At 32.3% G+C, this 288,358-nt stretch overlaps 6 protein-coding genes across 19 annotated transcripts; all 6 read left to right on the forward strand.

Annotated features, from left to right (window-relative positions):
* Positions 1–856: 856 nt before the first annotated feature.
* On the forward strand, positions 857–16,427 carry LOC127723163 (slit homolog 2 protein-like). 3 transcript variants are annotated; one of them, XM_052229670.1, is made up of 12 exons: positions 857–1,053; positions 2,084–2,155; positions 5,169–5,240; positions 5,773–5,844; positions 7,010–7,081; positions 8,382–8,453; positions 8,916–8,987; positions 9,432–9,503; positions 13,183–13,331; positions 14,363–14,533; positions 15,530–15,593; positions 15,986–16,427. In XM_052229670.1, the coding sequence occupies exons 1-11, from the start codon at positions 893–895 to the stop codon at positions 15,550–15,552; spliced, it is 1,008 nt and encodes a 335-aa protein (XP_052085630.1). In that variant the 5' UTR covers positions 857–892; the 3' UTR covers positions 15,553–15,593; positions 15,986–16,427. The 3 variants fall into 3 exon arrangements, 2 of the variants coding, with proteins under 2 accessions (XP_052085630.1, XP_052085631.1); XR_007991920.1 differs by lacking the exon at positions 857–1,053 and adding an exon at positions 1,419–1,537; XM_052229671.1 differs by lacking the exon at positions 7,010–7,081.
* Positions 16,428–43,399: 26,972 nt separating this feature from the next.
* Positions 43,400–124,026, forward strand: LOC127723160 (transmembrane and coiled-coil domains protein 1-like). 8 transcript variants are annotated; one of them, XM_052229659.1, is made up of 16 exons: positions 43,400–43,545; positions 57,931–58,008; positions 84,279–84,423; positions 87,459–87,509; positions 104,965–105,166; positions 106,093–106,270; positions 107,535–107,760; positions 108,664–108,708; positions 108,897–108,929; positions 112,246–112,325; positions 112,992–113,073; positions 116,689–116,914; positions 117,498–117,629; positions 118,702–118,791; positions 120,690–120,868; positions 121,523–124,026. In XM_052229659.1, exons 4-16 carry the CDS (start codon positions 87,463–87,465, stop codon positions 121,647–121,649), a joined length of 1,647 nt encoding a protein of 548 aa, XP_052085619.1. In that variant the 5' UTR covers positions 43,400–43,545; positions 57,931–58,008; positions 84,279–84,423; positions 87,459–87,462; the 3' UTR covers positions 121,650–124,026. The 8 variants fall into 8 exon arrangements, with proteins under 8 accessions (XP_052085619.1, XP_052085616.1, XP_052085617.1 ...); XM_052229656.1 differs by lacking the exon at positions 43,400–43,545 and adding an exon at positions 49,520–49,792; XM_052229657.1 differs by lacking the exon at positions 43,400–43,545 and adding an exon at positions 49,520–49,792 and having other exon boundaries at positions 112,992–113,061.
* A 21,040-nt stretch (positions 124,027–145,066) lies between these two features.
* Positions 145,067–148,552, forward strand: LOC127723849 (uncharacterized). The gene is made up of 3 exons (XM_052230570.1): positions 145,067–145,685; positions 148,306–148,491; positions 148,548–148,552. Exons 1-3 carry the CDS (start codon positions 145,280–145,282, stop codon positions 148,550–148,552), a joined length of 597 nt encoding a protein of 198 aa, XP_052086530.1. The 5' UTR covers positions 145,067–145,279.
* On the forward strand, positions 148,500–152,644 carry LOC127723162 (uncharacterized). 5 transcript variants are annotated; one of them, XM_052229664.1, is made up of 2 exons: positions 148,500–152,380; positions 152,424–152,644. In XM_052229664.1, the coding sequence occupies exon 1, from the start codon at positions 148,554–148,556 to the stop codon at positions 150,348–150,350; it is 1,797 nt and encodes a 598-aa protein (XP_052085624.1). In that variant the 5' UTR covers positions 148,500–148,553; the 3' UTR covers positions 150,351–152,380; positions 152,424–152,644. The 5 variants fall into 5 exon arrangements, with proteins under 5 accessions (XP_052085624.1, XP_052085625.1, XP_052085629.1 ...); XM_052229665.1 differs by having other exon boundaries at positions 148,500–152,337; positions 152,381–152,644; XM_052229669.1 differs by having other exon boundaries at positions 148,500–152,257.
* Positions 152,645–161,368: 8,724 nt separating this feature from the next.
* LOC127723159 (oocyte zinc finger protein XlCOF28-like) lies at positions 161,369–201,266 on the forward strand. Its single transcript, XM_052229655.1, has 3 exons — positions 161,369–161,443; positions 185,695–186,348; positions 198,940–201,266. The coding sequence occupies exons 2-3, from the start codon at positions 185,772–185,774 to the stop codon at positions 200,466–200,468; spliced, it is 2,106 nt and encodes a 701-aa protein (XP_052085615.1). The 5' UTR covers positions 161,369–161,443; positions 185,695–185,771; the 3' UTR covers positions 200,469–201,266.
* A 38,926-nt stretch (positions 201,267–240,192) lies between these two features.
* LOC127723780 (MAM domain-containing glycosylphosphatidylinositol anchor protein 1-like) lies at positions 240,193–262,619 on the forward strand. The gene is made up of 8 exons (XM_052230528.1): positions 240,193–240,256; positions 249,505–249,572; positions 251,344–251,469; positions 252,677–252,765; positions 253,763–253,892; positions 254,194–254,375; positions 261,164–261,245; positions 262,459–262,619. Exons 2-8 carry the CDS (start codon positions 249,509–249,511, stop codon positions 262,470–262,472), a joined length of 687 nt encoding a protein of 228 aa, XP_052086488.1. The 5' UTR covers positions 240,193–240,256; positions 249,505–249,508; the 3' UTR covers positions 262,473–262,619.
* Positions 262,620–288,358: the final 25,739 nt, after the last annotated feature.

Genomic DNA, 288,358 nt, shown 5'->3' on the forward strand with positions numbered 1-288,358 from the left:
ATATAGTAGTAAGGTCGGGATGCTTACATTAGTAATTGGTTCACTTGTACACGTGGAACAGGAAAACCTACCACTCCGAAGCACCTGAGATCACCCCCGGATATTGGTGGGGTTCGTGTTGCTCAGTCTTTATAGATATCTATGTTGTTTTGAATACTGTTGTTTGTCTTTTGGTTGTTTTCTTCTTTTGCCATGGGGTTGTCAGTTTATTGTCGACTTATGAGTTTGAATGTCCCTTTGGTATCTTTCGCTTCTCTCATACATTATACTGTGAGAAACTAAAACTAATGATCGTTAATATTAGCGTTATTGGTTGTTGCAACTTAATGTAGAAATGATTTATATGACACATTTCACTGTGGCCTTCCATCCTTAAAGGGGCAGATGCTGCCGTTTTGTAATGTGAAAAGTTTAAGTGCAAAGTTTTGTTTACATAAGGAGAAGTTGTACACGTATAACTGGTGTCGAAGTAAATTTTTAAATATATATTTACCACGTACATTTTTTTAAGGTACCGGATGTACAAAAATTATCCATCTCAATGTCAATGCAACATCATTATTGAAATACGAAAATATACGTCAAAAGATTGTCAAGGGTTTATTCAGTAACAGTCAAAATGCTTGTATATTTGTAAAACAATCAAGCGAGAGGTGTGAAAACTTCTTTTCAAAATGTGTGATACTTAATACCATAAAGGAAAGGGAAATATATCTGACAGAGTTAAATAAAGAAAAACTATGGACTTTCACATACTAGTAGTCATTGCGCTATCTCTGTCGTTCTCGCTTGAAAATTCTGTGGTTTATCAAACATAAATGACTGTAAACTTTTTGAATTTATTCTTATAGATAACACAAGGAAAACGAGGGAAAGGAAATCATCAAAGAAAATGTTGAGCACAGTTACAGTTATTTTGTTTATTAGCTTTGTAAAAGGGGATTTAGTCATTGGATGTGTACAACCTTGTATATGTTTTGGTACAAGTGTTAATTGTACTCTAAAGAATTTAACGGAAATACCACCAAATATTCCCTCAGATACAACAGAATTGTAAGTACTGTAAATTACATATGCTGTAACCTAAAGTACTTGTGCATTCGTGATAAAAGCAAATCTATAAAAATTCGTCGGACGCGAAATTTATCAACTGTTATTTACATTTATCGATAAATCAAATAAGTAGATATAAAAATAAACAAATCGTTTTATCTACTATGACAGCGAGATCTGGTGCGTTGACAAGTAAAAACAAAAGTTTATGTTGCTTTGTATTACATTCTTGATTCATATTCGTACGGAAATATCACAGCCCTATGACGGCAAACTGCAAACATGGATAAATACGTATGTGTATGTTTGTTTGTGTATGTTTGTTTGTGTATGTGTTTGTTTGGATGTGTGTGTGTGTGTGAAGTGTGTGGATGTGTGTGTGTGTGTGAGAGTCGATCTTTTATGAAGTTGGATGATATATAAATGATGAATGTGTTCAGTTGTCATCCTACAAAAATTTACCGGACAATCCAGACTGACAATGGTAATAGATTTTAAAAATAATGAATCTTACAATTGCTATCTACTAGAATATTCATGAATTTATCAATGACGTTTTGATCTCCAATTATGTGCTTTAAAAATACTGATTTAACAATGTAAGTTATGTGTTATCTTTTACTTTTCATAATCCTTATTGTCCAATTCTAAATTCCTTCTTTCATTTTATCAATTTAATGATAGTCTGTCATACTATTGTCTATACTGTGACATGATAAACTGTTGATTTTCATTCCATACATTCAATATTGGTCATCAATTCGTCAGTTTATCCTGATACCGGTCAAAATTAAATGATTTTAATATTCACTAAATGATGATTATTTTTCACTCCTGCTACCTTAATCATTTGCTGACTTCTTTTCAAAGAGATTTGCAATTTAACGAATTTTCTCGCGTAGATGCCAAATCATTTGTCCTTATCTTCATATTTGGGATAAGATCTAAATTTTATGTTCATTGATCGCCTAGTGGTATCGTATCTATTTTTTTTTTAACTATTGAACGTTTTTAATTTTTATACTTTCAGATATCTTAATGGAAATAACTTGACCTCACTAGTACCGAATGACTTATCAGGTTTAACATTCCTTATAGTACTGTGAGTATAGTCAATGCAATATATTTTTATACGACCTTTGGACGTTAAGCAACCAACAATCAATCAATTATACGACCGCAAAATTTTTGCGTTCGTATAAAGTTTTGATGTTGTCAGCGTCGTCTTCTTCGTCGTCGTCGTCCGAAGACATTAATCTGGTTTCAAGACAATTACATGACAATAAGTGTATGGATCTCCATGAACTTGTACCACAAGGTTATACCACATCAAGAAAGATTGGGATTAATTTTATGGGTTATTATCCTAATTGTTTAGGAATTAGGGGTCAAAAAGGGGCCAAAAACAAGCATTTTTCTTGTATCAGGACAATAAGTTGTGTATAAGTGTATGGATCTCTATGAAATTTTACCCCATGGTTCCAGTATTTAAAAGGAATGTTATGATTGATTATGAGGGTTATGGTTCAAACCGTTTAAGAATAAATGCCAAAAAAAAACGGGCCAAAAAAGCTAGGATTTTCTCGTTTACGGACAATAACTTTAGTATAAGTCTACTGTTGCCTTTATTTGCGTATATATATAACTGATGTTCTTCAATATATGTGTGTACCGAGAACTCAACAGTTTTACCATCATTCTATTTTCTACGCACACATCATTTCTACATACTTATTAAATATGTTAAACGTTTAACTCGTTTAAAGATTTAGGGTTGCATTTCAAAGCTATAAACATAGCGTAAAGAATATCAGCTCAAAAAATATATTGAATACTTGAAGACCGACTTTTGAAATCTGTGGTAATTTGAGTATCAGTATCTTAAGTATATTCTTTCATAAATAAAGAGCAACAGTAGTATACCCTGTTCAAAAGTCATAAATCGATTAAGAGAAAACAAATCCAGCTTACAAACTAAAACCGAGGGAAACACATCAACTTTAAGAGGAAAACAACAGAACAACAGAAACACTGAACTGCAACAAAAACACCAACATACATAGAAACGGACTATTCGATAACAGCTGCCATATTGCTGACTTATTACAGGACATTTTAAGAAAAAAATGGTTTGTTGAACCTGGTTTTATGGCTAGCCAAACCTCCTGCTTATATGGCAATGTTAAAAGTACCGCTAAAATAAAAACATTACGTGACAGGAATACAGTACAAATAAATGCAAGAACAATCAGGACAGAGAAATACATAAATAAATAATATAATAGTACATCACAACATGTAAACCACAGAATAACAACGGACAAACTTTTAAAGGCGTGGTAAAAATGTCGTTAGTTAGTTTAGATACAGACACATCGTATAGATCAACCAATTCGTGATGGTGTCCTTAATATTTACGGAGTGTCATTTTTAATCTTTCCTCCTCATAACTCTGTTGGAGCAGTTTCTGCGTAAGGAGCACACCCCTGTATATAAAGTCAGTATAGTGTGAACATGCACGAACATAACGTATCATTTGTGATATGTAAACACCATACGACGGAACAGAGGGTATGTTACTGCTGAGAAATGGTAAATTGATAATAGGGAAGTTGAAATCATCCCGTTTGTCAAAGATTTTAGTGTGAAGTCGTCCATCTGTGTCAATATTGAGGAAAAGATCAAGGTATGAAGCAGTCCTTCTAGTATCAGTAGTATCCTTAATTTCAAGTTCACTGGGATATATAAGATGCAATTACTGACTGAAATATGGGTTATTCAGTGATAGGACATCATCAATATATCTGAAGGTAAAATTAAAGAATTTCGCAAGGTGCTTTTTCTTTTTGACTTTTAGAAGGTTCTGAATGAATTCTGCTTCATACGAGTACAAAAACAAATCGGCCAGAAGGGGTGCACAATTAGTACCCATTGGAATACCGTGTCTGTTGAAATATCAATCCTCCAATCTCAACAGATATATTGTCGATTAAAAAGTCCAGCATTTTGATAATATCATCTTCAGTGTATTTTCAGTTAGAATCAGTGTGGTTCTTCACAAAATAAGAATTATTATAACCCATAACAACAAATTTATATCTACGATTCCTGTTTTTATAGAAAAATTTCTGTTTAATGAGATGGTGAAGTCTATCTTTCAATTGAGCATGGGGAATAGTAGTGTAAAGCGTAGAAAAATCAAAGGTCTTAATGTTGCTGCAAAATTGCAGAGACTGTGATCTAAGATTTAGCAGTAGATCTTTAGAGTATTTGAGATTGCACATCTGATCGACACCACTGGTTGAATTTATCTCATCACACCATTTTTTAGGCCATCTTTTACAGTAGAAAGAATAGTAGTCAGCACTATAGAAAGGTGTTTAGTCGAACATCTTGATGATCCAGCTATGTATCGTTCTTTATAAGGAGTTTTGTGAAGTTATGGTATCCAGTATAATGACAGTAGATTTTCTTTGTTTTCTTTGATGTTAATACCAAAAGAAAGAAGGACAAATTTGTGATTTTGTAAAATTTCATCCTTTGTAAATGATGTTAAAGAATATGTAGGATTACCAGTTGTGCTGTTTATTCCAAGCTCTTTTGTGAGACATTGCAAATAATGGTTTTTACATACGAAGACAGTATTATTGGAGGCTTTATCAGCTGGAACAACGACAGATTCGTATACAAAGAGGAGATAGCATCCACAACCTCCGTGTTCTTGAATGGGTTAGAAACCCTTGTGCTCATAGTACATCGTAGTTTCTGAATGCGCTTCTGAATGCATGATCGAATAGCTTTGATCCATTCAGACAAAGTGTCCAGTTCTGGTTCGTCAAGTCGCGCTTTACCCATTTTCTAGCATAGTCCCCAACTGCATCCATCAGTAACCTGATGTTCATTTTCCAGTTGATGGGCTGGGGAATTCTATATTTTGGTCCCTTGGCTAACAACTCTCTTAGTTGTTTATTGGTTACGATGCCAAGGTCGCCAGTAATAACATGACCAGCTGGACTATAATATTATTTTGATAATGCACATGACCAATCCGGAAGTTTGGATTTCACATCTTTGAGGTTAAAGGCCTCTAATCGTGATAATTGATTTTCTTACAGAGATTTAAGTGAGAACAACTTAGAAAGTTTGCCAAAAGGTCTGCTGTCATCGAACACTAATCTTCGAGTTTTGTAAGTGTGATTGATGTCTTATCTCAGACTTTATCTTATTATAGATTGTACTGTATATTTAATTACACACATATATAATGAAATTGAGAATGTAAATGGGGAATGTGTCAAAGAGACAACAACCCGACCAAAGAGCAGAAAACAGCCCAAGGCCACCAATGGGTCTTCAACACAGCGGGATTTTCCCGCTCCTTGAGGCGGGCTTCAGCCGGCCCCTAAATAAAAATGTGAACTTGTTCAGTGAAAATGGACTAAAAAATGTTCTTTAATATATTTGTATACCGAGAACTCAACAGTTTTACCATCATTCTATTTTTCTACGCACACTTCATTTCTATATACTTATTAAACATGTTAAACTTTTACTCTCGTTTAATGTTAAATGGTTGCAGGTCAAAGATATAAACATAGCGTTAAGAATATCAGCTCAAAAATATATTGAATACATGAAGACTTTTGAAATCTGTGGTAATTTGAGTATCAGTATCTTAAGTATATTCTTGCATAATCGTGATAATTGATTTTCTTCCAGAGATTTAAGTGATAACAACATAATAAGTTTATCAAAAGATCTGTTATCGACGACTACGAATCTTAACTCTTTGTAAGTGTGATTGGTGCCTATCTCAGTATCGTTTTATAGATTGTATTGTATATTTAATCCAACATGATTTTAAAAATATTGCAAGTGTGATTGGTAGTTTGTTAAGAATTCATCTTATTATAGATTGCTTTGTATAGTTGATTACGTACCAAGAAATTTGTTTTGCATACACACGTATAAAAATTGCAGTTTTTATCGAACGCAATCATAGGTTTGAACGTTGTTTTCAATTTAGACTTGATTACGTATTATATATATTATATATATATATTAAACATGTTAAACTTTTACTCTCGTTTAATGTTAAATGGTTGCAGGTCAAAGATATAAACATAGCGTTAAGAATATCAGCTCAAAAATATATTGAATACATGAAGACTTGAAATCTGTGATAATTTGAGTATCAGTATCTTAATTATGTATATTCTTGCATATTCGTGATAATAGATTTTCTTCCGGATCTTTAAATAATAACAACTTAGAAAGTTTACTAGAAGGTCTGTTGTCATCGAACACAAATCTTCAAAATTTGTAAGCGTGATTCATATCTATCTCAGACTTTATCTTATTAGAGGTTGTATTGTTTATTTAATTACGTACATACTTAACTTATGTTCGTCAAAATACTTGTGTACGTTTACCATCATTCTATTTTCTACGCACACCTTCTTAAGGTGGTACCAAACACCTTGACTAAAATTAATTCGGCTCGTTTGATATTCATAAAATTTTGACAAAATATTTACTTTTACCCTTTGACAAAAATACAAAAATTTCAAAAAACTTGAACCACACACTTAATCGGAACAATTTCATTAGATATATACCAGTTTAACAAACACTAATTTTGATCATTGAGAAGCTTAATATTTCCTTAACAATAGAACGTGATTAAAACGTTCAGTTGATTTTTACAGAGTTATCTCCCTGAAGTGTTATGTACCACCATAATACATACTTATTTAATTATCGGTATTCTATCGTATTAAATGTTTTAAGGACGAGTTTAAAGGTATAAACACTGCATCAAGAATATCGAAACATATATTTAATCTTTTTGGTACATACAGAGATCAACCTTTGAAACCTTAAATTGGTACTTTTGAGTATCAGTATCTTAATCAAATATATTCTTACATAATCATGTTAATTGATTTTCTTCCAGATATTTAAATGATAACAACATAATAAGTTTACCAGAAGGTCTGTTATCGATGACTACGAGTCTTGAATATATGTAAGTGTGATTGATGTTTATCTCAGTATCGTATTATAGATTGTATTGTATATTTAATCGAACATGATTCGAAAAATATTGTAAGTGTGATTGGTAGTTAGTTAAGAAATCATTTTATTATAGATTGCTTTGTATAGTTGATTACGTATATATATTTATATATATGTATTAAAAAGTTTTAAATTTGGCCACGCTGTGCATAGAATAGGGAAAAAAAGTAAGGCTGAAAATGCACCAAATATTTATATTCAATATGAATATTCACATTTTGTCTATTACAACAACAAATTGTTCAAAAATGTTCTCCATAGTATCCTACCGGTTTCACTATTTAACAGATCTTCAATGATATGGTTGCTGGCGACGTCGTCAGGGGTAACGTCCATCAGCGACATTATTATTTAGTGCTGAACGTCATAATAACCATATCCTTGAAGATCTGTTAAACAGTGAAACCGGTAGAATACTATGGAGAACATTTTTGAACAATTTGTTGTTGTAATAGACAAAATGTGAATATTCATATTGAATATAAATATTTGGTGCATTTTCAGCCTTACTTTTTTTTCATATATATATATATATAACTGATGTTCTTCAATAAACTTGTGTACCGGGAACTCAACAGTTTTACCATTATTTTATTTTCTACGCACACATCATTTCTTCATACTTATTAGACATGTTAAACTTTTAATCTCGTTTTATGTTTAATGGTTACAGTTCAAAGCTATAAACATAGCGTTAAGAATATCAGCTCAAAAACTATATTGAATATATGAAGACCGACTTTTGAAATCTGTGGTAATTTGAGTATCAGTATTTTAATTAAGTATATTCTTGCATAATCGTGATAATTGATTTTCTTCCGGATCTTTAAATAATAACAACATAGAAAGTTTACCAGAAGGTCTGTTGTCATCGACCACAAATCTTCAAAATTTGTAAGTGTGATTCATGTCTATCTCAGACTTTATCTTATTAGAGATTGTATTGTATATTTAATTACTTACATATTTAATTTGTTTTCGTCAAAATACTTGTGTACCGGGAATTCAGAAGGTTTCCATCACGCACACCTCCTTTATACATACTGATTTAATTTTTAATCTTATCAAATGTTTTAAGGGTGCAAAGGTATACCCAAAAAGGTATAAATTTTGCATCAAGAATATCAAAAAATATATTTAATCTCTTTGGTACATTTAGAGATCAACCTTTGAAATCTTTGATACTTTTGAGTATCAGTATCTTAATTAAGTATATTCTTACATGATCATAATAATTGATTTTCTTCCAGATATTTAAATGATAACAACATAATAAGTTTACCAGAAGGTCTGTTATCGATGACTACGGAACTTCAGTCATTGTAAGTGTGATTGATGTCTTATCTCAGACTTTATCTTATTATAGATTGTGCAGTATATTTAATCGAATGTGAATCTATAACTATTGTAAGTGTGATTGATATCTATCTCAGGCTTTATCATATTATAGAAAGTAAAATAACAAAAATACCGAAATCCAAGGTAAATTCAAAACGAAAAGTTTTTAAAATTGCAAAATCAAAAGCTCATATACAACTGTCATATTCCTGACTTGGTACAGGCATTTCATTATGTAGAAAATGGTGGATTAAACCTGCTGTTATAGCTAGCTAAACCTCTCACTTGTATATGACAGTCGCAAATTCCATTATATTGACAACAATGTGTGAGCAAAACCGATCGATTTTATTGTAAATTTTATTACGCACATGATGTTACTTTTGAGTATCAGTATCTTAATTAAGTATATTCTTACTTGATCATGTTAATTGATTTTCTTCCAGACAGTTAGATAATAACAAGTTAGTAAGTTTACCAGAAGGGTTGTTATCAACGACTACGAAACTTGTTATTTTGTAAGTGTGATTGATGTTTTATCTCAGACTTTATCTCATAATAGATTGTACTATATAATCAATCGAATTTGAATTTAAAAATATTGTAAGTATGATTGATGTCTTTCTCCTGAATACATGAATTAGGCGTTATCATATTCTAGATTGTATTATATATTTAATTACGCAAATTTATAAACATGTTCTTCAATATACTTGTGTACCAAGGACTCAGAAGCTTTACCATCATTCTATTTTCTACGCACACTTCATTTCTAAATACTTATTAAACTTTTTATCTCGTTAGATATTTAATGGTTGCAGTTCAAAGCTATATAAGCTTTAAGAATATCATTTCAAAAATATATTGAATTCATGAAGACTTTTGAAATCTGTGGCAATTTGAGTATCAGTATCTAAATTAAGTATATTCTTCCATAAACGTGATTATTGATTTTCTTCCAGATTTTTAAGGAATAACAACTTAGAAAGTTTGCCAGAAGGTCTGTTATCGACGACTACGAAGTTTCAACTTTTGTAAGTGTGATTGATGTCTATCTCAGTCTCTATATTATTGTTTATTCATTCTTGTACGTGTTTATAAATAAAACAAATCTATTTTACTTTTAGAAATTTACCTGTGATAATATAAACGTCACAAAAAATACATCACTTTTTGTGACGTTGTTCGATTTATGTGACGTGCAGTTTATTTCGTTTGTGGTGTGCTGTCGTAGATTCATGGGAGGTGTCCGTTGTTATTCTGCGATTTACCTGTTGAAATGTACTATTATATTAGTTATTTATGTATTTCTCTGTGTTGAGTGTTCTTACGATTGTTTGTACTGTATTCCTGACACGCAGTGTGGTCATTTTAGCGGTATTTTTTAACGTTGCCATATAAGCGGGAGCTTTGGTTAGCTTTAAAACCAGGTTCAACCCACCCTTTTTTCTTAACATATTATGTACCAAGTCAGGAATATGGCAGTTGTTATCTACAGTCTGTTTCTATGTATGTTGGAGTTTGCCTCTGTTGTAGTTCAGTGTTTTTGTTGTTCCGTTGTTTTCCTCTTATAGTTGATATTTTTCTATCGGTATTAGTTTGTTACCCGGATTTGTTTTTGTTCAATCGAATTATAAATATTGAACAGCGGTATACTACTGTTGCCTTTATTTAATTACGTACATATATAACTGATGTTCGTCAAAATACTTGTGTACTGAGAATTCAACAGGTTCACCGTCATTCTATTTTCTACGCACACCTTATTTAGACACACTTATTACACTTTCAACCATATTATATATTTGTAGGTTGGAGTTCAAAGCTATAAAAAGTACTTCAACAATATAATTTTAAAGAAAAATATTTCATCTATTAAATACATGGAGAACCACCTATTTGGTACTTTTAGTATCTGTATCTTAATTAAGTATTGTCTTTCACATCATGATAATTGATTATTTTTCAGAGATTTAAGTAATAACAACTTCCAGTTTTCAAGAATTTCAAGTATTATTGTATCTTATCTTAGATTTGATCTGATTATAAACTGTACGGTAAATTTGTATGTACATATTTAATTGATGTTCTTCGGGAACTCAGCAGGTTAACTGTTATTCTACTTTCTACCCACACCACTTTTCTACATAATTATTTAACTATTAATTTGATTCAATATTTTAAATTTGCAGTTCAAATCCATAGAAATTGCAACAAGAATATCAGTTTAAAAATATATATCATCTATTGAATACTTGGAGATCGTCCTTTCAAATTTTTGGTAAATTATTATTTAATATAATATAGTATGTTTTCCTCAACATACATTAATTGATTTTCTCACAGACAACTAAACAGGGTACCAGTTAAGTCAGTTTACAGGGTACCAATTAAGTCAGTTTACAGGGTACCAGTTAAGTCAGTTTGCCACGAGGTCGGTTACCGTCAACCCCAAATCATCAACAATTTAAATGCAGTTGATAGTTACTGAAAACTTAATGCCATTTTAATTTTGTTTTAAAGAAGGTACACATATTGTAATTGATGTTTTCCAAATACTTATTTCTAAATCATAATAATTTTACCTTCAAAAACTTCATTTCTACATTCTTATTTAACTTTCAATAGATGAAACTTTTTCAAGAATGCCATTTTTGGAGAAACTTAATTTATCTGCAAAATATAAAGAGTTGATTTATTACATCCTGATATTGCATTTATCTGTATGTTATGAATCGATTTATGAGGTTGTAATATCCCCCAATCGCTAAAGTACTGTTGCCTCTTAGATATCAAAGTTTTACCAAAATATGCTCTTCCAAAATATTAGCAGAGTGAATATGCTGAGCCAGATGTAGCTTAATAAAGTAAACCAAAACTGAACACTTTATCTGAATTGAATCTGTTTGATAATGCATTCAGAATCGCATTCAAAATCTGCTATGTACAATGATCAAACGTGCTTCATATTCTTTCAAAAGGGCTGATGTTGTAGATACTTTAATGTGTACAATTCTTGCCAGATTTTTATGAAATTTATATTATAGGTTTATATCATCAATGTTTCAGACAAATTAGAAAATCAGTGCCGCTCGATTATTTTTAAAGAGTTATGTCCCTTGGAAATATTGATTATATGGACAATTGCATTATAAGCGCTCCAATGTGTACAATTTTTGCCAGAATTTTATGAAACTTAAATCATAGGTTTATATCAGCAATATGTCTTTAGCACTTTCAAAAATGAGTGATGATCAAATATTTTAACGAGTTATTCCCATTAGAAAAATTAAATTTGTTTCTTAAAGGGGCACTAGCTACGAGATATATAAAAAATCTCATATATAATTTTTTTTTGGTTCAATCATTAATGAAAGTGAAACAGTGAATTTAGCCGCCAGTATGGTTCAATTTTGTCAAAATAAGCTAAGAAACATTGATGATGTATTATTCACTTGTAAGTAATAATTCGACCTCATTGAATCCGTATTCGAGTGAACTTCAATTTAACTCCTTAGCTAGAGATGGATAACACGTGAATTGTATGTGTAAAGTTATTGATAGGAAAAGAATGTCAACATTGAAAGTGAAACAAAGGTAAATCATTTGATTGACTGATCCGATCCACAAAACAACATTCTTATACAGGTAAAAACGATGATAAACATATATTTTTAATCTATAAAATGAAATTAAACAGACCTAGAAAAATCCAATAGCACGAGTTCGCTTAATCTATTTATATCTTTATTTATGTTTACATCGCTTATATGGTCATCGGATGACTTTGGAGGTCAACTCGATAGTTAATTAGATGGCGTCTAGACTAAAATACACACGAAACGAAGCTACGTGTTATCATGCCCATGTCCTGTTAACTGTTTATTTTAGACTTTTAATAGTTTGGATAAATGTTTTACATTTTTATAAATCAAATATAAGAATTTGAGTCAAATCGGTGAACATGAATTTGACAGCTAGTGCCCCTTTAATTTGAAAGTATCTGTAAAATGAATACTTACCATAGAGTATATTTGGTATTCATTGAGACGATGAGTTTGAGTCAGGCACCTTATGATCACGTGATAAGTTTGTGTTGTAAGTAATATGCAGGACATCAGTTCCTCTTTTGTAATAAATGGCATTGATTATTATTTTATTTAAAGATACATTTTATATCTATTTTGATTAGATGATTTGTGTATTTTTTTTTTACAAAAATTAGGAGATCACTGTATTGTATTTGAAGTTCCGACGACATCAATTGGTGATTTGATGGTCGCAAATTAAGTTTACTGGCGACGCATTAGCGGAACCAGTCAACAGGTATTTGCGACCATCAAATCACCAGTTGATGCCGTCGGAGCTTAAGATACAATACAGCTATCTAATGAAACTGACAGAAAACAACGCCAAATCATACATTTAAAATCTGTCATACGTCATCTGCGCTTGCACGTACGTTTTCATAGCATCCATTGTGAATTGATGCCATGAAAATTGGTGACGTTATCCAATCAAAATGAACGTTACAAACGATGTTGCATTAGAATTAGCAATACTATGTTGTTGTTTTTTTTCCATTTTTGTAATATTGTCATATTTTATATCTCTTCTCTTTGATATTTCAATTTGTTTCGCAAGAAGTGAAATAACAGACATGGAAATGTACAAAACATCGGCATTAACTTTGTATTACATTTAACATTTAAGGAATATAAGCGGCAACGCATTGAAATGCTGCCTTATGAAAAATGTGATAAAAAGGTTAACAACGGTCAATTTTGTGATCGGCACCTGCGAGGATTTCAACACAACGACAGAAATTACAAGTTTCAATACTTCAGACTGCAGAATTCCACGTAAGCAGTTTAATATATTTCCTAATAAATGATGAAATTCACTCATGTTTTATGTATTTGCAATTTATTCGTTCAGAACTTGACCTCTGTAGCAACTATTTGCGATAAGAATGTATAGTTCTTTTTCTTTCTTTGTATAAGCAGTAAAAGTCCCTGTTTTTTTTGTGAATCCGAAATTAGATACGATATATATTTTATTTTATCTTGTCATTAAAGAACCCAAAGGATACATAAAATTGTCATACCATTCTTGAAAGGTTTTAACTAATTACCCAATTCATCACTAAGGTATCGGCTCATAATAAAAATGGAGGAGTTTTTCCTGAATTTAAACATATATTTTGTATCTACGTTTCTCTAATTTGTACAATAACCTCTGTTTAATGAGACGATGTGGTTTTTTTAATTGTGCATGGGGACTGGTAGTGTAAGTCGCAGAAAGCTTGAAGTTTTGATATTACTGCATAATTAGAAAACTTTTGATTGCAGATTTTAGAGTAGATATTTAGACATTTTTAGAGTCTATATCTGATTGACACCACTGGTTGAATATACATCAGCACAATATTTTTGAAGAACTTCCAAAGATATTTAGTCAAACATTTTGACGTATATCCAAAGTAAATAAAATCAATCGGAAACATTAAACAATGCATGCAATGCTAACAAAGTATCTAAATTTTCGGACTAGACGCGATCTAATTAAAATTCAACACATCCTTTGAATATTGTCAATAAGTATGTGACAACAATTTAATTATAATAATATAATTACGATTTTCCTTGTTTGTTTCATATCGTTTCATTGATAAAAAAAGTGCATATGAACAATTCATCGTTTACCTTATAATTTAATTGTAAAGCATATTAAAGGTTTAAACGATGAATAGGACGCGTGCATGAGGATTTAAATGAGGTCGAGCTATTGTTTTGTAAGATAATAATGTAAAAGCTAGGTTCTTGATTTATTTTGACAAACTAACCAAAACTGACTGATTATTATGAATGGTTGTTCAATATTTTTGCAATAGTTGATGGAGGATGGAGCCCTTGGTTCAACTCGTCATGTTCTGTTACTTGTGGAGATGGCGTCCTTAGCAAAAACAGAACATGTGACAACCCCACACCGTCTGACGGTGGACTTTATTGTGTTGGTTCCGAAACCGAAACATCTTTCTGCAACTTAGGAAAATGTCGTTCAGGTAAATTAAATGAAAATCATGTAATTCTTTAAAGTACTTACATATCTATTTTCTCATTTTAAATATTTTAATTTGTTGATGACAAAATCGATATTTTAGTAAAATACTACCGTAAAATTTAGGATGTGAAATACCGTTTTTTATAAGTTTTTTACAGGTACATATCTATTTTCTCATTCTAAATATGAAATACTTGATTGTTTTTTTTATCGTTGTCACATTGTGTTATTGTTTAACGGGTTCAAACCAAACTCGGTGTACACCTGGCACTTTTCGAAACGGAACTATTGTGGTTAATAAATACCTTAATTATATCTGTGGAAACTATACACTTGTCTTATCACAACAACACATCTGTGGAAACTATACACTTGTCTTATCACAACAACATATACATGAACAAAAGGAGGCGTGGGTCAATAAACTCATCAAAGAGACCAGGCTTAAAATTGTGTACACAGACGCTTTTCATCAACAAAAGACTCCTCAGTGACGCCTTAATAAAAAAAGTTTAAATACCAAATGAATTACTAAGTTGAAGAGCATTGAGGACCTAAAACTCCGAAATGTATTGCTAAATGCAGCTAAAGTAATCTATTCCTAGGGTAGAAAATCCAGGTATTTCAAAAAATTAAAAGTGTTGTAAACAGTTAATTGAAAATCATGACCAATGTTAATTTATGCTAATACAATAAGGTAGCATACCAAAAACAAAATGAACAAAAAAACACAGGACAACATACAGTCTGTTACACTAGACAGGCATTGATGTAATAGTTCATGCTTTTTATCGGTCCTTGTCTCTTAAAGTTGTCAATAGATTTAACAAAACAAAACATCAAAGATATACCATGATCATCTAATCCTCGAAATAAGAAAAAAGTTGAATATCACATAAAACAATAACGGATAGTCAAAATTAGTCTATAGAATTCTCGCTGTATTGAGCTAAACTTTTAGACAATGAGGTTGTATATTGTATATATCTGTTTACAGAATCGTGCAATCATTCAAAGTAAGGATCCGGCAACAAATCAGGAAAGTTTCGACAATAAATCAGGTAATTTGTTTTCCCATTATCATTATATTTAAAATAATAAGCAGGACACATGAGCGACATGAATTCATTTTTAATCCATTCAGAATATAGGAATCAAATGAAAAAAAACCTTTGTCAACACGACCGGATGCAGAAGAAGAATAAGTAAACACTGATGTTAATACATCACCCATCATGCGAGTCCACACTCAATCAAAATATCACTTGCTCATAAGAAACAAAACAGTGTGATGGCATAATGATATACACTAAAAACGTAAATGGTAAAACATCTGACAGCATTTTTAAGCTCATTTATCTTTTCGTAATTGACTTTTATATCATTAATAAAGTATATTGTAATAACTAACAATGTTATAAGAAAATTTATCTATTTATTTCTTTTCTTTCAGCGAAAAAAACAGCGTAAAAGGAAAGCCATGAAAAACCAAAAAAGAAGGGACAACTGAGGGGAAATACAAATATAGTCATCATCGTCATCATTGTGGGAAAAGTCATTCTTTGCCTAGTTTTAAATTTTGTCTGGCAATATCTTAGCTACAATTTTTGTGGTTTACTTTCTCTCGAGCGTAAACTTAGTTGTATGTCGTAGTATTAAAATCAGTTATTAGCTGATATGATTTTTATTAGACCTTTTATTGCATTGCATTTGTTTATTAATAACATGTATGACATAAATTTATGAAATTGTGTGGGATGAAACGTTGGTTAATTGAAGCATTTGCTTTTTTTTGTATCATTTGATAATACTGTGTGGGAATATTGTGGTAATCTTTCATTTATATCTTTTGAATCATTGATGTATGCGACTTTCTCAATAAATGTGGGTATAGATTTATTATTAGATGTTTTGATTTGTTGCCATGTAAATATCAAATCAACAAGGCAAATGAACTAAAATACCGTGTACATAGAATACACAAACATTTCGATTTTCAGTAAATTAAAGTTACTGATGGATGCAGTTGAGGGTAAAACGCGACCAAAGTAAACCAAAACTGGACACTTTATCTCAATAGATCAGAGCTATTCGGTCATTTAGAAACACATTTAAACTCTACAAATAAAATGAGCATGTTTCTCTAATTAGGGCTATCTGATCGTGCATTCAGAAGGGCATTCAAACTCTACGAATAAAAAGAGCCCAAGGGTTTGCAACCCTTTCAAAAACCCGAGATTGTGCATGCTTTATTTTGTCCTCACGCCAAATGTGCTGATGTTCTAGCAGACAAAAGCCTCTGACTATATTGTTTTTATATGGAAACATCATTAATTGGAGTGTATATGGTTCGCAAAAGATACCAACGTGATAGTCAAACTCATAAGTCGAAAACAAACTGACAATGTCATGGTAAAAAAAACTGATCAAACAACAGTATACAAAACCACAACATAGAAAACAAAAAAACTAGTCAAACATAAACCCTTACCAAAACCGGTACAATCTCATGTGCTCCAGAAGGTTATGCATGATCCTTACGTGGCTCTAGTCTTAACAAAGAGCGCAATATTGACGTCAAAACTTAGATTCTGATATATACTCCTTCAGTATATGCTTTACACTTCTATTGTCCATGATTAATTGGAGAATTGAATACATCGACTCATTGAAAAGACGTTTTTCTACTAAAAATTGAAATCGTAGATATTCAATTCTTGTTTTGTGTTATGAAAAATCTTATTTTTGAAAAACCTCAATACTTCTATTAACAAATAACCCGAAGATAATATCATCAAAATTATGGACTTTAAGTTAAATTTGGTGGATTGATATTGCAACAGACTGTATTCCAATGGGTATGAGTTGTGCTGGTCGACGTTAAACTCACATGAAGTAGATTCAAAACCTAACCAAAGACAAAAGGAAAAAAAAACATCATGTTAAGTTCTTAAATTTCACTTTTAGGTATATTGATGATTTCCTGTCACTCAATCACCCACATTTCAGATAATGCTTGTATCTCATACATTTCCCCACAGTTAGTTCTTGTATTTCATACATTTCCCCACAGTTAGTGCTTGTATATCATTCATTTTTGTATGTCCTAAAATACTTGAGATGAGGGATACTAACAGGAATGCGAAGGATATTTAGTTAAGAAAAAATAGCATCTAAAGAAAAAGTTTGATTTTTTTTTTAAATTCTGTATTTTACTGATAAATTGACTCACTTTTTAAGTCAACATTACACTTTAACACTGACAGCGGCAATCGTAGGCGAGACACAGGGTTCCGCGGAACCCCCATGAATTTTCTGAATAGATCACAGCTATTCGGTCATTCAGAAACACATTAAACTCTACAAAAAAAAAATGAGCACTTGTGTCTTTAATCAGGGCTATCTGATCGTGCATTCCGAAGGGCATTCAAACTCTACGAATAAAAAGAGCCCATGGGTTTGTAACCCTTTTAGAAACCCTAGATTGTGCATGATTTATTTTGTCCTCACGCCCAATGTGCTGATGTTCTAGCAGACAAAGCCTCTGGATATATTGTTTTTATATGGAAACATCATTAATTGGAGTGTAATTCGGCACGGTGTCTCTAATCCTAATCCTAAGTTTATCAAGTTTGTTCCTGCGTTGATCTGCATTTAATCCACCATTTTCTACTTAAGGACATGCTTGTACCAAGTCAGGAATATGACAGTTGTTTTCCATTCGTATGATGTGTTTGAGCTTTTCATCTTAGCGTTTTTAGAATTATGTACAGGTCGTTTTCTCCGCTTACTTAAGTCTATATTTTCACAATTCTGCGAGCCAACGGTGGTCTCCTGACCTTGAAGGTGTATTTCCCCTTCGACATTTATTAGGCTTCCACACACAATTTAAGTTATTTTTTCCTTTAAATTCTTCGGTGTTAACTTTTACGTCCTTCATACTTACGTTATCTGAGTCTTTAATTTTGAGAAATTTTAAAATAGCACTTTTTTTCAGATGAGTTGTCAACTCTGCCCAGCCTGATTACTTTAACTATGTCGTTATCGTCTATATTAAGTTAACATTCTTGAAAAACTTAATATTTCAGAGTCATGACCATATCTTACATCTTTCAAGTTTGAATCTACCTCTTGTGTATCATAAATAGCGATGTTGTTCTCTGCATTTGCGCTCGTTTATCTCGTATTTTACAGAAAAAGAACCTTGATTACTTTGGCAGTTACATTTTTTCTACATGGGATGTCACATGTGCAGCATTTATTTAAGTTCATATAATACCATGATCTCTTTGCATTTTCCCTCTATTTTCATGTTTGTGACATTGTTTTTTCCGACTATCTCCCTCCAGCGAATGCAGAACCACGTATTATCTTAAATAGACAAGAATGCATATTCGGCTATACTTTTGTTAAACATTCGAATCAGTATCTAGCTCGACAACGTTGGCATTCGAGAAGACTGGCCTCGGAGTCTGAGAACGACTTGGTGAACTTCCTGCATACCAATACATCGTCTTCGATGTGCGCAGAAGAATTATCCATTAAGGGATTTAGATTAAATAGGGTTGTCAATGACTTATGTTTCGAACTAGCCCTAGAACCCAGTCATGATCCTGGTTTATTGACTTTCTTAAAATTTTCGGAATTTTTCTCGCCTAGATACTTATGGTCTAGTACAATAATGTTCATCCGTTTTTTTTGTGAGCAAACACAACTCGTATGACATACCTAGCGAAGTAAGACGTCATATGACTTTCATGACGTGGCATCCGCCATCTTTAGTCAAGTTGTCTCATAGAAATTGCATTGGCCCTTCAATAAACCTATTTTTTTTCGTTAATCCTACTCATTTTCTACCTTTTGCATCTCTTTCCTTGGTGTTCGAACATAATTCTTTAAAAAAAAATGGTCCTGACAGCTTGAATTTAGATTAAATAACGTTCCTGATCAATTGTAAATATCGATACTTTTCTCTTATTCGCCCGTTGATTTTAATTGTAAAATTGGCAAACCAACGTCTACTTATACATCAATTTAACAAACCCCTTAAATACAAGTAATACTTTGCATCAGTATTGTGATACCTGAAACACAGATCTAGCAAAGTACGCTATATTTAACAGTTTGAACTGATTGCAAATTACATCGCTAATCGATTGAAAAAAAAAAAAAAAATTTCGATGCCGGAATTTTTTAAAATGGCGGCTGTGTCATTTATCGTGTTTACACTTCAGATAAAATTTGCTGTTTCTGAAAAATACGGAGATTACTATAAAATCTCAGGCAAAAGCAATGACACCAGATTAGCCTGATATATTATAAATAGGTATTTACCATTCTTCATTAAGCAATTATTCATGTATTACACGTATGCTAAACCAAACTACCAATACTTGTTGTAATCATCCCGTGTACAAAGTTATTTCCAGAGTTTTAAAGTAATATATGACAATCATATATTGCACCCCTGGAAATAAATTCTATCACAACACTGAATGAAATATCATAACAATAATTATGAAAAAAAAAAATTGAATACTAATATTTCCAGCTTCTTCAAGGGCATTAGCTGTCAAATTCATGTTCATCGGTTGGATCCAATTTCTCTTATTTTATTTATAACATACCAACACGAATATCCAAATTACAAAACGGTCAAAAGAAACAATTAACAATGCATGGACTCGCTATAATGTATCAGCAGTTCGTACGTATTTTAGACCCGATGCCATCTAATTATCCATCTAGGAGACCTACGAAGACTGCCGAAGATCGAATAATCTGATATAAACATAAATATGAATATCATAAGTTATATGGTTTGTTACTGACCCCCCTACGGATCCAAAAGGTTAGTAAAATCCATAGGGGGTGAGGCCGAGGGCCGAATCTACTATGGATTATACTAACCCTACTGTATAACGAATCAATCGCACACGGGACTTTTCCTGCTAAGTTATGTATAAAAAATAGCAATGAAATACAAAAACATTAATCGATGACGTCACCATTAATAGTGAACGTGACATCATGAACCCCATATGAAATCTACTGACCCATACGGATCCATAGGGGGTCACCACGTTACGGCGTTTAACCAATCATTACGTCATAATTTATCCAAGGTGCGATAAAAACAAATAGCGAGCAAGTGCAATCTAGGTCTGTTTGATTTCACGACTGTCATTCGGTATATCGAGAAAAATTATTGTGAAAGAATAAGTAACGGTGGTCAAGTATTGCGATTGGATCGTGAAAGATCTGGTATAGGATCGTGAAGGAAATCTTATCGAGAAGACACATGCAACGTCAGTAAATAGTCTAATTTAATGAATAATAATGACAAATTTTGGAAAAATAAAACTGTCTGTCAAATGGTTCAACATTATGATCAGTATCCTAGAAAAATGAAGGTTTGAAAGTACACCGTTTTTACAAAACTACAAAAGGCAGATTGCTCCTCGAAATTTTGAAGAAATAAAAATGTAAACAAAAATATTTTTTTCATATTTTGAATGCATAAACTACTTTTATCAAAAAAAGTATTTTTTTGTGTTACTGTTTAAAGTGGTTCTTAAAGTTATTTAGTTTTCGTTTAATCAGAAACTTTCCAAAAATGGAAATATTTGTAAAATTTGATATTTCGGAATGTGAAAGATCGGGTACCACTTTTTGAAGATCGTGAAAAGGATCGTGAAAGATCTGTTGCTGCTAATTCGTTACTGCAAAAACCACGAAAACCATCATATCCTTTTTTAAACACATGATGATATATTTGTATATTTTTAATTTTTATAACAAAAGATTGTATTTGCATGACTTATTTTCAAGCTAGCTAAAACGCCCACTTGTATGGCAGTTGTTTAATGTTCCGTAATATTGCCAAATTTGGTGAGCAACCCAAACAGACATAATTGCTTAACGTGTCCATAACTGGGATCCAGCAGCCAAAACTGTGTAAACATACATCACAGACATACAACATAACTGAATTAAACGTTCAAACAAACTTACAATTAAATCAAACAAAGACGCCAACAAAAAAAGTTTTTGTAGCTGATAATACAATCAGTATAGTTAAGCATAATAACATATACACTTTCCGGATAAAATACAAAGTAAGCAGAATATAAATACAAGGGTATACAAAATGAAAACAACACAATAAAAACTTCAAGTGTCTGAATTGCATCTTTGGACCCCACCCGCATAAGAAACACCAAAAGCCCAAAAAAGCTGAAAGCTGGATGCACATATATACCGAACAAGAGTCATACGATCAAATGGAACGTAATAGTACAAAGACAAAAAAAAAAAATAAAAACTGTAAAGTAGATAAAATTCTACACAGAGTCAGCACCTAGAATCTATAACTCAAGACCATCCTGTGTTATTTGTGAAGTAGACACTGGATATTTATCTTTAAGGTCTTGGTACTTTCCAATGAACTTTTTGAGAAAAAGGACGAGACGTTCTTTCACAAAACCCGGGCTCATTAATTTTTTGTTCAGACACTGATGACGTTTTACAAATTCTGTAAGCTTCTGAATATCGTATATGAGTTGAGAAATATATTCTTCATACGCGGATGAAGTTGGTTAATTGCTGCTTAGGTGAGGAAAATTTGATAATTTCAAAATTGAAATCGTCTTGTTTGTCATAGATTCTGATATTGAGATGACCGCTGTAGTCAAATTCTGGGTATATGTCTAAAAATGAGGCCGAAGAAGCCGTATACATGTAAGTGGTGTCTGTAATCTCTAGTTCAGGACTATTAATGGGACCAAATCAGAAAAGTTTGTACTGTTAACGAAAAGAACATCTTCAATATACCTTTATGTAAAATGATATTATAGCTTCTTTGATATAACCCTTACGAAAACAAAAACGTACACATTAATTTAAGATATTTTCAGAGGAAGACCATCAGACCCCCTCTTGCTTCACCTATTCTTGGATGCATTTAGAATTATAAATACAAAGATATTTACTTTTCAACAATTTATGCTCCTGGAGGTGTTATTATATTGAATGAAAGCAGGTCTAAGTATGGGTCTATAAGTATAATATATATATATCACCAAAAAAATGAAAGCATTACTTAAAGTTCTTAGTAAGTAATTACACGCTTCAAAAAATTACAAGTATATCAACTGGTAAAAGAAATGTTGTTTTCTGATCTTTCTGTCTGGTCACGCCTTGTCTTTCACGATCAAATTAATGCGTTGCCTGATCTTTTACGATCAATTAAGATTAAAAAGCAACAAAAAATAAGCTTTTTTAAAATCAATATGAACTTTTCCAAGTAATAGCATACTTTTATTTTACTGGTCTATCTGACACGTTAAATATTAGGTTTCAAATATATCATGATATATTAGAATGTGACCATTATAGATACAAAACGTCATTTTTTCTTAATGATTCTCATAGGATTGTGTGTCGCTTTTTGTGTTTTCTTAAAAAGTACTGCATTTTTTTCTTTAACGTAGTCCGAGACTACTATAACACATTACATATAGTAGTCTCAGAAGTAGTGCACAATATGATTAAGGAAGTTGAATCATTTTGACAGACATATTTTTTTTCTGATTTGTTCAACCTTTTGAAAATACAGCAGATTTTTCACAGATTTTGAAGTAGAATTACACTAAATTGCATTCACGACCCGATAACAGATCTATCACAATCCGCTAACAATGCTTAACCACCGTTAGTTATTCTTTCACGATCATTTTTCTCGATATACCGAATGACACCCGTGGATTTCGTGTCATAAGTTTAAAAACTAAAGGTAAATCATCGTTTTACCTGCATACGAATGAAATTTTTGTTGACCAGATCAGTCAACGAAATCGTCATTCCTGGTAACTGCCTTGTTTCACTTTTCGATGTTGACATTCTTTTCGGCAATATATCCTGGTTTAGTCCCAGTCCCAAATGGGACTAAACCAGGATTTAAAAAAAATACACCCGAATTAAAAATTGTTTTATATTATTCCTGTATTAGTCCCACCTTCCATATTAAAAATAAAAGTTTTTCCATAAGGGTGAGACTAAAACTGGATTAATATATAGGCGTTTTCCATCAAAATCGAATGAAATACAGTTATATATTAATCCTGTTTCAGTCCCATCTTCCATATAGAAAATAAAAGTTTTTCCATAAGGGTGGGACTAAAACAGGATTAATATATAGGCGTTTTCCATCAAAATTGACTGAAATACAGTTATATATTAATCCTGTTATAGTCCCACCTTCCATATTAAAACAACAATTTTTCCACAAGGGTGGGACTAAAACAGGATTAATATATAGGCGTGTTCCATCAAAATTTACTGAAATACAGTTATATATTAATCCTGTTATGGTCCCACCCTGCAAATTAAAACAACAATTTTTCCATAAGGGTGGGACTAAAACAGGATTAATATATAACTCACAATATTGTACAATATAAGTGAGTTTTTATTGAATTTAAATAATATAATTACTATAATTTTATAACTATTACAGGAATTATTTCCTAGAAAAATATTTCAATATACAACATTAATCGCACACTCTTAAAAGGGTTTTCTTTTTGGGATATTCTTTTATGAAAAGGGGCTGTGAATGCTTTGGGAAGATGCAGAGATACCTGAAAAAGTACCTGAAAATTGTACCTTTTTTGACATAGAAAGACACAAATTTAAAGAAATGACCTTGACCTTTTCTGTTAAAAAATGAAATATTGAAAAATGACGCTTTTATATCAATAATGAAAATACATATAAAAGTCCTTAAACCTGAATAAAAAAAACCACATACTTTCTCTAAAAACATTAGATGACCTTGACCTTTGAATTATCTGGACCTTTGTGGTTCTCCTAAAACAAAAATAACTTTAACAAGTTTATTTATAGTATCCTTTAACTTTCAACCTACTGCATATAAGAAGGAATCAACCATGCTTTATGGTATCCTTCTATTGTCCCACCTACACGTCTTGAAAATAAGTGGGATTGTAGAAAGATACCATAGGTCTAGATTTAATTCCCACTGATATTTAATAAGTGGGACTGTAGAAGGATACCATAGGTCTTGATTTAATTCCCACTGATATTTAATAAGTGAGATTGTAGAAGGATACCATAGGTCTAGATTTAATTCCCACTGATATTTAATAAGTGGGATTGTAGAAGGATACCATAGGTCTAGATTTAATTCCCACTGATATTTAAAAGTTGGGACTGTAGAAGGATACCATAGGTCTTGATTTGATTCCCACTGATATTTAATAGGTGGGACTGTAGGAGGATACCATTGGTCTTGATTTAATTCCCACTGATATTTAATAAGTGGGATTGTAGAAGGATACCATAGGTCTAGATTTAATTCCCACTGATATTTAAAAGGTGGGACTGTAGAAGGATGCCATTGGTCTTGATTTAATTCCCACTGATATTTAATAGGTGGGATTGTAGAAGGATACCATAGGTCTAGATTTAATTCCCATTGATATTTAATAGGTGGGACTGTAGGAGGATACCATTGGTCTTGATTTGTTTCCCACTTATTTTTAATAGGTGGAATTTTAAATATATCTCTATATGTGTTACAAATAGTCACAGCACAGGGTGTTATGCTTTCTGTTTGCCATGTTTGGTGTCACAAGGAATGTATTGTTTTAGTGTCAAATTAAAGTGAAAGGTCAATTTAGATCTTTGAATATCAAGTTTTTCTCTCTCAAAAAATATTAAAGTTCAAGGTCATTTTTCTCTTTCTAAAATTTGCTTACCTGTGTAAATGTAATTCTTTAAAATTTTTGTCTGTCCTAAAAGGTTAAAGTTCAAGGTAATTTTTTTAAGATTTTGCTTACTTCTGTGAAGGACATTTTTTTAAATATTCAGTTTTTGTCTGTCAAAGGTCAAAGTTCAAGGTCATTTTTATCTTTTTTTTAGATTTTGCTTACCTTTGTGAGGTTATTCTTTAAATATTCAGCTTTTGTCTGTCATAAAAGGTCAAAGTTCAAGGTCAATTTTCTCCTTTTTTTAGATTTTTACCCCCAAAAAATTCCTAGTCCCTTTTTTTAAATAATACCCCAAAAAGAAAACCCTTTCATGAATGTACTTTTAATGTGGTACAATATTATGTTTTGGTTAAATTATTATAGTACATTGTATCAATTTGCTATGAATTCAATAAATAAATATACCACTGTTTCAGGTTAGGTTGAAGGTTGGCGCCTGTTAAAACGTTTAAACCAGCTGCATTTTTATGCACCTGTCCTAAGTCAGTAGCCTGTTGTTCAGTGGTTGTCGTTTATTGGTGTGGTTAATAAGTGTTTCTCGTTTCTAGTTTTTTATATAGATTAGACCGTTGGTTTTCCTGTTTGAATTGATTTACACTAGTCTTTTTGGGGCCCTTTACAGCTTGCTGTTCGGTGAGAGCCAAGGCTCCGTGTTGAAGGCCGTACTTTGACCTATAGTTGTTTACTTTTTACACATTGTGACTTGGATGGATAGTTGTCTCATTGGCTCTCATAGCACATCTTCTTATTTATACTTATATATTAATCGCGGTTTTGTATATAAGACACTTATATATTAATCGCGGTTTTGTATATAAGACACTTATATATTAATCCTGTATTTAACATGCAGGAATTGACTAAAACAGGATTAATATATATAAGACACTTTATATTACTCTTGTTTAAGTATATGTATATTAAAGACACTTATATATTAATCCTGTTTTAGTCCCACCCCTATGGAAAATTAAGTGTTTTAATATGCAGGGTTGGACTAAAACAGGATTGATATATATAAGACACTTTATATTACTCTTGTTTTAGTATATGTATATTAAAGACACTTATATATTAATCCTGTTTTAGTCCCACCCCTATGGAAAATAAAGTGTGAATATATATAAGTCTAAATTGAAAACAACGTTCAAACCTATGATTGCGTTGGATAAAAACCGCAATTTTTATACGTGTGCATGCAAAACAAATTTCTTGGTAGAGGGGTCTAAATACAGCACAAACACATTTTCCAAAAGACCAAAAAAAGTGAAAAAGTATATTTAAACAAAACGCATTTGACTAACAGGTCGAACAACGGATGTTCTTAAACCCTGCTGACTGCCATTGGCGATTGCCAAATAAACGGATCACAAGATGTTACAAAATGGATCTTTGTTATAATTAGATACCAAACAGAAAACAATAAACTTGCGGAAAAAGTGGTATACCGCAAATATGAGGTGCAAACATTTGTACACCATATCCGGATTTCGACAATTAATGTCTTTTCAGTGATGTTAGGAATCGAAACGGTATTTGGAAGGCCATGTAATTTACCTCAATTTCGGATAGACTCTTGAATTTTGTAGAGTCCAAATAGGATGAACGGATTATATTAAACCGAAGGGAAATATAATACAAGCCCAAACGAAAAAATATAAATAAGTCTAAATTGAAAACAACGTTCATACCTATGATTGCGTTGGATAAAAACCGCAATTTTTATACGTGTGCATGCAAAACAAATTTCTTGATAGAGGGGTCTAAATACAGCACAAACAACATTTTCAAAAAGACCAAAAAAGTGAAAAAGTATATATAAACAAACGCATTTGACTAACAGGTCGAACAACGGATGTTCTTAAATCCTGCTGACTGCCATTGGCGATTGCCAAATAAACGGATCACAAGATGTTACAAAATGGATCTTTATTATAATTAAATACCAAGTAGAAAACAATAAACTTGCGGAAAAGGTGGTATACCGCAAATATGAGATGCAATGATTTGTACACCATATCCGGATTTCGACAATTATTGTCTCTTCAGTGATGTTAGGAATCGAAACGGTATTTGGAAGGCCATGTAATTTACCTCAATTTCGGATAGACACTTGAATTTTGAAGAGTCGAAAAAGGATGAACGGATCATATAAACCCAAAGGCAAATATAATACAAGCCCAAACGAAAAAATATAAATAAGTCTAAATTGAAAACAACGTTCAAACCTATGATTGCGTTGGATGAAAACCGCAATGTTTATACGTGTGCATGCAAAACAAATTTCTTGATGGAGGGGTCGAAATACAGCACAAACAACATTTTCCATAAGACCTAAAAAGTGAAAAAGTATATTTCAACAAAACGCACTCGACCAACAGGTCGAACAACGGATGTTCTTAAACCCTGCTGACTGCCATTGGCGATTGCCAAATAAACGGATCACAAGATGTTACAAAATGGATCTTTATTATAATTAAATACCAAACACAAAACAATAAACTTGCGGAAAAGGTGGTATACCGCAAATATGAGGTGCAAAAATTTGTACACGATATCCGGATTTCGACAATTAATGTCTCTTCAGTGATGTTGGGAATCGAAACGGTATTTGGCAGGCCATGTAATTTACCTCAATTTGGGATAGACTCTTAAATTTTGAAGAGTCGAAATAGGATGAACGGATCATATAAACCATAAGGCAAATATAATACAAGCCCAAACGAAAAAATATAAATAAGTCTAAATTGGAAACAACGTTCAAACCTATGATTGCGTTGGATAAAAACCGCAATTTTTATCCGTGTGCATGTATATCTTAAAGACACGTATATATTAATCCTGTTTAAGTCCCACCCCTATGGAAAATTAATTGTTTTATAACATGCAGGGTTGGAATAAAAACAGGATTAATATATATATATATATATATATATATATAAACAAGTCTAAATTGAAAACAACGTTCAAACCTATGATTGCGTTGGATAAAAACCGCAATTTTTATACGTGTGCATGCAAAACAAATTTCTTGGTAGAGTGGTCTAAATACAGCACAAACAACATTTTCCAAAAGACCAAAAAAGTGAAAAAGTATATTTTAACAAAACGCATTTGACTAGCAGGTCGAACAACGGATGTTCTAAAACCCTGCTGACTGCCATGGCGATTGCCAAATAAACAGATCACCAGATGTAAAAATGGATCTTAATTTAATAATAATATACCAAACAGAAAACAATAAACTTGCGGAAAAGATGGTATACCAAAAACATAAGGTGCAAAAATTTGTACACATATCCGGATTTCGACAATAAATGTCTCTTATATATATATATATATATATATATACAAGTCTAAATTGAAAACAACGTTCAAACCTATGATTGCGTTGGATGAAAACTGCATTTTTTATTCGTGTGCATGCAAAACAAATTTCTTGGTAGAGGGGTCTAAATGCAGCACAAACAACATTTTCCAAAAGACCAAAAAAGTAAAAAAGTATATTTTAACAAAACGCATTTGAGTAGCAGGTCGAACAACGGATGTTCTTAAACCCTGCTGACAGCCATTGGCGATTGCCAAATAAACGGATCACAAAGATGTAACAAATTGGATCTTAACTATTAATTTAATACCAAACAGAAAACAATAAACTTGCGGAAAAGATAGTATACCGCAAACAAAAGGTGCAAAAATAAGTACACCATATCCGGATTTCGACAATAAGTGTCTCTTCAGTGATGTTAGGAATCGAAACGGTATTTGGAAGGCCATATAATTTACCTCAATTTAGGATAGACTCTTGAATTTTGAAGAGTCGAAATAGGATGAACGGATCATATAAACCCGAAGGAAAATATGATACAAGCCCAAACAAAGAATTATAAACAAGTCTTAATTGAAAACAACGTTCAAACCTATGATTGCGTTGGATAAAAACCGCAATTTTTATACGCAGGTCGAACAACGGATGTTCTTAAACCCTGCTGACAGCCATTGGCGATTGCCAAATAAACGGATCACAAAGATGCCAGTAACAAAATGGATCTTAACTATTAATTTAATGCCAAACAGAAAACAATAAACTTGCGGATAAGATAGTATACCGCTAACAAAAGGTGCAAAAATTAGTACACCATATCCGGATTTCGACAATTAATGTCTCAACAGTGATGTTAGGAATCGAAACGGTATTTGGAAGGCCATATAATTTACCTCAATTTAGTATAGACTCTTGAAAATATATATACAAGTCTAAATTGATAACAACGTTCAAACCTATGATTGCGTTGGATAAAAACTGCAATTTTTATACATGTGCATGCAAAACAAATTTCTTGTTAGAGGCGTCTTAATACAGCACAAACAACATTTTCCTAAAGACCAAAAAAGTGAAAAAGTATATTTTAACAAAACGCATTTGACTAACAGGTCGAACAACAAATGTTCTTAAACCCTACTGACTGCCATTGGTGATTGCCAAATAAACGGATCACCGATGTAATAAATGGATCTTAATTTTAAATTTAATACTAAACAGAAAACAATAAACTTGCGGAAAAGATGATATACCGCAAAGAAAAGGTGCAAAGGTTTTTGTACACCATATCCGGATTTCGACAAATAATGTCTCTTCAGTGATGTAAGGAATCGCCATGGAAGGCCATGTAATTTACCTCAATTTGGGATAGACTCTTGAATTTTGAGGAGTCAAAATAGGATGAACGGATCATATAAACAGTAAAGGCAAATATAATTCAAGGCCATACGAAAAAATATAAATAAGTCTAAATTGGAAACAACGTTCAAACCTATGATTGCGTTGGATAAAAACCGCAATTTTTATACGTGTGCATGTATATATTAAAGACACTTATATATTAATCCTGTTTAAGTCCCACCCCTATGGAAAATTAAGTGTTTTATAACATGCAGGGTTGGAATAAAAAGAGGATTAATTATATATATATGTAAGCCTCAAATCTATATCCAGCCTCAAATCTATGTCCTTTCCGCAAATCTATGTCCGTTTTTAATATTGCGTAATAGACGTTCCAAATCTATGTCCTTTATTGTCTCAAATCTATGTCTTTTATTGTCTCAAATCTATGTCCTGTATTGTCTCAAATCTATGTCCTTTATTTACTCAAATCTATGGCTATTTTTGTCTCAAATCTATGTCCTTTCTTTGACTGAAATGTGGTGATGTCAGATATAGCAAGACGTCATCAAATACATGACGTCACTGCAGGACACTAATTCAAATGAGGGATACATTATACAGTGACATTATATCTAGTAAGCGGAAAAAAATGTATTTCAAAGGATCCAAATCCAGAAGAGTTTTTGGCGGATATGGTCTCACATTATACAGATTGCGAAAGCCAAAGAACATCAAAATTCGGAAGCATAGAAATATTGTTGTCGAATTGAAAGTGCCGTTTTCGGACAGAATGGTAAAAAAGTTTTGTCGCTTTACTGTTATGACCAAGAATCTAAATGTATATACAAGAAATCTTAAGACTTAAATAGCAATCATAGGAAATGTTTGGACAAAGAACAACTGATTGATATGATAAGCAAAAACCACATGAAGGACCATAGAAAATATGAAGCAATTTATAACTGTTTAATTAGCCCTCTTACGTGCCTCTTGCTGCCAGTTGTTTTTCAAGGTTGCATTTCGTGCGCCAGAAACTACGACAGCTCGACGTCTGTGACGTCAGATGTCCAACAATGACGTCATTCGATATATGACGTCACACCATAATGACCGATACATTTAGGACCCATTGAAGAAAAATATAACACTGTTTAATCTTCGGTTTTTTATTTCAATAAGATACAGTAATGAGGAGAAGCTTGCATGAATTTAAAAAAAAACATGGACAGATACATGTGTCCCTCCGGCAGCAAGTACAATATTTCCTATCGTAAGAGAAAACATCAAGATACTATTTGAATTAAACGTCAACTGTCAGTGCTGTAACAATGCCGTAGAAATTCCTAAAACAACAGTTTTAAGGCGCCCAATTCCTGCAACTTACGCTAACAGTCGTTGTCAAATAGACTTAAAGAAAATGCCACCAGTCAAAGGTTACAACTACATTTGTAACATAGTAGTTTGCTTTTTTGATATTCAAGGTAAAACATAGATAAAGTGGTATGAATGTCAATGAAACAGCTATATGAACGAAAGACAAAATGAAGTATGTTAAAGTTGCAAACAAATATTCATTCTTTACTGTCTTTTTAGTGAAAAAAATATGTGTAATTTCATTTTTGAAGACACACAATAATCACACACGAATGTAAAAAAATTTAAGCACACACATGGAGAAATGACTTAATAAAACAAAAATCCTATAAGGCCGTACTTTAAACGCCCATAAATTTGCGCATGGCAAAACAAACTGAAAAAAGATTTTAAAAAGGACACAGATTTGAGGTCGTATCTTTTTTAGCGGACTTTGATTTGCGAATGACGTCACGATTGAAAATCGGACACATATTTGAGGCCGTATCATTTTTTACGGACATAGATTAGCGATTGCCGTCACGATGGGGCACATATTTGAGAAACGGACACAGATTTGATGCCGTACACAGATCTGAGGTTTACATATATATATATATATATATATATAGATTGCCTAACAATGTAATTTTAACACACTATTTAGTATGTAAATATAAGAATGTTTAAAATATTTACAAAATGATGAAAATAAACGCAATATTTCGCTAGACTAACTTGCTTTATCAAGCGTGCATCTATCCAGGTGAAATCGGATGTAGATGATAAGAAACTTTTGCAGCTCAATGTATATGTTGCACTTGAATTTAGCTGCCTTGAAAATAATACATAATTTGGATGAAGTTCAAGATTTTTACAAAATTGGTAGTTGAAGTTAGCAACGTCCATTGGCCAATATTACAGGATAAAAAGGACGATGCTGTGTACTAAATTATTCTTTATCTTTCCTGTATCTTTTCTCGTTTTTTTCGTTAAGACCATCAGGTTCTAAAGTGTGGAGTTGGTGGATCCAAAAATTTTCTCTTCTCCTTCTCGCCGTGGTGTCCTACTCGGTGTTGACTTCTATGATTTGGAAGGTAACATTATCAAAAGAATGTTTCGTTGAACGAAGATGTCTTGTGAGAGGACAGTTTTTGAACGATGGTTATTGAGCCGAATATTAAATTTGTCCATTGTTTCTCCCACATACTGAATGCCACATGTGTCACATGTTAATATATAAATTGAGTTCTCCGTTTTACAGTTGGAATTTGAGTAGATGGTATAATTTTGTTTAGTAACGGAGCTGATGAAAGAACTGCTTGTATTGGCAGCTTTACAACACAAGCAGTTCCTTCGACCACATTGTTTGTAGCAACCGGGAGATAGAGTAGGCTGCTTTGCTAATACAGATGTCACTAATTTGTCACGGATGTTTTTAGGTCTTCTGAAGGCCATGACTGGTGGTGAGGAAAATACTTTTTTAAGATTTGAATCATTTTCTATAATTTTCCAATGCTTTTGAACAATGGAAGACACATTTTTAAAATCAGGATGGTAAGTGAGTACAAGGGGTGTTCTGTTAGCTGCTTTATTCTTATCTTTGTACTCTAGAAGTTCTTGGCGACTAGTTTTGTTTGCTCTTTCGAAAGCGCTATCAATGATGTTGTTATTGTATCCTCGAACAACTAGGTGTTTACGTAGTTGTCCAAGTCTAGCATTTTGCGTATTTTCAGTAGAGCATATTCTCTTGATTCGCAATGCCTGGCTGAATGGGATGCCACGGGAGCAGTGTTTAGGATGGCAACTTTTAGGAGAAAGGAATTGATGTTTGTCCGTTTGTTTGGTATGAAGGTCCGTTATAATGGTTCCGTTCTTGATGTAACTCGTAGTGTCGAGGAAGTTTATTTTCTCCATAGATGATTCATATGTAAATTTTATTGAATGGTGGAAAGAGTTACAGTGTCCTAGAAATTCATTAAGATGTTCTTGTGAATCTGTCCATTTGAAATCAATATCGTCAATGAATCGGAACCATGATAAGGGCTGGTATGGAGCACTAGCCAAGAGGCGTTTTTCAAGTTGGCCCATAAATATGTTGGCATATGACGGGGCCATTTTTGTGCCCATACTAGTACCGTCTATCTGGAGATAATGTTTTTCATTGAAAGAGAAGTTGTTGTTCTCTAGCACTAGTTTCAGAAGTGTAACAAGGCACTCAGTTGGAGGATTTTTTTCACTACGAGTGTTCCATACCTCTTCACACGCTGCTATTCCTTCGTCTTGTGGAATGTTGGTATATAAAGAAGACACGTCCATGGATGCAAGTATAGTATTGCTTGGTAGAGGATTTAGGCTTTCCATTTTCTTTAGATAATCAGTCGTATCTTGGATGTAAGAGGGTAGTTCTTTCACATGAGGTCTTAGATGATGGTCTAAAAATTCTGATATCTTTTCAGTTGGATGACTATTTGCTGAAACAATTGGTCGACCTGGATTGCCCGTTTTATGTATTTTAGGCAACATATAGAATCTTCCGGCCTTTGCTTCGTTCTCAAGAGGTCGGAGATAATCAAAGGTGTCATTGTCTATATGCTTTTTGTCGAACATCTCTTGAAGGATGGTGTTGATCCTTCGAATATTATTTAGTGTTGGATCTGTGGTTAATTGTTTATAAAAAATGGAGTTTGAAAGTTGGCGATTTCCCTCTGCTATGTAATCTGTTTTATTCATGACAACCACAGCGCCCCCTTTGTCGGCAGGTTTTATTACGATATCCTCTTGATCTTTTAACGCTTTCAAAGCAATGCTTTCTGACTTGGATAAATTATAATTTCTTGTATTTGTTATACAGGACTTTATATCAGACCTCACGTAGTTAATGAATGACTCCAAGTTATCATTTTTACTCTTAGGTGGTTTCCATGAACTTTTTTTCTTAAATTTTGGGATGGGCGTGACTTCTTCATTGGTGTCAGTATCTGAATCTGTTAATCCAGCTTCTTCAAGGTTTTTCTTGCCCCTATTGTAGAAAAAATCTTTCAAGCGTAAACGTCTAGCGAATTGGTCTAAGTCCTCGTCTAGCTGAAAGTTATTTACATTTGATGGGATAGGACAGAAGTTTAAACCTTTACTTAAAAGAGATTCTTCAGCACGTGTAAGTTCTTTAGATGACAAATTTACAACAATGCTTTCAGTTTTTTGTTTCCGTCTTTTGAATTTTCTTTTTCTAGGGACCTTATGGTTTGTTGTATTGATATCATTCATATCCTGATTTAAATAGACAGTGTGAATTTTATCTCTTTGAAATTTATTCCTTTGTTTTTCTTTATGTTTGGATAGTTCAATTTTCTCAATATCTGCGAGGCGACGTTTAATTATTGGTAAATCGTCACGTGAAATGTTACTATTGTTGATGATATCTGATATTTCATTTACAATTTGTTTGTAATTTGTGGTTGTAAAAGAAAGTAACAGTTGAAGTAGCTGGATTGAACAGTTAAACAGAATTTCATTCCAATTTAAAAATGTGTCTTCCATTGTTCAAAAGCATTGGAAAATTATAGAAAATGATTCAAATCTTAAAAAAGTATTTTCCTCACCACCAGTCATGGCCTTCAGAAGACCTAAAAACATCCGTGACAAATTAGTGACATCTGTATTAGCAAAGCAGCCTACTCCATCTCCCGGTTGCTACAAACAATGTGGTCGAAGGAAATGCTTGTGTTGTAAAGCTGCCAATACAAGCAGTTCTTTCATCAGCTCCGTTACTAAACAAAATTATACCATCTACTCAAATTCCAACTGTAAAACGGAGAACTCAATTTATATATTAACATGTGACACATGTGGCATTCAGTATGTGGGAGAAACAATGGACAAATTTAATATTCGGCTCAATAACCATCGTTCATGGTACAAAACCAACAAAAACTGTCCTCTCACAAGACATCTTCGTTCAACGAAACATTCTTTTGATAATGTTACCTTCCAAATCATAGAAGTCAACACCGAGTGGGACACCACGGCGAGAAGGAGAAGAGAAAATTTTTGGATCCACCAACTCCACACTTTAGAACCTGATGGTCTTAACGAAAAAGACGAGAAAAGATACAGGAAAGATAAAGAATAATTTAGTACACAGCATCGTCCTTTTTATCCTGTAATATTGGCCAATGGACGTTGCTAACTTCAACTACCAATTTTGTAAAAATCTTGAACTTCATCCAAATTATGTATTATTTTCAAGGCAGCTAAATTCAAGTGCAACATATACATTGAGCTGCAAAAGTTTCTTATCATCTACATCCGATTTCACCTGGATAGATGCACGCTTGATAAAGCTAGTTAGTCTAGCCAAATATTGCGTTTATTTTCATCATTTTGTAAATATTTTAAACATTCTTATATTTACATACTAAATAGTGTGTTAAAATTACATTGTTAGGCAATCTATAATTTTATTTGTGTAATTGAATTAATCTCTGTACTGATTAATCCACACTCCCATAGATTTGTATGTCATGTGCTGCTATTTATAGGCACTTATATATATATATATATATATATATATATATACAAGTCTAAATTGAAAACAACGTTCAAATCTATGATTGCGTTGGATAAAAACCGCAATTTTTATTCGTGTGCATGCAAAACAAATTTCTTGGTAGTGGGGTCGAAATACAGCACAAACAACATTTTCCAAAAGACCAAAAAAGTAAAAAAGTATATTTTAACAAAACGCATTTGACTAGCAGGTCGAACAACGGATGTTCTTAAACCCTGCTGACAGCCATTGGCGATTGCCAAATAAACGGATCACAAAGATGTAACAAATTGGTTCTTAACTATTAATTCAATACCAAACAGAAAACAATAAACTTGCGGAAAAGATAGTATACCGCAAACAAAAGGTGCAAAAATAAGTACACCATATCCGGATTTCGACAATAAGTGTCTCTTCAGTGATGTTAGGAATCGAAACGGTATTTGGAAGGCCATATAATTTACCTCAATTTAGGATAGACTCTTGAATTTTGTGCATGCAAAACAAATTTCTTGATAGAGGGGTCGAAATACAGCACAAACAACATTTTCCATAAGACCTAAAAAGTGAAAAAGTATATTTCAACAAAACGCACTCGACCAACAGGTCGAACAACGGATGTTCTTAAACCCTGCTGACTGCCATTGGCGATTGCCAAATAAACGGATCACAAGATGTTACAAAATGGATCTTTATTATAATTAAATACCAAAGAGAAAACAATAAACTTGCGGAAAAGGTGGTATACCGCAAATATGAGGTGCAAAAATTTGTACACGATATCCGGATTTCGACAATTAATATCTCTTCAGTGATGTTGGGAATCGAAACGGTATTTGGCAGGCCATGTAATTTACCTCAATTTGGGATAGACTCTTAAATTTTGAAGAGTCGAAATAGGATGAACGGATCATATAAACCATAAGGCAAATATAATACAAGCCCAAACGAAAAAAATATAAATAAGTCTAAATTGGAAACAACGTTCAAACCTATGATTGCGTTGGATAAAAACCGCAATTTTTATCCGTGTGCATGTATATATTAAAGACACTTATATATTAATCCTGTTTAAGTCCCACCCCTATGGAAAATTAATTGTTTTATAACATGCAGGGTTGGAATAAAAACAGGATTAATATATATATATATATATATAAACAAGTCTAAATTGAAAACAACGTTCAAACCTATGATTGCGTTGGATAAAAACCGCAATTTTTATACGTGTGCATGCAAAACAAATTTCTTGGTAGAGTGGTCTAAATACAGCACAAACAACATTTTCCAAAAGACCAAAAAAGTGAAAAAGTATATTTTAACAAAACGCATTTGACTAGCAGGTCGAACAACGGATGTTCTTAAACCCTGCTGACTGCCATGGCGATTGCCAAATAAACAGATCACCAGATGTAAAAATGGATCTTAATTTATTAATTATATACCAAACAGAAAACAATAAACTTGCGGAAAAGATGGTATACCGCAAACATAAGGTGCAAAAATTTGCACACCATATCCGGATTTCGACAATAAATGTCTCTTATATATATATATATAATATACAAGTCTAAATTGAAAACAACGTTCAAACCTATGATTGCGTTGGATAAAAACTGCATTTTTTATTCGAGTGCATGCAAAACAAATTTCTTGGTAGAGGGGTCTAAATGCAGCACAAACAACATTTTCCAAAAGACCAAAAAAGTTAAAAAGTATATTTTAACAAAACGCATTTGAATAGCAGGTCGAACAACGGATGTTCTTAAACCCTGCTGACAGCCATTGGCGATTGCCAAATAAACGGATCACAAAGATGTAACAAATTGGATCTTAACTATTAATTTAATACCAAACAGAAAACAATAAACTTGCGGAAAAGATAGTATACCGCAAACAAAAGGTGCAAAAATAAGTACACCATATCCGGATTTCGACAATAAGTGTCTCTTCAGTGATGTTAGGAATCGAAACGGTATTTGGAAGGCCATATAATTTACCTCAATTTAGGATAGACTCTTGAATTTTGAAGAGTCGAAATAGGATGAACGGATCATATAAACCCGAAGGAAAATATGATACAAGCCCAAACAAAGAATTATAAACAAGTCTAAATTGAAAACAACGTTCAAACCTATGATTGCGTTGGATAAAAACCGCAATTTTTATACGCAGGTCGAACAACGGATGTTCTTAAACCCTGCTGACAGCCATTGGCGATTGCCAAATAAACGGATCACAAAGATGCCAGTAACAAAATGGATCTTAACTATTAATTTAATGTCAAACAGAAAACAATAAACTTGCGGATAAGATAGTATACCGCAAACAAAAGGTGTAAAAATAAGTACACCATATCCGGATTTCGACAATAAATGTCTCTTCAGTGATGTTAGGAATCGAAACGGTATTTGGAAGGCCATATAATTTACCTCAATTTAGGATAGACTCTTGAATTTTGAAGAGTCGAAATAGGATGAACGAATCATATAAACCCGACGGCAAATATGATACAAGCCCAAACAAAAAAATATAAACGAGTCTAAATTGAAAACAACGTTCAAACCTATGATTGCGTTGGATAAAAACCGCAATTTTTATACGTGTGCATGCAAAACAAATTTCTTGGTAGAGGGGTCTAAATACAGCACAAAAAACATTTTCCAAAAGACCAAAAAAGTGAAAAGGTATATTTAAACAAAACGCATTTGACTAACAGGTCGAACAACGGATGTTCTTAAACCCTGCTGACTGCCATTGGCGATTGCCAAATAAACGGATCACAAGATGTTACAAAATGGATCTTTGTTATAATTAGATACCAAAGAGAAAACAATAAACTTGCGGAAAAGGTGGTATACCGCAAATATGAGGTGCAAACATTTGTACACCATATCCGGATTTCGACAAATAATGTCTCTTCAGTGATGTTAGGAATCGAAACGGTATTTGGAAGGCCATGTAATTTACCTCAATTTGGGATAGACTCTTGAATTTTGTAGAGTCGAAATAGGATGAACGGACCATATAAACCCGAAGGCAAATATAATACAAGCCCAAACGAAAAAATATAAATAAGTCTAAATTGAAAACAACGTTCAAACCTATGATTGCGTTTGATAAAAACCGCAATTTTTATACGTGTGCATGCAAAACAAATTTCTTGGTAGAGGGGTCTAAATACAGCACAAACAACATTTTCCAAAAGACCAAAAAAAGTGAAAAAGTATATTTGAACAAAACGCATTTGACTAACAGGTCGAACAACGGATGTTGTATATATATATATAAGACACTTTATATACATTATAACTCTTGTTTTAGTATATAAGACACTTATATATTAATCCTGTTTTAGTCCCACCCCTATGGAAAATTCTTTAAGTGTTTTAACATGCAGGGTTGGACTAAAACAGAATTTATATATATAAGATACTTTATATTACTCTTGTTTTAGTATATACAGAGACATATATATGTGTATATATGTCTCTGGTATATATATTAAAGACACTAATATATTAATCCTGTTTTAGTCCCACACCTATGAAAAATTAAGTGTTTTAACATGCAGGGTGGGTCTAAAACAGGATTAATATATATGTTCCGGCCCATATGAGTATTTGGACCATACCCGTATGGTCATGATCTAATCTAATCTAATCTAAATTTGGGTTAATGACGACTACTCTGTAGGGTATTGTGCCAGATTATCTTATAATATAAAAATTATTAAATTTAATTTTCATATTTACAAATACTTTGTGTAAAAAAGAAATTGCTTGTCGTTGTTTGTGAGTTTTTCTCCCTTAATCCATTGAGTCGTACCGATTAATTGGTTAATAAAAGTATCGGAGTATTACTTTTAGTATATTTAATGATTTATGAAGAGTTAATTATCTGAGATAAAAATTGTGGAAAATAGTCAATATGTTAAAAGCTTCAAATTGATCAATTATTGATATGATTGAATTAGTAAAATTTTGGTGGAAAGTTGAGTGCATTATAAAATGCATAATGCAAAAGATAAAGACTAATATTTTTATATTAAATTAATCTCTTTACCTGACATGTTCTCAGAAGTGCGCATATTTGCATTAATACAAGTACACCGCGGCTCATACGTCCTTAGTGAATTGTGATTATCTGCATGCTGTGGATTTGACAAAATTATACCTTTATTATATATATAAAAATATATATGAGTGTGTGTGTGCTTGTGAGCGCGTGTGTATGCGTGTACATATATATATTTAGATATATGATATTGTTGAGGTTTGTAGTTAATGCTTACTTAGTTATTATACAAGGATTTATTGACATCTTTTTGTATCTGCTGTGTGCAGTGTGAATTATTTTAAACATTTTCGGTATTTGCCTTGCATATAGTAAAAGGGTACACGTAATGAATATTACATGTACCAACTTTGTACTGCTTGTATAATCGTGTGTAGCATAGCGCTACTATATGTCATGGTAAGTAAGGCTAATCATAATTTGTCAAATCCTTGGAGATGCAAGAAGTTGTATGTTTTTTTTAAATATACAAGTCCTTGTTACGTGCAACCCAGTCCAGCCTTGCAACAACTAGGAAAAGCCAAAGGTAGTAAATATAATAAAAAAAAAAAATGCATGGATAAACAAATAAACTTTTATATTTTTGTAAAAAATGACCATACGTGTATGGTCCGGGTAATTAATACGAACGTTGAACAGTAATTGATTAAGGCATATGATAACTATTCAAGGTGTCATAAATTTAGAGTTTCAAAAAATGAAATTTTAAATTAGAAAATAATTTGGTAATCATTGTTACGTGATTAATGAAATAAGATAAATTTTAGGCACAAGTAAAAAAATTTGCATGGTCATTATTAATTTGTTTTTACGAAACACAATATGTCGAATCCGAAAATAATTAAATGGACTGTTTTAAAAGCAAGAAATCAACTGTTTTACTCATTAGCAATTGGAGCATTCAACCCTCCTTTTTCTTTATTTTGGTGTTTCAATTTGATTTTTGTAAATTAAAATTTACATTTCAAATTATTTTTAGTTATTTTAAAATTTGTTCATGCTCCTCTTTATAAGATTTACAATTACAGTAGTTTATACGTGCTGTCTCTCTATTCTTATCAACATTTTCGGTCCTTATACATCCTTGGCTTTCAAATATTTGGCTTTGGGCGTTCCTGATGATGGTAAATCCAGAAAAGCGCTTCGGACGCATGAAATTTATAACGTGTTGTTTTCATATTTTATATAGAAACCACTGTTATTGGAAGATCGTATGAATAAGAGTACGAATACAGCAGTTAAGTGAAAATAAGTGGAAATTTAGAAGAAATCAAAGAAAATCTAATATAAACGCCAAGGAAAAAGAAAACAAATGTCCATGCCTTAAACACCTGTGGTTTCACGTACAGACGAAACTGTCTACAGGATAAAGGTGCTTAAAATTGACTCTAGATAGCGAAGGCAAGACAACAATGATATACCAAGATTAAGACAAAATGTAACAAAGATAAAGGATTTCAGTTAATAAATTGTGCCGATTTTGGTTCAGAGAACGAGCTGTGTCTGTTAAGGAAGTTTGAATTTATTCAAAAATACCTATATGGTCTAAATAATAATATGGTCCGGCCCGTTAATAACCAAACGAGTATATACTTATATGGTCAGACCATACGAGTATATCCATATAGTCATGACCATACGCATACGGTACAAATGCTCATATGGTCCGGAACATATATAAGACACTTTATATTACTCTTGTTTTAGTATATATATATATTAAAGACACTTATATATCAACCTGTTTTAGTCCCACCCCTATGGAAAATTAAGTGTTTTAACATGCAGGTCGGGACTAAAACAGGATTAATATCTAACACTATCTTATGATATATATATATATATGATATATTTTGTTCCTTTTTTCTAATATTTGCGTATAAATTCTTCTATTCATAATAAATAAAATATTTCTATCGTCTATATTTGAATACATTGTGTAGTAACAAAATTGTTAAAAGTAATTAGAAAACCGTGACAAAATCGAAGCAATTTAAAATTTTAAATCCCAGGCGGGACTAAAGTAGGATTATGCCACATTTTCAAATGAGTTGAATTATTGACTTGCAAGTCAATTATACATCACTGATTTTTTTTTTAGCTTCTTTTGAAGAAATTAGACCAAACTGACTGTTAATATCGAAATTTTATTTCTTTTTACCACTTTAATAATTAACTGTTTGAAACAAAAACAAACCATGTTTATTTTTTTTGTCGAATTAGTAGCTTATGTTTTTTAAATGTTTTAACATAATTATTTTATGAATATATCAAAAGTAACTACACCGATTTTTTAAATAAATTTATGTGTAAAATTTGTCATTTGAATAAGAAATTTAAGCCTGAAGTCAATGCAAATGATTTTGGACGTTTTGATGATTTTTTTTTTAACAATTCTAGTTGACAAAATTTGTATCGATATTTGACCTAGTGTATGAGAGGTTAATTGTACATAATTAAATGTAAGAACTTATCGATCCTTTACCAGCCGATATGTAGCATTGTTGTGACTGATATAACATATAAGCCGACTTTAAATAATCAAAGTACCGAAGTACTGAACATCGGATGACTGCAAGTTCTTGTGGATGGTCACAAGTACTTGTCTCAGAAAAAAGAATCACATCTCTATACCTGAAAGTGAGGTTAATGTACAGATATATTTTTTTTTCTTAGACAAGTTCGTGCGTGGATGATAAATAAATGATAGGGAATTCAATCTCACCGTAATAAATATGATATTGAAGTGATACAAATTAGTATACTCTGGTTTGTTGTTATATATTATATTAATATTTGTATATTACAGTTACATGTATATATAATTTTCATCCATTTGTATATCATTCTATTCTACTATATTAAAAATAGTGATGTGCAAGTGCATGGTGGACACTCTTCTGTAATAATATTCGATTTTTCTAATAGATTGGATTTGAGTAGGCATTCATATTTTCCCGCCAAACTTTCAATCTCCCATGCAGAGTTATCGGTCCTTGAGAGAGAGCGAGGACCGATAACTCTGCATGGGAGATTGCAAACGTTCCTGAGATATTCTTCTGCATGCGTTAACACACATTTTCTGTACGTGTGCATAGTTATTTAAGATTTTTTACTTATATATATATTTCTAACGACAAAACCTTTTTCATATTATTGATTTATGTTCTAAAAAAAATATTTTTAGGAGTATCCATTGAAAAAATGAATTTATAACAAGCGATAAGGAATGTTATTTTGCACTCGATAATGTCCGCGTATTTATCATGTTTATAGATAGGTTACAATCCCAACACGAAAGTTACGTAATGGAAATCTAGGCGACAGCAATACACCGGAATGCCCACACGGTCATCCGATGTAAAAATTCACTTACTTACTGTGGCCTCTAGTTAAAATAATAGAGTTATTTCCCTTGTTGAACTTCCGATTTTGTGACATGGCCGAAGATTTTTAATTAGAGCATTTAGAGAGAGCCTCTTAGAGAAAGAGCGTATATGCGTTACAAAAGGAAGTTCAAACAGCTTAATGCCTAGCTATTTTCGACTTAGAGTATTTCTAAATACTCAATAATGGTAAGTTTAACTGTAAAGTGGAAAGAAAAAATCTACTTTTTTATCTGTCTGATGCATTTTTTTTGTACTTTGCCGTATCACCCAGTATCAGTCAGTGTTGACCAGTAAGCTGCGGAACCGTAGCGCTTCTTCTTCTATGTGGTTAATCTGCAGTCGAAAGAAAGGCTATTTTTGCTGTTACGCCGTCCTACGATCATGAGTCTTGTTAACCTGAAGTAGGAAAGCACCCGAAAAAGTCAGCAAACCTGTATTTTCCTTTCATCATGTTCATATTTTTAAAATTACTTACCTAAATGATAGTTATTGAAGTAAAAGATCCAATATCCATGATATCAGAGTCCAAAAAGGAATAACATGTACATCATGTACATTCCAATATGATAAAGGTAAAAAAAATGAATAGTTTGTTTATGTGGGTAACCAAACTCATTAAAATTTATTTCAAAATATATGTTCAACTATCATGACTATATAAAAATGATTAAATGTGATATGATTGCCAATGAGACAACTCTCCACCAGAGACCAAATTACTTAGAAGTTAGCAACTATAGATCACTATATGGCCTTCAAAAATGAGCAAAAACCATACCTCATAGTCAGCTATAAAAGGCCCAAAAGTAACAAATGTACAATTTAAACGAGAAAACTAATGGCCTGATTTATGTACAAAATAATGAAGAAAAACAAATATGATTAGCAACAAACGCTAAGCACTGAATTACAGACTCCTGACTTTGGACAGGCACATACAGAATGTGGCGGGGTTAAACATGTTTGAAAGCACCAACCATCCCCCATTTGGGCATTTATCAAATTTGAAATACATACCATGCATATTGTCTTGTTTTCATTATTTACTGAGATAATTACATTAGAAGCTTGTTTTGACTTGATATAAAAAGATGTTAATCTTTGATGCATATTGATAACAGAAATTGGAAAAATTATGTACACATAAACATAAAACTCTTTCCATACACTTATTTTCAGAGATTTCCACATAGTCCGTAGCATGATACAATTTTTCCAAATCTATGTATATTCAACAACTAACTTTTTATGAAAACTATTGCCACAGGAACTTTAGATGTGAAATATTGAGGTTGAAGCAGAGTGAATATACAATTTTAAAGTATATCTAGCTATCGAGGTTAAAAAATGAAGGAAAATATTTTGACAAGAATGATCATGATGATTATGAGTTAAAAGATTTTAATTAAAGGTTGTCTCTATTTTGTTGTCCATTGTGATGTTCATATCCATAATATCCAATAAAACGTAGATGTTTGGCCTAGAGACTGAAATTCATAAGTGTTAATCTTTGCAGTCTTTCATTCAGTTTATTATTAGTTACAAAATGTAATTAATCCAAGTTTACACATCAATAACTATTAAAAAATTAGTTTAATCCTATAATAAACCCAAATGCATATTAAATAAAGCTTTAATCTTCAGTCCTTTATCTGGCTGTTGATACTGTCTGAAATTGTTTTAAATTAAATTTTCATGGCTGGACCTTTTTATGCTTACTACATTGTATGTTTTTCTCATTGTTGAAGGTTGGTGACCTTTAGTTAGTTACATCCATGTCCATCGGACTCTGGTACTGGTAGATAGTTGTCTCATTAGCAATTATAACCCATCTCTTTATTAATATATGAGAGAATCCTGTCAAACTTTTACTCTACTGTTTAATCAGATGTATAAATTAATTATGCATTAAATTTTTATCCCTTGAAAGACCAAATTTAATTCACAATGCTTAAAGGGTAAACTATACCAATGACTTATATATATGCAAATAACTTTGTAATATAAAGATAAGAAGATGTGGTTATGATTGCCAATGAGACTTACGTACAACTTACAACTCCCGTTAGCGCCATGTGTGTTGCATAGGGCGCAAACGGAAGCCTTCCATCTAAGTCTGTCTGCTGCTTCTTGTTGTACTTCTCTCCGTGTCCTCCATCCAATTTCTGTTCTTTCTTTGTCTACTATTCGAGACAATGAGACTAACTCTCCACTAAAGACCAAATGAAGTAGAAGTTAGCAACTATAGGTCACCATATGGCCTTCAAAAATGAGCAAAACTCATACCACAAGCTATGAAAGACCCTGAAATGAGATATGTAAAATAATTCAAACAAGAAAAATAATACAAAACAACAAACAAACAAACAAAAAAAATTCATTATGCTTTACAGCAACAATGTCAATTGAGTAAGGAAATTAAAGAAAATTCTTTCATATATATATATTAACCACAACAAAAGATGAAATAAGACAAGACATACTAATGTTATAACCTGAAAGGAAATATCATGTGAACTAGGGGGAATAACCCTTGTATTCCTCATTCTTTCCTTTAATCATTTTAAACAAGAAAATGATTTCCTTTAATCATTTTAAACAAGAAAATGATTTTATATGATTATGTACATGAACTTAAAACATTCTGTTCGCAGGATTTTCTTTTGAAAATTGAGAGTACCAAATATGAGAGGTTATGATTTATATATATTTGAACTTATTATAACAATCAAAAAGTTATTGTGAAAGGAGTAGGCCTGGTAAGACCCCTTTTTGGCCTCAAAATAGAGCATATTTACAAATTGATAAAATAAACGACAATAAAGACAACAACACCCATCAATTACCGCATGGTAGGAGTTTATTCTGGTCGACATGTTTCGCCAACAAGCGTGGCGTCTTCAGGACAATATTACATATGAAATCAAACAGTGAAGTACAAATTTTGCAGTTGTGTTCTCATGGAGGTTTCTAGTGGTAATATTGTAGAAATGATGAAAGTAGATCATAAAATGTCAGTTCATTTCCAAATTGGACAACACCCCACTGGCCATCCCTTACCAATTCAACTGGCTTCGCTCCAAGGGAGGTACTGCTTCCAATCGCGTAGGTAATAGGGTGAAGTGTATGATCGTTCTTGGTAGATTTGTTCATAAAAATTTACTTTGCTAATAAACATGATAAAGTGTCCGTGGATCAGGCTTTTCTTTATAAATATGTTTTGTGGTTTATGTGGTTCATTTCGTTTCTGGTTCCTTCCTTTTTTCTTTTACTTTTAACTTAACTAGATTCTTATTTTATTTTACTTTCACTTTCTATTTATATCTATAACATCGTCATAACAACCTCTATTGTTACGTTACTTTCGGCGAACCACACAACCGCAAAATTTGTACTTCACTGTTTGATTTCATATGTAATATTGTCCTGAAGACGCCACGCCTGTTGGCGAAACATGTCGACCAGAATAAACTCCTACCATGCAGTAATTGATGGGTGTTGTTGTCTTTATTGTCGTTTATTTTACTTATAGAGTGAAAGACAACTGTGAATACCTTTCGGTATCCACCCACTTTTACCCAACCGCACGATTACCACTTCAGGTGTTGGTTCACCTTGTTCAAATTGATAAAATGTAAACTTTAGCTATTTATTGGAAAGTAGAATGCTTTTGTTACATAAATATGGGCTGTTTTTGTCGAGCCTGCGAAAGCGAGACATAGCCATCCTAGATTCCAGCAATACAGAAACTTTGACCTCATTAGTATCAGATATAATTTGATCTGTATAGGTCAGTGTTATTAGGTGACCTCTGTCTTCATGTATAATTGATACATTTTTACATATGGTTAACATTTATATTGAATGTGCATTTTTTTAATAAAATTATAGACATATGATAGATTTAATACTTTATCTATATATAACTTTTAATGATTTACACTGCATTAAATAAAATATCTGTAAATTTTGTCTGAAAGATGGTTGTTTTAGGATTAATACAGTGTATTTTTTAAAGAAAAGACCAAAAAGAAAATCTGTATGAGTAAAAAATCCTAGTGGGGTCTATTTTTGTCGAGCCTGCAACTTTTGTTGCAAAAGCGAGACATAGCGATCCTCCATTCCGTCGGCGGCAGCTAGGTCGTCGTCCACATATATTCACTCTGTGGTTGAAATTTTAATAACTTTCTTAAACTATCCTGGATTTCTAACAAACTTGGACAGAAACTTGTTTATGATCATAAGATAGTATCCACATGATCCAAAAGTAAATTTTGTAAAAAAAAATCCTGTTTATCCGTATTTTACTTATAAATGGACTTAGTTTTTCTGCCAGTTAACATTACATTCACTCTGTGGTCAAAGTTTTTAAAATTTGAATAATTTTCTTAAACTATCCTGGATTTCTACCAAACTTGGACAGAAGCTTGTTTATGATCAAAAGCTAGTATCTAGAAGATCCTAGAAGGAAATTTTGTAAACACATCAATTGAAAATGAATCAGACAGACTTCAAGCTTGAACTACTAAAGTGAGGTGTTATGGCATAATAATGCTAGTTAGCACAACTTATACCAGCATTCCCGCCAGATACAAAAAAATATGGAGATGTGGTATGATTGCCAATGAGACAACTATCCACCAAAAACAAGTGGATGTAAGCAATTATAGCTCACCGTACAGCTTCGATACATAGTCACTACATCTTATACAGCATACCTATTTTGTATGTAAACTATTTTATATTTTGCCAAATTTAGTATTTATTATTTAAAAAAAAATTATCTTGTATAGATTAAGAATGAAATTCTATAACTGCTAATTCCTGATGACCAATCAAAATAGCTTCTAATCCGTTATGACCAATCAAAATTCATCCTGTTGTATTTCTTGTATTTGCAATTGTTAATTTGATTATTTGTTAATTACTAGATTAAGAGTACATGTATGTAAATTAAATATTAGAATATTAAATCAATAAATTGTAAGTAAACATTAAAAAATAGAAAGTTTATTGTGTCTCAATCATGTTAATTTAGTGATCTTAAGATTAAATTTTTTTTTGGTAGTAAATGTAAATACAGGTTAATCTTTTCATTACAAGAAGTAAGATATTTAAAGGCCCAAGTATCAGACCAGATTGAGAACACCAATCATTGTAGAAGATCTAAAAATAGATCATCATTACATTGACTACCCAATGTATATTGTTGACAACTTAGGATTGTCCATTTTTATTAGAAATTTAAATACCTTTATATATTCAGGTCAGCTGATACATGTGATATTAGATAAGGAAATGTGAAAAAAATAATATCTTCCCGATAACTGATAGTGTTTCATAAGTGGTATTAATAGCCTGTGGAAATCTATATTATGATAACATTGTCAATTATCATTAAAACAGTGATATAGAAATGTGACATGAAGTAATCTTTTTTCATATGGAAATAACATGCAAACTTGACATTTAGCATCAGAAATTTGATTTGGTGGATTTTACTTGATTTGATAATTTATTTATTTGATTTTGATCGGGTATTTATCCCAGATTATAATGAATCTAATGTTAGAATTGTCAACATGATTGTTAATATGAATTGGTGACACTTCAGAGAAGTTGGCAAAATTCATTACGCTAGCGGGAATTAATAATCAATTAAATCGCAAAGTAAGAAAAGGAGACTGATATATTAACATGATTAATCAAATGATTGAACATTGTCGTAAATGAACTGACGGTCATTGCACTTTCTTGTTGAAAACATTGGATAATTCGACATTGAGGCAATTGAAGAACTAATAAGTTGAAAAGAAAGAAAGAAAGAATTTCATCGACAGTATTTCTTGAAATTTAATTGGTTTCTGTTTTGTTTGAATCGATGTTAGCAATTAGAGATTCAGTTTGACATTTTGCCGAGGTCTAAGAATATTAAAGGTTTGTGTTCAATATTGGATAAATTTATATACTGAAAAGTGATCTTTTATGTGGTCAATTCTGCATTTTAAAGCATTTAGTGGGATATTTCAACATTTTGTCAAACATTAAATAAAATTATTGTTTGTATTTTTCACAATTATTCTAATTTCAATGATCACGTTTTGCAAATTCTGCAAAAAGCATTTAATGGATTCAGACTTGTAAATTTCATTCTGAGATACGTAATTATTTCTGCCGCCTTTACAATTAACAATATACAAACAATTCAGTTTGCCTATAATCGTCACTTTACGATAGAATTTGATGGTGTAGACTATATTTGGCTTAAGCTGTGCGTCAGCACCTGGGTTATTGATGCGTTTGGAATCAGTTGAGAAAGATCAATACACCTAAAACATAACATTCTGTCTCGTGTGCTTCAACATGCTGGGTACAGTGATGCAAATAGAAAAAGAACCTTATATGGAAAATCAGGATCTAATTCTTGGTAGAGGTAACTGTTTTAATTTTATCTGAGTTGTCAATAACCGGTTAAAAATTGAAAAAAAATATTTATGAAATTTTAATATTGTTGCATTCTTCAAAATTAAATTGCTGCATAAATTATAAATACATTATTAGGTATTTCATTAAGATTTGAGAAATGTTATTGACCCTTTTCATATTACAGAATTTTGATTCCGTTGTATATAATTTTTCGACAGGTTCAATTGTGGAAAAAAAGTAACTGTTTTATTATGAATTTGCCAGGTATAGAAAACATTAATAAGTTAATTTTTCCCCAAATTGTACCCATTGAAAGCTTGATTTTACTTCTTTTAGTTGCTCTTACTTGACCAAGTACCAGAATGTCCTACCACAGAGTAGGTTACCTGTCCAAAATTTATATACTTCGGAATCAAAAGTCGTTAATATATAAAAAGGTCTATTACACCATGATGTGTAATATTAGATAAAGCATATTTAGACCTCTGGATATCCTTTTATTTTGTTGTAGGTGTTGTTGATGTATACTCTAAATTTTCATTTATTCATGAACAATTTTGCTAATCATGAAGAAAGAAATATAAAGAAATTGGACTATTTTATCAATTTCTTTTATGTACATGTATAGTCAGAGGTCAGAAGCATTTCACCATTTACAAATTGGTGAAACAGTTTTGATCTCTGACTGAACATATATACATGAAGACAATTAGGGCACCTTTCGTGGTAGGGATGAGCAGCTGAAACATCCTGAGTACCTTTTAATATATTTTGATTAAATTGCATCTGTGAAAAATATCCAAACTGATTTGTTTCAGACACATTGGGTTTAAAAGGATGTAACAAAGAAATAATATTTTGTTATAAGCACACAGTTCGGTCCAATATTAGCACACACTGTACATGTGACACAGTTTGGTCCAATATTAGCACACAGTTTGGTCCAATTTCGTCAGAATAAGAGTAAATACATTGCTGATGTATTATTGTTTAGCAAGTCAATAATTCAACCCTAGTTGAGTCCGTATTCTTGCAATCTTTAATTTGAACTTTAGTGTTTGTGGATGTGGTCAGCATGTTAATTCATTAAAAAAAAAATTTGTCAACATTGAAAAGAGAAACAAAGGGAAGCATCGAGAAATACCATATAGTACAAACATGTGTAAAATCCATTTGAAAGTTTTTAAAAAAGAAAGGATTAAACTTGATAAATTGATTAATTCAGTATTATTTGGTCTTTAGTTTGTATAGGTGCCAATAATTTGCATATATAAAATTGAGAATGGAAATGGGGAATGTGTCAAAGAGACAACAACCCGACCATAGAGCAGACAACATATATATCTGTATATATTTGCATTATTAATAAATTACAACAAAAAAATTGTATAAGTATGTCATTTTGAATTCAAACTAACAATGCATGGTATTTAAATGCAATTATTACTTGTAATCATTAGGAATTACATAATTTTTTCATATTGACCATAATTTGAACTTACATTGTACTATAGGTACATGTACGTTTAAAAGTTTTTATTTCACTTTGAACTCCATTTTTTCTAATTTCGGCTTTTTTGTTATGAGATTATAAATACTGGTACTGTTAAATGTTTGAGAAAGTTTGGTTACAAGGGTACCAGTAATTAAGAACATTGATTTGTTTTGAGTATGATGAACAGGAAAGATGATTCTGATCAAGGTAATTACAACTCCACAAAATTTATATAAGGGTCTAGATGGGGGTATTCATTTCTGTATTCTTTAATTTATAGACCATTTTTCTCTATTCTTTATTTTTTGGCCTATACTGTGCTTTTCTCTTTATTTATGCTTCCGCCTTAGTGGAGTGGGCATTAAGTTTTACCTTTGTCAGTCCCGTCCGTCGCCTATGTCCCAAAAATTGGTTTCTGTTCTCCAATTATATTTTGCCTCAACCAAATGTTATAAAACTTATACACAATGCTTATTACCACAAAACACAGATCAAGGTCGAAATTGGGTGGGGTCACTTTTACCGTTCATGAGTTATGCCCCTTTATAAATGTAAAAATTGCTGAATTTTTTGTTTCCGTTCTCTAACTTTAGTTTGCCTCAACCAAATGTTATAAAACTTATACACAATGTTTATTACCACAAAACACAGATCTGATTTATGATTCTTTATAAATTGAAAAACTGCTAAATCTGTCGTTTCCATTCTCTAACTTTAGTTTGCCCTCAATCAAATGTTATGAAACTTATACACAATGCTTATAATCATTAACAGTCTTAACTATGTGAATCCTTATTCTGTATGTGGAAGTTGACTCATGCATATTTACAAGCTGGGGCATCTTTTGCCTATAGACACATTCTTCTTTTATTTTAAATTTTTTTGCCCATTTATTATGATTTTTTTCCCTATTATTGTCTATTCTGTTATTAGCCCTCCAGACTGAGAAATCTATATTTGCTTAATGATGACCAAAAAAAAAGACTTCCTGAGTTCATAGCTCTTTATGCCCCAGCTACAACAGCAGTGGGTGGTGATGGTTTTTGGTTTGTGCTTCTTGTCTAATATTTCATCCAATTGTTTGTATGTCCTGGTTTACCATTAAGTTGTAATTACATTAATTTGAACTTAGTATAAATGTTCTTTTAAGATGTGATGTATTTTAATTACTGGTCTACGCCAAATTACGGCTTTGACCCCACTAAAAATGGAAATTAATGTGATAGTGTGAAACCAGTTAATGTTCATGAGAGATACAAATGTATGGGTAGATATTTAACTTCTTTATATAGATGTGACAGCTCATGTTGGTTTATTTAACTTCTTTCTATACACGACAGCTCATGTTGGTTTTGTCATTTCCACCCCATCAAACCATAGGCTCAGTTCTCATGTTGATTGATTGATGTTTGCTTAACATCCAGTGGCAAATATTTAGATGTCCAATCTATAAGATAGGTACAGAGGACCTTCTAGAAGTTTTGCCCACCCTGTGCACACACAACCACCGTGAATATTAGAAGTGTGACAATCCAAGTGACCTTTAGGAATAACACCACTTATTCATAGCCCCCTTGCTTTCTATGTTAAATTCTGCAACTTCAAGCATGCATAGCTATTTTGTATTAAGTTTAGATAAAGTGATAATCATTTCATGTCAAAACTAAACTTTATCCTGACTTGTGCTAAAAAAATCAACATACATGTACCTGTAATTGCATATTAGAGCGCACTGGTGTCCGGAAGTTGGGTTGTGCAAAAACAGATACATCTGATCTGAGCAACAGGGCAAGTATTCCCTCCTATCTTACGTTTCATATACTTTTTTTATTATTCAAAAGAAACTATAGTTATAGCTATGCGTAAGAACTGTTTTGTTTAAAATAGGTACAACTTTCTTGTATATTCTTTCTAACCGGGCCAAATTAGTGGTCCTATACCTTTAGTGTATATATCGCTAGCATGTCTAGTGAGCAGCTTGAATCTTTCAACTATTTCAAGGCTGAGAAAATGATTCTTATTTTGTTCTATTTTGTCCAACATATTGAATCAATGTATAAATTTAAGTTAATGTACAAATTGTACATTCAACCCAATGACACACAAACAAAAGACAAAACTGCCATTTTAACACCCTCCCCCCTCCCCCTCATTTGTAACCTTGTTTATGCATAGAGGTCAATGTTGATATGGTTGTAAGATCTGATAACAGTATTGATTAATCTCTTGTAAAAAGTGAGTGGATTAGTACAAAACATTCAATTTTGAACAAATATAACAGTATCTCATTGTCAAATATTATTGAATGGAAAAACCAGATTCACATTTGTACAATTACGTAACATTATAAAAATTTGAAAAGCTAATTAATGTGTTTTCTGATTCCTAAAAGTAATTGGTTCAGTTGAACTAGTGTTAAGAGGAAGACTTTTGGTATTATATCAGGTTAATTTATGTATTTGTTTGCATGTTGCCTAGATCTAGAGTTAGCAGAGAATTTCCACGTCTAGTTTTTGTTACTTACCTTTGTATTGAATGCTATACTAACTGGGTTACAAACATACAGAATAAGGTTACCGGGTATATTCACTATTCTTAAATATTCCAAGTAGCAGTGTTAAGTAATAAGAAAAAATTAGAAGAAAAAAAATATGATAATTTTTCTAATTTTTTTGAGAAAATAATTGTTGAACATTGTCGATTCTTGTCGACCTTAGTCATCTTTTAGTTATTACAAAAATCTTTTTGTCTGAAATTACTGGGCCGATTGTAACCAAACTTGACTTGATTGCACAATCTTCATTAAGGTATCTTTTGATTAGGTCAATTTAAGGGGAACCACTGATGATAAGAATGTGTTATTTGGTATGAAGTTGTATAAGAATGTGTTATTTGGTATGCAGTTCTAGTTACTAGTAGCACTTGTCCATCTAATTTCTATGGAGGTTATTTAGCCCTGCCCCTCAGTCATGGTCTATTGACCTTGAAACTTTTGCATAATAGTAAAACAAAGGATATGGGTATCCATCCATGACACAAAATCAGTACTTGCACAGCAAAAAACACAGCATAATCATTGGCACATCCCATTTGATTAATTTGCCCCGTCCCCTCAGTCATGGTCTATTGACTTTGAAACTTTTGCATACAATTTTGTGATTAGGTCAGTTTAAGGAGAACCACTTATAAGTCAATTATATATCGTTTGCAATTATTTTAGCAATGGCATATCTTATATGTCCGAAACTATATAAAGATTGGGCTTTTTTCAATCAGTCTTGGATCATTAGCTTTCAGTATTTTGCATAATTTACATTTAAAAATATTGCTTTTTTAATTTCAACATTTGCATTTTATGTACTATATGTATCAAATTATATACAGTCATATAGTCAAGACATAGCTCTGTGCTGAGGCTCCGTGTCAACAGTTTATGTATATTTAAGTAGATAGTTTATATTTATTGTATATAAATATTTAAGAACATATATGGTACATTTTGTATATTTAATTAGATAGTTAATCCCTATTTGATTTCTATTGATCTTTAGTATATTGAATTAGGACATTTGAAAGGGTATTAGTATTCACAAAAGATTAAAAAGCATTTGTGTATTGGAAATAGGGCTCATAAACAAGTGGTTTAAATATCTGTGTCAATTTACCTGTTAAAGTGTCAGATTATAATTAAATAAATAAATGTTTACAAGGCACATTAACCTCAAAATTAAATGAATTAGCCTACTTCCTGATAATGTAGTATAGGTATTGGTTCAAATGCCCTTTGATTCAAAAATTAAAAAAAGTACTGTAAATTCAGAAATTATTATGTACATTATAATTAAATATATAAATAAATGTTTACAGATATAAAAATCAATTGCCAATGAGACAACCCTGAACAAGAGACCAAATGACATAGAAATTAACAACTATAGGTCACTGTACAGCCTTCAGCAATGAGCAAAGCCCATAGCACATTAACCTCAAAATTAAATAAATTAAATAAAGTTGAAAAAGCAAGGAGAAATACATTTGATTGTTATTGTTCAAAGTTCGTTTTGATGCAACATCATTTTGTTGAGCAGTAAAACTACAGGATTTCTTTCACCTGTCAAATTATTGGTTTTTATTTGTTTTGGGAAATCACATCATTTCATTTCAACCAATGTAATAAATATAAATTAACATAACTTTGGAATTGAAACATTAATAGATACATATGTACATGTATTAATGAAACATATACATTTTACTGTAAATTCAGAAATTATTGCGTGCATTTATTATTGCAATTTTTGAAGTATGGACAAAAATGCAAGATTAATTATTGCAATTTCAGGAAAATGTGCATAAAGATATATGGATCAGATATCAGAATGCATACTGTTCTTTTTATTGCGATGCTCACCAAGTCGCAATATTCGCAATAATAACAACTTCACAATAATTTCTGAATTTACAGTAGCAAAAGAAAGGCATATTATTTGGCACCCTAGAATTGCTAAAATAATTAAATTTATGGCAGTGAAATTATATTTCTACCATGCCCACTGTACAATGTAAATATTATATGTGGTTTAGACTTAGTTTTGGTCAGAAACAGCTGTTGCTTATTGACTCACCTTTTGGAGGGGGGGGGGGGGGGGGGGGGGGGGGGGGGGGGTTCAAACTTAATTGATTCTAAATTTCTTGAAAAAATTATTTCAGAAGTGAAGTTAAAATAATTTTTGTCTCCATTGGAAATTTAGAAGTAAACAAATGTGAAATTGCATTATGAAAAAATTATTTTTATTTCTTTCAGGTCTTTATCTTCTTTGAAATCATTATTGGAATGCAGACATTGCAATGCAATCAACATCTAACAAACTGAACTAAATAACATGTTTTAAAATTACCTTTTTACGAGGGTCTGGATAGGGAGGGGTCCTCCTTTCTTTATTACAAGGGTCTGGATAGGGAGGGGGTCCCTCCTTTCTTTATTACAAGGGTCTGGATAGGGAGGGGGTCCTCCTTTCTTTATTACGAGGGTCTGGATAGGGAGGGGGTCCCTCCTTTCTTTATTACGAGGGTCTGGATAGGGAGGGGGTCCCTCCTTTCTTTATTACGAGGGTCTGGATAGGGAGGGGGTCCCTCCATTCTTTATTCTTTAACTGTATAGACGATTTTTCTCTGTTCGTTATATTTATTTTTACCCTTATTCATTATTGTTTATATTTCAGCACCCCAATATTTTCTATTCTTGAATTTTTTGGCCTATATTTCTATCTTCAGTATAATTTTTGTCCTTTAGTCTACACTTTTGACCCATTATTCTCTATTCTGTAAACCCCATCCATTCCCTCAGAGCCTTCAAATAATTCATAACATTGACAGAAAAACAGTCAAATTTTTAATTGAAAAGTTTGGAATGGGAATCTTTTATTGAACATTAGAAAAAAATAGTAAACAAAGCACTTGTGTAGAGTTAATCATTAATTGAATTATTCCGGCTTTGATAAGGTGGAGAGTCAATCTTTAAGCAAATTATTACGGCTTTGTTAATATGTTTTGACATATTTGAGAGCCTTTGCATCTTGTCAAGTAAATACAATCACATGACCTTAGCTTTAACTTATAAATAAGGATTGACAACAAATACGTACTCAACTAGATCGTACAGAATTATCCTGTATGTCGATCTCACTGTCTGGACACTTAAGTATCAGTCACATGATCTTAGCTTTAACTGATAAATAAGGATCGAATGACAACAAATACATACTCAATGGATCATACAGAATTATCCTGTATGTCGATCTCATTGTCTGGATACATTGGTATCAATCATTTGTTCTGTGTGTGCAGGGGGAGGGAGAGGGCTTTATTTTTTATGCCCCACCTAAGGGCATTATGTTTTTTGGTCTGTGCGTCTGTTCGTTTGTCCGTCCATTTGTTTGTCCGTCCATCTGTCCTGCTTCAGGTTAAAGTTTTTGGTCAAGGTAGTTTTTGATGAAGTTGAAGTGCAATAAACTTGAAACTTTTTACACATGTTCCCTATGATATGATCTTTCTTATTTTAATGCAAAATTAGAGTTTTTACCCAATTTCACAGTCCACTGAACATAGAAAATGATAGTGCGAGTGGGGCATCCGTGTACTATAGACACATTCTTGTTTTTAAATAATTTGCTCAATTCTAAATTTCTTGAGGAAAAAATTTGTTTCAGAAAGGAAGTTAAAATAATAGTTTGTTTCCATTGAAATTACAGTAAAAAATAAGTGCAACATTAAACTTCAAAATAAAAATTCTATTTCCTGTAAGAAAAATCTTTTGTTAAGAAATTAAAAAAAAAAAAATTGATCAAGAAAAAAACCCCATAGAATGGCACCTCCCACACACACACATGTAAAAGATGAATGGCAGGAGCAGTCATTCCCACAAGGTCCCTCAGACATGTGGCAATGTTATAAATGTCATCAATTACTGGACCAATTGACCAGTGTAGATGTACTGGAATCAATCTAACATGGAAATCTCTTGACCTCGTTGTCTCTCGATGTCTTAGTATTTTGTGTTGTTTGGTTGCTGACAGGGTTTAAACATGAAAATTGTATAGAATCAAAGTAGATATACATATTTCAAATTTTGATGTTGTTATCTTTTTCAGATCATAATCCGAACCTTAACAGATCACAGAGTTTAAAGGTCAGGTCAAGGTCAAGTCCTCACCATCATAACAGATTAGGTAATGTACTTTTATAATTACATGAAAATAGAAAATATGCTCCAGCCTGAATATGATCTGAATGAAGTTTTCCTGCCCGAGGTCGTGGGTCTCTCCAGTTCTTGTGGCTTTCTCCACCAATATAAACTGATTGCCATGAAATAACCTCCAGTGGTGAAAGTGGCAATAAATGGCAAAATATATCTTACATTAAAAATAAAAATTGATCTATTGTTATTTGATGAAGAAAATGACTCCCACACATAAAATGTTAGGACTTGCATGTGTTAATGGAAAAGATACATGAGAAATACATGAAATATACCTGGTTCTTGGATAGCTGTCTCATTGGCAATCATACCACATCTCCTCATTTTTTTTTTAACAAATATCTTGACTTTTGTTAATTTCCTCAATCATTGAAGACTTTTAATTCTACATTCCTGTTGTGACATCCATAATGAAATGGAAACCATCAGTTAGACAAATGCTTGGTCTATTGTATAACATTGTTTATATCAGTTAGACAAATTTCATCTATTGTATAACGTTGTGTTTATATTGGTTAGACAAATGCTCTATCTATTGTATGACGTTGTTTATATCGGTTAGACAAATGCTCCATCTATTGTATAACGTTGTGTTTATATTGGTTAGACAAATGCTCTGTCTGTTGTATAACCTTGTTTATATCGGTTAGACAAATGCTCTGTCTGTTGTATAACGTTGTTTATATCGGTTAGACAAATGCTCTGTCTGTTGTATAACGTTGTTTATATCGGTTAGACAAATGCTCTGTCTGTTGTATAACGTTGTTTATATCGGTTAGACAAATGCTCTGTCTGTTGTATAACGTTGTTTATATCGGTTAGACAAATGCTCTGTCTGTTGTATAACGTTGTTTATATCGGTTAGACAAATGCTCTGTCTGTTGTATAACGTTGTTTATATCGGTTAGACAAATGCTCTGTCTGTTGTATAACGTTGTTTATATCGGTTAGACAAATGCTCAGTCTGTTGTATAACGTTGTTTATATCTGTTAGACAAATGCTCTGTCTGTTGTATAACGTTGTTTATATCGGTTAGACAAATGCTCAGTCTGTTGTATAACGTTGTTTATATCTGTTAGACAAATGCTCTGTCTGTTGTATAACATTGTTTATACATGTATCTGTTAGACAAATGCTCTGTCTGTTGTATAACGTTGTTTATATCTGTTAGACAAATGCTCTGTCTGTTGTATAACGTTGTTTATACATGTATCTGTTAGACAAATGCTCTGTCTGTTGTATAACGTTGTTTATATCTGTTAGACAAATGCTCTGTCTGTTGTATAACGTTGTTTATATATATATCTGTTAGACAAATGCTCTGTCTGTTGTATAATGTTGTTTATATCTGTTAGACAAATGCTCTGTCTGTTGTATAACGTTGTTTATATCGGTTAGACAAATGCTCTGTCTGTTGTATAACATTGTTTATATCGGTTAGACAAATGCTCTGTCTGTTGTATAACGTTGTTTATATCGGTTAGACAAATGCTCAGTCTGTTGTTTAATGTTGTTTATATCGGTTAGACAAATGCTCAGTCTGTTGTATAACGTTGTTTATATTGGTTAGACAAATGCTCTGTCTGTTGTATAACATTGTTTATATCTGTTAGACAAATGCTCTGTCTGTTGTATAACGTTGTTTATATCTGTTAGACAAATGCTCTGTCTGTTGTATAACGTTGTTTATATCTGTTAGACAAATGCTCTGTCTGTTGTATAACGTTGTTTATACATGTATCTGTTAGACAAATGCTCTGTCTGTTGTATAAAGTTGTTTATATCTGTTAGACAAATGCTCTGTCTGTTGTATAACGTTGTTTATACATGTATCTGTTAGACAAATGCTCTGTCTGTTGTATAACGTTGTTTATATCGGTTAGACAAATGCTCTGTCTGTTGTATAACGTTGTTTATATAGGTTAGACAAATGCTCTGTCTGTTGTATAACGTTGTTTATATCTGTTAGACAAATGCTCTGTCTGTTGTATAACGTTGTTTATATCGGTTAGACAAATGCTCCATCTATTGTATAACGTTGTGTTTATATTGGTTAGACAAATGCTCTGTCTGTTGTATAACGTTGTTTATATCGGTTAGACAAATGCTCTGTCTGTTGTATAACGTTGTTTATATCTGTTAGACAAATGCTCTGTCTGTTGTATAACGTTGTTTATATCTGTTAGACAAATGCTCTGTCTGTTGTATAACGTTGTTTATATCTGTTAGACAAATGCTCTATCTGTTGTATAACAATGTTTATGTCGGTTAAACAAATGCTCAGTTATTTATATCAGTTAGACAAATATTCTGTCTATTGTATAACGTTGTTTATATCGGTTAAATTACCATATAAATAGAATGTAAATAATACATTGTTGTTTTATAAGTAACTTGAGTGATGTCTAAGTTGTTTACTAGGGATTTTTTAAAGAATTTTTTGAATAGTATATATTGTTGACAGGAGATTGGTGTTTGCATCAGTGAAATAGCAACCCAACAACCAAAACTGGAAAAAGACTGAAATAGACTAAAAACAGACAAAATTTCAGGAAGGACAACCTTTTGATTTTGAATAAATTGTATGACCAATTAATTAACTACATGTACATGTAAATATATAGAACTTTCTACATCTGAAGGCCAACTGATCTTATTATCTTGCTGAACAAATTCTTTACAAAAACTCTTTCGACTAAACCAAGCCTTATTTCACTGAAGTTTAATGTTTGTATTTTGCCTGTGTTGTCCAACAGTCCTTTTGAAAGACTTAACTTGACTGAAAACTTGACAAAAGTTCAAGACAGATATTATGGATAGAACGGATTCATTATTTTTCGTGTGGACCAATTTTCATGGATTGAGGAAAACTTGTATTTCCGAGAATATTTGATTTCATGATTTTCCCAGTCTGCATTCATTCATATAGAAAATGTTTAATTTGTTGAACATTTAAATTTTATTTCACCCCTCATTATAGTTGAGTTAATAAAAAAAGCCCCATCAGTTTGTCATTAGGAGATAGTTGACAATGGCTGCAGGCTGTTCACTTTTATAGTTACTTTAGTGGGTGTCTATAGGTGTAAAAATGATATTACCTCAATGAAGCCAGTTTATATTGTAAACATTACGGTCTAGTGATTTCAAAACATTGTCATTGAGAAAAGTGTGTCAAGTTACCTTAAAATAATAGAAGGTTAATGTCAGTAAAATTTGTTTTGGTGATTACTCATGTAATAATGTTAATAGACAGGAAAAAAAATGGAGAGAGACTCACCAGGGTATTCTTCCCCTTTATTCATTATATAAAAAGTATCTTTTTATGCCCAACCTACGATAGTAGTAGGGGCATTATGTTTTCTGGTCTGTGCGTTCGTCCGTCCGTCCATCAGTCCGTCCGTCTGTCCCGCTTCAGGTTAAGTTTTTGGTCAAGGTAGTTTTTGATGAAGTTGAAGTCCAATCAACTTGAAACTTAGTACACATGTTCCCTATGATATGATCTTTCTAATTTTAATGCCAAATTAGAGTTTTGACCCCAATTTCACGATCCACTGAACATAGAAAATGATAGTGCGAGTGGGGATCCGTGTACTATGGACACATTTTGTTTTAGATTTTTAAACTGTGTACATAAAAAAATTGATATTGTGTGGTGGTTATTTATTACACATACATATGTATATGGTGTTCCATGATTGGAAGGATTTACATGAGAAAAAAAAGAAGAAGAAGAAGAAATTTGTTTTCAATGGCCAAGTTTTCAGTGTTCATTTCAGCAAAAGTTACTTTGTTTTAAATAACTCATTATAAATACAGTAAATTCAGAAATTATTGCGAGGTTTTTATATTAATGTGAAAAATGTGATTGGGTTAGTATTGCAATTATAAGAACATTCATTTATTCTGAATAAATAATCTTGTATTTTGTCTATTCTTCAAAAACTGCAATAATAACATTATAATATCTGAAGTATAAAGCAATTTTCAATTACATAAACATTTCTCTTAGTTTATTGACTGCAAAATGAAAGTAATACTTTGAAAAGCTTATGGAAGTGTTTATGGTGGGTATGATGGCCACTATTTTATATTAATTAAGTAAATGGTATATATTTATATCATGCTATTTAATTAGAAATAAGTAGCTTTTCTTTGGTTCATTTAATTAGAAATAACTTGTTTTTCTTTGGTCCATTTAATTAGAAATAACTTGTTTTTCTTTGGTCCATTTAATTTAGCCATGTAAGATTCCAATACATCTAACCAGGAAGTCAAGAGATTGTTTACCATTTAATTTGAAAGGGTTAAAGGTTATATCACCTAGGGAGAATTTGATTGTCCATTTGGGAGAATTGAAGCATAAAATACATTAAGTCTATTGATTAACATGATTAATAGTTTATTATATATGTTTTATTGTTTTGACCTTGATTTACACCTTTTTTATGCACAGCACTTTAAAAATTCATGCAGGAATCAGTGCATGTGATAATAGTTCTTAGTGCGATTAATAAGGTCATACAAACTTAACTCAGAAATAGGATATTAAGGTTCTTATTAGATTATTGTTCAAGTACATGCTGTCAGACAGGTATATAACGGATGTGAGAGGTATATACAAGTACATGCTGTCAGACAGGTATATAACGGATGTGAGAGGTATATACTTAAATTGTGTTGTAACTTAGGATACAAATATCCTTCATTCCTGGGTGGTTGATAAGAGAGAGTTATATTACATTGTCGTAGGTCACGTAGTCTGTATAGATGTCTGGGTTGTCATAGTTATTGTGATGATTTTAAAAAGCATACATGTACATGTTTGTACGCATTAAATTTATAATGTGTTGTTTTCATTTTTGTGCATACCCATGCTACGTATCTTCCTAGTTCAGCAAACAGGAGCACAATTAAAACCTTAAATTAAAAAAAAAATTGATAAATTGTATGGAGTAACAGATAAAATTTTATATGACAAAGCCTTGTAGAATATGGTTTTAGAATTTATATCATCTAATGTCACTTAACTGGGTATTTGAGTGAAATCACAATTTAGAATAATCTCTGGTCCTCTAAGTTGAAAACCAAAAACAATGGAACAGTTCTATTATTGCTGTTCTTCATCTCAACATCACAGTGAGGTATTTCAAAGTTACAGTGAGGTAACTCAAAGTCACAGTGAGGTTTTTCAAAGTCACACTGAGTTATTTCAAAGTCACAGTGAGGTATCTCAAAGTCACAGTGAGGTATTTCGAAGTCTCAATGAGGTATTTCAAAGTCACAGTGAGGTATCTCAAAGTCACAGTGAGGTATCTCAAAGTCACGTCACAGTGAGGTATTTCAAAGTTACAGTGAGGTAACTCAAAGTCACAGTGAGGTATCTCAAAGTCACTGTGGATTTATAATTATTCGTGGAATATCAATTTTTGTGGATTTCGTGGGTACATATGGACCATGAATTTAAATGTTCAACAAAGTATTCATTTTTTGTAGGCATTTTCTCCAAATTTGGTTAAACAACTGAAATCAAATAGACATATCCACAAAATTACAAGTTTTTCTCAATCCACAAGAATTGTTACCCATGAAAAAAAATTAATCCACAGTATATATAAGTTGAACTTTTGTTTGATGTGTTTAAAGTAAATTAAATTGAATTGAAAACCTATCCTTTTGAATTCTTGAGCTAGGAACCAGTTAAAAGAAAGATCTAGGCTACATGATTATTAAGTCCTTTCCTCTTTATATATAGGCTATAACAATAGAATCTATAATGGTACATTATAATTTGTACAAAATCGGATAAATAGAGTTTGTGTTTAATTTAAGTGCATTACCTTTTGAGTAAACCCATTGAAGTATTACATTTTTACCTTCTCTTCGGCTTTGAATATGGACATTTTAAATGTGAAAAGTTGAAAAAATTTTCCCCATGTTTTGTTATGAGAATTAAATTGCTAGATATAACAGCTTGCATAGATCTATTTATAGTAAGTTTTATATAAAGACTTGTAAGTTGTTATAGATTGAATATTCATGTGTTTGGATATAAAGCTGTGATCTTTAGTGTGACATATATATATAAGACACTGTGTTTCCTGTGAAGGATATTAGTATAGTATAAAGTGATGTAAATATTTGTTGTATTCAGTAGTGTCAATGGTTTATTGTCAAATAACACAATTCTCTAGGGATTGATATACGAATTCAGAGACGATTTCATCCTTTCTGTCTAGCTGTGATATTTCAGGTCAGTTTTATGTTTTTTTCTCACTGCGTATATCATTATAAAGAAAAAAATCAAATGAATAATAAATCTGTTTTCAACCATTTTTTCGATGAATGGTAAATAATTAATATCCAGTATAAATGATATCTGTTCTCTCTCATGATCGATCTTAACAGAGACTCAAGGTGACTTGTGATCAATTTTCAGACAATTTGACGGTAATTGAATTTTGTTCATATTTCCTATGTATTAAATCTAACTTATTTATATGATTCTGTCCTTGTAAAATCATGAAATGAAGAGAATTATTTCCATTACAAAAAACCTTGAAAGTAAAGTATGTAATGTTGATATACTAACACATTATATCTAAATTTATATATACTGTAAATTCAGGAATTGTTGCATGCAATTATTATTACGATTTTTCAAGAATGGACAAAAATGCGAGATTAATTATTGCGATATCATGAAAATCTGCATACAGATATATGTAACAAACATCAGAATGCTAGTTCTTATTATTGCGACAGTCACTCGGTCCCATTATTCGCATTAATAAAAACCTCGCAATAATTTCTGAATTTACAGTATATATATATAAAAGCTTTAAAACTGTTGAGGCCTTAATTGTAATGATTACTGTAAATTCAGAAATTATTGCGAGGTTTTTATTAATGCGAATAATGCGACTCGGTGAGTATCGCAATAATAAGAACTCGCATTTTGATAAATAAAACGTTGATCTAAACGTAGATTGTTCTGAAATCGCATTAATTAAACTCGCATTCTTGTCCATTTTTGAAAAATCGCAATAATAAATGCCCGCAATAATTTCTGAATTTACAGTATATTAATACACTGCTTTTAGAATGAACAAAACTAAGTACAATTGTGTCAGATTAGAACCATATATTTTGATGTTCAGTAGATTAATTGATTTTCATGGGCTACCAATTTTCGTGGAATGAAGAAAATTGTATTTTGGTGAATAATTGATTTATTTGGTTTGACCAAGGATTAATGTCTGCATAAAAGTCTATAGTAAATTTTATTTTGTTGGACCTTTAAATTTATGGTTCACTCATTCTTACAACGTCCTTAAAAATTAGTATCAAAAGAAATTGGTAATCCACAGTAATCAGTTTTTTTTAGTTTTTCAAATGAGTCTTTGGGTTGCTGTCTCCCATAACATGTCACAAGAAAACACATTTTGCAACATTTAATTTGATCCTCGACTGGCATTGTCAAATATTAAAATAAAAATAATAAAGTTATTTCTGAAATCTATATTTTTTATCAGAACTGAACGAACACATATTATTGCAACAGACTTTTAATGAGGGACATCAAAATTTACAATAAGATGGTAGGAAGATTGTAAACACATGCATGACAGGTAAAAGAATGGAAAAAAATCTTGGACTAAAGTGGCAAAGCAAATATTTCTGGTTTAAGAAACAAATAAACAATCTATCCGAATTTTCCATTTTCTGAACACAAGAATATCTGTGGTCAGTCGGATCTCCGCTTATAAGTGATTTGTTTTAACTGTGTACACTTGAACGAAAAAAAAAAATGAATGCATTTATGATTTCATTCTGATTCTAAAAATTTCTAGTTGACGCCTGAGCCGCTGACATGTTTGGTAATTAACATCTATGCAAAAATAAATGTACTCAGGTACCAGTTGTGATTGATTCTCTGTACATCTTTCATTACAATTTCCTTGATCAGATGACATACATATTTTTAATTATGACCAGAAAATAATGGTAGGATACTTTTAAGTACGTATCATTATCTTACATCTTATAAGTTACTGTCAGGATTCATGGTTTAGTGATAGTGTATTGTAAAATCTTGTGCCCATTGTTATATAATAAGGAACACTGTCAGTTCTGTCACTTATGTGGTTACACATTGTCATAGTTTTTGATTTTATCCATAGTGAATTGTACAATAACCATTGTCCTTATATGAAGAAAATGATACTGTCGTGACTGTGTTATGATATAAGTTAAAGAAACCAATGGCATGGCCTTTGTAAACATCTAACACGGTGTAATTACAGGTTCTAAACTTGACACAGTGTAATTGGTTCTTAACTTGACACGGCTGTTGTAGTTTACATGACAGTATAATGGTATAAATGATATTGGCATGTCAAGGTCATTCAAAACTTCGAAAATGTCAATTATACTTAATGCTCTTAATATATTTGCTTACTCAGAGGAACAAATGTTTAAAAATGTTATGTCAGATTTTTTTATTTTTTTGGCATTTAGTATCTTTAAGTACGGTGTGAATTAGAGATGCAGAAATAATTTGTAATTTTATATTCAAATCAATGCACAAGGCTAAATTTAAGTAGATTTGAAATAATTTTTATTTGAAGCACATTGTAAAAGCTATTATGTTGAGAATGAAAAATAGTGTATGAATTGTAATATATATATACCTTATTACATTGCACAAGTGTGAAATACCAGTAGGTTTTGTCAGTAGAAATTCAGTACAACTTGACTATAATAATTGATTTCCTTAAGAATTTTTCATATGCTATAAATAAATAAGTGCTTGCTTATCCTTGGTTTTCTTCAACTTAAAGTTTTTGATTGTTTCCTTGGCATCATTTTTCCCCTTTTTTGGTAATATGGTGCATTCTTCATGTTCATTTTTGGTAAGTTGTTGTTGGGTTACTGTCTTATTGGCGTTTACCCCTGATTTATACTTCCATTCATAAATAGACTAAAATATACATGTATGCAGCCTAATAGAAAAAGTATTTTGAACAGTTTACTGGAAAATAACCAATTTTTTTATGAATGATAAAAGCAACGAGATAGTTGGATGTTATTGTTTATTGACTGTTACATAACTGTATGATCATTACAGCCAAACTATTTACAACAGAAATGTACTTGGCGTCTACTAGATTATTGTGTTTTGATCAGCCAATAGAATGAGTTCTATTCTAAGATCTTTGATCAATTGAAAAAGACAATCAATGGTCACTTCTGTTCTAGCTCATGCAGATTAAACAGTTGTTATGAGTTCATTGAACTGCCATTGTTTTTCATTCTGGAATTAAATGGCATCATATCAAGTTATTGCCTGTCATTGTACTGTTGTTATGAAGTCCTTTTTAATACGATGATGTCATGCCAGTGATTTCATTAGTATAATGTATTGTTACAAGGTTCCTCACCTCTATTTACACTCTGTCCTCACATCAACAGGGCTGCTGTCCGTCAGATTATAAAGATTGAATTGTTACATATCTTCCTGTCTTTAAATGGAGGTTGTTCCTGTTTGGTTGAATTAAATAAATATAATATTTTAGAATTGTTATTTTCTGCTTGTCCTCTTAGTTTGTGGCTTATAAAGGTATAAGGTATGGGGTTTCTCATTATTGAAGGCTGTACGGTTGCTTATAATTGCTTACATTCACTTCATTTGAATTTTGGTGGATAGTTGTCTCATTGGCCAGACCTACCACATCTCCATATTTTTATAAGAGCAAATAGTGGACATTACTCAAAGTCAGAATAATGTGTCCAGGTAAGGTCTTCTTTTGGATGTTTCCTTTTGAGCAAATATGACTCAGTCTGTGGTTGTAGTCCAAGGTACAGTACAGTATCTTTATGTTGTTCTCAGTCTGTGGTTGTAGTACAAGGTATAGTACAGCATCTTTATGTCATTCTGTCAGTCTGTGGTTGTAGTACAAGGTATAGCACAGCATCTTTATGTTATTCTGTCAGTCTGTGGTTGTAGTACAAGGTATAGTACAGCATCTTTATGTCATTCTGCCAGTCTGTGGTTGTAGTACAAGGTATAGCACAGCATCTTTATGTTATTCTGTCAGTCTGTGGTTGTAGTAAAAGGTATAGTACAGCATCTTTATGTCATTCTGTCAGTCTCTGGTTGTAGTACAAGGTAAAGTACAGTATCTTTATGTCATTCTGTCAGTCTGTGGTTGTAGTACAAGGTATAGCACAGCATCTTTATGTTATTCTGTCAGTCTCTGGTTGTAGTACAAGGTATAGTACAGCATCTTTATGTCATTCTGCCAGTCTGTGGTTGTAGTACAAGGTAAAGCACAGCATCTTTATGTCATTCTGTCAGTCTGTGGTTGTAGTACAAGGTATAGCACAGCATCTTTATGTCATTCTGTCAGTCTAAGGTTGTAGTACAAGGTATAGTACAGCATCCTTATGTTATTCTGTCAGTCTGTGGTTGTAGTACAAGGTATAGTACAGCATCTTTATGTCATTCTGTCAGTCTCTGGTTGTAGTACAAGGTATGGTACTGCATCTTTATGTCATTCTGTCAGTCTGTGGTTGTAGTACAAGGTATGGTACAGCATCTTTATGTCATTCTGTCAGTCTGTGGTTGTAGTACAAGGTATAGTACAGCATCTTTATGTTATTCTGTCAGTCTGTGGTTGTAGTACAAGGTATAGCACAGCATCTTTATGTTATTCTGTCAGTCTGTGGTTGTAGTACAAGGTATAGCACAGCATCTTTATGTCATTCTGTCAGTCTGTGGTTGTAGTACAAGGTATAGTACAGCATCTTGATGTCATTCTGTCAGTCTAAGGTTGTAGTACAAGGTATGGTACAGCATCTTTATGTCATTCTGTCAGTCTGTGGTTGTAGTACAAGGTACAGTACAGTATCTTCATGTCATTCTGTCAGTCTGTGGTTGTAGTACAAGGTATAGTACAGCATCTTTATGTCATTCTGTCAGTCTGTGGTTGTAGTACAAGGTACAGTACAGTATCTTCATGTCATTCTGTCAGTCTGTGGTTGTAGTACAAGGTATAGTACAGCATCTTTATGTCATTCTGTCAGTCTGTGGTTGTAGTACAAGGTATAGCACAGCATCTTTATGTCATTCTGTCAGTCTGTGGTTGTAGTACAAGGTATAGTACAGCATCTTTATGTCATTCTGTTAGTCTGTGGTTGTAGTACAAGATATAGTACAGCATCTTTATGTCATTCTGTCAGTCTGTGGTTGTAGTACAAGGTATGGTACGACATCTTTATGTTATTCTGTCAGTCTCTGGTTGTAGTACAAGGTATGGTACGACATCTTTATGTTATTCTGTCAGTCTGTGGTTGTAGTACAAGGTATGGTACGACATCTTTATGTTATTCTGTCAGTCTCTGGTTGTAGTACAAGGTATAGTACAGCATTTTTATGTCATTCTGTCAGTCTGTGGTTGTAGTACAAGGTATAGTACAGTATCTTTATGTCATTCTGTCAGTCTGTGGTTGTAGTACAAGGTATAGTACAGCATCTTTATGTCATTCTGTCAGTCTGTGGTTGTAGTACAAGGTATAGTACAGTATCTTTATGTCATTCTGTCAGTCTGTGGTTGTAGTACAAGGTAAAGCACAGCATCTTTATGTCATTCTGTCAGTCTGTGGTTGTAGTACAAGGTAAAGCACAGTATCTTTATGTCATTCTGTCAGTCTGTGGTTGTAGTACAAGGTATAGTACAGTATCTTTATGTTATTCTGTCAGTCTGGTTGTAGTACAAGGTATAGTACAGCATCTTTATGTCATTCTGTCAGTCTGTGGTTGTAGTACAAGGTAAAGCACAGCATCTTTATGTCATTCTGTCAGTCTGTGGTTGTAGTACAAGGTAAAGCACAGCATCTTCATGTCATTCTGTCAGTCTGTGGTTGTAGTACAAGGTATGGTACGACATCTTTATGTTATTCTGTCAGTCTGTGGTTGTAGTACAAGGTATAGTACAGCATCTTTATGTCATTCTGTCAGTCTGGTTGTAGTACAAGGTATAGTACAGTATCTTTATGTCATTCTGTCAGTCTGTGGTTGTAGTACAAGGTATAGTACAGCATCTTTATGTCATTCTGTCAGTCTAAGGTTGTAGTACAAGGTATAGTACAGCATCTTTATGTCATTCTGTCAGTCTGTGGTTGTAGTACAAGGTATAGTACAGCATCTTTATGTCATTCTGTCAGTCTAAGGTTGTAGTACAAGGTATAGTACAGCATCTTTATGTCATTCTGCCAGTCTGTGGTTGTAGTACAAGGTATAGTACAGCATCTTTATGTCATTCTGTCAGTCTGTGGTTGTAGTACAAGGTATAGTACAGCATCTTTATGTCATTCTGTCAGTCTAAGGTTGTAGTACAAGGTATGGTACAGTATCTTTATGTTATTCTGTCAGTCTGTGGTTGTAGTACAAGGTATGGTACAGCATCTTTATGTCATTCTGTCAGTCTGTGGTTGTAGTACAAGGTATAGTACAGTATCTTTATGTCATTCTGTCAGTCTGTGGTTGTAGTACAAGGTATAGTACAGTATCTTTATGTCATTCTGTCAGTCTGTGGTTGTAGTACAAGGTATAGTACAGCATCTTTATGTTATTCTGTCAGTCTGGTTGTAGTACAAGGTATAGTACAGTATCTTTATGTTATTCTGTCAGTCTCTGGTTGTAGTACAAGGTATGGTACTGCATCTTTATGTCATTCTGTCAGTCTCTGGTTGTAGTACAAGGTATGGTACAGCATCTTTATGTTATTCTGTCAGTCTGTGGTTGTAGTACAAGGTATAGTACAGCATCTTTATGTCATTCTGTCAGTCTGTGGTTGCAGTACAAGGTATAGTACAGCATCTTTATGTTATTCTGTCAGTCTGTGGTTGTAGTACAAGATATAGTACAGTATCTTCATGTCATTCTGTCAGTCTGTGGTTGTAGTACAAGGTATAGCACAGCATCTTTATGTTATTCTGTCAGTCTGTGGTTGTAGTACAAGATATAGTACAGTATCTTCATGTCATTCTGTCAGTCTGTGGTTGTAGTACAAGGTATAGTACAGCATCTTTATGTCATTCTGTCAGTCTGTGGTTGCAGTACAAGGTATAGTACAGCATCTTTATGTTATTCTGTCAGTCTGTGGTTGTAGTACAAGGTATAGTACAGTATCTTCATGTTATTCTGTCAGTCTGTGGTTGCAGTACAAGGTATAGTACAGCATCTTTATGTTATTCTGTCAGTCTGTGGTTGTAGTACAAGATATAGTACAGTATCTTCATGTAAATATTCTGTCAGTCTGGGAGAACAGGATTAATTTGTTTTAATTGGCTTTGAACTGGCTTACAGTATTTGCAAGTATTTAAATGGGTACTTGGTGTCTTTTATCTTTTTGTTTGTTGTTTTTTTGTGGTAATCTGATGAGTCAAGCATACATGTAATTCATTGGTTGTCGTTGGTTGCTGTCTGTCATATTGGTTTTTTGTTTATTACTTTTTTATATAAATATGGCTGTTGGATTTTGCATTTGAACTGTCTAGCATTTTGTCATATCTGGGTATTTAATAGCTGACTGTATGGTATGGGTTTTACATTTAAGCTGCGTTGGATAGAAATTGACCTTGTGCAAATGAATATCAATACACATTTGTACATCTGTTGAAGTGATTTCAGGTTTGAAAAAATCTCTATGCACAGCCTGTAACCGTTTAAAAATTGAGTTGATATAAGAACCCTACAAGCTAGACCAATATTCATCTTTTACTTTTTTTACGATTCACGAGTTGATTTTTTTGTCAATCACAATTCACAGAAAATAAATTTCCATGATCACGGATCACGAAAATATAAAAAAAAATAAATCTAGAAAAACGGATCACGATAGCAAAAATGCGCCGATCACGAAGAACGAAAATAAACCCATCAGCGACACTTTTCACAAAAAATCTTACGATTAAAATTGATCGTAAGTTATACTGAAATGTTCATGACTTACGAGTATTTTTACTTGTAAGATTTTTTGTGAAAAGAGCCCCAGGCCCCTAAGATTTTAGGAGTAACTTTATATTATTTATATAAATCAGGTGGTGAATGATTAAAAGTGAGTTGGTACAAAATAAAAATAAATCAGTGCTTTGAATTTTCTCATTTCATCTAGTCAGGAATTTTTGTCATAATAGCCTGTGCCTTGATTTCAATATATTAAATGTCCATACTAGGTTATCTACACATGAGGAAGTAAAAAGGAATTGCTGATTAATTTTCTCATTACATAATAGATAAATAAGTGATAATGAGTCCAGGTGAGAAGGCAATACTCCCAACATCACCACAAAAAAAAACAACACAGATATTATGAAATATTTTAGAATTTAGTTTTGCTGTACTAATAGTCATTAATTTTATGTGTATGTATTATATACACCCATTAGGGTGTTAAGCCCTATTGGTTGTTTTTAATTTATGCCATTATATTTAGGGCTAATGCAAAATGATGAGCTTTCAAAAACTTATGAGTGTGGTCTTTCAGCAATTTGACCTTATTTCATTGTTCAATGCAGGACATCTATTTAGAAACAATGGCATTGATCATTTTGTAAATATAAGTTATATATTGATTCAAACAAAAATTTTGAAATGATGATTTTTTATTGAGTTTAAAGTAAATCACTCAAATATTCAAGTAAACTTCAGTTTCTTAAAAAAAATATAATAAAAATTCATGTTTAAAACAGTAGTACATTATGCCCAAGGATAAAAAACAAACAATACTTACAAAAAACAAGTTTAAAGCCTTCTAGTGCAAAGTACTTCTATAAAGTCTAAATGCTTCCAGTAAAGAATTTATATGTAATAAAGGAAAAAAATCTGATTAATTCTGATCACACAGGCTGTGCTTCAGGCAAAAATAGATACCTCACTTTCCTGTCAGGAAAAAATATTTTATTAATAATTTCTATGTATAATTGTCATGATATATTTATACACATGTATGATTACACAAACTGAATAACCTCAAGGTGTTCATTTACAAAAGTGCACTTCCTTGGTATAAACACACGAATATCAATAGAATATCAATACCGAAGAGAGAAGGACTGGTTAAAGTATAAATCAAGTCATCTGAATCAGTGTAGATTATAACAGCAGTGTGTAAGGCAATGTGTCTAATAGGATAATAATGGTCTTGGGATATTGTATTAATTTTACTCATTTATTTAGTGCAGTTTTAATATTATGTGATAATGATATATACACCTGGTTAAATAATACTATTGATAAATTAAACAAAAGGGAATTTAACAGAAATCATTTGATTTCATTGTGAGAAGTTTATGTAATTTGTTATTAGACATTGGGAAGTAGGATAAATTATTCTCTTTTTACAACTGGATGATGTACATTTTGAATGCAAGTATTAATTAAATTGTCAATAAAGGATTGAACACAACTTTACTAGTCAAGTAGCAGACTGATCAATGAATATAGTGATGGATTTTTTCTCCTCTTTGCTTTTTATGGCAGTAACAATTTACGAGACAGATTTACATTGTCCGAGCGAATTGATTTCCTATCAAAGTTGATCAAATTTAACCTTTTTTGTTTGTGTGGTCGCAAGTGTACAGTAACTAATAGTAATTGCTTTTTGAAAGGATTTATATCAAAACTGGATTTTAAAGTTGAATGCTAAAAGGAGAATTTTCTTACATAATTAACTTGATGGGAATAATGATTGAGTGATCTATTTGACTTTAGATGAGATAGATTATAACTTGTATTGATTCACGCAGTAAGTGTATTAATCTTTATTATTGTTAACATTTAGTTAAAGGAGATAATAACATGTAAAGTTGATATTTAGTTATACATTTTCTATTTGTACAATGTCTATGTGGATCCAGGGGGGGGGGGGGAGTTCCAAGGTTGGAACCTCCCCTTTTTTATGCCCCCACCATAGTGGAGGGTGCATTAAGTTTTACCCTTGTCTGTCCGTCCATTCGTTCGTTCGTCCCGAAATTGGTTTCCGTTTTCAAACTTAAGTTTGCCTCAACCAAATGTTAGGAAACTTAAACACAATGCTTATTTTTACCACAAAACACAGATCAAGTTCGAATTTTGGTGTCGTCACTTTTACCGTTCTAGAGTTATGCCCCTTTACAAATGGAAAATTTGCTGAATTATTCGTTTCTGTTATCTAACTTAAGTTTGCCTCAACCAAATGTTATGACACTTGTACTCAATGCTTATTACCAAAAAATCAGATCAAGTATGAATTTGGGTAGTGTCACTTTTACCGTTCTTGAGTTATGTCCCTTTATAACATTATGTGCAAGTGGGGGCATCATCTGTGTCCCATGGACACATTCCCCATTAATTACCTTTTTTTTTATAATTGTGTGAAAGTTTCATGATGTTCTGGGGGATTGAAACCCCCTTTTAAAAATGATTAGATTTGCACCTGCATTTGGAGTGTGTGTGTTTGTGGATTTATGGGTATGTGCAGTGTATGAGAATGTATGAGTGTATGAGAATAAAACAGTATCCCAGCAACGCAATGAATTAACGAAATAACCTATGTAGATTGAGGTAAATATATGGTGTTCATAATTGTAAGACAGTGGTAGATTCAAGGGGGGCATATAGGGCTTTTTCGACAGTAACAAATATTCCTCTTTATGCTCAGCACAATTCAAACATTACAGATATCAAAATTCAACCCTCCTCCTTTTCCTAGAATTATCAGCCAAAAATGACACCCCTTTTCCTAGAATTATCAACCAAAAATGACACCCTCTTTCCTAGAATTATCAACCAAAAATGACACCCCTTTCCTGGAATTATCAACCAAAAATGACACCCCCTTTCCTTAAGAATTATTAACCAAAAATGACACCCCCTTTCCTTAACAATTATCAACCAAAAATGAATGTGTGTAGTCTTTTCTTGTTGTTTGCTGTTTTTTCTGGTAAAAATATTAAAGCATTTAATTAATTTAACAACTTGGTACTTGTTCTGACATATCATTTTTTTTCTTGAACTGTTGTAGTTATACACAATGAGGTGATTGACCTAAGATTGATTTTCAGTAACAGTTTCTATTATTCTTTGCTTCAATAAGTCAACATTTAAGAACTATTAAAAAATTTTATTGGAAGGACAAAGTTTCATAACATGGTGTGTTAAATCATAACAAAATTGTATTTGACCAAATGAAGTTTTGTTGGAGTGAATTGATTTCCGATAGTTGTCAATACACAGGCAGTCAATTGATACAACATCTAAGTACTTTAACCTATAAACCTGAAGTGGCACTCTGACTGAGTGAGGGACGTTATCTGTTTCATAAGAGTGCTATCTTACTGAGGGACAATATTTGTTTCATAAGAGTGCTGTCTGACTGAGGGACAATATCTGTTTCATTAGAGTGACTGAGGACAATATATGTTCTATAAGAGTGCTGTCTGACTGAGGGACGTTATCTGTTTCATAAGAGTGCAGACAGACTAAGGGACGATATATGTTTCATATGAGTGCAGTCTGACTGAGGGACGATATCTGTTTCATTAGAGTGCAGTCTGTCTGAGGGACGATATATGTTTCATAAGAGTGCAGTCTGACTGAGGGACGATATCTGTTTCATTAGAGTGCAGTCTGTCTGAGGGACGATATATGTTTCATAAGAGTGCAGTCTGACTGAGGGAGGATATCTGTTTCATTAGAGTGCAGTCTGACAGAGGGACGTTATCTGTTTCATAAGAGTGCAGTCTGTCTGAGGGACGTTATCTGTTTCATAAGAGTGCAGTCTGACTGAGGGATGATATCTGTTTCATAAGAGTGCAGTCTGTCTGAGGGACGATATATGTTTCATAAGAGTGCAGTCTGACTGAGGGACGTTATCTGTTTCATAAGAGTGCAGTCCGTCTGAGGGACCATATCTGTTTCATAAGAATGCAGTCTGACTGAGGGATGATATCTGTTTCATAAGAGTGCAGTCTGTCTGAGGGACGATATCTGTTTTAAAAGAGTGCAGTCTGTCTGAGGGACGATATATGTTTCATAAGAGTGCAGTGTGACTGAGGGACATTATCTGTTTCATAAGAGTGCAGTCCGTCTGAGGGACGATATCTGTTTCATAAGAATGCAGTCTGACTGAGGGATGATATCTGTTTCATAAGAGTGCAGTCTGTCTGAGGGACGTTATCTGTTGCATAAAAGTGCAGTCCGTCTGAGGGACGATATCTGTTTCATAAGAATGCAGTCTGTCTGAGGGACGATATCTGTTTCATAAGAGTGCAGTCTGTCTGAGGGACGATATCTGTTTCATTAGAGTGCAGTCTGTCTGAGGGACAATATCTGTTTCATAAACTAATTCTGAAGTGAGTTTTATTTTCATACATAATTTTATCTTTGGAAAATCATCTTTAATTTATTGACTCTGTTATTTGCAAGGAATTCACATGTTATATTGATTTAAGATATATTTGCACTAAAGAAGGAATTTAGTACAAATCATTACATGTTATATTGAATTTAGATATATTTTCACTAAAGTAGATTTCATGAATAATGAATAATTAAAAGTGAGTCAGTACAAAATAAAAATAAATCCCGATTTTTCTCATTTCATCATGTTCATCGTATCAGGAATTTTTGTCATATTATAGCCTATGCCTTGGTTTTAATATATTAAATGTCCATAGATTTTGTCATAAAAGCCTGTGCCTTTGATTTCATGATAAATTTTTGATTTCATGATAAATGTCCAAGAATTTTGTCTTACTTAATAAGCCTTTGCTTTGATTTAGGAAACCATGATCAATATCCCAGGATTTTGTCATTATAGCCTTTGCTTTGATTTAGGAAACCATGTAAAATGTCCCAGGATTTTGTCATAATAGCCTTTGCTTTGATTTGGGAAACCATGATAAATGTCCAAGGATTTTGTCATAATAGCCTTAATGCTTTGATTTAGGAAACCATGATAAATGTCCCAGGATTTTGTCATTATAGCCTTTGCCTAGATTTAGGAAACTATGATAAACGTCCAAGGATTTTGTCATAATAGCCTTTGCCTAGATTTAGGAAACTATGATAAATGTCCAAGGATTTTGTCATAATAGCCTCTGCTTTGATTTAGGAAACCATGATAAAAGTCCAAGGATTCTTTTCATAATAGCCTCTGCTTTGTTTTCATGATAAATGTCCAAGGATTTTGTCATAGTAATCTTTGCTTTGATCTAGGAAACATTATAAATGTCCCAGGATTTTGTCATAATTGACTTTGCTTTGTTTTAGGAAACCATGATAAACGTCCAAGGATTTTTTTCATAATAGCCTTTGCTTTGTTTTCATGATAAACGTCCAATGATTTTGTCATAATAGACTATGCTTTGATTTAGGAAACCATGATAAATGTCCAAGGATTTTGTTATAATAGACTTTGCTTTGATTTAGGAAACCATGATAAACGTCCAAGGATTTTGTCATAATAGACTATGCTTTGATTTAGGAAACCATGATAAATGTCCAATGATTTTGTCATAATAGACTTTGCTTTGATTTAGGAAACCATGATAAATGTCCAAGGATTTTGTCATAATAGCCTTTGCTTTGATTTAGGAAACCATGATAAATGTCCAAGGATTTTGTCATAATAGACTTATTCAATTTATGAATGTTGACATGATCAATACACTAGATCAAAGGAAATGAAGATTACAATGAAGTATAACAGAATTATAACATATATCTCCCAGTGCTCTAATTTATCTTTATTAACAATATACCTGTGAATTATTGTAAAATAAGAGAAATGTTTTACACCAAAACTCAATGTGTTGGTAACAGGTGTCTTAGGTTTGCGTCATAGGGTTAAAGGTCGACTTTAACAGGGTATTGATTAAATGTATTGTAAAAGGACAACTACTGTTTAATTCCACAGAAAATTAAGTCTTAAATATTCTCTAGTAGTATTAAAAATGTGTTGGTGTGTTTGACGTTAGACTTATTTTCAATAAAACTGTGAGTTGGTCTTTAGGAATTAGATATATACTACCGACTGAAAAAGACATTGTATAACTTGGCGTTGTCTAAGGTATGTGTAATAGACAATTGTCTGGCAGAGTGCTTATACATGTTGATAAAAGGAGATGTGAGGTTATAGGTCAATGAGACAAAAAACCAATGACAAAAAAAAAAACAAAGAACATCTTGACTGTATTTGAATGTGCTGTGTTTCAGAAGAGTAAATGTAAGTAGATAGATATAAGAAGATGTGGTATGAGTGCCAATGAGACAACTCTCTATGCAAGTCACAATTTGTAAAAGTAAACCATTATAGGTCAAAGTACGGCCTTCAACACAGAGCATTGGCTCACACCAAACAGCAAGCTATAAAGATTACAATCCAGAATGGTGTAAAGCCACACATCTAATGTCATTCATAATACAGGTTAGAAGGCCAAACCGTGGTCTATACTAACTTACTTGAACTTCTGGATCATTTGGACTTGTGTGGATTATACATACATGTGACAGAATTGTCTAGTCACAACTGGAGATTTGAACATTTCCAGCTAGAGTGTGGGCAAAACCCATACCATATAATATTTACGCATAAAAGGCCATGTCACATGACAAAACGTAGTCGGCATCACCACTTATGGATTTTACTAACCCTCTATGGATCCATAGGGGTCAGTAGCAAATCATATAACTTATAAATATTAAAAATGCACTATACATAACTTATACACCTCAAGCAAAAAGTTGTTAACTCAAAAGTCTGAATAATGTATCCATAAACATATGATGTAAGAATATCAGAGTTCTGAAAATATCTTTTAGCCTGGTGGTCCTAAATGACCACCAAGACTACAAATCTGGTGGTCCTAGTGTATATTTGGTGGTTCTGTAGATACAGAAAATGTTTGCTTACAATTATTTCCATACATTTAAGGAATGACTGGAATATTTTTCTGTCTATGAAGAAATAACATAAAAAATGTGGTGCACACTGAATTATGCGGGTTATTTAAAAGTGTGCACCACATTTTGTAGGTTATTTTGAATAGACAGAAATAATATAACAGTCATTCCTTATAATTTAATTCTAAATTCCATTTTTAAAAAGTAAATCATGAAAAAAAACGTTGATGACGTCACGGTCACATGACAAAATTATGTCTATGAGCTGATAGACAAAAAACTTTCAGCCAATCAGAAGACGTGTTACTTCCAAAATTAAATTATATAGGTATGAACAAGATTAGGCAAATTTGCACAAAAACTTTATGGTTTCATAGCAAATGTTGTTATAAATTGTAATCAGGAACTATAAATAGTATAATACTAAATACTAGATGGCCTAAAAAAAAAAGAATAAAACTACCTCAAACTTTTAGTTGGACATCAGGACCAACTCCACACTCAAAATTGGCAAACTTACCTGATTTTTGATGGTCTGGACAACAGGACTGTCATTATTTTCGATAACATTGGAAGATGCACATTTTTTTTACTTCATTAGATAAGTTCCAGTCAATAATAAAAATCACTGCAAAAGATAGATGATTGACTTATCGTTGAACTTGTGGTCACATTTGTTTACTCTTCTGTATACCAGATATATATACCATTGTAAATAATTATACTCTGACAACACAATAATACTATTCTAGGTTCCTCTTCTTTCTTTGTATATGTCGCATGGTTATAAATATTTATAGTGTGAAGCACATTTCTATCAGTGCCATTATAAGATCTATGAATGAAATTAACACAATGTAAACTTGCTGACTGGGTTCATCTGGTGAAGTGTAAAATGCACTTAGTGTTCAAACACCTGTCTTTTGATGTAATGAAGTGTGAAATATACATATTGTAGACCCCTGAGTATTGTTGAGTCTAGTGTGAAATGCACATATTGTGTAGACACCTGTCATTTGTGGTCAAGTGTGAAATACACAGATTTTGTAGGCACCTGTCTTTCATAGTCAAGTGTGAAATGCACATATTGTGTAAACCCCTGAGTATTGTTTGGTCTAGTGGGAAATGCACATATTTTGTAGACTATTGTCATTTGTGGTCAAGTGTGAAATACACAGATTTTGTAGACACCTGTCTTTCATAGTCAAGTGTGAAATGCACATATTGTGTAGACCCCTGAGTATTGATTGTTCTAGTGGGAAATGCACATATTTTGTAGACTACTGTCATTTGTGGTCAAGTGTGAAATACACATATTTTGTAGACAACTGTCATTTGTGGTCAAGTGTGAAATACACATATTTTGTAGACACCTGTCATTTGTGGTCAAGTGTGAAATGCACATATTGTGTAGACACTTGTCATTTGTGGTCAAGTGTGAATTGCACATATTGTGCACACACCTGTCATTTTTGGTCAAGTGTGAAATGCACATATTGTGTACACACCTGTCAATTTTGGTCAAGTGTGAAATGCACATATTTTGAAGACACCTCTCATTTGCAGACAAGTGTGAAATGCACATCTTTTGTAGACACCTGACTATTGTGATCAAGTGTAAAATGCACATATTTTGTAGACATCTGACTTTTTGTGGTCAAGTGTGAAATGCACATATTGTGTAGACACCTGTCATTTGTGGTCAAGTGTGAAATGCACATATTTTGTAGATACCTTGGCATTGTTGAGGCTGTTTGTTTCCCGCTTGATGTATTTTTGTTATTCCCCAACCGTAGCGTAGGGGGCATTAAGTTTTATCCTTGTCCGCCTGTAAGTCTGTCCGTATGTCTGTACGTCCCAAAATTGGTTTCTGTTCTCTAACTTTAGTTTGCCTCAACCAAATATTAGGAAACTTATATACACAATGCTTATTACCACAAAACACAGATCAAGTTTGATGTTGGGTTGCGTCACTTTTACGTTCTAGAGTTATGCCCCTTTACAAATGGAAAATTGATGAACTTTTGGTTTCTGTTCTCTAACTTAAGTTTGCCTTAACCAAATGTTATGAATCTTATACACAATGCTTATTACCACAAAACTCAGATCAAGTACAAATTTGGGTAGCGTCACTTTTTCCATTCTTGAGTTATGTACCTTTATAATGTTATAGGCAAGTGGGGGCATCAATCGGACACATTCCTCTTTTATTTGTTTTGTTGTCTGGTTGCTGTCTTATTGTCTTGATGATACCACACAAGTGTACAGTAGATCTTCAGTGAATTTTGTCGTTCGGATTTGACCCAGAATGGACAAAACGTTTAGATGGTCACCAGTGTGTCCACATTATGCAGTTGAAAATTTGATACCTATTCTATTTCTTTACTCTCATCAAATGAATTGATCATACTTCTCCTTGGAAAAATGGTTGCATCTTTTGACCCACATTAAAAAAGGAATGTCAGCTATACCTATTGTGAGCAAGATTGACATGACCAGATCTATTTTTAACCTGTAATACATGTACCAAGCCTAATGTACATGTGCTGTGTTGTGTTTTGTGTACTGCATGATGTTTGTCTTTTCATCGTTTTTCGTTTTTTAACCATGGCATTGTCCATTTATTTTCAATTTATGCGTTTAAGCATGTCCCTTTGGTATCTTTCGCCTCTCTTTTTTTCAGTAACATGTTTGAATGAAATTTTTGAGATTAAAAGATGTTTGTTTCCATCTGTGATGCATTAATTGTTATATATTTCTGTTTCAATACTTGACTGTAAAAACTTGAGTGTTAGTCAGCTGACGTGAGTCACAAGATACAGGGTTACACTTGTCAATGTTTCTTAGTCATACCAGACATGTAATTCATTAGACCAAAATGATAATTATCTTGTATCATAAATATTGTTAACCTTTTTCTTAGTGTGAAGAATTTCATTTTTAAAATTTTAATTATTTCATATACATAAAGGTAGTTATTAATAGATGGATCTTCTGGTTCAATTAGTCTACTGTGTTATAAAGGGGAAGGGGGGGGGGGGGGAGATTTAGAAATAAAATCAAGAGAATAATAGATTATTGAAAATAATGCACTATTAATATAACCCTATGGGGTTGATGGCATTACATGAAAACAAAATAACACATTACATAATACATTACAAAAATATTCAACATGGTATTAGTCTAACAACAAAACAGCTATAGACAAATACTGAAATAATATACAAGCTACCTTGTTGAATACAGAAAATTTAGATGTTTTTTGTGTGCATTTATTATTGCAAAATTTGAAGAATGGAAATAAATGTGAGATCAATTATTGCAATTTGAGTATATCCTGCATTGAAATGAAGATATCAAAATCTATTCAGTTTGGGATTCTTATTTCAGTGCATTAATAAAGTACATTGAAATTCCTGAATTGATTGTGCACTTGAATTCCTGACAACAATCAATTATAATAGACAAATTTAATGTAGTTTAAAGACATGTTGTAAAACAGAATTGGTAATACTTTTATTCTATTGAAAAATTCATTCTGAATTAACAGGATAATCTATATGAATAAATTAAAATCTGAATGCGTTTTTTTCTCATTGTTGAAGGCCATATGATTGTCTATGATTGCTTATATCCACTTTATTTGAACTTTGGTGGATAGTTGTCTCATTGGCAATCATACCACATCTCCTTATTTAAGATTCTTACAGTATTGAAATTCCATTGTCATTTAATTACTTAATGTTCAATGTTGGGTATCACATTTCTTATATCAATCATTCACCATTTAGGAAAAAACTTCTATGATAAATTGCATTCCACAAAAATGTGAAAAGTGCAACTGCATGCAGAATTCATTCAAAATGCAATTTCGTAGCTAATGATAGGTCAATTAACTTTAAGTAAAAGAAAGATTACATAGGTTTGTTCAGAATAACTTGAAGATTACATCATGTTTGTAATTGAAACATAATATTAATGGAGATTGAAGCTTTCCTTTGCTCTTACATAATAATTAGCATGTAACAAACAGGCACCTAAACATTAGTTTGCTGATGTTAATAGGTTCACCTTCCTTCAGGAAAATGAAGTTTTATGGCTTTGACCTTAACTTTTAAGTATTTTATGAATACAGTTAAGTAACAACCCAGTATGAATCAGTATGATGTCAGAACCTATAGAAATGCAGGATATGAGAATTATTGTATTGAACAATTTAATGCCAATTTTCATGATTTTATTAGTTTAATGAGATCCATGTATGAATGCATTTTAAGTGACCAGCACAATTTGTATGAAATCATCTAAGCAACTCGTTCTTTATGCTTAAAAAATGTCCTAAGCAATTTCCTTTCTCATTGCATAAAAGAATAAAAACAGCATTCAGAGAAATGATCCTTTATACCTCATTCCAAAGGAGAAAAGGGGGGGGGGGGTTGTATTGATGTTTTACCCGTGTTCTCTCCAGCCAATGAAATGTCCATCACATTTTCTTAGAAACTATAAATCAAAGCTTCCTGAGTGCTTAGTGTGAGCATGCTATTAACAATTGTGATGTGTTTTCGGATTCATCACTGATCTTCATCTTTCTGTTGAACGAATACTAAAATATTCAAATTCTAACAAATAATGGCCATGAATGAAAAGTATGTTGCATTTTTCTTGGGAACTGCAAAATAATAATGATAGCTTCCTGAAATTTGTTATCAGGCTTAATGTGAGCATGCTTTACTGTGTGACGTGGTTTCAGATTCATCACTCTTGAACTTTCTGTTTACCAAATACTTATAGGGGGGTATCATTAGTGACCAATAGCTGACAGTAATACTTGTTGTAGGATGGTGACATGTTATCTAAATTGCTCTAAAACGGATACCTGGTTTCACAGGACATGAAAGTTTTGACAGTAAACCACATGGTATATATATATCAGACCATCAGAAAAACAAAGTGTATAAAAAATGCCACCTATATATAAAATTGAGAATGGAAAAGGGGAATGTGTCAAAGAGACATCAGCTGTGAATACTCATTACAATATCAACCGTTTGATATCAGATTTTTTTCATTTTATCAGTTTTGTTCTAGATAGCACTATAGAAATATACTGGGATTGTAGACAATCCTTTTTAATGTCATCTTCTCTTTCATTGCAGGTTTAACTGTAGATATACCCAGTAATGTAGACATCCTGTGTTAATGTAATCTTCTCTTTCATTGCAGGTTTAACTGTAGATATACCCAGTAATGTAGACATCCTGTGTTAATGTAATCTTCTCTTTCATTGCAGGTTTAACTGTAGATATACCCAATAATGTAGACGTACAAAATAACAACAGCAATGTAGCAACCAGTCCAAATGTCAGTAAACCAACATCCCCTCTGCGTTTTGTTGGCCAGCTGTTACATCTGGGAAATCGGCCACAGAATAACATGTAAGTTTATAAAAGTAGTGTTAGATCATCTGGTGGGAAAAATTTTAGATACAAGTGATATTTCTATACAGATTTGAGATGATTTGAGCTGGGTCAGATAGAAATCGACATTATGCAAGTGACTATCAATACATCTTTTAACCTTTTTCGGTTTGAAAAAATCTCTATTCAAAGTTTGTAACTGTTTGAAAATTGAGTTGTTATAAAAACCCTACAAAACAGACCAAAATTCATCTTTGATTTCGTATTTGAATGTTCCAAAATCAATCAAAGTCTTATACATGTACATGTATACGTGCACTTGCATATGGTTGATTTCTATCCAATGCAGCTCATTTGATGATGATGATGTCCTTCTTAACCTGAAACGTGTCACACTGGAATATGATCTGCATATAGAGCATTATTTGAAGTGATATATTCTGTTACAGCTATACTATTTAAGAGGGCAACCAGATTAAGATAAAGATCCTGTGTCCTCATTTTGCTTACAAGGATCTGAAAACACTCTGTTTTACTTTCTGTTTAAAAGACCTTTCGAGATCCTCTGGTTTTGTTGTAATGATACTCACCTTCAAAAATTTGAAGGCTGAAATTTCATTGGCTGATGTAATGATTACCAGAACAGAAAGTTAGAAAGGACTGATCTTTTTAAGCAAATCATGGACTTAACATCTGTATTTCAATCCAATAGTTTAAGAGGGGAGATAATTGGGCAGTTAATTGGTACATGGAATTCAACATTGCTGACTTGTACTTGTTTAATCAGGAATTATTTATTACCTTGTATGTTAAGGTAGAAAAAAGTATGGTCAAACCAGTTCTAAAGTCACACTTTTTACTTATTCCATGATTTCATACATTACTATATTGTTGACAGGTGCCTTAACTCATAACATCCGCAGCACTATACAGTTCTGAATGCTGTACATAACAGGTGCCTTAACTCATAACATCAGCAGCACTATACAGTTCTGAATGCTGTACATAACAGGTGCTTTAACTCATAACATCAGCAGCACTTTACAGTTCTGAATGCTGTACATAACAGGTGCCTTAACTCATAACATCAGCAGCACTATACAGTTCTGAATGCTGTACATAACAGGTGCCTAAACTCATAACATCAGCAGCACTATACAGTTCTGAATGCTGTAAATAACAGGTGCCTTAACTCATAACATCAGCAGCACTATACAGTTCTGAATGCTCTACATAACAGGTGCCTTAACTCATGATGCTGTTTCATATATTCTGTGGATTCATTTATTTTTGTGGGTACAAATTTTTGTGGATTGATGTTCCGGAACACTTGTATTTTTATTTTTACCCTTGTCCGTCTGTACGTACGTACGTACTTACGTCCGTCCGTACTTCCCAAAATTGGTTTCCGTTCTCTAACTTAAGTTTGCCTCAACCAAATGTTATGAAACTTCCACTGTTAAAACACAGAACAAGATGAATTTGGGTAGTGTCACTTTAACCATTATTGAGTTATGCCCCTTTATAAATCGAAAGATTGCAAAATTTTTAGTTTCCATTCTGTAACACAAGTTTGCCCCAACCAAACATTACGAAACCTATACACAATATTCATTACCACAAAACTAAGATCAAGTACAAATTTTTTGTTTCCGTTTTCTAACTTTAGTTTGCCTCAACCAAATGTTATGAAACTTATACACAATGCTTATTATGTATAATACAGATTAAGTACGAAATTTGGTGGCAACACTTTTACCATTCTTGAGTTATGTCCCGTTATAAACATAAAAATTGCTGAATTTTTCGTTTCTGTTCTTCAACTTTAGTTTGTCTCAACCAAATGTTATAAAACTTATACACAACCGTTCTAGAGTTATGCGTGTTTACAAATAGAAAAATTTCTGTTCTTTACTTAAGTTAGCCTCAACCAAATGTTATGAGACTTACAAACAATGCTTATTACCACAAAACTCAGATCAAGTTCAAATAGGATAGCATCACTTTTACCGTTCTTCAGTTATGTCCCTTTATAACTATATGATGTGCAAGCGGGGGCATCATCTGTGTCCACATGTGGACACTATCCACATTTATTCGGATATTTGTTGCCATGGTTTTGCAAAAAAATACTTATAATCGTAGAGAAAATTTATTAGTTATTGGTGTGAATATTAATGTCTATGAGATCCACACAAGTTGGTGTTCCACGAAAAATAGAAGAATCCACACAAGTTGGTCTGCCACGAAAAATAGAAAAATCCACACAAGTTGGTGTGCCACGAAAAATAGATAATCCACAGTATACATTTTGGGGATTTTATTGGAAGAAGTTATTTATTCATGTAAAAATAATGTATGAATATGGATAACTAATACTGTGAGCAGACATCTGTCAGCAGTGAAAAGAATGTTCAACAAAGCCAAAATATTAGTGAAAATATACATGTTTGAAATTTTACTTTTGAAAAAAAAATATTTTAAAGATTTGTCTTTGCAGGAAAAGATTTAGGTGAGGTATCTCGGTTTTTAAATGGTGGGAAAATACATTTTCATTTCTACCAAGGTCTTCCTGGAATCCTATAAACCCATTGGTTTAATATGCTGTGATGAAGTTTTTTGGTAATTCTATTTTGCCATTTAACAGCAGTAATTAAGTTACAACATAACCTGTACATTTTACGTAACCTTTTGATTATTCTTGAAAGCTCTGAGCATGCTCTGCAAAGTCTTTCCAAAATCTTTCCTTTGTAGGAATATAACATTAAATGATGTGAAATTTTGTTATGAGGATGCTTAAAAGATATTTGAAGCTGCTTTATAAAAAAAGGGGGGGGGGGGGGGGACTATAAGTTGATGTAAGGCAGACCAACAACAGTTTATAGTTGCTTTCAAGATTAATATCTTTACCTATATTTTTTTGGTTAAATCATAATTACCTTTGACTTGAGTTTTATTCTAACTTAAGTTTTTAATTCTTCCTATGTTCATTTTGTACAGTGGTACTAAATTCTAATGTTATTAGGTTTCATGCTAAGTTTTATTTTTTCAAGCGTGATGAATGTGGAACGTCTTTTAAGACGAGGTAGTCTTCCTGCTTTCAGGTATTGTAAAGCACCAATCATATTATTTTATTATCAAATGCTTCAATTTTTCGCACTGTCAAATGATTTTATTTGCCTTCATTTACAGCATGAATGTCATTGGAGGAAGAGTTACTTCCCTTTTCAAGTAATATATAATTAGTTTTTATGCTTTAACTAGCCTGTCCTGGCTTACCACACTTTTAGCAGGCAAGCCTAAGCTGCTTTCACTAGTCATGATAAGGGAGATAACTCCTCCAAGGGACACAACTCTGTAACTGAAGTATTACTTTTCACATCTTTTCTACAGTGTATTGGAATGAATCGTATCTATAAAGCTTCGTTTGATGTGTTTACAGCTTCTGTCATAATTACTATATCCTACATATTTTTGTGTGAAATTGAGGCTTGGGTGAAAACTTAAATCTGAAATATTGTTTCTCGAATAACACACCCTGTTGCTGGGTATCGTTACGGCAAATACAATAGGATCTGTGTTGACAATTCCAATTTAAAATAATTGTTTTTACTGTATACAGCAGTTTTTTGTCTACATTTCCATATACCATTGCAATCATTGGATTTTGCAATCTTGTACAGCAGGTTAATCAGTCATTCCTAAGGTCCGTCAGACATGTGGCAATGGCCATTATAAATGGTTCAATCCAGTAAAATGTCATTAATGATTGGACCAAATGACCAGTGTAGATGTAAGAATTTTGTAATACTCATAATGCAAAAGACTGCTAAAACACTGACTGGACCAGTAATGCTTGAAAAATTACTGGACCATAAGACCAGTGAAGTCCAAAAAACCTTCAGAACCTCTGGAATTTTTATCTGTGTTATTACCTGTTGTATCTGCCGTACCTATAGCTGTTAATTGGGTGTGAATGTAAGAAGCCTACTAGATATCAACTGGAAACTTGGTGATTGGTTTCACTGTCATTATAAATGTTGTTTTATTCAGGTACAATGAAATGGCAATAAATAATCTTTCATTTTTATTCAATATTCAAAAATTGCAAATGCATGCACAAATTTCTGCATTTACAGTATATAGATAGATATATATAGAGATTATGCACAACAAAAGCTAGTTGCTTTTCAAAATACACAGTGACATATTACACATGTTAAATCTGTCATTGGTTACAATGACCTGGACCAATGTGTTCTGGAGGATATTGCTATTGGTATCACTTGGACCAATGTGTTCTAGAGAATATTACTACTATTGGTATCACCTGGACCAATGTGTTCTGGAGGATATTGCTATTGGTATCACTTGGACCAATGTGTTCTAGAGAATATTGCTACTATTGGTATCACCTGGACCAATGTGTTCTGGAGGATATTGCTATTGGTATCACTTGGACCAATGTGTTCTAGAGAATATTACTACTATTGGTATCACCTGGACCAATGTGTTCTAGAGAATATTACTACTATTGGTATCACCTGGACCAATGTGTTCTAGAGAATATTACTACTATTGGTATCACCTGGACCAATGTGTTCTGGAGGATATTGCTATTGCTATCACCTGGACCAATGTGTTCTAGAGAATATTACTACAGTATTTGGACTTAGCTTTGAGTAAAGATACTCATATTGTTTTATTTATAATCATATATCCCAGTTAATCCTTCAATCTGATTGAAGACTGTGACAGGGTATACATATGAGCCCATATACCCTCTGAACCAAAAAGATAATATAATTGTTGTTTGGGCTTCACAGGAGATATACAACACTGACTGGGAATATGAGCCCATATACCCTCTGAATCAAAAAGATAATATAATTGTTGTTTGGGCTTCATAGGAGTTATATACAACACTGACAGGGAATATGAGCCCATATACCATCTGAACCAAAAAGATAATTATCATTGTTGTTTGGGCTTCACAGGAGATATACAACACTGACAGGGAATATGAGCCCATATACCCTCTGAACCAAAAAGATAATATAATTGTTATTTGGGCTTTATAAGACTTGAAGAGATATACAATACTGGTAGTGAATATGAGCCCATATACCCCTCCGAACCAAAAAGATAATATAATTGTTGTTTGGGCTTCACAGGAGATATACAACACTGACAGGGAATATGAGCCCTAATTACACCTTATGTAAGAATCCTGGGTTTTGATTGGTTGATAGCCAGTGTATTTTTCACCAATTTACTGTTATAAAATGAATATCGTTCATTTTTTAACGCCGCCGGGTTATATGCAAAAAGGATATGCCTTTTTAACCCTCTCTGCCATGGTATTTGCCAAAAAATACTCTATCCGACTGGACACTTGTAACGTCACGATCATCAATGCGTTTTTGAACGTTAACATTCGGTGTAATTAAACAGATATAGCATGTTAAGGAGGGGTATTTGCGAAAAATACCAGTCTTGAGAATGAATTGCGAAATTTAACATTCTCTCGACTGGTATTTTTCGCAAATACCCCTCCTTAACATGATATATCTGTTCAATATACCCTCTGAACGAAAAAGATAATATAATTGTTATTTGGGCTTCACAGGAGATATACAATACTGGTAGTGAATATGAGCCCATATACCCTCTGAACCAAAAAGATAATATAATTGTTGTTTGGGCTTCACAGGAGATATACAACACTGACAGGGAATATGAGCCCATATTACCCTCTGAACGAAAAAGATAATATTATTGTTATTTGGGCTTCACAGGAGATATACAACACTGACAGGGAATATGAGCCCATATACCATCTGAACCAAAAAGATAACATAATTGTTATTTGGGCTTCACATGAGATATACAACACTGACACTGGGAATATGAGCCCATATACCCTCTGAACCAAAAAGATAACATAATTGTTATTTGGGCTAAATATAAGACTTGAAGAGATATACAACACTGGTAGTTAATATGAGCCCATATACCCCTCCGAACGAAAAAGATTATATAATTGTTATTAGGGCTTCACATGAGATATACAACACTGACAGGGAATATGAGTCACATCCCTTTTGAAGATGATGAATTTTAATCAATTAACATTATTTATGTTTCTTCAACTGTTCTAATACATCATCGGCTTTCTAATATTTGGCTTTGAGCATTCCTGATGAAGGTTAATCCAGAAAAGCGCTTCGAACACATGAAATTTATTAATGTGTTGTTTTCATTTTTAACTGGATTTTCGAAGGAAAAATCGGCTATTGATTTTTATTCTATGATGTGATTAAGTCTTGGGATGTTGTAATCAAGGATTATTGTTAATTAGAATTTTTCATATCTTATTTATTTTTAAACTGTGGCTTTAAACCCTCAGGGGGTCATTCTAGCAAACTTATTTTCAATATTTTCAGCTTCCCTGTCTTTTCAATTTAAAGCATCATAAAATTTTGATCTATAACCCAAGCTTTTCTTCTCATAATTTCATTGTTAGACATCTTTGAATTCAATATATCCCTGCAAAATCTGTTTGATCCTTGATATTGCATTACAGAATTTGGCAGTGAAAAACTTCTGTATATAATTTACATGAGAAATCTAGAGAACTCTTAGCCGTTTCCTACCAAATTTCTCAAAAATGAATTTAGCATGCATTTAAATTTTCTGGCTTAAAATGACCTCTTTAAATGTATATTTTGGAGCCTTGTTATTTTCAAACTCACCAGAAAACTTCCATAACATAGATTTTCTAAACCAATTATCTAGTACCATTTATATTATATTGATTAAAGATAATAGTCACCAAGTCCTACAGAGACATACAGATAATAATCTATTGTACTTATATGTATCTATTAAGTTCAATGTTTCATTACAAAGTGATGTAGAAGGGTCTGGATGGGGGGGTCTTTCCTTTCTGTTATCTTTAATTTTTTAGGCCATTTTTATACGCACGTATTATGGTATACCATTGTCTGTCCGTTTGTCCTTCCAGCGTCAACATGTCGGACAATAACTCAAAACGCTTTAACCAATTTGCATGAGACTTTGGTGAATTGTTTATATCTATTGACGTGAGCTCCCTTTCTTTTTTATAAATTTTAGATTTTAAGTTTCCGAGTTATGTGGTTTTATTCATTAAAAAAGGGAGATTTTTCCAGTTTTTTTTTTTTTAATTTTTATTATTTTCAAGAATTACAACAAATACAACACATCAAACATACATACAGTAATATTAGCAATACATTTGAATATCTATTTATTTATGACAATAAACATTGTTGAAAATTCAGTTTTATATTTATATGAAAAGAGAACATAAATACAGAAGAAAAGATAATTTGAGTTAAATGTTTATGTACCACTGTGTGGCACATGAGAAGGCTAAAGTATTTTATGAAAAAGGAAGAAGTTAAAATATCCTGTAAGATTTTCAGTACATAATAAGTTGTGCTATTAGATACAATAATATATTATGTTAGTTTTGACAATAATTTTCTGTAAATAATAAATGACAAATTGAATTATAAAAATAATTCTTTAAATGCATTCCACATGGTATCAAAGTGCTCTTGTCTCTTATTTTTGACTGCCATTATTTTTTCTAAATTGTACATATATTTTAGCTTTTCTTTAATGGCACTGAGTGAAAGATCTTTTGAAAAACATCTACTGTTGTATATATATTGTTTCATGTATAGAAAAATCAAATTATATGGGTCACCTTTTCGAACTTTTGATATATCTCCAAAAATAAAATTTAACTTATTCAATGGCAGGCTTACCCCACCAGATAAAAACCAATAATCAATATCTTGTAAAAAATTTTGGATAATCTCACAATTCCACAGAATATGTTCAACAGTTTCATCTTCTAATTTACAAAAAGTACATAAAGGGTTATCAATAAGTTTTATTTTACATAAAAATTTATTTGTGGCAAGAATTCTGTGGTTGATTCTGTACTGAAGCCACTGTAGTTTAGTATTGACAGTGACTGTAAAAGGTAGTTTGAATATATGTTTCCAAATGAGATCTTCACCTAATATTTCACCCCACTTCAGTTGTCCTGTTGGGGTCACATTGTTACTAATGAGTATTTTGTACATATCTTTAGAACCTTTTCTACTTTTAAAAAAGACTTGTAAGCAAGCTGGAATAAATGGACAACATAACTTATATGAATCTTTTTTGTAATTATTTGCTGCTTTTTTGATAGCTGAAATAACACTCATGTAATTCAAAAAATTTACATTGATATTGTAACATTGCTGTAACAATTCTAATGAAATAAAAAATAAAAAATCCATTTTCATCTATTACATCATTTACATATTGTAAACCATGATTAAACCAATGTTGGTAAAAAACAGGTTTATTACAAATTCTAATCATATTGTTAAACCAAATAGGACTTGATAAAAAATATTCATAGTCCATATTTCTTTCTTTATCAATTATCATTTCCCATGCTTTGAATACATCTTTCCAAAAACTGTTTTTGATATATAAACTAACTTGTTTGATATACTGAACACCACAGTTAAAAAGTTTATTTTTATCAATATCAGACATCAGAATACTTTGCCACTTATTATCTCTCTGAAAAATCCTTCTTATCCATGATGATTTGAGTGCCATAGTAAAACTATAAAGATCTATCATTTTTAATCCTCCCTCCAAATATTCTTTAATCAATACGTCCTTCTTCACTCTATGTATAGGAGAGTTCCATACAAATGTATAAAAAATGTTATTAATTTTTTGGAATACACTGTCTGAAGGATTAGGCAAAGAAATAATAAGGTGGTTTAAAATAGGTAAAACAAGAGTTTTTATCACAGTTATTCTACCTATTATTGTAAGGTTTCTTTTTGACCACTGTTTTATTATATTCTTAATCTGTATAATTTTATCATTATAGTTGATATTGACAATATTTTCTAAGTCCACATCAAAATTTATACCAAGTAGTTTAAAAGTTGTCTCCCCCCATGAAAGGTTAACATCAGGACATAAAATTTCCTTGCTATACTTTTTACTTCCAAACCAAATTACTTGTGTTTTTGCAAAATTTATATTTAAACCAGATATTTTTGCAAACCAGTCCAATTCAGATAAAGATTCATATAAAGATTTTTCACTACCATCTAAAATCAATGAAGTGTCATCGGCAAACTGTGACAACTTATGCTCAACTTGAGTAACTTCAATACCACAAATTTCCTTATTTCCTCTTATCTTTAGTGCAAGAATCTCAGCACATAGGATGAAAAGATAAGGTGAAAGCGGATCGCCTTGTCGGCAGCCCCGACCTATGTTAAAAAATTCAGAAAGGTTACCCCCTTGTATAACTGCAGACTTTATATTATTATAAAACACTTTTATCCAGTTGATAATTGATTCCCCAAAGTTAAAGAACTTTAAAACATTTAGCAAGAAATCCCAAGAAATAGAATCAAAAGCCTTTTCGAAATCAATTAACAACAAGAGCCCAGGTATTTCATGGTCTTCTGTGTATTGCATGATATCATATAAAAGCCTTATATTTTCTCCTATATACCTCCCACTAATAAAACCAGTCTGATCTAAATTAATAAGTTTGTCAAGGACACTCTTAAATCTGTTTGCAATTACTGCAGACCCAATTTTATAGGCAGTGTTTAAAAGTGAAATAGGACGCCAATTTTTCAAAAAATGACGAGGTTTATTTCCTTTTGGAAGACAAGTAATAATTCCTTGCTTTTGTGTTACTGACAATTCTCCCTGTTCTGAACCATAATTTAAAGATTCAACCACAAAAAACTGCAGATCTTTCCAAAAAAATTTGAAAAATTCAGTTGAAAATCCATCAGAGCCAGGAGTTTTATTATTTTTCATATTTTTTAATGCCTGTCCAGCCTCTTTGACTGTGATTCTACCCTCCAAGCTCTCCTTCTCATCACTAGAAAGTATTGGAACATTTACATTTTTAAGATCTTCTTTCAGATCAGCTACTGAACTTGAGTTATCTCTCTTCTTATATAAATTTTCATAGAAAAGTTTTACTTCTTTTAAAATTTTGTTCTGATCAGTAAGTATAACCCCATTATCTCTTTCAATTTTTGGTATAATTTTACTCATAAAATTTTTTGACTCCAGTCCACAAAAATAATTTGTTGGTTTTTCTCCTTCCTCTATCCATTGAACACGTGATCTGACTATTTTCCCCTTTAATTTCTTAATACGTAATTGTTCAAGTTCAATTTTTTTGCTCTCAAGTTTAGTTATTGAAAGTTCGTCAACAATATCCTCTAACTGTATAATTTCATTTCGTAAAGTTGTTTCCCTTTTTTCAGATTCCCTCTTTTTGTAACTGGAATAGGAAATACTTTTCCCCCTGATTTCCATCAATAAAGTTTCAAGAAAAAGTTGGTGATTAATTCTCAATTGAATATCTTCATTATCAATCTCATCAATATTATCAAAATTATAAACAAGTGCACAATATTGTGCTTTGATTTCACTAATCTTTTGTTTAACTGTATTTATATATTCCATATCATAAAGTAAGGAGTTGTTGAACTTCCATAAACCTTTTCCTCTAATAAAAGAATTAAATTCCAGTTCAAGTAATACCATAGAATGATCTGAACGATAGCTTGGATGTACTTCAGAGTTTTTGAGACTATTTAACATATTATCTGTAAAAAGAAAGAAGTCTAATCTAGCCTGTTTAAATGGAGTTCTTTTTCTCCAAGTATACCTTTGGACATTGGGATAAAGCTCTCTAAATGGATCTATTAAGCTTCTTTCTTCGATGATTTCTAAAATACTTTCTCTAGCCTTAGGGTTATTAGTATGTTTGTAGTTACAATAATCTATATAAGGGTTCTGTACAAGATTGAAATCACCACAAATTATGTAACTTTCATTTTCAAAATCATCTACAATGCTCATAATATTATCAAAAAATTCAGGGCTATCCATATTCGGTCCATATAAGCACACTAAAGTAATTTTTTGATTTTCTATAAAAACTTCTAAAATCAAATAGTTACCATTTATATCTTTTTTTTCTTTTAACACTTTGAACTCAAAATTATTGTTGAATAATATAGCAACTCCTCTAGAATTGGAACTGACAGAAGAAAAATAACTTTCATATCCCCACATGGATCTAACGCTATTTTCTAAATCACTTGTAAAATGTGTATCCTGGATACAGTAAATATTACATGCTTTTAACTTCAGCATATTAAACACATCTTTTCTTTTTACCTTATCTCTCAGTCCCTGACAATTAACAGACAGAATTTTTAAAGAACCCATATTTGTAATAACTTTATACCAATATACAACATAAAATATTTTTCAAAAACAACACAACATTGCAGACAGTAACAGGACATATAAATATCAAACAGGATAATTCCCAGAAATTGAAGACAGTAAGTTTGAAGATTTTGTAATGAAAAAAGATTAAAAACATATTTAAATGATTCAATATGGCAACACAAAAGTACCATTCTATACTTTTTATGTCAAAATTTCCAGTATTGCAGAATTAATATTTTTAAACGAAATTTTGCCAACCTAATGTGTTTAAACAATAATCTAATACTAATATTCACAATAATTAAATATATTTATATAGTTTGTTTTCAAATTTCTATGTTAACATATATATAGACAAAAACTATCAATTTAGAAAATCAAGTGTTTATTTTCTTTCCTGTAGTCTTCTTCGGACGTCATCAAAAAGTCTATATTTTAGTTGTAGTCCATCTTCAGTTCTTCCAAAAACCCCACAATTATAATACCACACTGATTCAAAGCATTCCATGTCTCTAAGTTTGATTATCAGTTGCATATTTCTCCTTGTGACATCATCAGAGAATCGTACATGGTCTTTTAAGTCTTTTCTCACTCTCATTATGCTCCTTTTGACGTCACTATTGAAAAGTCTAACAATGACAGGGTTCGGCCCAGGTTGATCTGAGGGCAGGCGATGGATAGCTACTACATCTCTCTCTTGTAACTGCACATTCAGATCTCTCCTTACTTTCTGAATGAAATCTGATCGTAAGTCTTGTTTTTCATGTCTTGGAAAATTCATAACCTTGATATTATTTTTTCTTGAATATTGTTCATTGTAATTTGCACTTATAATGGCTTCTTGTGTTGATTTAACAGTGTCTTTCAAAATTTTCTTATCATTGATGACTGCTTCTCTTACTTGATCAATTTGTTTTCTAAGGTCTGCATTTTCAATAGACAAAGATTCAATTTTTTCTTGCATTTCTTTTTCTACCTGTGCTACTCTACAGTTGATCTTTTTGTCCATTGTAGACTCAAATCTTTGGAAAAGTTTATTTACAATTGAAGTAACTACTATCTCCAAATCATGTGTTCTGACTAGATCTTTTGTAAACATATCAAAATCATCTTTCTTTGTTACACCCTTAAGGTTCAATTTAATCTCATCAAGGTCTTTTTGTAAATTACTTATACCACTTAACTCCATACTGTTATCTGACTCACTTGAAAGTTCTGAATGAGTTCTCTTTGGGAGTTTAGGATTCTTTTGTGAATCCAAATCTTTTCTAGCTGAAAGCAATGTCTGAACTATATTTGTAGATTTTTTACCTTGTGGTTTAACTCCAATTTTGTCACCTTGTGAAGAACTCCCTAAAGGCATTTTGTAGTCTATAGTCAAAACTGCTCACAAACAAAAATCAATATCTCCACATTAAATTTCAGGTATACAAATCTTTGAAAGTCAATTTTTGGTTGTTCCTTTAAATATCATCCACAAAAATATATATCTCTAGAATCTTCATTCAATTTTACAATTTTTGAACATAATCTTCTTTTATGGCAATCACAATAAATAACAATAATCTGCAAAAAACTGAGGAGCTGATTTTCAAGGTGTTGACAGCTCAGCGGCCATATTTAATCTCATGGGACAAAACTCAAAAACGCTTTCACCAATTTGCAAGAAACTTTGGTGAATTGTTTATATCTATTGACTTGAACTCCCTTTGATTTTTATAAATTTAAGATTTTTACATTTTGGATAAAAAAAGGGTGATTTTCCAGATTTCGGACAATATCTTCAAAGTGCTTTGAGGAGTTTTCATGAAACTATGGTGACTGGTTTATATCTATTAAGATAACCTCCCTTTAGTTTTTCATAAATTTCTGATATGATATTGAGAAGTTATTGAACTTTATTCTTTTAAAAAGCGATGGGCGTATCATGCGCTCATGGCGCAGCTGCATGTTCATTTCCAGATTCTTTAATTTTTTTGCCCATTATTCTCTATTCTTTACAATTTAGCACCCCATTACTCTCTATTCTTTATTTCTGTTGACTATTATTCTCTATTCTTTATTTCTGTTGACTATTATCCTCTATTCTTTATTTCTGTTGACTATTATCCTCTATTCTTTATTTCTGTTGACTATTATTCTCTCTTCTTTATTTCTGTTGACTATTATCCTCTATTCTTTATTTCTGTTGACTATTATTCTCTATTCTTTATTTTTTTGGCTCTTTATTCTGTGTACTTTGCCCAATATTTTCTATTCTGTAAACCCCATCCAGACCCTCATGTAGGCGTTCAACACTCCAATCGCCTTATAAAAGTGAAATAATCAGCTGGAAATGAAGCTTCTTTATAAATGTAATATACTACCACATAAATAGATTATCTCAATATAGCTTATTACTGAAGGATTATAAAAAGAGCACCTGTTAACTGGTAATTATCCTATAATTGTGTTATAATAACTGACCATAATTCCTTAGTAGATCAGGAAACAGATTATTCACCACACATAATGTCATCAGATGCTATTTTAGTTTTCCTGCTTTAGCACTGATTTCTTTTACTTTATAAGGAAATATTTATTCAAATCTGATATTTCTTAAGACATTTTAAGTTAAGATAAAAATTGTTTTTGATAAGAGATTCAAGTGAAAGTGATGGGTAAATAGAAGTATTTCAAGTAAGTAGGTTGCTGAATTTTAAAATTAGATTTATTGGTGTTTTTTGGCTTATATTGCCTGTGGCAGAAATGATAGCACAAGATGTGAAAATTCCTTTCAGAAAAAGGATAGATGTTTTCAGCTATAGGCTGGGGTATGTTGTTAATTGTTATAGCTCAGTCCAGGTTCTATAATGCTTACTGATCTACAAGGTCTTAGGTGGTCAAACACATGTAACACAGTTTGTCTTGTCAAACACATGTTACACAGTTTGTCCTTAAACCACACATTAAAACATATAAAAAATTAATTAAATCACATAACCCCAATACAACCTTTTTGCACTGAAGCAGTGTAAAGCAAACATCAATTAACCAATTATTTGCTCTCTGATTTTCTCAAAATTGTTTTAAAATGAAAAAAAAATATTTAAAAATGAAATCCTTCTAAATGACAATAAAACTTTATAAATTTCGTACATTTAATTCATGATCTACCTTCATTCACTCAAGCATACAAAGGTCTTGAACTTATATGACTAAATCGGAAACTAAAGAAAATAATCAAAATCCTAACATGCACCCTGTACGGCTTGCTAGAGCAAAATAATGAATTAATGTTCTATTTAGTGAAACTAAAAATCTCTTGCTAAAAATGTTCTAAGTGAACTATTTTAAGGTTTTAATTTCATTGAAGAATAACCAGTACTGGAAAAAGGTTAATCATGATAGAATCATTAATAGTTAAAAACAGTTAATTGATGTGGAATGATGGTCTAATTTTGGAAGAAAAAGAATTGACTAAGTCTTATGTCAGCTATTTTTGGTATCTATTTGAATCTGTAATTGATTGATGTTTTAGGTATGATCGATATTTAACAATTATTCTCCAGGATATGTTCAAACATACCAGTACTCTCATCATTTGCATAACTGAATTTAAAAAATTGTTTAAACTTATTTTGCTGTAATATACAATATTTAATTGCACTTTTTATTTTTTCACTTCTGCACAGTTTTGTTGTTTCTATTCTTCATCAAAGACAGAGTTTTTTTTGTTACAGGCTGGGTAATGTGCTGTTTTTTCTAGCTGTCCTTAGGCATGAAACTTCATGTTCTACAAGGTCATAGGTCAAACACATGTTACACAGTGTGTCATAAAAGGCTTGTTATCATTGGGAAGCACAAAGTCTTTATCAAACCTATTACAAAATATTAAAAATAAGCAGTTTTTACAATTATGGGGAAATGAAACTGTTTCTGTTTAAACATAGGTCAAAGTTCAAGGTTAAAGGATCAATATATTAATATTTTAAGATTATTAAACATTGACTGCAGAAGTCAGTCTTTCTAAATAGCTGCTCAACTGAGGGAGATTAACCCTTTTTTGACTGCAGAACTTTTGTTATGTCTGAATCAATTTTATTTTCCTGATTTGATTCTAAATGACACCTGGATTCTGTTTGAGTGATACTAATTGTACTTTTGTGTTGTTTAATAATCCAATCACATCACTACAATGAAGACAACAATGAGATATTTTTATGAATGAAAATAACTTGGTTATCATATGACTCTGTGTTGATTAAATACAACTTGTACTTCAGCTGTGTCTATCATAGATTATTATATTTAATGAATACACTAACATCCTATGTACTATACAATAGTACACATATACTTATATCACAGTCCTGAGTATCTATAGATATATTATATTGTGTATTCTGTTGTGTTTTGAGGATATAGTTTTTCGTTATGGTACACATATACCATTATCACTTCCTTAGGAAGTTATTCTGAGTATCTATAGTAATATTATATTGTGTATTCTGTCATTTCTGGAGGATATATTTTTCGTAAGTTTTATGCAGGTAAGGAAATGGCATTTGAAATATGGAGATGTCAGGTGGTATAATTGCCACTCAGACATTTTCTATCCACTAGATTCCAAATGAAGTGGATCTACCTGGAGAGGAATGTCTATGTAAATAAACACAATGTGTACTTATGAATAGCTATATATAGCATACAGCTAAAACAGTACTTTAGAAAGATTCAAGACAACTCTATGTTTTTCATGAATTATAATAATTGACAATTAATTGCTTTCATATCATGCTTGATTGATATGAAAAATAAGGAGATGTGGTATGATTACCAATGAGACAACTATCCACCAGAATCCAAATGAAGTGGATTGTTCACAATAGTTTTACAATACAGAGGAAATAAAGGAATTTTAGGTTTACATATGATTCTAGAAAACATTTTGTTTTTCTGTTAAAAGGATGGTAGCTGTTGTTAAATGGATGGTTGTAAATATAACAAAATTGAGCTTCAATTCTCACTTAAAAGTGTTTTCAGAGCTCTTAAGTATTATCAATTAGGGGTGAAATGGTAATATCCCCATCTAACAATATAGTTTGACTTTGATACAAGATAGGTTATGGTTTGGTTTTTTAGTTCTAAACATTTATTGAATCGTGAAAGATATGAGCTGCGTTGAATAGAAACCGACCTCATGTACATGTATAAGACTGATTGATTTTAGAACATTCAAATACGAAATAAAAGATGAATTTTGGTCTGTTTTGTAGGGTTTTTATAACTACTCAATTTTCAAACATTTACAGACTTTCTGTACAGATTTTTTCAACTGGAAATAATGGTTAACAGATGTATATTGATTCATTTGCATAACTATGATTTCTATCTGATGCAGCTCATATGATGCTGGATATCATATTCAAGAGACACTCCTATGAGGCTCTTAAACTTGAGGATTACAGTTTCCTTCTCAAATTCAATATTTTTAAGACAGCTTTCGTTCATTATTTTGTACATAAATCAGGCCATTAGTTTTCTCATTTGAATAGTTTTACATTTGTCATTTCATAGCTGACTATGCGGTATGGGCTTTGCTCATTGTTGAAGGCCATACGGTGACCTATAGTTGTTAATTTATGTGTCATTTGTTCTCTTGTGGAGAGTTGTCTCATTGGCAATCATACCACATCTTCTTATTTTTATATTGAGTAATCCTTAAAGGTTTATATATTATAGAAATCTCTTAAAAACTATTATAACTGATATGTAGTTCTAACATATCAAAACCAACACCGTCATTAGTATATGTTCCTTTTCCATATGTCATGTATGTCACTTATTTTTCCTTTATTATTTGTCATGTCAATATCAAAAAGAATATTTCCATATCATAACTTAAAACCCTACTTTTCCTTTACCTTATGTCATGTTATTACTATTTCATAGCTATGTCAACAAATTTAAACCATGTCATGTCAAAATGCAAAAAAAGGTACCATAGTCTTAACCTAAAGAATATACCATGTGATGACATGACCATTAGTATCTTTACTATGTCATATGGCTTGATATGAAGAAAATACCATGTCATGACATGACCATTAGTATATACTATGTCATATGGCTTGACATGAAGAATATACCATGCCATGACATGACCATTAGTGTATACTATGTCATATGGCTTGATAGGAAGAATATACCATGTCAAGTCATGTCAAATATACAACCAAAAACATACTCATTTATGTCAAAAGACATAGTGTCCTCTTGTCTTGTTAATAATAAAAGCCAAAATGTTCTATGTCATGACAATTCAAAAACACTAGATGTTAAGCAACCAACAATAAGTCGATATAAAAATAACATGTCACGCTTTAATACATTGAATTCCCGTTTATGTGAAAGCTCCCAAAATACGCTTTCATGTCAGGCATTCAGTGATAGTCGTTTGTTTCTGTATATCATATTAGTTTTTCGTTTTGTTGTTTTGTACATAAAGCAGGCCATTTTCTCATTTGAATTATTTTACATTTGTCATTGATGCCTTTTATAGGTTGCTATGAGGTATGGGTTTTGCTCATTGTTGTAGGTCGTATGGGGACCTACGTATAGTTGCTTACTTCTACTACATTTGGTCTCAGGTGGAGAGTTGTCTCATTGACAATCATATCACATCTTCTTATTCTTATCCCACTGGACGTTAAGCAACCAACAATCAATCAATCAGTCTTATTCTTATATTTGAAAATATTATTCTTCAAGTATTATGAACATTGTAATTTGCAAAATTGGCTTGATTAAAGAATGATATAAATGAAGATCTTAAAATTACTCTACAAGATAAAAGCGTATTATAAAAAGCAGCAAATATGTTCAAAGTTAATACTTTCATTGATCTGAACAAACAATAAAATGGTGACAACGACGTTACTGTAAAGCAGCCTATAGTACAGATCTATTAAGTTCTAATTGATTGTCTTAGTCCCAGAAGTGATTATTTATTTAATTGTATAACATGTACATCAATGAAAATAATTATAATATGTTTTGGTCTGTTTAATCATTCATCACTTTAGATTCCATAATAAGAGAATTTGTATTGTCAGCAAGATATTTGTTTTTAATTTATAGGACTTCTGTTACAATGACGTATGTAAAATTTTCTAATTTTAGGTATTATATGAGACAATTATAGCTTATAGGCATTGTGTTAACTTTTATTTTAGTTATTATACCAATGCACTGTGTTCAATAGTCTGAGAAAACAAAACATTTAATTTTCTATCGGGCATTTTATATTTATATATTCTGTTTAATTTTTTTTTTTTGCCAACAAACAAATTAATATTAGAGTTCTATATCTATACTTTGTCAGAAATTTGAGAAGCACTTATATAATTAAGAATCACATTCCATACTGTTGCATTATTGTGTTTTTTGTTCTTCAGACACGGCAGTAAGCGACTAGCTGTTACAATGTAATATTTCACAATCCACTGAATGCATGCTGACAACATTGAAATTTTCACCACTCTTTTTAGCTCACCGGGGCGCCGAAGGGCCCCATGTGAGCTTATGCCATCACTTGGCGTCCGTCGTCTGTCGTCATAAACTATTTCAAAAATCTTCTCCTCTGAAACTACTGGGCCAAATACCTTCAAACTTTAACTAAATGTTCTTTAGGGTATCTAGTTTATAAATTGTATCCGAAGTTTTGATCCATCGACAAACATGGCCGCCATGGCTAAAAATAGAACATAGGGGTCAAATGCAGTTTTTGGCTTATATCTCAAAAACTAAAGCTTTTAGAGCAAATCTGACGTGGGGTAAAATTATTCAGTTGGTCAAGATCTATCAGCTCTGAAAATTTTCAGACGAATCGAACAACCCATTGTTGGGTTGCTGCCACCTAATTGGTAGTTTTAACAAAATTTTGCAGTTTTTTGTTATTATTTTGAATATTATTATAGATATATATAAACTGTAAGCAGCAATAATGTTCAGCAAAGTAAGATCTACAAAAAAGTGAATATGACCATAATTGTCAATTGACCCCTTAAGGAGTTATTGCCCTTTAAAGACAATTTTACACAATTTGTTCATCAAGTTTTCTAACATTTAAAAATCTTCTCCTCTGAAATGCAGGTGAGCGATTCAGGCTCTTGAGAGCCACTTGTTATTTTCTCTTATTTCAAGAATATGTTCAAACTTGTTTGTAGAAAACAGTAATTGTGATTAAAGTATGTGTGAACTTGATGCAGTAATTTAACCCCCAGCTGAAACATTCGGCATTTAAATCGTCAAAAAAATCATGTTTACAGCATCTATTTTGTGTCATCTTGGAATACTTGGGGGTAACTGGAGTTGTGGTAACACATTGAAAATAATGTTATCACCACGGAATACATTAGCATTGATTGTGATGCTGTGAACATTATGTCCAGAGGTGTCAATTTTTAGTCAGTCCAGAGGTGTCCATTGTCAGTCATTATGATCAACACTTTATAATGAATTACTGTGTATTCATTATTATTTGTGGGGACTTCATTTCCGGGCTATCTGGGTAAAGATGGAACCGCACGTGTAGATGTTAAATAATTTAATTTTGGATGTAACACGCCTTCTGATAGGCTGAAAGTTTTTTGTCTATCAGCTCATAGACATAAGTTTGTCATGTGACCGTGATGTCATTAACGTTTTTTCATGACTTAATCCTTACAATTCAGAATTAAATTATAAGGAATCACTGTAATATTTTTTCTGTCTATTCAAATAACCTAAAAATGAGGCACACTTTTAAATAACCCGCTATGTCCATTATCCAGTGTGCACCACATTTTTTATGTTATTTATTCATAAATAGAAAAAATATTACAGTCATTCCTTAAATAATTTACAAATTTTCTTTAAAAAATACAATTTTTCATTAATCTACCAAAATTGGTTCCTATGGAATTAAATGAATCCACAGTATTGTACAAATGTTCTTTGTACATGTAATTTAATTGGGATACTGGTAATTTAACCCTAACATAAAGATTATGTTATCTGGCATTTTTATTTGCTACATTGAAATGATTTTCGTTTGATCTATATTTATGATGGTTGAATTTACAGGTTTTTGTAGAGACATGAATTTCTACAGGAAAGGAGAGAATTGTGAAAATATGTTGGTAATTGGATATCAACTATTTTGTAGTAAACTTTTTTTTATTTCAGGAAAAAGTCTGACGCCAGTAAAATCCCTGCACTGAAAGCTTTGACAAAGAAGAGTACAACACCAAAAAGTCCCAATCTTGCCAAGAAACGACAGACATCCCCAGACAATGGTGTTCCGACATCGAAGACTAATTTAACAACGTTATCCGTCACAGCACCTTCAGATGAAATGGTCCATAGGAGTACAGAGGATTTAGAAAGTGTGAGTTGTCTGTTATGGTGTTGTTACATAATGTCACTGTGTTATAACCAGTGTGATTTATGAAACTTGTTTGTTTATTATTCTCTAATTCTTTATTCAAATTATCTGCCTCAGTGGTTTCTTTGATATGTGCTTGCTTCCAGTTCAAGAGGTCTTAATTAAAGTTTGATCCCCAGCCAAGTTAAGTCAAATACTTAAGAATGGTGTTAGCTGAGGAAGAATTACGGTTTGGAATTAGGATATTGTGTGTGGGTCGGGTTACTGCGGACTGTAACCATTTGAACTAGCACATAATAACCCTGCTCAGGATGTCATTCTAGTACAAAGCTATGCATTTCACATTAAGATGTCCTCCTCCTGAATATGCATTTAATTTGCTGCTGCACAAAAAACAGTCAACAATCATCATTAAATTCTAGGAACTAGGCCATTCTATACATAATTTTGTGTTTTGCACAAAAAAAATATTTCGAACACTTTTCTTTAAAACTGAAGATTCTGATTCATTATTTGTGGAATACTGATTTTCGTGGATTCATTATTTGTGGAATATTGATTTTTGTGGATTCATTATTTGTGGAATACTGATTTTCGTGGATTCATTATTAATGGAATACAGATTTTCCAGGATTTCGTGGGTATAGGTGAACCACAATTTTAAATGTATAACGAAATAAAAATTTTGTGTAGGCAAACTTTGGCAAAACTATAAAATCAAATATCCACAAAAGTACAAGTTTTCCTCAATCCATGGTGCCTATGACAATAAATGAATCAACAGTATTTAAGTGTATGTCAAATTGTCCCCCATACTCACCTTTCCCAAATGTTAATTAGCTCAAGCTCATCAATCACATTATTTGTTATATATTTTCTGGCCAATCACAATGTACATTTTGAATAACTAATGATAATGTTTGTTACAGGAGGAGGTGAGTAGCAGGGACAATGGAAGCAGTGGTGATGGTGCCCTTGATGAATGTGATGGACAGACAGAGGGTACTGTCTCCGATGTTGAGAGGACTAAACATGCTAAAGAAGTCCTACAGGCCAAGATCAATAAGACCATGGACAACATTAAAGCTGAACAAGCAGTAAAAGAAGGTACAAAGTTCATGTTTTCAGTTATGTAAACTATATATTTTTTGGCTAGCAATTTACATTAAGCAAGAAGACAAATAAAGTAAATTACATTTGACACTATTAACCTTCTATATAGTTTCTTTCAGCAGTAAAACTAAGTCATACAAAGTTGTTTGAAAGTACAGATACATCAAACAGACAAACAAACAACTTACAAAAGTCAGTGTTTAACATATCATTTATATTGACTGGTGTCAGATTCAATTAATCAGTTGGGCCCCTTGATTTAATTGGCGGAAGGTCCATAGTATTCACCTTGTTCATTTGTGCATCCATCCGTCACTTTCAAACACTTTGGAGATTGGTAATGAAACTTGGCCTGATTATTCACCACTTTTAGAAGTTGTGTCACATACAAAGAACACAATCCTATTCATCACCACATACAAGGGACGATATGCTATTCATCACCACATACAAGAGACACAATGCTATTCATCACCACATACAAGGGACATAATCCTATTCATCACCACATACAAGGGGACACAATCCTATTCATCACCACATACAAGGGACACAATCCCATTCATCAACACATACAAGGGATGATATGTTATTCATGACCACATACAAAGGATGATTTGCTATTCATCACCACATACAAGGGACATAATCCTATTCATCACCACATACAAGGGGACACAATCCTATTCATCACCACATACAAGGGGACACAATCCTATTCATCACCACATACAAGGGCATCACCACATACAAGGGACACAATCATATTCATCACCACATACAAGGGGCAAAATCCTATTTATCACCATATACAAGGGGACACAATCCTATTCATCACCACATACATGGGACACAATTCTATTCATCAACACATACATGGGATGCAATTCTATTCATCACCACATACAAGGAACACAATCCTGTTCATCACCACATACAAGGGACACAATCCTATTCATCACCACATTCAAGGGACACAATCCTATCGCTGTAACTTTATATAGGATAACAAAAGGAAATAATAGAAGTAAAGGGCTGTCAAAAATTAACATAAAACATCATTATTATAAGATCTTCACATAGTAGAAATTGACAAATGCTATCAAAATTTAAAATTTAAGAATACTTTTGGGGAAACTTATCAAGTTGCAGTTTTTCACAATAAAAAAAAAAACATTGCAAATATTTCTGAATTTGCAGTTGTTACACAGTTATGATTAAAGAGTATTTTAGACTATTAATGGGTTTTATTTTTCAGAACATGTGAATGAGTATTTACGACTAGCATCAAATGCTGACAAACAACAGCTACAAAGAATAAAGACGATATTTGAAAAGAAAAATCAGAAATCAACACAAACAATTAGTGTTTTGACTAAAAAAGTAGAAAATTATCATAAACGAATGAATGACTTGGATACTTATGGTTTTACTGGACATAAACAGGCTAGAGAGAGGTTAAGGGACCTGGGACAAGGCTTTAAGTAAGTTTTTGTACCAGACACTTAACAAGGTTTTCCATGTTATTTGACAAAGAAGATAACAGTTTTGAATAGAAATATTACCGGCTGAAGGGTATGGCTTCAAATTTGTGAAAGTAATTTTTAACCGGGTTTTCAGATGGAAAATCCAGATATTAAATTGGTGAAGTAAGGCAGTCTTGTAGGTAGGCTGCTGCCAACAGTTTCCAATGGTTTTCAAATTATGATTTATATTCACTGAAGACAAAATGGAGGTCAAGTTCAATATTAATGATTTTCACTTTTACTGTTCAGGAGCTTTTGGAAAATGAGAACTCATGTTATTTCCATACAATACATTTATTTTATAAACCACTTGACCAATGATTTTAAAATTTTAATAAGATGTTACTGATGAAAAAATGGAGGTAAATTACGATATTGATGATTTTCAGTTATGGTTCTTAATAGATTGAAAAATTACACTTTATGTTATTTCCATGCAATTACTTATGATCTGTTCAACCAACTCTCTGAAAATTTTAATTTGCTTGTTACTGATGACAAAATGGTGGTCAAGTTTGATATTGACAATTTCAATTTTTGTCATTCAGGAGTTGTGATCCTTGATAGATTGAAAAATAGACATAGAATGTAAAAGGTGGAAAAGGCCTGAAAGTCCCTTTAAAAATACAGAAACTCCAGTTAGCTGTCAATTTGACAACTCATTTCTTGTCTTTTTCTTGACTAAATATGACAGTACATTGGTTAGAGAGAGTTTACAGTTAGATATATATGGGATCTAAGAAAGTATATTTATGAGACAAGGCCTAGGATAAGTTTCATTCTTGGCATGACAGAGCCACATCTTTATTTATCACTTATTTATTAATAAGTTGTTCAAATGTTTAATTTCTATGTTTGCAGGGGAGTCGGTGCAAATATTGTTGATGGTATTACAGGGTTTTCTGGGTAAGTATATATTTTGGATTGTATATGATATCATATAAAGATAACATACTTAAATGACATCCTTTATTTTAAATTATTTATGTTGAATCAAATACCAGGTTTTATGTGGACACTAGGAAATTATGTGAGATTAAGATGTTCCTTGTATGAAGACTCATCATTCTATAATTTATCTTTATTCATTTCAGGGGTGTTGTTGGGAATATCAAAGGTGCTAAAGAGTAAGTATCAAAAATATCTAGTAAGGGACATAACTCTTTAAAATCACTGGAATGTTTGTGTTAACGATTTTGTAAAATGTATTCTGAGCATCTCAGTAACAGGTGGTGTCATCCCGAATTCCCTAAAAAATAAGGTATTCTTTCCTGGATCCCAAAAAGTTAAGGTAGATAGGGTGTCTTCCTCCATCTTGGATTTTGAAATACCAGAAAGCAATCGGTCTAGATCTTTAATAGAATGTGCACATTTTGAGAGTAGTAGGTAATTCATGTGTAAGAATTTTCATTTCAATATAGAAAATGACATGTTTTATCATATTTATGGTTGTATTTTACAAAAAACAGAAAACTTTTGTTTGATTCATTTTTTTCCAACTTTGCCACATAAGGGGAGGAAACTCAAATGTAAGGGCAGATAATTCAGATAAAGGTACTTTTATAATGGAATGTGTTAGGAATTTACCTATTTTATTATGTAGCAAGAAAATGGGTCCGGTGACCCCATTTTTTCTTTTTCTTATCTGAAAGCATACTATTAAAGCTATCTTCTCATATTTTATCTCAAAATTCTATGGTGTAGTTTTTCGTTTTATGGCTGAAAATTGGGTTTTCCATGCATAATCTATACAAAATCTGTGAATTTTGAACAACCTGTAGCGTGAAAATAAGCCCCGTGACCCATTCTTTTTATTATTATTTTTTTTTAAAAAGCATGATATAAACTACATTTTGGCAAATTATTAAAAAAATCTATGGATTATAATTTAGACACCCCATCTACCTTAATCATTAATTCCCTAGTCTAGATAAGTGTAAATCCAGAATTCCCTTAAAAAAAAAATAAAGGCCAAATCCTGACATCCCAAAAAAGGTCCTTTTTGTCCTCTTCAATTGTCAGACCAAAATTTTAACTTCAACAAAGTTTCTCAGTTTCTGTAATCAATAAATCAATAATATGATATTCTTGGAAATTAAATATATATATATATATATATCATATAAACAGATGCTATATTGATGTTCTTTGTCCTAACAACAGGGAATGTCATTTTCTCAATTCATAATCAAATTTCACAATAATATACTTTATGAGGCAATCTGATCAGGAGTTTCCATTTGAACAATTCAGGAAGTCTATGCTATTAATATTATTTTACACTTATTGAATTTGTACTACAGTTTTATTTAAACAGACAAAATAAAATGTGACAGCACAATAGTACAAAGTAATGAGGAATTTGTTATAAGAGGGTCTGGATGGGGGATCCTTTGACATTTCATTGTTCTTTATATTAATTTTAGGCTATTTTTCTCTATTTTGCCAATTATTCGCTATTCTTTATAGTCTATCATTCTTTTGTTCTCTATTCTTTAATTTGTTTGCTCTTCAATCTGCACTTTCCCTATTCTGTAAATCCCACCCAGACCCTCTTATAATGCCATGTGCATGTTAAACAGTTTGTACCGTAACTTGAAACAGTATTATAAATTGCATCCTATTGACATTGTGGGAGGTTGTCTATTTAATGAAATATTATCTTAGGTGGTTCACACATGTGGAATGTCAAGCTTGTGGCTTGATATCTATACAAATATCAAATAATTGATCTAACTGTATTAAATTATGCAATGTTAATAGTTTGTAAATAAGAATTGTTAAAGAAATGAATTGGGGACTAGAAAATAAAATTAATGTTTGCATATCAAATTTCAAAAGAATGTTTTCTTTTCTTTTAAGTAATTTGTGAGGAGGATTTGTTTTGTGTAAGATCAAATTATTCGTTTTCCAATTCTAATTCTTTTGTTGCATAGTTCTCTATATATACTTAAATAAGTATTTTTTATTTGGTGTATAGAACTAAATTAAGATCCCTTTATTTGAATATCACATTGTTTTCTAATAATGCACGCGGGCCTTGGTGGACAAGTGGTCTTAACCTGTAGTCACCTGTAGTCGAACTACTGTATCACTAGCCTGTCAACACTCAGGTTGTAAGTTGGAATTACGCACGTGGCAAATGCGTTGGACTCCAATGTTAAATGACTAGGGGAGGGCTTTGCGCCAGCAATTATGTTTAACCCTGCCACATTCTGTATGTGTCTGTCCCAAGTCAGGAGCCTGTAATTCAGTAGTTGTTGTATATTGCTGTATATCATAATTTTATACGACCGCAAGGGGGGGGGGGGACAATTTTTTCTCAAGATTTCAGAAATTAAAAAGAAAATTTCTTCATATATTAATTTTTTGCAAAACAAAGGGGGGTAGAAATTTTTTTTTTGGGGGGGGGGGGGGTCAATTCGCAACAGCATAGTGTATTGTACAAAAGCAAAAAAAAAGGGGGGTACAATTTTTTTTTTTGCAAAGTGTATTGTACAAAAGCAAAAAAAAAAAGAGGGGGTAAAATTTTTTTGTTTTTTTTTGGGGGGGGGGGGGGGGTTCAACTTGCAACAACATGGTGTATTGCACAAAGGCAAAAAATTGAACATAAATTCAAATCATATAACCAATTCTAAGTTCTTTAACTACAGTTATTCTGTGTCAGAAACCTATAATGTGTGAAATATTTAATTACAATCCAAATTCAGACCTGTATAAAGCGCGAATATTGTGTCCATTTTTGCCCCAACTGTTCAGGGTAGGTCGTATCCAGCTGCGGCCGTGAAGCAATTTATTATTTTTTGCGGTAAACATTGCATTCGTGCAATCAAATCCCTTATGAAGCTTGCTTGATATTTATCAATTCTCCATGTTTGATCACTACACAAAACATGGTGCATAAAGCACAACATTCTTTTTTTTTTTTATTCAACAACAACTAATTGCACTTTCTGCTGTTAACAATGTACAACATTCTATATATCCTACGTATGAAATTTTCAAGAAATTTACCAATGACATATATATACTGAGGTAATTTGTATGTGTATATCCTTGTCAAGAAAATTACTTGTCCATAGTGCATGAATGGTATCTGTTTGAAAAATATCAAAATGTCGTTGTTAAAGTAATATTTAAAATTGGAGTTATCTTCCTTTATACATAACTGCAGTTGAAAAGACTACAATTATATCCAATTCTAAGTATTGTCTCCCAATGCTTAATGAATTGCAATGTTTAATTTTTAGATTCCGCTGCAATTTTTACCCTTCAGTGCTTACTAGCACTTTAATTTGATTTTTGTTTTGTACATAAATCAGGCTGTTAGTTTTTTCGTTTGAATTCTTTTACATTTGTTTTTTTCGGGGCCTTTTATAGCTTACTACTTAACATGTGATGCCAATATGATATGCTAATATTTGTTTAATTTTAAATTTTCAGTCATATAAAGTCAAAACCAGGCCAGTTAGCTCATATGATAAAGAATAAATTTGGAAGTGCTGATAATATAAACCAACTGAGTAAGTAATAAGTCACATGTCATATGTATAAACAATACTATGGACTTTATGGGAAAAGGTAAACCACGAATTTAAATGTTCCAACGAAATACAAATTTTCTATAGGTCTGTACGGAGACTTTGACTAATCCACAAAATCATATAAGCCAAGAAAATATCTTTTTTTACTCAATCCTAGAAAATTAGTATCCACAAAAAATGGATTCAAAAATAAATGAATCCATTTATATGGGCAGACACTTTCTTTTTTATTGTATATTACTATGTGTACATAAATAATTGTGATGTCATAAACTAAAGTTTAGGTTTATGCAGATATATCATTGTGAATATGTAAATACATTCATTTGACATCAAGAAAGATAAAAAATGAAAAATAAATTGCAGTGTAGTGGGTAAGTGCTAAACATGGAAAAAGTATCTTGGAAAATAGTCTGTTCCACAGTATTTTAGTTATAATTAGGACCTACAAATACTAGTGTTTCCAAAATCGCTGCCCAAGGACAGTTTTTTAATATACAAAAAGGTTTGAATTTTTGCTCTGTTTTGAAGGTCTGACTTTTAACCTTGAAAGCACTCTGTTTTGTTCATGATTTTAAATTCATTTCAGGTAAATTAAGAAAAATTGTTTGTGTAGTAAATGTGTATATATAATTGATATTACAGAGACATCGATAGAAGATACAAGTATTCCAGAGGGGGAGATTAAAAATCAGACCAGTACATTACCAGCTAGGTATGAATACAAGTACGTGTCTGCTGACGTCTGCTTTCTGTCTGTAATACACACACACACACACTCACATCCTTAATCAACAAACTTCCTGCTGGGTATAAGTAAAAGTACATGTCTGCTGACCTCTGCTTTCTGTCTGTAAACACACACACACAATTGCCACACATTCACACACACACACACACACACTAAACACACATTCACACACACAGAACATGCACACATTCAACAAACATACATACATACACATGCAACAAACACACATACACACACTTACACCCCTAATCAACAGACTGCTAGCTAGGTGTGAGTACAAGTACATGTCTGCTGTCGTTTTTATACCCCCGCTGTAGTGGAAGGGCATTAAGTTTTACCCTTGTCCGTCTGTACGTACGTCCCAAAATTGGTTTCCGTTCTCTAACTTGAGTTTGCCTCAACCAAATGTTATGAAACTTATACAAATTGCTTATTACCACAAAATACAGATCAAGTTTGAATTTTGGTAGTGTCACTCAAACTGTTTAAGAGTTATGCCCCTTTATAAATGGAAAAATTACAAAATTTTTAGTTTCCTTTCTCTTACTTAAGTTTGCCTCAACCAAATGTTATGAAACTTATACACAATGCTTATCACCACAAAACACAGATCAAGTTAGAATTTTGGTGGCATCACTTAAACCGTTCTAGAGTTATGCCCCTTTATAAATGGAAAAATTGCAAAATTTTTAGTTTCCGTTCTGTAACTTAAGTTTGCCTCAACAAAATGTTATGAAACTTATACACAATGCTTTTTACCACAAAACACAGATCAAGTTGAATTTTGGTGGCATCACTTTAATCATTATCGAGTTATGCCCTTTATAAATCGAAAAAATTGCAAAATTTTTAGATTCCGTTCTGTAACTTAAGTTTGCCCCAACCAAACATTATGAAACCTTTATACTTATATACAATACTTATTTCTACAAAACTCAGATCAAGTACAAATTTGGATAGCGTCACTTTTATTGTTCTTGAGTTATGTCCCTTTATAATTTTGTATGCAAGTGGGGGCATCATCTGTGTCCATCTGGACACATTCTCCATTTATTTTTTATTTTTTTTACAAATATACACCGTTACACCCTTAACCGATACAGTCTGCTGGCTAGGTATGAGTACAAATCTGTTTTCTATCTGTATAGCACATACATATGCACACACTTACACCCCTAATCAATAAACTGCTAGATAAGTGTGAGTACAAGTACTTGTTGGCTGATGTCATCTTTATAACACACACACATACAAACACACAAAATACACACATACGTATATATAAATACACACGCAACACACACATCACACTTATGAGTACAAATGAGTCTGATGTCTGCTTTCTGTCTGTATCATGCATGCTGATGATATGTAATATGTGTATTTACAATGTTCAGTAATTTTGCCATAGCAGGCCATGGTCAGGAACTGTAGGAATAAAACATATTCTCATCTTTGAAACACTTCCAATTATGTTCAGATTTTATTTTTTTCAAATATGGGTATCATTTACCCTTAAAGTAGTCTTAATATTAATTTCAATTTGAAAATAACACCAGGAAAAAAAATCTCTATTGTTTATGAGAGGAATGCCGTTCAATCATAAAATACTGATTCTGCTACATTTAACATTCTTTAAAGGTGTAATACCACCATTGATTTTCCCCTATTAGTCTTTGTTAAATTTGCACTTTTCAAAAAATTTTGCAGAATTTATCTTTGTTTCAAATAAAGAAATACTTGGCATGAGTAAAGTTTTATCCTGTCCGGTACTATAGACAAAATTTCACATAACATTTCATTGCATATAAGAAAATAACCACCACTGGAAGTTAACCAATCAAATTTTCACCTCTTTTTTGCCTGTGTACAAGCTTTGGTAACCATGTAACCTCAAGTTTCCAAAATATTCTATAGAACCACCAAATAAAAAAAGAATGGTGCTTTGAAACACCCAAGATATATGTTTATGACTCAGAAATTTTTTACTGCAATGAAATGTAGGATTAATTTCCTACAACTGTCAAATTCAAGGGAATATTTTTTTCGACCCTTTTTCGTATGCAACCGGATGTGACGTACTATGATTTGGTGGTATTACACCTTACAAAGACTTGAAATACAAGTGAAAATCATAACTCATAAGTCAAAGAGTGACTGATAAAACAGTGGAGGAAAGAGAAAAAACAACAAACAACATATAAACTAAGGACTTAGTAACACAAACCTCACCAAAAACTAAGGGATGATATCAAGTACTCCAAAACGGTAAGCAAATTCAGATCCACATGTGGCGCCCTTTAATATCATGATGAAGGAGATATGCTAAAAACTAAATGACCTAAAAATATTTACATACATTATACAATTCATACATAAATTGCATCTGAAATAATAATGATATAAAATAATTCTGCAGTTTTTGTTCTGTCTGGGTTTATTTGAAGTTCACCTGAAGGACGAAGTTTACTTATGCCCAAATATGGTCTTAAATTTCTATAGTATAGTATAGTTTTATTCAGGCAATTTCAAGCACATATACAAAAATTCACAAGACAGGACAATGATATATTTATAGATTATCGTTGGTCTTCTCAACCAGATTGATTTTCTCACTTGAGCCGGTACATAGAAAGTGAGAAAAGCAATCGAGTTGAGATGACCAATGATAATCTGTTTATCGCTATTTTACCTATGACGACGTTGTTAATTTCATTGACAACGGCACATGCGCCCTTAGTTTCTTGCGATAATTTTTCATATCACTCTACTGTGCTGAGAAAGGAAATTATCAGTCAGTAAGATCAAAGGAAAATTTCGTAAAATAGTGATAAATATATATATATATATATATATATATATACTTTTAAAATAGTATAATATATTTTAAAAACAGTGCTTAGAAAAAAGCCTGGAATATCCCATAAAAGCTTACATAGTATAGCTTATTTCCAGTGGGGTCCCTTGTTTGAAAATATATAGAAATAATATTTCAACTTATTATTAGAATTTGACTTTCGCCAAAAAAAAAGAAAGAAAGATCAAATGTTTCTTAAAAAACATATAAAATATATTCTACTGAATCATAAATGATCAAAAAGATCACAACTTGGATCTATTATAAAAGCCTTAATGTGAAGTAAAACAAATCAATTCAACAGCTTCAAAGACAGCACATTTTGAAGTTGTTGTTAAAATACAACAATATCTTTTCCGATCTAAAACCTTCAAATATACCAGAGATTCAACCTATGCTTCAAAATGTTCTATAAGCAAAATGTACTCCGGTTTATATTGAATCTCTAGACATCACATGTTTTTGGATTGGGGGTGTGGCCAAAGTAAACTTTTCCAAAAATTATTTGAAAATTCATAGTTTTTTGGCTAGGTAAAGAAAAAAAAAAAAATTGAAAAATCTTAGGGGCAATTCTAACCTTTTATGAACCTACACCTATAAGGTTATGAATTTATATAAATTTCATAGAAGTTTTGTTTAATTAAAATAGTGTGAGAAAAAAATTTTAAAGAAACAAACTGACAATACCAACATATACTTTACAGAGTGTAATTAGCTTAAATATTATTTTTTAGTTTCAAATTTTCGGACGATGATAACTCAAGCGTGACATCAGGATCCGTAGGCTTATATCACAATAGTCCACAGTCAGCCTCCCAGCATACATCACAACAACTTCCTGTTATACAGCAGTCAATAAATATGGAACCAATCTTACAGGAACTACAGAAATCTAACGAAGCCAACAAGGCCATTCAGGAATCTGTTCAACAATTATCTGATGACTTTGAAACTTATAAGGTATGACTGATTCTAGTGTAATGTGACATCAACAATTATCTGATGACTTTGAAACCTATAAGGTATGACTGATTCTAATGCAATATAACATGCAAATGAAGCAGTTTTTCTGCAATTGTACATTAACAAATAGGAAATGTGAGATGTAATTCAAACAAACTTATGAAACAAATGACTAAGGGTTATTTAAGGACAAAATTGTACGGTTGGGTTGGACACCACACAAGGATTAGAATCAAATATAGTTCTGTTAAAAATGAAAATAAAAATTATAGGTGGTGGGGTATACAAAAGTGTGAAAAGACTTTTGTAAAATTTGGATTGCATTTGTCTCCAGAACTACAAATCAGAACTTTCTGAAAGTTGGAACAAGCTTTATGTGAGCATGCTATACTAGGTGATGCAGAACAATTTAGTATAACTTACGATCAATTTTAGTTGTAAGATTATTTCTGAAAAGAATCCTTGGTATATAGTTGTCTCATTGGCAATCATACCACACCTCCTTATTTTTATAATGGTATTAGTAGAGGTGCTATGTAGAGAGACTGAGGTATGACATAGGTGTACTTTTTGTTTTCAGATTACTGCCCAGAGTGATATAGCTATGTTAAAAACATTGTTAGAAGAAGAACGTTACCGTGTAGAAAGATTAGAAGTACAGATAAACGACATGACAGAACTACAGCAACATGAAATTCAGAATCTACGACAGGTATGAGGGGGTGGGGTCTATACTGTTTTATCCCTGTATGTCTGTCCCCAATTAAATTTGGTCGTTTTTTTTTTCTCAGGAACAACAAATAATAGCTTCCTGAAGTTTGCTATCAGGCTTCATGTCTACATGTATTATAATGTGACACGGTTACAAATTCATCACTAATTAACTTCCTGTTTACCGAATATTTACATATTGTTCTAACACATACTGACCATGTATGAAATTTTTCCTCCCATTTTTCTAAGAAACTACAAATAAGATCTTCGTGAAATTGATAGCAGTCTTCATATGAAGAAGTTTTACTGTGTAATATTTTTGATTCATTTTTCGACAACTTCCTGTTTACCAAATACTAACAGAGGGGTATCATTAGTGATAGCTCACAGTTATACTTTTCTTACTGTGGATTCCCTTGCACCCACAAAATCCACAACGAATAATAATGAATACTCATTATTTGAAATTCATTTGGATGAGATAACCCTTTAAAAGCTTTTTTCTTATAGATTCACTAACTTGAATAGATTTGAAATATTTTGAAAAATCTTCAAATTAAGTAGAAGCATACAAATTGTAATACAGGTACATTACAATTGAGAAATATCCATCATGAAGGGCAATATCTTTTTGTCCATGCTGTGATGAAAATCGAGGTGTAGAAATTTTACATTATGTTGTCATCAACATTTAGGTTCAGTCTGTGGTGAAAGATTTTTTAAAACATCAACAGCTTTACCTTCATGGAATTTTATGATACTCGGACAGAAACTTTTTCATGATCAAAACAGAATCCAGAGTAAAATGTTAAAAAAACTTTTCATATTTTCTGTATTTTATTGATTAACAAACTTAGTTTGTTTGCAGTTAACATTAAGATACAGTCTTGGGTTTAAGTTTTTTAGACATTAATAGCTTTGTCAAACCCTCAGGGAATGTCAGGAAAGTTGATTTGAAGATTATTATTTATTCCTTTTTATTCTGTACTTTGCTGATAAATGGACTTTTGTAGGAAACATGACACAACATCAATTGTAGTTTCTAATGTTATTTTTTCTTTTTTGAACAGGACATAACTGGTATGGAGGAAAAAACAGAGTACAGACTTGACGAGAGGACCAGCGATATACATGACATGTTAGAGAACTGTACCACCAGGGTAAGTCATACATAGAGAATGTCACTGGAGAGAACCAGCGATATACATGACATGTTAGAGAACTGTACCATTAGGCTAAGTTATACATAGAGAATGTCACTGGAGAGAACCAGTGATATACATGCCATGTTAGAGAACTGTACCATAAGGCTAAGTTATACATAGAGAATGTCACTGGAGAGAACCAGTGATATACATGACATGTTCGAGAACTGTAACACAAGGGTAAGTTATACATAGAGAATGTCACTGGAGAGAACCAGTGATATACATGACATGTTAGAGAACTGTACCACAAGGGTAAGTCATACATAGAGAACCAGTGAGATACATGACATGTTAGAGAACTGTACCACTAGGGTAAGTCATACGTAGAGAATGTCACTGGAGAGAACCAGCAATATACATGATATATTAAAGAACTGTACCACAAGGGTAAGCTATACATAAAGAATATCACTGGTACTGGGATGGCTACCTTCTTATACAGTGGTGTGAATTGCCCAGTCGAAATACCACATCTCTTAATGATTCATATTGTGATCAATGATATTATATTGGGATTTGTTGAAGCATAAATAAAAGAAATAAAATAAAACTTTGTTTCCAATTGTAACCATACACTCACTTTATTCAAGAAATGTGATCTTATCCATTACTGTAAGTTTGAATATTGTCAGCAAAATTTAAGTTTTAAAAAAATAAGGAAATGTGGTATGATTGCCAATGTGACAAATATCCACCAGGGTCCAAATGAAGTGGATCACTCTTTTTCCTATTTTTAAAGGACAAATAATGAAGAACTACTGTACATGTATGTCATATTGCAATAAATTCAATAATACCTACTAAGATCTAAGATTAAAAGTGATCAGCCAATACCTTTGATTAATACCATTTCCAATACCAGAAAACTTTTGCTCTACACTGATTTTTTATGTCATTGGCAATTTGGATCCCTGCATCCTTGAACTGACAAGGTCATTGGCAATCTGGATCCCTGCATCCTTGAACTGACAAGGTCATTGGCAATCTGGATCCCTGCATCCCAGGGCTGAGAAGATCATTGGCAATCTGGTTCCCTGCATCCCAGGGCTGACAAGGTCATTGGCAAATTGGTTCCCTACATCCCATGGCTGAGAAGGTCATTGGCAAACTGGTTCCCTGCATCCCAGGGCTGACTAGGTCATTGTACCTACTTGACACTTTTTACAAGTATCAGTCTTTATTCTTTCTTACATTATTATTGAACACTATAGAAATATATAAATTTCATAATTCATTATATAAAAATCATCTTGGCCTTGATATGGAAATTTTATGAAATCAGATATTCACCCATTTAGTCAAAGTACTGACATTGATTTTATGCTAATCAAATGCACAAGTGATATATCATAACGCCTACTATAACCAAATACTTTGACGGAAAAATAATGATTGGAATAAAGTGTCAGAGGTGGATTTAGAGGGTTTTCCAAGGGACCGGGCCCCCCTTTTGTGGGAAAAATTTGGTTGATTATTTAAGGAATCACTGAAGCATGACTGGAGCGGGCCCCCTCTTAGGCAGTCAGTGGGCCCCCCTTGTGAAAATTTCTGGATCCGCCACTGAGTGTATTGTTGTACAGTGATCAGTTTCACAAAAAATCTAACGACTACAGTTGATCCTACAGTTGATCGTAAGTCATGAACATATGACTTACAATCAATTTGAGTTGTAAAATTTTTTGGGAAACTGATCATAGATTCCTGAATGGCCTTGTTTGCTTCAAGTGCTGCAATATGTTTGATACAAGGATGTAAATGTGGGTCAATTAGCATTTTTGGGTAAAGCTTGACTCATTATTTTTTAACGATGTGTGAAAAGTTAATTCCAAGTCTAATATTTTATATTATAGATCACAAAGATGGAGCTTCAGCAACAACAGCAACAGATTATCTCCATGGAGATGGTTGAGAATGTGACCTTTCGAACTTTGTTGACCAAGTTACTGAATGTTGTTTTGGCTATATTAGCTGTTATACTTGTTTTTGTATCCACACTTGCCAATTGTCTTGCCCCATTTATAGCTAATAGGTAAGTTGAAATACTATAAAAGTTCACCATTTTGAAAACTAAAGTTTAATGGGTAATTAAATTGTTCCTATAGAATTGACTTCATGTCCATGTTATTTCTTAAAAAAAAGCAAAATAAGTTTATACAGTTGGTCAAGATTTTCTTTTTTTTCAAGTAACTGAAAGGGCCATTATGTGATATCATAAAGTTTTTATAAATTTGTACAATTTTAACCTTCATAATATATGTTCTTTTTAGGGAAGTTTTATTTTGTGGAATGGAATTTAGGGGAAATAATATACTGGAAAGGTTGACATCACGATTGATTTTTTTTCTGTGGGTTTAATTTTTTACAGTTTGGTGTTGCAAATAAAAACACAAGTTATGGGATGTCATCATACAAAGTGTTGTCTTAAACCACCATACTTTTTTGCCTTGCCTGCAACATTAAGGTCAAGCAAGACATAGCAATCGTACAATAAAAAAAAAGTTTGATTTTTTTTTTAATTATGATAAATGAACTTACTTTTTACAGTCAACATTACAGCAATTTGAGACAAGACACAGTGTTCCCTGGAACTCTTCATAATTTTTTTTTCTGTAAAAGTCGTTATAAAATTGGTGGTTTAGTTTCGTGCTAAGTAATGTGATTAATGTATTTTCTCTGTTTTTAGGACAAGAGTTTTGAGTACGACTGTGCTAATTGTCAGTGTTGTGATGATGTTTAGAAACTGGGAAGGTATATCTAACCTTATAGGATCTATATTCAACTTTCTGAGTAGTTTATTTCCACAAAGGTGACGAGGATTATACTAGTAGTACCGAAACTTGATCTGACAGTTGGACATACCCAATAATTATTATAGTGTTCTCATATTCACTTGAAAGGAAGGAGGACTTATTTCTCATTAAGAGGGAGAAATCATTTCTTGACTGGTGGCAACGAACTCATTTTTACATTCAATATCCAGTGAACAATTATGAATTGAATGATGAATCTGTCTTATGGATCTGAAATTAAAGGTTGTCAACAGCTGTGCTGTTATAATGATAGTTTAAGTAAGATCTTTATTATAAAGTGAACTTCCAATCAGAAACAAGCTGTACTGCTATTTCGACCAATGGGGGAACTGCTTATAATCAGTGTTGTTATTTTGACCAATTGAAGAGCTGCTTAGAATCTGTGATTTGTGTAATTGGTGCTGGATGTTGTCAATCAAAATGATTGCTAACTGTCAGTATATATTGACAGTTGTCAGTGTGGATAAAAGTGCTCTTGAACTTTTGATGACAATGTTTTGCATTGTTGTTCTTCATGTGATTAAGTGTTTTTAATCAGATAGTGATGATAAAGGTTTAAAAAAAAATGTTATTGTACATGGCCATTTTTTTTTTGTTAAGTGTGAGCGTATGATTTTTAATATGTGTATGTCAATTTATGAGATTTTAATAGTTTGCTGTTAAAGTTTTTTTTAAATGCAATAGACGAATGTCTTTAAAATGTTCTAATTTAATATTGATCAGTTCCGAGCATTAACAAAGACAGGTTTTATATTACAACTTCAGTTTGAAACTTTAATGTATATTGTTTCTTAGATTTTCACTTGTTTACACACTGTGTGAAATTTAGGTGTTGAATTATAACAATTTCAAAGTGCATTAATTGAATTTTAAACTAAATATTAAAAAAGATATTGAAAGAAAGGGAGATATATATTAATTTATTATAATTTTTTTTTTTTAATTTTATTGAGAGAGGCATTTTGGCAATTTGATAACTGAATATTGTGGGAGTAAATGTAATATATACTGTGAAGTTTGGACTTTTGTGAAAATGAAACTCGAAAAGAGAGGTCAAAAATACCAATGGGATAATCAAAGTCATATGTCAAAAACAAACTGACAATGCCATGGCAAAAAAAACCAAAAAATTATCAAAAGACAAACAACAGTATACAAAACATGTCATAGAAAACAAAGACTAAGTAACACGAACCCTACCAGAAGCTGGGGGGTGATCTCAGGTGCTCAGGGAAAGGTAAGCAGATGATGCTTCTGAATGTAAAAGTATAAGCTGTGGAATGAAGGCCTGCTTAGCCAGCTTAGGTACAATTAATAATTGGATACTGTCAACATAATTATACCTTCAGTCATTTAGCATTGCCAAAAGTTTTATTATTATTGATGCAAGTAAACAGTGCCAACTGAGAAATAAAGGTCTTTCTATGTTGTAATCAATAAATAAGAGTTATCTCCCTTATGATAAAATGGAGACTTTCTCCTCCCCTTTGTTATATTGTGCATTAATATACATCACTATTTTTGTTAGAGTCATAAGCCATTATTTCTATGAATGCATTAAAGGGTTCAATAGTTTTAACATTACATGTATGCTTTTACATTTAAGATATCAGAGCATTAGTTATTGTATGAAGTAATTTGCTGGTCAAATTCAATATTCATTCAATTTTGGACATTTTTTCAATATCATGTTTTTTAGTGGTAGATTTTAATGATGTTCTATGAACAAATAATTACATTTTCTGTCTTTCATCAGTTATCTAATGTTCTCAGATATATAACAATTTAAAACACTTTCCCCAAAACAATTCCTGAATGAAGAATCTGACTTTTAATTTTGTATCTTTCTTTTTTCTATTTGGACAGGGTGACAAATATGTGTTGAGCCTTTTTTTTTGTCAGTGCTGGTTTTCATGATATTGTCAGGTGTTTATATGTATATTTTGTTATGGATTCATTCTTTATTTATTCACTGTGTTGTGATATATGCATGTTTGAAAGAATTGTTCTAATTTTTAACCCTTAAAATCCATGTAATGGAATGGTGAATACTTGTATGATTGTTCAGAACATTGATTCTCCTAGACACAAGCCGACTCTATAAAACAGACATTGTTTTTTTTTCATAGAAAATATCAGCAGACCAGTTTAGTTTGCAAACTAAGTTTATTTCCTAATAAATAGTTGTGCATTTCATTTTTTTTTTTAAGTTTTGACTATTTTATATTATGTGATCTGCCCTAAAAAGTGAAAAATTAGACATTGTTATGATATTTGGTCTTTAATCCAGACTTGCTGCTGTTATTCATTTAAGGTTAATTATGCAAATAAAAATGCAAGAGAACCTTAAATTGATAACAAAGGTGAAAGAAAATCAGATTCTTTTAGTTATTATTTTAGAGTGCTTCTAAAAGTCTATCTTAATTTCAAAAGTGGACTAAATTCCCTTTTGAAATACTTGTAATTAGGCAGTTCTTGGTTCACATGTTGAAATGAAGTCCACTTACAATTGACCATTCAATGCCATGAACACATCAAAACTAAAACTTAAGTCTCAATAGAGAAGCTCAAGAATCATATGAATTATAACAAAGATTTAAACACTAACCTAATGCAGTGACTTACTATATCAGTATATCATTCCTCTCATCAACTTAGCAGTTTTATCCCTGTAACCTAATGCAGTGACTTACTATATCAGTATATCATTCCTCTCATCAACTTAGCAGTTTTATCCCTGTAACCTAATGCAGTGACTTACTATATCAGTATATCATTCCTCTCATCAACTTAGCAGTTTTATCCCTGTAACCTAATGCAGTGACTTACTATATCAGTATATCATTGTTTCATCCACTTTGAACAGTATTGTTTTTGACAAGTTCTAATGGAACTGATTTGTATCATATCTCCTGTTATTCAAATGATGCCATATATTGTACTACAACCAAAGACTTTGTTATAATTGTTGTGTTGAAGTAGATTTTATACCACATCTGGACTTATAAGAAAAAAAAATACAGTGGAGGTACTTACTTCATGGGTATCAGGCTGACCAATAACGATATGAATCATTACTTTTTTTCTTTATTGATATACAGTTGTATAAGCAAGTTTTATTTCCATGCCACCCACCCCATTATGGTTTATTGACTTTTTTATAGTTTACAAGTTTAAGTTTAGGTTTAGGTTTGTTTAAAAGGAACCACTTATAATGGTATTTTGTTTGCAGTTTTTTGGCATTGGCATTTCCATGGAGGTTGTTTGACCCTGCACCGGGTACCTTTAACAGTGCTGCCTAGTTTACATGTTTAAATATTGCCATTTAATTTCAACATTTGCATTATGCTATCAAAATTACAAGAAAGTGAGACATAAATCTGTGTCAACGGTTTATTAAGTGCCAGTCTTTGTAAGAATCAGCCAATTTAGAAAAATTTTAAAAACATGGCCGGAAAAAACCTATCAACCTAACCACCCTATTTTGAAGGTACCCTCATCCTGAGTTAGAAATGGTAGGTCTTTCATTTCTGCGTGTCTGGTAATTTGAGAAATATATAGATAAGTTTTGGTTAGAATGATAGCAAATTACGGAGTTAACTCCCCTTAATTGGTAATTTCTAGTGCATTTCAACCAAATTATATCTTGAATTACCAGGACAGGGAAATGAAAGGAATGTTATATTCATACACCATTATACATTCTGAACTTGAATTAATGTAAAGCTGAGTGGGTTTTTGTTAGTCATGTTTTCATCACTTCCTGATTCTTAGGCAGATTGGTACTTAAACATGGATTAGAATTTATTACTTTGAAACCTAGATATCCTAGTATCTAATATTTAGTCCTAAATAACATGTCAGTATTACAGTTATATGTTTAGCTACAAGATTATTAGCTTGGCATCTTTGACATGTTTGATGACTTTACAGATCATCTGATACCTATAACTTATTGCATGATGTACCCAAAAAATATTCATTGTTAGCTGGTTCCTCTGACATACAATAAAAGATGTAAAAAAATATCAGTCCTAAAAAGTAACTTTTATTGGCTATTTCAAGCTGAATATTTGGCATATAATTAAAAATATTACAATAAGATCTGAATTACTAACAGCTAATAGTTGATAAATGTAGATCACACATAGATACATATAATTAATTCATTCTGTTAGTGTATGTATGTAAGAGAATGGGTGTTGAATGTTAAGTCACATGACACTTGTAAGTGCATGTGACCTAATCACATGACTTTCATTGTCAACATGTTTTACTTTGTTGTTAATGACAACATATGTGCACAAGCAATTGATTATGCATGTGCAATACGATAAATAAACAATGCAATAAAAAAAATGAATTATGTATTTTCTTTCTTCTCCAGTGACAATAAGCAAAAGAAATGTATGTTATATATATGTCAGGAAATCAGCACTTTTGTGTTGATAAGAAATATTGATCTGTTCATTATCAGTAAATGACTATCTTAAAGACCAAAAATCTTAAACAAAGATATGAACAATTGAAAAAAGCTCCACAAATATACCAGGCTTATAATAACTTTAAAGAATAAGTTGATTCAAGGGACAAAAAAGGTTACATTGATAGTACATATCAAACATGAGCAACACGGCGGGTGCCACATGTGGAGCAGGATCTACTTACCCTTCCGGAGCATCTGAGATCACCCCCAGTTTTTGGTGGGGTTCGTGTTGCTTAGTCTTTAGTTTTCTATGTTGTGTCTTGTGTACTATTATTTGTCTGTCTTTTTATTTTTATACGATCGCAAAAAAATTTTTGTGGTCGTATATTGGTATGACGTTGGCGTCGTCCCGCGTCGTCCGGCGTCGTCGTCCGAAGACACATTAGTTTTCGCACTCTAACTTTAGTTAAAGTGAATGGATCTCAATGATATTTTACCATAAGGTTCAATACCACAAAAGGAAGGTGGGGATTGCTTTTGGGGGTTATGGTACCCACAGTTAAGGAATTGGGGGCCAAAAATAAGCATTTTTGTAACTTCCAGACATAACTTGTGTGTAAGTGTATGGATCTCTCTGACATTGTACCACAAGGTTCCATATCACAAAGGGAATGCTGGGATTGATTTTGGGGGTAATTGCCCCCAAATTTTAGGAATTAGGGGCCAAAAAGGGGAAAAAAACAAGCATTTTTCTAGTTTCATGACAATAACTTGTGTGTAAGTGTATGGATCTCTCTGACATTGTATCACAAGGTTCCATATCACAAAAGAAATGCTGGGATTGATTTGGGGGGTAATTGCCTCCAAGTTTAAGGAATTAGGGGCCAAAAAGGGGCAAAAAACAAGCATTTTTCTAGTTTCATGACAATAACTTGTGTGTAAGTGTATGGATCTTTATGAAATTGTACTACAAGGTTCCATATCACAAAGTGAAAGCTAGAATTGAGTTTGGGGGTAATTGCCCAAAAAGTTAAGCAAAAAGGGGCCAAAAATAAGCATTTTTCTAGTTTCCAGACAATAACTTGTGTTCAAATGTATGGATCTCTCTGAAATTGTACTGCAAGGTACCATATCACAAAGGGAAGGCTGGGATTGATTTTGGGGGTAATTCCCTCAAAATTTTAGTAATTAGGGGACATAAAAGGGCAAAAAAACAAGCATTTTTCTAGTTTCAGGACAATAACTTGTGTGTAAGTGTATGGATCTTTATGAAATTGTACTGCAAGGTTCCATATCACAAAGGGAAAGCTGGGTTTGAATTTGGGGGTAATTGCCCAAAGCGTTTAGGAATTTGGGGCCAAAAAGCAAGCATTTTTCTAGTTTCCAGACAATAACTTGTGTTCAAGTGTATGGATCTCTCTGAAATTGTACTGCAAGGTACCATACCACAAAGGGAAAGCTGGGATTGAGTTTGGGGGTGATGAATCATAAGGGGGTTCAACAAATTGGTGGGGATTTTTTTTTCCTTTTTTTTTCTTTAAAATTTTCCATTTTAAATTGGTAATTTCTGATTTATATATAAAAACTAATAAATTAATAATGATATGGTTTGAATAGGTAAATTAAAAATTTTTAAGTTCTTAGACCACTTTCATTCTGTGTGAGAAACCTATGCTGTGTCAAATATTTAATTACAATCCAAATTCAGTGCTGTATCAAGCTTGAATGTTGTGTCCATACTTGCCCCAACTGTTCAGGGTTCGACCTCTACGGTCGTATCAAGCTGCGCCCCAGCGGAGCATTTTATTTAGCCATGGCGTTGTCAGTTTATTTTCGATCTATGAGTTTGACTGTCCATCTGGTATCTTTCGCCCCTCTTTTTGCAGTATTCTTTAAATTCAGTTGTAAGCATTTATATTAGAATGCATCGAAAAACTGCTCTTTTATAAGAGAGAGGCAAAGGATACCAAAGGAACATTCAAACTCATAAGTTGAAAATAAACTGACAACCCCACAGTATAAGAGATTGCTCAAATGCATTTATTGTCATTATTGTTAACCAAGACCATGAAGATACTAGTATCACAGGACTCGTAACTAGAAGAAGAATAAAAAACAAGAGTATACTCATTGTTTAAGGCCATACAGTAGCATATAGTTGTTAACGTCTATGCATTTGATCTTTTGTGGAGAGTTGCCTCATTGGCAATTATACCACATCTTCTTGGTTTTTTTTAACCGCCTTGGTGGTCTCATGGTAGCGTGTTCGCCTCGAGTGCTGGAGGTCGTGGGTTCGAGTCCCTGCCGGGTCAAACCAAAGACATTAAAATTGATATTTGCTGCTTCCCCGCCAAGCACGCAGCAATAAGGAGTAAGAGCAAAGACTGGTTGACTTGGAATCTTTGGTGATATATCTTCCTGTGGACTGTTACCTTGTGAACTAGCATGTTAAAAATCTGGCTCAGCGTGTCAGTCTAGTACAAAGCAAGGTTCATTTTTATATTACATTAACGTGTTCTCGTCCCGAATATACAAATTAATTTGCAGCTGGAGGTTAAGCAGCCATCCTACATCATCATCATCATCTTGTTTTATATATACCATGGCCAAAATGGCAAAAAACGAATCAAAGACAAAAAAAATGAATCAAAGACAAAAACATGCAATATTAAATGCATGCAATAATTTCTGAATTTACAGTATATTATCAACTGTGAATTAAAAGAAAACAAATGATTCCTTTAAATCATGTTTCATTTAAATCTTGCCAAATAAAAAAACACTTACTACTTGTAAGCAACACCTTAATTGAATAAAAAGAAACAATTTAAAAACTGTCTCATCTCTTATTATGTTTTTTGGGCTGAATCACGAATCGATTTTCATCATAGTTTAGAAGAGTATATTTCGTCTGTTCAAACAAGATCTTCATGGTCTCACTTTTAATGTTCTTGAACTATTATGAGATCATTTTTAATGGCGACAATTGTTATTTGATTTTGCGCAATATGGGATTGTAGAACTTCTGAAAACAGGCACAAGATGTTATTTAAGGGTCATTTGCCTTATAAGCTCACCTGGCCCTTAGTGAGCTTTTCTCATCACTTGGCGTCTGTTGTCCGTCGTTGTCCATTAACTTTTACAAAAATCTTCTACTCTGAAACTACTGGACCAAATTTAACCAAACTTGGCCACAATCATCATTGGGGTATCTAGTTTAAAAAATGTGTCCGATAACCCCGCCTGTCAACCAAGATGGCTGACATGGCTAAAAATAGAACATAGGGGTAAAATGCAAGTTTTGTCTATTATTTTGAAAACCGTTATAAATAGAGAAAATCTGACAGGAACAAAAATGTTCAGAATGTTGAGCTCTACCAATTCTGCATATATATCAAAACTATCAGATGACTTCTTACAGGAGTTATTGCCCTTAAATGACAAATTTACCATTTTTACCAAGTCTGCATGGTCAAAATCGTCAGTCGACTCCTTACTAGAGTTAGTATATGGGACGTATATTTCTATATGCCTTTTATTTCTAAGTTTAGTGTACAAATAGACTATTAAGAATATATATTCGCAACGAAGTGCTCCTTTGAAGGAGGTATTTCCTTATACAGATACAGATATTGCCCTTTGTTGAAGATTTTTACCTTTTTTGCATGTTTGTCTTATATTAAAAAATTATAATAGATAGATAGAAACTTAGATAAGCAAAAATGATCAGCAAGACAAGATGTACAATTAAGACAATAAGGGGGAAATCGGCCGACATCTCCTTATTGGAGTTATTGCCCTTTAATGACGATTTTTACCATTTGTTTGCATTTTGCCTTGTATGATAAAAATTGAAATAGATACATGTAAATAGACACTTTAAATCACAAAAATTATCAGCAAGGCAAGATCTACTAACAAGTCAAATTTTGCGGATATACTTAGTAGACTGTCACTCTTTATTGGAGTGATTGCCCTCAAATGAGGATTTTTTTAGGCAGTGTCTGCGCGTACCCGCATGCGGGTACGAATAGTCAAATTGCCATTCATCGGCTACGCGTACCCACATCCGGTTTTATAATAAAATGCCATCGGATCGGGAATGAAACGTGGAATATATATATTTTCAAAGAAGGTTATAAATGATTTGCGACAATGCAAATACTAAAACTTTAGATTATGAATAAATATCATTAACCAACGGATTCAAAATATCAATATCTATTCAATTTAACAAATATATACTGAATAAGCTTCATGTAAATTACTAAATAAACGGAAATATGAAATTTATAGTTTTAAACAACAAGGGAAATAACAATTACATGATTAGCTTAATAATAATCCTGTCCCAGCCTAACCCGACTAATCCAGTCGTTATATTCCGACTCACTATCAATCGCTACATTAACGAGAGGACACTGACCGATAGAGGGCGCTGAATCATTCGAGTTAGTCCCAGCCACACCGGAAACATAACTAGAACCAAAGAGATTATATTAACGACTGTGACTGAGAATGGACATAAATTGAAAAAAAATCGTAAATAACATTTCAATCTAATTAAAATTAAATCCTTTAATTGCTCCCGTTCTGATATGTCGCGCATCAAGGCGACATATCAGAACAGGAGCAATTAAAGGATTTAATTTTAATTAGATTGACAATTTTACATTCTCATATAAATTTATAGGTCAGGTATTTGAGTACTACAGAAGACAACATAAATCAGAGTGGAAACGGAATAGTAGTAATCATTGAAAATATTATGGCTACAAAATGCATGGAAATGGAGATGGGACAAAATGCATTCTACCATTTGATAGCCCAGAATGGTATACTTTAAGTAAGTTACATAATAGCCATCCTTTATGCTACATCGGGTTTGAAATTCGCAGATATATATCAAGGATTTGTATAGTGTATATAATATCTATATTATTTCAATACAGGCAAGGCAAATAGTCCACGAGATTCCAATCCTTCTCACTATGCAAATCCTTGAATATGCATAAAATGTTTAATATTACCGTTAATGCTAAGTGTCACTTTGATTTAGATTTGACTTTGTATTTTTTCACTTGAAGTATTTATTTAGTTAGAACGTTTTTTTGGCATAGTTCTGTTTCCTGAATCCATATCATAATCAAAATAACGGCATACCTGTAATCTAATTATTATAATACAATTTTTGTCATAATGTTTGAAAAAAAAATCAGTTGACTTAATATCGGCTTTAAAGTTTAACCTCAATTCAGTTTAAACATTTATGTATTTTTTTCTTCTTCAGAAAGCAAACAAGAGCAGGGGCGGATCCAGGATTTAAGGTTGGGGGGGGGGGGGGGGGGGGGGGGGCGCAAATTTAAATTTTCGCCGAGCGGAGGGAGGCAAAATTTTTTTTGAGGTAAAATTATCGTAATATTCTTTATTAAGCTGTGGAAAACCCATGCTTTGCAAATTTTAGGGGGGGGGGGGCACGCCCGCCACGCCCCGCCTGAATCCGCCCCTGAAGAGGAGGAGGCTTGCAGTAGAAGATACAGATTCTGACTAATTAATGCCAGTAGTAAAATGTTAAAATGCTATTCAGGAAAATTCAATATTCATTGACAGTCATAACTAAGTCCTGTCATATGAATAAGCTATTCTATCAATGCTTTTGTGTTGGCAGTATACACATGTCATGCTTTGACTGCTCTTAATTGTTTGAAAGAGTCTGCAAAATATCAAACGAAAATTCAAATGTCCACAAGTCGGAGAAAAACAATCGCATTGCAAAAAAAAATAAAAAAAAATAAACAGTCTACATTACAGATCATTACACTACATATAATGATAGAACAAGAAACAGGTGCCCTGGAGCAGAGCTGATAAATGTTTAGTCTAAAAATGCATGATATATTTGCAAGCTGAGAGTTGGCCTGAACATAAAACAATTTTGAATATTTATATAATGTTATTAACAAATATATTACCAAGATATTTTAAGAATATTGGGAAGACATCCATAAAACACTGTTGAAATATTTAATTTACATTTTCAAGAAATATTTCTACCTAAACTTGCCTCTGATATTTCAAAAATATTTGGTAGACATCCATAAAACATATTATAGACATGAAAAGGATATTTTTGGAAAACCTTTGATATATGCTGTCTGGATAATTTCAATTGACACTGAATGATATCAAAATTATGTTATTTAAATATAAGATCAAAATATTTAAAATTAATGCTCTTTAAACATTCAGAACAAATATTTCCAGAAAATATGCTATTCACATGAGTACAGCCATACATTGCACGTCAAAAAAATATTTTTGAATGATATTTTTGTGACATTTTGCAATATATTTTAAAAATATCAATAAAATGTTTTTGTGCTACCTGGGTATATGTTCGAAATATGTATCTCTTTGGAAAAATAAAAAAATAGTTAAACCCCGCCAAAAATTGCGTGTCTCATGTCAGGAACCTTGTCAGTGCCGGATTGTCTTATATCTTATTTTTATTTGGAGAATTGGTGCTGACGGCTTAATATATCTATGTTAATATGATCAAAGGCGATGCCACAGAATATAAAATTCTTGTTTTGCTCAGTGCAGACCCAGCAGAGGATCAAAACTTCTATTAAAGAAGCCGGTGGAGAGTACTGGTAGTTATTACTGATTACGTCTTTTTTTAATCAGTATTTATAAAATGCAAATAATATAAAGGGTTCATTATCCGAACTAGTTTGGTTTTTTGTAAATATTGAAAGTTTGGAAATGATTTTTATATACTTTGCACCAAATCTTCTCCTTACATGTAGTAAATGGGTGTCACTTTGAAATGAATAATGAACTTTGCCTTCAACATCACCTGTCGTGCACCTGGGTTAAATTCGGTTTTGTCTAAGAGCACCTTAATTAGTCTTTGGGAGATTCAAAATATGCAATTTGTAAGCTGGTATTCTTAATGATTGTAAAGTAATAGATTTAATTTGATAAAAAAGTCGTAAATTAATATATAATTTTCAAAACTAAAATTACTCTTAAATGTTACATAAGTTGGTAGTTTTTAATAAGATTGGTACTTTTCCATCTTTATATATGGTAGTTGTTTTGTACACAATGGAATCTCTTAACAATCTGACCCCAATACACTTTAAATGGTTGAATACTTCAAATTGATGGTATAATGGTTTATGTCTCGTCTGTGACAAAATGCAGAATGCGTGACATAGGGATTACAATCCAAGGGTTGCGTTGTAAACTTTTTGTACAAAGCTTTATATTTCAGAGGGTAGGAAACCTTCTACAGAGGCCTTTACTTGCGTTACAAAGTCTCTGTCTGTAATATGGCCATTGTCCTTAACCTCATTTTCATGTTTTAGCGACTGCTTGGAAAATGATATTTTTACGACACTCTTTTGGTTATAGCAATCATGCTAATATATTTTACTTCCAGCAGTGGCAGCAATCCACAAAGTTTATATATAACGTAATGTCATATATTTTATACAATTATAGCCTTTATATCATGTTATACACCTTTAACAGTTTTTATATAACTGAAATAACTGAATTAAGGCTGGTATTAATGTATAATGTATATAGCTACAAACATGGATGCATATTCAATACCTTAGCATAGCAAGTTCAAGTGAAGTCCCAATGCTCCCTAATTAGGATACTCATGCTTCCAAGGCAACACATAAACTTTATATAGAATATCATTATCTTCATGATTTTTAATCTAGATCATTTTTTTCAGGATTTTGTCATTGGGTGTAATTGGAACATTGTAAACAAATGGCATTGATGAGATGACGCTTACGCTTAATCCTGTTGCCCCTTGGTGGAGCATAGGCCACTAACGATATTTCTCCACCTTGTTCTGTTTTTTGCTAGCCTCTCCAGATCATGCCACTAGTACCCTTCTTTCTCCATCTCTACATGCTGCAACGTTCCTTCTCCATGTGTATCTTGGTCTGCCCCTGCTACGTTTTCCTTGTGGGTTCCACTGTAAGGCTTGCCTTGTCATGCTTCCTCAGTGTGTGCCCTATCCATCGCCACTTTCTCTTTTTCAACTCTTCCTCAACTGGGGATTGGTTGGTCTTTTCCCACAGGTCTTGGTTTGATATCTTCTCAGGCCATCTGATGTTAAGGATGTGCCTGAGACAGTTGTTGATGAAGACTTGAAGTTTTTGAAGCAGGTTTTTTGTTGTTTTCCAAGTCTCAGCTCCATATAAGAGTATGGTTTTTACATTTGAGTTGAACAAGCGTATTTTGGTCCTGAGAGTGATGTTTCTTGCTTTCCAAATTGATCTCATCATATGATGAGATGACAGCGTTCAACTTTATACTTTGTGCACGTCAGTAAAAAAATGGAACTTATCATCTTCCTCGACAGATTGATTGATTGATTGGTGTTTAACGCCACTTTCAGCACTATAAGTTGTGATACTTCGTGGCGGTCAGGTTAAAATGGGGGAGGAAGCCGATATGACCGGAGCTAGAGAACCACCGATCTTCGGTAGGAAAACTGATAAGATTATAATATATAGTCGAGCGCATCTATCACGTGCGGAATTCGTACTCACAACCTTAGTGTTGACACAAAAAATGAGGTCAAGTTCAGATGATACATGCCAAACAGACGCGTGCACCTTACAATCATTCCGTGCACGAAATATAGTTGGTCGATTGCTTATAGTATCTATAAGAAACAGACTTAACCAAGAAAACTTAAATTTGACCCTTGAACCATAAAAATGAGGTCAAGTTCAGATGATACATGCCAGACAGACGCGTGCACCTTACAATCATTCCGTGCACGAAATATAGTTGGTCGATTGCTTATATGATCTAAGAAACAGACTTAACCAAGAAAACTTAAAATTGACCCTTGAACCATAAAAATGAGGTCATGGTAAGATGATACATGCCAGACAGACGTGTATACCTTACAATCTTTCCATACACCAAATACAATCAGTCCATACGCCAGATATACTAGTTGTTGACTTACTGCTGATATTATCTGAGAAACGGACTTAATCACCTAACTTTAACCTTGATAACACATCAATGAAATGAGGTCGAGATCAGGTGAGCCCCATGTCTGACGGACATGTAGACCTTGCAAAGCACGCATACACCAAATATACATACACAAGAATTGCGGACAGCTCAGCTGGATGGCTTTATCAGCTACCACACAGAGAACCGTAATCATTGAAATTTTTTTAACGTTATTGTCTATGGGGAATTATGACCACTAGCTAAATAAACGAATACTATGTCTATTTTATAAATCTCATATAAAATTAATAAATTATAGAGATCTCACCAATTTTTTAGCTTTGAAATGGTGCTGAGACTACTGTGTCTCAGAATGGTGTAATAAAATCCACTTTATCTTGATATTTACTGTTGTCCCTATCTTGTTGAACGTCGGGTTCTCTTTTGGTTGAGATATGTTAAATTACGAGGTATACATATTTTATAAAAAATCATATTAAATTCATTTTTTATTGTAAATCAAATTAACAAATTATACAGTATGGGCAAATAATTTTCCTATCAAATGGTATAAGAATTCTCATTTTAAAATAATGTTTACTGTTGTCCCTAAGCATTTGAAAGTGAAACTTCATTATTTATGAATACGATGTATATTCATTCAACTAAGATTGACCGTATTCAAAGACAAATTGGTTTTGTTATTTAGTTAAATTCTCATTTTTATGATGCGAACTTCTTTTTAATTACATCCATCATTTTAAATATCTAGTTAGGTTTTAAACAATATATTAATTTCTATTATACCAAGAGTTCTTTAAACATCAAAATTTTAAAAGTAGTGTGGTTTTGTTGACATCTTGAAGAAAAATATGCAAAAAGTGTTTCTTTTTTCTTTTTTTTAAAGGCTCTGTCTAATTAATCTTATTTTGATTTGAGTAATTATATTATTATTATCAAATATTTGAATACACAATTGCATGATGGTATTATTGAAAAAAAATGTCTACGAAATCTGAAAAACTAAATTGAAATAGAAAAGATGACAACGTGCAATTTTTAATGTTATTCAAAACATTCAAAATTTTATACAAGTTTTGTATAATGAAAAGGTATAGGGAATATTATTCTTATCATTATAAGAAATGATCAAAGAAGTAAATGCAAGTATTTTGAATGTATACAGTAAGATATCATAGCATCAAAATCATTGTTAGGATATGCTATCTTTATGTTCTCCTTCATACCGTCATTAATCTTATTGTTCAGTACAAGGATTTGTATAGTACTATACAAATCCTTGTTAGTATATTCATAAAATGTCGTTTATTAATACAAATGACGAAAAACATCGAAGTCCTTTTTAAGAAAAGCTCCATAATTATCGATCTCAGCTAACATATAAACACGAATGTGTCAATATTTACATAGTATATTGTATAAGCGTCCCATGGTGCCACGGCAAATCCTTTCTGGTGCTGTATCACTATTCAATACCATATGTTACTATTTTATCTTATCATTTAAGTATTACATTGAAAATATAGTAGTCCACGCACAAGAGCTTGTTGGGAGACCCCCTTTTTTATTTTTTTGCAGTTGATTAATAATTTCAAAATAGTCTTTTCACATCAACTTTTTTACCTTGTCTAAAGTGTTCAAACTCTTATCAATGCGATTTAACAATAATAATGTATGTATGTTGCCCTCTATTCTTATGTTTAAGAGTATTCTACAATAAGAATATAGGGTAACACATATAAACTAATTTTATAAAGTCAAAAAAAAAAATCGAGATACGGCTGAAATATGAACGAATATTTTCAAATAAGATTAATTACAACAAAAAAATAATTATAAAATTAACTAGACAAAGTGATGCCCCGCACTCTGAAGTAACTGTATCATAACAAAGATAATGTAGAACTTTATCTGAGATTTAATTGTGTCTGGGAGACACAAATGATGCCCCCGCAGATGCAAAGTGTTATTTTAAAATAACTTTAACTATCTCCCAAAAGAGCAAATATTAAACCCTGACCACATGCACACCTTCAATATATGTACACAAACCACTAAACTTTAAGGAGAAAGTCTGCGGTTTTTTTTACTGATATCTATGTCTAATTAAGGGTAGTGAATTATGTAAATTTTATGTTCCTAGAGGACAGGAAAATATTACAATTTAATCCACAGGTGTTAATGATTTTACGTGTTACCTAGATCAAATAAAATTCAGCATGGAGTATACATCAGGCTTATACAATGTCAATATCGAATACATGTGACCTACCCATATCAAATAAAATCTAAAATTGACAGTAATGTACATCTTGTCATATTTATGATATTGCCTTTCTGTAGCTTTTATTTATATGTTTTATGAGATTTCAACCCTCCCTCTATACCTCTAGCCTATGTAGAATAAACAAAACACAGCAATACGCACAGTAAAACTCAGTTTAAAAGAAGTCCGAGTCCGATGTCAGAATAGATAACAAAAGACACTAAGCAAAATGACAATGATACATGATAAATTAACTAAAGGACTACTAGCAATAACTGACATGCCAGCTCCACACTTCAATTAAACTGATTGAAAGATTATGTCTTCGTCATATTCATAAATTGTCTATCCTTTTCCAGAACCACGTTGAAGAGTTAAATGCTATTTTTTTTTATATAAAACATAATCTTAGATAATACTCAAGCCTGCTCGATGTTGAAAGGATTTGTATATTGGATTTTTATCTAACTCAATTAAAAAGAAATATACAAGGATAGATCAGTTTGCCTGCGGCTTTAAAATGTTTCTTTTATTGAACTTGTTAAAATCAGAAACACCGATGATAAATTATTTGGACTATCTGAAAGCTTCGGAAAAGGTCGTGTGTAGTATAAACAGGGTTACAAATTTCATACAATAAGAAAATTTACTAGATTAAGAAAATTTTAAAAAAAAAAAGTATTGATCAAGAGATATACATATATTATAAATATAGGAAGTATAATAACATGTAAACGTATCTCTTTAGAACCATCGATAACAGAAAATATTCTTTGTACATCATAGGGCATGCAAAACTTTTCTTTTTTTTAATTATTTCTTTTCTATCGGCAATTTCTTCATCATTCATCTGTGTATAGTGTACGCGGGGTTTCTTTCTTAAATCCAACTGCGTTCGGAATTATCGTCATATGCAACTATTCCAGTCATAATTACGTTCGATAACTCTGCATGTTACTGGTTTAATTAGGATTATGTAAAATTTACTGGTACCCGATGAATGGTTTAAAGAAAATTGAAAAATATAGTTATTTCACCTCGGTTAATATCCATTCGAGGTCTTCTTTTATAAATATAAAATACTATCGTAATGAATTTCATTGAGAATCTGACAACACTAATCAACATAGGTATTGTCAAAACATACATCTACATAGGTATTGTCAAAACTTACATCGTGATTAGGTGCCATGTTTGTTTTCTTTGATTACGTTGATGTTATGACTTAATATCTCCTTAGTCTAGCTATGTCCTTAATTGGCTATCATTATAGTGACAATAACGTACGTGTCATATTTAAGTGCAATATAAACAGTGAAATTAAATTGATTATTTGCATGGACAAAATAAGTGTCGAACATCGTCTACGTTTGAAAATTATTTGGTCGCCATTTTTTAAAATTTTTATAAAAAAACAACAGCATGTATCAGCTTTATCAAAAGGAACCAATGTTTGATTCTATGCTGCTTTAAGGTAAGACAATGACTGAAAACGTGAGCATCCAACAGTTATTTGATTTTCATTGTAACAATCTTACAAAATATATTTTTACCAAGTCGGCCCACGCTGTCAATGTGGTCGCCATCTTGAAAAATAATACCCGATTTTCTGAAAATAGCTAATTTTCAAATCAATTTGGAAGGGACGTAATAAAAAATTAAACTATTGCATGTACGATATTTCAAATATTTATAAATATAGTAATAAGCACATATTTCCACAATTTTTCCATCTGTTTTGTTTAAATCGCAATTTTAGGTTTAACACGACAGAAAATCCAATATTTATCGGAGTTGGATGATTTAACAGTGTGAATTATCGAGGCAACAAGACAAATTTTCAAAAGCATTTGGAAGGGAGAAGACCAAAATTTAAACTTTTCCAAAAGGCATAAATATATTTCTAAATATATGAGGAATTACTATATATCTCCACACTTTTTTTATCATGAACTTAAAGTAATTTATTTTATCGATTCCTGAAAGCCCCTGTGCATTTCTATACATTTTACTTGGGCATGATACGGGTGATGTGTGACGTCGCCAATGTCACGTGATGACTGCTATAGTTGGATATGATAACTGCTAATATCATAAATTACCCTATAGGCATAACGTCAAAGTGACATCTATTGACGGGGTGTTCGTTTATGGGAGTTATCTATTCTTATCTACTGGTCACCAGACGATGAGAGCAAGATGGGAACCAGAATAGAAAAGTAACACGAGTTATCTCGCCTTGAAATGTCCGTAATTCTTGTACATGTAAAAGTTACCCAATTACTAATAAGTTAGAAATTCACATGACAAAACATGCAAAATATACATTATAATTATTAAGCCAAAGAAATGTCTAAATATTCTAGTATCAATCCTTGGTGGTTTTTGTATTAAATAAAAAAAGTTGTAGAAGTTAAACTACTTGTGTGCACTATTCACGAAGAACTTGATACAGTGTCTGAAAATAGTATAATTCTTAAAATATACAAATTGTTTAATTTTTTGTATTGAGCTCAGCTCTATATTCAGACTGTGGCATGGAATGCAGTAACTTGAATTTCAAAGATATGAGACTTTGAAAAAACCGATTTAAAAAATAACTTTAATTATATAATAACAAATTTTAATATTGTGCTATTTTACATTTTAGATTTGGTTTATTCAAAAGACATATCTGAAAAATCACACACAAAATTTAGGAAATATATTCTTGGGGTTAACAGAAAAGCCATGCAGTAATTTTGCTGTTTTATCTGAATTGGGAAGATTTCCTATATATTTTTTTAATTTTATTGGCTATGTTAAAATACGCTCACAGCTTACAGAACACAAAGAACGGTGCATTATATGACGCATATATTCGAAATGAAGAGTAACACTTAAAATATATTACAACATGATTTTCAAGTGTTGATATTTAATAAAAGAACTAGACTTATCAAACTCATTAATGTAATTATTGACAGATTATGAAATATAGTTAAAGATAACTTATGTGAAAGTTTTCTGAATTATTGGAAAGACCAAATACAGTTAAATCAGATAAAGGCAAACTGGAGACTAATTTTTCAATTATTTTTTTGGTACATGCAGAAAACTTGAAAATTTGGAATTAAAAGAATTTAAAGATAGGCAATCACTATGCAAGATCAGAATAAGTGCACACTCCTAAAATTAGAGATAGATAGATATGCGAAAAACTGCATAGATAAATCACAAAGGTTATGCAAAAACTGATGCACGTTGGATAAAGTTAAAGATAAACAACGTTTTATATGTGAATGTTCCTTTTATAATCTTTTATAATCTTTGGGGAAAGATTATATGATTAAAGTTTTGATAAGTTGTCAACATTTCGAAGTGGTAAACACAAGTGCCAAGTTCAATTGGCCGGCTTTTTATTCTAAGACTTCTATAACACATATATCATATAGTAATCTCAGTAAGCCTTTTATTCAAGAAAACTTTAGAGCTATTGAAAATTATTGGAAGTTAGATAAATAAATGTTTTGAACTCAGAAAACTATCAATATAGTGAAGGATTTGTATAGTAAGAAAATCCTTGATATAGTACAGACAGAGACATATAATACAATTGTATTATATGTCTCTGGTACAGATATGTTTATATGTACCCATTAAGTATGCATGTTAATATTTTATATAATCTGTTTTATATCTGTTTTCCTTTATAATACAGTAAAACCATAGATGTATTATACATCTATGGTAAAACATATAGATATGCCTTTGGCTTTCACGATCTGGTTTCGGAAATTTGTACTGAACCCGTCTTTGACTTTGTAATATCATTACAATTTCCGGTAAGAAAAAAAACATGTTTATGTTTTTACCTGTTAGTTTTTTATATAATTTGTAAATGTTCTACACTCATACTTGCCCTGTAAATAGTTTCCTAACTTTTATTGTTAAATTTTAAATTGAGCACCAGCTTTTAATATACATAGTCGACTTATGATAAAAGTAACACCAATGAACATGATGAACCCTGTGGTTGACTTTCAAAGAAGTTAGAAGACCATATAAAAAACATTGATCAGTACTAATATACCACAAAAACAAACAACAGACAAAATAAAATAGTCTTGGATAACAGACCAACTAAGAAAAAAAATTTAACAAAACAAAACGTTTGCATAAAAAATCAAAGAAAAATCCACAACTGCAAATTAAACAGTTAAACTATAGTTACAAACATATGAAAAAAACATTGCAGGTAGACATGCGCTTGGCTTATTGGCATTACATCGAGAACAATAAAACATGATATTAGACCTTCCAATTGAAGAACTTGATAGCACCAATAAAAAGCACACACCTAAAAATCTGTTTTCATATACATGTATCAAAAGCATGAGAAATGATAATTCTGGTGTAGCTGCACTAAAAAAAGATGGATTGCTCATAACGAACACCAAAGATAAGGCAAACATCCTCAACGAGCAATTCCAAAAAGCATACTACTGAATCATCTGCAAACCCAATACCAGTAAAAGACCTAACATCACATGCACAAATGAATGTAATTAAAATATCAGAAAAGGGTGTCAACAAATTACTGCATAACATCAATCCAAATAAAGCCACTGTAAGGCCCTGATGAACTATGTGGAGAGGTATTAAAGGAAATGAAAGATCATCTTAGTCCTATCATCACACTCATCTTCCAAAAGTCAATGAACACTCATAAAATACCTACAGACTGGAAACATCCAAATGTCTGTCCTGCATTCAAAAAATGAGACAAACACAATGCCATAAATTACAGGCCAATTTCACTTACATGTATACTTTGCAAATTAATGGAGCATATCATCATGATCATAGCTAGTCAAATAATGGAACATCTTGAAAAAAACAATATGTTCCTCACATGGCTTTCAATCTAAACGATCATGTGAGACACAATTAATATCTTTCATACAGGACCTGGCAAAAGACAATAACAACATACAAACTGATGACATTGTGATAGACTTTGCCAAAGCTTTTGACAAAGTCCCTCACAAAAGGTTACTGTATAAATTACAATACTATGGCATAGACAACAATACCTTGGAATGGATTGATGATTTTTTACAACAAATGGAAGTTTTTAACGACCTTGACTGGCTATACAGCCCTTGCACGGTCGGCTGATTTTTTACATCAATGTACACAGACAGTCATGCTAGATGGAGAACAATCAGAAAAAATCGGGGGTACCATCTGGAGTGCCACAGGGCACCGTCTTTGGCCCAATTTTATTCCTCATTTACAACATAACACCTTAAGGTTATTTGCTGATGGCAGCATTCACCTATAGAAACATCAAAAACAAAGATGATGCATCCAAATTACAACAGGACTTAGATTCAATGCCACAATGAGAAAAAGACTGATTAATGTCATTCTATCCGGACAAATGCTCCATACTAAGAATTTACACCAAAAAAGAAACCAGTCAACCATGACTACATCCTTCATGGTCACATTCTACAAACTGAAACAGCTACAAAATATTAAGGCATAACCATCCAATCAGATCTCAAATGGAATAAACATGTAGTTAATATAACAGCAAACGCAAATCGACAGCTATAAATTTTTCTTCCAAACAAATAAAAGAAAGGGCATACATGTCATTAGTTAGATCTAAGCTTGAGTACAGCTCTTGTGTCTGGGACTCTCACAACAAAAATCAAATCAATCAAATTGAGATGGTCCAACAAGGAGCTGACAGCCATACATGTAATAAATACCACAATACCAGCTCTGTCTCAAATATGCTCGAACAACAACAGTGGCCTATACATTACAAAAGAGACGAATACAAACAAGACTAGTGGTTTTCTATAAAATTATACATCAACATTTAGCAATCTACCCTAAAGATCTTCTTATTACATCAGACAGCAGAACAAGACATAAGCATACCAACCACTATAAACAAAATCAAACCAATAAAGATTCCTATAAATTCTCATTTTATCCGCAGACAATAGTACAATGGAACCTACTTCCAACATCAGCAATCCTTTGTACAACAGTTGACAGCTTCAAAGAGCAGATTTCTATGTCTGCTTTTTCACAAATATTTTAAACACTGCATAACATGTACATAGTTTTATAGTTTTACCAAAAAATATACATAGGATAACAATCCACAAAAAATTAAAAAATCATGTAATATATTTTATTTTTTCTGTTCATCAATGTAACGTAATATTACTGAAAAATTTATTTCTTTAAATTGTACATAAGCCACGCATGAAACGGCACATAATAGTCAAAGTTGTGACTGAGTGCGGAAATATGAAGATGGATAGACATTGATAAATAGACAGAAGTTTTTTTGCAGGAAATTAACTACACATATTGTTTTACAGGTTGGGGAAGATCCTCATAAATGGGTACTATCCCCATTTATGTGTATTATACACCAAATCGGGTATCAATTTACAGTGATAAAAAACAAAATTTTGTATTTCATCGTGATAGTTGTCATGACGCAAATATTCATATAAATGGCAACATTTTTCCCTTTAATAAGACCATAGGTCAAATGAGAACTAAATACAAACATAATGCCCTCCAAACATCCCACTTTTTGAAGGCTGTTAACTATCCTGATGATATTTCAGTCATGGTGTCTTCAGGCCAAATGTAATGTCCTTTACCTTAATATTTGCACCATGACAGAAAATATATCTGTAAATCCAAAGTTTATATTTTTTATCACTGAAAATTGATACCCGGTTTGGTGTATAATACCCGTAAATGAGAATAGTACTCATTTATGAGTATTCTCCCAACCTGTTTTAAGATGTTCAACTGTCTGGCATGTATCATCTGACCATAACCTTTAATGGTTAATGGAGAACCACTAGTGGTACATGTAGGTCAATGATAATTGGTATTCAGTGGTATTAGCATCAGCACAACTCATTTCCAGATCATTTGGCTCAACCTTCTCAGACATGGTCTACTGACTTTGAATGTTTTGGAAAGTTTACAAGATAAAGTTTGTGTTTAGATTCTGGTTGAAAGGGAACCACTTATGATAAGTTGATGGTATTTGGCATGCTGTTAAAAAGCATTAGCATTTCTCATTTCAATGGAAGTTATTTGGCCCTGCACCTTCAGTTATGGTTCATTGACTTTGCATGGTTGATATGTTTAAATATTGCCATTTTTATTTCAACATAAATTTGCATTCTACCATTTATTAATTTCAACATTATCATTGCACTATCAAAATTACAAAAATGGCTTGTTTCCCAGCTTTGTTTGAATCAATCCAAATTTTAAAAAAGTGCATTTAAGTGTAGGTTATCAATGAATCAGGTAAGAATTAATTACCATACAATCTAAATAAACACCCTAAGGGGGCATGTCATCCACATTTAGAGACAAAAGTCTTAATTATTGTGAGATAAATATATCTGTGTCATTTAATCTGAATGCATATAGTATTACTTATTAATCATGTTAATTACTAATGTACATGTAATTATAGATACATGCATATAGTGTATGTAATTATACTAAGATAAAAATCTTGATTAATATCCTAAAAGTATATTTGGTAAACAATGCACAGTTCACTATTTCTCCCCGTAGCCATATGCATTATATTTTATAAACACAATTCAACATGTTGAAAGAGGTGACTTTTTTTTATTTTATTTTACAGAATATGGCCAGATGATGTGTGTTACAACGTTAACTTTAAAACATTAGATTACTCAGTCAAAGTAATAACAAAAACATCATAGACAAATATCATCAATATAGAGAGGATAGAACCTAACCATGCTAACCTAGACAGTTATACAGAATGGACTTTTTCATTAGGAAAAAAAAGTAGATTTGACAAGTGAATTTATATCAACAACAAAAAATTTGGTAGCAATGCACATCAAAACAGAACAACACCATTCAGAAGGAATTTTAGAAGATGTTGTAACCATGGAAACTCATACAGATTTAAATAAACATGAGATGAATCTTGCACTCAATCAGGATGTAAAATTACATGTAGAGTATAACTGTCCTAAATATGACAACCATGTTACCATTAAAACAGAACCTCGGTCTCCTAACTCAGTAAATATGGGATATCTGATGGCTGATACTGATGAAAATTTGACTGTAAAAAGTGAAAATCAATTTATAGACATGTTAGAAGATGATGGACATAGGGTAGTAAAAATAGAAAGTTCCTTGCCTGACTTTGACAAGATAGAGATGTTGAAAAAGGAACCAGATTCTTCAGAATATATAACAGATACTGAAGTATTAAAGCTACCTTCAGCAGGTGAGAAAATTATGGAGAACATATTATTTGGGTTAAAATTTGCCCTAAAATCAAGTATGTCTCTACTTTGCAGTATCAGAATTTTAATAAATATACTTTAATAATAAAACATTGCAGTTTTAGGTTTGAATATAAACCCTTTCTTGGGTTATTCATCCATTGAATAACAGAAAATTCAACAAAATGTTGATTTTACCTAAAAATATGACTATTTATCATGATTTATCTTGCTTAGAAATTTCAGAGAGTACCGTCTTTGCCAAAAAAAATAGTGTATTTTGTGTTTATCCATTCACTGAAAAATATATGATTTTGGGCAACATTTGTGCTCTATGTTAATTGTCCCCCGCGTAACGCGTTGCGGGGGACATGGAAATACTGGGCGTCCGTCCGTCCTGTCTTGTTAGCACTCTCACGGGTTCAATTCTTGCCAGCTTTTAATAAAACTTATACTGTAAGTTAATATCAGCAATATCTCAGACAAGTTTTATCATGGTGGCCGATCAACTTTTTTTTAAAGAGTTATATGCCCCTTGCAAATATTAATTTTATGAAAAATGGCCTCGGTAGCGCTCTCACAGGTACAATTCTTGCCAGATTTTTATAAAACTTATACTATAGGTTAATATCAGCAATGTCTCGGACAAATTCTATAATGGTGGACGATCAATTTTTTTAAATAAATATAATTTATATAAAAATATATATATTTCGAAATATAAAATATGTGCAATGCGGGGAACATTGGAACTCTGTTCTTTTATTTAGCTAAAAACGTTCTTGAAATTTGTGAAGATAAAAGATATTTTGATGTCATTTTCAAATTAAGACATCAAACATTGTCAAAGCTTTCAAATATTCACGTTTTTTGAAAGCCTTTCTTTTGATTCTTTTTTATTTTCTGTGATTTTACAGAGCCAAAATATATCTGGTTGTTTTCAACATTATTTATATCGAACAATATAATTCATGGAACATAAATTTGTACAATAATGCAAAAATGAATACAATCATGACAATCATAACCCTTCTTGCAGTGCTCACAAGCAGTTTGACATTAAATTAAGTATATAACCCTTCAATGCTCACATGCACTTTGATATGAAAGTAAGTGGCCTACATCTATATCTGTAGAGGCATAAAGCCGCATTACAACCTACATGTACACCATAAAGAGTAACAGATTTAAGTTTCAATATAATTCTTTTGCAGAACTGACATGGTGCCCTCAATCTATCCATATGCAACAAAATTTGACAGTTTCCTGTTAAAAATTACTGTGGTGATGCAAATAAAATGATATTTGGAGTATATATCAATCAGACTGTTGACCAACTACACAATAAATCAAATACAAATATAGGGCTTTACCATAGTTCCCAAGTACTACAGACATTTCTGTATTCAACAGTCAAAAATTCAGTCAAATCTGAAAACAAATAACTTAGGGAGAAACTTTTTTAAATGTGCTCTACATTCAGGAATCGTCTGTTAACTTTTACAAAAATCTTCTCCTCTGAAACTACTGGGTCAAATTTAACCAAACTTGGTCACAATCATCATTGGGGTATCTAGTTTAAAAAATGTGTCCGGTGATCTGGTCAACCAACCAAGATGGCCGCCATGGCTAAAAATAGAACATAGGGGTAAAATGTAGATTTTGGCTTATATCTCTGAAACCAAAGCATTTAGAGCAAATCTGACATAGGGTAAAACTGATTATCAGGTCAAGATCTGACAACCTGTTGTTGGATTGCTGCCCCTGAATTGGTAATTTTAAGGAAATTTTGTAGTTTTTGGTCATGTTGGTTATTATCTTGAATATTATTATAGATAGAGATAAACTGTAAACAGCAATAATGTTCAGCAAAGTAAGATCTACAAATAAGTTGTCATGACCAAAATTGTAAGTCGACCCCTTTAGGAGTTATTGCCCTTAATAGTCAATTTTTTAACAATTTTTTGTAAATTTTTGTAATCTTTTACAAAAATCTTCTTCTCTGAAACTACTGAGACAAATTTAACCATACTTGGCCATAATCATTATTAGGGTATCTTGTTTAAAAAATTTGTCCGATGACCCTGCCTTCCAACCATCATGGCCTACATGGTTAAAAATAGAACATAAGGGGTAAAATGCAGTTTTTGGTTTATATCTCTGAAACTTAAGCATTTAGAGCAAATCTGACAGTGGCAAAAATGTTCATCAGATTTATCTGCCCTGAAATTTTCAGACAAATCCGACAACCCGTTGTTGGGTTGCTGCCCCTGAGTTAGTAATTTTACAAAAATTTTGCAGTTTTTTGTTATTATCTTAGATATCATTATAATATTATCTAATATCTAATACTATTAATTATGATTTTAACCTTATTTTACATGATTTCCAAAGCATCAGTAAATACAGGTGAGCGACACAGGCTCTTTAGAGCCTCTAGTTTGTCATGGCATTGTCAGTGTGTCTTCCACTTTCATGAGTCAGAATATCACTTGGGTATCTTTCGGCCTTTCTTGATCCTCCCAACAAAATTTGACAGCTAATGAATTTTATAAATGAATGCATATAAAGAAAGTTGTGTTAAACCTCATCAGACAAATAATAAAATGTTTTATTTTGCAGTTTTCCAACAAACAGCTAACATGATGCATATTCAACATTCTACAGAGCCACTAGGAACCAGTACAAATACTTTGTCACTATATAAACCTGGATCAGGGAAACAGGACAACAGACATGTAGAAACTGGTAACGGAATGCCTTCCCTGCCAATAACAGACACACCTGTACCAGAAAACAACAATGCCTGCACTAAAACTTTTACCTTGTTGAAACCAGAAACAGGTGAGGTACTTATTATAAAGGCTGAAATGAATGCTACTATTATAGAAAGTGAAACAGAGGCTGGGGCCGAAAAACTTTTGGAAGGAGAATCAATAGTTAAAGAAATAGATTTTGAGGCAGCAAAAACTAGTAAAACACATCAAAGAGAGATGAAACCTCAGAAAAGTAGACCAACAAAAATTAGGAAAATGGGTTATCTTTTAAAAGAAGGGGAGCATTTCAAAATCAGAGAAGATGGGGTATTCAAATACAAATGTTTGCTCTGTGGAAAGATTTTTCAATACAGAAATCAGTTCGAAAAACATGCACAAACAGTTCATTTTAAACTTCCTTGTTATGTCGATAGGTCAAGGTTACGTGTACATGGTGTAATGACCCCTGAAGAAACATGGCCATGTGTACGTAGGATGACTTCTGAAACAGATGATCTTCCTGACACTTATGATGTTAAGATAACAAAAAAAACTGAATCTGACATGGAAACTTCTTTTGTCCTGTATAACCTAGAAACAAAAGAAAGCAAAGAAAAAGAGATAGAATATACAAAGGTGTGTGACCAAGTTCAAGGTCATCCAGAAAAAGAAAAGACTCAAATAGGACATCCTGTATTCATGTATAACCAAGTAACTGGGGAATTACAGAAAGTAGAAATTGAAATAGGGACCAGCAGAACATCTAATGGCAAAGAAATTAGGACCAATAGACCTTCTGATGGCAAAGCTTTAGAAGCCCAATCTGCTTTTCGAAACCTTTTAATAAACAAAATGATAAACAGGTGCATAACTGATGTTAGAAAACAAGAGAACATATTTCCAATAAAGAATTCTGGGTTACCTGAGGAGTACAATCAAAGTTATACAGCGTCTACTGCATCTATTGATGATGATGGTCCAAGTCAAACTACCATAGAGGATCAAGTTATCTTGGTTGAAGATTCTAACCGCTCAATAAAAGAGCAAATTCAGGAGATCAAAGAGAAAAACTGGCATAAATATAATTATGCATGTGGCAATTGTACAAGTGCTTTTCCTAGAATGATTGACTTAATCAAACATCATAACACATGTGAAAGGGAAGTAACTACCTTTCATGCAAAAAAATCTAAATCTCAAGTGGAGAGTGTGGATTTCGTACAGAATGGAACAAATATGCTTCCCTGCTCTGATTGGCTGATACATAAAAGTAAAGGTGAAAGCAACGTAACTTGTGATATTAATGCAATGAATTCTAATTCTCAGGTAGAGAATGTGGATATTCCGCAGAAAGGAAGGAAAAGAAAGATAGAAAAAAAGCATCCCTATTCATGTTGTAAAACAACTTTCTCTACAGTGAATTCTTTACTGCAACATAAAAATGAATGTGAAAGTGATCAGGTTAAAAAGGAAGAGGAAAAGGAAGACCACAAATCAGAAAAAATCAACACAAATTACAGACATTTAATAACTCAGTTTAAGTTGAGTAAAAATGTACATTTTGAAATTATAAAAACTGGTTTTGGTACTGTGAGGTGCATATTATGTGGGGAGAAAAATGAATGTTTTGAGGATTTTTCTCTTCACGCTAAATCCAAGCACTTTCCTTATCAGTGTCTTGTCTGCCCAGCATTCTTCGCAAATATGGATGATTTGTGGCAACATTCTATTGCCTGTGTGTATATAAAGGGTCAAGGATATTGCTGCCCGGTCTGTCGGAAAATACTTCATTCAAGCAAGCATCTGCGTGTTCATTGTGAAGAAAATCATACAGTGTATATCTGTTTTCTATGTAATTCAGATTTTAAGGACCAAAAGACTCTAGATTTACACAGGCAGACATGTTCTTAGAAATATTTATATATATTGGTAAAATATACTGTGTATTCATTTATTTTCGTGGGTACCAATTTTCGTGGATTGAGGAAAACTTGCATTTTCGTGGATATTTAATTTCGTTATTTTGCATGTTTTGGCAAAGTCTGCATACATTCCTCTGTATTCCTTTAGAAAATTTATAATTCGTTGAACATTTAAATTCTTGGTTCCCCTGTTCCCACAAAATCCATTTTAATTTTTTAGTATCAACTGACTGTAGCATAGCAGACACTGACAGAATGTGACTGTATCCTGAATATTTGTGCTCAAAACACTAACAGAATGTTATTTTGACCTGACTCTATGTGTTCTACATATACAAATGATAGACATAATGTGACTGTAACCTGATTGCAAGTGTTCCACAGATGACAGAATATTACTGTGACCTGACTATGTGTTCAACACACTGACAGAATGTGACTTTGACCTGACTATATGTGTTCTACATGTATACACAAATGACAGACAATAATACTGTCACCTGATTGCAAGTGTTCCACAGGCAGAAATAGTGTGTAAAATGTAACTGTGACCTGACTACGAGTGTTCCTCAGAAAGACAGAATGTTGCTGTGACATATGACTTCACATGTTTGACACATACAACTGATAGGCAAAATGTTGCTGTGATATATGACTTCACATGTTTGACACATACAACTGATAGGCAGAATGTTGCTGTGATATATGACTTCACATTTTTGACACATACAAATGATAGGCAGAATGCTACTGTGACATGACTTCACATGTTTGACACATACAAAGGATAGGCAGAATGTTACTTTGACAAGACTTCACATGTTTGACACATACAAATGATAGGCAGAATGCTACTGTGACATGACTTCACATGTTTGACACATACAAATGATAGACAAAATGTAACTGTATCATAACTTCACATGTTTGACACATACAAATGATAGACAAAATGTAACTGACATGACTTCATATGTTTGACACATACAAATGATAGAAAAAATGTACTGTGACCTGATTGCAAGTGTTCCACATACAGAATGTGACTCAAGTGTTCCACACAGAATTGACTGCTACCTGACTGCAAGTGTTCCACACAAAAAATGTGACTAAGACCTGACTGCAAGTGTTCCACAGGTAAATATAATGTTACTGTGACCTAACTGCAGGTTTTCCACACATAGACATAATGTGACTATGACCAGCTGACTGCAAGTGTTCCACACACAAAAATGTTACTATGACCTGACTGCAAGCGTCCACAGGTAAATATAATGTTACTGTGACCTAGTTAACTGCAGGTTTTCCACACATAGACATAATGTGACTATGACCTGACTGCAAGTGTTTCACAGGTAAATATAATGTAACTGTGACCTAACTGCAGGTTTTCCACACATAGACATAATGTGACTATGACCTGACTGCAAGTGATCGACACACAGAATGTGACTGTGACCTGACTGCAAGTGTTCCACAGGTAAATAGAATGTTACTGTGACCTACCGGTAACTGTAGGTTTTCCACATATAGACATAATGTGACTAAGTCCGGACTGCAAGTGTTCCACACACATAATGTGACTGTGACCTGACTGCAAGTGTTCGACAGGTAAATATATGTTACGGTGACCTAACTGCAGGTTCCCACACATAAACATAATGTGTCTAATACCTGACTGCAAGTGTTCCACACACAGAATGTGACTGTGACCTGACTGCAAGAGTTCCACAGGTAAATAGAATGTTACTGTGACCTGACTGCAACTGTTCGACACATATGGAGAATGTGAATGTGACTTCACTGCACAGTGAATTTGTTTCACAGATATACAGAATGTGACCTGACTTCAGGTGTTCCAGACATTAACATAATGTGACTGTGAATTGACTGCAGGTGTTCCAGACAATAAAATAATGTGACTGTGAATTGACTACAGGTGTTCCACACATAATGTAACTGTGACCTGACTGCAGGTGTTCTAGACGTTAACATAATGTGACTGTGAATTGACTGCAGGTGTTCCAGACGTTAACATAACATGACTGTGAATTGACTGCAGGTGTTCCACACACAGGATGTGACAATGACCTGACTGCAGACAGGTACATTAACATTGAGTTCAGGTTTAAGTGTTTACAGATCATGATAATGATTAACAATTATCACAGAATAATGGAGCATGTGGAAAATAAGGGAGTTGATAGAGGCTGAGATGTATACATGTTTTTTTTTATATTTTCCATGGATTCTAATTTGTTAATTAAACTTTGTCATACCAGTTGTTAATAAACTTGTTTTATTATTTTGTCTTTCAAAAACGATTCATACTATCTTCATTCCACCTTAAGCATTTCTTTCATTGCGGTATTTCCCTCGCACTTGCGCTGTTTGGTTGCATAGTTTCTAACGGATGGTGTCATGGTTCGGATTACTGAAAATGGAAAGGATATTGGCAAATTAGAGTCAGGAAGACAATAATTCAATAGCAGTACATTTCTAAGGATTTGGATAAAATAAAGGATTTTCTTTTAAAAGTAAGTCTGTGTAAATGTGTTTTATAGTCAAACTTAGCTATTCAACAGCATATTCAACTTGATTTTTTTCTCGCCTGTTGCAGAAAGCGAGACATTATAGGGATAGTGTTCTGGCAGCGGCGTTAACTAATTACTTAAATGCTTAATATTTCAGAGAGTAGAACATGTAGAAGACCTAGATGCTTCATACCTTGTATATAGATTCCTTATGTTATGAAGTTTTCGTCTGTCCATTGTCCTTGACCTCATTTGCATGGTTCAGTGACTACTTGAAAAAAAAGTTAAGATTTTTTGTAAAGTTAATTTCTCTCTTGTTATGAGTAATAAGATAACTATATTTGATATGTGCATATCTTGCAAGGTCCTCATGACTGTCAGACAGTTTTCACTTGTCCTCGATCTCATTTCATGCATTAGTGAACAAGGTTACGTTTTTGTGATCAAGTCCATATCTCAGATACTATACTATAAGCAAAAGGTCTACTGTCATGACTGTATTTGCTGTATGTAATGATTGTAAGATGTACATGTCCAACTGACAGGTGTAATCTGATCTTGACCTCTTTTTCATGGTTCATTTATTTTATCTATTTTTTTTAATTGTAATCTCTGTCCTGCCTTTTTATTTTTCTCTCTATTCGGTCCTGCCTTTTTTTATTAGTTTATCCGGACTTTTTTTACATAAATTGTCATCCTGCCTTTTTTTTGCCAAGTTGCTCATCGTGCCTTTTTTTTACTCAAAACTCCTATCCTGCCTTTTTTTTTCAAATTTCATCCTAGCCCCCCCCCCCCCCCCCATTAAATCAAATGGTAGCTCCCTAAGTCAATTATATTTGGTGTATGGAACGATTTTAGGGTGTACATGTCTGCCTAGCAGGGTTAATATGACCTGGATCTCAACTCCATGGTTCATTGGTCAATGATAAGTTTTCGTCAGTTTATTTAGATCCTATAAGCAATAGGTCAATATATTTGGTGTATGCTGGGAACAGTATATCTAATATATATGTTCCTGGTGTATGGAATGATTTTAATGGTTTGTAGGGGCAAAATTACCTTCTTAGCGCGTATTTACCCGTTTCGTCGCTCGACTGATACGTACCCTATTACTTATTCACTACTTATTTGTTTCTTATACGATTTTTATACTATCACCTTTTTAATAGATATAAGAAGATGTGGTATGAGTGCCAATGAAACAACTCTCCATCCAAGTCAAAATTTATAAAAGTAAACCATTATAGGTCAAAGTACGGTCTTCAACACGGAGCCTTGGCTCACACCGAACAGCAAGCTATAAAGGGCCCCAAAAATTTACTAGTGTAAAACCATTCAAACGGGAAAACCAACGGTATAATCTATATAAAAACGAGAAACGATAAACACTTATGAACCAAACGACAACTACTGAACATCACATTCCTGACTTAGGACAGTTGCAAACAATTGCAGCGGGTTTAAACGTTTTAATGGTACCAAACCTTCTCCCTTATCTGAAACAATAGTGTAGTATCACAACATATAAAATATCAATTGAAATGACTTAACTCAATCAAAAGACATATTAACACTAGTGAACATACGCTGAACAAATAAATTTGATCTATGATACAATGTAAATACAAAATAAATAAACTAAGGGAAGAATAATTAAAGTAACATGTTATACCGCTGTGAAATGTTAAACAATTTAAGAAAAACAATATGCTTGAACAAAAATATCAGCCATTTGCAATTACTTTAAACACAGGTAAATGACAATAATTTTGTTGTTAGGTATACGTGTAGAGTTCAAAAGGAGAAAGGAAATATTTTTACAAAATAAATAATTTTGATGTTCATAGTACGAAGGAGTGAAAGTTTATAGTAATAGTAAACTCTTATCAAAGCTGGTATATAGACCAGATATAACCCTGAATAAGAAAATAAGAAAAAAGCATTACAATAATTCTTTGAATATTATTTTTGAAAATTAATTTCGGGTTGAAGCGTCGATCAATAATTTCGATAGTCATGATAGTATAGCCTGATAACGAATACGAATACGAATACGAAAGTTTTATTTTGATTCGGTTCACATATAACAATACAAACATAAGCTCTTAAGAGCTTTTTACCGAATATAAGGTAACACAAACACAACATTAAAACACACAACATGCAGACAGGATATATAACAGCACAGTCATATCGAAATACATGCAAAGCACTTTTAAAATACATATCTAAAGCCAAAGCTGAAGCACAACTAAAAATTAAGCACAACTAAAATTAAGCACAAATAAAATATAGCACACATGCAAAAATTTAAGGCATAATAACATGTTAGAGCAACTTCTAAAATATGATAAAGCTTATCTACAAGCAATTAACACAATTTTGTAATTCATATTCTACGTTCTATTGAGAAATAACACATCTTCCGTTATCGGAGCACTCGTGTCACATGCATGTGTTAAAAGCCCTTAATGTTACTAGATTAAGAATCAAAATTCTATAACAAAAAGGGTTAAAGTGCGGAACGAAATATAAATGGAACGGAACGGAACAAAACGAAACGAAACGAAATAGCTCAAAACGAAACGAAATACAGCAAATTTAAACGAAACGAAATAAATAATTATATTTATTTTACAATTTTAACTTAAATCCGGTACATTCTGGTGCTTTATACTGCCTAAGCGTTAAGTTTTCACACGTCGTTTTGAATGATAAAAGTTTTTACGGTAAAATATTACCCTAGAAAGAAAATAAGGTGGTACACTAGAGATAAATATTATAAATGGGACTATATTTCAGAACTGGGATACTGAGGACACGCACGTGGGTCTCCATCTAGATTTGGGGTTCTATGACTAAATGAAGGTATACACAGACGTGCCGCAGGAATGGGTCCCCTTTTTATATTTAAATTGTATTAATGGCATACACTAAATTTCACTGAGGTCAAATATCAATGGGTCAGTAATTTTCATCCTCCGAATTATAATAGATGTTTGTTTAAATGCTGTTTTATCGTTTTTATTCAAATTACGATATCAAAACTTGTACTTGGATGGAGAGTTGTCTCATTAGCACTCATACCGTGCACATCCTCTTATTTATGTTAAATTAAAATTTTGTCTTTAATTTGGCAATTCATAATTTTACTATAACAAGAGTTGTTATAGTAAAATTATGATTTGCCAAAGACAAAATTTTAATATAATATTTACATTGTATAATACTGTGAATGGGTCATGATTTTGCCATCGGAAACATATTAAGTGTCGTGATTTTTTCTTAAGGTTTTAATTCATGAAATTTGTGTGTTTTCCCAGCTGCACTACTGTACCCAAAATCCCATGTTTAGATCGACCCCCACTCCCCGTGATTGAGAAATAATCTTCATTAAATTTAGTAGCTTGAAATATTTTGAAGCAAACTACTTCAATCCTAATAATATTGAAAATTAATAGTTTTATGCTAAACGTTGGGCAAGTTTTTTTTATCATTTGCCTGGGACATAAATAGATCTGATAGTGCCACTTATAATCCCTCCTCCTTTTTGCCCTTCTGCCCAGGAATTTACCTTCACATACTGTTGCATCCAAATTAAACACAGAATGAAAAAAAAATAATTGAATTTGACCTTATAAAAAAATCTATGATTTCACCCCAAAAATATTGAGAACTAAAGTATAGGACATGCATATTAAATTGTACATTGCTAGAACACAATGAAATATCCGTACCAATGTTAAAATCACAATACAAATAGACAGGAAATACGAAAAAAGTTTAAAAAGCATTGCATAACAAATATATCCGCGAAACGTATATACATATATTATTATAAAGGTGCATATCACGTATATTAATTTACATCATTGTTGTTTTCTGACCTGAAGAATTCTCATAAAACTTATATCTGGTGCATTTATCTCCTCTACAAAGTTATATTCGTATTTAGCAGTCTGTGCAAAAAAAAAAAAACCAAAAACAACCACTTATAAAGTTATACTATCTTGCTTAACTCCGAGGTTGTATCAACTATGGAATATGTATAGATGACATGCTCGTTATTGCCGTAATGAAAAATACCACTGAAAAATATGTGAGCGTGGTCGACACGTTGCTAAATGCTGTATAATTAAAATGTATCATATATGACAGAAACGCAACATGAAATTTCATTGAAATGTAACCATTCTTTTGAGAGCAAAGAAAAGTATGCAGTTAAATGGTTACAAAATGTTGATTAATTTAGGGCTACTCAAATGTTCCTAAACCGCATTTTTCTTCACCAGCAGACTGTAATATACCTATATACAGTACGATTACTAAGTGGAGGCATACTCGGCGGAGGAAATGAGATTTAAACCCAAGATAAATTCCACTTCAGTGGGCTTTATTTTTAAGAATTTTAGCAATTTCTGCTTATTATCGCGTGCATAGCGGAGTAGTTGATCCCACTGAGGATAACATCCATGGCGTACTCAAATCCTTAATAAATTGAAATTGTAAAACCCGACCCGAAATAATCCGATTGATTTCACTAAAAAAGATCAGAAATTTTCCAGCATTTGCATATTTAATTTAAGAGACCCTAGAGTATCAAGAAAATTAACAGATCATACCCTAAATTATCCGAATTTAACTTGACATAAATCCAAGAAAATTTTACTTAAGAATTTACAAACATGTGACAAATGGGAATTTGCATAGAATTACAAAACACGTACCCGAAATCTGACATTCCGACAAAAAGGCTACCTGAAATCTGCTTTCAAGACCATTGCAGACCCGAAAGACCAATGCCAACCGAATTTTTTGAAACTCACAAAAATGCCCTGAATTTTTCTCACATAAACAAACTGTAGTTATCCCCCAACCCTCCCAGTTCACCCGAGAAGACAGCCATCCCTCGTTACAAACCTAGGTTTACACATTCATACCCAGACCTGACAGCGAAATAAAGCGTAAATAATTATCAATTATGGACTTTTGAGGAGGTCAATACGTTATATATGAACCTGTTCAGATTATATTGAACCGAGGACGAAGTCCGAGTGTCAATATAATTTAACAGGTCAATATATAACGTATTGACTGAGTGAAAGTCCTTAATTATATATTATATATGCCAGTAAATAATGTATAAGAAAAAATGTGTTCAATGTTCTTTCTGTGTATTTTTAAATTGTATTTTGCAAGAGTTTAACATGTTATTGAAAATATCAATATTCTTTGAACAACTTCATAGCTTGTTGCGTTAGCTTTCTTATATTCTTAGCGTCTGCGTTTAACATAAAACTTCTTGTGATAAACTTGCAACTTTTCTTTTCAACTGCTGCGGCGCTTCCTCCATGGTTGTTATGTGTGACGTCATGACGTCATGAATCTAAATTTAGCAAGATTTTTCATATTGACCGTCAATATACTAACATATAAATATAAACATAGCATCAACATACTTAAAAATCGAAACAAGGCTTCGGATACATAAAATAACCTTTTAAACACGTGATCGTAATATCCAATGAAAACAGGAGAATGCTACACCATATGTAATATTGATCTATTATTAATGCTTTCCGGTTCGATATGGGTGACTCGCGGCTTAATGTCAGTCCGGAAGCAAATATTTCATGTTCACGACAACAAATAAACCAACATTTCGATGTGTAATGTTCTTTTCATGTAAATATAAGCCGAATGTAAACCTGCTCACACAAAAACAGTCCACAAAAAAAACAAAAAAAAAAACAACAAAAAAACCCTCAAACATATATAAATTTCAAACAAAAGAAAAGTATGTAAAAACATTTATTAGGCTTAGATCAGCATCTCAAAAAAGCTTAAAGGTCTAAACAACATAAACTATACACACAACACAAAAAACAAATGACAGTCACAACACAATTCAAGTACATGTACAGTTACTTACTCAAACAGAAGGTAAAAAAACCTATCTTTCATAAAACCCGCTATATATATACACACGGGAGAAAAAATTATGAATGAAAATATAATCAAAATAGGGCTGGGTGGGCGGGTATTTCAAGAATTATAAACTTAAGTTGATCCACTCGTCAACTTAATAAAAATTATGACCTGTTCAGCGAAAACTGATTAGAAGAATGACCCTACGAAAATAGTAATTTGAAAGGAAATTTTTACTGAGTAGAAATTACAAGCAGGACCAGCAAGCTATAAAGTTCATATCAATCATGACAATAAAAACAACATTTTCCAAAAGACCAAAAAAGTGAAAAAAAGTATATTTAAACAAAACGCATTTGACAAATATATATATATATATATATCTATTCTAAATTGAGGTAAATTATATGGTCTTCCAAAAACCGTTTCGATTCCTAACATCACTGAAGAGACATTAATTGTCGAAATCCGGATATAGTGTACTAATTTTTGCACCTTTTCTTTGCGGTATACCATCTTTTCCGCAAGTTTATTGTTTTCTGTTTGGTATTCAATTAATAAATAAGATCCATTTTGTTACATCTGGTGATCCGTTTATTTGGCATTCGCCAATGGCAGTCAGCAATGGGTTTAAGAACATCCGTTGTTCGACCTGCTAGTCAAATGCGTTTTGTTAAAATATACTTTTTTTCACTTTTTTTGGTCTTTTGGAAAATGTTGTTTTTGCTGTATTTAGACCCCTGGCCTCTACCAAGAAATTTGTTTTGCATGCACACGTATAAAAATTGCGGTTTTTATCCAACGCAATCATAGGTTTGAACGTTGTTTTTTTAATTTAGACTTGTTTATATATATATAGATATATGTATATATAAAGTGCTAAGAATATATATATATATATAATTCTTATATGATTTGCATATCTATAAATACTTGAATTGGATTGGTCAATTAGAATTTTTCTGTTGGTTTACACTTCGATAAACCATGTTACCGAAACTACTTTCGTAATCTATTCATGCGCGATACACATGCTTGCAGGGATCCCGGGAATTTAAGCAAATTGAGATTAAAAAAACAAATGCATAACAGTTGTTTCTATTCTAATGTATTTATAACAAGAAATGAATAAAATAAATGCACTAAAGCTTCGAAAATGTATAAAATTAAAATTTAAATAAAATTCCGCGAAATTTCATGAATGATTTGGCGAGTTTACGTCATGGCAAAACACGACGTCATACGAATGAAAACTTTCAAGGGAAAGATTACTTCGTTACTTGTACGCTTTCAATTCGGATAATATCTAAATAAAATGAAGTTTTGGAGGTAGGTGCTATTTCATTTTAGATTCCGTTGCATTTATCGAACATTTATGGATTTTAGAAAGTCAATATGGCGGCCAACTCCTTAGTTACGACCTGCCAATTGTTCATTTGATGGTAATTATAGTAGCCTTTACACAAAAAAATGTTAATTAAAAATATTTGGCTTAAGAATTATAAGGATTAAACACATTTTTTCTAGAGGTTATTGATGTGTAAACCGGGTCTCTAACTCACAAACTTTACATAAAAGTCCTTCGGACTTTTATTCAGTTTGTGAGTTAATCGCCCCGGTTTACACATCAATAACCTCTAGAAAAAATGTGTTTAATCCTATAAATATATATATTATATCATATGTAACTATAAAGCCTCCTTCTATCATAACCCTGATCCACCAATACTACAACTAAAAACAAAAACCAGGAGAAGAAAAACACTATAGAGTGGGTGGCGCATATCCGCCGTGGACACATTTTCGCCGTTTTTGCAATTTTTTCTGTAAATTTCGTGTGCCTTTACCAAATACTTGCCTAAATAGATGCTAAACGCTGTTTATAATGTTCGAACTGTTGATATTCCTCTTACCCCATTTCCAATGTTATTTGCACATATAAAGAAATACGCAGGTGTTTTTGAACGATTTTGGCAATTATGTAATATTTATATGGCACGCATGCGCAGTCATAAAGTAAATATTTGTTAGAAAAATCGTATATAGGAGTGATCTCTCAGGCTTATTCATGTAATTGCAAACAATTGTTTTTATAATATACAGGGATAATGAGGATGGTCATATCATACATTGCGGCAAAAATGTGTCCCCCATGGTACAAGAACAACTTGATTTCCTCTTAAGTTTGCGTTCATTTTAAAACATTTAAACAATGTTTTGAAGAGAATTCCTTTATCAAACATTTTTTTCATATAGTAAACTTTCTGAAACCTACATAAAAAGTTTAAAATATTCGAATGTAGGTCGGATGTTGGTGGAAATGAACGAATTTTGCGGCGAATATGCGTCACCCACTCTATATTCATATTGCTTGGCGTGCAAGATTCCAATAAAAAACCTATACCAACAAACCACCGATCTTAACATAATCAGCTAAAATACGGCAAGTTTTTTAGAAAAGGTATTACTTGTTAAAGTAATTGTTCCGGAAAGTACATGTATTCTCTTTTTCCGATTTGTCTTTAATTTTAGTTACTACTAGATGCTTCCGGTTAGGTGAATTACAAAGTCGGAATTACAAAATATTGTGTGATTAGTCTAGACTGGGATCCCGCTACATGTATGTATAATCACCTTGTTGATATATGAAATATGTAACATGCACATTTATCTAGACAGGAGAACCAGTCTATGACTAGTCAAACATAGTTAATTTATACTTTTGTAACAAATAACTAAGTTTATTTCCCTTTGTGTCATGAAACGAAAACATCACGAATCAATATTTTCTAAAAAAAGCAATTTTTATATCAACACTTTTTTCAGTTTATGTAAACTAGGCCATTCAAGGATATAACTCTATAGGCCATAATAGGGTTATTAGGGAAAATATCTTGCATGTGTTATTACAGATAAGTTCATGAGTTGTCTATATCAATGCTACTCTTTATTCCTTAAATTTTCTAAATCTGTAGTAACATATGTTTGTTATTTCTTAAATCATAAATATTTTAATTTTTAGTGGGCACTTAGGAATTCGCGCAGAAACTAAACATTTAAACAAAACGCATTTGACAAATACATATATATATATATATCTATTCTAAATTGAGGTAAATTATATGGTCTTCCAAAAACCGTTTCGATTCCTAACATCACTGAAGAGACATTAATTGTCGAAATCTGGATATGGTGTACTAATTTTTGCACCTTTTCTTTGCGGTATACCATCTTTTCCACAAGTTTTCTGTTTGGTATTAAACTAATAAATAAGATCCATTTTGTTACATCTGGTGATCCGTTTATTTGGCATTCGCCAATGGCAGTCAGCAATGGGTTTAAGAACATCCGTTGTTCGACCTGCTAGTCAAATGCGTTTTGTTAAAATATACTTTTTCACTTTTTTTTGTCTTTTGGAAAATGTTGTTTTTGCTGTATTTAGACCCCTGGCCTCTACCAAGAAATTTGTTTTGCATGCACACGTATAAAAATTGCGGTTTTGATCCAACGCAATCATAGGTTTGAACGTTGTTTTCAATTTAGACTTGTTTATATATATATAGATATATGTATATATAACATGTATAACAGTCAGTGGTACTACTTAAACAAGTGATTTCAGAATCACTTTCTTGAGTGATTTTGGCTGTGAAAATTAAAAATTTTCACACAGACTTTTTAAAATCACTGAAATAAGTAATTTTAGAAGTTAAAATGTAATCACTTTAATAAGTGTTTATAACATTTTCTTGATATTTTTCCCACAAGCTTGATTTTTTTATTGGTAAAAAGACAACAATTCCATTGAAAAAAATAACTATGTTCATGCAGAAATTGTCTTTTGCTTGATAAGCCTGACACTTTTACAGTTTTTTTTAAAATTTGTAAAAACTGGAATAGTTTGTAGATCAGGTCAAAACCTTGAAGTAGATCATTCTAACTCTAAAGAAAACCAACCAGGTTACCTAATATTGTTGATCTTTGTCTGATAGTAAGAGTAGTTAATGAATTTTTGATTACAGAAAAATTCCCAAGGGTACTTTTAAAAGCTTTAGCGCACCAACTTACTGCCCAAGCGCACTGGTGAAATTAATATACAAAGAAAAAGGGATAATTGATTTATGTAGGAAAAGTATAGAAAAGATTGTGAAAATATGGAAAATCAATGAAATTAGCATTTGAAGATCAAAGAAAACACTAAAATCACTTAAATAGGTGATAACTGAATTTATCAAATCACTGAAATAAGTGATGATGAAATCACTTGTTTAAGTAGCACCCCTGACTGTATAAAGTGCTAAGAATATATGTATAGATTATTACATGGCATTTTTCATATCAGACACTTTATCGGCCCTAGGTCATGATATTAGCCCAAGAGCCGCAGGCTATTAATTAAAATTTTGTCTTTCCATGAATTTTTAGATAATAATTAACAGACAACCAAATACAGATTTCTTAACTTTAATTGTTTTTTATTGATATTACAAGCATTTTATTTATCTTGTCACAACAATCATGACAATTATCATGTTCTTAGTTTGAAATTTGCTCCTCAACCATTTTGTGAAAAGTCTTAAATCACTTGCGGTTTTCCACACTGTGTTGTCGTTTTCGAACAAATTTCCGGAAATGCACGACGTTGCATGTGATAAACGTCACGGAAATTAACGGAAAGGCATGTGATAACATTCCGGAAGCAATCAATAAAGGTTCCTTTATCAGCCCGCTGAGGAAATTCTTAGTTATCTGATCAATAAACCTAGTAATCCTTTCATAGCCTTTTAATATTTTTAAATGTTATTGAACTGTAATATTTTAGTAATATTTTATACAAGTATATGATAAATATATATATTATATCATATGTAATTCATTGCGCAGGAACTAAACATGCTAAATACATACATGTAGCTTTGATAACTAATTTTCGAATTAAATTAATACATATTCAGTAAAAGCCTCGTCTCATTGATTTACCATGGTTGATGAAAAAAGTTGTGTAAATTTCGATGATCTAATGAATATTTTTTTTGGAAAAAGTATCGATGATCATTAACCACAGATTAGTAACTTTTTATTGAAGGGATTTGGCAAATCAAACCATATTTCATGTATTTCTCAATTTAAGTATCTTTTATAGCTTTTAAATTAAAAAGTTTGTGTGCATTAGCTTAATTAGAAATCAGCTTGTGTGTAACCAATTGTTATTACACTATTTGAAGAGATTAATTTATTAAGATCAAAGTCATATGAAAAATTGTTGATTAATGTTGACTAATGATTGTTCTAACTTCTGTAATATATATATTTCCCCCCGCTAAACGTTGACATGGTTGAGGGAGGGACATATAAATACTGTTACATTTCTTGCCAGATTTTTTATAAAACTTTCATCATAGGTTTATATCAGTATTGTCATGAACAAGTTTGAAAATCAGTGCAGATTAACAATTTTAAAAGAGTTATGTCCCTTGGAAATATTATTTATATGGAAAATGGCATTGTTATATATAGCGCTCATGAAAGCCATCAAAGCAAATCATTACATGAAACACGCATTTTTGTATATACACAATATAAATGACATGAAAAATTATGTCATACTATGCAGAAATATTAAAAGTGCAGTGAGCATGGTAACCAAATATTATTAAAAGCATACAGATCTGTTTAAAACACATAAGCAGCTATATATATACAGGTATATAGCACATTAAGCAGAAAAGCATTTTAAATTAAAGCATTAATTTATTTGCAGGCATTGAATTGTCATGAACTACCATTCCAGATAACAAAAAGTTTAGAAAATTGCTTGAAATTGTAATCTTCTCCAAAACTCAAGGGTAGTTCATTCCAAATTTTTGTAGCTGTGTAGCGAAAAGGGCCTAACAAAAACAATTATTTGTCTGGTTCACAGACAATAACTGGAGTATTAGTGTATGGATCTCTATTAAATTTTAGCACAATAGCAAAAATTGTTCAGGTTCCATACCACAATAGGAAGGTTGGGATTTATTTTGGGGGTTATTGTCATAGCTGTTTATATTAGTATTTAGGGCCAAAAACAAGCATTTTTCATGTTTCAGGACAATAGTTTGTGTATAAGAGTATAGATTTCTATGAAATTTACCACAAGGTTCCATACTTCAAAGGGAAAGTTGGGATTGATTTTTAGGGGTCATGGGTCAATTTAGGATAGACTCTTGAATTTTAAAGAGTCGAAATAGGATGAACAGATCATATAAACCCGAAGGCAAATATAATACAAGCCCAAACGAAAAAATATAAATAAGTCTAAATTGAAAACAACTTTCAAACCTATGATTGCGTTGGATAAAAACCGCAATTTTTATACCTGTGCATGCAAAACAAATTTCTTAGTAGAGGGGTCTAAATACAGCACAAACAACATTTTCCAAAAGACCAAAAAAGTGAAAAAGTATATTTTAACAAAACGCATTTGACTAACAGGTCGAACAACGGATGTTCTTAAACCCTGCTGACTGCCATTGGCGATTGCCAAATAAACGGATCACAAGATGTAAAAAGATGGATCTTTATTTAATTTATTAATTTAATACCAAACAGAAATAATAAACTTGCGGAAAAGATGGTATACTGCAAACATGAGGTGCAAAAATTTGTACACCATATCCGGATTTCGACAAGTAATATCTCTTCAGTGATGTTAGGAATCGAAACGGTATTTGGAAGGCCATATAATTTACCTAAATTTAGGTATATATATAAAACGTCTCAAATTTAGCCCAACAATGTTAGATGTGCTACTGCAAATTTCCCTCAGCAGGATTGGAACCCTTGCGTCTGTGACATCGTGGCAACACCGCCTGCACCATGTCCAGCGCCCTAGCCCACTTAACCACCTAGGCTACATAAAAATATAGCTTTTGGTGGTTAATGTAATGCCTTTTCTCCTCGGCTTTATCTAGGGTTGTAACACAGTGCATGATGTATAGTGGCAAGTAGATGATGTACCTTTCAGATCAGCTACATTGTCTGTCGTAAAGGATGATAATTAATGTGAATTACCATGCTGCCACATGAAATTTTTAATTTTATAATACACGTTTAAACATGTGACAACTTTATGACAAACCTTCTCCATCAGACAACACATGGTTATACAGGGCTAACACCATGATATATATATACATTTTGTTATGCCCCCGCCGTAGAGGTGGGGGCATAAAGTTTTACCCTTGTCCGTCTGTATGTACGTACGTACGTACGTTCCAAATTGGTTTCCGTTCTCTAACTTGAGTTTGCCTCAACCAAATATTATGAAACTTATACACAATGCTTATTACCACAAAATTGCAAAATTTTTATTTTCTTCTAAATATCAAGTAATTTTTATACGACCGCAAAAAAATTTTGTGGTCGTATATTGGTATGACGTTGGCGTCGTCGTCGTCGTCGTCGTCCGGCGTCGGCGTCGTCGTCCGGCGTCGTCGTCCGAATACATATTGGTTTTCGCACTCTAACTTTAGTTTAAGTGAATGGATCTTTTTGAAATTTGACCATAAGGTTAAATACCACAAAAGGAAGGTTGGGATTGATTTTGGGGGTTATGGTACCAACAGTTAAGGAATTAGGGGCCAAAAAGGGGCCAAAAATGAGCATTTTCTAGTTTCCAGACAATAACTGTGGAACGGTGTATGGATCTCTCTGAAATTATACTACAAGTTTCCATACCACAAAGGGATGGTTAGGATTTGCTTTGGGGGGTTATGGCTCAAACCGTTTAGGAATTAGGGGCAAAAAAGGGGGAAAAACAAGGTTGTACTGGTTAATGGACAAATACTTTAGTACAAAACATAATTTAAAGCAGTGTAAGGGAGATAAATCAAATACATCATTGAAATTATCTCCCTTACACTGCTTTTAAATTATGTATAAAGTAATGGTTAATGAACAATAAAGATAATCTAAAACAGTGTAAGGGAGGTAATCCAAATACAACGTTTTGGTTACTTCCCTTACTCTGCTTTTAAATTATGTTTAAAGTAATGCATATTTATAAAGGAAGACCAGTAAAAATATCTGCAAATGTTTTCATCTTTTTTTTTTACAAAAAAATCCATATGAAAGATTTGACACTATATTTTAATTAATTCTATTATAAAATAGATTAAGTTAGCACTATGGTAAATTTAAATGGGTAATTATGGTTGCCAACTCCATTGGAAATTTGAATTGAGATTATGACCATATCTTGAGGGAAAGAATTTTTTTGGGGGAAAAAGGGGGGGGGGGGGGGATAAAAAGAAATTGTGGGGGGCCAATTTTTTCTCATTTCAGATTTCAGAAATTAAAAAGAATTATTCTTCAAATATTATTTTTTTTTCAAATTTCAAATATTGAAAAATTTCAAGAAGTAATCTTTAATTGCACAGTATGGCGCATTAGATTTGTAAAATCTTTGATCACATTTATTTATTTGTTATGCCGAATCTAACAGTGTATTTAGATTTTTAATTTTGGGTCCAGTTTTCAAATTGGTCTACATTAATGTCCAAAGGGTCCAAAATTAAACTTTGTTTGATTTTAGCAAAAATTGAATATATGAGGTTCTTTGATATGCTGAATCTAAACATGTATTTAGATTTTTGATTTTTGGCCCAGTTTTCAAGTTGGTCCAAATTGGGGTCCAAAATTAAACTTTGTTTGATTTCAACAAAAATTGAATATATGGGGTTCTTTGATATGCTGAATCTAACCATGTATTTAGATTTTTTATTTGTGGACCCCGTTATCTAATTGGTTCATATTGAGGTCAAAAGGGTCCAAAATTAAACTTTGTTTGATTTCATCTAAAATTGAATTATTGGGGTTCTTTGATATTCCAAATCTAACCGTGTATTTCACTGGTAGACCTATTTGGCAAATGACCGCGATTTTTGGATAATCTGCGCGGAACGGAAAATAATTAGAGGTTCATCGTAAATTTGCTGTGTCACAGAAAATTATGCATGTCATCCGGAGATTTACCGTGTCGGCGGGAATTTGCCGTTTGTCCGATAAAACTGGTGTGTATTGAGTCATTGATAGAACCAGTGATGCGTGAGCGACGGTTATTAATAGATCGTTGAGTATAGATGTTTACATAATCCATTATACAGTGTCGACGGGAATTAGCCGTTGGTCCGATAAAACTGGTGTGTATTGAGTCGTCAATAGAACTACTGGTGCGTGAGCGACGGTTATTTATAGCTCGTTGTGATATATACAATGTTTACAGTCAGATAAACAAAACTGTCTTATTACTCTTTTCAGTCGAGATAATAAAGTTACTTACGATTTAAATATCGAATTTGGTAATTGTTCAATAAAGAAAAATCTATTTTAATGTGACCAATGAACAGGATGAATACACGTGGTAACTTTGCAATCACAACTACAAATATTCTCACCTTATAAAATTCTTCTTTATTGTCATGTTTAGAAAAGAAATCAGTTCCTGTACTAATAGAGTCTTTTTACTGAAGATGCAGTTATCCGGCAAGATGTCATACTGATTTGACACTTGTCCTAGTGTAGTTAACACCTGCTGTGATATTCCTTGTACAATACAAGTGGAAGGTCGTAAATAATTCAATCTGTACCCGATTGATCAGAATTAAATTTTACCTGTACAGATATTTACTCTTTATGGAGGATATCATAGATACATGTTATATATTGTATTGTATTTGATGAAGATAATTTAAATACATTATATAATAAAGACCTATTTGCATATACATCGAACATGTTCATTCCAACCAAGAAGGTTTGAAATCGAATGTGTTCATCAAACTTTCGATACAATCAGTCCCGTAAATTATATATACGAGTCATTCGTTTATGGTTACAAAATTGTTACCCTTCTATCGTCTTATTTCTTTGTGCTATTAAAAGAAACTCACAATTTTCCATATCAGATCGACATATCGTACGAGTCCTAAAATAAATAATTGAATAATCTTCTTTTTACTTTAGACACCACGTTCCCCACAAGAGCCTCAAGGTCTAATCATACCTATCAATCATTAGCCGCAAGTTGAACATTTTGGTCAGCCTTTCTATTTTGACATCGTTGCGAATTTTTTTAAATTGATATGTGATATGAATAAAGTGATGGGAGGTTTATATACGGCCGATCAGAATTTTTTTTTTATTCTAATAAGATTTTTCTTAGTGTCAGAGTCTGAATTCGTAATCGTCAAAATAGCATGCTTTACAAAAAGATCGGGCAATTCAAACGTTTCTTTACACATAGATGTTATTAAATACGTCATACAATACATGCAAATAAAACATTTGAGTTCATTTTTTCTGTATCTATATTCAATATATCAAAATTTATTTCAAAAGGTAAACATTTATAATCATTACAAAGTTATTATTTGATTTTTATTTAAGTCGGTTTATTGAAACAATATAATGACATCGTCTTTGCAGAAGTATTAATCCAGAAATTAACGTATTTTGACTTCCCATTTGTTCCACTGTATAGGATAATTTATTCACGAATTGCATCATAAATAATTACTAACAAAACAGTTGCTGAAATGCAAGTTGTATATTTATAATTTTACTAATATGCGTTTTGGTTCCGTTCAGATTTGCTGTTATAGCATGTATTGATTCCTTGATTTTCATTATTTATCTAGTTTTCAGTTGTATATACTAGTTCCAGTCAGTATAGGGCTAAATATTTTGCCTTCCAACAAAGCCAACAATTTAGCATCGGACGTATACGTGATTGCGTATTTATACATTAATCATATATCTATATGTAATATCAGAAGTAATGGACTCCTAGTATTTTGTCCTTTTATAGCTGGCTATGCGGTATATGCTATGCTCATTGTTGAAGGCCGTACGGTGACCTATAGTTGTTAATTTCTGTGTCATTTGGTCTCTTGTGGAGAGTTGTCTCATTGCCAATCTTACCACATCTTTTTTATAACGGACTCGTTTAGCAATGTTATATCATCACAACAGATGAGAAAAACCCCATGGATGACAATTGTCTATATCCATGTCAACTGGGGTTAGGAGCGGAACATATTGATTGTGTATGTTTATGAGGGTCTGGATAGGATTTATAGAAGAATAGAGAATATAAATGGACAAAAAGTGCACAACAAAGGGCCAAATAAAGTGAAGAAAATAGACGCCAAGAAAATAAGGAATAGAGAAAAATATGAAGAATAGAGAAAAAATGACTAACAAATTAAAAGACAAACAGGATTGAAAGACACCCCTTTCCCCCAATATTCAAGACCCTCGTATGTGTTCAAAGAAAATCTGCATACGCTATAGTTCCTTGCTATAAAGTTACGTTCTCAAATGTTATTTGCCCAAGCCTTTTAAATTAATCAATTCAAAAATTAAAAGATCCCGGAGTCCCGATAAAGGTCCTATCCCCCCCCCCCCCACCCAATACTCTAAAACTTTTCAAGATGCACAGGTTTGTCTGTACTCAGAGTGAAATTTGTAGTGTAAATACGGCCCTATTTGCGAAAAGGTTATGATGAACATTAACAGTCAGCAAACTGTCACACAAGAAATAGGTTTAATGTCCGAAAACATGTGAAATAGACCACCTTTGTGAGGACATATAATAAAATATGTCGCATATATCTCAACTCCTCTTCGTGACATGTCATACAGAATTTTAATTTATACCGTCTTAGATGACAATTTATCATCGAGGCTGCTTCAATGGTAAATGCATAATATAAACTTCATACATTAGTCCCATTTCTAATGTTGTCTTTTCGTCCTCCCAACATTTTTTTCAAAATCCGGGATCCGCACTCGACTATATTATGGGAGTCTATCAATGGAGCCAGAGATACATCATAACAAATGGAGGTTTCAACGACCTTGACTGGCTATACAGCCCTTGCACGGTCGGTAAATACATTATACACAGATACACTGGCTAGTTAAAGGGACAATAAACGGAAGTATAAATTGCCCCAGGTATTTAAAGTCATATATTGTGTGTTATGTGTACACCGTCACGTGTGAGTGATTTCAAAGATAATCAAAATGATGTAATTCATGTAGTATCTACCATGCAGCTACGCATCATTGCACGTAATATTGGACATCGCAAAAACCTAGTCTTTTTTTATGTGCATTGTAAGATATTTAAAATGATATAACACACATTTAATGAAAAAAGAAATGTTGAAGATGGACATAATTTTCTGATTTACTGGTGAATTAAAAATTCTATAGAATATCTGAAATGATTTTAAGGAGCATGCATCTCATTTATCTGGTTTTTTTTATGCTAAGTTAGTATAATAAGTCAAAGTGTTGATCGAATTATAATTGTGTTTTGTCTTTTAAAATGTGTAGCCGTGTTATTTTGTTCACAGAACGAGGACAAATTGAAATTGACACAAAAGAAAAATTAAAAAAAAACAAAAATAAAAGTTATTACCGTACCATAAGTTGATTAATAATCATAAAAACTGTAAAATACTGTAAAATGAAATATATTTATTATACCTATTCCGACACACATGAGGCCACACTAAAAAAATATTTTAGTTTGCCCAAACCCTACCCAAAGGTAGAGACAGTGGGTAGGTAGGTAGGTAGGTATGCATTTTCTTTCTTTTTTCGGCAAAGAGAAGTTGAAGTATCAGATATGTTTTAGTATACAGGACTATCTGATTTTAAAAAAACTTTTCAAATCAGGGCAATAAAAGATTTTGAGTAGGCAGCTATTTTCTGGATAGGTAGGGTTAGGGCAAACAAACATATTCTTTTTTATGGCCTGAGTTCAATTTATTAATCCCTCAAGGGATACCAGCTACCAAGGAGACATTTAATTTATCGGTACTCAAATCACTTCAATATTTTATTTCTCCGCGTGAGTACCTGATGAAGCTTAGATTATTTCACATAGACGGACCAAGGATTAAAAAAAATAAAAGTAGTAAAAAATATATCATTTATTAGCTAGCACACCAGTGGCGGATCCAGAAATTTTCATATGCATTGGCTGCCTAAAAGGGGGCTCGCTCTAGTCATGCTTCAGTGATTCCCTACATAATCAACCAAATTTTTTTTCCAGAAAAGGGGGGACCTGCCCCTTCTAAATCCGCTTCTTAAAACTTTGTCCGTCACTCCCTATATCTGAAAAGAGGGTGGTAAAGGGTTATTTTCGTGCAACTTGTTTTGCCATTTTTATTTCACGTGCAGCTGTGAAAACAGGTTCGTTATTCACCGTGTTTCGTGAAATCGGTAAAAAGATCAACGTGCAAGACATTTTTAATTGTTCGTTCATCGTGAAATGGCAATGTTATTTCGCGTTCTTCCGTGCAGGAACGCCCCCTTTTACGTCCCTCTGAAAAAGCTTTCATTATTTATTAATAATAAAAAAGTTCAATCACCATTATCTTATGATTAATTTAAAATGGCCATTAATTCTCGCTCATTGATAATCCAAGTTTAATTAACCACTTGACCATGCACCAATACCCTGAAATTTCATATTATTATACAAATCCTATGGTACAGCGTTGACACGTTTATTAGTTGGCACATCCAAGATATTACCTTCACAGCATTTTTCTAGATATATTTATATCTATGACCCACTCTTTGAGACCTAGCCTAAGTGTGACGAAAGTGCTATATATAACGAAAACAGCGGAGAAATGGATTAAATAGACTTGCTATATTGTACAAACTAAAGAAGGTCGGAGTTGAACTAAACCCGAAAAATTCAGTCTCTCCCCGTAATCGATTTCTTCTATATACTTGTTAATGAAGTAATCGTAGATCAGCGGAATATAACGACTGAATTATTAGGGTAGGTGAAAATAAAAGTCTGAATTAACCAAATATGTAGTTTCATAAGGAGGGACCTGGACAGCCTGCCCCCACCCCACCCCCTAAATCAGCCCCCGAGTTGTCATACGTATTGACCGTTCTTGGCGCACACACGGTTTTCATTGCCTTTGTGTATTTTTGTACAAATAAAAAAAATGATTATAGTACTTAATTCAATCCATTTTCTTGAGACATATTACACGTACACGAATCATAAATTTTCTACGTTTTTATAATTTTGAACACAGCGTATGTCCTGGGACCTGACCTGAAATATACATGAAACATAGAAAATTCATGATAGTAACGCGTATAGGAGAAACATTTAAATTCAAGGGGTAAGGGGGTTTGGTCTGAGTCAGAAATCATTTGGAACACAACGTTATTCCCCACTGCTACCAAGCAATTTTTTTCTCAAAATAAACGGTATGGGGAAATCTTGAATTCAGAATATTTTTTTGTCATCTGCCTGACCACAATATTTTTTTCTCTCATCAAATTGGGGATCAGAATATGATTTTATGAGGGGAAAAAAGCAGTCACCCACCCCTTGAAGTTAAATGGTTGTCTTAAGAATTAATTAAATTGATATAGGTATGGTGTTTCAGGGGGGCTATCAGGGATTTGGAGTACTTGTATTCGGGATTATTTTTATAATCTGAATATAAAATAAGTGGTACAAATATATAATTACATTAGATGTATGTTTCATTATAATACGTTATTCTGAGTGGCTAACTGAAATCTCGCGTTATTCCTTAATCAACTTCATTACACAATGAAATTTATCATTCATGATGACACGAGATCCAACAGTAAAGTGCACAGGCAAATTAAATAAAAAAATGATAAAAATCGTGTTTTCATGATCCTAGCTAATTAACAATGTAATTATAAGTATTGGATGCTTCTTTTTGTAACTTCATAGGGGTGTAAAAGCATTGACCGTGCGCACATTTTTAGAATGAAGCGCTTCCGCGCTTCATACAAAAGGTACTTCGGCCAACGCTTTTACACCCAAATGAAGTTACAAAAAGAAGCATTCAATTCTTAAATAAAAAAAAAAAACATTTGGAAATCAACTTGACAAGATATCAGAAAACGGGAGCGATGAGAGATCGATTTTTAATTACATTGAAGTTATCCTCGACATACAAAAAATAACTAAATAAGTTGTCTAATTTGTTGACAAATATAAATATTCGTGGTAAAAAAAAGACAAAACATTGCGTGTGAGGGTCTACATGGAGTTAACAGAATAGACAATTCGGGCAAATCTGATGAAAAAAAAAACGAAAATTCGCAGTTATAGGAAATTAACCCAACGAACAGCAATTGAAATCTCCTCCCCAACAAATTGTATCTCACGACCTGTATAATGCTGGAAGTGGTTAAATGTGCTTTTGGAACACCCTTTAAAAATATGAGTAGGGTTCTGCAGGCCACGGCTTAGGTAGCACTTCACAGTTAGAAAATAAAATTAAAATTGAGCCACAGAATGTTTAATAATCTTCCAATCCTGGCCTTCTAATACATTAGGCCAACTGCAGCGCTTGTGTCATACATGCGAAACCACACACCTATCTATGGAGTGCTACCTTACTCGAATGCTCCCTTGACTGGCTATACATTGCTCGGTCGGCTATATAGGGGGAATGGCACGGTGCCCACCCCCTTTTTGTGGGAAAATAAATGTTGATTATATAGGGAATCACTTAAGAATGATATTAGCAGTTAGTGCCCCCTCCCCTTATATAAAAAAATCTAGATCCGCCACCGAGAACAAGTTATACCTGAGACTACTATAACATTATAGTAGTCTCAGGTTATACTAAAACAAATAATGCCGAAAATGGAACATCTCAAGTATATAAGGTAATCACACTCCCACTCCCGAAACAAACAAAAAACCGTCATGTTATTGCAATCTAATAACAGTTATTTAATTCGCTTTATTATTGTTTTCATTAGTTTACAAGTTGTGACCTTCGAAATTGTTTTATTTAATTTTCCTATAGACTTTTATGGTAACCCCCTTTGCCCCTAAAAAACAAACAAAATAAAGTTTCCCTCCCACAAGATTCAAAACTTAAACGTTGATTTGAAAAAAAAACTTGATTTTAGATTTTCGGTTATAAATTGAAATGAACCTTCTAGAGCCTCAACTTTAACGCGCACAATAATGTCAATCATTACACATCAAATTTAACCCTAAATTGACATTTCACAATCGGTCAGTAACATCACCTGTGTTTATAGTTACATGATATTTCCCGCCGTTGGAAAATCTCGTGCAGTCGACACAATTGATCTGAGCTATTTTTAACATTCTCTTTTGTGAGCGAAGTCAAGTTTAAGATCAAGTTGATTACAGATATTTTTGGCGTGCATTATTTCATTATTTAAAATGTTCGGTCTACATTCGTTACAGTCTAATTTTTAATTAAAAGAAACGTAACATCATTTCTTTTTTTTTGTTGGCAATTATAGTAAATTAATCTCATCCCGGAATGTATATAATATACACTTTAACATTACACCTGAAAGTGCTTTATAATAAACGGAGAAACTGTCTAACAATTAAAATTTAAAAGAATATTATCTCTCAGGCATATTTTAAGATGAGTGATTGTTGGTTGCTTAACTTCCAGTGGCAAATATTCCATGCATGTCAGGACGAACTTAGTTTTAACATCGCACTCTCAAAAATAAGTGAAAAACAATAATGATCAGAAAAACTTTTATTCATGTAAAATAACCCTCCAATCTTTTAATTAGAACTTATTTATTTTTCACAATGTAACAGATTAGTTTACAAGACGTTCATTGAGGTATACATGTACGCAACTTTCATATCTTTTGAATGGAACTTTTTTGTCTAAAAGACAACCTACGAGTTAGCGAAATCGAGTTTGAAAGGACTGCATTGTGCGTAAATACATATACATATTATGAAACGGCGGTCGGTGTATTACCAACATACTGCTATACCAGTTGACCCCTGATATCAACTAAGGTTAAAACTTTCCCCTGTCCGTCAGAAATGTAAAGCTTCGATTCAATTCAATGTTGACACCTGTATCAAATGAACAGATGGTTCATTGTATTTTAGTTCCAATAAACGGTTCTTTTTGTATAACCACAGTTGAATAGTAATTCAATAAAACAAATGACGGATGAACTAATTAATTATGAATATGAAATAATGTCCAAATGTTCCTATATACTAGTATACACATTCGGACTACAATTCGCAACTTGTTATTATCTCATCGAATCATATTGTTTTGTTTATATATGCCTTCAATCCCTAGGAGTATAAATGTGCATTTCATTAATAAAGATTAATGGATCACACAGGTAAATCAGATCGTAGTAAAAATTCATATTTGCCAATGAAATTTAAATGATCTCTGGCCTCGGACATATACATATATTTTTCTATTAAACAAGTGTCAAATCAGTATGTGACATCTTGCCGGATAACGGCATCTACAGTAATAAGACTTGATTTCTTTTCTAAACATGACAATAAAGAAGAATTTTATAAGGTGAGAATATTTGTAGTTGTGTACTGCAAAGTTACCGCGTGTATTCATCCTGTTCATCGGTCACATTAAAATAGATTTTTCTTTATTGAACAATAACCAAATTCGATATTTAAATATTAAGTAACTTTATTATCTCGACTGAAAAGGGTAATAAGACAGTTTTTTTTATCTGACTGTAAACATTGTATATATCACAACGAGCTGTTATTAACCGTCGCTCACGCACCAATAGTTCTATTGACGACTCAATACACACCAGTTTTATCGGACCAACGGCTAATTCCCGTCGACACTGTATAACGGATTATGTAAACATCTATATACAACGATCTATTAATAACCGTCGCTCACGCATCACTGGTTCTATCAATGACTCAATACACACCAGTTTTATCGGACAAACGGCAAATTCCCGCCGACACGGTAAATCTCCGGATGACATGCATAATTTACTGTGACACAGCAAATTTACGATGAACCTCTAATTATTTTCCGTTTCTCGCAGATTATCCAAGTTACACCGCATTTTTTCCAAAAATTGCGGGGGTTTGCCAAATAGGTCTACCAGTGTTTAGGTTCTTAATTTTGGGTCCTGTTTTTTAAATTGGTCTACATTGAGGTCCAAAGGGTCCAAAATTAAACTTAGTTTGATTTTAACAAAAATTGAATTCTTGGGGTTCTTTGATTTGCTGAATCTAAACATGTGTTTAGATTTTTGATTATGGGCCCAGTTTTCAAGTTGGTCCAAGATAGGGTCCAGTATTTAAACTTTGTTTGATTTCAACAAAAATTGAATATATGGGGTTCTTTGATATGCTGAATCTAAACATGTATTTAGATTTTTGATTATGGGCCCAGTTTTCAAGTTGGTCCAAATTGGGGTCCAAAATTAAACTTTGTATGATTTCAACAAAAATTGAATATATGATGTTCTTTGATATGCTGAATCTAACCATGTATTTAGATTTTTTATTTGTAGGCCCCGCTATCAAATTGGTTCATATTGAGGTCAAAAGGGTCCAAAATTAAACTTTGTTTGATTTCATCGAAAATTGAATTATTGGGGTTCTTTGATATGCCAAATCTAACCGTGTTTTTAGATTTTTAATTTGGGTCCCGTTTTTTAAATTGGTCTTCATTGAGGTCCAAAGGGTCCAAAATTAAACTTAGTTTGATTTTAACAAAAATTGAATTCTTGGGGTTCTTTGATATGCTGAATCTAAACATGTATTTAGATTTTTGATTATGGGCCCAGTTTTCAAGTTGGTCCAAGTTGGGGTCCAAAATTAAACTTTTTTTGATTTCAACAAAAATTGAATATATGGGGTTCTTTGATATGCTGAATCTAACCATGAATTTAGAATTTTTATTTGTGGGCCCCGCTATCAAATTGGTTCATATTGAGGTCAAAAGGGTCCAAAATTAAACTTTGTTTGATTTCATCAAAAATTGAATTATTGGGGTTCTTTGATATTCCAAATCTAACCGTGTATTTAGATTTTTAATTTTAAGTCCCGTTTTTTAAATTGTTCTACATTAAGGTCCAAAGGGTCCAAAATTAAACTTAGTTTGATTTTAGCAAAAATTGAATTCTTGGGGTTCTTTGATATGCTGAATCTAAACATGTGTTTAGATTTTTGATTATGGGCCCAGTTTTCAAGTTTGTCCAAGTTGGGGTCCAAAATTAAACTTTGTTTGATTTTAACAAAAATTGAATATATGGTGTTCTTTGATATGCTGAATCTAACCATGTATTTTGATTTTGGACATTGGACCATAATAGGTAAATTAAAAAAAATCAAGTTCTTAGACCACATTCTTTCTGTGTCAGAAACCTATGCTGTGTCAAATATTTAATAACAATCCAAATTCAGAGCTGTATCAAGCTTGAATGTTGTGTCCATACTTGCCCCAACTGTTCAGGGTTTGACCTCTGCGGTCGTATCAAGCTGCGCCCCAGCGAAGCATTTTATTAAAATTGGAGTTATCTTCCTTTGTCCATGATTATAGTTGAATCAACTACAATCAATGCTGTATACAATGCAATGTTTAATTTTGACTTCCAGTGATAAAACACAGATCAAGTTGAATTTTAGTTGTGTCACTTTAACCATTATTGAGTTATGCCCCTTTATAAATCGTAAGATTGCAAAATTTTAGTTTCCATTCTGTAACTTAAGTTTGCCCCAACCAAACATTATGAAACCTATACACAATATTCATTACCACAAAACTAAGATCAAGTACAAATTTTTACTTATACATGTTATACACAATGCTTATTACTGCATAATACAGATTAAGTACGAAATTTGGTGGCGACACTTTTACCATTCTTGAGTTATGTCCCTTTATAAACATAAAAATTGCTGAATTTTTCGTTTCCATTCTCTAACTTTAGTTTGTCTCAACCAAATGTTATAAAACTTATACACAACCATTCTAGAGTTATACCACATCTTCTTATATCTAATTATGCGTGTTTACAATTTTTATACGACCGCAAAAATTTTTGCGGTCGTATATTGGTATGACGTTGGCGTCATCGTCGTCGTCCGGCGTCGTCCGAAGACACATTGGTTTTCGCACTCTAACTTTAGTCTAAGTGAATGGATCTCTATGAAATTTTACCATAAGGTTCAATACCACAAAAGGAAGGTTGGGATTGATTTTGGGGGTTATGGTACCAACAGTTAAAGAATTAGGGGCCAAAAAGGGGCCAAAAATAAGCATTTTTGTAACTTCCGGACATAACTTGTGTGTTAGTGTATGGATCTCTCTGAAATTGTACCACAAGGTTCCATATCACACAGGGAATGCTGGGATTGATTTTGGGGGTAATTGCCTCAAAATATTAGGAATTAGGGGCCAAAAAAGATGCAAAAAACAAGCATTTTTCTAGTTTCATGACAATAACTTGTGTGTAAGTGTATGGATCTTTCTCAAATTGTACTACAAGGTTCCATATCACAAAGGGAAAGCTTGAATTGAGTTTGGGGGTAATTGCCCAAAAAGTTTAGGAATAAGGGGCCAAAAAGGGGCCAAAAATAAGCATTTTTCTAGTTTCCAGACAATAACTTGTGTTCAAGTGTATGGATCTCTCTGAAATTGTACTGCAAGGTACCATACCACAAAGGGAAGGCTGGGATTGAGTTTGGGGGTGATGAATCATAAGGGGGTTCAAAAAATTTGGGGGGGGGGATTTTTTTTTTTCTTTTTTTCCTTTTTTTTTTCTTTTAAAATTTTCCATTTTAAGTTGGTTATTTCTGTTTTATATTTAAAAGCAAATAATAATGATATGGTAGGAGATACACACCAAACAGGATGTGTAAATTATTATATAATAAGTATTGTGCAATAGCAAGAAATTTTCAATTGCACAGTATTGCACAATAGCAAGAAATCTTCAATTGCACAGTATTGCGCAATAGCAAGAAATCTTCAATTGCACAGTATTGTGCAATAGCAAGAAATATCCAATAGCACAATATTGCGCAATAGCAAGAAATTGTCAATTGTACAGTATTGCGCAATAGCAAGAAATATTCAATTGCACAGTATTGTGCAAAAGAAGATACTTCGTATAAATTGCTTATTTCTTGACCAATTTCAATGGGGTTTTATTCTTGAATTCTTGGGGTTCTTTAATATGCTGATTCTAACCGTGTATTAAGTTTTTGGATTTAGGGCCCCGTTTTTAAATTGGTCCACATTGAGGTCCAAAGGGTCCAAAATTAAACTTTGTTTGATTTCATCAAAAATTGAATTATTGGGGTTCTTTGATATGCCGAATCTAACCGTGTATTTAGATTCTTAATTTTTGGTTCCGTTTTCAAATTGGTCTACATTAAGGTCCAAAGGGTCCAAAATTAAACTTAGTTTGATTTTAACAAAAATTGAATTCTTAGGGTTCTTTGATATGCTGAATCTAAACATGCATTTAGATTTTTGATTATGGGCCCAGTTTTCAAGTTGGTCCAAATCGGGGTCCAAAATTAAACATTTGTTTGATTTCAACAAAAATTGAATTTATGGGGTTCTTTGATATGCTGAATCTAACCATGTATTTAGATTTTTGATTTTTGGGCCCCATTATCAACTTTGTCCACATTGAGGTCAATAGGGTCCAAAATTAAACTTTGTTTGATTTCATCAAAAATTGAATTCTTGGGGTTCTTTGATATGCTGAATCTAACCATGTATTTAGATTTTGGATATTGGACCATAATAGGTGAATGTCCAATTTAAAATTTTTAAGTTCTTAGACCACATTCATTCTGTGTCAGAAACCTATGCTGTGTCAAATACTTAATCACAATCCAAATTCAGAGCTGTATCAAGCTTGAATGTTGTGTCCATACTTGCCCCAACTGTTCAGGGTTCGACCTCTGCGGTCGTATCAAGCTGCGCCCTGCGGAGCATTTTATTAGTTTCTGTTCTCTAAAGTTAGCCTCAACCAAATGTTATGAGACTTACACACAATGCTTATTACCACAAAACTCAGATCAAGTTCAAATTTGGGTAGCATCACTTTTACTGTTCTTCAGTTATGTCCCTTTATAACTATATGATATGCATCATCATCACATGTGGACACTATTCACATTTATTTTAAGAAAGCAAATGTACATTAACCCCTTTAAAAACTTAGATAATATTGTCCATTAATGATTAAAAATAAATTAAGTTCTTGGTGTACTTGGATATTATGGTCCATTCATAAATAAATTAAATTAAATTCTTGGTGTACTTGGATATTATGCATATGGTCCATTAATAAATAAAGAAATTAAATTCATGGTGTACTTCTACGGTTATGCTGAATCTAACTGTGTATTTAGATTTTGGATATTGGACCATAAGGGGTAAAATCTAATTTCAAATTTTTCAGTTCTTTGACTACAATCATTTTGTGACAGAAACCTATATTGGGTCAAATATTTAATCACAACCAAATTTAGAGCTGTATCAAGCTTGAAGGTTGTGTCCATATTTTCCCCAACTGTTCAGGGTTCGACCTCTGCGGTTGTATCTAGCTGTGCCCCATGGAGCACTTTATTTTTTAATGTTACCAAGATTTATAAATGCTGATTCAGATATATCATTAATTAAGGGCTTTCCACTCCGTTAGGAAAGACCTTATTGTTTTTCTAATGTTTTTTTTTTTTTTTTTTCTTCCAGCATTTTTTTGACATGGCCTCCCCTCATTTCTATTAAAGTTATCAAGACCAAATATGGACCATCGATAGACCTCATCATGAAGTATTACCAGATGAGGGCACGTAGGATTTCATCATCCCCTGTAGAAGTTATCTCCCTTTTATTGGTTTTTTTCAACATGGCCCCCCCCTCGTTGTTTTTAAAGATATCATGACTTTATGTGGACAATAGGTAGATCTCATCATGATGTATTACCATATGAGGGCACGTAGGATTTCATTATCCCCTTTGAGAGTTGCATCCCCTCGAAGCAATTTCTTTTACTTGCATTTTTCTTAAAAAGTATAAGAGATAGAATCGAATTCAGGGTTCGACATTAACTTTTATACCAACTTGTCCAGTTGGGCAAGTGCCCTATTACTTTTACTTGTCCGAAAGTGAAATCTACATGCCCAAACTTTTACATGCTATTTTTGTGGTTGTAATGTAGTACATGCAGATAAAATATAGTTATCATGTATATGGGGTGTAAATTGATTATGGAGTATGAAAATATACTATGAGGCATATATGAGCCGAGGAGGGAGGGAAAAGATCGATGAATATACGGAAATTGGATCATTTACATAGAGATACTTATTTCATAATAATTTATCTAAGAAATGCCATTTCAAAAAACCCTTCTTGATAAACTGACAACAACTGACAAATTTGTTAAAGTTTAATTTCATTTTCTCTTTCAAGCTTTTACGTTTTTCCATCTTAGGGAAATACACATCCGATGTCAAATTATAAAGTTAGAACAACGAAAATAGACCTCCGCTTTCCATTGGTCGGTGGGAATAACACGTGCGTCGGAAACGCCCGAGTGGTGTCCCGAAGGATAACGATAATGACGAAGCAACGTCGCGGCCGCCTGATTGGCCAATATTTTTAAACGTGATCTATTTTTGGTAAAATGGGGAATTCAGTGCGAACAATTGACGAAATATACGCATTGAAGGGGGGTTAAGACCACTTTACTCGACCGTGCTGTGTTATCACTGAGTAATCTATGGACAAAACAACAGACACTATTGATTTTGTGAAATTTTAATCATATAACACTTTTTTTTTCACTTGCCCGATCGGACAACCAAGATGATGTTTTTACTTGTCCGAATACGGCATTAGCTTGCCCCGGGCAATCGGACAACCGTAAGTGTCGGACCCTGGAATTGAAAATGGCAGCATCTACAGTAACAAATGGCAATGTTAATAAACATAAACAATTAGTATGTTATCAATCCTTATAAGGAGTTATTTCCCTTGAAAAATTTTACACAATTTTTTAAAAATTGTATTTTGAGAACTGGAAGTCATAGAGACTTGGGACCTTCACCAATAATCTTTAATTCATTTGACCTTTAATTTGCACCCAAGGTCAAAGGTCACTGAGTGCAAAAACAATTTACGGTGCAATTTCAAGCTTACATATTAAGAAAACGATAAGAGTTTGCTGCGTACATACTGTGTATAAAATGTTCCTCTCGACGAGCTCTATATTTTATACATTAAGCTCAAAAATGTCCGACCGTCTGTTCAAAAGGTACAACGAGATAATTCTTTAAAGTATAGTTTTGTGTGCATATCTTTTAAAAGGTAACAGATATCAACCTACTATAAACTGCAAAAATTTTAAGACCTTCTGTTTGAGGTCAATGTCAGGTCATAATGAAATTTTACCTTGACCTTCTAAGTGTACTATGACCTTGACCTTGTGACATTTTTTTAGTGATTATTGTTCATGCATTGTTCTATTTTGTTGACATAATAGTTAAAGTCTAATTTCAAATTTTTCAGTTCTTTGACTGCATTCATTCTGTGTCAGAAACCTATACTGTGTCAAATATTTTATCACAATCCAAATTCAGAGCTGTATCAGGCTTGAATGTAGTGTTTGATGTTATCTACCCATGCCTTGTTGGGTAGGAAGGTAGTTTTTTTTTATTGTAGGCCAAAACCATAAATTACATGTTTTAGATAAGAAAACAACGTAACAGCATGAAAAAAACCATTTGAAACGATTTGTGTCATAAAATTTATCAGGTAGGCTGCTTTTTAAATGGCTAGGTAGGCAACATCAAACAATTTCAACATGTTCAATTTCATTTTTGGCCTTATTTAATTTTGCAGATGTAAGTAATACATGTACCTGAATACCACAGGCACTAGTGACTAGATTTTCTATCAATATTAATAAAATAGGAGCAATGGGAAGAAAATAATTACTATGTATATAAAAATAAGGAGATGTGGTACAGTGCTCCAGCTAGAAATCAAAAGGGGCAGGGTGCCAGAGGAGGGCAGGGCACTTTTTTATGAAAGGAAAAGGCACTGCTCATTTCTTTTGTCTACGTTTCTGTGTGTATCACGAGTTCACATTCTTTTTTTTACTGTAGATGTTGTTAATAAAGATGCATAAGATGTTGTTTTGATTATTTATTCTGTAAAATTTGCATTAGAAAATGTAATTCATACGACATGTTCATAAAACATGTCAATACACATTCATACATCACATCACTCTAAACCAATAGAGGCAAATTAACCTACTATTCTCCCCCCCCTCCCTTTTCCAAAAAAAAACAATATAAACTAAACATCTCATAGTTTAGCATTCATGTGACAGAGTTGTCTTATTTCAAAATTTACAGCTAGAGTTTGGCCCTCAAAACTTTTTTTCATTGTTTGTGTTAAGGAATTATTTAGTAAAGCTTCATCAAGTTGATGTCATGATAGTTTAACTTCACACTACCCATTTTTGTAGGATTGCAGCATATCATCATTATAAAAATTGAACTGATAAATTTCTTACTTGACAATGTATAGAACATGGATTGCTAAAAGTATGATTATCAAAAATAAATTGCAACATATTTTTTTTGGTATGTTCAAAGACAGTTAATATCCTTAAGGTAACATTCTTATATAATTTTGTATTCAATTGGTAATTTATTCCTATTTTTAATACTAGATAATATTTTAAGAGCACAAATTTGTAATAAGCTAAAACAGGGGAAGTAACTCCAAAATTAATTTCTAATACGTTAACTGTTTGCTTGTCGATCACAAGTTGAGATGGACGGCGTTTCTGTGAAGGCATAGTTGTATTTTGATGACTTAAATTCTATTCTAAAGTCATGAAAGTCTTCATTTATACACTCTTCTTGGAGATCGAAAATGCCGACCCAAGCTAAAAACACTCGCTGACACATTCATCAAATTTATGACAAAAAGGTACATTGTCTTAATTAAATTACCTAGTTATTAACACCTTTGAAGTCTTATCCACTGTAATTGATTGTAATGACATGATTAATCTGGGGGCAATCACCTTGTGTCATATATGTAATTTAACTTTGTGATAAGAAATCGATGAAACAAAAGGCAATTTTACCAAAACGGCATAAGGGTTTTTGGGGAAAAGGCGTCAGGGCAGAAGGGCATGGATGAAGGCAGCCAGGGCGCGACTGAGGGCACCCAGGGCGCGGCGCCCTTCTATTTTGGGCTAACGAGACCACTGTGGTATGATTGCCAATGAGACATCTATCTACCAAAGTTCAAATGAAGTGCCAGGATGTAAGCAATTGTAGGCACGTTATGGCCTTCAACAATGAGAAAAACACATACAGTATAGTCGGCTATTAAAGGCCCTAACAAGAAAAATGTGAAACAATTCAATTGAGAAAACTAATGGCCAAATTTATAACAAAACAATTCAGGAAGAACAAATATGACAGACATGAACAAAAGACAACCATTGAACTACAGGCTCCTGAATTGGGACAGGCTCATAAAGAATGTGGTGTGGTTAAACATGTTTGAAAGCACCAACCCTCTCCTAAACTGGGACAGTGGTGTAGTAACGGCACTCGTAACCCAAGAATACCTTTTTTTCCTGGGAATCTTTTCATTTACCCTTGTGCAACAGTTTCTTAACATCTGTATGTAGTATACGTACATACAGTTGATTTCTATGTTTAGTTCATGAGCATGATGAGATAAAAGGTTGAAGTCTATTAAAAAAGTATTAGCAAATAGAAAACAAATTGGATGGGTATGTTTTGACCAACCAAAAGATGAGAATTTAAACATTTTTAGAGTGAACATTGTAAAAAAAAATAGTTGTAGAAGTAAATTTTTGGAGATTTTGAAATCTTGAATTGAAAACTAAAATCTTGCAGTTTCTTTTACAGATAAATATTACTTACATCTTCAAGTATTACCACTGACTTTTGGTCTTTTTCAGATATGATGGTGCAGTAGTTTGTTCCAAGATTACTGCAAATTGAATCCTTTTACAACAGAAAGTTTAAGCGGCCTACAATGTCTAACTCCAGAATACCAAAGCATCAATCAAATCAGTTTGACAAGAAAGTGATCTTGACAAATGGATATTTATTTGATAAAGAGGCTGATACTGTGAAATTAGAACCTTTATCACCTATGTTGGATGAAAACTTTACTCATTATATTAAACATGAACCTCTATGTCCTAATAATGATCAGAATTCCTGTAAAGTAAATTTGGCTGTTAATGTTGAACCTCAGTCTTCTGAACTTAAAGGAAATTTGACAGTTAAAATTGAACCTCTGTCCTTTGAGTGTGGTCAAAATATGACAGTTGAAACGGAACTTCAATCATCAAAAGATTTTGAAAATATGACCATTAGGACACAGCATTCGTCTTCAGATATTGACAAGAAAGTTACAGTAAAAGTAGAACCGCATTCGCCTGATATAGATGATGCAGCAGAAACTGATGTTGTAGAGGATGTGAAGCTGAAAACAGATGAGAATTCCACTGAATATAACAGTGACAATACAATCAAAATTGAACAGTTGTTCAAAGACAAAGTTTGGAGTTCTGAAAGGCTATCTACAGAAGAGAAACTGGCAACAGGTAAAAGTATGAATAAGGATACCTAATGAGATATTTAAGGATGTTCGCTACTCTGTTTCAAAATAACAAGCCTTTTAAAAGAATGTTATAAATTGATAGTATATAAATAAAGGAAGTAAAAAAGCAGAAAAAAATTAAGGGTCTGTGACATTGTTTTCGAGATATAAGCCATTGAAAATTTGGCGGGAAATGATTTTCTCTAGATTTTTTATACATTTAACATTGGCACCTTTTTTTCTTTCAAAAACTATGAAAAAATAACAAAAATTTAATAAGATTTCCAAATATTGCTTTTTAAACTCAATGTAATAAAAGTAATGAAAAGAAAAATAGGGGTTAGTGGGCAAATTTTTTAATGGCACTACATGGATAAAACTACATTTGAACTAGAGGATTCTGAATATCTGACAAAAATAAAAAAAAAAGAGTAGCAAACATCCTTAAAAATGACAGCTGAGTTATGCAATTTTTACCCACAAAATCAATAAAAATAGCAGCTCTTTGAGCATGTTCATGATGTTGAGCAGTAAGACCACCTGCACGACCAGTCAAAGCAGCAATAATAAATATAACTCTATAGCACGGTGTAGAATGGTAACGGACTTATCGGGTTTTTTTTCGGCGTTTCAGCACTAATCGGGTTCGGCAACAGACTTATCGCGTTTTCAGATGACAACATTTGGCGTAAGTGGTTATTTCTTTCAACTTGTATTAAAGCAGAATTGATATTTCCAAATAAGCTTGATGTCACGGAATGGGGAAATTATTTATTTTGCTGTCTAGCTAATCATATATTCATGGGAAGCTACGATTTATTTCAAATTGTTTCCACCAAAGTGGTACCCGAACTTGAAAACAAACATTTTTCATGGAAAGATGTCTAATTGAAGCGTGTTTTAAGCATGCTGTTTTCTTTTCCAAGTAAATTTTTGGTTATTATTCATTAAATGTAGACATTTTCCCTTTCGGAACTGTTTCATGCACTATTAAGGTCTTAAATGATGGTTAATTTGAAAAATTAGTGGCACCGGACTTTTTGTGTTATTAGCACCGGACTTTTTGTGTGCAATTGAATATGGAGACTCCTATCTTCTCAGTCAGTCTGTGTGTTTACTCCGCCTGGGTTAATCACCTCTTACTTTATAATTAATCACACATCACGCAATGATATATTTTATTAATCCACAAACAAATGTGTGGGATTCTATCAGTATCTCGTCCTCATAGCAGGAATTTAAGGTTTCTAGTCCATATAATTATGACGTCTGGGAAGGCAATTCTAAATTTTTGCCTTGACGCCCTTCTGCGACGATGTAAGCGTCAAAGAAAGAAAAAAATATAATAAATAGCCTTTCAAGACGTCATAATTATGGTACGGCCTTCAACAATGAGCACTGTCAGCTATAAAAGGCCCTGAAATGACAATGTAAAACAATTCAAACGAGAACTTTTTAACGGCCATATTTATATAAAAAAATGAACGAAAATCAAATGTGTAACACATAAACAAACGACAACCACTGAATTACAGGCTCCTGACTTGGGGCAGGCACATACATACATAATGTAGCAGGGTTAAACATCACGGTTAGCGGGATCCCAACCCTCCCCCTAACCTGGGACAGTGGTAGAACAGTCCAACATAAGAATGAACTATAAAAATCAGTTGAAAAGGCTTAACTCATCAGATGGACAAAAATACAAGTGGACGTGGCCGGGTACTTGTACATCCCAACAACAAAAATACACTAGGAACAGATCTGCGAGTACTCGCAGTTAACTGACAATTAGTTCAAAGCCACTAACAACTAATAAAACAATCATGCATCTAAGACTAAATGGGTTAATAATTTAGGTTGTCACACTTATTCACCGGCTCCATCAACAATTGTTTTTCATGACTGAAACATAAAGCTTCACTCATACATGCATCATTATGAATACGTCGAAAGAAGACTTGGTATGAATATATATATTTAGATATATAAATCATGTAACGTAAAATAGGCTAAAATTGAATTGAATGTTGCTGATTGTTTTTTAACATCCTTGCCCTTGGCCTTGCATTTAAACGAGAGACATTCATATTAACCTGTTTTTTCTATTATGCCGGAATGAATGTGTCTTTTCGAAACATCCATCAATAGACCTGCACATGTTAACCTGGGAAAGAGCAGAAATAAAAGCCTTATTCCTTGACCATTTGTGTTTTGTTTGGCATTGCATATGATATTACCCCATACCGGTGTACTTTTACTCAATGTCCCTTTATTTTCTATCATAATGTAAAAATTAAGATTGAAAAAAACACTTGTTGGTGATAAGTTCCAGACTTCCATATTCTAGCACACGATGTCAAATGGGGTTTTTAAAATCTTTTATTTTTCATTTCCCAAACGAACAAAAAATACGAAAACATCATTTTTTACCCTGTTAAAAAGTCCTTTGCTCAATAAACCCCAACAGTTCCTTGCCCAAAAACACGTCATTTTAGGGAAACCCGATTAGTCCGCTGCCAAGCAATTTTGAAAAAGCTTTAATATATGATATTTTTTGTTTTTGAATGCACACAAGTGGTTCTAATATGTATTTTGCATGAAATAAAGAAGCACAAAAAGTCCCCATTCTAATATACTGTGTATTTGAATGGAAACCACACAACTATTAGCTGTGTTCGGCCGGTTGTCCTGTTTAGTGTGGAGCTCTTTGAAAAAGCCAAGAGTGGTACCGAAGCAAAATGAAAATATTGCAAACTTAGATCATCGGTGCCTTCCGTGATCATATAAACATAAACACTAACGACTTCTTTTCGTCTATTTGGCTCATTTTGTGTCACACTGTCTGGAAACAAAACGCGATAAGTCCGTTGCCGAACCCTATTAGTGCGGAAACGCCGACAAAAACCCGATTAGTCCGTTACCATTCTACACCGTGTATAGGGTTATTAGACAAAAATAACATACATTTGTTATTGTGGACTGAAAATTGAAAAAACTTTAATAAAATATGTATGTTACATGTTTCAAAAGGCAAATATGCATCATTCGTTTTGTTAAAATGTATACAAGTTCTATCAATATTATTAGTGTCTTTATGTATACTATATATATATATATATATATATATATATATATATATATATATACTGTTATATCCTATAGAGAGATGTAACAGTTCATAGTTTGCCAATCATGCATATTACATGTAATTACAGAAAAAATATGCCTGTAATAACTAACATGACTAAAGGGTGTTATTACAGCTTCTCTACAATGTACATCACTTCAAAGCCTTTGCTCAGACATAAATCATGCTTAATCACAATGTATTTTAATTTATTGTAAGAAATAATGATCTGAGCATGTAATGAGGTTCTGTGCAAGCTTCCCAGTAATTCCCAAGTGTCTCATATAATAAGCATGATAAGTTACATGCCTTTAATAACTAAGCCTTGTTTTTACAGCTAAGTTCATCCCTTAAAAGCCTTGTATCATTGATTTACCTTGGTTGATGAAAACTGTATTAATGTAATTAGAAATAAGTAATCAAGGCTATGTATTTAGTTTCTGCGCAAAGTTTAAAGAATTCCCAAGTGCCCACTAAAAATTAAAATATTGATGATTTATTTAACAAATAACAAACATATGTTACTACAGATTTAGAAAATTTAAGGAATAAAGAGTAGACAACTCATGAAAGTATCTGTAATAACACATGTATGATATTTTCTCTGATAATCCTATAGAGTTATATCCCTGACTGATAACAGTCAAATGTTTTTATTTATTGCAAATTAATACAATGTTTTGTGGAATAGTATCATTTCTACAATGTTTTGTGGAATAGTATTATTTCTACAATGTTTTGTGGAATAGTATCATTTCTACAATGTTTTGTGGAATAGTATTATTTCAATACAATGTTTTGTGGAATAGTATCATTTCTACAATGTTTTGTGGAATAGTACCATTTCTACAATGTTTTGTGGAATAGTATCATTTCTACAATGTTTTGTGGAATAGTACCATTTCTACAATGTTTTGTGGAATAGTACCATTTCTACAATGTTTTGTGGAATAGTATCATTTCTACAATGTTTTGTGGAATAGTATCATTTCTACAATGTTTTGTGGAATAGTATCATTTCTACAATGTTTTGTGGAATAGTACCATTTCTACAATGTTTTGTGGAATAGTACCATTTCTACAATGTTTTGTGGAATAGTATCATTTCTACAATGTTTTGTGGAATAGTATCATTTCTACAATGTTTTGTGGAATAGTATCATTTCTACAATGTTTTGTGGAATAGTATTATTTCAATACAATGTTTTATGGAATAGTATTATTTCAATACAATGTATTGTGGAATAGTATCATTTCTACAATGTTTTGTGGAATAGTATCATTTCAATACAATGTTTTGTGGAATAGTATTATTTCTACAATGTTTTGTGGAATAGTACCATTTCTACAATGTTTTGTGGAATAGTATCATTTCTACAATGTTTTGTGGAATAGTATCATTTCTACAATGTTTTGTGGAATAGTATTATTTCAATACAATGTTTTATGGAATAGTATTATTTCAATACAATGTTTTGTGGAATAGTATCATTTCTACAATGTTTTGTGGAATAGTATCATTTCAATACAATGTTTTGTGGAATAGTATTATTTCTACAATGTTTTGTGGAATAGTACCATTTCTACAATGTTTTGTGGAATAGTACCATTTCTACAATGTTTTGTGGAATAGTTTCATTTCTACAATGTTTTGTGGAATAGTAGCATTTCTACAATGTTTTGTGGAATAGTACCATTTCTACAATGTTTTGTGGAATAGTACCATTTCTACAATGTTTTGTGGAATAGTACCATTTCTACAATGTTTTGTGGAATAGTATCATTTCTACAATGTTTTGTGGAATAGTACCATTTCTACAATGTTTTGTGGAATAGTATCATTTCTACAATGTTTTGTGGAATAGTATCATTTCTACAATGTTTTGTGGAATAGTACCATTTCTACAATGTTTTATGGAATAGTATTATTTCAATACAATGTTTTGTGGAATAGTATTATTTCAATACAATGTTTTGTGGAATAGTACCATTTCTACAATGTTTTGTGGAATAGTATCATTTCTACAATGTTTTGTGGAATAGTATCATTTCTACAATGTTTTGTGGAATAGTACCATTTCTACAATGTTTTGTGGAATAGTATCATTTCTACAATGTTTTGTGGAATAGTATCATTTCTACAATGTTTTGTGGAATAGTATCATTTCTCCAATGTTTTGTGGAATAGTATTATTTCCATACAATGTTTTGTGGAATAGTATCATTTCTACAATGTTTTGTGGAATAGTATCATTTCTACAATGTTTTGTGGAATAGTATCATTTCTACAATGTTTTGTGGAATAGTATCATTTCTACAATGTTTTGTGGAATAGTATTATTTCAATACAATGTTTTGTGGAATAGTATTATTTCCATACAATGTTTTGTGGAATAGTATCATTTCTACAATGTTTTGTGGAATAGTATTATTTCAATACAATGTTTTGTGGAATAGTATCATTTCTACAATGTTTTGTGGAATAGTATCATTTCTACAATGTTTTGTGGAATAGTATCATTTCTACAATGTTTTGTGGAATAGTATCATTTCTACAATGTTTTGTGGAATAGTATCATTTCTACAATGTTTTGTGGAATAGTATTATTTCAATACAATGTTTTGTGGAATAGTATTATTTCCATACAATGTTTTGTGGAATAGTATTATTTCTACAATGTTTTGTGGAATAGTATCATTTCTACAATGTTTTGTGGAATAGTACCATTTCTACAATGTTTTGTGGAATAGTATCATTTCTACAATGTTTTGTGGAATAGTACCATTTCTACAATGTTTTGTGGAATAGTATCATTTCTACAATGTTTTGTGGAATAGTATCATTTCTACAATGTTTTGTGGAATAGTACCATTTCTACAATGTTTTATGGAATAGTATTATTTCAATACAATTTTTTGTGGAATAGTATCATTTCTACAATGTTTTGTGGAATAGTACCATTTCTACAATGTTTTGTGGAATAGTATCATTTCTACAATGTTTTGTGGAATAGTACCATTTCTACAATGTTTTATGGAATAGTATTATTTCCATACAATGTTTTGTGGAATAGTATTATTTCTACAATGTTTTGTGGAATAGTATCATTTCTACAATGTTTTGTGGAATAGTATCATTTCTACAATGTTTTGTGGAATAGTATCATTTCTACAATGTTTTGTGGAATAGTACAATTTCTACAATGTTTTGTGGAATAGTATCATTTCTACAATGTTTTGTGGAATAGTATCATTTCTACAATGTTTTGTGGAATAGTAATATTTCAATACAATGTTTTGTGGAATAGTACCATTTCTACAATGTTTTGTGGAATAGTATCATTTCTACAATGTTTTATGGAATAGTATTATTTCCATAAAATGTTTTGTGGAATAGTATCATTTCTACAATGTTTTGTGGAATAGTATCATTTCTACAATGTTTTATGGAATAGTATCATTTCTACAATGTTTTATGGAATAGTATCATTTCTACAATGTTTTGTGGAATAGTACCATTTCTACAATGTTTTGTGGAATAGTACCATTTCTACAATGTTTTGTGGAATAGTATATTATTTCAATACAATGTTTTGTGGAATAGTACCATTTCAATACAATGTTTTGTGGAATAGTACCATTTCTACAATGTTTTGTGGAATAGTATCATTTCTTCAATGTTTTATGGAATAGTATTATTTCAATACAATGTTTTGTGGAATAGTACCATTTCTACAATGTTTTGTGGAATAGTATCATTTCTACAATGTTTTATGGAATAGTATTATTTCCATACAATGTTTTGTGGAATAGTATCATTTCTACAATGTTTTGTGGAATAGTACCATTTCAATACAATGTTTTGTGGAATAGTACCATTTCTACAATGTTTGGTGGAATAGTATCATTTCTACAATGTTTTATGGAATAGTATTATTTCAATACAAAGTTTTGTGGAATAGTACCATTTCTACAATGTTTTGTGGAATAGTATCATTTCTACAATGTTTTATGGAATAGTATTATTTCCATACAATGTTTTGTGGAATAGTATTATTTCAATACAATGTTTTGTGGAATAGTACCATTTCTACAATGTTTTGTGGAATAGTATCATTTCTACAATGTTTTATGGAATAGTATTATTTCCATACAATGTTTTGTGGAATAGTACCATTTCTACAATGTTTTGTGGAATAGTACCATTTCTACAATGTTTTGTGGAATAGTACCATTTCTACAATGTTTTGTGGAATAGTACCATTTCTACAATGTTTTGTGGAATAGTACCATTTCTACAATGTTTTGTGGAATAGTATCATTTCTACAATGTTTTGTGGAATAGTATTATTTCAATACAATGTTTTGTGGAATAGTATCATTTCTACAATGTTTTATGGAATAGTATTATTTCAATACAATGTTTTGTGGAATAGTATTATTTCTACAATGTTTTGTGGAATAGTACCATTTCTACAATGTTTTGTGGAATAGTATCATTTCTACAATGTTTTATGGAATAGTATCATTTCTACAATGTTTTGTGGAATAGTATTATTTCTACAATGTTTTGTGGAATAGTATCATTTCTACAATGTTTTGTGGAATAGTATCATTTCTACAATGTTTTGTGGAATAGTATCATTTCTACAATGTTTTATGGAATAGTATTATTTCAATACAATGTTTTGTGGAATAGTATCATTTCTACAATGTTTTGTGGAATAGTACCATTTCTACAATGTTTTGTGGAATAGTATCATTTCTACAATGTTTTATGGAATAGTATTATTTCAATACAATGTTTTGTGGAATAGTATCATTTCTACAATGTTTTGTGGAATAGTACCATTTCTACAATGTTTTGTGGAATAGTATCATTTCTACAATGTTTTGTGGAATAGTATCATTTCTACAATGTTTTGTGGAATAGTATCATTTCAATACAATGTTTTGTGGAATAGTATCATTTCTACAATGTTTTATGGAATAGTACCATTTCTACAATGTTTTGTGGAATAGTATTATTTCCATACAATGTTTTGTGGAATAGTATCATTTCTACAATGTTTTGTGGAATAGTATCATTTCTACAATGTTTTGTGGAATAGTATCATTTCTACAATGTTTTGTGGAATAGTACCATTTCTACAATGTTTTGTGGAAAAGTATCATTTCTACAATGTTTTGTGGAATAGTACCATTTCTACAATGTTTTGTGGAATAGTATCATTTCTACAATGTTTTGTGGAATAGTATCATTTCTACAATGTTTTGTGGAATAGTATCATTTCTACAATGTTTTGTGGAATAGTATTATTTCAATACAATGTTTTGTGGAATAGTATCATTTCTACAATGTTTTATGGAATAGTATTATTTAAATACAATGTTTTGTGGAATAGTATCATTTCTACAATGTTTTGTGGAATAGTACCATTTCTACAATGTTTTGAGGAATAGTATCATTTCTACAATGTTTTGTGGAATAGTATCATTTCTACAATGTTTTGTGGAATAGTATTATTTCAATACAATGTTTTGTGGAATAGTATCATTTCTACAATGTTTTATGGAATAGTATTATTTCAATACAATGTTTTGTGGAATAGTATCATTTCAATACAATGTTTTGTGGAATAGTATTATTTCTACAATGTTTTGTTGAATAGTACCATTTCTACAATGTTTTGTGGAATAGTATCATTTCTACAATGTTTTATGGAATAGTATTATTTCCATACAATGTTTTGTGGAATAGTATTATTTCAATACAATGTTTTGTGGAATAGTATCATTTCTACAATGTTTTGTGGAATAGTACCATTTCTACAATGTTTTGTGGAATAGTATCATTTCTACAATGTTTTGTGGAATAGTATCATTTCTACAATGTTTTGTGGAATAGTATTATTTCAATACAATGTTTTGTGGAATAGTATCATTTCTACAATGTTTTATGGAATAGTATTATTTCAATACAATGTTTTGTGGAATAGTATCATTTCAATACAATGTTTTGTGGAATAGTATTATTTCTACAATGTTTTGTGGAATAGTACCATTTCTACAATGTTTTGTGGAATAGTATCATTTCTACAATGTTTTATGGAATAGTATTATTTCCATACAATGTTTTGTGGAATAGTATTATTTCAATACAATTTTTAGTGGAATAGTATCATTTCTACAATGTTTTGTGGAATAGTACCATTTCTACAATGTTTTGTGGAATAGTATCATTTCTACAATGTTTTGTGGAATAGTATCATTTCTACAATGTTTTGTGGAATAGTATCATTTCAATACAATGTTTTGTGGAATAGTATCATTTCTCCAATGTTTTGTGGAATAGTATTATTTCTACAATGTTTTGTGGAATAGTATCATTTCTACAATGTTTTGTGGAATAGTATTATTTCTACAATGTTTTGTGGAATAGTATCATTTCTACAATGTTTTGTGGAATAGTACCATTTCTACAATGTTTTGTGGAATAGTACCATTTCTACAATGTTTTGTGGAATAGTACCATTTCTACAATGTTTTGTGGAATAGTACCATTTCTACAATGTTTTGTGGAATAGTATTATTTCAATACAATGTTTTGTGGAATAGTATCATTTCTACAATGTTTTGTGGAATAGTACCATTTCTACAATGTTTTGTGGAATAGTATCATTTCTACAATGTTTTGTGGAATAGTACCATTTCTACAATGTTTTGTGGAATAGTACCATTTCTACAATGTTTTGTGGAATAGTACCTTTTCTACAATGTTTTGTGGAATAGTATCATTTCTACAATGTTTTGTGGAATAGTACCATTTCTACAATGTTTTGTGGAATAGTACCATTTCTACAATGTTTTGTGGAATAGTACCATTTCTACAATGTTTGGTGGAATAGTATATTATTTCAATACAATGTTTTGTGGAATAGTATCATTTCAATACAATATTTTGTGGAATAGTATCATTTCAATACAATGTTTTGTGGAATAGTATCATTTCTACAATGTTTTGTGGAATAGTATCATTTCTACAATTTTTTGTGGAATAGTATCATTTCAATACAATGTTTTGTGGAATAGTACCATTTCTACAATGTTTTGTGGAATAGTATCATTTCTACAATGTTTTGTGGAATAGTATCATTTTTACAATGTTTTATGGAATAGTATTATTTCTACAATGTTTTGTGGAATAGTACCATTTCTACAATGTTTTGTGGAATAGTACCATTTCTACAATGTTTTGTGGAATAGTATTATTACTACAATGTTTTATGGAATAGTATTATTTCAATACAATGTTTTGTGGAATAGTACCATTTCAATACAAAGTTTTGTGGAATAGTACCATTTCTACAATGTTTTGTGGAATAGTATTATTTCTACAATGTTTTGTGGAATAGTATCATTTCAATACAATGTTTTGTGGAATAGTACCATTTCTACAATGTTTTGTGGAATAGTACCATTTCTACAATGTTTTGTGGAATAGTATCATTTCTACAATGTTTTGTGGAATAGTATCATTTCTACAATGTTTTGTGGAATAGTATCATTTCAATACAATGTTTTGTGGAATAGTACCATTTCTACAATGTTTTGTGGAATAGTATCATTTCTACAATGTTTTGTGGAATAGTACCATTTCTACAATGTTTTGTGGAATAGTACCATTTCTACAATGTTTTGTGGAATAGTATCATTTCTACAATGTTTTGTGGAATAGTATTATTTCTACAATGTTTTGTGGAATAGTATTATTTCTACAATGTTTTGTGGAATAGTATTATTTCTACAATGTTTTGTGGAATAGTACCATTTCTACAATGTTTTGTGGAATAGTATTATTTCAATACAATTTTTTGTGGAATAGTACCATTTCAATACAATGTTTTGTGGAATAGTACCATTTCTACAATGTTTTATGGAATAGTATTATTTCTACAATGTTTTGTGGAATAGTATCATTTCAATACAATGTTTTGTGGAATAGTACCATTTCTACAATGTTTTGTGGAATAGTATCATTTCTACAATGTTTTGTGGAATAGTATTATTTCTACAATGTTTTGTGGAATAGTATCATTTCAATACAATGTTTTGTGGAATAGTACCATTTCTACAATGTTTTGTGGAATAGTACCATTTCTACAATGTTTTGTGGAATAGTATCATTTCTACAATGTTTTGTGGAATAGTATCATTTCTACAATGTTTTGTGGAATAGTATCATTTCAATACAATGTTTTGTGGAATAGTACCATTTCTACAATGTATTGTTGAATAGTATCATTTCTACAATGTTTTGTGGAATAGTATTATTTCTACAATGTTTTGTGGAATAGTATCATTTCTGCAATGTTTTGTGGAATAGTATCATTTCTACAATGTTTTGTGGAATAGTATCATTTCTACAATGTTTTGTGGAATAGTATTATTTCTACAATGTTTTGTGGAATAGTATCATTTCTACAATGTTTTGTGGAATAGTATCATTTCTACAATGTTTTGTGGAATAGTATCATTTGTACAATTTTTTGTGGAATAGTATCATTTCAATACAATGTTTTGTGGAATAGTACCATTTCTACAATGTTTTGTGGAATAGTATCATTTCTACAATGTTTTGTGGAATAGTATCATTTCTACAATGTTTGTGGAATAGTATCATTTCTACAATGTTTTGTGGAATAGTATCATTTCTACAATGTTTTGTGGAATAGTATCATTTCTACAATGTTTTGTGGAATAGTATTATTTCTACAATGTTTTGTGGAATAGTATCATTTCTACAATGTTTTGTGGAATAGTACCATTTCTACAATGTTTTGTGGAATAGTACCATTTCAATACAATGTTTTGTGGAATAGTATCATTTCTACAATGTTTTGTGGAATAGTATCATTTCTACAATGTTTTGTGGAATAGTACCATTTCAATACAATTTTTTGTGGAATAGTACCATTTCTACAATGTTTTGTGGAATAGTATTATTTCTACAATGTTTTATGGAATAGTATCATTTCTACAATGTTTTGTGGAATAGTACCATTTCTACAATGTTTTGTGGAATAGTACCATTTCTACAATGTTTTGTGGAATAGTATCATTTCTACAATGTTTTGTGGAATAGTATTATTTCAATACAATGTATTGTTGGATTGTATCTTTTTTGTACTTGTTTATATCACTGCATACGGCAGAAACTTCATTGAGGTGCAGAAGGATTTTTTTCAGGACGTCAGGATAGGAGGGTCTTTAATTTTGGTCGAATTCACGATTTACACTTATCAGGAATTAATGATAAATTTTTGAAGTTTTAATTTGGAACATTAAAGCAAATTGTAAAACAATATTTTCTTTTTGTAATAAATTTGATGGGGTTTAGGGGCATCATAGAAAAATCCTGCTATTTAATTATACTATGAATTTTTTTTATTATCTTTGTTACAGTTACCAATCAGCCTACAGAAGCTATGATACAACATTGTGGTTCTGACATGTATTTATACACCCCTGGGGAAACAGCCAATAGTGAGACCAGTACAGGGACAGACACTACTGGAGTACTTTTGAACAGAGACACAGCGGAATCATGTGATATGGACTCTGAAAGTAAAACTATTAACCTAAATACACAAATAAATTCTAATGATAAGAAAATAGAATGCCAGGAAAATGGAACCAATAATACAATCCATCACCATGATCACAACAAAGTCATAAAAAGATCAGATTTAGTGAAAGGAAAGGGACGTTTTTTTACTGTAGAAAACAATACGTTCAGATGTTTGTTATGTGGAAAAAAATTCTATCTTTATTTCCAATATGAAAATCATGCATTAAGAAAACATTTTCCATTTTCATGTATTTTATGTGATTTCTGTTTTCAAACAAAAGCAGATGCAATGTCACATAAACCATGCACAACATCACATACCACATGTGAAACGTCACATACCACATGTGAAACGTCAACTACCCCAAATACATCGTCAAATACTCTGTGCAAAACAAAGCAACATAGATGCTCAGTTTGTAAAAAGACTTTTCAGAAGGCAATTGATTTACTGAAACATTGTAATACTTGTGTGTATGTGAGTGGTAGAGGGAATGTGAAGGTGCGGAAGGATAATAGGTTAACCAAGAAAACAAGTCATACTTTTCACAAGACAATGTCCGGAAAGACGTTCGATGAAAGTGATATCGCACCAGTAGAGTTAACCGAGAAAACATATCATAGAAAAGAAGTGATCTTAGTTGACCATGTTGACAATCAAGTGGAAACTAGCTTGCCAAAATCAAAGAAGAAAAACACTATTGCTATATCTACTTGTCAAACAGGGCATGATAGCACATACAGTGATCCAGAACTAGAACAGACGGAACATAATAATGACTGTGTTTATGATAGTGGAAGGGGCAAAGTGAATGTTAAAGATTTCAAGCAGGAAGTAGAATACTTTGAAGCTTCTGCGAGAAAATCACAAAGAATTAATCACAAGAGGAAACTAGAAGAGACCGAAGAACAGTGTTGGGAGGCTGATAAATTTAACAAATACCAAAAAAGTTTAAACAAGTTGGTGACACAGTTTACATTTAGTAAAAATGTACATTACACAGTACTCATAACAGGTTCTTACAAGTGTAAAATTTGTAGTGAAAATTTTAAATGTTTACCATCATTTTCATGTCACGCTAGATCCAAGCATTTCCCTTTTCAGTGTTCTATCTGTCAAGCTTTTTTTGCAACAATGGATGGTCTGATACAGCATAACAAAGGATGTATATACGTAATGGGGAAGGGATATTGCTGTACAATGTGTAGAAAAGTATTTCCAGCTCAGAATAAACTTGTAGCTCATACTCAACTAAACCACATAGTATACATCTGTTTCAAATGTAACTGTGAGTTTGAAAATCAAAGGAAACTTGATTTGCATAGTCAGACTTGTCGGAAAATAAGAATTAAAGTGTTGTAACCATGGTAACTAACTTTTTCACAACAACATGTGTAAATATCCAAGTTATTTTATTCTTACACACTATAGATTCATTATTATTCCTCCAATACCAATTTTTTGTGGATTTCATTGTTATAGGGTATAACTACGAATTTAAACATTACAAATTTTCTATTGGCTTGTACAAATGTATGCAGACATAGCGAACCTATGAACGTGATGAATTCAAGTATCCTTGAAATTACAATTTTTCCTTTTTCCATGAAAATTGGTACCCATAGAAATAAGATTCACAATATATGTGAAAAGTAAATTTGAATATCTGAAGACCATGGACATGATGGATGGTAATGTATTTCTAAGAAAAGAGTATATTGTAATTTTATATTATGTTTTTCATTGGAATTACTAGCAGATGAAATGATGAATACAAAAATTGTATTTTCATGATTATTTGTTGACCAGTGGTTGCTATTCTTTTATGAAAAATACTAGGCCCGTATGCATAAAACCACTTAAGTCAGAAATCCAATCATAGTACTAATTTATCGTAGGACATGTAGAAAAATCTGTCCGTTCGGAACAAATCTTAACTTAAGTAGCTTTATCCATATGGGCCCAGGTACATTTGTACTTAATTTCTTAACATTTTATACCATGCTTTGTTAGGCTGTTACACTGATGTCCAAGGTTAAGGAAACAGTTGAACGCTCACAAACATGTGCCTGTTACAATTAAGGAGCCTGTTGGTTGTCCTTGGTTACTGTCTGTCATATTTGTTTGTTGTTAATTGTTTTGTCATAAATCTGTCTGTTTTTTTTTCGTTTTTTTTTCACATTTTATCATATCAGGGCCCTTTTATAGCTGACAAGATAGTAACCGTGTTGTTCATTGTTGAAGGCCATACATGGGTTGATCTATAGTTTACTACATCCACCTCATTTATACAATTCTTGCCAGATTTTTATGAAACTTATATCATAGGTTTATATCAACAATGTCTCGGACGAGTTCAAAAATCAGTATTGATCAATTATTTTCAAAAGAGTTATGCCCCTTGGAAATATTGATTGTATGGAAAATTGCATTGTTAGCGCTCTCATGTGATCAATTCTTGCCAGATTTTATGAAACTTATATCATAGGTTTATATCAGCAAGGTCTGATCGGAAGTAAGTGCTGATCAAATATTGTTTAGGAGTTATGCCCCTTGGAAATATTAATTGTATCAGAAATTACATTGCATTTGCTCTCAAGGCCTTCATTTATCTAAAATTTTTAAAAAAGTTTGAACAAAATTAATTATTGCCCTAGCCCTTTGACCTTGGACAGATAAAATATGTGCAACCCGGGGGACATTGGAATTCTGTTCTTTTATTATATTTGTTAAAGTACAGTCAATTTGGTATTACTTAAAAAAATAAAAGATTTGTTTTCTTGTTATTGATACTGTAGTCAAAAGTTATTTGTTATGCTTTCAGTTTAAAAAAAGTATCAAGTGTTTTATTTGCTGTATTTAAATCTAAAGTTTAATAAAAGATATCATCCCCAAGTACAACCACTGACTTCATTTGAACTCTGGTGGATAGTTGTCTGATAAGCAATCATACCACATCTCCTTATTTTTATACTGTATTCCACCCAAACCATTTTTAGAGAAAAAAAAGAAAAAAAGCCTTTTTATGATTTCACTTTTCTTAATTCATATATATATATATGTGTAATATATTGTAAATGTTTTGAAATATATCTTAATGACTTTATATTATTAAAAACCAAAGAAATATATAGTTGCTAGTGATTGCTGAATTCAGTACATATCTAATTATTATAATAATTTTGATATTAACAAAATAATAATATGAAATTATAATACCATTAAAGTAAGAAAAGTTAGAAATGCATGATAGTGTTATTAATAAAGGCCCTGTAATGGCTCGTATCAGAGGAGTTGCGATGACAAAGTGTTGCAGTAGTATATTTTGGCCAAAATTAAGTTCAATGGGGCACAACTCCTAGAAAGAAAATTGAATTGTAATTTTCTGTCGATATGCACATCTACATAATATGTCCTTATAATCGACAAAGTTTCATGAAATTCTGTTGTGTGGTTTGAGAGGAGTAAATGAGATGACAAACTGTTGCAGTAGTATATTTAGGCCAAAATTCTAAGTTCAAAGGTTATAACTCCTAGGAAAAAATTGAATCATAATTTCCTGTCAATATGCACATCTACATAGAATGTCCTTATTATCTACAAAGTTTCATGAAATTCTGTTGTGTGGTTTGAGAGGAGTTGAGATGACAAACTGTTGCAGTAGTATATTCAGGCCAAAATTCTAAGTCCAAAAGGGCATAACTCCTAGAAAAAAAATTGAATCATAATTTCCTGTTGATATTCACATCTACACAGCATGTCCTTATTATCACAAAGTTTCATGAAATTCTGTTTTGTGGTTTCAGAGGAGTTGAGATGACAAGAACATGACGAGTGGACAGACAGGTCAAAAACATTATACCAGACGCAACTTCGTGGGGTAAAATAAAGCTATTATATTTTAGTGGGTAGAAGACCTGGATACTTCATACCTTGTATGCAGATACCTTATGTTACAAAGTTTCTGTCTGTCATATGTCCGTTGTCCTTGACCTCATTTTCATGGTTCAACAACTGCTTGACAAAATTTTATAGTTTTTTTTTGTCGTGAATTTCTCACTTATTGCGAGTAATAGGATAACTATATTTGGGTATATGGGTTCCTAGCAATATCTACATGTCCGTCATACAGGGTTCACCTGACTTCAACCTCAATTCATGCATCAGTGATTAGTGTTAAGTTTTCGTGGTCAAGTCTGTATTTCAGATACTGTAAGCAATAGGTCAACTATATTTGGTGTAAGGAATAATTGTAAGGTGTACATGTCTGTCTGGCAGGTTTCATATGACCTTGACCTCATTTTCTTGGTTCATTGGTCAATGCTAAATTTTCATGGTTTTGTCAGTTTATCAGATACTATAAGCATTAGGTCAATAGTGTTCAGTTTGGTGTTTGAAATGAGTATCAACAATGCATGTGTTGTCTTGCTAAGCATATCCGCACAAGTAAATTAAACTTTTGGAAAACAGGAAGTAAGTTTCCGACATCAAAAAAAGTGCTTCCACAATTTAACTTATCACTGAGGAGCTGCGGTCCAAATAGGAAGTCATTGTGTTCAGTCGTACTGGAGATATGTGATGAAACTGTTAAGTTCATTCAACCTATTGAAAAATTCAAAATATAGGCAAACAGGAAGTAGGTGTCTGATAGATCTGAATAATGCTCATATGTTATAACTAAATCAGTGAAAAGCTGACAACCAAATATTAAATCATGTTATTCAGATTTACCAGAGAAAAGTGAGCAGAAAAATTTGTTTGAGAAATGGACTATTAGGACATACGACGGGAATGTAATATAGCCCAAAGCTTTGAGTGAAAGTATAATAAAATAAAAAAACTTCCTAGTTCCATACAATCTTTAAAATGTTGTGAGTATCCCTTGTAACAATTCTAACAATGTGGAGCAGTAGTAAGTGACAATTATCTCCCTTGTCACAATCTTAGCAAATGTCAGCCCCTAGTCACTGATAAGATCTTTATTGGCACTATCTTTAACAAATTTCAGACAATAGTCATGGATAATTATCTCCTTTGTCACAATCTATTAAAGCCATGTCTAACAGCAGGCATTGATACTTCTCTCCCTTGTCACAATATTTAAAATGTCCGACAGCAGTCATGGATAAAGTTCTCCCTAGTCAAAATCTTAACAATTTCATCAAGAAGTTTCTGTTCAGTTTGAGCCAAGGCTCCGTGTTGAAGGCCGTACTTTGACCTATTATTGTTTACTTTTTACACATTGTGACTTGGATGGATAGTTACCTAATTTGGCACTCATACCACTTCTTATTTATATCTGATAGTTATTGCCCTTGTCCCTCGCTAAACAATGTCTGACAGCAGTCATGGATAATTATCTCCTCTAATATATTAATCTTAACAATGTCAGACAACAGTCATTGCTAATTATCTCCCTTGTCTCAATCTTAGCAATGTCCAACAACAGTACTTGATATTTACCTCTCTTGTAAAAATTTAAACAATGTCAGACAACAGTCATTGATAATTATCTCCCTAGTCACAATCTTTACAATACCCGACAGCAGTCATTGATAATCATCTCCCTTGTCACAATCTTAACAATGTCAGACAGCAACCAATGATAATTATCTCCCTTGTCACAATCTAAACAATGTCAGACAGCAGTCATTGATAATTATCTCCCTTGTCACAATCTTAACAATGTCAGACAGCAGTCATTGATAATTATCTCCCTTGTCACAATCTTAACAATGTCAGACGGCAGTCATTGATTATTATCTCCCTTGTCACAATCTTAACAATGTCCGACAGCAGTCAATGATAATTATCTCCCTTGTCAAAATCTCGACAATGTCAGACAGCAGTCATTGATAATTATCTCCCTTGTCACAATCTCAACAATGTCAGACAGCAGTCATTGCTAATTATCTCCCTTGTCACAATCTTTACAATACCAGACAGCAGTCAATGATAATTATCTCCCTTGTCACAATCTTAACAATGTCAGACAGCAGTCATTGATAATTATCTCTCTTGTCACAATCTTAACAATGTCAGACAACAGTCATTGATGATTATTTCCCTTGTCACAATCTTCAAGGGAAAATTCGCGATTTTTTACTTATCATCTTATTATGTTCATAATAAGATAAAAAATAATATTCACCAAGTTTTATCTGGATATGAACACTAATAAAGAAGAAAATTGAAAATTATTAATTTTATTTATTCGAACTTCCTGTCTACTGTGACGTACTATAAACTAATTGCATGCTGGGATTGAAATTGACGTATATACACACATATATGTCTCTGTCTAAACTGAAAAGAATACTAAAGCGGACAAGCAGTATATTCTTTAAATTTCTGTGATTTAATACCAAGAAAGTAAAAAATACAGAAATTAATTTGATACTCAATATGTTTCCTGGAAAATATTCACATCCTCATTCGGTCTGAAAATAAGATATGAATTTGGTATACAGAACATGCAGAAGTGTGAATGTCATAAAACCTTGTTATATCAGAAATATGTATTGAACACCATTATAAATGTGAACCTGTATACATAAGACCTCATGGGACGTCACCTTACCACATACAGGTAATAAACATGTAGCTCTAATGCCCGGAAATGTCAAGGTAAATCACTACCGATACAGAATGTACAAGTGCAAAGTAATTCTGATGATTGTAAAGCATGACCATTTATGAATTTAGAGGAGTCTTGGATGGGGGAACGATTTAAATTCTGACTAGATTTTTTATACGCCCGTTTACGGGACGTATTATGGTATACCGTTGACCGTCCGTCCGTCTGTCCGTCCGTCCGTCCGACCGTCGTCAACATGTCGGACATTAATTCAAAAACGCTTTAACTGATATGCATGACATTGGTGAATTGTTAATATCTATTGATGTGAGCTCCCTTTCGTTTTTTATAAATTTCGTATTTACTGATTCTAAGTTTTGGGGTTTTATTCATTAAAAAAAGGGGGGAATTATCCAGTTTTCGGACATTTTATTTTTATTTATATATAAAACTCAAAAACAATTTCACCAATTTGCATGACACTTTGGTGAATTGTTTATTTCTATCGACATGAGCTCCCTTTTGATTTTTATAAATTTTATACTATAATTTCTGATTTATGAGGTTTTATTCTTTACAAAAAGGGGGATTTTCCAGTTTTCGGACAATAACTCAAAAATGCTTTCAGCTTTCAGCTTTCAGCATTTTTTTATGAAACTTTGGTAAATTGTTTATATCTATTTTTGTAAGCTCCCTTTAGATTTTTATAAATTTTAGATTGTACGTTTCCGAGTTATAAGATTTAAATTTATTTCTTTATAAAATTGAGAATGGAAATGGGGAATGTGTCAAAGAGACAACAACCCGACCATAGAACAGACAACAGCAGAAGGTCACCAACAGGTCTTCAATGCAGCGAGAAATTCCCGCACCCGGAGGCGTCCTTCAGCTGGCCCCTTAACAAATATATATACTAGTTCAGTGATAATGAACGCCATACTCTGACAACAGATTTACTAAGTATTGCGCAACAGCACAGTGTATTGCACAACAGCAAGAAATCTTAAATTGAATATAAATTCAATTCATATAACCAGTTTCAAGTTCTTTGACTACATGTATTCAGAAATCTATAATATGTCAAATATTTAATTACAATCCAAATTCAGACGTGTATCAAGTTTGAATTTTGTGTTCATTTTTGCCCTAACTGTTCAGGGTTGGACCTTTGCGGGCGTATTCTGCTGCGCTCAGCGAAGCAGTTTATTTCTCAATTTAAATCACTGAACTAAAAAAAGATAATTACATCCAAGAACAGAATTATTGTTGTAACCAAAAAAAAAAAAGAAGAAAAAAGAAAGAGATGAACGGTAAGTCACATCAGACTCAGATATCTAAATAGTTGATTGTCGTTAAATGTAGAGATGTATACATGCTACTGCGTTAACTTATAAAAATGACAGGAAAATATAAACTTGAAATAGATTTATGATGAATACTATCAACTGTGGCACATACACATTTTCTAGTTGAATATCCCCATGATCGCAGCGTACATGCACGTATTTTATTGACTCTGTACGTCATTTCGAATAAGAATGACAATTGTACGTGAAATCCTAAAGTTTGTGAGACTTTTTCTACCAGATGTGCGACTTTTCGTATTTATATTTTTCTTATTCTCTCATTTAATATTTTATGCATAAGTGCAATATTGGGAATGGTTTATTCCCCCACAAGATAACCAAATAAATTAATCAACTTCAGTTGATCAAACGTTAATACAACTACTATCAGTTTATCCGAAGTGAAGTTTCTTTATTTCTTCAAATAGGTTTTTTGTACGTCCAGTGGCATATATAATTTACATGCATGTCGGAACAGGAAAATTGACAATAGGTATTATTAGAACCATGTTCACATTATTATACATAATAGCTAACAATTGTGATGACGAATTTCTTAAACTGTTCGATAACAATCTAATTGACATACAAATCTGTGATTGTATTATGTCCATAACTTCGACGAACCAAAGCAAGTTAGATATTTATCTGAATTTAAATTAGATTGGTTCTAGATGTTTCTCTCTTATATATTCCATGTATATATTTTAAATTGCGACTATCTATTAATATAGTTCCGTAACTTTCTATCTAGCTGTATTAACCAAATGTGCGTACATTTTTGTGAAATTAATATTTGTATGTTTCAAAATGTCCATAATTATTGACAACGAGTATGTATTTACATTTTTCCCAACTTTACCCTTGAAAAATATGTAAATAGATTTTTATTTCATCAAATCTTTTGCTGGAATTATTTAGATTTTAATAAATATCATTCTTTACACCAGAACTGTTATTTTTAAACAAGTGTGTATACTCGTAAGAGTTTATTAATGGCTAGTATAATTATCACTGTCGGACTCAAGACACACAATATGTACACATGATGTATATTACACCTGATAGTTTTTAAATGGAAAGTTACAAGTTACACTGATACCATCAGAAGTGAAGCGATGCATACACCTGCATTATGTAATTGTGTAATAAGAGTTTTTAAGCCCGACAGGAAATCGCTTGAATACCTGGACGTGTCATCTCACAATACTTCGGGGAAAAATTCCTTTAGCCATGCTGGTGATCAAATAAGGGAAGGTCCGAATTTATTTGAATAAGTTTATTACATAAAAGAATTATGAACACATTAGATTTTCGAAAACAATTTTTACACGGAAGACTTAATAACAACTTTAAACTTTGAGAGAATCCGTAAACGTAATCGCCCTTAACTAATTCCCCTATATATTTACTTTTTTCACACACGTAGTAAAAAAAAAAAAAAAAATTAAATACGACAGACCATAGTTATTTAAAAAAAAACAGATATCCAATCGGCCGACTTTTCCGACTCTTAAACCTTTATTTTACATTTTTCCGTATCAAGTTATTTAGGGAAGGCTGCACAACCCTGTCTGATATAATCATTTTTGTGACCCGGATAACTGTTTATGCTTTTAATTTGTCATTTCCTTGTCGGATAAAAACAACCGTACGCTTGATAAGATATCGACACTCAATTACGACTACGTTAGTTACTGCTTGTTTTGGTCCTTTGTGGTTTATAGATATCATGTCGTTTCTTAAACCTGGAAGCTGTCAGGATGGCTACATGTAGAGAATTGATACTCTCAATTTAAAATCGATGGTGATCTCTTATCTAGCAGAATAAAACGTTAATATTTATGAATTTTTGCTTTTTTTATACATAATGAACATAATATCAATTTTTCATTTTTTGCGAAGTTTCCCTTTAATAAGTCAGACAGCAGTCATTGATAATTATCTCCCTTGTCACAATCTTAACAATGTCAGACAGCAGTCAATGATACTTATCTCCCTTGTAACAATCTTTACAGGTTACAATACACCATTAGATTTTATGGGCGCAGCCATTTTATGAGCATAACATGGTATTCAGAATTAAGAGTATAGCTAATCCTGATTGGTTGATATGTGCGCCCGTTATTTTTTGTAATTAGAGACTTCGTGCATTCTGCATTATACCAAAGGCCAAATAAATTATTTTCCTTAGCCCTAACGGAACTGAGATGTCTTTTAAACGCTAGGATGAGACACGTATTTTTAAGTGCAAAATTGATAGGCATGGGAGATAAGTACAAATTACGCTAAGAAAAGCAACGCGAACCTATATTTTTTGGACCAAAAGATACTGTCCTAATAACTTTTCTTTAATTCTAGCAAGGTTTCGTTAAAAAAATCAGCTTTCTAAAGTCTGTATCTCGAAAAAGGCTATCATTGTCGCCTATGGGAAAATTAATTGTTTATTTCAATCTACAATACCCGACAGCGACAGAAAAAGGTGGATAAAACCTGGTTTTATAGGTAGCTAAACCTCTCACTTATATGACAGTCGCATTAAATTCCATTATATTGGCAACAATGTGTGAACAAAACAAACAGACATAATAGGTAGAAATGTGAAAAATAGGAGTACAGCAGTCAACATTGCGTTATAATCTTAATCACCATAAAAAAACAAACAAATATATCAACAAAGAAAAACAAAAAGGCATAAAGACAAAGCACATAAGCAAAAATGAAAGACAAGAATTAAAAAAAATGACCATAGCATGATAATACAATGACGGGATGTATAAGTACCGAGACACGCCAAGGAGATATTATCAAAAATGAACTAAACAGTAAAGGTAATAATTTACAAAGACAAATAAAAGAACACTTTAACACGTAATTAAGATGATAAACAATGTCAGCACATAGAATCTATAATTCAAGACCATTATGTATTATTTGTGAAGTTGATACAGAATATTTATCAACAAGGTCTTGGTATCTTTCGATGAACTTTTTTTAGAAAAAGGACGAGACGTTCTTTGACATACAATGTAACCCTGGTTTATCAAATTCTGCTCAGACACTGGTGACATTTTATAAAGTCTAAGTAGCAGCTGTAAGCTCTTGAATACCGAATGAGCTGGGAATAGTTTATCCACTATGCAGATGAAGTTATAGTAGTCCTCATCATTCTGAATATTTATGCCTAGTCAGATTTTCAGGATGTTAATAAACTGGACATCATTCATAAGGTATTAGATCAACATGTACGCAGGTAAGTTTTTATAACTAATTGACGATGTTCACAACCTTCCTTTACCACTGGTAATATTTGATCTCATCACATTTATTGAAGAAAACAAATGAAATAGGTGATCTTATTCTGGAAAATAAAAGGAAATATGCAGGAAAAACAAGGAGAACATTGTCAAAATTGCTGTCTAATTAATATCGAATGAACACATTTTTCTTTTAATGTACAAGAAAATGAAAATATTATAATAAAAGTTTAATGTGTTGGTCATATTGCTTCGTTCATAAAAAAAAAGTCGTGCACATTTAAGACTAAAAAAAACGTTATCTTTTCTTTTATAAATTTGTTCAATGATTTTTAGTACCTTGTGTTGTATTTATACGGTATTAATTATTAGTTGAAATGCGAGTTTTTTTAATGTAACAACTTATCAAAAAAAAGATATAAATAAGTATAATAAAGAAATTCTTAATTATCAAACCTAACTGGCAATTCTACAAACGATCATGATAAAATAACTGGGTACATTTTGACAATATGTCGTCCACGGTTACTTCCTCTTATTTGGACCACTATAGTTGGACATGTGCTCTTTTATGATCATCTTTACCACTTTGTTTTATTTTTGCCTATTTTCTTAAAAACTATAATGGATAGAAACTTTTAAAATGAAAAATGAGCAGTAAGACACGATCTACAAATAAATCAATTGTGGAAATCGTCAGTTGACTCCTTAAAGGAGTAACTGCTGGTTTAAACACCTTTTTGTGTTTTGGACAAACACCAAAGAAGATCGCGAGAAACTGTAAACATAAAAAATTATTAGTAATACAGGTTTAACATAACAGAGATTTTTGTCATGAATAATATTCCAGTCTTGAATGTTGGGGAGTGTTCATTGATGAAGATACACATAGACCTAGATAAACAACATAGAGTCTTTAGAGCCTCTAGTTTTCATTTTCAGACAGTAGGGGGTCTTATGATGTCCGCCAGTCTTTGATCATGATGTAGTACATATGTTCATTATTATATAAGCTTTTTAATTTATGTGCTAAAAGTGTTTTAGTATTCATGTTAATATTATAGAGTAAGTTGACTATATAATTGAGCTAAGTTTTGTTTTACCTGGGACGAGCATCGCAGAATGTAAAACAGGGATTAAAATACGGCGGCGGTGGCGTAAACTATTTGTATTAAGCTTTATTTTCCAGAGGGTAGAAGATCTGGATGATTCATGTCTTGTACCGAGATGCCTTATATTGTAAAGTTTCCGTCGGTCATATTTCCGTTTTCCTTGACCACATTTCAATGGTTCAGCGACTGTTTAAAAAACTGTTTAGTGTTTATGTCCTGTGAATTTTGCACTTATGAGTAACAGGATGACTATATCACGTATATAGATTTCTTGCAAGGTCTACATGTCCGTCAGCCAGAGACAGCCTGACCTCGACTTCATTTCACTGACCAGTGATCATGGTTAAAATTACATGATTAGGTCTGCCTCTCACATACTGTAATTAAGTAGTAGGTCAACTATTTGTTGTATGGAACATTGTGAGGTGTATATATCAGCTTGGCGGGTTTCATCTGACCTTGGCTTCATTATCACGGTTCATTTGCCAATGTTAAGTTGTTGTATTTTGGTCTGTTTCTTGTGTATTATAAGCAGTAGGTCAGCTATATTTGATGTATGGAATGATAGTAATGTTATATAACTGTTTGGCTTGATTTACTTGACCTTGACCTCTTGTAAAACTTTATATTTTAGAATATCAGCATAAATCAATCGTAGTCAGTAAATAAGGTGAGACATATCGATTTGTAGACTCTTGTTTAGTCATCAACGTTACATAAAGAGAGTTGCAAGATCCCAAAGGCATATTAAAACTCATAAGTCGAAAATAAACAGACAACGCCATGGCATAAAAATGACCAACAGACAAACAACAGTATTTAAAACACAACAAAGAAAACTAAAGACTGAGCAACACGAACCCCACCAAAAACCGGGGGGACTTCAGGTTCTTCGGAAGGGAAGGGAAATCCTGCTACACATGTGGCACAGGTCGTGTTGCTCATATAAATACAAACCCGGTGATAAACTAAATGTATTAATTACTGTGCTTACCCGATAATATTAATATACTTTGTATGTCAAAGGAACACGCCAATACTCTTGATATGTACAATAAAAGTAAAAAAAAAAAAAATACCGGACTCCAAGGAAAATTCAAAACAGGATGTCCCTAATCAGATTGCAAAACCAAAAGCTCAAACACACCAAACGATTGGAAAACAAATGTCATATTCTTTACTTGGTACAGGCATTTCATTATGCAGAACATGGCGAATTAAACATGGTTATATAGGTAGCTAAACCTCTAACTTGTATTACAGTAGCATATAATTTCATTATATTGACAACAATGAGTGAGCAAAACAAACCGACATAATAGGTAAAAATGTCAAAAAAAGAGATACAGCAGTAAACATTGTGTTATAATCTTAATCACTATAAAACAAACAACTATGTCAACAAAGAAAAACAAAAAGGCATATATAGACACTCTATAGACAAAGCACATGAACAAAAATGAACGACAAGAATAAGAAAAATGACCATAGCACAATAACACATTGGCGTGATGTATAAACACCGAGCCACACCAAAAGAATATTACCAAACATAGTCTAAAAAGTAACGGTTAAAAGTATACAAAGACAAATAAACAGAACACTATAACACGTAATTAAGATGATAAACAACCTTAGTACCTAAAATCTATACTTCAAAACCAACATGTATATTTTGTGAAGTTGATATGGAATATTTATCAATATATAGGTCTGGGTATCTTCCGATGAACTTATAAATTCCAGAGTATTGTTCAAGCAGAAACTACTAACACATATTAGTATTATAGGCAGTAAAGTTGAACATAAATTTCAGATTTCATGTAGACATATTCTGAAATAAACTAAAAACTGGTACAATGTCCTATCTTTTTAAAGTAATTACAAAGACAAAACCAGAACATAGTAATGCACTCACCTTTAACTAATATTTGTTTGAAGAAATAAATAAATCTTTCAACAGATTATCCGTTTTGTAAAGCGATTAACATCTAACATAACATTTGTAATCATTATCTTAAAAAGGCGACCATAGTTTTATGTATAAGAGTTCCAACGATAAAATGTTCACTGGTGTTCTTGAAATTAAGTTGTTAGAATTGTTATACTTCCTGAAAACAACTCTCCACCAAAGACCAAATGACGTAGAAGTTAACAATTATGAGTTACCATACGGCCTTCAACAATGACAAAAACTCGTATCGCATAGTAAGCTATAAAAGGCCTCGAAATGACAAATGTAAAACAATGCAAACGAGAAAGACAACCGGCATGATTTATGTACAAAACAATAAACGAAAAACAAATATGCTAAACAGCAAAACACGACACTCAAAGAACAACAGGCTCATAACTTTGGACAGGTACATGCAGAATGTGGCGGGGTTAAACATGTTTACTGGCACCAAACCCTCCCCTAACCTGGGACAGTGGTGTAAAAGTACAACAAAAGAACAAACTATGAAAATTAGTTGAAAAAGGCTTAACTCATCAGATCGATATAAAGTGCCAATATAAAAAACCTAAACTAACACACAAAAACAAAAAAAAAAAAACAAAAAAAAACACACAAATACTTGGATGGAGAGTCTCATTGGCACTCATACCACATCTTCTTATATCTATATACAAAGAACAGTTCTTAGGTACTCTCATTTACTGAAAACTAGTTCAAACCCAATGTAACAACTAATATTAAAATCATGTACCTAAGACTTCCAATGGATTTAATAAAGACGTCTTTTAACAATCAGAGAAATCATGACCTTGTGCAATGCCAAAAAAAAAAAAAGGTATCGACAGATTGGAGATCCGTGAATTTTCATACGTGTATAAGAATGATATTAATTGTGTTTTAATTTATTGGTAACAGAATCAATATTTATACCGATATAACAATATTCATGGATCTAATTACAGTGTATAATTGGTTTCCGTTAAGAATAACTTTATTTAAAGAATCGATAATTTTTACACGGATCGTATTTAACTTTATGGGGTCGATAAACAACATCACCGTAAACATGTAAAAATGAGAATGTGATATACCGTTTGTAATAAGTTTTCTACAGATACAGCCAATGTTCCAAACCAAATCTGTGTATCTATGAAAAAAAGTAGTAAATATTTTAATAAGATTTGCAACGAAATCCTTGATTCATAATTTACCAGTAATACATTTATTACGTCAAGTGAAATCCTAAAAGTCACTACAAACACGGGAAAAGCGAACGAGTTGGTATATATAAACGCCTTAAGATAGACACAAAGGAACATCAGTGTCCACAATTTGACCATAAACTTAGATTCATAACAATAAAAGAACAAGTCTGCTATTAAAGGGTCGCAATTGGTTCCCATAGAAATACTTACAACCTGTAAATGATAAAGTATAACAAAAATATTGAACTCCAAGGCAAATTCAAAAAGGGGACGTTCATAAATACTGACAAAATCAAATGCTATCTTCTTCTTCTTTCGTAGTTCCCTCCTGTCTAGAAGCACTCGGATGAGGACGATAAATTATATGAATAGTTTCTGTACACTTTAAAACACATTGAATCCTTTGAAAAAAATATATGAATGAACATTATCCGCCACCATAATAGCAAGCGTTTATACAGCAAGTCGTGAATTAATTTTCATCAGAAATATTAAAACTTTAAAAGTTATGTCTAATAATTCACAATGTTACTTTTTTTTAATTATGTATATGATTGGTTTGAGTAGCATTATTTTAAAATAGCTTAGTGTTCGTTTAAAAAACTAAGAAATATAAATAACATATATATTTTATCGGCATGAGTACTATTATTTTAAAAATAAGTGTTTGCATAGAATGCTATTTTTAAAATCTAAAAATATGAATATGATTTGTTAGAGTAGTATTATTTTAATTGGTTTAATAATGTTCATATAGATTACTACTTTTAAAATCTAAGATATAAGGCTGACTGACCATACACAGAAACTTACCCCCTCACACCACTCACTAGCTACACATTAGTAATGTGAGATTTTGTTCATATCGATTAGTTGGCAATAGTCCCTTGATTTCATTTCAATTGTTCTGAGAACTTCTTTGTCATTTGGGAGAATGTTCCTATCAACAGGACATTGACAGTCTATCAATAGTTCTGTGATAGCAACTTTGTTATTGAAACAGTAAGTCCACATTCTACTTCCAATTTTATGAACCACATATTCTTTGATTTTTTGAAAATGAGATTTCTGAATGTTTCTGTGTGCTGGGCAGGTCGTTAAAAGGCGTTAAAGGTCTTCAGCTTCAAGTTATTCAACATATAAGGCATGTAGGGTCTACCTCAGCTTGGTTGAATTTGACTTTAAAGTTTGAAGCATACATGTTCCAGGTAGCTTGCGTACTTTGGTCGTAGCTTTTCTGACATCCTTTACGGAGTTTGATATTGTATTCAAAACGTTGTGAGTTTGTCCAATATTTAGGATTCCTTTTGATAGTAATTTGAGTGTTAATTTTTCTTCACAATCAGATTTTAGTTTATTTGCCCAGTGAGATGAAATAGCTGTTGGTACTATGTTTTTCCAATTTATTTTGTTGTAATGACGATTCATTATTTCGGTGAATGACTGGAGTCGATACATGTCCAGTATCAATGAACAGAACAAGTGAAAAACAACTGCAATTTATAAATATTGTCAAGGAGAAAATTGACAGCGTTAGTCATCTCATAACACCTCAGTAAGTATATCTAGCATATTTATCTTTTTCATTAGAGAAGACGACATTGTAAGAGATTTTTTAAACGACCATTCAATTAAATAGGAAACATTGTATTTGATAAGATTGTGAGGAAGTGTTTGATGCGATTGTGAGGAAGTTTAGTTTAAAGAGCTGAAAAGTAAAAACTTTCACCCGAATTTAAAGGACAACTTAAAGCACGTAATTAATTTATAAATTACCAATGTTTAAAAACTTAGTATTTTGATTCAACTTTCTATTCTGCACATTTGAGGAATTATCAAATACAATTCATTTTAGGGCCCAGTTGATCCCGTTCCATACCTGATCCCTTAATTTATATCAAAAGTGTTTATCAGCAATGTATTGGACGTGTTAGACAATTTGTTTCAATAAAATCAGCAATGTTCCAATAGCAGTGCCGATCATTAATGTTTGCAGGAAATATGTCCATTTGAAATGTGAATTATATTAGTAACTGCATTGTAAGTATACTTTTAGCATACATTTCCTGTCAGCAGTTCGACTGTAGTCAGTTGTAACGTATGAGCACATTTTAATGTGTTGGACAACTGTTTCCTGTGTGCCTATAATTTTTATACCCGGCTCCGAAGGGGGGGGGGGGGGGTGGAAAGGGGGGGGTAAATTGTGTTATTATACTTCATGTCAAGATTTTGATTGGTTAATATGAGGGAGACAATTAACTCTATCCCATGGCAAATACTCTATTACCCTTCACGGAGACGCTTGGTCAAGTGTGCGTTTAAATAAATGCGGATGATTACTATGTACAAGACGTTATAGTTTATTACTTTGAATTTGAAATTTGATAGACAGTAATAACAGAACATTCAGTATAATAAATTAAATAACACATATCTGAGAGGGTGATAGAGCAGATTGTTAACCTTGGCTTCGCCTCAGTTGACAATGTTTTTTTCGGGGTAATAATCTGCTCTATCACACTCTCAGCTATGCGTCGCAAACATCTCAGGAAAGACAAATCAGATCTTCATGAAATATGTTATCACTCTTCAAATGAACATACTACACCATGTGATGGTGTTTCAGATTCATCGATTGTCAACTTCCTGTTTACCGATTACTATTATTTTCTAACATAGAATGGTTATGTAAAAAAATGTTCGTCGCTGTTTTCTCAGGAACTACAAATTAGATCTCCCTTCAATATGTTATCAGTTTTCATATGAACATGCTATACCTTTTGATGTGGTTTCAGATTCACTAATTGTCAACTTTTTGTTTACCGAGTATTTAAACATTTTAACATATTAAGGCCATGTATGAAATGTTCGTCTTATAATTCTAGGAAAATACAAATAAGAGCTTACTCGAACGTATTTTCAGCCTTCATTTAAGCATGCTATACCGTGCAATGCGCTTTCAAATTCATCGCCTAGCAACTGTTTGTTTACCGGTATTTATACATTCTAACATAATTGTCATGTAGGAAATGTTTGTAGCATTTTCTAGGGAACTACAAATAAGAGCTACCAAAATGTGCTGTCAGACTTAAAAAGGTAACATGATTTGCTGTGTGAAATGTTTTCAGATTCATCACTTATCATTTTTTTACCAAGTGCTTATATATTCTAACACTTACATGTAATGGCCATGTAGGAATTGTTTGATGCCTTTTTCTAGGGACATATGAAAATGATATAACTGAAACAGGACAAAACATAGCTGGATCTGGATAAGGAATCAGCAATGCATGATGGAAAACTTTACTTTATTTAAAATTATATTTTCCAGTGATTCTTCAAAACTTTCATAATTTGAGAACCTTGGCTCTGTATCGGTGAGACATCTATATCGAAACAGATACATCTTAGCCTGACAAAGCATTTTTTTTACCCCTTTTATAATGAATTTATGAGATTTGAACATCGATAGACTACCTTTAACTCTGTAGTTAATTATTTTGTTTTATTTTTGGTAGCCACATCCTATATGAGGGTCTGGATAGGGGTGTTTCATTTTTGTATTCTTCACTTTTTAGGCCATTTTTCTCTATTCTTTTTACTTTTGTACATTATTCTCTATTCTTTATAATTTAGCACCTCTATTCTGTAAACCCCTATCCACACCCTTCTATATCAATGTAATGATAATAATATATGAATAAATAAATAAATAAATAAACTCATCATAGATACTAGACTTAAAATTTTGTATGCCTGACAAAAAAACTTATCATTATGTTATGATATTATAATTATCATGTTTATTTGTCTTGGCCTAATTGTTTTGTAGCCTTATAAGATGTTTACATAATAGGGTTGTTTATTATTTATAATTGTTTACAAAATAATGTTTAGAAATCACTGGAACAATCATAGATACTGATGGAATGATTCGAACTTTCTATTTGACTTACAGAATGATTCCAGAATAATCATAATCTACGACGCGTAATTTAAACTTCTGCACTGTTCTGGAAATTTCCATTTATAGTGAACTATAAGTTTCCCTTATACAGAGTTCTAGAAGTTTCCGTGGTAATTATACAGAAAACAAGTTCTGATTATGACACTGTACAACAGGAAGTTTTGAAAGCTTATGACCTAGTACCAGAAGCATATAGATAGAAATTTAGGTCTTATAGAAAGATTGAATCACAAACCTATGTTGAATTTGGGAAAAAGAAGATCTATTTGATAAATGGCTTACGTTTAAGAAAATAGATAAAGAAAGGCAACAGTAGTATACCGCTGTTCAAAAGTCATAAATCGATTGAGAGAAAACAAATCCGGGTTACAAACTTAAACCGAGGGAATCACATTAACTATCAGAGGAAAACAAAAGAACAAAAGAAACACTGAACTGCAACAAAAACAAACGCCAACATACATAGAAACGAACTATTTGATGACAACTGCCATATTCCTGACTTGGTACAGGACATTTTAAGAAAAAAAATGGTGGATTGAACCTGGTTTTATAACCTCCCGCTTATATGGCAATTTAAAAAAAATATCGCTAAAATGACAACATTACGTGACAGAAATACAGCACAAACACACGCAAGAACACTCATCACAGAGAAACGCACAAAAAATAATATAAAAGTTGATACAACATGTAAACCGCAGAATAACAACGAACATCTTCCATTAACGACAGACAGCACAGGACATCACAAACAGTGACGTATTTTTGTATCGAATATATAATCTTGAAATTCATACAATTTTTTTCACAATACTATTTTAAACAATTATCATGATAATGACGGTATTGAAAGGCTATTTTATAATTATTTGGACTACAAACGATAAGACATAACACATGATCCAACCGAAACCACAACAGAGACATCATAAATAAATACATGAATGTTGGATGTATAAAATACCGAGACACGTCGTATAGCAATGCAAATTCACACTCGGCAAAACAGTCATATTCGGGAATAGTTCATGTTCGGTACCTAGCAGACAGACGACATAGATGTTAAACCACAATCTAAAATGTGGTAAAGTGTCATTCGTTAGTTTAGACACAGACACATCGTATAGATCAACTAATTCGTTATTGTGTCCATACGATTTACGGAGTGTCATTTTTAATCTTTCCTCCTCATAACTCTATTGGAGCAGGTTTTGTGTTAGGAGCATATTCCTGTATTCCTGAAGTCCATATAGTGTGAACATGCAGAAGCATAACTTATCAATTGAGATATGTAAACACCATACGACGGAGCAGAGGGTATGTTACTGCTGAGAAATGGGAAATTGAGTATTGGGAAGTTGAAATCATCCCCTTTGTCAAATTTGACATTAATTTTCTGCATATTTCCTTTTAATTTTCAAAATAAGATCACCTATTTCATAATTTTTTTCCTTCCATAAATGTGATGAGATCAAATAATACCAGTGGTAAAGGAAGGTTGTGAACATCGTCAATTAGTTATAAAAACTTACCTGCGTACAGGTTGATCTAATACCTTATGATTGAAGTCCATTATATTAACATCCTGCCATAAAAATGTCAATTAGCTATACTGACAGTGACAAGGTATTAAACAAACTTTAACAATATACGAACCAGCACAGTACTATTTGATTCAACAGAGGAATGGGAAATACGTAATTTTCATGTGTTTTTGATCGGACAGATCTTCAATTCAAGTTTTGGAAGAAGCATTTAGGAAATGAATACACATAGTTATTCAAAATTGAAATTTGAGTGACATTTTACATGAAAGTAGACTACATTATGCATTTAATAAAGTCATATAGACCATCAAGAAATAAAGAATTCGAATATAATTTCACGAGCTATAGTGTTGAATATAATTTACATCTTCTTTAAAGTAAAGTTTTCTTTTTTTTTTCTTCTCTCGAAGCTAAACATTTTCAAGAAGTTTACTCGATTTTGTAATTTTTTAAAAATATTTTACTTAAATTGTGGTTTCTTAAATTGACATTACATAGATTGTTTCGGAAAATCAAGGATTTGAGTAGAAGTCTACTTAACAAATCCTTAGAAAAAAAAAGAAAATTTTGTTTTTCAAAATGGTTGAACATACTAAACTTTGAAATTAATTTAAGCGTTTCTAAAATTAGAAACATCAATTGAAAGAAAATGTTATGTGAAATATCTACCTAGTCTTACATTTTCAAAAATGAACCCACTATCAAAATATTTTACTTTGAATTGAGGTGCTTCTTCATTAAAATACACAGATTGTATTGGAGAAAACCCGAAAGAAAGGGATTTCAAATACTAGTAGTCAACTTGTAAAGCAATTTTGACGAAACTAACCCTAATCAATATCTTAAAATAAAAATGGTTCGAAGGAACATTTTAACGTAGACTATTCTCACAGTCCTACATTTTAAATAAATTAAGGACATAATATGTAATTTTGGATTAATTGTCAACTCGCGTTTAGATTCTATACACGATTTTATCTAGTGAACAGGTGTAGAAGGATGGTGATTAAGTCACTTGATGGCCGATACAGTTGGGTATGCATTACTTGAATAAGAAACCAACTGCTTATTTCAGTCATGTTGACTTATTTGTAGATCTCGTCTTGCTGATATTTTTGCTGCATAAAGTGTATGTCTATCTATCATTATTTTCCAGAAAATAAGTAAAAATGAAAGAAATTGATAAAATGCTTCATTTAAGGACAATATCCCTGACAGGAAGTCGTCTGACAGTTTTGATGTTACTAGACGGAAAGTAGTCCTAATCATATGAACATTTTTGCTTAGTCAGATATTCTCTATTTGTAGCGGTTTTCCAACTTATAGACAACACGTATATTTTACCCTTTTGTTATATCTAAGTCAGGTTGCAGCTCTACTCAGACTTTATAAAACGTCACCAGTGTCTGAGCAGAATTTGACGAACAAGTGTTATGTCAAAGAACGTCTCGTCCTTTTTCTAAAAAAAGTTCATCGGAAGATACCAAGACCTTGTTGATAAATATTCCGTATCAACTTCACAAATAATACATGATGGCCTTGAAGTATAGATTTTAGGTACTTACGTTGTTTATAATCTTAATTACGTGTTATAGTGTCCTTTTATTTGTCTTTGTAAATTATTACCTTTACTGTTTAGTCCATTTTTGGTAATATCCCTTTGCCATGTCTCGGTACTTATACATCCTGTCATTGTATTATCGTGCTATGGTCAATTGTTTTATTCCCGTCTTCCATTTTTGCTTTGTGCTTTGTCTATATGCCTTTTTGTTTTTCTTTGTTGATATATTTGTTTGTGTGTTTTTATATTGATTAAGATTATAACACAATGTTAATTGCTGTACCCCTTTTTTCACATTTTTAACTATTATGTCGGTTTGTTTTGTTTACACATTGTTGTCAATTTAATGGAATTTTCTGCGACTGTCATACAAGTGAGAGGTTTAGCTAGCTATTAAACCAGGTTTATCCACCATTTTCTACACGAGGAAATGCCTGTACCAAGTAAAGAATCTGAGAGTTGTTTTCCATTCGTTTGATGTACTTGAGCTTTTGATTTTACCATTTGATAAGGAACTTTCCGTTTTGAATTTTCCTTGGAGTTCGGTATTTTTGTTATTTTACTTTTCTATCTATAAACATCAAAACTGTCAGACCTATCTTTTTAAATTACATACTCAAACGATGATTGTGGCTAAGTTTGGTTATATTTAGCATAGTAGTTGCAGAGGAGATGATCTTTGTAAAAGTTAACGGAGGACGATATACTATAAAAGACAACATACGCCAAATTATGACAAAGCTCAAACTGGCCCTTTGGTATCGGTGAACAAATAATAAACTGATGACACCGATATATTTCTTGAGCTTTGCCTCAACACAATATATTAGTATAATAGTCCCCAGATTTTGTAATTTTGATGGTATGATGATGCAAATGTTGAAATCAAAATGGCAATATTTAAACATGTAAATTATGCAAATCATTTAAAGTCAATGAATCACGACTAAAGATGCAGGGCCAAATAACCTCCATGGAAATGTGAAATGTCAATGCTTATAAAACTGAATAACAAATACAACTGACCTATTAGTGGTTCCCTTTTAACTAACCTTAACACAACAACTCGTAAACTATATCACGTCTGTGGTTTTGTTAAATGTTTTTTCTGCTTTCTACCGATCTGATGAGTTAAGTTAATCAACTGATTTTCATACTAGTTTGTTCTTATGTTGTACTGTTACACCACTGTCTCATGTCAGGGGAGAGTATGGCACTAGCAAGGTACTTTAACCCCGCCATAATCTGCATGTGCCTGTCCAAAGTCAGGAGCCTGTAATTCAGTGGTTGTCTTTTGTTACTGTATATCATATATCTTTTCCGTTTATTGCTTTGTACATCAATCAGGCCGTTCGTTTTCTCGTTTTCCATTTTTCATTACAGCGGTATTGGTTTCGCTCATTGTTGAAGGCCGTATGATGGCCTATAGTTGTTAATTTCTATGTTATTTGGTCTATCGTGGAGAGTTGTCTCATTTGCAATCGTACCACATCTTTATATCTTTAAATGTAAAAGTTTAAAAGTCAATGAACCATCATGAGCCGGTGGGGCCATGCCATCTCCATGGAAATGAGGTTTCCAAATGCCAATACAACTGCATACCAAATATCAGGGACCTATCTCTAGTGGTTCCCAATAAACTTGACCTAATCATAAACTAATTCATTGTTGACGTCTCTGATGCCGCTGTCGGAAACAGCACGCCTCAGTCTAGCCTATTCAACGCGAGACAAAAAGGATATATCAATAAAAACCAATTGTGTGTTTCAACAAATTTTTATTATATCTAAAAACTGCTAGCACAGATAATGTAAAAGAAGCTGAATCTCACATGATCATTATAATGAATAAGTAACTGTAAATATCACATGATCATTATAATTTACAAGATACTAGATATCACATGATCATTATAATTTACAAGATACTAGATATCACATGATCATAATAATTTGCAAGATACTAGATATCACATGATCATTATAATTTACAAGATACTAGATATCACATGATGATTATAATTTACAAGATACTAGATATCACATGATCATTATAATTTACAAGATACTAGATATCACATGATCATTATAATTTACAAGATACTAGATATCACATGATCATTATAATTTACAAGATACTAGATATCACATGATCATTATAATTTACAAGATACTAGATATCACATGATCATTATAATTTACAAGATACTAGATATCACATGATCATTATAATTTACAAGATACTTGGTATCACATGATCATTATAACTGTGAATATCAAACCATCATAAATGCATGATTGTAGGTTTATTCTGTTTTCAGTTTGATTTATGACACCTTAAAAAAGAGACAAAACATACAATTTCCCCCTATTTAGTTATAAAGAATTGCTGATATCTGAAATACGTTGTTATCATGACTGTATTACACAATTGTCTCTAAGAAAAAAGACAAAAGTGTAGGAGCAATCAGGCATTGATTTTGCCCGAATATTAGCCCGAAATGAAAAGTTGCCATACATATTCTGAAATGTGTCATAACTGCACTTAGGTACAAAGTGTTCAGAATTTAAAAATACATTTCACATTTAAAGATTTACAACGGCAACAAACCATGAGAAAATTTGTATGATTTGTAAAATTCTTGATTTCACCTGGTTTTACATCAACGTTTTAGTATATATAATATTAAAAAAGAAACAACTTTATATTTGGTGAGATTATGTCACTAGTTAAAATAAAGCTTCTTTTTTAGTTGTTTCTTGGGTGTGCCTCATGCTTCCATAATAGATATATCATGGAAAACTGTATACATTTTGCAATTTTCTTCATTTTCATGAAAACGGTGTATAAGTGTTACGTCATAAAATTCATAACACAAAAAATCTCAAGTAGTTAATATATTTTTCTTCGTATTATGCATTTCAAACATTATGTTCATGAAATAGTTCGCAACAACTTGATTTTCTTAGACCACAACTGCCTGACTCTTCTCTATAATATGTGATGTAAATCATTATGACGCTTGTGTAGTTTTTTTATTATTATTAGAATGTCAACATATTCTTACTGAAAAACAGATTATACGTTCATACTTTCCTGAAATGAATCTGAAAATACCCATTTCTAGTTCCCTGTCTTTATGAAATGGTAATAAAAAAAATTCTGATTGACTGTTGTAAGTTTTGAATTTAGTGGCAAATATCTCGTGATTACATGTATTCATGATGATGAAAAGAAAGAAGAAATACTTACTACATGTGCCAGCATTGAGAGTGAGACCATCAATAGCAATGTCACCTCTAAAAGAAGTTATACTTATTACATGTACCAGCATTGAGAGTGAGATCATCAATAGCAATGTCACCTCTGAATGAAGTAATACTTACTACATGTACCAGCATTGAGAGTGATATCACCAATAGCAATGTCACCTCTGAATGAAGTAATACTTACTACATGTACCAGCATTGAGAGTGGCATCATCAATAGCAATGCCAACTCTGAATGAAGTAATACTTACTACATGAACCAGCATTGAGAGTGAGATCATCAATAGCAATGCCAACTCTGAATGAAGTAATACTTACTACATGAACCAGCATTGAGAGTGATACCACCAATAGCAATGTCACCTCTGAATGAAGTAACACTTACTACATGTACCAGCATTGAGAGTGAGATCATCAATAGCAATGCCACATTTGAATGACTTAGTACTTACTACATGTACCAGCATTGAGAGTGAGATCATCAATAGCAATGCCAACTCTGAATGAAGTAATACTTACTACATGTGCCAGCATTGAGAGTGATATCATCAATAGCAATGCCACCTCTAAATATAGTAATACTTACTACATTTACCAGCATTGAGAGTGAGATCATCAACAGCAATGTCACCTCTGAATGAAGTAATACTTACTACATGTACCAGCATTGAGAGTGATATCATCAATAGCAATGTCAACTCTGAATGAAGTAATACTTACTACATGTACCAGCATTGAGAGTGATATCATCAATAGCAATGTAACCTCTGAATGAAGTAATACTTACTACATGTACCACCATTGAGAGTGACATCATCAATAGCAATGTCAACTCTGAATGAAGTAATACTTACTACATGTACTAGCATTGAGAGTGAGATCATTAATAGCAATGTCATCTCTGAATGAAGTAATACTTACTACATGTACTAACATTGATTGTTAGATCATTGTCACCTCTGAATGAAGTAATACTTACTTCATGTACTAGCATTGAGAGTGAGATCACCAATGGCAATGTCACCTCTGAATGAAGTAATACTTACTACATGTACTAGCATTGAGAGTGAGATCATTGTCACCTCTGAATGAAGTAATACTTACTACATGTACTAGCATTGAGAGTGAGATCACCAATGGCAATGTCACCTCTGAATGAAGTAATACTTACTACATGTACTAGCATTGAGAGTGAGATCACCAATGGCAATGTCACCTCTGAATGAAGTTATACTTACTACATGTATCATCATTGAGAGTGATATCATCAATAGCAATGTCAACTCTGAATGAAGTAATACTTACTACATGTGCCAGCATTGAGAGTGATATCATCAATAGCGATGTCACCTCTTAATGAAGTAATACTTACTACATGTACCGGCATTGAGAGTGATTTCATAAATAGCAATGTCACCTCTGAATGAAACAATACTTACTACATGTACCGGTATTGAGAGTGATTTCATAAATAGCAATGTCACCTCTGAATGAAACAATACTTCCTACATGTACCGGCATTGAGAATGATTTCATAAATAGCAATGTCACCTCTGAATGAAGTAATACTTATTACATGTATCATCATTGAGAGCGGGATCATCAATAGCAATGTCACCGTTAAGTGAAGTACCTTTGCTCCCTTCAATGGTTATCTGCAAAAAAAATATTGGAAAGTTGTGTTGCAAAGACGTAGCGGTATTCATTGAAACCTTTCGGAATTTTGGGTCCTCAATGCTCTTCAACTTCATTATTCAAATATTGTATGGCCTTTTATATATCTCAATTGATTCAAACGTCACTGATGAGGCTTTTGTAGTTGAAATGCGCGTCATGCGTACACAGTTTAAAGCCTGGTATGTATAATGAGTTTGTTGATACACAACTACATGAAAACTTTTGGCCATAAAAATTTTTTAAATTGTCTTTATTTTTCACTTTTATCTTAAAATATTAATCATACTTCTTTTGCAATAACCACAAAGGGTTACTTGGGAATAGAAATATGGTCACCATTGGTCTTCCTTCGACCGGCAGTAAAACCCTCGCCAAAGTGGGGCGTTAGTTTGGCCTTGTGGGATGTACAAGTTCGCAGCCACGTCCAATCAGAATGGGGACGTTGAATCCGCTGTCTCGTGTAAAGAGAGTGTCATGCTCTTTGCACGTTAAGAACACTTCCAACAACCCTTTCAGGGGTCCATAGGTGGCCTGTTGCAAGGATGAAATTCTGTCCCGACCCAATATACCCTCTTATTCCCGTGGAAGTCAACATTTGGTTGAACCTTTATCCCTGACGGCCCCAGTTAAGAGCCTGTCTATGAAAAAACCATGCAAAACAGTCCGGAAGCAAGATTGGCCAATCTTCAAGAAATCTTGTTTTATATGTTAACCTTACCACATTTATTTTAAATACATATAAACTTTTGGTCTGCTTTATATATCTTGGCGGTAGGGGGCCCCACCTTTATTTTTTTCAATTTTCAAATGAAAACCAATAGCAAATACACAAATAAGCATATTTTAAGCAATATTTATTACGTTAAGAAAAATTGTATTAATAAAAATGGCATCACTTTTAACTCATAAAACAAGGACCTCTTCATAGCCATATCTGCCAATAAAGAAAAAAATTGACGTTAGCCAAGGGCAAAAAACTTGGCAAATTTCCTAAATTCCTATTTTCTTAAAAATGATCATAGGGCTGTATGTTCAAAGATAACACTTATCTTTCTTTTGTATTGGCTGTTTAACAATTATATAAGTCTATATTATCACCACATACAATATTTTGCTTTGCATTTGAATGGTTAAAAATATATAAGCAATCAACTGTTCCCCCTTTTTTTCCAAAAAAAATAAAAATTGAGAAAATGGAGCAACCATTGACAATTCAATAAACCAAAAACTGAATCACTTAAAATGTTTTTTTTTACTCAAATTATATGAGAGACTCCATAACATCAAATAACTCTTTTCAAACATCTTGATTGCTTAGGAAATTTAAAAATCATTGGGTTCCGGTGGCAACCAATATGAGCTTTTGACTGAAAATTGAATGAAACATTGTTGCAACAATTCAATTCTTCCAGATATTTTTATTTGGTCTACATAAAAAAAATAATTAAAGAATGACCACAAAGAAAAGTTATGTTCAGTGGTTAGAAAATGGAGTTTGGTGCATGAAGGTGATTTGGGGTGTTCTTAGCATCATTTTTAGCATGTTGCAACCAAATTATTTTACTATGAAAATATATTATCAAATATATATTGCTGAATTATATAAAAGAATCATCTAGAGGTTGAAAAGACAAAATAAAACTACAAAACGCATAGTGTTATTACTGTATTCAAAGTTTTACAAAAAAATATCAAATTAAAGGGAGACAAATAATTATATTGAATTTAATAGAAATAAATTCACATTTTTCAGAATGAAGGTGACCCCTTTTGTTTTTTTTAATCATTTTGAAACGTATTCATGAAGAGTAATTTTCTTCTTGATTTGTAGCCAATTCGTTTTTGCTCATGGAGGAGTAAATGTTCCCGAAATATAACATGAATACATAACTACATAAGGCTAAAATTTGGTTCCATTTTGATATGAAAAACATTGTCAGTGACCCCAAAATGTTATAATTAATTTTTGTAATTCCCTTGATCTAGCAGTCTCCCGACAATTTGTCATGAAAAATGTATTCCTCCAAATGCATTAATGTACAATTGTTTCCAGTTTACAATGCTTATTTTATGTCAATAATTTCAACATCTGAACATTTCTATATTATCTCCATATAATGGAAGATCCAAGCACATAAAAATAATATAATATTTGGCATGCATAAAATGAGACACTGCATATCACCAATAGATGATTAGTGATAACAAAGAGATACACCTGCCTCACTGTAATGTCTAATTATAATTATCTCCCATAGTAATATTTACAACATATTTTTTTAAATCAATTGAGCAATGTAGGAGCAGTCAATACTTACATGTGTATTACCTACTTGCATGCTTTAGGTTGTGAGCTTGAAAGGGATTTTTATCCAACGGAACATATTTATGTACCTAATAAAATCTAAACTGTTTTAAAACACTTTTCGCTATCATCTACACTATTTCTATTAAATATAAGAAGATTCTTTCGACAACTTTGAGAATTGATTCTAATATAAACATGCTGTTTAGGTCACTCTTTTACTTTTAGTTCATTTTATATAAAAAAAAAATATGGACTAGTAAGTGTAAGATCTTTTGAATTTTATGTTAATTGATATTTGCGTGATCATTATTAAAACATGTTTTTAATAAATAGGAATTTAATTTTATGTATTAAAGTTAAGTATAATTCAGGAAATAACTACTAAAATCAGGCATTTTTGGAATGTTTTTATTATTGAAAACAATTGGAAAAGGACACCTTTCGCAAAAATAAAACCTGGCATTTTAGATCTAGATAGCATTATGTGCTTGAACCATTTTCAGATATCGCAGTAGTTAAATCTCGTATTTTTTATCCATTATTCCTCAATAACAATAGTAATTAAATGCATACAAGAATTACAGAATGTTCAGCGTTTTTACCATTATCTCTTACTGAATTATATATTATGAGAGGTGAGTAAATGCGTTGGAAATTCGAGATGTAAACAGAAATTTTAGTAAGAAAACCAAAACAACGAGTTAGCTGTGGTACGTCCAAGGATGTTGAATACATACCCCAAAAAACTTTTTAAAACTATAAATAAATTGAATAAAAGGTACTTGTCTATGGAGAGCATTGATAATGGCCTGGTTGATCCTGTCTAGTACCGTACATCCTTATATATTAAGGCTCTGGTGGGAAACTGTCTCATTGGCTACAATATCACATCTCCTTATTTTTATATTACAAGGTCTCTTTTTCACAAAACAACTTGTGACAAACATTGTTCGGAATTAAAATGATCAATATTTTTGTAATATTATCTGCAGTTACAGTTTTATAAAGTTACAGAATACTAACAACAGGACAACACAAATTTGATATGTCTCTGGCAGTTTTCTATCAACCAGAATGCTTACAACAGGACAACTCAAGTTCGGTATGCCTGTAGAAGCAGTTTTCTGTCATTCCAGAATACTCACAACAGGACAACTAAAGTTCGGTATGTCTGTAGCAGCAGTTCTCTATCATTACAGAATACTTTCAACAGGACAACTCAAGTTCGGTATGTCTGTAGAAGCAGTTTTCTATTGGTACATAATGCTTACAACAGGACAGCTAGAATTCGATATGTCTCTAGTAGCAGTTTTCTATCATAACAGATTACTAATAACAGGACCACTAAAGTTCGGTATGTTTGTAGAAGCAGTTTCCTATCATTATGGAATACTTACAACAGGGTTACTAAAGTTCGGTATGTCTGAAGCATTAGTTTTCTATCATTAAACAATACTTACTTCAGGACAACTAAAGTTCGATATGTCAGTAGCAGCAGTTTTCTATCATTACAGAATACTTACAACAGGATTACCAAAGTTAAGTTTTATAATACTTTATCTGCATAAACACAAATTGAATGAGACAAACAGACTTATGAAGTCTTCTAAAAAAAACTAAAAAAAGTTCGGTATGTCTGTTTCTATCAATACGGAATACTTACAACAGGACAACTAAAATTTGGAAAATCTGAAGCCGCAGTTATCTATCATTTCAGAATACTTACAACAGAATTAGTATATTGTGGTATGGTTATAATAGCACTTTTTCACAGGTCTGGATCAGGTTGCTCTCCTGTTTTTTCCCAGATACTTGTCACGTTAGATGTTTTGTCCCCAGCAAATACTTTAATTTCCCCATGTCTTCCCCCTTCATATGGTACTGGAAAGTAAGACACCAACTACTAGCTGAAATAATAAAGGGGATTATCAATATATTATATGGAGGTTGCAAATAATTAACATTGAGATGTATATTGTTAAGAATGCAATTATAATTTGAACCATAATTTGTCTTCCTTTTTCTCCAAAAAAAGGGTGTATTGAAAGATACTATAAAAGTTACAGATATAATATAATTTAGTAATTTATATTTCAAGCTCTAGATTACTTACAAGTTCCAACTTTAACGGGATAAGGTACTGGAAATTTCGGTATCCACATAAAATGGTTTTTTCAATAGAGAAACAATCAAAAGAAGAAACCTACCTGGTAAGCTTTATCACCACAAACAAACTCCATCGTTCTTTTTGGTTTTCACGGGAACATTTTGATAAGGGTATTTTTGGTACAGATATGTCATTTTCCGATTTAAAATGACGCCGTCGTCGAATTAACAAGTCGCCATCATCGTCGAAGCAAAAACTATTTAAAGAAGATAAAGCCAAAACTTATCCATGATTTTTTTTCAAAAATAACTTTTTTCATGTTTGTAAGTACAATTTCATATGCAACATGGTCTTTTATTCAGACACTTGCCTATATAGTTCTCTCTATCTATTTGAACGAGACGGAATTCGTATGATCGATGTGTATACTTACTTTTGCAACATGGTCTTTTATAACAACATCTACCTTCATTTATCCATCCTGATCCACATGAGTCATTACATGTTAAATCTTTTGTTCCACATATACCATTTGAAGCCAGACATTTCTCAGTGAGTCCTGAAAAGTACAGTACTGCGATACAATATGGCATGATTCACTTTGTTTTATACATTATACAATAAGACTATAGATACAAAGTCATTAATGTAACAAGTAAACCGTTATTGAAAAAGGAGTATAAGTTATGCGTCAAACTGCTGAAAAATATATTGGCTGTAACTCATGCAAATAGGTAGAAATGTAACTTTCCAGCTCTATAAAAATTTATCAGGTCAAACACAATATTTTGCAGTTTCATTCTGGAAAACATGGGAAGGAGTACATGCACTTTAATTAAGTTACGAACATCTAAATAAAGAGAAGATTCTAAATTTAAAGACTAACAAACGTTTATTATTTGTTTATGTATCATTATTCCAAGATTTATTATGCAGAATAGTCGACACAAAAAAGAATGTGTTATTTTTACAAAGACGTTTATTTTTTTTAGTATGTTCTAATGCTTGTAAATGTTCCTTTTTTCTCAAGAATATGTGTAACTGGATTTTGGAGATGCTCTTACTGACATATTCTTAAACATAGATAGTTGTTTCGATTGTTCTTATGTCAACAGTTCTACCCTCGGAAAGAAGCATTGAAAACTGTTGAACAGCTCTGTAGCCCCCCAAAAAGTTAATCATGCTAATTTTGTAATAAAATAAAGGTGTTTATCCACCAAATATTGTTATAAAAATTAGAACGGTTGGTGAATGTGTTAGTATGATTGTTTATTTGTAACATGATAGGTTCTATTCTATTGTGTATCTCCGCCAGCTCTTGACAGTAAAACTACTTCAGCGAAAGAAATGTCTATTCTTTTACATTTTGAGACTAGCCGCTTACAAGGCTACATTGTTGCCTTTATAGAGTGAGACAAGGATCGACCTGACACCTGAAAATTCAAGGTTCATATCTAGTTCTATGCCGACACCCGAATCTTTATAGTAGTCCGTATTTCTGTTTTATCAATCTTATTTTCGTAGTCAGCGTATTATAAATAATATCATGATTTAGTTATGATCAAAAGGTAGGGTCAAAGTATAAGGTTGCATAACAGAGTTGCAGGCATCTCTATAATAGCTACAAACAGTAACCGATATCATACTATGTCTGTACGCGTATCTTTTCCATTTTGACCGAATTTTTCAGTATAGGGATACATCTTTGTCTGAATGACATTTGTTCTGATGATATTTATCGAAATAAAAATTAAATACAATTTGTTTTATTTTCACCTTAATGAGATTGTGATTTATTTGGAGGATAATTATTTCATTAGATTCAATTTCCCCCATCTGGAAATACTGGTTACTTAAGCCGCAAATATGCGCATTTCCCTTGTGAGTCTTTCGAATATCAGCACTCGACGTGGGGTTTTTTATACCTCAAATTTCTTCTCACCTCTGATGATTACAACTGTTGACAATTTTGACATTTCAAGAGTCTAATTTAACGATTGACAGCAGTCATGCACATCAATAAAATTTGGATAAAAAAGTTAAGGTTAATGTGGAACTGGTTTTGACCTTCGCTACAAGTTAATATCATTAGAGAGAGCAGTCAACAAAAACTAAAGATACCAGGTTTATAATTTTTTTCGTCAGACGCGCGTCTATAAAAGACTCATCGGTGACGCTTAAAAAAAGTAGGAAGGTCAAGACAATGTCTGATTTTTGATATAAAGGAGGTCATCCTAGCAGTAAAATATCTTATCAAGTCATTAAGTAAACATGCTGGTCAGGTTATAAGAGCACCCATTTGTATGCCATTAAACATAAAGTATACTTACGTTCTCCCTAAGCCACACGAATTGTGCAGAGGATTATTACAATCAAGCAACAAAACTTGGTCATAATGCTGAAAAGAAAATGAGTTTGAATATCCCTTTGATATCTTTAGCATCTGTTAATATCAATTATGTATCATGTATATCAATATTCAAGATAATTCATAAAATACATATATTCAACAACAAGTGCTGTAAACAATCAATTGCCATTGCTTACACAGGGAAATTTCACTCAGATGAATTTCACGTGAATTTAAATTCATGTGAATTTCACCTCAAACGAGCTTATACGTGACACTCACATGAAATCAGTTCATGTAAGTTTGACTTGAATCTCATGTGAAACTCATGTGAATTTGACGTGAAAATCACATGATTTTTTTTTCATGACATTCACGTGAATTTGAAAAATGACGTTATTCAAATAACATCTTAATTTTTAAATTTAACTAAAATCATGAAAAATACATTTTTATTTTTGGATAGTTCACGAGAAATTCATGTGAAAAATTTCACGTGAGATTCAGGTGAATCTCAATTCACGTGAAAATGTTCACGTGAGTTTCATGTATAAGTTCGTATGGGGTGAATCTCACGTGAAATGTTTTTCATATGAGATTCATGTGAAATTCACGTGAACAAAATTTGCCTATGTATTTCAAGCTCCTGAAATATGTAATAAGAACATTCAGATTGTATGCATTGAAGCGTTTTATAGTTTTTGCTTTCCAATGCACTAAATCACGAGCGTACCTTATTAAGACAACTGTAGTTTTTCCTATTTTGTCATCTAACTGTTAAAAATTGAAAATATTGAAAGTATTGAGATCGCCTCAAGTTTTGTTTTAAAGGGGTTCGTTTTACTTTTTTTTTTCTAGTTTTAATAGTTTTTTTTGGTGTTTTTTTTCAATGTGTGTTTTGTTCATACCAGAAACAGTTTTTTATTAATAGAATTATCTACCTAATATTGCTCTGTTCACTTTACCATTTACAAAAAAAAAAATGTATTATATTATTCGATTGTGTACGTTCGATATGAGTAATAATATTTTAAAAGTATTTTTACTTATAACACGCATAAAGAGTTTAAAAAACACATAACCCATTGAAGACTGAATAAGTAAATCACTTGCTTAAAAAGTGTACCAAAATACGGAAAGAACACAAATGAGCCATCGAACAAACATCACTTAGATAAATAAAGAAATGTTTGAAATGAGTATATCTAAAATCTAAGAAAAAAAATGACAATTACCTGATGAAGTATTGTTGTATATATATATTTGCGGTATACCATCTTTGCCGCAAGTTTATTGTTTTCTGTTTGGTATTAAATTTTTAATTAAGATCCATTTAATACACCTTGTGATCCGTTTATTTGGCAATCGCCAATGGCAGTCAGCAGGGTTTAAGAACATTTGTTGTTCGACCTGTTAGTCAAATGCGTTTTGTTAAAATATACTTTTTCACTTTTTTGGTCTTTTGAAAAATGTTGTTTGTGCTGTATTTCGACCCCTCTAACAAGAAATTTGTTTTTGCATGCACACGTATAAAAATTGCGGTTTTTATCCAACGCAATCATAGGTTTGAACGTTGTTTTCAATTTAGACTTGTATATATATTTATATATATATATATAATTCGTGTAAATGACAGACCAACAATGTTAGATCTGTAAATTTGCGGAAGATACTAATGAGATATCGTGGCACCAAACTGCCTAGCAATATTCCCGGGCGCTAGACCGTATATTTAAGTACGTCTGAACCAGTGATAACTCTACGACAGATTTTATCCATCGGATCACTAGTGATGGTGATACAAGGCTGAAAACACATTCTGTATACATAATTCGTCTAAATACCAGCCCGACAATGTTACATCTGTAAATTTACGGAAGCAAATTTTTTTGTTCTTCCCTGGCCGGGATTCGAACTCATGCTACTGAGATATCGTGGCATCAAATCGCTTTGCACTATGCCCGACGCGCTAGACCACTCGACCACCTAAGCTCGACAAAAATCAAGCTTTCGGTGGCCGGGTGATACCTTTCCTCGTCAGTTTTTATCTAGCGTCGTAACACAGTACATGATATATAAGGCATGAAGATGGAATATTACAGATCAGCTGAATTATCTATCGTAGAGGATCTTACAACTTAATGTAGGATGCAGTCACATAAATTATTATATTATAAGTACGTCTGAACCAGTGACAGCTCTACGACAGATTTTATTCATTGGATCACCAGTGATGGTGATACAAGGCTGAACACACATTCTGTATACATAATTCGTCTAAATAACAGCCCAACAATGTTAGGTCTTTAAATTTGCGGAAGCAAATTTTTTTGTTCTTCCTTGGCCGGGATTCGAACTCATGCTACTAAGATATCGTGGCACCAAATCGCCTTGCACTATGCCCGACGAACTAGACTACTCGACCACCTAGGCTCGACAAAAATCAAGCTTTCGGTAGCCGGGTGTTAACTTTCCTCGTCAGTTTTTATCTAGCGTCGTAACACAGTACATGATATATAAGGCATGAAGATGGAATATTACAGATCAGCTAAATTATCTATCGTAGAGGATCATACAAATTAATGGTCTCGGGTGCCATGCCATGAGTTCATCATAGATCATAGGTGTGCGGTACAGGTGACTTAATTTTCGCAATTTTAGGTCTCGTACGAAGTTGTTATCTGCCAAGTGTCACGCCACATGGGTGATTGATAAGAGAATCTGGATTGGGTGAAGGGGGAGGGGGGGTCCTTCTATTCTCTATATTTTAATTTTTTAGGCTATTTTTCTCTATTATTTATACTTTTTGCCAATTATTCTCAATTCTTTATTTTTCACTGATTTTGTGAACTACAGTAACATCCTTGGTGCAGTGTTTGTCGAGGGCACAGGGGCGGTAGGAGTAACTTATTGTTACAGTAATACAGGTATGACTACCTTAAGTTTAAAGAATACAATTAGTACTGCCATACAACTTCTTATGCACCACCGATTAAATATCCCAACCAGTTCTAATACGCAATTGCTCGTAAGAATATGCAGATATAAAAAGGCATATTGCAGTATACATTCTTTTAAATTGACTATCAAATATTTATTGTTGACATATTTTAAAATTGAAAATCCATACATGAAATTTACTTACTTTTAGACTGTTGGACTATCAAAAAAGCTTAGTGTTTGTCACTCTCATTAATTTTCCCCCTCCCTTCCTTCATTCCCCCCTACACACATAGTATTGTTATAAAGAGCATAACAAAGTAAAGTAGAAAATGGATACTAGAATGTGAATGATAGAGCTTTTACATTCTTATATTGAACATCAAATAGTTGGTAAAGAATCAGAAGATGAAAACCATTTCTTGTTAAAATGGAAACTTAATATTACTAAAAATGAAGAAAGTGTCGTTTGAACTAATTACTTTGTTTAAACCTACGTCCTTCAACAATGAGAAAACTGTATACCGTACATTCGGCTATGAAAGGCCTCAACATGAAAATCGGGTACCCAAGGTCGTTAAACCCTCCTCCCCCTTGTCAATGTGAAACAATTCAAACGAGAAAACTAACGACCTAATTCATAACAAAATAATTTCGTAAGAACAAATACGACAGACATCAACCACGACACCCACTAAACTACAGGCTCCTGACTTGGGACAGGCACAAACAGAATGCGGGGTAAAACATGTGTGTGAGCGCCCCCCTTAACGTAGGACAGAACAACAAAAGAACAAACTGTAAAAGACAGTTACAACTGGCTAAACACAAAAGATCGGTACGAAGTAAAAAAAAACTTTAACATAAAAGCAATAGACACAAAGCACCGAAATAAGAATATTCTCAGTCACTAAAAGCTAGTTCAAAGCCAATTACAACTAATACATAACTCATGTTCTCCCAGACATAATTATGTTACATGTATACATTTTCATGTTCAGCCTCGATTGAAAATTCAACATTTTTTTAAATGACCCCTATATGAAGAAATGTTTTTGGCAAACATTAAAAAGAAATTTATGTGTTGAGAATATTTGCCTGGTAGCAATAAACAAATTAAATGCTAGATAATATTTGGGAGAGAGGGGTGGAAATATGTGAATTTAAATTTACCTTCCTAAAATTTGAACTTATATTTATAAGGGTGTGGATGGAATTGCATACTTTAGAAAAGGTAGTTTTACTATATACTTATTTCAACATAAGACATTTTTCTTCAAAATGTATGGTTTTAAAAGGTATATGAAATTAAACGTGACTAAATCACACTAAATTTGCTCTTAATTATGCAATAGGTGTTAAAATTTAATTACTAAAACAACAGCCTCTAATAAGTGTTGACATAACAAGGGGAAAAGGTAATAAAATTGTTATTTGAAGACTCCTCAAAACAATACAAATATGTCCTCCCTTTTCAACTGTGAGACAAAAATCTTCCAAATGCAGAAAATAGAAAGTCTGATATGGATAAGTGTGATGTATGGTTTTTAACCAAAACAATATATGCATAAATTTGATGATAATTCATTCCTATTGAAAGTTCCTCCGTGACCAAAAAACTTCAGGCTCTAAAGAGCCTGTGTAGCCCATCTTGGTCCATGTGCATATTTAAAAAAGGACACTCTCCAACATAGACGAGAATAGAATTCATGACAAAAACCTCTGTATTGTTGCTTTTGTATTACTAATCTTTTCGTCTGTTTAGTTTCTCTATATCTTCTCTAGTTTTTGCTCAAAACACAAAAGAGGTAAACAATATCCTCATTTAAGGATAATCACTCCTTTAAAGAGTAACAGTCTACTAACTATATCGGCTAAATTTGACTTGTTAGTTGATCTTGTCTAGGCGATCATTTTTGTGATTTAAAGTTTTTGTTTATCTATAATAATCTTTATCATATAAGGCAAAACGTAAGAAAAATGGTAAAAATCGTCATTAAAGGGCAATAACTCCAATAAGGAGACGTTGGACGATTTCCTCCAAAACCGTCTTAATTGTAGATCTTGTTTTGCTGATCATTTTTGCTTATTCAAGTTTCTATCTATCTATTATAAATTTTAAGATATAAAAGGCAAAATCGCAAAAAAATGGTAAAAATCGTCATCAAAGGGCAATACCTCTAATAAGGAGTAGGCTGACGATTTTGGTTATGAAACTTATTTGTAGAACTTGTCTTGCTGATTATATTTACAATTTAAAGTTTCTCTCTATCTATCAAAGTCTTCAAAATAATAGACAAAAACAAACAAAAATGGTACAATTTTTCATTTAAGGGCAATAACTCCTATAAGAAGTTGTCTGACAGTTTTGACTTAAAGAAACAATTGGTAGAGCTCAACATTCTGAACATTTTTGCCCTCTCAGATTTCTCTATTTATAACTGTTTTCAAAATAATAGACAAAACTTGTATTTTACTACTATGTTCTGTTTTTTGCCATTTCGGCAATATTGGTTGGTCATCGGACAATCTTTATAAACTATATACCCTAATGATGATTGTGGCTAAGTTTGGTTAAATTTGGCCCAGTGGTATCAGAGGAGAAGATTTTTGTACAAGTAAACGACGACGGACGATGACGACGGACGACGGACGGACGCCAAGTGATGAAAAAGCTCACTTGTACCTTCGGGCAAGCTGAGCTAAACAATAAGTAAAATTAAAAACGTACCCTTTGCGAACGCCTATCTTGACTTATAATATCGGGTTTTTTTCTTCTTCTAGTTCGTTACCGTAAAAGATAAAGAAAAAAAAAAGAAAAAAAAAAGAAAAATTTGATCATCAATAATTAGAAATTTAATAACCAATCATGAGTAAAAGGAGTTTTATTTAAAAAAAAAAGAAAAAAAAAAGAAAAGAGTTCTGTAAATCTACTGTTTATAAAATGTAATAGTATTCTAAAGAGGGTTCATCATGAAAGTACAATTACGTTAATACAGTCTTCATAGCTGTTGATATGCTGCACATCAAACTAAACATTTAAATGTAGCTGAAAGCAGACGAAAGTTACAACACACTTTGAAATTAAGTATGTGAACTCTATATGTTATCTCTTTCAACCCGAATGAATAGTTTAAACATATTTTATTGTTCAAAAATGACAAATGGATGAATAGACTAGTATAGTCAAAAATTGTAATGCCTGATCTTCTTTCGTCACAAAGTAAAACCCTCGCGCTGAAGTGGTCGTCAGTTCGGATGTTCTGGATGTATAAATACGCTGCCACGTCCGCTCGGAATGGATACGTTACATTGGATGCCCCTGCATGCAAATTCCACACTCTTTGCACGTTAAATAAGCCTTGTAATATCGCCAGTATGGGTCTGTTGATGGCCTATTGCAAGGCAAAATTTCTGCCTTATCCAACATGCTAACTTTTAAAAGAGGCATTTATACTTGCCGACCTAACAATATGATTCGACATATTTTTTTTTAGGCTGCATGAAATATTGCCACTGTATGTTCAACACGGAACATCAATCAATCATACAGTATTTCTTGCAACATACAACACGTTGACCAAACGTAACAAATTTGTTTCAATGAAAAAGCAGTGTCTTTATGATTTCAATTTTATAAACGTATGGTTGGTCCGAGGGTGTAACACACGATTACTGTTCTTTAAGTGGTTTAACGAGATGTTACATGGAAATATTCTTTTTTCATATCGTTATTCATACGTACTACCTTTATATTTTTACTAAACGCTCTTTCTCAACTAAGAAAAATGGTAAAAATATCTTTCATGTTAAACCACTGAAAGAACAGTAATCATGTGTTACATCCTCGGACCATCCACGCGTTTATATTAAACATTTCATCTTTACCAACGTGTTATTTACGAAATTTTCCTTCAACTGTTTGGTTGTGTGATCAGATTTCTCCAGTTGTGGTCGTTATTCTAATGTAAGTACAGTTATACATTTAAATATAGTATTGTTCTAAGTTACTAACTTTTATAGAATCATTCCCTTCTAATTTGTACAGACAACGATGCGTTTGAACTGTTTTGCTATCTTTAAGTATTCTGGCCATTGTTTCACAAGAATTCGTACGACAATCTTAGATCTAACGTCTGTCGTAAGTCAAACTGGAAGTTTATGACCGTTTCAAAAACAATCATAGGTAGAATTTTCTGATCTTAAACTGACGAGTGGTAACAGGTAGTCGTAAGTCAAATCGTAGACATATTTCGTTAAAACCAACAGCATTACATTATCTTACAGACATAATAAGTTCCATGTGATGAACAGAAGACATGTATCGATCATAACTAACTAAAATGTAAATTCCTGAAAAAATCGTAAATTAACTATTCCTACATTTGAGTTTATAATTTATATTAATTGAAATAAAACGAGTGCCTTGCTTCCAAATTTCCAAATCTTTCACTATGAAGACTTTTAATTTTTTAAACGTTTATTTACTATTTTTTAATCGTATGTCATATACAGCATTATACACCCTCATTGTGGCGTTCTACACGGTGGTTATGAAGTTGACAATAAATATATATGTCAAGCTAACATGCAAAAATCCCCTAGAATGCATGTCCTGCGGATATACACTACGGCGGAGACCGGTGCTCTTTATTTTATAGACGTCTTTTAAATACAAATTACGATTATTTGCGAACAAATACCAGTCCAGAAATTGCGAAAACAATAATGTATATACATGCATGTCACTAATGTAGTGGTAGAGTTGAATGTTATGGATCCGTAGTTTCAATGTAATTTCACCAGTTGCCATGCGCTCTTTCACGTTTGCGTTTTCTTTTGAGGTACAAATTGAATGCTTCAACCCCGTACTCAATACCTGCTTTGTTCTTTTTTAATTTAAAAATATTTCTATAATTCTAGGTTTATTTGAAAACTATATGTATGATACTTTACTCTGCCATTGTGTGATTGTGTGTTTGAATACTTAGAAACCTTTATTTTTAAATTTAAGAAATGTATCTGAAATTTTCAAATCCTAAATGTGTTTTCTTCAATTTAACATTTTTGTTAAGGTTGACGTTAAGTTTGTATTTTCAATCTTAGATCGTAGCTTTTTGGCCAATTATTATTTTTAAGCATTCCAGTGGAAAACATATTGATTTACTGCAGCAATTCATATAGAAAACGTAAGGAGAAAATATCTTTAAAAAAGAAGTAACAACCAAAGTACAACTGATAATTTACCAAGACAGCCCCTAATTTCTTAATATTCTTTCGTTATTGCTCGTGTATGTTTTCTGTTATCAAAACTGCTGTACTGAAATTATTTTTGGGGGAAGTTTTATTAAATTTTAGTAGAATGAAATGGAAAAGCACTGTTTTTTTGCTTTTTTTGTGTTTTTGTTTTGCAGAGGCGTAGCTTCCCTTGAGGCAATGAGGCAACTACCTCCCTAAATAGTTGACAAAAAACAAAATTTAGAAAGATAATATATACAATTTGCATTTGGTAGTAATAGATGCATGGTTATAAACATCCAATTTTACACAACAAAGTCGGTTCAAATATCATGTCAGCAAGGGACACATACCCAATAAATACAACTAAAACAAGCAGTTCTTTAAAATTGAAATTGAAATCATAAAGATACTGCTTTTTCATTGAAACAAATTTGTTACGTTTGGTCGACGTGGTGTATGTTGCAAGAAATACTGTATGATTGAATGATGTTCCGTGTTGAACATACATTGGCAATATTTCATGCAGACAAAAACACAATATGTCGAATCTCATAGGAAAGCCGGTAAGTATAAATGCCTCTTTTAAAAGTTAGCGTGTTGGATAAGGCAGAAATTGTGCCTTTGCAATATGCCACCAACAGACCCATAATGAAGATATTACAAAGCTTATTTAACGTGCAAAGAGTGTGGAATTTGCATGCAAGGACATCGGATGTAACATATCCGTTCCGAGCGGACGTGGCAGCGTATTTATACATCAAGAACATCCGAACTGACGACCACTTCAGCGCAAGGATTTTACCTCGTTACGAAAGAAGATCAGGCAGTACAATTTTTGACTATACTAGTCTATTCATTCGGGTTGAAAGAGATAAAATACAGAGTTCACATACTTAATTCCAAAGTGTGTTGTAACATTCGTCTGCTTTCAGTCACATTTAAATGTTTAATTGTATGTGCGTCACATCAACAGCTTTGAAGACTGTAATTACGTCAATGTACTTTCATGATGAACTCTTTCTGGAATACTATACATTTTATAAACAGTAGATTTACTCTTTTTTTTTCTTTTTCTTTTTTTTTTTTTTTTTTAATTATAACTAGTTTTGAATTTCTAATAATTGATGATCAAATTGTCCGTTTTTTTTTAAATTTTTATCTTTTACGGTAACATACTAGAAGAAGAAAAATACGATATTAAAAGTCAAAGTAGGCTTTCTTAAAGGGTACGTTTTCAATTAAACTTATTTTTTGGCTCACCTGGCCCCAACGGCCAAGTGAGCTTTTCTCATCACTTGGCGTCTGTCTTCCGTCGTCATCGTCCGTCGTCGTCCGTTGTCGTTAACTTTTACAAAAATCTTTTCATCTGAAAGTACTGGGCCAAATTTAACCAATCTTAGCTACAATCATCATTGGGGTATATAGTTTAAAAATTTGTCCGATGACCCCGCCTGCCAACCAAGATTGCCGACTTGGCTAAAAACAGAACATAGTGGTAAAATGCAATTTTTGTCTATTATTTTGAAAACCGTTATAAATAGAGAAAAAATGAGAGGGCAAAAACGTTCAGAATGTTGGGCTCTACCAAGTGTCTATATATGTCAAATTTGTCAGACAACTTCTTATAGGAGTTATTGCCCTTAAATGAAAAATTTTACCATTTTTGTTTGCTTATTATCTTGAAAACTTTGATAGATAGAGAGTAACTTTAAATTGTAAAAACAATTAGCAAGACAATTTCTACAAATATGTTTCATGGTCAAAATCGTCAGTCGACTCTTTATTAGAGTTATTGCCCTTTGATGACGATTTCTATCATTTTTTTGCGATTTTGCCTCATTTTTTAAAATTTATAAAAGATAGATAGAAACTTAAATAAGCAAAAATGAATAGCAAAACAAGATATACAATTAAGACAATTTGGAGGAAATTGTCAAACGTCTCCTTATTTGAGCTATTGCACTTTAATTACGATTTTTACCTTCTTATTTGTTTGCGTTTTGCCTTATATGATGAAGATTATGATAGATAAATAAACACTTTAAATCACAAATATAATCAGCTTGACAAGATCTACTAACAAGTCAAATTTAACCGATATAGTTAGTAGACTGTTATTCTTTATAGGAATGATTAACCTTAAATAAGGATTTTTTTTACCCTCTTTTGTGTTTTGAGCAAAAACTAAATAAGATAGAAAGAAACTAAACAGACTAAAAGATCTGTAATACAAGATCAACAAAACAGAGATTTTTGTCATGAATTATATTCTCGTCTATGTTGGAGAGTGTCCTTTGTTAAATATGCACATAGACCAAGGTGAGCGACACAGGATCGTTAGAGCCTCTAGTTTTCGTTACGATGGGACTTTTAATAGGTATGAATTATTATCAAATTTATGCATATATTGTTTATAGTTAGAAACCATACATCACACTTATCCATATCAGACTTTCTATTTTCTGCATTTGGAAGATTTTTTTTGTCTCACTGTTGAAAAAGCAGGACATATTTTTATTGTTTTGAGGAATCTTCAAATAACAATTTTATTACCTTTTCCCCTGTTATGATAACATTTATTGGAGGCTGTTGTTTTAGTAATTAAATTTTAACACCTATAGCATAATTAAGAGCACCTGTAGTGTGATTTAGTCACTGGTAATTTTATATACCTTTTAAAATCATCAATTTGAAGAAAAATGTCTTATGTTGAAATAATTATATAGTAATACTACATTTTCTATATGCAATTCCATCCACACCCTTATAAATATATGTTCAAATTATAGGAAGGTAAATTTAACTTCACATATTTCCACCCCTCTCTACCAAATATTATCTAGCATTTAATTTGTTTATTGCTACCAGGAAAATATTCACAACACCTGAATCTCTTTTTAATGTTTGCCAAAAACATTTCTTCATATAGGGGTCATTTAAAAAAATGTTGAATTTTCAATCGAGGCTGAGCATGAAAATGTATACATGTGGCTTCCTTCAGTTTTGGAGAACATGAGTTATCTATAAGTTGTAATTGGCTTTGAACCAGCTTAAAGTAAATGAGTGTACTCTTATTTCGGTGCTTTGTGTCTTTTGTTTTTATGTTAATGTTTTTTTTAGTTCGTACTGATCTTTTGAGTTAAGCCAATTGGAACTATTTTTTACAGTTTGTTCTTTTGTTGTGCTGTCCCACGTTAAGGGGAAAGGGGGGGGGGGGGGGGGGGGGGAGCGCCTACACACATGTTTTACCCCGCCACATTCTGTATGTGCCTGTCCCAAGTCAGAAGCCTGTAGTTCAGTGGGTGTCGTTGGTTCATGTCGGTCGTATTTAATCTTCGGAAAATATTTTTTTATGAATCAGGTCGTTAGTTTCTTCGTTTGAATTATTTCACATCGACGAAGGGGTGTGGCGGTGGGGTTTGGGAGGGGGGAAGGGGGGGGGGGGGGGGTCGGAGGTTAACGACCTTGGCTACCCATTTTTCATGTTGAGGCCTTTTATAGCCGAATATACGGTATAAAGTTTTCTCATTGTTGAAGGACATAGGGTTAAACAAACGAATTAGTTTAAACGACACTTTCTTCATTTTTATTGATATAAAGTTTCCAAAAAAAAAAAAAATGGTTTTCATCTTCTGATTCTTTACCAACTATTTGATGTTCAATTTAAAAATGTAAAAGCTCTATCATTCACATTCCCGATTAATTTTCTAGTTTACAGTCTAAAAGTAAGTAAATTTCATGTATGCATTTTTAATTTTTAAAAAAGTATCATTAAATTAATAGTCAATTTAAAAGAATGTATACTGAAATTAACCTTTTTATATCTGCATATTCTTACGAGCAATTGTGTATCAGTTATCAGAACTGGTTGGGATATTTAATCGGTGGTGCATAGTTTATTGTATGGCCGTACTAAAGAATAGAGAATAATTGGCAAACAGTATAAAAAGTAGAGAAAAACGGCCTACAAAATTAAAATATACAGAATTGAAAAAAGTAAAATCACAAAAAAAAAAACTCCAAGGCAAATTCAAAACGGAAAGTCCCTAATCAAATGGCAAAATCAAATGACAAAACACATCAAACGAATGGACAACAACTGTCATATACCTGACTTGGTACCGGCATTTTCAAATGTAGAAAATGGTGGATTGAACCTGGTTTTACAGCGCTAAACCTCTAACTTGTATGTCAGTCGCATAAAAATTCATTATATTTACAACGATGCGTGAACAAAACAGACATAATAGGTAACATTGTCAAAATATGGGTACAGCAGTCATTACTGTGTCACAATCTCAAAACAAACAAACATTTAACAAAGAAGCACAAAAAGAATCTTTTAAATTTAACAACCATATTCATTGCTTACTTATATATGTATTTTAAATCAACTCATAAAGGATTGAAAGTCCTGTGACTGCTTTCACATCTATTCTTAGTGTAGAGTCGCGTGTTTGACGCCAAAAAATGTAAACGTCACACAGGAGAAATATAAAATAATTTTGTCGTTCAAAGTATTTTCAAATTACAATTTCACATGGGGAATTGTGGTATACAGGGTCGAAAAATCAAAAGTTTTTGTTAGAACTAAATACAGAAAAAGACCGAGTTTTAAAATTATCCAGAAGGACTCTCTCCCCCCATCCAGACCCTCTTATCAATCACCAATGTGGCGTGACACCTGCAGCTTACAACTTCAAACGAGACCTGAAATTGCGAAAATTCAAATGTACTGTCCCGCACACCTATGACCTATGATTAACTCATGGCATGGCACCCGAGACCCCCAACTCTGGGTTCCTTGGGAAAGTGGGATGAACAAAGTGCAATTTGGGTGTTGGTAAAAAGCCCCATCTTCACGCCTTCCAAGTCTGCGGATCATTTGATAGGAAGGGAATATCGTGTCACTATTATTTATTGTTGAATCCATTGACATCACACAGAATCATAGTGTATCACTGTCATACGTTTTGTTGGATAATAATCAAAAACAAATTTGCGCTATTCCCTAATGCCAATATGAATGATCGGAACCCGTGACATAGCAGCCTCGTTGTGAGTGACTTCCGGGATGGAAATATGCATATTTAACACGTCGATAGATCGTTGCATTAAAATACATATTTTATCAAATATTTGACACTTATATTGCTATCGATGTATTTTTGTGGAAAATTAAGTATAAATAATCATTTTGAAACAAAAATTGAAAATCGTGTCATGTCTCCTTTAATAATTAATCATGTTAAGGGTATAATCATGACATCTGTTTAGGATATCCTCTATCAATTTAAAAACGAAATATTATATGAATGAATGGAGTAATATCGAAGGAGACAGGCGAAAGATACCAAAGGGACATTCAGCTTCAGAAATATGTGAACCATGTCCTATATCATTGAAAAGACTAAATACTTTTTAAAAAAAAGAAGATATCACAAATTGTATAAATCACTTCTTTTATCAATTGAACTTATCATTGCTATATAAGTAATAATATTTCGTGGCGCTCAGGCTTGCGTTTTCTATGTTGTATTTAAGATACTGCTGTTTGTGTTTTAGTCGTTTCATGTTTTTTTTTTTTGCCATGGCATTGTCAGTTTTTTTCGACAGATGAGTTTAAATATCCCTTTTGTATCTTTCGCATAACAGTAGAATACTGGAATACTATTTATATATATGTTGTAGAGTTGTCACTTGTTTATACGTACTTATCAAAAATAATTATTTCTGTGACTGTATCTTCGATCCTTTACGATAGGTATTTAGCTAATCTGCAATCAATTCCATCTTCATGCCTAATATATCATGTACTGTGTTACAACTCTAGATTCTACTGACGAGGAAAGGTTAAACTAGGCCACCGAAAGCTGAATTATTAGTTCAGTCTAGGTGGCCGAGTGGTCTAGAGCGCTGGACACAGTGCAAGCGGTGTTGTCTTGATATCCCAATAGCATGAGTTCGAATACAAGCGAGGAAAAACAAATATTTGCTTCCACAAATTTGCAGATTTAACATTGTTGTGCTGATATTTAGAATAATTATATATTTATAGTTATATATATATATAATAAGCAAGTTAAAAGGGTACAACATCACCAATAAAAAATAAAATCATGAACAAATATTTAATATTCCGGATAACTAATGTCAAATGGTTCTTATCTTGGCAGCTCTCACATATAAGACTTTCAGACTTGCAGTTCTCCGAAAGGCTAAGACAGGAGGTTTGGGAAAGATCTTGGACAATTTTGGATGTTTGGCAATAATCTGCCAATTGACACGGATCAAACGGGAGAGGTTAGTAAAGGCGGGATTGAACATAACAATCTAAAAAAAAAAAACCGAACCATTTCAACTTATACATATCACCTTAAAGGTTGCTGAAATTCAATGATGTAAAGATTCGAGGGGCGAAGAGATATGAATTATTAACATGAAATGTGGTACAGGAAATTTTTTTTATTGATCAGAAAGCAAGAAAGTTTTAATAAAAGTAAAAGTTTAAAGATGCTGCACGCTTAAAGCATACGTTGCTCGTTCAATAAATAATAATCAAAGAAAACAACATATGTCATCAATCATTTTTGGATATCGTATACAATGTTCCTAAAGATATTGACTTGAAACGATATCCGAGTAGCCATATCATTTTAAAAGCTATCGATTTTGCTAATGGTATGTTATTACACATTGTGATAAGTTTTTCATCTATTTTCTTAGAAACGAAAAATCTTGTAATCTGCAATTGTTTAATACAATTAAAAAGGTAATACAATAATACTTCATCAGGCAATTGTCTTTTTTTTTCTTAGATTTTAGATACACTCATTTCAAACATATCTTTATTTATCTAAGTGATGTTTGTTATTAAAGTTTGAATGTTTGGCCATTGTATTACTGACTTTTTATTTTCGATGGCTCATTGCTGTTTTCTCCGTATTTTGGTACACTTTTTAAAGCAGGTGTTTTACTAATTCAGTCTTCAATGGGTTATGTGTTTGTTTCAAACTCTTTATGCGTGTTATTAGTGAAAATACTTTTAAATATTATTACTCATATCGAACGTTCACAACCGAATGATATAATAAATGGTATAGTGAACAGAGCAATAGTAGGTAGATAATTCTATTGATAAAAAACTGTTTTCGGTATGAACTAAACAAACATTGAAAAATGAAACAACTATTAAAACTTAAAAGTAAAGCGAACCCCTTCAAAACAAAACTAGAGGCGATCTCAATACTTTTAATATTTTTCAACTTTTCAACAGTTACATGACACTTAAAATGCTAGTTTACCCACTCCCTCTTTGAATGTAGGAAAAACTACAGTTGTCTTAATAAGGCACGCTCGTGATTAAGCGCATTGGAAAGCAAAAACTATAAAACGCTTCAATGCATACCATCTGAAAGTGCTTGTTACATATTTCCTAAGCTTGAAATACACAGGCAAATTTTGCTCAGGTGAATTTCATATGAATCCCACATGACAATCACGTCAAAAATTTCACGTGAGATTCACCTCAAACGAGCTTATACATTGAAACTCACGTGAACATTGTTCACATGAATTTCACGTGAACTAAAAAAAAACAAATTTGTATTTTTCATGATTTTAATTGAATTTAAAATTCTAGATGTTATTTGAATAAAGTCATTTTTCAATTTCAAGTGAATTTCACGTAGAAAAAAATAATGTGATTTTCACAAGAAATTCACATGAGTTTCACATGAGAAACAAGTGAAACTTACATCAACTGATTTCCTGTGAGTTCCACGTATAAGCTCGTTTGAGGTGAAATTCACGTGAATTTCACGCGAAATTCACATGATTTTCACATGAATTTAAACGAAAGTGAAATTCATTCGTGTGAAATTTCCCTGTGAAAGCAATGACATAATTGATATCAAACAGATGCTAAAGATATCAAAGGGATATTCAAACTAATTTAAATGAATTACTTTTCAGCATTATGGCCAAGTTTTGTTGCTTGATTGTAATCATCCTCTGCACAGCTCGTTTGTCTAAGGGAGAACGTAAGTATACTTTATGTTTAATGGCATACAAATGGGTGCCCGTATAACTTGACCAGCATGTTTACTTAATGACTTGATAAGATATTATACTGCTTGGGTCACCTCCTTCATATTAAAAATCAGACATTGTCTTGACCTTCCTACTTTTTTTAAGCGTCACCGATGAGTCTTTTATAGACGTGCATCTGGCGACGAAAATTATAAACCTGGTATCTTTATTATTTGTTGACTGCTCTCTCTAATGATAATAACTTGTAGCGAAGGTCAAAACTGGTTCCACATGACTCTTAACTTTTTTATACAAATTTGTTTTTTGATGTGCATGACTGCTGTCAATCGATAAATTAGACTCTTAAAATGTCAAAATTAACAACAGTTGTAATCATCAGAGGTGAGAAGAAATTTGAAGTATAAAAAACCCACGACGAGTGCTGATATTCGAAAGACTCACAAGGGAAATACACATATTTGCGGCTAATTAACCAGTATTTCTAGATGGGGGAAATTGAAACTAATGAAATTGTTCTCCTCCAATTAAATCACAATCTCATTCAAGTAAAACAAAATGTATTTAATGTTTATTTCGATAAATATCATCAGAACAAATATCATTTGGACAAAGATGTATTCCTATACTGAAAAATTTGATCAAATTGGAAAAGATAAAGGTAACTGAAATAGTATGATATCGGTAACTGTTTGTAGCAATTATAGAGATGCCTGCAACTCTGTTATGCAACCTTAAACTTTGACCCTACCTTTTGATCATAACCATATTTTGATATTATTTATATTACGCTGACTACGAAAATAAGATTGATAAAACAGAAAGCGGACTGCTCTAAAGATTCGGGTGTCAGCCTAGATCTAGATATGAACCTTGAATTTTCAGGTGTCAGGTCGATCCTTGTCTTATTCTATAACGGCAATAATGCGGCCTTGTAAGCAGCTAGTTTCTCTCAAAATATAAACGATCAGACATTTTTCTCGTTGATATAGTTTTACTGTCAAGAGCTGGAGGAGATAGACAATACAATAGAACCTATCATGTTACAGATAAACAATCATATTAACACATTTATTAACCGTTTTAATTTTATGGCAATATTTGATGGATAAACACCTGCATTTTATTACAAAAAAAGCATGATAAACTTTTGTTTTGCGGGCTACAGAGCTTTCCAACAGTTGTCAATGCTTCTTTCCGAGGGTATAACGGTTAAAATAAGATCAATCGAAACATCTATCTATGTTTAAGAATATGCCAGTAGAAGCATCCCCAAAATCCAGTTACAAATATACTTGAGAAAAAAGGAACACTAACAAGCATAAGAACATACTAAAAAAATAAACTTCTTTGTAAAAATAACACATTCTTTTTTGTGTCGAATATTCTGCATAGTAAATTTTGGAATAATGATACATAAACAAATAATAAACCTCTGTTAGTCTTTAAATTTAGAATCTTCTCTTTATCTAGATGTTCGTAATTTAATTAAAGTGCATGTACTCCTTCCCATGTTTTCCAGAATGAAACTGCAAAATACTGTGTTTGACCTGATAAATTTTTATAGAGCTAGAAAGTTACATTTCTACCTATTTGCATGAGTTACAGCCAATATATTTTTCAGCAGTTTGACGCATAACTTATACTCCTTTTTCAATGATGGTTTACTTGTTACATTAATGACTTTGTATCTATATTCATATTGTATAATGCATAAAACAAAGTGAATCATGCCATATTGTATCGCAGTACTGTACTTTTCAGGACTCACTGAGAAATGTCTGGCTTCAAATGGAATATGCGGAACAAAAGATTTAACATGTAATGACTCATTTGGATCAAGATGGATAAATGAAGGTAGATGTTGTTATGAAAGACCATGTTGCAAAAGTAAGTATACACATAAATCATACGAATTTCCATCTTATTCAAATAGAGTTGTTTGTGGTGCGACCTTGTCTTTGACGAGTGTATGTGAAGTTAGCGACCAGTTCGTTATTCGTTATTCCATATTCAATAACGAACAGGCTGCTAGCAGTCGTTCGATATTTAAAACGATATTCTTACATGAAGTTGAAACAAAATAATATCTAAACATTCGATTAAATCAAAAGCATGACAGTCATAGTTAAAAGGAGTAAAAAAATAATGTAAGAAATCTTTTATGGATCCCTTTAAGTATCGTAAATTCTCGTTGTCCTCAGATATAAGCCCTCAGATATATATACCCTCAAATATAAAACCTCAAATATACCGGAGACCGCTGAAATGACGGTTGCACATTTAATAAATGTAGGATGAAAGGTCACAAATGTGATAGGAAATAATGTTCTATGTTTTATAAATATGTAATAGTGTTTCATTTCTTTTTTTCTCTTTTTTAAAGTTGTATGAAACTTTCATTAATAGACGAATGGCGTAAAATAAAACAAAAAACTTATTTTTATTTTAAGTTTTTAAGTGTTATAACTGTCCAGATAGTAGACGATAGACATGAAATGTAGGTAGTAAATTGAAGCCAGTTAATTAGTTAATAACCTTATAATGAATTCTGAAAAAAACTTGACTTTTATATGCACAACAGTTTGTTTATAATCTTGGAAAATGTATTCAGTTGTTCTAAATAAAAACATTGAATTACCACAGTCTTGTATTCTGACGTAATCAGTTCATTCAGAAAAATGTTAATGAATAATCTTTTTCGTTTTCTTATTGCAAATTTAAAGAAAAGGCAAATGATTAAAACCAAAACATTATAATTCATAATTCCACAGACTGTTCTGTTCGTCTGTTGGTCCATTGGTCTGTTGGTTCAATAAATATTTCCTTCCCACTTGTCTTGGGTGTTACTGTATAGAAGGACTTTAAACTGAAAAAACATCTTATTTTCGCGACTTTCCTAAGTAGAAAGATAATGTGATTATAAATCGTTGCTATTGAAAACTGGGATCTTTAAAATTCGTACAATTAAATCATATTGAAGTGGGCTAGAAACGGCTAAACGCGTAATAAAGTATTTACGGAAATAAAATGGTTAACTGTTATAAGTACAGGACAATGCTTGCAATCTTTGTAAAATTCGATATTTTTTCAACAGTTAATGGCTACAGCTGTGGATTTGAGACTGATGCACCATGTATCTTCCAGGATTCAACTAAGGATGAATTTGACTGGAAACGACTTGCGGTAAGTTCTTCAAAAATTTAGTGTGTTTTTCACAAAAATAATAATTCACATGATCATGTTGTCGACTTATCCCTTTTTATCGAATTTTCCTAAAAGAATTTTGTGGAGAAAAAAAAAACAAACACATGATGAAAGACCTTAAACATTAAAGAAGAAAGTAAACAAAATTGAAAGAGAGCTCAAATTCTTATTTATATTATCTTTTGTGTATATTCTAACTAATTTGATTCGTTTAGAAAGTGTCACATGTTCAACTATATTTTCAAAGGTAGACTGAAAACAACAGATAGAAAAGTGATATTGCACGGTTTCTTTCTGAATATTTGACACAATCAAAACAACCAATCAAACGAATTGGTGCTTCACTTCTGGAATATTGACAATAACTACCTCGAACTTCGTTCTCAGTCAACATACTTCTTTCAGGTCGATATATCCTCGTATCGACCTCATACAAGGGCTTTGATTGTATAATATACCCCTGGTTTTTTTTTCTTTTTATGGATATAATTGGATCAGTGCTTTGCTATGGTAAACCCCAAAAAAATATTTTGATAAAAAAATTAAAGCTTGTACAATGCAAGAAACAGATACCTCTCACCTCCTTTTATTAATTCTAACAATGTTATTGGACTACTGTAAATTCAGAAATAATTGTGTGCATTTAATATTGCGATTTTTTGGAAGAATGAACAAAAATGCTAGTTTAATTATTGCGATTTTCAGAAAAGCTACTTACAGATATATGTATAAGATACCAGAATGCAAGTTCTTATTATTGCGATACTCAAGTAATGAATGTTACTTATAAATAAAACTTTGCAACAATTTCTGAATTTACAATATTCCAAAAAATACAAGGAGAGTGTATTCTTTAGTGAAAAGTAAAATGTACAACACACATGATGTATAAGTTTTTCTGGCGCTGATGTTAAAAAAATGTGAAAGTCACACACTTTAATACAAAATAAGATTTATGAACTAATGTATTTTGTAGAATTCTACCTCAAGTCCGAAAACAGGACCAACAAATGCAGCCGAGGGAAATTACTACATATACATAGAGGTCACCGACAAAAATGATGGTGATAAAGCTATACTTACAACAGAAGCTGCTAGCTTACCAGGTAGGTTTCTTCTTTTGACTGTTTCTCTATTGAAAAATAAATTGTTATGTGGAAACCGAAATATTCAGAACCTTATCCCGGCCTCACTATTTATACATAAAAGTTGGAACTTATATAATCTAGAGCTTGAAATATAAATTACTTAATTATGATATATCCGTAACTTTTATAGTATATTTCAATAAACCTTTATTTTGGAAAAAAAGGAAGAACATTTATGCTCCAAATTATAATTGCATTCTTGACAATAGACATCTCAATGTTAAATATAATATATTGATAATCCCCTTTATTATTTCAGCTAGTAGTTGGTGTCTTACTTTCCAGTACCATATGAAGGGGAAAGACATGGGGAACTTAGAAGTATTTGCTGGGGACAAAACATCTAACTTGACAAGTATCTGGGAAAAAACAGGAGACCAACCCGATCCAGACCTGTGGAAAAGTGCTATTATAACCATACCACAATATACTAATTCTGTTGTAAGTATTCTGAAATGATAGATAACTGCGGCTTCAGACATACCAGATTTTAGTTGTCCTGTTGTAAGTATTCCGTAATGATAGAAACAGACATACAGATGGAATTGTGATCTTTAGCCATCACTTGGCGTCCGTCGTCGTCGTCCGTCGTCGTCGTCGTCGTCCGTCTGGTGTAAACTATTTCAAACATCTCCTCTGAAACTACTGAACCAATTCCAACCAAACTTAAGCTGAATGATTCTTAGGGTATCTAGAATAAAGTTTGTTTTTTAATTTCTGTTTCGTCAAAACACATGGCCGCAATCGCTAAAAATAGAACATAGGGGTAAACTGCAGTTTTTTGGCTCATATCTCAAAAACCAAAGCAGTTAGAGCAAATCTGACACGGGGTTAAAGTGTTCATTAGGTAAAGTTCTATCAGCCCTGAAATTTTTAGATGAATCTAATAACCCATTGTTGGGTTGCTGCCACTAAATTGGTAATTTTAAGGACAATTTTACACAATTTGTTTATCATGTTTTCTAACTTTGAAAAATCTTCTCCTCTGAAACCACTGAACCAATTCCAACCAAACTTAAGCTGAATGCACCATATGGTTTCTAGAATAAAGTTTGTGTTTTATTTTTTTGTTTCGTCAAAAACATGGCCACCATGGCTAAACATAGAACATAGGGGTAAAATGCAGTTTTTGGCTTATATCTAAAAAACCAAAGGAGTTAGACCAAATCTGACATGGAGTAAAAGTGTTTATATGGTAAAGTTCTTTCAGCCCTGAAATTTTTAGATGAATCTAATAACCCATTGTGGGGTTGCAGCCACTAAATTGGTAAATTTAAGGAAATTTTGCAGTTCTTGGTTATTATCTTGAATAGTATAAATGATAAAGATAAACTGTAAACAGCAAATATTTTCAGCAAAGTAAGATCTACAAATAAGTTTATATGACCAAAATTGTCAATTGACACCTTAAGGAGTATTGCCCTTTGAGGACTATTTTACACAATTTGTTTATCATGTTTTCTAACTTTAAAACATCTTCTCCTCTGAAACTACTGAACCAATTCCAACCAACCTTAAGCTGAATGATTCTTAGGATATCTAGAATAAAGATTGTGTTTTATTTTCTGTTTCGTCAAAAAACATGGCCGCCATGGCTAAAATAAAAATATAGGGGTAAGATGCAGTTTTTGGCTAATATATCTCAAACACTTAAGCAATTAGAGCAAATCTGATGAAAGGTTAAAATGTTCATTAGGCCAAGTTCTATCAGCCATGAATTTTTCAGACGAATCTAACGGTCCAGTGTGGGGTTGCTGCCACTTAATTGGTAATTTTAAGGAATTTTGCAGTTTTTGGTTATTATCTTGAATATTATTAATGATAAAGATAAACTGTGAACAGCATAAATGTTCAGCAAAGTTAGATCTACAAAAAAGTGACATGACCAAAATTGTCAAATGTGTCCTTAAGGATTTATTGCACCTTAAAGACAATTTTTCACAATTTGTTCATCTTGTTTGCTTCCTTTGAAAAATCTTCTCCTTTGAAACTGCTGTATCAATTTCAGCCAAACTTAGGCTGAATGAGTTTCAGAGTATCTAGTATAATTTTTGTATTTTATTTTCTTGTACGTCAAGAAACATAGCCACTATGGCTAAAATGAAACATATGGGTAAATTAAATTTCTTTGCTTTTGAAGAAAATATGACAGATACAAGGAACATCTCAATGGAATTTTTAAGCCACTCATTAAAATATATTAAAAAGCAAAAAAAATCATTGATGAAAGATTTAAGCAAAAAATTACAGGTGAGCGATTCAGGCTCTTGAGAGCCTCTTGTTTTAGAAGACTTCATAAGTCTGTTTGACTTGTGTCTCATTCAATTTGTGTTTATGCAAATAAAGTATGTTAAAACTAAACTTTGGTAACCCTGTTGTAAGTATTCTGTAATAATAGAAAACTGCTGCTACAGACATACCGAACTTTAGTAACCCTGTTGTAAGTATTCCATAATGATAGGAAACTGCTTCGACAGACATACCGAACTGTAGTGGTCCTGTTGGTAGTATTCTGTTATGATAGAAAACTGCTACTAGAGACATATCGAATTCTAGCTGTCCTGTTGTAGGCATTATGTACCAATAGAAAAATGCTTCTACAGACATACCGAACTGGAGTTGTCCTGTTGTAAGTATTCTGTAATGATAGAAAACTGCTGCTACAGACATACCGAACTTTAGTTGTCCTGAAGTAAGTATTGTTTAATGATAGAAAACTGCTGCTACAGACATACCGAACTTTAGTAGCCCTGTTGTAAGTATTCCATAATGATAGGAAACTGCTTCTATAAACATACCGAACTTTAGTTGTCCTGTTGTTAGTATTCTGTTATGATAGAAAACTGCTACTAGAGACATTTCGAATTTTAGCTGTCCAGTTGTAAGCATTATGTACCGATATAAAACTGTTTCTACAGACATACCAAACTTGAGTTGTCCTGTTGTAAGTATTCTGTAATGATAGAAAACTGCTGCTAGAGACATACCGAACTTAAGTAAGGTACTAGATAGGACCAATCAGGCCATTATCAACGCTCTCCATAGACAAGTACCTTTTATTCAATATATATATAGTTTAAAAAAGTTTTTTGGGGTATGTTTTCTATCATCCTTGGACGTAACACAGCTAACTCAGTTGTTCTGGTGTTCTTACTAAAATTTCTGTTTACATCTCAAATTTCCAACGCATTTACTCACCTCTCATAATATCTGTAATTAAGTAAGAAATAATGGCAAATACGCTAAAAATTCTGAAAATCTTGTATGCATTTACTATGGTAATTGTGGAATAATGGACAAAAATACGAGATTTAACTACTGAGATATCTGAAAATGGTTCAAACAAATAATGCTATCTAAATCTAAAATGCCAGGTTTTATTTTTGCAAAAGGTATCCCTTTACAATTGTTTTCAATAATAAAAACATTCCAAAAATGTCTGATTTTACAGTAGTTATTTCCTGAATTATACTTTGATTTTAATACTGTAAACAGGGAAATTTTCGCGGCAGTTTTATTTTCGCTATTTTCGCGGTAAGAGTTGAAACGCTAAATTAAATCGACCGCAAATATTTCAAGAAAATCAGAACACGAATATGAAGACCATACATGAACGTATGTCAATAGGAAATGCAGATCTATACCGCAAATTATAACTTTATTTCTAAAGGAAAGTCAGTGTTAGATATCAAAACCTTATCTCATGATAGTTCTAATTAATCCACGTGGACATTTCGGATATTGCTAAATAAACAACTATCGTTACAGTTATGTAAATGCCACCTGCCAATCAGTTTTCAAATGATTACCCATTATATCTGCTGCACAGATCAATCAGATTAAAATATCAACTAATAAGCAGTAATTCTGTCAGCATTTAATTCACTCTTAATTAGGTCATTCCTCTTTGATTATTGTGATTGTGTTTTTACAAGCAAACATGACTAATAGTTTTAAATGTGAACCGACAAAAAAGAATTTTTAATGGTTTTATCACTTGATTAAATACATTTTTTAACACTGTACAGTTTCCAAGTCATTTATGAAAAAAACTTATATAGGAGGGGATGGACAGGGGGTACCCTTCTCCCACCTCCCGCCTCCTATCTCTCACCTCCCACTTTTAGAATCTTTTTTTATCTCCCAACTATTCTCAAAGTTGTCGAAAGAATCTTCTTATATTTAATAGAAATAGTGTAGATGATAGCGAAAAGTGTTTTAAAACAGTTAAGATTTTATCAAGTACATAGAAATGTTCCGTTGGATAAACATCCCTGCCAAGCTCACAACCTAAAACTTGCAAGTAGGCATTACACATTTAAGTGTTGACTGCTCCTACATTACTCAATTGATTAAAAAAAAATATGTTGTAAAAATAACCATGGGAGATAATTATAATTGAACATTACAGTGAGGCAGGTGTATCTCTTTGTTATCACTTATCATCTATTTGTGATATGCAGTTTTTCATTTTATGCATGCCAAATATTATATTATTTGTATGTGCTTGGATCTTCCAATATATGGAGATAATATAGCAATGTTCAGATGTTGAAATTATTGACATAAAATAAGCATTGTAAACTGAAAACAATTGTACATTAATGCATTTGGAAGAATAAACTTTCACTGACAAATTGTCGGGCGACTGCTAGATCAAGGGAATAACAAAAATTAATTATAACATTTTGGGGTCACTGACAATGCTTTTCATATCAAAATGGAACCACATTTTAGCCTTATGTAGTTATGTATTCATATTATATTTGGGGGAACAGTTACTCCTCCATGAACAAAAACAATTTGGGTACAAAACTTAGAGAAAATTACTATTCATGAATACGATTCAAAATATTTAAAAAAAGAAAAAAAAGGGGGTCAACTTCATTTGAGCTTTTGATTTTGCCTTTTGATTATCACTTATGTCTAGAAATTGACTATGAGGGTCGGTTGAAAACAAACCTTTACGACAAAAGAGATGATTTCAGCTTCCCAATTGTGAATTTTCATTTTTAAATTAAGAGTTCCAAATGGTGAAGTTGAAATCATCACTTTGTAAATTTTACGGACGCCATCACGAGTTGGTTGACCGTTATGGAATATCCGTTTCACAGATGATATCGAATATGTTCGTTATGTCGTAACTATAATCCCGTTCCCTGTTCACGAATGTGACCTACCGAATTAGACTACTTACCCCTATTTGTGACATTTTTATCTATTGGTTTTGTTTGTTTTGTTCACACATCGTTGTCAATATAATGGAATTTGATGCGATTTGTCATACAAGTGAGAGGTTTAGCTAGCTTTAAAACCAGGTTCAATCCACCATTTTCTACATAAGAAAATGCCTATACCAAGTCAGGAATATGACAGTTTATTATCAATTCGTTTGATGTGTTTGTTTTTTTGATTTTGCCTTTTGATTGGGGACTTTCCTTTTTGAGTTTTCCTCGGAGTTCAGTATTTTTGTGATTTTACTTTTTTCATTCTGAAAAATGTGAATTTGTTCCTATTAAATTCAATATAATTATTTATCTCCCTTTATATTTGATATTTTTTTGAACTTTGAATACAGTAATAACACTGTAAGTTTTGTAGTTTTATTTTGTATTTTCAACCTCTAGATGATTCTTTTATATAATTCAACAATATATATTTGATAATATATTTTCATAGTAAAGTAATTTGGTTGCAACATACTAAAAATGATGCTAAGAACACCTCCAAATCACCTTCAAGCACAAAACTCCATTTTCCAACCACTTAACATGTATGTCATTTCTTTGTGGTCATTTTTTAATATTTTTTTATGTAGACCGAATAAAGATGTCTGGAAGAATTGAATTGTTGCACCAAGTTTTCATTCAATTTTCAGTCTAAAGCTCAAATTGGTTGCCATTGGAACATAATGTTTTTTTTTAAATGTCATTAGAAACCAAGATGTTTCAAAAGAGTTATTTGATGTTATTTAGTCTCACGTATAGTTTGAGAAAAAAATCATTTAAAATCATTCAGTTTTTGGCTTTCATTGAATTGTCAATGGTTGCTTCATTTTCTAAATTTTTCAGTTTTTGGAAAAAGGGGATGGAGAACAGTTGGTTGCTAATATTTTTTTTTACCATTCAAATGCAAAGCAAAATATTGTATGTGGTGATAATTTAGACTTATATAATTGTGAAACAACCATAACAAAAGATAGATAAATGTTATCTTTGAACAACAACCCTATGAACATGGGCATTTTTGAGAAAATAGGAATTTAGGAAATTTGTTATGTTTTTTGCCCTTGGCTTATTTCATTTTTTTCTTTATTGGCAGATATGGCTATGAAGAGGTCCTTGTATTATGAGTTACATTTGATTCCATTTTTATTAATACTATTTTTCTCAACGTAATAAATATTGCTTAAAAATATGCATATTTGTGTATTTGCTATTGGTTTTCAGCTGAAAATTGAAAAATTTAAGGTGGGGCCCCCTACCGCCAAGATATATAAAACATTAATAAATGTAGTAAGGTTAACCCACAAACAAGATTTCATGAAGTTTGGCCAATCTTGCTTCCGAACTGTTTTCTCATAGACAGGCTCTTAATAGAGGCCGTCAGGGATGAAGGTCAAACCAAACGTTGACTGCCACGGGAATATGAACGTATATTGGGTCGGGACAGAATTTCAGCCTTGCAACAGGCCACCTATGGACTCCCCAAAGAGTCGTTGCAAGGGTTCTGAACGTGCATGACACTCTCTTTACACGAGATTCGACGTCCCAATTCTGATTGGACGTGGATGCGAACTTGTACATCCCGCAAGGCCAAATGGACGCCCCACTTTTGCGAGGGTTTTATTGCCGGTTGGAGGAAGATCAATGGTGACCATATTTATATTCCCAAGTCACCCTTTGGGGTTATTGCAAAAGAACTCTTAATTATGATTAGTATTTTAAGATAAAAGTTAAAAATAAAGACAATTTTAAAATATTTTTTTAAGGCCATAAGTGTTCATGTAGTTGTGTATCAACAAACTCATCATACATACCAGGCTTTAAATTGTGTATGCATGACGCGCATTTCAACTACAAAAGCCTCATCAGTGACGTTTGAATCAATTGAAATACAAAGGCCAAGCAATTTTTGATTATGAAGTTGAAGAGCAAAATTCCGAAAGGTTTTATTAAATACCGCTACGTCTTTGCATTGCAAGACAATTTTCCAATATTTTTTTCCAGATAACCATTGAAGGGAGCAGAGGTACAACAGCTTTTGGTGACATTGCTATTGATGATCTCACTCTCAATGCTGGTACATGTAGTAAGTATTGCTTCATTCAGAGGTGACATTGCTATTGATGATCTCACTCGCAATGCTGGTACATGTAGTAAGTATGACGTCATTCAGAGGTGACATTGCTATTGACAATCTCACGCTCAATGCTGGTACATGTAGTAAGTATTACTTCATTCAGAGGTGACATTCAATTGATGATCTCACTCGCAATGCTGGTACATGTAGTAAGTATAACTTCTTTTAGAGGTGACATTGCTATTGATGGTCTCACTCTCAATGCTGGCACATGTAGTAAGTATTTCTTCTTTCTTTTCATCATCATCATGAATACATGTAATCACGAGATATTTGCCACTTAATTCAGACTTACAACAGTCAATCATAATTTTGATTACAATTTCATAAAGATAGGGAACTATGATTCAATTATGCAATTAGAAATGGGAATTTTCAGATTCATTTCAGGAAAGTATGGACGTATAATCTGTTTTTTCAATAAGAATATGTTGACATTCTAATAATAAAAAAAAAAACACACAAGCGTCATAATGATTTACATCACACATTACAGAGAGGAGTCGGGCAGTTGTGGTCCAAGAAAATCAAGTTTTTGAGAACTATTTCATGAACATAATGTTTGAAATGCATAATATGAAGAAAAAAATATTAACTACATCAGATTACTTATGTTATGAGTTTTATGACGTTGCATCGTTTTCATGAAAATGAAGAAAATTGCCAAATTTATACAGTTTTCGATGATATATCCATTATGGAAACATAAGGCACATCCAAAGAACAACTAAACAATTTAAAAAGAAGCTTTATGTTGACATAATCTCACCAAATATAAAGTTGTTTCTTGGGAGCGCACATACTTTTCTAATATTATACATATACTGAAAAGTTGATGTGAAACCAGGTGAAATCAAGAATTTTACAAATCATACAAATTTCCTCTTGGTTTGTTGCCATTTTAAATGTGAAATGTATTTGTAATATATGAACACTTTGTACCTAAGTGAAGTTGTGACACATTTCAGAATATGTATGGCAACTTTTCAATTCAAGCTAATATTTGGACAAAATCAATGCCTGATTGCCCCTACACCTTTGTCTTTCTTCTTAGAGACAATTGTGAAATACAGTCATGATAACAACGTATTTCAAATATCAACAATTCTTTATAAATAAATAGGGGGGAATTGTATGAAACTGTTGTTGTTTCTTTTTTTAGGTGCAATAAATTAAACGGAAAACAGAATAAACCTACAACCATGCCTTTATGGTGGTGTGATATTCACAGTTATAATGATCATGTGATATCTAGTATCTTATAAATTATAATGATCATGTGATATTAACAGTTAGCTTATTCATTATAATGATCATGTGAGATTCAGTTCCTTGCACATTATCTGTGCTAGCAGTTTTTTTTTAAATATAATAAAAATTTGTTGACACACACAATTGGTTTTTATTGATATATCCTTTTTGTCTCGTTTTGAATAGGCTAGACTGAGGCGTGCTGTGTCCGACAGCGGCATCAGAGGCGTCAACAATGAATTAGATTGTAATTAAGTCAAGTTTATTGGGAACCACTAGGAATAGGTCCCTGATATTTGGTATGCAGTTGTATTAGCTATGGCACATCTCATTTCCACGGAAATCATTTTGCCCTACCTCCTCAGTCATGATCTATTAACTGAAACTTTTGCTTATGTTTTATTTATTAGTTTGTGATTAGGTCAGTTTAAGGGGAACTTTGAGTGATAGGTCAATGATGTTTGATATCCAGATGTTTTAGCATTGGTACATCTCATTTTCATGGAGATTGTGTGGCTCCCCCATTCAGTCATGGTTCATTGACTTTGAATGTTTTGCATTATTTCAGATTGATCAGTTTAATATGAACGACTATGTTAAGTCAATGATATTGGGTATGCAGTTGTATTGGCATTTGCAAACCTCATTTCCATGGGGATGGCATGGCCGCACCCCCTAATCATGGTTGATGGTTCATTGACTTTTAAATTTTTACATATAAAGATAGGAAGATGTGGTATGATTGGCAATATGACAACTCTCCACCAGAGACCAAATATCATAGAAGTTAACAACTATAGGTCATCATACGGCCTTCAAAAATGAGCGAAACCAATACCGCTGAAAGAAAAATGGAAAACGATAAATAAAATTGAGAATGGAAATGGGGAATGTGTCAAAGAGACAACAACCCGACCACAGAACAGACAACAGCAGAAGGCCACCAACAGGTCTTCAATGCAGCGAGAAATTCCCGCACCCGGAGGCGTCCTTCAGCTGGCCCCTAAACAAATATATATACTAGTTCAGTGATAATGAACGCCATACTAAACTCCAAATTGTACACAAGAAACTAAAATTAAAAATAATACAAGACTAACAAAGGCTAGAGGCTCCTGACTTGGGACAGGCGCAAAAATGCGGCGGGGTTAAACATGTTTATGAGATCTCAACCCTCCCCCTATACCTCTAGCCAATGTAGAAAAGTAAACGCATAACAATACGCACATTAAAATTCAGTTCAAGAGAAGTCCGAGTCTGATGTCAGAAGATGTAACCAAAGAAAATAAACAAAATGACAATTATACATAAATAACAACAGACTACTAGCAGTTAACTGACATGCCAGCTCCAGACTTCAATTAAACTGATTGAAAGATTATGTCTTCATCATATGAATATCAGGCACAATCCTTCCCGTTAGGGGTTTAGTATCATACCATCATAACATATATGAGAAGAACATAACCCGTGTCATGCCAACAACTGGTTTTTAAATAAATGTGTTTAGTGCCGATGCAAAGACCCTATAAGTGAATCAATATTAACGCCAAAATATGCAATCTTTAATGACCTGACAACAGTATCGTAACTATATCCCTTCTTAATAAGTCTATTTAAAGGTTTTGTTAGTTTCAGAGGTGAATACTGACATTTTTGTGCTTTATAAAGAATATTTCCATAAAAAATTGGATGTGAAATACCTGAACGTATAAGAAGTCTGCATGTTGAGCTATATTTACGAATGATGTCCTTATACCGATGATAAAATTTAGTAAATGTTTTGACTAGTTTGTGATATCGAAAACCCTGGTGTAATAATTTTTCAGTAATACATAAACTTCTCTCGTTAAAATCTAAAACATTGTTACATACACGAGCGAATCGTACAAGTTGAGATATATAAACACCGTAAGATGGTGACAGGGGAACGTCACCATCTAAAAATGGATAATTAACGATAGGAAATGAAAAATCATCTCTTTTATCATATATTTTAGTATTAAGCTTTCCGTTAATGATATAGATATCAAGATCGAGGAAAGGGCAGTGGTCATTGTTAGTATTAGCTTTATTTAAAGTAAGTTCAACAGGATAAATTTCTTTAGTATACATACTGAAGTCGTCATTATTGAGAGCCAAAATATCATCCAAATATCTAAAAGTATTATTAAATTTGTGTATCAGATGTTGTTTCGATGGGTCTTTACTGATTTTTGTCATAAATTGTAACTCATAGCAATACAAAAAAAGGTCCGCAATAAGTGGTGCACAGTTAGTCCCCATTGGAATTCCGATAACCTGACGATATACGGAATCTCCAAAGCGAACAAAAATGTTATCTAGTAAAAATTCAAGGGCATATATAGTATCAAAGCATGTCCAATTGACATAGTTTTTTTGTTTATTGCTACTAAAAAATGACCTAAAAGAGTTTGAACATATATATTCACATTCTAACTTTTTAAATGCCCATTTAATTAGGTGTGTGAATTTTTTCTTAATGAGAATGTGAGGCAATGTGGTATATAGGGTAGAAAAATCAAAACTTTGAACAGATTCAAAATCACCAATATATGCATGCAATTTATCAAGTACTTCCAACGAGTTCTTGACACTCCAAAAGTAATTAATTCCACTATTTTCGAAGGCCTTATTTGAACAATTTATTATGAGGTTTTTGATTGTACCAAGTGTACTGGTAAGAAGAATAGACAATTTAGTAGTGGAACAATGGCTTGAAGACGAAATGAATCTTTATTTGTAAGGTGTTTTGTGTAGCTTCGGAAGCCAATACATAGTTGGGACTTTCATTGTATTTGGTTCTGCTTGTAAAGCGGTAGCTAAAAGTTTATGTTTGTTACAGATGTCGTTTTCTGAAAATGGAGTCAGTTGGAATGTTGGTGAATTGGTGATTTCTTTTTTCAGAACCTCAATGTAAAATTTACGTCAAACAATAATAATATTATTAGCAGCTTTATCGGCCCGGACAAAAACAAATTCCTTGGCTAGTTCTTTTAGTTTATGTTTGATACGAGAAATAGGTTTATTGTGGTTATTGTTAAGAGTAAAATGTTCTTTAAAATGTTGAATACGTATATCAACTATGTTCATTACTGATTTAAAAAAAGAGTCCAAAGATTTCTTGTCAGCTTTTTCCCGTTTTATCCATTTCAAACAGTAAGTATGGAGTGAGTCGTGGATGATATTACGACACTCATTCCAATTAATAATTGACGGGGGACGATATTTAGGTCCTTTACTGAGGAATGATTTTAACTCTCGGTCTTGAACGATGTTAAGATCTCCTGTTATAACACGGGAAATGGGTCCATAAATGTATTCGGAATTACTGCAATTACATGAAGTAGGTGTATTTTCACTGATATTAACATCTTTACACAATTGGCTATAATTAAACACAAATTTCCGGGTAGATTTCTTGTAAATATAACAAATAAGAGGGAGCTCAGTATTATCAAAATATCCCGGAATTTGTTCTTTAACAGAATGGTCGTTAAAAATACCGGCAATATTTACAAAATCAAAACCTTTATTGACATACTTTATTTTAATAAACTGTTTTTTATGATCTTCAGGGCGATCAATTTTGGGAAACAGTTTAGAATAACAATATGCCATTATAATTTGAACGATTTCATACTTAGGACTGCTATATGAAATTGTGTTGCAATCCTCTAAAATTTTATTTAACTTATTAACCGGTAATGAACAGAGCTTTGTTAACAGATAATGTCTGCCGTTGTTTTTTGAAATAGAAATTAGGTCAGAAATATTGGTATGATTGGTCCGAAATTTTCTTTGATTGCGATTTTTTCTACGACCATGAGAACGGTTTTTACGAACAGTTTTAGAAACTATATCCAAAATGTTAACAGAATCGGTTCTTGATATATTACCAATTCCCATGATATTATCATTAAGACCGAGAGGGTAGACTGTCTGTAATTTTTTAATCCAATTTAATTCAATTATTTTCCGCGATCGTACAAACTTTGAATGAGATTCACCAGGCTGCTTATTTACTACTTCTAAAGGTTGAACTGCTATATATTTAATAGGATGATTGTGCTTCTTAAGGTGTTGATAAATGATACTTTTGAATTTATTGGGTCTTTTAAAACGATACAGATGTTCTTGAGTGCGTTTAGATAAATATCGTCCAGTTTCACCTACGTACTGAATACCGCATCCCAGTTTGTTTCATGTGAGTAAATAAATTATACTGTTTGTTTTTCAAGTTATATCAGTTTCAAAATTTAAAGAAAATGTGCGACCATTAAACGTGGACCTTACCGTATTGTTGGTGGAAAGACGGGGACATGTAAGCCTGAATGATGTACAAAGCAATGAACGAAAAAGATATTTGATATACAGTAACAGAAGACAACCACTGAATAACAGGCTCCTGACTTTGGACAGGCACATACAGAATGTTTCGGGGTTAAACTACCTTGCTTGTGCCAAACCCTCCCTTAACCTGGGACAGTGGTGTAACAGTACAACATAAGAACAAACTAGAATGAAAATCAGTTGAAAAGGTCTTTACTCATCAGATTGGTAGAAAGCAGAAAAAAACATTTAACAAAATCACAGGCGTGATATAGTTTACGAGTTGTTAGTGGTATTTGTTATTCAGTTTTATAAGCATTGACATTTCACATTTCCATGGAGGTTATTTGGCCCTGCACCTTAAGTCTCGATTCATTGACTTTGAATGATTTTCATAGTTTACATGTCTAAATATTGCCATTTTAGTTTCAGCATTTGCATTATACCATCAAAATTGAAAATTGTGGGGACTATTATACTTAAATATTGTGTCCAAGCAAAGCTCGAGAAATATCTCGTTTCATCAGTTTATTATTTGTTCACCTGTCCCAAAGGGCCAGTTTGAGCTTTGCCATAACTTGGCGTCTGTTGTCTTTTATAGTATATCGTCCTCCGTTAACTTTTACAAAGATCATCTCCTCTGCAACTACTATGCTAAATATAACCAAACTTAGCCACAATTATCATTAGGGTATATAGTTTAAAAAGATTGTCCGATGATACCGCTTGTCAACCAATATTGCCGAAATGGCTAAAAACAGAACATAGTGGTAAAATGCAAGTTTTGTCTATTATTTTGAAAACAGTTTTAGATAGAGAAATCTGAGAGGGCAAAAATGTTCAGAATGTTGAGCTCTACTAATTGTCTATATACGTCAAAACTGTCAGACAACTTCTTATATAAGTTATTGCCCTTAAATGAATCGTTGGGTTATGTAATTAAAAAAAATAAGTCTGACGGTTTTGATGTTAATAGATAGAAAAAAGTAAAATAACAATAATACCGAATTCCAAGGAAAATTCAAAACGGAAAGTTCCTTATCAATTGGAAAAATCAAAAGCTCAAAAACATCAAACGAATGGAAATCAACTGTCATGTTTTTTACTTGGTATAGGCATTTCCTTTTGTAGAAAATGGTGGATAAAACCTGGTTTAATAGCTAGCAAAACCTCTCACTTGTATGACAGTCGAAGAAAATTCCATTATATTGACAACAATGTGTAAACAAAACAAACACATATCAACAAAGAAAAAAAAAACAAAAAGGCATATAGATAAAGCACAAAGCAAAAATGAAAGAAAAGAATACAAAAATTGACCATAGCACGATAATCCAATGACAGGATGTATAAATACCGAGCCACGACAAAAGGATATTACCAAAAATGGACTAAACGGTAAAGGTAATAATTCACAAAGACAAATAAACGAACACTATAACACGTAATTAAGATGATAAACACGTCAGTACCTAGAACCTATAATTCAAGACCATCATTTATTATTTGTGAAGTTGATACAGAATATTTATCAACAAGGTCTTGGTATCTTCCGATGAACCTTTTTTAGAAAAAGAACGAGACGTTCTTTGACATAACCCTGGTTCATCAAATTCTGCTCAGACACTGGTGACGTTTTATAAAGTATGAGAAGAGCTGCAAGCTCTTGAATACCGTGTGCCCATCTTCGTGCCGACTTGTTTCTTTATTATTATGAGGCTAACTCCATAAAGGAACTTCTTAGGAAGAAAGATGAGAAGTTAGCAATATCCGTTAACTTTACGTTCCGCTATATAGATGATGTTCTCTCACTAAATAATACAAAATTTGGTGACTATGTTGAACGAATCTATCCCATCGAACTAGAGATAAAGGATACTACAGGTACAGTTAAGTCTGCCTCATATCTTAACTTACATCTAGAAATTGACAACAAGGGTCGGTTGAAAACCAAACTTTACGACAAAAGAGATGATTTCAGCTTCCCAATTGTAAACTTTCCATTTCTATGTAGCAACATTCCAGCAGCGCCTGCATACGGAGTATATATCTCCCAATTGATACGATATTCCCGGGCTTGTATTTCCTATCATGATGTTCATGCTAGAGTATTACTGCTCACAAGGAAGCTATTAAACCCAGAGTTCCAAATGGTGAAGTTGGAATCATCCCTTCGTAAAATTTACGGACGTCATCACGAGTTGGTTGACCGTTATGGAATAACCGTTTCACAGATGATATCGGATATGTTCCTTATGTCGTAACTACAATACCCTTCTTTTTTCACGAATGTGACCTACCGAATTAGACTATTTACCAAATTTGAAATAACATAAGCAACACGACGGGTGCCACATGTGGAGCAGGATCTGCTTACCCTTCCGGAGCACCTGAGATCACCCCCAGTTTTTGGTGGGGTTCGTGTTGCTTAGTCTTTAGTTTTCTATGTCATGTATGTTGTGTCATCTGTACTATTATTTGTCTATTTGGCTTTTTATTTTTGGCCATGGCGTTGTCAGTTTGTTTTCGATCTATGAGTCTGTCCCTCTGGTATCTTTAGTCCTTCTTGTAGTAGTTCTCATCATTCTGGACATTTTTGTCTAGTCAGATTTTCTCTATTTATAGCAGTTTTAAAGCTTATGAGTTTGAATGTCCAATAAGTAGCTTTTGTCTCGGTGTTACACAGGTGCTCCTAGAACGGAGGAAATAACTCAGAGAAGAAGAACACAACCTAGAACACTGATGATTTAAACATTTCTCAGTGGTGCTAGTTTGTAGTAATTTTTTTTCGAGTGGTGCGAGTTCTGTCTCTGTGTGACACGTGTGCTCCAAGAAAGGAGGAATTTACTAAGAGAAGAAGAAAGCAATCCAATGATTAAACAAATTTCTTCGAGTTTGTTATATTTCTTTTTCTTTTTGAGTGGTGCGAGTTTGATAAAGTGATGCAAGTTGTAATAATTAATGAGAGTGTTTGAGCGGTGCGAGTCGGCCGTGGGCCCTGTTGTCGGGCAGTACGTCGACTGAGCATGCGCGAAAGCGTATAAGACACGGATCGATAACGGTCTTCGAATTTGGAAATTTTCTAAAAATTCGGTCTCTTCCTTAAGTAATATAGATTTCTATCTATATGCTTCTGGCACTAGGTCATAAGCTTTCAAAACTTCCTGTTTTACAGTGTCATAATCAGAACTGTTTTTCTGTATAATTACCACGGAAACTTCTAGAACTCTGTATAAGGGAAGTTCACTGTAGAATGGAAATTCCCAGAACAGTGCAGAAGTTTAAATTACGCGTCGTTGATTATGATTATTCTGGAATCATTCTGTAAGTCAAATAGAAAGATCTAATCATTCCATCAGTATCTATGATTGTTCCAGTGATTTCTAAACATTATTTTGTAAACAACTATAAATAGTAAACAACCCTATTATGTAAACATTTTATAAGGCTACAAAAAAAATAGACCAAGATAAATAAACATGATAATTACAATATCATAACATAATGATAAGTTTTTTGTCAGGCATACAAAATTTTAAGCCTAGTATCTATGGTGAGTCTATTTATTTTTTTATTCATATATTATTATCATTACATTGATATAGGAGGATGTGAATGGGTATTACAGAATAGAGGTGCTAAATTATAAAGAATAGAGATTAATGGACAAAAAGTAAAAAGAATAGAGAAAAAATGGCCTAAAAAGTTAAAGAATTTAAAAATGAAAGACCCCAATCCAGACCCCTCATATAGGATGTGGTTACCAAAATATAACGAAAGTAGACCGTTGGTTTTCCTGTTTGAATTTTTTTACACTAGTCATTTTGGGGCCCTTTATAACTTGCTGTTTGGTGTGAACCAATGCTCCATGTTGAAGACCGTACTTTGACCTATAATTATTAACTTTTTATACATTGTGACTTGGATGGATAGCTGTCTTATTGGCACTCATACCACATCTTCTTATTTATTTGTTAAACGAGGACCATTCATATAACACATTTTGCACATTTTTCTGGGATTATCTTCTTTTTCCTAGATTCAGAGTTCAAAAATGAATAATAAAACTTGATATAAGCCTAGAAACACAAATATTGACACATGAGAACCTGTCAGATAGAACCTGCCAGAATGCCACTTATGCATACATATGTAAAAGGCTTTGAAATGCTCATTTTGACCATATAATGCCAAACTGGGACATTTTTGCAGAATTCCTTTAAGATAAAAGTTTAAATCCTTTACTTTCATGCAGTTTGACAAATTGACATCATTAAATCATGTAGGGAAGTTGCCAAAGTACAGGTTCTATATTTGTTGATTTCATCTCTTAATAGGATAGAAAGACTATCTAAACTTATCATAAAACTTTGTATGACCAAAGCTTAATTTATTATAAGACTATTGACCAAGTTTCATGGCAATAGGACATATATTATAGACAATATGACCATATTTATATTCAACTTTGCGTGTTAAATTTTGACACTAAAATTAATGAATTTCAACTATCAACATTTGGGGCTTTCAAAATTTAAATATTGCAACAAATTACTTTTTAGATACCCTAATATTTCATATAACAAGTATTTAAAGAAATAGAATACTCATCTGATGTATCACATTAATAACAATTTTTCTAAAGTCAAATGTATATGAGCCTGTGCCTGAAAATACAAATTCAGTAAAATCTTTATGATTGACTTCAACTTTTATGTACAAAGCTCAGTACAAAGCTCCTTAAAAGTAGCTTGCTTCAAACAGACTTTTAGACGAGGACAATTCGTACAACACATTTTGCACATTTTTGCAGTGATAATCTACTTTTCTCTAGATTCAGAGTTCACAAATTAATAATGCAACGTGATAAAAGCCTAGAGGCAGTAGAAGGTTCCCCGTGCTTGAGGTGTATGCTCTTATAATATTTAGAGTTATGATCTGCTTGTTCATATGAGAATTTCTCGTATAAATACACAGTCAAAATTTCATGTTTGTTTAAATTTCTTCAAAATACTAGTCTGGTCATCTGTTTTGTATATTGCCCTTTCATACTATTTCAAACTGCTAGGTTTTCTTACATATTTTTCGATGTGCCCCGTGATGTCTATCATTTGTTGTTTAGTTTTATATGTATTGTCTATCGTTTGTTGTTTCGAAATTATTGGTCTTTTGTTGGGCAATGTATGACAAATATATGTTGAAAAACCTCGCCCGTAATTATAAATTATATAATTCATTGACCGCTCTCGACATGTGGAACTTCAAGCATATTTTAGCGGCAATCGATGTCTTTCAAAATTACTGCACTTTTTGTGTATACCTGGTGCTTTCGACTGGAGAACCGTCATACACAAGCATCGCACAAGTTGGCACTCCGAGGCGGGTGGGGAGCAAGAAGGTGAACTGTGGTTTATTTTTATCAATAGTACCGCTTAAGTCGACGATAGGGGCCGTCTTGACCTTGTTGTGGGGTATGAATGATTCGTTCATTGTTGAAGACCCTACATCAACTGTCAAGATATAGAACAGGAATAAAAGCCCTGTTCATTGATAATTTTCTATGTTTTCTATGTATTGTGTGCGATTTTGTCCCATGTACATTTACTCTATATCCTTTCATTTTCTATAGAAACACAAATATTGAAACATGAAAACCTGCCAACTAGAAAGTCAGAATGCCACTTATGCATAAATATAAAAAAGGCTTTGACACCATTAAATGATTCAGGGAAGTTGCCAAAGTACAGATTCTATAATTACTGATTTCTGATCTCTTAGGCCCGAGAACACAGTTATTTCGTAGTGCATTTCTTTTAGACAATAAATGAAAACTATAAAAACCCAACCAGCGCTTTCTCAGATAGAACCTGCCAGATTAAAATCCAGAATGCCACTAATGCACACATATGAAAAAGACTTTGAAATAATCATTTTGACCATATAATGCCAAACTGGGACATTTTTGCAGAATTCCTTTAAGATAAAAGTTTAAATCCTTTACTTTCATTTAGTTTGACAAATTGACATCATTAAATCATGTAGGGAAGTTGCCAAAGTACAGGTTCTATATTTATTGATTTCATCTCTTAATAGGATAGAAAGACTATCTAAACTTAATAAAACTTTGTATGACCAAAGCTTAATTTATTATAAGACTGATGACCAAGTTTCATGGCAATAGGACATATATTATAGACAATATGACCATATTTATATTCAACTTTGCGTGTTAAATTTTGACATTAAAATTAATGAATTTCAACTATTAACATTTGGGGCTTTCAAAATTTAAATATTGCAACAAATTACTTTTTAGATACCCTAATATTTCATATAACATGTATTTAAAGAAATAGAATACTCATCTGATGTATCACATTTATAACAATTTTTCAAAAGTCAAATGTATATGAGGCTGTGCCTGAAAATACAAATTCAGTAAAATCTTTATGATTGACTTCAACTTTTATGTACAAAGCTCAGTACAAAGCTCCTTAAAAGTAGCTTGCTTCAAACAGACTTTTAGACGAGGACCATTCGTATTACACATTTTGCACATTTTTGCAGTGATAATCTACTTTTCTCTAGATTCAGAGTTCACAAATTAATAATGTAACGTGAAAAAAGCCTAGAAACACAAATACATGAAAACCTGCCAGCTAGAAAGTCAGAATGCCACTTATGCATAAATATGAAAAAGGCTTTGACACCATTAAATCATTCAGGGAAGTTGTAAAAGTACAGATTCTATAATTACTGATTTCTGATCTCTTAGGCCCGAGAACACAGTTATTTCGTAGTGCATTTCTTTTAGACAATAAATGAAAGCTAAAAAAACCCACCTGCGCTTTCTCGATAATAATTTTTACACAATAATCACAAATTTAAACTCATTTCCTGTAAAAATTAATGCACTGGAATTTTTTGGAACCAGTTAAAATTGTTTTTCAAACAAAATTCTATGTTTACCTGCGGCTGGCAAGGATGCTGTAGTAGGAAGCATGGGGAATATGTGAAAAATCAGTTTTTGTCAAGATTGAAATAAACAATAAAAAATTACACTTTAGAGTATCAAAATAATGAAAGATTTATGAAAAGAGTTATAAAATGCAAAATTTGATGTAAAATGAAGAGAATATTGTGTAAAATCATATGCAAAATCAGAATTACCTCCCTTTGACAAATTGTATTTTTAAGCAGTGTTTTCCATGTTAAGTTGCAGATCAAGTTGTAAATAAGCACTTTCTTCTATGAAACTAGTGTTGAAATGTTTGTATTTGGATTGCTATGTTAAATAATTTCTTTTAAATATTCTAAATTGTTACTTTAATCTTTCAAATGGAAATTTTGGTCATATCCAGTTTTATTTTATTCATATTTGGCACATTTGGCCGTCTAGTTTTGGCGAAGAAACCAACCTGATGTTGGGTTTACAGGAATTTCTGCAGATTGTTTGTCAACTGTTTTTGAACTTCACACGTAATTAAAACACAGACTTAGTAAAATGAAACATAATTGTTTGTTTTTTTTGTGTGAAACTGCTTAAAAGCCTTTGAAAAGCCTTTTTGGGGTATTTTCATGGTATATGATCAAAAACTTCCATATAGGTAAAAATAACTAAAAAAAAGTACACCCAGACTTTAGTTCCAAGATGTACTTGCAATACTGGTTAAAGCAAACACAGAAAACAATTCATATTTATTTAGCATATTATTTTACATCCTTCTTTTAAAAACATTCAATGTGGAACTTTATATACAAAATACACATCGGCCGCAGTATGGGCTGTAGTATAAATTTTCCTCCACCTTTACACTTTCAGCATTTATGAATCTTGTATTGAGACTGGAACTTTAAAATTTGATAAATTGCATGATTAATACAAAAAATATAGGAAATGAGGAGAAAAGGATCACTAATAATAGGGGTAAATTCAGTAAATAGATATACGTCATCAGGGACCTTTCTTTCTTTCTTTTCAGTAAATCTCTCCACTATCTGGAGCACCACGGGATATCTGTTTAACAGAGCAACGGATTTAAAATGTATATACGTATTTAAAACTTCTTCTGCATGTGCTGGCCTAAGTTTATGTCTTTGCACTGCACAGTAGAATTCAATATATAGATATAAGAAGATGTGGTATGAGTGCCAACGAGACAACTCTCCATCCAAGCCAAAATTTATAGTCTGTTCAGCATCATATTTATATACACATTTACCCACCACCTATAAGAAATCAGAATGTACAGCACTTTTAATTTAAAAGTCTACTATTGGTTTTAAAAGTCTTTCCTGTCCAATCACATAGCTTAACAGTTAAAAAGTCTATTTTTCATGTGATTTAAAACAAACTGTTCTTACAACTTTCTCTGTTCATTATAAAATGCCCGATGTGTAACATCCAAACAATATGCGATACATTTTTTAAAGCTTAAAACTTATCCTTAAAATTAATCAATTCAAGATATGGCAGCCTAACTTAATAAAATGCCACAGGATCTCTCTACTTAATCCATTTAAACCTTAATAAAAATTATCAACTTGTTACTAAAAAGTAAGAGGACTAAAAGGTAAAATCGACCACTAGCGCACCTAGCTCTTGGACTACCCCAAGTCCCACCTTGCATATATATGAAGCCTGGGACATTTTTCCTTGTCTAAGGCAAATCACAATCCTCTGGACATCGCTTCTATCTGCTGAGATATTCCACTGGCTTGTAGTACCATTGGCAAATACGGATGCTAAATGTCTAGTATCAACTGTAAAAATAGTCTACTACACTTTATATGATTAAATAAATAACTGTCCATTTGTTCCAACTTTTTCGGCTATTTATAAAATGTTTCCTAGTATTTTTTAATATCTTACACTTACATATAGATTGTTCAAGATCTTCTAAGCCATCATTACACAACGGACAAATTTGTTTCTCTCTGTTTCCATAGAATTTTGACCTATCCTTCTGTAAGATATATACTCTAGTAGCAATTCTAGCACTGATACATGCCTTCTTCTAGACCTGCAGATATCCAAATGTGTTGTGAAGTGTACCAGGCGTCATAGTGCGATTTAAATATACCAAACTTGACTTATTTCCTGCATATTTTTCCACTATTTTCTTCCAGTGACCATTTATTTTCTGTTTTACCATGTTCTTCCATACAGTTGGTGATGGCATATATCAATAAGAGTAGAAATGGATGTAATATCATACTGGTGTAGTAATTTGTTTGCATAGATAAACCAACTATTCGAAGTGTCATCTTTAACTAATATGTGACGAATACAAATTTCCTTTCCAATGCAGTCATTTCTCAGGATACTGCCGAGTCTGATAAATATTTGGTAATGTATTGTAGACTCAATTGTTAACTGCCCAGAGAGAATGTATACTGCTGAATCTGCAGTTTGATCTAGAAGATTTTGGATATTCTTGAGAACTTTCTTGTATTATTGACTCAGCTCCTCATAGTCCTTTTTTTTAGTACTACTGATTTAAGACAAAAAAATCAATCTAGGTATAACATATGTATTCCATAACTTGACACTAACCTTGGGATTTACCCCAATATAACCATGAAGTCCTGTCCCCATTAACGCATACGATGTTCTCCTTGCCATTTTTATTCATTCCGCTATAAGATTTGACTTGCCAAAGGTTCTCTGTATACCAATATGTGTATAACTTTCAACTTCTTAAAGCTGACTGCTATGCAGCTTTAAGTTTTCTCCATCGACAACCTTATATTTATTGTTATTTTAACATTCATAGACTTGCTCTTTGCATCAGACAAAATGTAACGTTCACAGTCTGCGTAATGTTCTTGCATCAGCCACATAGTTTGTAATTCAAACAGACTCTTCGACAGTAGTAATACATCATCCACACAGTTTCACGATCCTGCGTGAATTGAACCAATGTTTGCACCAATTTGTTCCTCTTCAAACGATTTTAGTAACGAATTTATGAATTCTTTATACATTAAGGGTAACAAAATTTCCCCTTGTCGAACGCCTTTCTCTTTCTTAAAACGTTTCGAAAAATTTCCATCCCACTTAACCCTTGAAATAAGTTCTTTATACCAATCATCAAGTATTTTCCAATCATTGTCTTTTACTCCAGTACAGTGTAATTTCCGTAATAACGAGGCATGCCATACTACATCGAAGGCTTTTCATGTACCAATAAAGACTATATGAAGTGGATAATTTCCATCTTTGGCTTCGGCTAATACTTCTTTAAAAAGGAGACCTGCATTTGTTGGAGGCACATTTTTGGTAAATCCTCTTTGAAGTTTACTTTGTTTTGGTTCTTAAGTTTGTATTTTTTGATTTTGTAGTAATTTGTCAAATACTTTTCCTATAATGCTGCAGATTGTTATATGCCTGTATGAGTTTGGATCATCTAAAGGCTTTCCCTGCTTTTTAAACACCGGTTTTATCATACCACTTTTAAACATTTCCGGAACACAGCCACATTCATATATGTTGTTTAACAAGTTTTCTAATTCAAGACGAATTATATTTCCGCCATTTTTCAAATTTTTCAATATGTTCAGCCTTTAACGACAGTTCATCAGGGTCTTTGCCATTACCCAAGGTTGAAATATTATTATGAATTTCAGTTACATTTGTAAATTTCACAATTGGTTTATTAACTTCATATAACTTCCTTAACGCCTCAATATCCCTATCAGCAAGTTCTTTATACTATTCATTAAAAGTTCATTTGTTTATGCTTACTACGATTTTCCAAATAATCCTCCAAAGCATTCTCGATAGCACTAGATGTATCATGCATAGTTACATTAACTTTTAAACTGGTTAATCTTTGTACTGGGTTACTGCTCTGCCTGCGTACAAGTCTATGAACAATATTTTGATTATATTCGTGGCTCTCTATAATTTCAAAATATGTATTATTTCTGTTTTCAGCCGCAAGCTGTCTTTGAGCTTAATTCACGTTTTGCCTCTTTTTAATACATATATATTAAGAAGTGTCCTTCCCCCCTATTTCATTATTCCATTTTCAATGAGCTTTTTTACTTATTTGAATTAATCTCTTAAATGTCTTCACTAATAGGTTTCCCATTCTTTTTGCTACTCAGTTTTCCCTTCAGTTTTACCGCATTTGATTGTACGGCACTTGTATTTAATATTTCGGCTAGTTTTATCACTTGTAATTGTATATCTTCTGTACCCAAAATATTGACTATATTACACTTTTCATCTACTAGTAATGGATATTTGCAAATATCAACGGTATTCCAATTTAGTTTACTATTAAAGACTAATACATTTCTACAGTGTTGTTCTATATCCATTTCATCTTGTACATTATTATTACAGAAGTTAAAATTAATTTTTCCAACTACTGGATCATGTATAACGTAACAGTACCCAAATTGCACCTATTCAACATTAACAGCTGAGAAATTCTTAAAAGTTTTCTTTGAGACAAAACAATTTGTATTTTAGTTATTTGACATTATACACGTCTTACAAAATAGGTGAATGTATTCAAATATACACTAAACGTTCACAGTTTTTATCAACAGATGAAGCTTTCACTGGAAAAGAAATCTGTACGAAAACGCCGCTATGCGACGTTCACAAAAAGTCATCTTTTAAAAATGAACAAAAAAAATATGTTACAAGCATCCCTTTTAAAATAAATCAATAGTGAGCATGTACTAATGTCAAATTGTTCTAAATATTTGAAAAAATAAAACAAAACATCTGTTACCGGTATTTGATTTTTAATGATGTGAATTTAAGCATGAATGCAATTTGGGTACTCCTCAATACGGAATCATGGATAGTTTGGAGGTCGATTCAAACCCATTTTTTTCTATGACTCAATAGGTATTATAAATAAAATTGGTGTACCTATATAATAAAGAAGGATACGGCTACAAAATAAACACAGAATGGAAATTTTTGTCTTTATCATAAAAATACTTAGCTGAAAAAACTGTCAAAATAGGTGCAATTTGGGTACCGTCACGGTAGAAGTGTTCTCGTGGTTCCTTTCTAGCACATTTGTATTAAATAACAAATTGTCATTTTTAAAAGGTAAAATATAGTCTGAGATGTTGACACTCTATTATAATAGTGAAACGTCCGTATTAATGGATAATTTGCAGGAAGCACCAGCTCCATTTCTCGCATGACTTCAATAAAAATTTTGTCCCTTGACAAGCGACTTGATCCCTGATGAAAGATTCATTCATGTCTACCATAAAAATAAATTCACAATTTTCAAACTTTTGTCTTTTTTCGTTAACCTCGTTTAGACACGTTTTATAAAGTTGATAATTAGTCTTACATTTTGTAATTTACATTTTTCTCTCGTAATAGCTACCGTCAAATTCACTGTTGACATTTTGTAACCAAGGAACCGCCATGTTGACTCGCTGAAATCAGTAAATGTTCGAATAATGCAATAGAATAGAAAAAAAGCAACACCTTCCTCAAAACTTTATTGTAATGCAATTTTATCCGAGTTTAGAATGTAAACGCTTTGGAAAAACCTTCAGGTTTGACGTTTTCATTTGTATGACGTCATGTTTTGAAATGACGTTAATGCGCCATAATCATTATTGGAATTTCGCGGAATTTTAATCTAATTAAGTAATGATTGTTTTTGTCTATGAAGAAATAACATCAAAAATGTGGTGCACACTGAATAACCCGCGTAGCGGGTTATTTTAAAGTGTGTACCACATTTTTTATGTTATTGCGAATAGACAGAGAAAATATTACAGTTATTTCTTATAATTTAATTATAATTTCCATTTTAAACCGGAGTAAACCATGGAAAAACGTTGATGACGTCACGGTCACATGACAAAATTATGTCTATGAGCTGATAAACAAAACAACGTCAGCCAATCAGAAGACGCGTTACATCCAAAATTAAATTATTCTATTTTGACTTTGTACATTTTTCCGATCTCTAATGCATAAATTCTTTTTGTTATGCCTCAGAATAAGAATAGTTTTTTTCAATTGTAATTTTTAACACAGCGAAATCGACATAGCGTTTGCACATAAGTCACGATACATGTGGATTTACGTGGGAGGTATATTTTAACAGCCATTATTATGTACATCTCGGAGTCTGCGCTAAGTATACATATGTCGAGAATTTTATCACGGTGTTGTTTACAAAGCGAAAGAAGCACGTCATATTAGAATACGCTGTAACGTTAGAAGCTATAAATACGCTGTAACGTTAGGAGCTATATTGTGAAAAAGGATCTAACCAGAATAACTTATTCATCTAAGGTTAACTTTGCCAGGAGAAATTTGAAACTTATTTTTTTATACATTTCTTAAATATAAGAACAAGAAATTTTAGATAAAAAAAAGTTAATCAAGTCAGTTTCGAAGCACCGACTAGTCAACCAGCAGCGATAACCTCCCGATAAATATATCATGCACTAATAATCATAATTTTATTGATATTTAAAGTAGTCGTTGATAAGGTTTTCTTATATAGAAAAATACTAAACCAGAAGAAGTAGATAACCATCATATAAAGTATACTTAAATTAATAAGAAGTAGGTAACCATCGTATAAAGTATACTTAAATTAATGAGAGGTAGGTAACCATCGTATAAAGTGTACTTAAATTAATGGTAGGTAGGTAACCATCGTATAAAGTATACTTAACTTAATGGTAAGTAGGTAACCATCGTATAAAGTATACTTAACTTAATGGTAAGTAGGTACCCATCGTATAAAGTATACTTAACTTAATGGTAAGTAGGTAACCATCGTATAAAGTATACTTACATTAATGGTAAGAAGGTGACCATCGTATAAAGTATACTTAACTTAATGGTAAGGCATGTATCTTATTATTCTTTATATACTGTTAAAAAAAAAACGCAAAGCTCGGAGGAATTTTTCAAAATGCAAAATATAATTATATTTCACAAGGTAAAATGAAACGGTCAATTGCATCTTCGAATTTTTTAAACTTTAAATGCCCGTTCTTTTGATTTGGCTCTCTCCCAAATTTTCGTGGGTTTCGTGGGTACAGGTGAACCACGAATTCAAATGTTCAACGAATTACAAATGTTAATTTGGCTTTGTATGCAGAGATTGGCGAAACCACGAAATCTAATATCCACGAAAATGCAAGTGTTTCTCAATCCACGAAAATGCAAGTGCCCACGAAAATAAATGAATCCACAGTATAAGGATCAAGTTTGAAGATTCAATTCATCATAACATTGAAACGCTGCCGGCCAAGGTTGGACCCTTCTATTCGAAATATCGTCATCGGCCGTCTCCAGGCCGGAGTGTCCCAAAGTGAAGTAGCAAGAACTGAAAATGTTCACCAGAGCACAATTTCGCGACTTTGGAACAGATACCAGCAGACTTACTGTACTAAGGACCGCCAAAGGAGTGGACGACATCGCCTAACGACTCCTGGACAAGATCGCGACATATTGGGTATTTCATCTACGGACTCGAACCGTTGCCGCAGCAGCCACTGCAGTTGCGATATCAGGATTGAGAAGAATCAGCTTACAAACAGTCCGCAATCCACTGTGGCAGCATGGCATTAGACCCAGGAGGCCATATTTTGGACCCGTTTTGAGGCCGTTAAACAGACGGAATAGAATCCAATGGTGCAACAGATTGAGGGGTTGACATTCCGCAACTGGCACAGAATCTGGGTTCAGTGTTGAGTCCCGTTTTATGCTCCAGAAACGTGATGGAAGAACTCGTGTCTACCGGCGCATGGATGAATGTGTTGCTTCCTCGTGTGTCCAAGAAGTTGACAGCTTCGGTGGAGGAAGTGTCATGATGTGGGCGGTTATCTCTAATGACATTAAAAAGGAATTGGTACATGTTCCGAGTAATTTAACGGCTCAAAACTACAGAGACGAAATTCTCAATCCTAACCTTATGCATGGTATTGACCGACAGAGGGAGTTATTCCAGCAGGACAATGCTAGGCCTCACACAGCGCGTTTAACAATGGACTACCTTGAGCAGAATAACATCAATGTGCTACCTTGGCCTTCCAAATCTTCTGACTTGAATCCTATTGAGCTTCTATGGGACCAACTGGATAAAGGTGTGCGCCAGCGTCAACCCCCGCCTCAGACCCTTGATAAGCTCCGACAAATGTTGTAACAGGAATGACGAGCAATTCTACGAAACAGCATTAGAACATCGATAGCATCCATGCCGAGGAGATGCGTAGCAGTCTCAGCAGCGAGAGGTGATCATACACGATACTAACTTAAATGGTACCGGAATTAACTCTAATTGTGATAAATTGATTTTTATTCTTCAATCTCGAAGAAATTGACTGTCCTTTTCTCAATAAAACACGTTTTGAGTGAATATCTTTATTAGTAATTGTAAAATTTCTATTCATAATACATGTATTAAAATTCTTAAAAATCCATTATGCGTTTCTTTTTTGCAGAGTATATAACTAAAAAATGAAAGGACACACATTCACTGATGGAGAATAAAAACAATCATTAAGATCTTTGCACGGTGACTTTGCTGCAATTCACCGTAGTATGTTTTTGTTTAGGCAAGGATTTGTATAGTGAATCCTTGGTTTAGGCTATATTTAATATGACCCAAATTATTGGTACCCTTAAAAACTCATCAAAGATACAAAAAAGTTGGTAGACAAAATCAAATATCTTGGGGAACAAACAAATTTAATGTTTTCAATAATTCTACCTATTATAAACAGTCATTTCACAGACAATTGTCACATCAATGTTTTTTACTTGTCAACACAAAAAAAGCTGACTATATAGGTCTGATGATACCCTAGAGGATAAAACGTCCATCAACAGTGGTATCGATCACGTGGTTGTAAAAACTCATCAAAGATACAGACGTATAGTTTGATACGCAAGCAGCGCGTTTTATCTGCACAAGACTCGTCAGTTACGCTCGAATCAAAAACAGTTGGAGGGTCGAATCAATTTACAATGTCCTCTGCGTTGCACATGATTTATCTGTCCAAGAACAATACGTTCAATATTTATTTTTTTCATATCTTACAAGAAATGTATGCATGAGATCGCTTACACCAGTATTTTGACCAAAAACATGTATTTCCTGTAAAAACAGTTGGTTGATACTTTTGCAAGACTTTCCTGATATAAGCTTTTGCTAAAAATTTCAAGAAAAGTAGGCATGAGATTGCTTAGGGGACGAACTTTTGATATTCTGGGTGTGGAGGTCATCAGAGGAGAGACTAGGTCAGGAGAAAGTTTTGCGAATTGAATATTCATTTTCATCTGTTGCTACGCATGCTTATTTTTGTTCACTTCTGAGTTGCAATATATCATTTTCATTCTGTCTGGGGCGATCTTAAAAATACTGCTGCCCCTTTCGCCACCCCAATGCTCAATATAAATTACTTTTCAAAAAGACATAACTCCTGTAAAAAATAATTGATGAGGGCTTATTTTCGAATTCTTCCGAGACATTGCTGAAATAAACCTTTTGAATAATTTTCGTACCAATCCTGCAAGTAAAATAAGTATGAGAATGCTTACAATGTAATTTTCTATATATAACTCATATTTCCAAGGGTCATAACTCTTTGAAAATTAGCTGATCAGCACAGATTTTTAAAAACATCGCAGACTTGAAAACACTTGCAATGCAATCTTTTTTTAATATAATTTACAATTCCGAGGGACATAACTTCTGTAAAACTACATTGTTAACGCTCATTTTCGAACTCATACAAGACATCGTTGAACTAAACCTTCGATATAAATTTCATAACAATTCTACAAGAAAATTAGGCTTGATAAGCCAAAATGCTAGACAATGGTCAGGTATAATTATTTCCCTTGTCACAATCTTTACATTTATTAACATTGGTCAAGTATGATAAGCTCCCTTGTCACAATCTTTACAATGCTAGACATTGGTCATGTATAATTATCTCCCTTGTCACAATCTTTAAAATGCTAGACATTGGTCATGTATATTTATCTCCCTTGTCACAATCTTTAGAATGCTAGACATTGGTCAGGCATTATTATCTTCCTTGTCACAATCTTTACAATGCTGACATTGATCAGGTATAATTATCTCCCTTGTCACAATCTTTACAATGCTGACATTGGTCAGGTATAATTATCTCCCTTGTCACAATCTTTACAATGCTGATATTGGTCATGTATAATTATCTCCCTTGTCACAATCTGGACAATGCTAAGACATTGGTCATGTATAGTTATCTTCCTTGTCACAATTTCTTTACAATGCTGGACATTGAACATGTATAATCAACTCCTGTCACAATCTTTACAATGCTAGACATTGAACATGTATAATCAACTCCCGTGTCACAATTTCTTTACAATGCTAGACATTGGTCAGGTATAATCAACTCCTTTTTCACAATCCTTACAATGCTAAACATTGGTCAGGTATAATCATCTCCTTTGTTACAATCTTTACCATACTAGACATTGGGCATGTATAATTATCTCCCTTGTCACAATCTTTACAATGCAAGAAACTTGTCATGTATTATTATCTCCCTTGTCACAATTTCTTTACAATGCTAGACATTGGTCAGGTAAAATCAAAACCTTTTTCACAATCCTTACAATGCTAAGCATTGGTCAGGTATAATCATCTCCCTTGTCACAATCTTTACCATACTAGACATTGGTCATGTATGATTATCTCCCTTGTCACAATCTTTACAATGCCAGACATTTGTCATGTATTATCATCGCCCTTGTCACAATTTTAACAATGCAAGACATTGGTCATGTGTAATTATCTTCCTTGTCACTATCTTTACAACGCCAGTCATTGGTCAGGTATAATTATCTCCCTTGTCACAATCTTTATAATGCTCCATTTTCTTCGGAAAATGTCTGTATCAAGTCAGGAATATAACAGCTGTTTTTACAGTTTGGTTTTGTAAGTTTTTATGGACTTCTCCCTGTTTTTTTAATCTACCTTGTAAGCCAATTGGAATTGATTTTTACAGTTTGTTCTTATGTTGTGCTGTTACACCACTGTCCAAGGTTAGGAAAGGGTTGAGCGCTCAAAAACATGTTTAATTACGCCACATTCTTTGTGAGAATGACTAAGTCAGGAACCTGTAGTTCAGTGGTTGTTGGTTCATATAAATAAGATGTAGTATGAGTGCCAATGAGACAACTATCGATCCAAGTCACAATGTGTAAAAAGTAAACAATTATTGGTCAAAGTACGGCCTTCAACACAGAGCCTAGGCTCACACCGAACAGCAAGCTATAAAGGGCCACAAAAAGACTAGTGTAAAACCATTCAAACGGGAAAACCAACGGTCTAATCTGTATATAAAACAAGAAACGAGAAATACTTATGAACCACACCAACAAACAACAGGCTCCCGACTTAGGACAGGTGCATAAAAATGCAGCGGGTTCATATCTGTCATATATGTTTTTGGTAAATTGTTTTGCTATTAATTAGGCCGTTAGTTTTCTCGTTTGAATTATTTTCATGTCAGGCCTTTTATATTCGACTATGCAGTATAGGGTTTTCTCATTGTTGAAGGCCGTTTAGTTGCGTATAATTGCTTAATTTACCTTATTTGAACTCTGGTGGATAATTGTCTCATTGGGAATCATACCACATCTCTTTAATTTTATATAAACATTGGTCATGTATAATCATCGCCCTTGTCACAATCTTAAAAATGTCAAAACATTGATAATTATCTCCCTTGTCACAATCTTTACAATCTCAAACATTGATGCAGTTAACTATTTCCCTTGTCACAATCTTAGATATGTCTAAGACATTAGTCATTGTTTGATAAATACTTTTCTACTAGAGGTTATTGGTGTGTAAACTAGGAAGATACAGTCAGAAACTGAATAAAATTTCTTTTGCCTATTCTAAATTCTAAAGCCCAATCACGTTTCAATAGTTGTAGATATTCAAATCATATAAAAAGTATTGATAATTATCTCCCTTGTCAAAATCTCTAAAAATCATTATGAAGTCATTGATAAACAAAATCCTTTTTGAATAAAGCTGTCCCTAATATATGGAAAATAATCATCTATATATAAAAATTAGAAGATGTGGTATGATTATCAATGAGACAACTCTCCAACAGAGACCAAACGACAAAGAAGTTTACAACTATAGGTCACGGTACAGCCTTCACAATGAGCAAAACCCATACTGCATAGTCAGATATATAAGGCCCTGAAATGACAAATGTAAAACAATTCAAACGAGAACACTAACAGCCTGATTTATGTACAATACAATTAACTAAAAACAAACATGATATACAGAAACAATCGTCAACCACTGAATTACAGGTTCCTGACTAAGGATAGGCACATACGGAATGTGGTGGGTTTAAACTTGTTTGTTGGGGCAAAACCCAACAACAATAAACATTCTTTTGTGTAATGTAAGATAATTATTCCCCTTGCAAGAATCCATTATTTATGTGGTTTTGTTGGCAAATGAGTGAAACAAAGCTAAATATTTATATCACATTTCAATGAACCAATCATTAACTGATAAAATGTCTACTAACAACAAAACTGATCATGTTCATACTTCTGTTTTACTGACAATTATTTTACACAAACATGATATATAGATAATTACCATGGAAACTGAACAAAAAAAGTATAATTTGTTCAGAATCAATCACTGATTATACAAAAGTTCACATGAAATAAAAACAGATATTTAGTAACATATAGTATGACTGTGTGATATAATGAGACTTGTATAGGGTATATTGGGATACGGGATATTTGCCATTTTAATTTTAGGGATATGGGATATTTGTCCTAAAAATAAATGGGATATGGGATATTGGTGCATTTTTAGGGATGTTGAATTTTGAAAATGAAAAATGAAAAACAAAATGTGAAAATTAAAAGTTAAGTACAGAAATATTTACATTTCACTTGATAAAATTGCCAAAAAAAATTTACTAGAAAAAGTTATTTAAGTGCTTTGTTGATTTTCATTGAGTTTTGTTATTATAAAACACCCATGCAACCACACTTCTCAAAGTGCATGATAGGACCCTACACGTACTATTGATCACTATTTTAGTGTTTCGGTAGTTAAAGCTTGGGATTAGAGGCTCTGGCTTGGGATGGTCATTTTAGATGCATTATTTTAATATAATCAAATATGAAAATTATTCATGTATATATTGATATATTTATATTTTAATTCTTCATCAATAGGTCTAGTTATTATGACAGATCTGCCATCATCAGGGGTCCAACTGTCAATTTTATGTTAAAGTCTTCAACTTTGATCTACTAAGCATATCTCCAACACTTTTATGTTTGCTATACGCAACTATTGGTGCATCATTGAATATTTATACACAATCTTCGTCAAACTGTAATAAATGCCCGTTTCTTTATTTTACATATATATATATATATATATATATATATATATATGGGTTATATTTAGTTATCAAAACTAACGGAATATTTTCTTTTTCCTTCGATTTATTTTGCTGTAATAATTCAGTACGGTCAATTGATAAAGCATCAGTAATACTATCATCTATTTCGACGTTATCATAACCCCTATCTAATAATTTCACTTTGAAATTAGTTAGGTTGTTTATTAAATTGTTATGGTCATATGTGTTTCTAATTTGCCGTATTGCTTCACCTTTAATAAATCCTCGGAATACATGCTGTGAGTGACAGCTATTTCTATGCAGATATTTTAAGAGGTTTAAGATGAAATACATGCTTTTAATGGTCCTTTTAATTCTGTTGACAGTTATGATTTTTCTACTCTCTATACTACACTTCCACACAATCTTATCAAGAAAAAGTTTTCATATTTAATTAAATGGTCTTTTGAAAAATCTCATTACAAATTTATGTGCTGTAACTTGTTTAAAGCCTTTTTCTGTAACGAAAAAGGAAAGTATGCTAGATACACTTACTGGAAATGTGGAGATATGATTGAATTTTCTCCTGGACAACATATATGTACGTTTCGGCGATAAAATGTATCGACAGGTAGTAGGTATTCCTATGGGCACTAACTGCGCCCATTTAATAGCAGATTTATTCCTGTATTGGTATGAATCTCAGTTTATGACCAAACTCAGTAAAGACACGTCATTGTTACATTTGGTTGATACTTTCAACAATACCGTCCGTTATCTAGATGATATTTTTTCGTTAAATAATCCAGAGTTCTCTAAATATACTACCGAAATTTACCCAAAAGAACTTACTTTAACTTAATCTAACACAAACAGCAGTAGTTGTCCTTTTGTGGATTTGGACATTTCAATCTCTGAAGGAAAACTCCATACTAAAATTTACGACAAAAGAGACGACTTTTCATTCCCTATTGTTAATTTTCCTTTTTTAGACGGCAATGTTCCTTTGTCTCCATCATACGGTGTTTATATATCCC

This window comes from Mytilus californianus, unplaced genomic scaffold (genome assembly GCF_021869535.1).
Source record: "Mytilus californianus isolate M0D057914Y unplaced genomic scaffold, xbMytCali1.0.p SCAF_13, whole genome shotgun sequence".
Lineage (NCBI taxonomy): Eukaryota > Metazoa > Mollusca > Bivalvia > Mytilida > Mytilidae > Mytilus > Mytilus californianus.

What these genes read in the sequence shown, in the direction of transcription:
- LOC127723163 (XM_052229670.1), top strand. Translation starts at nt 893, where the DNA reads ATGTTGAGCACAGTTACAGTTATTTTGTTTATTAGCTTTGTAAAAGGG. An exon ending in CCCTCAGATACAACAGAATT is followed by an intron (nt 1,054 to 2,083) that starts GTAAGTACTGTA and finishes TTATACTTTCAG; the next exon opens with ATATCTTAATGGAAATAACT. An exon ending in CTTAGGAAAATGTCGTTCAG is followed by an intron (nt 14,534 to 15,529) that starts GTAAATTAAATG and finishes ATCTGTTTACAG; the next exon opens with AATCGTGCAATCATTCAAAG.
- LOC127723160 (XM_052229656.1), top strand. Translation starts at nt 49,723, where the DNA reads ATGCTGGGTACAGTGATGCAAATAGAAAAAGAACCTTATATGGAAAAT. An exon ending in GGTATTACAGGGTTTTCTGG is followed by an intron (nt 108,709 to 108,896) that starts GTAAGTATATAT and finishes TATTCATTTCAG; the next exon opens with GGGTGTTGTTGGGAATATCA. An exon ending in TAGAGAACTGTACCACCAGG is followed by an intron (nt 118,792 to 120,689) that starts GTAAGTCATACA and finishes TTTATATTATAG; the next exon opens with ATCACAAAGATGGAGCTTCA.
- LOC127723849 (XM_052230570.1), top strand. Translation starts at nt 145,280, where the DNA reads ATGCACATCAAAACAGAACAACACCATTCAGAAGGAATTTTAGAAGAT. An exon ending in ATTAAAGCTACCTTCAGCAG is followed by an intron (nt 145,686 to 148,305) that starts GTGAGAAAATTA and finishes TTTATTTTGCAG; the next exon opens with TTTTCCAACAAACAGCTAAC.
- LOC127723162 (XM_052229664.1), top strand. Translation starts at nt 148,554, where the DNA reads ATGAATGCTACTATTATAGAAAGTGAAACAGAGGCTGGGGCCGAAAAA.
- LOC127723159 (XM_052229655.1), top strand. Translation starts at nt 185,772, where the DNA reads ATGTCTAACTCCAGAATACCAAAGCATCAATCAAATCAGTTTGACAAG. An exon ending in AGAAGAGAAACTGGCAACAG is followed by an intron (nt 186,349 to 198,939) that starts GTAAAAGTATGA and finishes TCTTTGTTACAG; the next exon opens with TTACCAATCAGCCTACAGAA.
- LOC127723780 (XM_052230528.1), top strand. Translation starts at nt 249,509, where the DNA reads ATGGCCAAGTTTTGTTGCTTGATTGTAATCATCCTCTGCACAGCTCGT. An exon ending in TGAAAGACCATGTTGCAAAA is followed by an intron (nt 251,470 to 252,676) that starts GTAAGTATACAC and finishes TTTTTTCAACAG; the next exon opens with TTAATGGCTACAGCTGTGGA. An exon ending in CACAATATACTAATTCTGTT is followed by an intron (nt 254,376 to 261,163) that starts GTAAGTATTCTG and finishes ATTTTTTTCCAG; the next exon opens with ATAACCATTGAAGGGAGCAG.